At 45.1% G+C, this 288,358-nt stretch overlaps 2 protein-coding genes and 1 pseudogene across 3 annotated transcripts; 2 read left to right on the top strand and 1 right to left on the bottom strand.

The window, feature by feature from the left end:
- Positions 1-28,307: 28,307 nt before the first annotated feature.
- On the bottom strand, positions 28,308-123,655 carry LOC147886747 (transcription factor). Of its 2 annotated transcripts, XM_087395753.1 has the most exons (6): positions 123,282-123,655; positions 123,128-123,191; positions 63,405-63,540; positions 39,630-39,702; positions 28,908-28,963; positions 28,308-28,775 (listed from the first exon to the last, which is right to left on the bottom strand). In XM_087395753.1, the coding sequence occupies exons 3-6, from the start codon at positions 63,500-63,502 to the stop codon at positions 28,667-28,669; spliced, it is 336 nt and encodes a 111-aa protein (XP_087251879.1). In that variant the 5' UTR covers positions 63,503-63,540; positions 123,128-123,191; positions 123,282-123,655; the 3' UTR covers positions 28,308-28,666. The 2 variants fall into 2 exon arrangements, with proteins under 2 accessions (XP_087251879.1, XP_087251878.1); XM_087395752.1 differs by having other exon boundaries at positions 28,310-28,775; positions 123,128-123,654.
- A 29,084-nt stretch (positions 123,656-152,739) lies between these two features.
- On the top strand, positions 152,740-283,890 carry POP2 (Pyridoxal phosphate (PLP)-dependent transferases superfamily protein). Its single transcript, XM_087395108.1, has 19 exons — positions 152,740-152,889; positions 173,716-173,837; positions 174,033-174,117; positions 174,400-174,472; positions 174,777-174,874; positions 174,976-175,068; positions 184,171-184,244; positions 184,333-184,371; positions 184,531-184,619; positions 184,784-184,860; positions 184,946-185,020; positions 185,096-185,143; positions 207,372-207,455; positions 228,120-228,207; positions 231,970-232,048; positions 232,154-232,247; positions 232,563-232,641; positions 265,687-265,802; positions 283,354-283,890. The coding sequence occupies exons 1-19, from the start codon at positions 152,860-152,862 to the stop codon at positions 283,432-283,434; spliced, it is 1,524 nt and encodes a 507-aa protein (XP_087251234.1). The 5' UTR covers positions 152,740-152,859; the 3' UTR covers positions 283,435-283,890.
- On the top strand, positions 249,783-251,045 carry LOC147886746 (25S ribosomal RNA; annotated as a pseudogene).
- Positions 283,891-288,358: the final 4,468 nt, after the last annotated feature.

Here is a 288,358-nt window from a genome sequence, read left to right as displayed (position 1 = left end):
TGAAATTCAATCCATAGGAGGCACCTCAATTAAGGTTGTTGGTTCTTCAATGCTGAATGTTTCCATGGACAATCATGTTGTGCCTTGCAAGTTTTTTGTAACTCTTGCAGATACTTTAACGGAAGGTGCAATTCTTGGTAAATGCTAGACCCAAGACACTTACAAAGGGTTGTTTGGTGATGAATGAACCCATCAAGATGCTATCAAACACACCAACATTCAACCATCAACATCAACATCTAGTTCCAGCACTCAACCTCTACATGAGCCTCACCAAAAAAAGCAATAAAGAAGAAGAGAAACCGAGCAAATGTGGGTTTGAAAGGATCTACTAGAGGCCCAAGGGTGCTTTGAAGGTTAATCATATATTTGGGTTTCGACGAGACCCCGACATCAGAAGCCAACCCATCATGTAAACAACAAACCTTGACATCGAAGAATGAAACAACACCATCTAACAACAAAGGTACAATTGTAGAAATATGATGCAGCGGAGAGATTGTTTGACAACAACGATAGTACAATAACCAAGGAATAGACACAATAGAGCATAATAAAAAATTATGTATCAGATACAACTAATGGTGCTGTCCACCTATGCGCTCTCCAGTAGAGCTTCGATGGTGGCGATCTAGACAACTCTGGATGGAGAAGGACTGGAGGTAGGGGTATTGGGGGGTATTGGCATTCGATGTTGAGGCTTGAGAAGTGGCCTCCTTATATAGCCCTTCGTAGTAGACCAATTCCACCACATTGGTGGGCTCGCAGTGGCACATGCATATTGACTCAGCAAAGTGTGAGGACGGTGGCACATGTTTGCTTGACTTTTGCCACCGGCCAAAGACCATTGACTACCGACCATCGATCATGCATGCAAGGGCAAATTCATATGCAAATGATTGCACACATGCCATGGACCCCACCATTGGGGGCTCACCATGAGACCTCATCTAGTGTCAAAACTAGGATCCTACCAATTTCTAGTGCTCACACCATGGCTTCTCCTCATAATGGGGGCCTTACAAAAGGGCACTATGGAACATTGGTGGTTACATAAGAAAGGTGGGCATTGCACATATACCAACAACAATACCGTTGGGTTCCCACAACACTACTAAAGGCCCAGGAATATTACCTTGGAAACACTTATATTTGGGTACCCAAGGTACTATGTGCAACAAAACCACCTCCATCATCTTCAAGCAACAGTGACAATGTGCTCAATAAAGAGAATAAGAAAGAATGGAGGCCAAATCCTCTAAAAATGTAATAAGAAACAAATGAGAGGCAACCATCAAATTCAAGCCTACCACGATAATGAAAAATCAAGGCAAATATTGGGGAGCTGAACCATAAGAACCTGCTCTCACAAGGATAAGGGAAAAGCACCGATACAAGAGGATCACACACAAAGAACATCGTCTACCTTCTACTGATGAGTGCCATTGAATTCTCTAAATCATCTTCAAGGCAAACGTTACTTACACAAGAACCTATCTCCAAAAAAGAGACAATAACACAAAAACTTGCCATGAGAATAATGGAATCTACCAGGCATACGAAAAAATCTGATTTCTATTTCAGCCATAGCTACATGTGGATTTTGGATTGTCTTTGATGGGCATAGGTGTGCAGTCTATGACTTAAGTCATGCCGATGCTATTGTATTGACTGGTACTCTTCAGGGGGGCTTGTACAGCTTGGATGCATATGACAAATGCAGTGATAGTTTAGCTCATGATGCTCATGCAGTTGATGCAGATGTTTTGCCTGATACTTATTTGTGGCATGAGAGGTTTGGGCATCTTAACTTTAATGCTATGGTAAAGTTACCAAAAATGGTTGAAGATATGCCACAGCTGCAGATTCCTCATAAGCATGTTTGTGAAGCTTGCTTGCTTAGCAAGATGCACCGCTTTGTCATACCTAAGGATGGTAGAGTTGGGGCATCACGCAAGCTATTCTTGATTCACAGTGATGTGTGTGGTCCTATGCGGGCTGCTTCCATTGGATGGAAGCTACATAAGCACCTTCCTTAGTGAGAAATTTGATATCAAGCTTCATGGTAGCTACACAAGAACCTTTCACACCAGCCATGCCAGACATAGTGGAAGTCACACGAGAACCTTGTAATGTGAATGAGGAATCAGCCTCATTGACAACTTTCTTAGAAGCAACTTGGGCTCAACAAAAACAAAAGATCTCTGAGACATTACGGTCCTAATCACATTTGCTATAGAGAACATATATCACTATATTACTATCATACAATGCAGTTTGAACATGCAAGAGCTTCTAATAAAAAAAGGCACAAGAAGGTTGTGATCAAGAAGACATTATGATGGAAACACTCACATGTGTATCCCTAAGTGTCATAAACATAGTAGCCCACCTTCTCTTGCTTGCCTCAAGGACAATTTCATCCCTCTTTAGCCACACTAGTCAAAGGAGAGACCCTAAAAGGTTTGAGTCTACAACACTGACAATGAAGAACACACCGAGAGTAGCTATACAAGAACCTACTACAGTGGAAGATACCAGAGACCTTAACAAAATGTTGCTACCATGGAAATAAAATCTTCACCAACAAAGGGTACACAACCCTAATAACTTCATGAAGGTCTAGGGCTAGTCAAAGAAACATCAACCCCTGATGTCCCCAAGCACTCCTCCACATACGAAACAACAAGTGGTCCTACACCCACAGCTCCAAGGGATGAGTCTGATTACAAATGAATTTGTTGACATGATATGGGGTTCGGATGAGCTACTTGTGATCCTCAAAGCTTTTTTCACTTTCATTTACTAACCATTCTTTATTTAACTCCAAATCTCCCTCCTCTTTTATTTTGGTCTGATTCTTTTTGTTTTTATTTTGGTTGCTTAACACTAGAACCCAATTAATCGTTTGAGCCTCTCAATGTAATATTTATTTTAACTTAGAGGACTTTATTAGAATCCAAGATGCTATAAAACTCTTCAAGCATACGCCTCATTACATCAGGAGTTTGTATGGTGTATTATCATACTCCTCTCGATTTGATAACTTAGAAAAAATAAAGCTCCAAGATGGTGCCACAACCTTATTGGGCTCAAATAGTTCCAAGCAAAGGCCTCAATGAAATCTAATCTATCAAAAGAACTTCAACCTAGGGAAGCAAGACAAATGTAATGCACTACTCCAAATGTTTAAACAGTATTGTCGTTGTGACCTTTTAACATAACATTGCGAGCCATAATTATCATGGAAGGCATCATCATCTTTCTCTTCATCCACCAACCTCTCTCTAATCGCGTCATGCAAGTCCATCTTTTCATCATCATCATGTGGGACATTATGATCTTCAAGGTCATCATCCATGTCATCAGCCCCCTTGTGCTCTACCTCTTTTTCATAGCATGTGGTTAGATCCGCTTGAAGCTGAAAATAGGGCATGAAATGCTTGTTTTCAATAATATTTATCAAGCTCCCTTTTCTAAAGAGATCCTCAAATAAATATCCCATCCTGCACAAGGTGACCTCCCAACCTGCCGACAGCGAATTCTCCACCATGGTAAGTAGGAGACTCCCACTTTTTATGGGACTTCCATAGTTGTTTTTTTTATAATGTTCTTTTGTTCTTTTGTAAGGAGTGATCAAAGTTGGGACTTCGCATACACAAGAAGAATGATTCAAGAGATTGAATCGCTATGCTACATTCTCTCTTGCCTCTCTTTGCTACATAAACACCACTATAGATCTTCAAATTTGATGAATATGCTCACTCTAGAGTAACCTGCATGGCTTCTTTGTCTTGTTATCAACAAAAATGATAATGTTACAAATTGCCACTTTGCTAATGGTGGTATATACTATTCTATCACAATGAAGTAATGGATCTCATCGCTAGAAACTTCATTGATGAAGAATAGTTGTGGCTTGTCCCATGCTGACTCATTCTTGATGAAGTCATCTTCAGAAACTCCCCTATAGTTCACAAGCTTTCCAGACTCTGATGTAACCTCTATACTAAATTGAAATCTTTGGTGCATATTTGTCGGCATCCTTATATCACTGATCAGTCTTTCCACATATGCAACCACCTGTTATGGGACTTCTTTTCTCATGTAAGAGGTTACTACTTCTGAACCATCTTCATCCTTTTTTATCCACTTGTTTGCCCATAGCTTTACCTTGGGTGTTGACAAAGATGCTATATGCTTGACAACATTATAGTAAATGTTACAATGACTAAGTGGGATGTCTTTCTCTATCAACAAATAATCAATGGTACTATTCACTGCATCAGGCCTTACCTGTACATTGATGAATTCCTCCAAGCAGTGGTCTTTGTCTTTCTTTCCCAAAAACCATTCGTTCTTTAAAAGTTTCTGTGCTGCCATGGATGCATACTTGTCAGGTAGGTACTTTAGAGGCCTCCACATCCTTGCAATCAACTCCTTCTTATCCATTATCTTTGACTTTTTTGAGACAAATAAAGGAGCTTTGTAAGTCAACTCTCCATGCTCACATGCAACGCACACTTCAAGCATCTCATGGAACACTTCAAGAGGATGAAAAACGATGGAAGTGTAGTCAACATATCTGTCTCTCACCACCTTGAGGCTTGTCATATTTTCTTCTCGCTCTTGAGTTCTCCTAGGCACAACTGCACTCAAAGAAGTATAGAAGTCTGTGAGTGTGTTGGCATCTACTTTTGTGACCTTTCTCTTCAAATCAGGGTTTGGAGAACCAAATGTTGTCCATACAATCCTCGCCTTCTGTAAGACCTCTAATAGTGAGGATATCTTACATTTCCATGAACATAATGATTAAGTCTTTCGGACTCAATCAAATACTTGATCTCATGCTTGAACATACAGATGGTTGTAGGATAACAATGGAATAAAGATATCTTTGCAAATTGTTCTGACGTGAGTTTTTTGGCCTCCTTTGCTTCTTTAGCGATCTGATTACAAGCATAAGCCCAATCCATCAATGGGTCGGAATCTACAATTAAAGAGAAATTTCTTCTTTGCTTCCTTCAACATATTCTCACCTTGTGCCTCTTGGCCCTTTTCATGTGGAATATTTTTAAGAGTGTCTTTAAAGAATTGAGTGAAGGTTTCCTCGAAACGTGTAGGCCCAATAAATGTAATTTGATCCAAAAAACTATTTTTGATTGGACAAAACATCATTGGATGCACGACCACATTGCTTGCCACAGGTTTCTTGTCATCTCTCAAAGCCTCGTATATTTGCAATGCATAGAATTTATTAGTAAAGACACTTGCAACTTTCACATCTCTAGCATTCACAAACCATGGTCGTTGACCCTAGATATATTCCACATCATCATTGTTACTCCTTCATTAAGACATAGATTGAGATTTTTTATTGATATGAGTTCATCTTGATCATCTTCAGCTTTAGCTTCTGAGCCTTCTTCATCTTTGCCTTCTTTTAACCATTTCCCATCCATATGATCTCTCTTTATAGAGGGACGAGGCCTTTTTCTAATGCTTGGAACCATGGCTCTTGCAGTACTAGCCTTTTTCATTTCATGTCGTGGTTTGCCTTCAAGAGCTTTTACCATAACAGAAGTGGATCGACCTTGATCTTCTTCTATTTTTTGAAATTCTCGTGCACTCAAGGCTTGTGTTTCATCGTTGCTTTCATCCTTAGTGACATCTACCATTTCTTGTTGTAAAAGTTGGTGCTCATGTTCTACATGTTCATGAGTGATGGTGTGCATGTTCTTCTTGCCCCTGCATCAAAGTCTATGCATGATATTCTTCATGTGAAGATCCTTGAATCTCAGGTGCATATTGTGCATCCTGAAAGTACTCAAACATAATCTTTGCATGCATCCTTTTTGCCACCACACTTGAAAATCACTCCCAAGTAGCCTCCAATGCACTTTGTAGCTCTGGAAACTTTGATGGTTGAGGAGGGGGCATCACAAAGGTCTTTAAGTCTCTCCTTGACATAAAAAAATGAAGACTGCCAACTTCAAGATCTGAACTCTTTGTGAAAATGTCCATAAAAGTCCATTTTGGCTCTATCATTATGCCTACTACAAGGCTCAAAGTCACATCTTTCCTAGAGAATGTAGCATCCCATGGTCCTCACCATCATTGAACTCCCTTTTTGACATAAGTAGGAAGAGTCTCTTTTCCTTTTGATCAAGAAACCAAGCTCTTCTACCCATGTGATATCGAGTCTACTTACCAAAGCTGTTGGGGCTATATTCCTTTCCTTTCAAATTCAATGTGACATCACAGAGCCATGCTCTAATCCCAGAGTCATTTAGACTAGCCCCCAGATTATTTGATTGCTCCTTAATCCTATAAGAAAAGATAATGAAGAATTCAGATACATACAAGTAAAGTTCAATATACAAGGCTTGATACAACAAATGTGGGAAATAGCCCAAAAGGCTTTACAAGGCTTCATATGGCAATAAATGTGAAAAATAGCCAAGAGGGCTTTACAAGGTATTTTATAGCAATAAATATTGAAAATAGCCTAGAAGGCTTTACAAGGATTAAATATTTGTACAAATGTAAGAAAAATAGCCAATAAACCTTTACAATGAAATAAAATGCCCACTCTAGTGATAAAGCTCCAATCTTGTCAATGACATGTAATCTATCCATTGACATTGATGTAATCTATCCAGTGACATGTATCTGTCCACCATTGGTACCCAACTGATGCAATCTACCCACTAATAAATTGCTCCACTGATACCCACTTATGCAGCCTACTGATAAACTACTCGCTAAATAGTGAATGGTCGGGTTTAATACAAGGCTTCATATGGCAATAAATGTGGAAATTAGCCTAGAAGGCTTTACAAGATTTTTTATGACAATAAATGCACTTAAATATTTGTACAAATGCAATAAAAATAGCCGAGAAAGATTTACAATGAAATAAAGTGACCACTATAGTGATCAAGCTCCAATATGCCCCATGACATGTAATTTGTCCACTGATATCTACTGATGCAATCTATCCATTGATAAACTCCTTCGTAAGTCTTATTTAATAGCATGTTATGAGTGTAAAACTGCATGTCACGATTAGGAACTAGTCGGAAAGATTTGAGCATGGCTTCAATTGGCAACTTGGAGAATTGTTCCTCCTCTAAGGCAATCTAATCTATGCTAATCTATGCTAAACCAACCGTTGAAGCAAAGAAAAGCAGTAAATAATTTCTTTTTCTGGGTTCATTTTAATGTGCTAGGGTTTAAGAGGCTTAAATATGCAAAAGAAGGGGTTTTAATGTAGAGGCTAAACCTGCATGTGAGAAACTGAAGAGCAAGTACCTAAAGAAAAGTTAGCATTTTTAAATTAAAAATTTTAATATATAAAAAAAATATTACCTTGAAAAAATACCATAAATTCACAATTTTATACTTTAAATTTAAAATATATTAAAATTATAATATAAAACATTTAAATATATTAAACTTTCTCTTTCTCTCTCTCTCTCTCTCTCTCTCTCTCTCTCTCTCTCTCTCTGTGTCTCTCTCTCAACTCCGAATTCTCTCTCTAGCCACCGTCAAGACACCTCATTTTCTCTCTTTCTCTCTCCTCTAGAAGCCATGGTTGGGAGGATTCCTCATACTCTCTCCTACCTTTTTGTTCCTCATTTTTTGTTAAGTGAGTTTCAAGTGCCGGTAGCCATGGGGGTTTCCTATTTTTGTGTTAAGTGAGTTGTGCATAACAAGTGTTATTAGCCATGGGGGTGTGATTCTTTTATGTATTTTCTTGCTTGCATGTGGATTTTCTATATTGCATGTGCTTGTATCTAGTTGTCACTTTGTGAGCTTTGTGGTTGTTTCATGCTTTGTGTCGTGTGACATGCTTTGTATGTTGCGTTGCTAGTATTTATGTATTTTGATGTGCATTATACTGTGTTTGAGTAATTTGAGCTTGTGTGTTGGGTGCATTGTTCTTATTATTGTGGATGCATTGTGTGTAGGTGCACTATTGTGTGTGCCACACTGGTGTGTGAGTTGTGTCTATTATCTTTTTCGTTGATGTACCATATTGCAGTTTTTTATTGTGTTGCTCTATGAGTTCTGTATATTTGTTTGTAGGTGTGTGTTGCAATTTCTTGTTTTGCTTGTGATTGAGTTTAGCTTAGTATTTATTGGCTTGTAGATGTAGTGGTAGGTTATTCAAGCACTAAATACGTACTTTGTAATGCAAGCTCCAATGGAGCTAGAAGACTTTGACATGTCAATTTGAGTTTTGTGAACACAGGTTGTATGATGACTCTATGAGAACATGAACATTGTTCCCTTTAGTTGTTACTCCTCGATGATGAGGGTAGTGCTTTCAAAATTTCATCTCCTTTCTCTCTCAAAAGAAGCCTCTCTCTTTCTCTCACAAGATCACAATGAGTATTACATTCTTCAAATACCTCAAGCTCCAAGAATTTTAATAAGGAGCTCCTTAATCCAAAACATAAATGGTATGTCACCCTCTACAAGACGAATGCAAGATCTAGGAGAGATACACATCCAATGCCCCATAGAAGGAAAAAGCATGTGAGGATATAGTAAGATGCTTGAAAGGCAACACAATACAATCTGTACACATTCTAATTAGGGAATTGGGTTCGGTTGCTCCTAATTTTCCCCACATGTTTCCCTAATGTGGATTTTATTATATACCACTATACCCTTGGATACTATTATCAATATGTGCATGTGGTATTTATGTGATGTTGAAATTGTTTTATCAAGACATATGACACTCACACATGGCCAATTATGATTTAATATGTAAGCAAGCATCTTCACATTTTGTGAAGATGTTAGTTTCTAAGAACTCCATAAATTTGATTAACAAAAATGATATATCTAATAGAAGTTCTGATGTATTATTTTTATGAGGATGAATATTCAAGTTGGGGTTAGTACAAGCATCCATGCGATTTTAGCAACTAGGGCTTCATATGTGAATGAAGCATCTTGGAGAGTTTGACACTCTCCTACCTCCTCTTCAAAACATTATAAGGGCTTTGTAATAGCTTTCAAAAAATATATATGTAAAAAGTGTGTAAAGCCTTATGCTTTCTTGGTGTTCTTGTAGTCATAAGTATCTCTCCCATAAAAAAAGTCCTTGCTAGGGTGTCATGATTATTCCAATCTTCACATCAGCTTGCAACCAAATCACCTTGCACTTCTTGAAGACATTTAGCCTACCACCAATGTGCTCCTCATTATGTCCTCACCTTAATAAATTTAGACAACACTCTAGATGCCTATTTGAAAATTTTTATGTGCTCCACTGCAACGCTTGAAGATTCAATGTTGTTATATGTTGAACTCAAAGTGAATCAGTTCACTCTCATAATAGGATTGCAAATCTCAAAAAAGTTCCTATTTGTCCAAAACCTATTACTTTGTAAGAGTCATACAAAAAAGAATTCCACGGGTAGATTATGTTGCAAATGTTTCTAATAATCACATAATAATATAAACACACTCTAGGCTACCTCTCAAAAGTCCCAACAAAGAGCACATAGAATCTAGGTTTTGTGATGTCATCATCTTCAATGTGACAAGCATTTCTAGGGCCGTTATAACAAGTTAGAATTAAAAGATTGTTTCTTGGATTATTGTCACAACTATTGTTACTAATGATTCACCATCCACATTGGAGATCATGTTAGATATGTTCTCCTCTCCATGCCTCCCCTCAAAGGCATCCCTATCGTGATGATCCCCAGAGCATTGTCAGGGATGTAGTGATACATCACATCATCTATTTCCTGCATGCCAAGGGCCTCGAAGAATGGGGAAGCGCGATCAACAAAAGTACAAGGGTGCATCCCTTGATGATGCAGTAGAAATATGTGTGATGTACAAGCCTACAAACATCAAAACCAAATTAGTTACCTGCACAATCCAATGTAATAAAAGAAGGATGGAAATAGAGTTTGAAACAAGCATCACCCCAATGTGTGATTCAATCGACTCATAGGATCCAAATGAGGTGTGATGCACAACTACAATGTGTCGTGCAATATGGAGCTCTGAAACTTGGCAGTAGCGCTCCACCCAACTAATACTCTCCCCTAAAAGACAAGGTATTGAGACTATTTACAAACCATAAAATAAACACAAAATGCTTGCAAAAATAGACTTACAACCATATAAACTACCTCCACTAGCTGCCATGACAACCAACCACCCTTCATTTGACAGGGTGGATGCTGATAATAATAACCCATAGCGCACGTGGTCCTCCAACAAAGTATCCCAAAGTGGATGCAAGAGGGGCATGACACATGGTCCCCACCAAAGGGCAGATCCAAGAAAATCAAATTAGCATCCCAAGTTACGGATCTTCCCTTCCACACATAAGACCATCCTCTCAGTTTACATGAAGAAATATGTGCATGTATGTCTGCAAAGGATGGGCTTCACAAACCAGTGGCAAAATCATGGGCCAATGGCAATGTAATCTGCTACCACTGCTATGCATCGTTGGTCCCCAACAAGGGGTGCACCATGACATGCATGGTCAGCCAAGTAAAAAAATCTAAGTTGTTTTTTCAAAACAATTGTGGCTCTGACTACTACACGATTTTCATACAAATTTGAGAAGCATACTCATATTTTAAACACGCACCATTCAATTATCACAAGCATACACTTCCACAAAACACAAACTATAAGATGCAATCTGAAAACCTTACTTGAACTTTTCTCAACTTAGTAAAATGAAACTTTATACTTTTTCGCTTAAATCATGTGAACATATATCCAATCATAAAATTTAAACTGAAAAGTTATTCACCTCTCCTAGAAGTGGGACTCTCCCACTACTCGCTCGCTAGAAGCAGAATCCTCTATCTCCTCCTGCATTCTAGCTCCTGCGAGTACTCAATGCTTTTGAGAAGAGCAACCACTAAATGGAACACATATAAAGAAGTAAAATAGATGGTTCTACACTTGCATCTGGGGGTACTATCATAGATGGAGAAGCAAGGCTCTCCTTTTGAGTCCTCTCACTCGGGGTCTTTGTAGCTTCTTTAGCCTTAAAGACCACATGCAGCCCCTCCTCCCTCTCCATGACAAAAGAGTCCTCCATATCTATCCACCAAGGACATGTATCCAACTCCCATTTGGTGAGGTGATGCATGGGAGGTGGATACATGCAATTGTCCTCTTTGTTCACCACCAACCATTGGCGAGAGCAAGAAGTGGTATACTTGATAGATGGCCCTTTTCTCTCATCAATGAAAAGAACCTTGACAAAAAAAGATTTTCCAAAAAAAAAAATCATTGCTATGTCCATACATACATTGGGCAAATCTATTCCAAATCAAGGAGGTTCAACTCAACACACAAGCTTCAAACTTTCCAACATTAAACTTTAACTTAAAATTATTCCAAATGAAAGAGGTTGTAGCCAAGTAATTAAACACAAGCTGTTGTGCAGCCATGTGTACCCAATCAAGTTTTTTCAGCACTAGAGCATCCTCACTCTTGTCATTTCTATCAACCCTGCACTCAAGATCAAGCATGTGCTCCCTAGCATCGAGTTTTACCTTCTCATAAATCTCATGCAATGTACAATTAGTAGGAAGAGCTGTAACACCTGGAATGCCATCAAAGTCTTGTAGAATACAAAGGCCCCTCTGGTATATCTTTTTGAGAGTGCCTTCACGTTTCAGCCATCTAAACCAACACAATTGATAATTACCTAGATGGTATGATAAAAAATAGAATCACAAACTCAAGTAAACAAGCATTGTACTCACACTCTGTATAAATGGTCTCTGCCCATGAAGGTGAACATACAAAGACTTCATGGTTTTGATAGCTTCCAATAAAGACAACCAATAGATTTTTGTCTAGATTGGAGCCTCATGAAGTGCAATAAGGTTCAACTTCTCGAGGGTGGCAAAACTGTCTATGTCCCATCTCAACGACATTACTTTTGCCATCCACTCATCCCCAAGTCTCGGATCAATTATATTCAAAATCTAAAACATGCAAACAATTTAAAGAATCTTTTAAACAATCGACAAAAATGTGAATACTAATAAATAAAGGAAATTTATGTTAGAAAAGACCCAACGAAATATGAACTTTGTAACCAGCTTAATCTTAAAGACATAAACCCATAAAGAAAAATGTAAACAAATACTACTCAATGAAATATAACTATAAACATGAACAGTAACGAACTATAAAATTCAAACTAACATAAACTTGTGAAACAATGTCAACACATGTCTATGATCCTTTTGTGCGCGAGCTCTTGACCATTGCAACATGTGAGTTCATGGTTGAGGATAGATTTTCCCAGGCTGAATTTTGGAAAATGCTAAATGATGTTGTTGAAAACAAGGGGTTTGCAAAACTTGAGTTCAAAGGCTTTATGGATGAGGCAAGTGCAAATTGGCTTGCATTACGAAATGTGTACTTTGGTGGAGCAAAGAAAAAGGATCCAAATAGGGAGAGAAGTTGTGTTTTCCATTGGGAAGAGAGCATGGTGCATCACACATATAAGTGCATAAGGCCATCCTCCTAGGAGGAGCACAAATCGCTTTGCAGGAAATGGAGGAATGCACTATCTGCCAATGCTACTGACATGTGCAAGAATGAGCTTAGGGCATGCACAAATCGCTTTGCAAGAAATGGAGGAATGCACCATCTGCCAATGCTACTGACATGTGCAAGAAGAGCTTAGGACATGCAGGTCATGCTGTTTAGGGTGAGATTCTTGCATTGGAGACTTGGTTGGCTTGGTGGGACACTAGAGCATTTCATTGGGGCTCTTGGTTTGTTTCACAAGATGATTTAGGTATCTTTGTTCCTACCACAAACCTCTCTGAGCAAGCATGCAAGCATGAGGGTGAGTGTGGGTCGCAAAGAATGTATTTCTCTGTTTGAGGCCAGTGGTGCAGATTTATCCATGGCCATTCTTTAGAGTGTAAAATATAGTGCATATCTAAAAGGGTTCAGATTTGGCTATGGCCTTGACATGGATGATATGGCTAAGTGCTTTTATAGAGGTGCTGGTTCATCATCTGGAAAGCAACTGGTTGATATGGCAATGCTTCTATACATGAGATGGGTGTGGCTGAAGATAGAGTGACTATCAACGCAGTGTCCGAAAGAAAAGGCTAGTGACTGCAAATCCTGAATGATGAACCACTAGATGAGGATAGTCATAGACCAAAATATGTCATGGTTACAACAAGTAGGCAATGCAACAATGAAGGGCCCAATGAGGTCATCATGGAGGAGAGAAAGGTGCCAAAAACAATGTGGGTGATTCAAAGAATTGAACCTAACAGAAAGATGACTTGCTTTGGTAAGTTGCATGGATAAGGTGGCCGGTGTGGATGGTACGTTTGTGAAGGGGAGGGTAAGAGTGCTTTGGGAGTGCCTACACCATGCTTTTGGGGGTGGTGTAAATATCCTATAGGCACAACGGAGGGATTTATTTGGTTTTGCAATATTTCTAATACTTACTCCTGGAATGTCGGTGAAAAGACAATCATGGGAGTGGCAAGTCCTGCACTTGGAGTTTGGCCCCCATTGATGAGGGGAAATGCTTACAATAAGAAGAGGTGTGGATGCTACAAGCAAGTGGTTTTGTTATGACAATGGCCATTGGGGGCTCAACATCTATCAACATGCAGTCAAGCGCACCTAAGCTTCAGAGTAGTGTTCGACCTAGGTTCCGAACTAGGTTCAGAGATGGCAAGGTAGTCAAATGGAGATCAAAGCTAACTAAGGATTTTCATGAGAGCATAGAGAGGGGCCGTTCCCTAGAAGCTACAGTTCTTTGAAAGGCCATACTTTTGTGCAATGAATCGCATGTGTTCTACGTCAGCACTGATGGATCTCGGAAACTTGGGCTGAATTATTATGTTTCCATTTCGAAAATTCCCCGATGCAGTTGTGAAGGCTTTCAGAAGAGAGAAGCCAAAAAAATTGTGTATTTGTCCTGCAAGCACATGTACTATGTATTCTTGAGTGTGTTGGGGCTAGACCCACACGTTCATGCACCAGGAGGTGCTAACGAAGGTGTTGTTTCAGGCCCTTGAGGGAAGGAGATGTAATGTGCCAGCATAGAGGGAATGCCAACACACCATTGCAACACTTCACTATTTCTTGTGGCTTAGGTGGGCTTTTCAACATTCAGATATTCCGTGGTTTTTTTGCATGGTCTTTACTACCATTGCTAGTATAGAGCTAATGGTAGCACAAGATTGTCACACCTCTAAGATGCATGTGACTTCAATGGGCTTTTTGACAATGACAATCTTAGTGGGCTTTTTGACATTTAGAACTTCTGTGGTTCTTTGCATGGTGTTTACTGCCAATGCTAATTTGGTTGAATGTTTTTGGTGAAGGGTCTGATCAATCATTCTTTGTGTGCAATTTTTGAAGTTTATATGTTTGTTGGTTACAAGTTGGTAATGCATTTGCAAATTTGGTTGCAAAAGTGTGAGGTTTTGATGTGAAAGATTATTGCAGACGTGAAGGTTTTTTTGTGAAAGGTATTTGCAGTGTTCTTTGTGCTACAAGAGTTGATGTTGTGTACGGTTATTAGTTGGAACATAGTATTGCATTTGCAAGTTGGAATTCATTTCTGCTTTTCATTTGCTCCTAAACTTTGTGTCGTGCATTGGATTTCAAATGTTTAAGCACATTGATGTTTTGTTGTTGTGGTTATTTATGATGTAGTTTGTGGTGCTGAAGGGGTGTATTATTAAATAGTTCCTTATATTACTCAATATGTGTGATGTGTTGTTGCAGGTTGGTATTAAATGTCATGTGGTTTTGTGGTCCCATCATTGGGATGCGTTTTGAAAGTCAAGATGTTTCTTATTGAAATCAAGCCATATTTTGTTTTTGGGTATGGTTCCTTGTACTGTGCATGGATGTGATCGCTGAATGTTACTTGTGAGAGTTGTATTCTTGAACAATTGCTTGAATGGCCCAATTTGTGTATGGCATGATGGTTTAGGTTTCTTTCATAGACTGTGAAAAACGATATTACTTGGCTGCAAATCTTGAGAGTGGTGGGGCCGCAATGTGGAAGAAGATTCTTTGAAACTATTTTTGTCATACGACTCAAAATTGGATGGATTCGCTCGGATTCCTCCTTTGCTTGAAAAGTCTCGCTCAAAGTATGGGGGAACTTAGCCTTAGAAGCTCCTCTTACAATGAGGGCTTCTCAAGAACACCCCACACACTGCGGGGCAGCGGCAAGTTTCACAAAGATGGATCTTCAAAGAGGGCCCCCTTACGAGAAAGGGTTCCCCCTTGATGAGGAACCTCCATCGGGTCTGGCAAAGATTAGCAGGGGGCCTCATTCGTGCTCAGCCCAGATGGAGAGAGGAGTTCGACATCAGCCCTTTGTTTGGCATGCTGAGATCCAGGATCAATAAGGGCGTATGCGTGAACAGTGGAATCACATTGGTTGGGCATAGTGGGATGGTGGACCGGCCAATTGCCTTGGCAGATGGAGCAGATTACCCATGGAGGTAGAGGCGAGGCTTAGTGCTGTAGCACATTTGCGAGGGGCAGGGCAGCAGATAAGAGAGATTGATCTAGCCATCCCTGAGTCCTAGTGGGAGGGACTTAGCATGTGGATGGACAGCAGATGGTTGGGCCATTTTTCTCGGACTGGTGTCCCCTTGAGGATGATGATGTAGTGAGGTAGCATGAAGCCTGTTTTTTTCCATGTTGGACCTGGACGCCTACTCCAGGCACTCACTGAGAGAGACCCAGAGATGGATGGGAGTCTTGATGGGATTCATTGGCAGATGATCAGAGTGGTGGGATGTTTGGGGAAGGAGTGGCACATTGACCCTCCCAGTATCTCAGAGCAAGATGCCCCTAGATGGCACCTCTGTCTTTGGTAGGGTAGGCCCTTGCGGGAGGTCCAATGGGATCCGCGAGAGTGGTTTTGACCCTTCGGGGGTGGCCTTACTGGAGTAGGTGGACAAGGTGCCTTTCTTTTCCTACACCACACGGATTGGTAGGAGGCTTCAAATGGACTCTTTGATGTGGACCCCTTCGAGGGAGAGGCATCGGTGGGTGGCCCAGAGAGTGCCCCAAGACATCCGTTGAGAGGCTTGCCCATTGGCCCATGGTTGGAGAAGATCTGGGTGGAGGGGTAGTGTCATTGTTGCTATGTTGGTTTTTTGGGAATGATATTGCATTGCCTCCTCTGGAGTTGCCATAGCATAGCGAGGATCTGGATAGGATCCTTCAGGATCATGACCCGTATGCAGAGTCTTCAAAGAGATTACACTTGGGGGGGGATAGTGGCCTGGTTGGCTGAGAGAGTACAAGCATTCTAGATTGATGAAATCTCCCAAGCTTACCAGATACAGGGTCAGAGCATTTAGAGGATTGAGTTCCATGAGGCAGTCACTCCTGATAGTCTAGCTTCTCCTCCTCCGGAGGATAGCGTATGGGAAGTAGTAGCCAGTATCACTGTGTGTAACATTTGGGTTGCTCGCTCTGTAGTCTAGTGATGCGTGAGCATCTGGTTCCACCCTCGACTACCCTGGTTGCCATCTCACAGGATATCATCTACACCCTCCGCTCCACCTAGGAGCGTGGGACCCCAGACTCCAGAGCGACTTTCATGAGGTGTGCTGGTTTTTGCAAGGCTTGGCCTGCATGAGTTTTTTGCATTTTCACTTCGCAAGGGATTCGCTGGTTGTATAGTCCCCCCACTTGGCTATTAGCCCCAGTACCAAAGATCCCCCAGGCAGTGAGCTGGGTTTCTCTAGAACATGTCGATTTTTCTTTTAGCCTTTTCCCGGTTTTTTCCATAACACCTTCGGAGTTGTTGTTTTGTATGAGGTCTTCAAACATTAATAGAAGGTTCTTTTCTTTGCCAAAAAAAAAAAGAAGAAGAAATGAAGAAGTAAAAATATATAGAAAATGGGTGATATCACAACAACTTGGCTACAAAACCAAAGGCAAAATCAAGGTTAAGCCAACATTAACAAAAACAAAAAAGATAGTCATTACTCTCAATCACTAGTTGAACATCAAGTCCTCGTTACTTGGCATGCAACAAATCTAGCCCCAATTGAGTAGGTTAAGAATTAAATGGTTAGGTTGTTTGATTCTCAAGGGGAACGCTCCTAAAAACCCACATAACATGTGCGAGCAAGTAAGATGAAAAATATCCCTACATTTAAAATGTTATATTTTAAAATATGATTGTTTATCCCTTCCCTTCCATATGTATACATGCTAGATGTAGACTTCAAAGCATAAATTACTTTGGATAAGTATTACAGGATCCTCTAGAGATTTAGTTCATGTGTTGGTAGCTCCTAAAGAAATTGTACTAGTGCTTGTAATTCAACATTCTTCTCAAACTTTGCTATCTTTTTAACTATCCAAAAGGATTAAAAAATCATGTGTAGCACTTCAATTGCAAGTGCATATTTCATAGCCTCTATTGATACAAGTAGCACATTGCTATCTAGCTCTTTCTTCATTCCATATGCCCCCATGCCAAACTAGACACTTCTGTTCATGATTAGTCCAAACAAATATGGATTCATTTCTTAAAGAAAGCATCTAATGCACTTTACGACAATATTTCAAAACATTACCCTAAATGAGGCATTCACATGTGTTAAGCCCAATATGAATCACTTGAGAGTGTTTGGATGTCTTGAATATCCACACAATGCACATTCTAGTTGAGCTAAGTTGGATGTAAACTCAATTGAGTGTTTATCACCAGATACTCTGTAGAGTCCGAGCAAATAGATTGTATGATTTAGATAATAAACAATGAATTATCTCTATAGATGTGATCAATGTTAAAACTTAGTTAGTACCTCATCTTCTCCTAATGTGATTTAGAGAACTTGATTGCTAACACCTTTTATAAATGGCCAATCTACTATGAATACAAAGAGCAAAGAAATAAAAAATGCAAGAAATTATTGGTATTGCAATCAAAACAATTATCAATACATAGCATACATTTTGGGATCAAAAGACAATTCACATGTAAGTATATTGTAGATAAGCTGTATGAAGGTGCCAATATGCCCCCATGTCTAATATTTTTCAATCAAAACAACTATCAGTACATTTAGCATACATTTTGGGATCAAAAGACAATTCACATGTAAGTATATTGTAGATAAGTTGTATGAAGATGCCAATATGTGCCCATGTCTAATATTTTTCAAGAACAAAAAGCCTCTAGACCCCCCTCATCCATTCAGTGCATCTAGAGGCCACTTATAGTAGTAGAATGTGTTGTGAAAATTGCCTCTAGATGCATCAAAATGGATGAGGGGTCTAGAGGTTTCATTTTTGCACCAAAATTCATGACGAATGTCCTTCTATTTTCAAACATTTTGGTAGTTTTGAGTTTTTTAAATCCACAAGGTCTATAGAGATGCCACAACATGCATGGTGAAAGTTGGTAGGAAAAAAAGGTGCATCTAGAGGTCGCTTTTCCAAAATATGGCCTCCAAATGCACCATCATGAGATGAGGCATCTAGAAGACTTTTTTCCCCACTTACTTTCCCCATGCATGTTGTTGCATCCTTATGGACCCTATGGATTGTACATGAGGTAAAATGTTTGAATGCATAAAAACCCTACTTAGGATTTTGATATATTCAAACATGATTTTGATTAATTTCTTTGATCCAAAAGGTCAATATGAATTGGCATGTTTGAGGAGTTTTGTAGTAACATATACATCAATCAAATTTGGTAAAATTCAAAATTAGTATAAAAGTCGTGCATGAGGGTGTGCTTTGGATTAATGAGTTTTTTTTTGTCAAGAGGAAGCAATGGCTATAGCAAATATGTTTCACTTTGACATTATATCAAGAAGACTTTTCCACATGTCCTGTAGTTCATAATCTATTTCTCATAATGCAAAATTGGAGATAATGAAGTTGAGAGCCTTAAGTAAGCTCTTGAAGATGAAGACAATCAAGTTGCATATGTTGATAGGGTTATACTAGTGGTGGAGCAAAGTCTTGTCTTATTTCTTTTTTTAGACACACTTATTGGATTCCTCCATGCAACTTTGTTTATTGTAGATGTGCTAGTGCTACAAACCTAGTTCTTATGAGAGGGAGAATAACTCATCCTCCAATTTAAAAGCTCGCAAAGAAATTTAGAGGAACACGTCGTAAGGAGAGTAATATTTGCTGAGCTTGTCGTTGCGTCACATGTAATTTCTTATAAGTTATTTCTAGACTTATGAATATCTAGATAGAATAATTCTTTAAAATCCTTATGTTCTCACTTTTATTACATTCATATGTTGAGATTAATTTGTTATAAGATGTGATGCCTTTATAACATGTTTACCATTACAAAACATATTTTCACTTCGGTAGCTCTTATCAAGTGGTACAAGTCCTATCGGATTGGGGTTATTGATAGACCACACCCATATTGGAGACCACACGGAAATGTTACTTGACTTCCTAGAGGGACTGCAATGTGATACCTTGGATGTCATGTAGGAATGGGCATCATGTCAGAGCAGGCTAGTTGGCACCACTACTTTTGAGCATTTAGAGGAGTTGGGCCAAGCTATCCTTGGCGTGTAGAGTAGTGGTTGCCAACTAGGTTCTGCTTACTACTATGTGGTACATAACCTCTTGCTGGACCTGCTCTAGATCTTGCAATGTTAGCAAATGGTTGGTGTGCTTCCATTAAGCCTTTGACAATTCAATAGCTTCGAGCCACCAACCAACCCTTCACTTGATGCATCTTGGGGATGACTTGTGAATGCAAAAGTTTGCAAATAAAATACAATGTCTACATACAACAAGCCACAAGACCACATGTTACTGTACCTTATGGTGTATAAATGATAGTTGAATGGACATCATGTCCTGACATTGGACTACCATACCCTAAAAGCTATAGCCTTCCGTGTGTACCTACAGGACTATTCTATCCACTCTTCCATTTCATAATGTATGCAATATATGTATACACACATGCTTGTAATCATGATGCAACACACATTTTGCTCCTGCAAATTCATGTGTATGACCATGCGTCAAATATCACGGATCACATATACATTTTTTTCACTATTATGCATGCAATACATGCATATAACATGACACATTGCCACATGTATGATAAAAGGCATTTCACTTTGTTTTATGCAAGCCTGAAACATGGAAGATTTCATTTTATACATGCATGCAAGCCATATTTTGTATGAGTATATGAAATAGATGAGAAAAATAACGTTGATGTGCATGTGAAATAAAATTAAACAATCTCCCCTTTTTATTTGGTCCTAAACACTTGCAACCAAATTCGTGGTGCCATCTAGCCCCCTACCTTGTGGGCTTAGGAATCAAGCACTACTTCTCCTAGGCCAAGTCGTAGATTGGGTTAGACAAGAGAATAATTACCTCTCAATTCCAAAGTGATTACAAATAACTATCAATAAATTCATATATAAGCAATGGCACCTATAGTAGTACTATATGTTATTCCCATCAATATTTAGGCTACTAATTTGTGGTTCCATCTAGCCCCCTACCTTGTGGGCTTAGAAATCAAGCACTACTTCCTAGGCCAAGCCATACATTGGCTTGGACAAGAGAGTAATTACCTTAGTTCCAAAGTGATTAAAAATAACTATCAATAAATTTGTATATAAGCAATGGCACCTATAGTAGTACGATATGTTATTCCCCTCAATATTTAGGCTACTAATTTAGGTACTATGAATGTTACTAGCAACAACTAGCCTTTTACCATTAACAAGTTCATATAAAAGCATTGACCCTACTATTAGTAGTCTATATAGCATGAACATCAATATTTAGGCCATATCAATAATAGTAAAATTTTATTACCCTTCTTATTGATAGTACTTGTGCTTATACCATTGGTGTAGATCATAGTGTTTCCTACAACATCACATAAAAAGGCATCTAACTACATAAATATTAAGTCCATGTTCACATGAGATGCCATGTAGCTAGATAGCATCTGGTTGCCCTTATTTAGGACTACTAATCATTCTTTCTACAAGTTTTAATTTAAATTCATTTTTGGATCATCATCAATGATGATACTTTATAGGGAAATATGCTCTATTTTTATGAGCCCTTTCCAACCTTACTATCTCTAAAGGAATTTAGGAGCTTTAATTGTTGGACCTCTTTTGAGGAAAGCATTTGTATGCATGATTTCTTTGGTCGATGGGTCTCCTGGCATGGGATTACAAGTCACGTAAAAGCAAATCAGATATTGAGACATGGTATCAATGATGGATTTAGCACTAGATATGGAGAAGAGGTCTTATTGCCTAGAGACCCCTAAGAACTTTGATTAATTAGTGTCCTTGTAATTGCGAGTGGAGACATGAGAAAACTACATTTTGGGGTGAAATACATTGATGATAAAGACAAGGGAGGACTCATGTCACTTGTAACCTATATCACCTAAAAGTGGAAGTTTGAAAATGTATTTTCTATGATGATGCTATACCTAGGGGGACATGTTTTTCCATGAGTACAATTTTCATCCACCTCCCCTTGTAATTAATCAAGATGATAAATTGATTATCAATGGGATAATTATATAGCCTATATTCCATTGATTTTCTTGGTTGATGGTTCCTAAAAAGAGACTATCTCAAAATGTATTAAGACCATCATTGGAAATGAAAGAACACCCACCATTTTGCTTTTCTCATAGCTTGACATCCTTGTGCCTCTACAATAGTCACCTACATGCCACCTAGATAAACACACAAGGGGGAGATTATATTGCCAAAGTTATTTCTTGCATTGAAATCAAGAAGATCAAATTTATTGATGAGTTGCTGTCTCAAAGCTTTAGCTTTGGCTAGCATCCTCATTCCTTCTTGTGGCTTCTCTTGCAATTCATCGCAATCACTGCATGTGCCTATGCATTTCGCTGATCCCAACGAATCTATTTAGTCGTTGGAGGCACTGTGGTAAGCACTATGGGAGTAGTGGTAGATGAACCAAAAGTGGCAGTAGTAGTGGCTGTGGATGTCTGCTCTACAGAGACAAGTCTGATCTTTGATCCAGATACAATTCCCCAAAAGTTTCTAGACACCAACAGATGGCACACCAAGTATGACCACATGGGATAATTGGTGTCATCAAGATTGTCCTCAGCGGCAAGCATCCCAAATGATTCATGGTTTGTCATTATCTTATATTTCCATCAAAAGAACAAAGTTTTCTTTCATACGTTCCATTGACAGAAAAAAAATTGTGCCCCATAGGGCTTTTTTCTTGCTTCTTTATCGTGAGAGAAAATAGGCTACTAATTTGTGACATGGGCAGCTATGGATTAATGAGTCAGATATTTGAGAGAGAGAAACCATGCCATTGTAGCTACAAGATAAAAGCATGGAGTCCCTAGGCTTCTTGATCAACTTTAGAGTCAGCACTTGAACACTTGAAGCACTTTTGCTACCTTTCAGTAGCACTACTTCCTCTTGTCTTTGTACTCTTGTCTACCTTCCCATGCATACTCAAAGAGCCCTCTTCTATAGAATTTTAATTTGGTTTGACTCCACTCAAAGCAAAGAGCAATCACAATTCATCTCTAGGCTCAACAAATCTCAACCTTGTTATGGAAAAATCTCTTAAGAGATGCTCTTGAAACTAGTGTACAATTTTGTTGCATATTTTTTGTTATAACCATCTCCAAAATTCTATTTGAGTTGTTTGTTAGTTCAAAAGAGGATTGTGCTATGCTAAAGCTCACTTATTTCTATGTTAACTAGGCTATTGTTGATGAATATCAAACAACTGTAAGTTTTAGTCCTAAAATTCAGAATAGCCTTATCATGAGCTAATGTGGCACTTGTTTCATGATAACCGATATTGAAACTCAAATTTATCTTCCAGTATTTATGCAATCTTCACATTTGGGGCCTATCATATTAGTAATGTTCTTTCCATAACTAGCATAAAAAATCTATAGTTCACTTTCAACATATGATGTAATGTGCTATAGTTATTCTCTCAAATATCATACAATCTATTGTGGCCATTTCTTAATTATTACATGGCATATTATTGCCAAAGCATACCCTTGAAAACTAATGGTGACTACAGCACTATTAGTATCACAAGAAAGTGTATATGCATCACAAGCTCTATGCCATTGTAGAGTACCTTATAACTAGTGTGATTTCGGTCTCACAACAACTTAAATTGAACCCCATTATCACATCGTAGATCTAAATGAGAAGTTTCCCAAGTACGTACAATATGGAAAATAGATTATTAGTGGAAACCTAATCACAACTCGTATATTATGAGTAGTCACCCTTGACCTATAAATCAAGTGAGTAGTCACCCTTGACTTATAAATCAAGCCCTATGCAAAGGACACTAGCTATAAATACTAGATTTTGCCAAGTGAGTAGTCACCCTTGACCTATAAATCAAACCCTATCCAAAGGACACTAGCTACAGCAAAATAAGTAACTAGTCTTTGTTACATTCCTCCCTACTTCATGACAATTCGTCCTCAAATTTTAGAGTGTCAGAGAAACAAGTGGAATACATAGTCCAACATCATCAATCCTACTATAGCACTTTATTGGAAATGACAGCATAAAGGAGAGATGAGATCACTCATTTGGAAGAAAAAATAAAGTTGCTATGGCCTCCCTAATCACTACATCAGCTAAGCAACTGGGGGGGTGTTGCTCCACAACATTCAATGGCTGCCATAAAGATTCATCATCAGGAAGATCCCTCCACTTGTAGCACTCCGCATAGGTTTTGTTTTGGAGTACCATGGTCCCCGAACCCCAAGATTCTTTTTGGAATGTAATGAATATGCCCCTCCTCATCCATGGGAGGAAATTTCTCAAGAACTTGTACCATAGATCCCAAATACTTCTTCAAAAGTGAAACATGAGAGATGCGGTGGATTCTTGAAGATGAGGAAGTTTCAACAGGATACATCTCCAATTTTCCTCAACACTTTAAAAGGACCATAGCATTTGTCGAAAAGTTTAGTATTAGTATATTCCCTTTCAAGAAGCATAATGAGATTTGTGAAGCTTGATGAATACATACTCTCCCTCCTCAAAGTGTAATTCCCTACGGTTCTAGTCTGCATTCACCTCCATGCGAGCTTGAGCTTTGGCCATGTTATCTTTGCATTGCTGTAATAGAGAATTCATGTGGACCAAAGTATCACCTACTTGTTGGCTAGCCAATACTTTATTGACAAGTGTAGAGGGAACATCTACTTTACAACCATATATAGCCTCAAAAGGACTCATTCCAATAGATATATGCTATGTATTGTTATAACAGAATTCAACTAAGTGCAACCACTTATCCCATGTAGTTTGAGTCTAAAATACTCCTCCAACCATCTATTGACTCTCTCAGTCTAGCCATCTATATGACGGTCGTCAACTCTGCTAGGAGTGAGTGTTGTACCCATAGACTTGAACAATTCATGCCAAACAAAATTAGCCTCACAATCGCTAATAATTTCTTGGCACTCCATGCAATTTGAAGACATGTTCCATGAATTGTGATGCAATCAATGAAGTTGAATATTGGGTTTTGGTTGGAGTAAAGTGAGCAACTTTTATAAGCCTATCAACAACAACATATATGTTGTTGCTTCCTTTAGCAATGGCAAGCAATCTAGTGATAAAATCCATAGATATATGAGTCCATTTCACTCTAGAATGGGTAAAATTCTTACTCGATTAGAGGGAGGGCTTTGATCTCTAGTGGTGCTGAAGCAGTCCAACAAGATTAGATTTAGTTCTCTATTTTGTTGACAAGTCTTATGACTCTGCACATAGCTCTAAACATCCTTCCATAGCTCCTTAGAGTAAATACTTTGTTTCTTAATTTGCCTTTTCACCTTATGTCTAAGGTGCCTTGTATATTGGTTTTGACTGTGATTCAAGAACAATCAAATGGTCTGTATCCCTCTTGGGAGGTAGATGTTGAGGAGGGTCAACAAAAAAATTAGCAGCCTAATGTAGTAACTTCTACCTGTGTTTGTCCACCACCACTAGTCCATTACCATCCTTTATTTTGGCCAATTGAATAACATAAAATCCACGCACCCTTTAGGTCTCTTGCCAATCTTTTTTATGAAATGATTATAAACTTAGGGGATTTAACTCTCATCAAAGGTATTTGCTTGCCAAAATGCAAAAACTCCACATTCATGTTGTCCAAATCCATTGAAAAATCACCTAGAGACTTAAACAGTTCATAGCCCAATGCAATGCTAATTGGTCCCATATCAAGGACAAATACATCTACAATAAAAGTATAGTATTTTGAAAGTCGTATTTAAGTGACCTAACAATATGGATTAATGATGACCATTAGTTACCTCAACTCTAAGACCGTGCTCCAATGTTGTTGGATGTAACCTTACTTCTTCAATACACCTAGAATTGATGAAATTGTGGGTGCTATATGATAGAAATTGATTGAGTGTCCCAAGAATTCCCGTCTCTGTCTTCACGAAAATCGTCATTAATAATTTCCAGATTCCATTGTCGACAAGCTCTTTGGCTCTTTGAATAAAATTTGACATTGATACCAACCAAGCCAAACCAAGCTCTTTGAATGGAATTTGACATTGATATCCACCAAGCCAAGCCACCTAGGTGAAATGGAAAAGAAGCGAGTTTCTTGGAGCTTGGAGGTACTTCATCACCCTCTTTTCTTCATTCACACAAGCATAAAATTCTAAGTTTGCCATTGGTTCATCAAAAATTGTCTCATCGTCAATCTCATGCTAATCTTTGCCTTGGACTTACTAGCATACACTTCTATGCTTCAAAGGTCGCTTTTTCCCACAAAGAAAACATAGATTCTTCTTTATTCCCTTCTCGATAAGAGTCTATGATAGTTCACTAACCACCTTCTCTTTTTTATCCATCATGTCATCCTTTAGAAGAGTTTTCAATGAGGCCTTTCCATCCTCAACCTTGTGGTCTTGGCATGCCTCAAATTACTGCCATATACACTACAATACAAGAGTTGTTGAAGAAATAATTGCCTTGTTGTCATCTAAAATGTTGACTTGGTACAAAAATGACCAATCCCAATGTTATTTTCCCTCGTGTTGTACTTAGGCTCATATAGCTCAATCAATTGCATGGCCTCCTTGGGAGTGCTTGGCCTTTGGGCTGAAACATCTCAAGACAAACTATAGATCATAAATAAACTTGAGCATCCTACTTTTGTCGTGAATATCACGAATTAAAAGAGAGATTCTACAACTGCCTAATATAATTGTTCATTGTTCTCTTGTTGTGTCAAGTCATATCATGTACAAATTTATTAATTCAAGACAAAAGGAGATATGAATGTTTGAAACATTTTAATTTCATAATCATCCCAAGTATCAATTATAATTACGTTCTATTGTAGATTCCTCCACCATGTATGAGCAAAGTCTTCATGATGAAGCTCAGAAAATAAAAGCTGCCCCTTATCCCCTTTTGGGTGTAGTGAGATCTTATCCTCCATTTTACTTATCCAATCACCCAACTCATTGGGTGAGCCAAACTCCCCTTTAAACTTAGAAAGAATGATCTAATCTTTAACATCTTTGCCCTAATGTCAATCTCCCTTTGACTCTGAGGATATCACAATCTATACATATTATTGGAAAGTGAGAGCTGACCTAAGATTAGAAGGAAGCCATGTATACTCATCAAACCTCTAACATGCAACCTCAGTGAGAACTATTACTTTTAAGAGCAATAACTTGTGGATGGACAATTGCTTTATGATTGAATTCCCAAAATACGATCAACCTTCCTTGCGAATGCCATGAAACCCTCAAATTCAATCCTATGCACAAGTTTCTCATCAAAATCAAAACCTCTTCAAAAGTAGGCTTAAGGAGCTCTTCCCTTCATATACTTGAATTCTGTTAAGATATAAAACATTTTACTCACAGTTGGCAAGAGATTTTGCAACCTGAGATCCATTCTCTGATTATGAATCTTGATTTCATCTCCAAATCCTTGGAAAACTTTAAGTAGATGATCCAAATAATTCCTAATTGATTGCTCTTGACATGATTTATTCTGATCTTGACTGATAGCCTTGATAATAACAGTTATTACTACCCTCTGGCACTCCCCTTTGATTAGAAGCTCTAGCAGCCTCCTCTACCATTGATCCCAAACCTAAAAGAGTGATGCTTTAACCCTAATAGTCTTCTCATTTAAGTCACCTGCCATTATGCTTCAATTATCCCTTGTTTTTTGTATTGGTTTCTTGATTTCTTTTTAGGCATTATAATCTCAATATAATCACCAAGTCAAATTCACCAATGACATCCGTGTCCCACAAACTGCAGCAGCGATTAGAATTCCCATGATGCCTGGGAGGGCATACTACCTTCCCCACACCTAAATCCTACTCTGTCACTATCAATAATGTTGCCAAGTGGGAAAAGTTCACAGATTTTTTCCATTTTACTCATTTATGCTCCAAAAATCAAACAAACAAATCACTAGTGTTCCGAATGCAAGAGGTCATCCCAAACGCAATGATGTAAAAATTTCAATCCTGAAAACTTTAAAATTTCAAACAGATTGGCATCTCGTGATTGGATTAATTTCCCGCAGGTGTGCCATGACTCAAGATTACATATTCCAAATTTCAAATTTCAAATGATAAAAATTTCCCATGATTTACAAGCTGATACCAAATGAAGCAGAGGCAGTCCTGACTCTAACTTGGTGAAGACTAGTTTACCAAGAGCTTAGGCAAGACTCAGTAGACACCCAATGGAAACCAAGTACAAAACAGTAATAAAATGTATCTTTCACTTGGAAAAGAATGAGTCATGGGATGGACTCACAATAGTGGCATGTGATGGGCTGCACATGGACAGAATAGGCATGTGATGGGCTGCACATGGACAGAATAGAAAACTCCTTGTTCAGCTTAAGCAAAAGACTCAGCTGTATGAAATCCAAATTCATTTATATGTGTGTGGAACAGCAAGGACCCAATTTAATTTTAAGGCTGGCTGTAGAATTACATGTATATGGGATTATGCCATTACAATGAGTGACACATGGCAGCTTGCTATTAAAAACACTATTCTATATGGGATTAATCCCAAGTGCCACGTGGCATACCCAACAAAGCTTAAACTGAAAGACCACCAAAACAAGACTGAGTAGCCACCCTTGACCTATACATCAAGCCCTATCCAAAAGACACTAGCTATAGCAAACCAAGTAACTAGCCTTTGTTGCACCTCTAGTTTACCAAAGGGATTACGTGACTTTTAAAGTAATGGATTGTGTGCCAAGTGTGCATCCAACTACTAAATACCTTTGAAAGTACCCTTTAGTTCTAAATGAAAGCACCTTAGTTGCTACTTACCTAGATAACCATGACAAGAAGTTCCTAGATATGTGCAAAAGCACACACACACACACAAACACTTCACAGATGTCATTAATCTTCTTCATGAATGAACAAACACAACCACTCAATCTGGTGAAGGATACTTGAAAATACTTTACAGCACCTTCAAACCACGGTGAAATTGTTTCTTGCTGCATCTAACGTCTGGTACTCATACAAAATTTTTCAACTAATTTGCTTCTGTTCGTGGCAATACAAGGAGTCAATATGATGGGCTGAATTCCTCTACTGTCCGAGTTGCTAGAACAAGCACATCCATGAATGCGCTGAAAGAAGCTCGCAGATACCTTGCCTCCACTGCCACGAACTTACTGATTCACAAAAACCAAACCAAAATCCAAAATTGTGATTTGCAGACAAGAGTAAGAAAGAAGGTTATCAGGAAACATGTCAGTTAGCATAGGTTTAGAAGACAAAAAATGCACTAGTGTATGCATACTCACATAATCAGAAGCCTGTCACTCACATACATCTCCCTGTACACTTTGTCAGGTTGTAGCTGGTGATGGTCAAGGACAGATTTTAGCTCCAACAACAGAAACAACTAAACTATACAAATATATCGAGCATGGTATATGTGGCTTTATCCAAAAACATCAACATGCACATAATAATAATTTCTTTGCACATAGACTGAAATACCCTGTGGACGCTCATTATCTCATTGTACATGCTCAAGATCTACCAATTATAACCTTCCGTCGTCCAACTAACAGCCTGCACTCCGGAGGTATGGAGATATGGTATTTTAGGGAGGAAACGGGAGGAATATATCTACAAATTAAGGTTTTTAAGTAAGGCAATACACTTCTTTCCAAATAAGCATAGATTTGTGCATTGAAATTTATTAGCTTTTAGGAAATCTTTAAACTTTTACTTCAATCCATGATAATTCCTTTGCATTTCATGTAATTAAAAATATAAAGAATGCATAGGGTGGGCATTATTGTCAGATGTCTACTTGCTCACTATTGTATGGAAAATGAAGCTCTTTGCTAGTGTCAAGCGATAAAGCTTTCGGCGCACACAATAAGATCTACTTGCAAGCATGGCCTCAACAACCAACATTAAGCAAAATTAAGGGAAGAGCTAAGTAAAGGCGAGTGCAAGAAAGTGACAGCAAAAATTAGGGGAAGAGCTAAGTAAGGGTGAGTGCTAAGTAAGGGTGAGTGCAAGAATGTGATGAGAAGCATTCGGGATGCCTTTTTTGTTAGAGTGTGCAACATGGAGGAGAGTGAGATGGAATCAACCATGTCTAGTCCAGAGGGAGTCAGCACTATGAAGAGGAGTATTCTTCATGATGCTAAGAACACTCAAGCGGCTCCCGGATTGTTGCAATGTGTTTCCACGAGAGAAAGAGGAAAGGGGGAGAAGCGAGAGGAGAGGGAGAAGGGAAGAAGAGAGGGGAGAGGGCATAACAGAATTGTAAAAGTCCAGATCGACATGAGAAATCTTTAGCAACTCACTTCCAGAGCACCTAAATTTATGGGTCTTTATTGTGCAAGACCACAGTTGGTCCTTTACTTTTTAGTCTGCAAATCTGAAAAATGTACAATTTGCAAGTACACCAACATGAAGATAATGCGTTCTCAAATGTTTATAACCTCTCGTATTCCCATACAAAGTGCACAACATTTGCTAGGTTTACACCTAAGCCCATCTTTTCTTAGACATATATCTTTTTGTTTCCCCCCCCCAAAGAAAGGAACCTTCTATTAATACTTGAAAGATTTTCATACACGACAGCAGCCCCAAAGGTGCTGAGTATGGAAAAAGCTGGAAAAGGCTGAAAGAAAAACCGGTCTGTTCTAGAGAAACCCAACTCACTGCCTAGGGGATCTCTGGAACTGGGGTTAACAGCCAAGTGGGGGGACTATACAGCCAGCGAATCCCTCGCGGAGTGAAGATGTAGAAAACACCTGCAAGCCAAGCCTTGCAGAAACGAGCACACCTCTCAATAGTCGCCCTGGAGCCTGGAGTCCCACGCTCCCAAGTGGACTGTAGAGTGTAAATGATATCTTGCCATATGGCAACTAGGGTAGCCGTGGGTGCAACCGGGTGCTCACCCATCACAAGACTGTAGTGAGCCACCCAAATGTTCCAAGCCGTGATGCTGGCCACCACCTCCCAGACACTGTCCTCCTTAGGAGGAGGAGGAGCTAGACTATCAGGGAGGACTGCCTCGTGGAGTCCGATCCTCTAGATGCTCTGACCCTGTATCCGGTAGGCTGGGGAGATTTCATCAATTTGAAACGCGTGTCCTCCCTCTATCAACCAAGCCACCATCCCACAAGTGTAGTCTCTATGAAGACTCTGCATATGTGTCATGATCTTGAGGACTCCCATCCAGATCCTCACAGTGCTACGACAGCTCCACAGGCAATGTGGGATAGTCTCCAAGGCACCATCGGAGCAACAATGGCACTACCCGTCCACTCGCATCTGCTCCAACCACGGTCCGATGGGCAAGCCTCTGTGGGCGGCCAACCAGAAGAAGAGATCTTCCTCGGCCGCAAGCTGGACCACAACCGTGTCCAGAACTTGAAGCGCACATCCCGCGGCACTCTCTGGGTCACCCAATGTCTCTCCCTCGAAGGGGTCCACCTTGACGAGTCCATCTGAAGCCTCTTGCCAATCCGTGTGGTGTAGGAAAAGAAGGGCACCTCATCCACCTGCTCAGCTAGGCCGCCCCTAGAGGGCCAGAACCACTCTCCCAAATCCCACTAGACCTCCCTCAGGGGTCTACCCTCCCACAACCAAAGGCGCCATCTAGAGGCATCCTGCTCTAAAATACTGGGAGGGTTAATGTGCCACTCCTTTCCCAAACGGCACACCACTCTGATCATCTGCTAGTGTATCCCATCAAGACTCCCATCCATCTTGGGGTCACTCTCAGTGAGTGGCTGAAGTAGGCCTCCAAGTCCTACATGAAAGAAGCTGCGGTGCGTGCTGCCGCGCTGCATCAACATCCTCAAGGGAACACCAGTACGGGAAAACTACCCCAACCATTTGCTGTCTCTCCAAACGTGAAGTCCTTCCCACTAGGACTCTAGAATGGCTAAGTCAATCTCACCCATTTGCTGCCCTACCCCTCGCAGATGCGCTAGGGCATCAAGCCTTGCCTCTGTCTCCATAGGTAGTTTGCTCCAACGGCCAAAGAACCCTGCTGGACCACTGTCCCACTGTGCCCAACCAATGTGAGTCTGCTATCCGAGCATACGGCCCTCCCGATCTCTGATCTCTAGGTGCCACATAAGGGGCTAGCGCTCAAACTCCTCTCTGCATCTGGGTGGAGCACGGATGAGACCCGCTGCCAGTCTCTGCCATATCCTGTGAAGACTCCTCATCGGGGGGGAGCCCTTCCCCGTAAGGGGGGCCTTTGAGAAAATTCATCGATGTGAAGGCTGCCAATGTCCCCCAATGTGTGGGGTGTTCCTCAGAAGCCCTCACTGTAAGAGGAGCTTCCAAGGCTCTGCACCTGGGGTGAGGCCACGAACTACCAACTTATCCAAAAGGGCCCTGCTCTGCATCTCCGGATCAATGACACCCAAGCCTCCCAAAACCTGCGACTCACTGTCTGCCAAGCCACTCGGGCCCTAGTGTTCCTCGTGCCATCTGAACCTGCCCAAAGGTAGTTCCGTGCCAACCGTCAGAGCTGCCCAATGCAACCTTTGTGAAAGCACCAGTAGGAGGCGATATACCAAGCTGTGGCAAGGACCTGGTTTGCCTCTAAGGCACGACCTGCTAAGGAGAGTTTGGCCGAGCTCCAATAGAGAAGCTTGCGCCAAACACTCTCAAGAACCGGGGCAATCTGATACCCACCTGGCATCCGAGGTATCTCATTGTCTGGCCCCGTGGTATCCATATGAAGCCAAAGTCACTCCCGGATCTCCTGTGTCTCTTCAAAGCTTGTGAAGAAACCTATAGATTTCGTCCAGTTGATCCATGTCCCTGAGGCCTCACAATAAATAGCCAGGGCGCCCCTGACTCTCTCCAAACTCGATGTGGTGCCTTCAACATACAAGGCCGTGTCGTCTGCAAACTCCGAGTCAAGTAGCTCCTCCTCCTATCTGATTGGGAGCTTGAACCCTGTGAGACCCGCCACCTGTGATCTCAAATAGTAGCCCAAAGCCTCCACCACAAACAAGAAGAGGAAGGGAGCAAGTGGGCAGCCCTGGCAGACTGAGCAAGAGAGAGGAAAGGCCTCACCTATGTGTCCTCTGATAAGCATATGGCTAGACCTCCTTGCATATAACGTTGAAACTCCTCTGACCCATCTGTCTGAGAAACCTAATCTCCTCATAGTGCCCTCCAAGAAAGACCACTCCACCTTGTCGTAGGCCTTCTCAAAGTCCAAGAGAAGGACGGCCAATGGCTGTGACTCCTCTCTGGACCAATCCACTGCCTCCCAGAACATGAAGATGTCATCCAGGATGCTATGCTCCTGGACAAACCCAGTCTGTGTGTCATGGATGATATCGGTAAGATGGGGCCATAACATAACCGCAAACTCAAGACCTTGGCGAGAATCTTGTATGCGGTATCAAGCAGAGTGATTGGCCTCCACTGTCGGATGTCTGACCTATCTCCCTCTTTCAGGATCAAACAAATCCACCCCTTGCTCAAAGACTGAGGGAGAAGGCCAGTGTCAAAAATCTCCTAGCAAGCTAGACGGAAAGGGGTGGAGATAATCTTCCAAAAGTTCCTGAAGAAGGCCGGAGTCAAGCCATCCTCACACGGGCACTTTCTGGTCGAAAGAGCCTTGAGGGCTTCCCAGAGCTCCTCATCTGTGAAAGGCTCCTCAAGTCTGTTGCATAAGTCCTGCGAGACTACTAGCGGAACATCATCCCAAACTAGCTCTCGGGCCACAAGACTAGCTGGGGTCCTCCTCTCTGTCAGAAAGAGCTGGCTGTAGAAACCCGTGGTCATGTCCAAAATCTCTTGCGGGTCAGTGTGCATGATGCTCTATAAGTCTCGGAGACGCTGTAGCTGTGTGCCTGCCGATCGGGACTCAGTGGTCTGAAAGAACTGCTTCGTCATCCTGTCCCCCTACTGCACCCATCGGGCCCGGGAGGAATAGTAGGAGAACTCAACCCGCCGCACCTCCGTGTCCTAGAGCTCGAGACGAGCGCTCTCAAATCTGTCACTAGGCCACTGAGACACTGGGTCCAGCTCCCTGAGCCTCTCGATGGAGGCGACATCTCTCCTCAAAGCCCGCTCTCGCTCCTAAAGGATACTCCTCCACAAAAGGGCGTGATTCTATAGCTCCTCACTGCTCCTCTGAATTGCATTGGCCACCCATGTAGCCCAACCCTCACACGGTGCCATCTCTGACTGCTCCCAAATCTCTGCCATGACCTACTGAATCTCCTCGTCCTATAGGAGGTCCTCTAGAATGCAGACCCCCTTCTGAAGGAGACCTCGACGGGGCTGATCCAAGTGAAGTACCACTAGAGAGTGGTCTAACATCGTGGTATCTGCCAGAATCCCGGTAGATCCGCCTCTGTGTAGTGCCCAGTCCCCAACATAGAAACGGTCTAGTCTCTCTAGCAATCCATCGTGTCTCCTCTGTCCAAAGGAGAAGAGAAGGCTGCTAGGTGTCCTGCTGAAATCTGGCTCTCTCCATGGGTCTCTGCCACTGATCATGAAAATGAACTACTCCCAGGTGCTACACTCTACTACTGGCATCTTAGAAAAAGAGGCTCCGCCTTGCTTGTCTTCCCCAAACTCCAGGTTGTTGAAGTCACCTCCAACAATCCAAGAGTCTACATCCGGAAGACACTTTGACAGCGTCCTCCAAAATACCGGGCGGTGCTGTCTGCACGCTGAGACATACACGTTCAGGATCCCGATCCTAGACTCTCCCATCCAAACTTCCATCCAAACTCCTCGTCTTGGAATGAGCTCGCCCTGATCGTAGACCTCTGGGGCCAAAGTTTGTGAGACTGAGATGCAGACCCCTCCACTCTGTCCTACCGTAGGGGACCACTCCTCTGGACCTCTCCCTGGGAGAAGGTGATGGCATCGTCTGATGTCTAAAGCTGAAAACATGTGCTCCTGAATCATAAGGATGTCCACTGCCCGTCCTACCACTGCCCTCTGCAACTCCTGCCGGAGTATCAGGTGCTGCGGCTGGCTACGAACACGGTCGTGGAGCCCGTGTACGTTGCAACTCACTATGGTCCAACTCATGAGGACCGGGGGAGTCAGGAACAAGGCTCTCCTGTGAGTAGGTGCCTGTCCCAGAAAGACTGCTTTGTGTGATTGTGTCGGGGGTTTAGAGGACGAGTAGTCAATATCTCTGCGTCGCCGAACTAGTGTGGATACTGGCTCAATACCGATCTTCCGTGCCCACTTCATCATGAAGGAGGCTTCCACCCCGAACAGCTCCGCACACTTCTGGAGGGGCTAGAAGGGGCCAAAAGTGTGCCTACTCCACCTTTGCCTCTAGCGAAAATCTGATAACTCCTATCGCCAAACCACACACCAGCTCTTCACGCATGAAGCTCAACTGAAAGTTCACCTCCGCACCATGGGCGTACCAAAGGTCTAGTCCATGTGGCTCCATCCACTCATCCATCATGAGCGTAATCTGAGTCCCCAAAATAGCATCGAACACCTCCAGGGACCATTTCTCCACCCTTGTAGAGGCAAACGGAAATCTCCAAACGGGGTGTGTCAGAGATCTCACTGCACTGATCAAACCCCCCTTTCGCGACTGAAGGACCATGAGCGTTACCTCCAATGGTAGAGGATAAGAGTCCACAACCTCCAAATAGATCCAAGGTCCTAACCTCCAAATGTCTCGCGGTAAGGGACGCCCGGGCTAGAGGTTAGGGACCATTGACTGGCAAGACGAGCCTTGTCCCTCAAGATCCCGCCCTGAACGGGCCTGCTACTGCGATGAGGAGGCAGAAGGGGGCGTCATCGTTCCCTTGCCAACTAGTAGGGGTGTCGAAGTGGAAGAACCTGCTGCTGAAGTGGAGAGGGGGACAGCAGGAGAGGGAGCGGTGGGGATGCAGGGGATAAAGGGAGGGGAGCAGGTGGTGAGGATGACTAGGAGGGGGAGCTAAGGGGGGGAGAGGGGGCGGGGGAAACCCTAGAGAGGGAGGGGAAAGTGAATAAGAAGAGGAGGAAGAGTCTGGGGAGGGAGGGGGAGGAGGGGGGACAAGGATCACAGGGCCCTCTTTCTGGTCAAGCTCGCCAGGGCTAGCGTCTGCGGCTTCCACCATCGCCGCATCTGGAGCTCCTAGGGCTCACTGCTGCTGCAAGGGTGGAATCAGAGGCTGAACCTCCGAAGCTGGAGGACCATCTGGATGGGCGGTGGCCCCTCCAGCTGAAGGAGGTGGCTCCTGCTGTTCCTCCTTCGGGGCCTCTCGATCAATCATGTCCCTCTCTCTGCAATTGGCCCTCTGCCTGCGACGCTTGCGGGCCTGCTTGCTTAGGTTCTTTTTCTTTTTAACTTGGGTCTAGTTCCCTTCTGAGGGGGTAACCCAAGGAGTCTGAGACTCCTGCTGCTCTTGCATGAGAGGACGCTCGGTCCGGGCCTGCTGACTCTATCTACTCTGCGGAAGGGGGGGGGAGGGGAGAGGCACACGAGGGAGGCCACGGGGGCAATCTCTGGCAAGGTGACCCATATGTCTGCACGGAAGACACTGGCATGGTAACCCAGAAATCTCCACCCTCTAGCGAAGTGCGTCCCCTTCAAGGGTCTCGAGAAGGATCAACTCAAGGAGGGACTCTGGACTCTCAACCACCAGTCTAATCCTAGGGACTCCATCATCTACTAAAACTGAGGTGGTCGACTCTGGCGGGGACTTGAGCACTGTGCCAAATACCCGACCAATGGAAGGGAGGATGGCTCGATACTCCTTGGGGAGCCCTGGGAAGCGAAGTGTAACTAGGAAACGTGGAACATGTTGTGTCTTATTCATGTCCTCCACTATGAACCCATGATACCAAGGAAAGAGGTAAATAAGATGTGGGCCGAGGAGGATGAGGCTCTGCTCCACAAGTGTCGAGGTAGTGTCGAGGTAGTGTCGCGTGAGCTCAGCTAAATGAGGAAAACGCCTCATCCATAGATGGTGACCTCCTGGATGTGGTCTCCTTCTAATGCCAAGCTCACCTAGATCCACTCTCGCACCTGTCCCCGTGTAGGCGTGAGACCCACAATTTTGCCCACAAGCGCCTTGTCCTAGAGGGACTGAACTGCCTGCTGTACATGTTTCTTGTCAGCTGGGGAAAGAAGAACCTTGACGGCCGTGGGATTCGAGGGTGCTGCCATAGAGCCCCTCTCGCCAGACCAAGAGTCACCACCAAGGTTTTCTTTCGCCTTAACAAGCGCAAATGCTCTAGCTGCAGGGAGGAAGAAAGAAAGAAAGAAAGAAAGTTTATTAAAGTCTTCGGGAGACCGTGAAGGTCTATGAGACTAAAGATAACTGATACAATGAGCATAACGGTGGTGGTCTCAAAACGGGCCAACCAACCGTTTCTACAAAAAAGAGGTTATGAAGGACTGTGTCTAGTCTTGATACAAAAAATATGTGTCTACCTCCAGATGATACAAAGAAGAAGAAAGGGGGGGCACAAAAAAATAGGGCAGAGGGGGGAGATACAGTATACATGTGTAGGTGGTGATCGTCAGAGACCAATCATAGAGGGGCCGTCAAATGGGAAGTCGGAAAAAACCCTGCGATAGATGATTGGCCTCTGACGTCACGCGGCCTAGTCGAGCTCGGTCGTCGGGGGCGGCGGGTGGCCCTGTGGATGAGGGCAACGGTAACCCCAGTGGGGCGGGCCGAGAGCAGAGACGAGATGTCATGGACCTGGATGTGTGAGTCTGTCCGCTGACGCAGCTATCGTGGCTCTAACTCTCGCTCACGTCCGCGTCGTCGGCTAGACTGAGAAGAGGTATCCTGTGACTAAAAGAAGTTACTGATAGGCCATTGGGTGTCCTCACGCTGTGTGTGCTTCTCGTGTCGCCGTGCTCGGAGAGAAGTATCTCGGTGGCGGGTCATCTCATGTAAGAAAGCGGCTAGGCACCGCTGATCCGGGAATTGTAGCATGTGTGGGAGGGAGCCGAATCCGTTGCGGAAGAGCCAGTGGTATCGGCCTCGAATGGCATAATAGATAGGACATCTGAAAGCAAAATGCTCCTCCGACTCGATCTCCTGTAAGTCGCAAAGTGGGCAAAGGCGGTCCTCTCGTGGGATACCCTCTGCGCGTCCACTCTCGATCCGTAATCGGTGTGACGAGACCCTAAACTGACCGAGGGAGATCCGGAGCGCATGTGGTAGATGAAGTTGTGTGTAACCCGGAGGTGTGATGAAGCCCTCCTGTGAGATCTGGAGGCAGTGTCGGCGGTAGAAGTCGAGCTTCACAGGAAGCTTAGAGTGAAGAAACCATGTCCGCCAGGTGTGGAGCTGGATTAGAGCCGCCCGAATGAGCCGGTTGACCTCCTGGTCAGTGGGGGAGAGAGGAGATGGTGGAGCGTCGAGGCTGTACTGAAAAGGAGGCAACCGGTCTAAGTCGAGGCCCATGAGAGGGGGGAGAGAAGTGGAAGAGAGCAAGAGAGTGAGAGTGAGAGAGAGTGACACTCTAGTGCGGGTGTGTAGAATGATGAGCCACACCACAAACTCACTTATGTTTTATTAGGATTAGGTTTACCCTATGACTGTCTTAAGACAGTCATAGGTGTCCTATCTTTTAATGAAGGGTTGGCAATGTGCCTTTACCCCAACAACCTCCCACCTAAAGGCCAATGTGCCTAAAGGGGAGAAAAGAATAAAAATTACAGCAATATACAGTTACTGTATACAAGACCATAAAATAAGAATGGTCTCATCCTAATCCCATGATGTGGCGGCAATGTGCAAACTGCTCTGTAGGCAAGCTCTTAGTGAGCAAATCTGCAGGATTATCATCAGTATGCACTTTCACAAGCTCAAGTCGCTTGTCTTCCAGTACCTCCCTGATGAAATGATATTTCACTTCTATGTGCTTGGTCTTCTGATGAAAGACCGGATTTTTTGCCAACATGATAGCACTCTGACTATCACAATGCAAAACTGGCATATCTCCTGTAATGCCCAAATCTCCCACCAGCCGAGTAAGCCATATTGCTTCCTTGCAAGCCTCAGTGGATTGCTGCACCCAATCATGTCACATCCAGTTTGTTCTGATCGCTGACCCCCTAGGTGCTGCTCCTAAATTTCAATAGACATCAGTGTTTGTATGAGGGAGATATGAGCACATCGCCTGGCTGGAATCAAGAACTACTGCGATTTACCATGAATTTCACTCAATTTGTGAAGACTACTCATAGTGATGTTTGGAAGGAAATGGGGAAAAGTTAGGCATGGGCAAGGAGTGTGAGAATAAAATTATTCTGTGAAAGCATGGATTCAGAAGGAGAGTCCAAGATGAAGAGAATGATACCTTGATGTCAGAATGGTTCTCAATACCTTGATTATAGGTATGCATCAAGCATGCCATAGAGATAGACGTACACTATCTCCCGTGAGAACAAACATTACTGAGCAGATATGAGTTATTCCCTTATCCAAAATCTTCGACACCTCCAGGATGTTAAGCAGACCCAGGATGTTCAAAACTTTCCCAATTTTTAGTGGTCCTTCGATCAAAAGTCCAGGTTGCCACTCAAAGTAGTAGAATAGGTATCTAAAGGAATCCCAGGAATCCCTCCAACAGTAGTCCTCAACCTGCCCTCAGTTCCAATGTTAGCAGAATGGGATGTAGTGCACATCATCTGGATAGCTGCACCCTATATAATTAAGGAAGCCATGGCACTCAGATACAATGTAGGAAAAGTACATGTGGAACATCCCGCAAACAGCTACATGCAGCTGCCAAACAGCCCCTAGATAGTCACGTAGACAGCAACGAGAAGAGGCTGCATGGGCTGCCACATGGCTAAAAGAGCTACAGCAGGCAGCAGTCGTGTTTGCAAAGCATACACAGAAAAGAGCTACAGTAGCCAGCAGCCATTTTTGCAAAGCAAGCACCAGCAAAACTGTGTGTTACAAGAGATCCATGCACTAATAGCAACGAAGGTGGCCTCACTGGCCACTAAATGCAGCAGTCTGGTTATGATTGTCCAAGAGTTTACCTATAAACCTATGCAGTGTCACAAAGAAATGTATTACCTCAGCATCGACAGCAAGAGAAGTGTAGATGATATTTGCAATCTCATGGGAAGGGTACTCCACTTCCAGTTCACTGCAAGAAGCTTAGTACAGTCAATACGTATAAATCTCTCTCTCTCTCTCTCTCTCTCTCTCTCTCTCTCTCAGGAGTCAGTACAGCCAACAGACCAAGCAAACTATGTCGTGCCATGCCACATTAGAGAAGGGGGATTTAGCAGCAGGTACCAAGCTGTCTCTTTTAAATAAATCATATTAAAAACAGCAATTGGATATGAGAACAAAACGATTCACAGAGGTGAACTGTTGGGTATTTCAGAGCCAAGTGTGAGAACTGCGTGTTTGGTTGACTGTCAATGTGAACAGTGTTCTAGTTTGGGGTTAGTTTCAGTGTGAGTGTGAATGGGGTTGTGGTTTGGCATGTAAGTATGAAGGGTCACTTGAGCATTCTAGATTAGATTTGGTTCTGTGTGGCATCATGGGTGATGTGTGCATGAGAAGATAAGGCAATTCCCTCTGCATACGCTTGAATGTGCTTGCTTGGTATCACTTCCATCAACATCAATCAGTGTACTTTGCCTCCACCTATCTCCACCCTCCTTGCTTCCATTCGTTTCTCTCTCTCTCCTTCTCTCACCATATTATCGACAATGCCAACATGCTACAATGAAAAGCTCATGGACTCTCCGAATATTTTATCACGCTACAAAATTTGTCGCCAGGGCTCTCATACCAGTGTTACAGAAAATGTAATGAAGGCTTTTCAATCATTCCACCCAGCCACGGACGGGTCTACTGAGAGCTCCCTGCTTTTTTCTCTATGTGAACTCGTCCAGATATTTTTTCCCAATTCTTCTTAGTTGGACCCTAGCTTGGTGTTGAGGAGGATGTGTGTGTGTGTGAGTTAGACCCCTAGCTAGGCCCTGGCGGCACCTCAAATTTTTTTATTTTTTAGTTCTTTTTAGTTGGAACACACTTCCCCATGCCCAGCCATGGCCAAACTAGCAACCATAAGCAAAACAAATTCTCTCGCAAGCTGACATCCAAACCAGCAAATATTCTCTGACAAGCTGCTCTAGGAATCCACATAAACAAACTAGGCACTGTCCAACATTCATCGCTCTGGCACATAAAGTTTGCACACAACCCGGAGCTGTTTCCAACAACTAGCCTCAACCACACAGCTCTACTCAGGCTATTACCCATGCCAATCCTTTGCTGTCCAGCTGTGGATATTATAGCTGACCGGAATATAGAAGGAGATCTTCCATGTACAAACTGGTAGTGAATTCCATAAACTGAAACCTTGCTGTCCAAAGCTGACACACAGCCCTAGACCTAGCAGCCAACTTGCAGGTTCAGGGAAAAACATGAGAGAAAGATTCCATCCCACAAGGGCTCACCCTTGTACTTTGCTTCACTAGCAATTCCATTGTCCAAGCCAATCATTGGCTACAACCTGCATCCAATTCCAATGCACACTAGCACCCGACTGCCAAGGCAAGGCTAAAGCATTTCCCACTGTTTGTGGAAGGAACAATTGGCAAATGCATGAGGACAAAGAGGGACTGATTTGGAAGAGGATGCATAAAAAATCTCGGGCAAAACTGAGAACTGATTAACTGCTGTAAACTACGATGTTCAGCACTGTTTTGCTGTTGTACATTTAGTGTTCGTAGGGAACTGTTCCCCGGGAAAAATTGGTGGTGTGTCATAGAATATATTTGGATAAATTCAGCCAGAAGAGGATTACCTGGTTGCGATCTTGGTTCCGGAAGTGTTGTTGGCACACAGATAAAACTACGATGTTCAGCACTGTTTTGCTGTTGTACATTTAGTGTTTATAGGGCGCTGTGCCCCGGGAAAAATTGGTGGTGTGCTAGAGGATATATTTGGATGAATTCAGCCAGAAGAGGAATACCTAGTTGCGATCTTGGTTCCGGAAGTCTTGTTGGCACACAGATAAAGAACAGTCAGAGGCAGAGTTTCCTAGTCACTATGTGAAGATATTAGATGCGATGTGGATGAAGGAGGGTGAACTGGCAGATTTCACTCAGTTGTTGCAGCCCTACCTAGAGGTTTCCAGCTTGAGCCTCTAGTTGTGGCTCCTTCAGGCTCAACAGAGCATAGGTCTGGAGCACTGCCTAGTGCTCGAGAGGGCGAGACGAACCAGAGTTGCAATAGCAGAAAATGAGCTCAAATCGGCTCCAACAGATGTCAACACAACTCCCAAATGTCATGTTTCAGGCTGGAATACCTCCAAGAGGCAGCAGAAGGAATGGGCAACTAGGAGAGAGAGACAGATAGAGAATGCACGAGGATCACGGGTAGGATAGGAAGAGTGTACAGCCAGCATGGAGCCCCATTAGGCAAGCAAGAGAGAAAATTCTGCATCAAAATGTGTGCCAGCAAATCCCATACAGCCGTGCAACAATCAAAACGCCTCGATTTGTGTGCCAAGTGAGTCATACAAACAGCTGTAGAGTCCGTACAGCAAGAAGGCTGATCCGTACAGCCTATACGGAATGCCCTACAGTGGCGGATGAATCAGGATCTGCTCAAAGAAGGGAGGCGGAAATATCTATAGCAATCCACATGACGGCATCGGGGTCTGTCAGCAAAACCCCATCAAACTCAATAAGTTGAGATATAGGTCCTGAAGGATTCCCGTGCATGAAATGCATAGTTTTTTCTCTGGTCTAACAAAGTCTGCATATGAGTCCTTGCTGTCAACAAGGCGCTCCTGAATCCAAGCATCTGTGGCCTTTTCTTCTCTCCCCTCTAAAGGGAGGCATCAATAATGATCTGTACAGCCTGTACAGAAGGCCACACAACAGCATTAAATGCTATCAGAAAGCATGCCAGCCGCCTTGGACTTTGTGAAGGTCTTCACGAGAGAGAGAAAGAAAGAAAGTCTATTCGCATCCAGAGAACAAAAGGTCTATGGGACAGCAAGAAATCCTCTAGTACCTATGCTTTAGGGAGGGCGCATGGCAGCTCCCAAGGAGTGCAAAAGAAACCCCCATTTATTTAGAGTACCTACATAATAGTCTAAAAGAGTAATCAGCCATACATCATTTTAAGAGTGAGAGTCTTTTGGTTTTGATTTACACTCTCTGATTAGGGCTACGCTTTCACGGTAAACTGCCCATTTTCCATCCTTTCTGGCACCCCTGACTTTAGCTAATTCTGTTGGAGATATCATAGTCAAAGAGTGTGTTGGTGTGTAGTACTAGGTGATCTAGTTCTAGTCTATGTGTGTGAGTCTTGTGTGAGTGCCACGTGTCATCATGGGACTCATCCCATATGCACTAGGTGCTAGTGTGTGAGTGAGTAGCCTATATAAGGCTTGTACTTCACTTGTCTTGTCATACTTGATGAATAAATGAAAGCCTTTCTTCATGTCTTCATTTGAACATTATTTCCTCACACCCTCTCTCTCTCTCTCTCTCTCTCTCTCTCTCTCTCTCTCTCTCTCTCCCCCTTCACCATGTTTCTAACATGGTATTAGAGCCACCTTCCATAGATACCACGTCACCCTTGCCCTAACCTTAATTCGTCACTCTTGCCCTAACCCTAACTTCTGCTTCAGCTCTTCTTCCTGCAGCATGCAGCCGCCTCAGCCTTGCTTCATCTCGACACTTGTTCATTTCCACTTCTAGCTAGCTCATTCCGCCTCTTCATTCCTTGCTGTCTTCATAGCCGCCTTCATCTAACCCCTCTTGGAGCTGTAACTAGGCTCTTGGCAGCCTCATTGCTTGCTGGTCTGCTCAATTCCCAAGGCTCCAGCCCTAGTTGCAGGTACCCGAGGCATTTTAAAGTTATTTCCTTGCCGGAAATCCTCTCTTGGGCTCCTTTTGCCTGGCGACTCCTTAGAGACCATTTGCTGCTGGTTTTTTGGCTTCATACAGCCTTTACAAGCTGGTTCGGAGCTGTTATCATCCATTTGTTGCAGCCACTTTGACACGTGGGAGTTTCAATGCATTCTAGAGCATCTACTGCAGCCGCCTCACTATTTCGGAGTTTCTTTACTACTGTTTGGACCATATTCCAGCCGACTTGGTTATTTGAAGGCTGATGTTGCACTTCAAAGTATTTTGGAGCAGTCCTACTTCATTTCGAGGCTGCTGCTCGCCTTCAAAAAGTCCTCTTCAATCATGACTTCCTCGTCTTCAAGTTCCCTCCTCGTCGAGAAGTTCAAGGGGGAAGGCTTTCCCACGTGGTAAACCAAGATGCAATTGTTGCTTATGCGTAAAGGAGTTTGGGATGTTGTTGAGAATGACCAGGTTGAGTTACTTGATCAACAACATCAAAAGATTTGGAAGTAGCATAATGCTAAGGCTATTGCCCTCATTGGTCTTTGCTTAGTTGACTCTCTCATCCATCATGTGGATTTTAAGTCAACAGCTAAGCAGATTTGGAGTCGCCTCGAGACCTTCTTTGGTAATAAAATCATCAACTCTAAAGTCTTTTTGAAGCTCAAATTTTATGATCTGAAAATGGAAGAGAGTGATGAGTTGAGTAATCATCTAGCCCGGTTTCAATCTCTTGTTCAACAACTCTCAAGTTTGAAGAGTGTCCCTAATGATGAAGATAAGATGGCCGTCCTTATGAAGAGTATGCATGGCATTTCTCGCTTTGAGCACACTCTTGAGATCCTTGGTCTTGCCACTAACACGTTTGATGATATGGTCGCAATAAGGAAGCCGCTCTCGCCTCTCCTATTGATCATGCATTTGCTTCCACAAGCAAATGGAAGACCAACAAGAACATTATTTGCAGGTTTTGCAAGAGGACATTGAAGCCCATTGCTTCAAGAAGAAAGCAAAGGAACAAGAGAAGCATCATGCCAATCTTCGCCCCAGAGGAGATACATGCAGCTACAGCAGAGGTTCATGGCCTCTCTCTTGATGACAAGGATCCATTTGACCAGGGTTGGGCTTTCTAGGCCCCTATGCTATGTGTGGTTGTATTGAGTCACATAACGGTTCTCAGCCTTGAGTTGTCCCTCTAAATTGAATGTATTTGGAGTTAATAATAGGTACTATGCCCTGGGTTGTCCCCCAAAAATGAATGTATTGTCTTTTACTTTGGTTGATGGTATTGACCACCCAGTTCAGAGTAAGGGGGATGACGAGTGTTGGTTTGCCCTTGCCGGTCGCAAGCTGACTGAGAAGTCACTATCACACGGGAGGTGTTAGATAATTGGACTTGCTCTTCCCAGTATTGCGGTGGAGGGGGGATTGGTCTACTCTTGCATGTTGGGTCTCACACTCTTTGCTCTGGAGGGGGGTGATGGAGATATCATAGTCAAAGAGTGTGTTGGTGTGAAGTGTTCATGTGTAGTACTAGGTAATCTAGTACTAGTATATGTGTGTGTCTTGTGTGAGTGCCACGTGTCATCGTGGGACTTATCCCATATGCACTAGGTGCTAGTGTGTGAGTGAGTAGCCTATATAAGGCTTGTACTTCACTTGTCTTGCCATACTTGATGAATCAATGAAAGCCTTTCTTCATGTCTTCATTTGAGCACCCTAACTCTCTCTCTCTTTCTCCCTTCACCATGTTTCTAACAAATTCAGTTGCCTTATTCTTAAGTTGAGCTTATGTCAGCTCCTCAGCTATCCATACTTTGGTACCCTTCAGCTTGTAAGATTGTCGAAGAAGCTTGATTCGCATATCTTTTGACTTTAGTGTAAGGATTGCGTGACCTTTGTAGTGCATAATAGAAGCGGGCCTGGAGTCGTCATCATCCTGCTCATCATCATCCGTCCATTCAATGTCGGGGCAAGCCTGCTTTAATCTTTGTCAATATTTCACTATAAGTGTCCTCCCCTTTATGAGAGCCCCCCTATTCTAATCTTCAGTGCATCATCACATCTAGCTTAGTGTTCTTAAATCTCTGCTTGAATATCAGACTTACATTCACTTCCACAATCACTTCCTCCTTAGCACTTTGTACTTCAATGTAAACAAGATCTTTGACTGTAGAGACTAACTGCGGGGTAGGGGGGGAATCCTTACAAGATTTTACAGCCTCATCAATTATTGTCTGCTTACCAAGCTCTTCCAGAAGTCGAGCCTTTACTTCTACCAGTTCCAATCATAGCTCTCTCACTGCTTGCTGTAGATAAAAAATCTGATCATGTTGCCCAAGGATGGGTCGTTTTGAGCCTTCTTGATGATAATTATGTGCATACGGAGAGGGTGTCATGGCTGCAACTGTAGAGTACCGAGTCCTGATGGGGGTTGAAGGAGTTGAACAAGAAGAAGAAGAAGAATATATTATCGTCCTCTGAAGACCAAAAATCGGCCTATGGGACCTAAAACAATACAAAACCTTACATACATAAAGACTCCTCCCTCAAAGGGGAGGGTAATAAGAGAAACTACCTTTATGTCTAGGTGAGTTTCTGTGCTTGAAAAGCTTAGATACAAATGTTCCTAAAGCTGAGGGTGACGCCTTATGTAGCAAATCAGCCAGTCTGTTATGTCCCTCAAGAAGAGAGCTGAACTTTTTCCTAATGTGTGCATAGTAAGGGCATATCATTACCATGTGTTCTTCTGTTTCTGGCATACCCTGGTCACATAATTGGCATATTCTGCTCTCTCTTGGCATGTCTTTCCATCCTCCTATTTCAATTTGCAGCTGGTGTGATCGGGTGCGAAATGAAGCCAAAGCCCTCTGCTTATGCATTGCCATAGGTGTGCAAATGTACTTCTGCGTGGCTGACTCCTCTGCCATATAAGTGGGCCAATATTGGGGGTTGAGGGGGGGACTTGGAGGAGAGGGTAGGCCAGTCCATAATTGGATGTCTGTAAAACCCCCTAGCTGAACCTATCCCCCGCGGGTTGGGTTGGGGGTTTAGCCCAACTCGGGGTTAGGGTTAGGATTAGTTTGTTACTTGAAGAAAATTAGGGGGGGGGGGGGGGGGGGGGGGGGGTGTGTTGTTGACCAAAGGATTGGGGGGGGCTGGCGGCACAGGCTAGGTAGGTAGGTAGGTTAGCTAGGTAGGCGGCGGCTGAGGCGACAAAGTGACGGTGACGGGTGCTGACGGGACAGCTAGGGCGACCGGCTGAGCGATGGAACGGCCAACGGGCTGAGCGACGACGGGAGAAAGAAAGAAAGAAAGTCTATTAACGTCCATTGGAGACCAAAAGGTCTATGGGACAGCAAGAAACCCTCTAGTACATCTGCTTTAGGGAGGGCACATGGCAGCTCCCAAGGACTGCAAAAGCGACCCAGTGGAATTGCCAATGAAGCAAAGTACAAGGGTGAGCCCTTGTGGGATGGAATCTTTCTCTCATGGTTTTCCCTGAGCCTGCAAGTTGGTTGCTAGGTCTAGGGCTGTGCGTCAGCTTTGGATGCTGGACAGTGCCTAGTTTATGTTTTTGTGGATTCCAAACTTTATGTGCCAGAGGCATGGATGCTGGACAGTGCCTAGTTTGTTTTTGTGGATTCCAAGAGCAGCTTGTCAAAGAATATTTGCTGGTTTGGATGTCAGCTTGCCAGAGAATTTGTTTTGCTTATGGTTTCCCATTTGGCCATGGATTAGTTTCCCATTTGGCCATGGATTATGCACTTGGATATGTGCTGGGTTTTGGATGCCTTGCGCTATGGAATTATGCATTGAGGCTGGATGCCTTTGTAAGCCAGGGATTGGCTTGTGTTGCAGGTTGTTGAATGCCTGCTAGGATAAGATTCAGTTGGCTGGTTCTGGTAAGTGCAAGGTTGTGACCTTGTTAAAACCTCCTTCGTAAAAGACAGCAAAGACACTCTCAAAAGCTCTTATGAAACCTCCTTCGTAAAAGACAGCAAAGACACTCTCAAAAGCTCTCCCTCTCTCAAGAGATACACTAGGGCCCAGGACAATCGTCGGGCTGGAACCCCCCGAAGGTTTTTATTCATCAGAGAGAATTGGAGTACGAGTTCAGCGTGGAAGCTATTCCATACATATCCAAAACGTGAATGAAATTACATGAGCTCTTAGGCTCTCTTTCTTGGCAACAAGCCACTTGTCAAACTCTACATTACTTTCCTAATTACATGCCACTAAGGGCAACTCTGGAGTCTTCCAAGCACTTGGTCACGCGAACCACCTCATAGATTCTTGTTAGGCTCCATTGCGCTTAGGAAAAATAACTCTTCCTAGTACCTGTGGAGTCTTCAACGCACTTGGTCACGTGAACCGCCTCATAGATTCTTGTTATGCTCCATTGCGCTTAGGAAAAATAACTCTTCCTAGTACCTGCAACAATTAATTAAAGTGCACTACCATGGCACCCATTAATTGTTAGCGCTTTGCATGCAAATAACACATTGTGGACTAATTCTAGTCACAATGGGCATCCCCACTGAACACAGGTGCACACATAACAAATATAAAAATATATAGTTATTCTCTGGTTGACCGAAGTCAACGCTCTTGATCATAATTAAGAGGCTTTGACCAAGGGTCGAGGCGCCTTAATTATAGTCAAGTCTGTCCAACCGTAGTTAACCCTCTTAGCGCATGCCAAGTCCCGTTGACTGAAGTCAACACTCTCTGACCGTAGTCAGCTATTTGGTTCTCTAGTTAACCATAGTTAACCCTCTTGGTAATAAACCAAGTCTCCCCGACCGAAGTCAGGCTTACTTAACCAGAGTCAAGTATCTTTGACCGTAGTCAATTCTTTATGTAACCCTGAAAGGGCCATAATATCTGAGAGATAACTTTGCATACACTTTCTGTTTGCCTTTGAACTTGCGGAGCCTAGCTTTCTCGAACTTTAAAAGTACCCAATCCCCTTCCTTGAGATTTAACTCTCTCCTATGTTTATCTGCAGCTCTTTTATGCTTCTATTGAGACCTTTCAATTGCTGTCCGGACTTGGCTATAAGCTGTCTGGAGGTCTCTCACAAACTAATCAACTGCAAATATTTCATCCTTGGTCCTCAGGATAGGTGGCAAAATCACCTTCCCATAAATGACCTCAAAGGGGGCTTTCCCTGTAGAGCTGTGTACTGTATTATTATAAGCAAACTCTACCAATGGTAGGTACTTTTCCCAGTCTGAACCTTGGTCACCCACGTAGCATTTCAGCATATCGATCACTGACAATGGACTTAGGCATACCATGGTACTTAAAGATCTGCGCCATGAAAAGCTTAGCCATATGATCTGCCTTTATGGTTTTACGAACTGGAATAAAATGAGCTTGCTTGCTGAATCTATCAATGATAGTCCAAATCCCATCATTCCCTGACTTTGATCTTGGTAAATCAAAAATTAAGTACTTTCCCACGGTGCCTGAGGCACGGGAACAGGCATAAGTAGGCCAAGTGCCTTCCATCTATCATAGTTCACTTTCTGACACGTAAGGCATTCAATAACAAATTGATGTATATCTTTCTGCATCCCTGGCCAAAAGAAATACCTCTCTTGTTGCTGTAATTCCTTTATGGCCAGTATAGAGAGGTGCATGGCATTCCTTCAAAATCTTTTTCCTCATCCCTTGAGTGATGCATAGGCAATCATCTTTCATAAGATACCCATCTTTCAGGGAATAGTGATTGGTGGATTGCCCCTCTTGCATTTGTTGTTAAATCTCACCAAAAGCTACATCATTAGCATATTGCTCCCTCATATCTTTCAGGTCCTGATGATAAGCAATAGTTACATTGTTGGGGTCTTCGGGACAAGGCATCTGCCACTCTGTTTCGAATTCCTAGAATATGGACAATTTGAAAATGGTACATTGACAGCATGTTTGCCCATTTCATATGCTTCTCGGAAAGCTTTGTCTGAGTCAAAAAGTATCTCAGACTTTGGTGATTTGTTTTAACTGTAAAATCTGCACCCAAAAGATAATGCTTCCATGTATGGATGGCATGAATTACAGCCAATAACTCTCTCATAGATTCTTAGATATCTCTCTGCATCCCGGAGTCTCCTGCTCTCATAGGCCACTACATGACCATTCTGATGCAATGCAGCCCGAACACATTCCCCACAAGCATCACAATCCACGTCAAATGGCTGATACAAATCTGGAACTATTAAGATTGGCTCTGTGGTCAGCCTCTCTTTGAGTGTGATGAATGCTGTCTTTTGAGGAATTCCCCATCTGAAAGCTGCATTTTTCTTAGTAAGATCGTGGAGTGGAGCAGCTATATCCTCAAAATGCCTGATAAATCTTCTGTAGTACAGGCCTAGGAAACTTCGAACTTCATGGACAATTTTCAGCTCTGGCCATTCGTGAATGGCACAGATCTTTGCCGGATCCATTCGTATCCCATCTTTGGATATTATTGTTAGAATTATAGATATAATTCAGCAGTGACCAATGTAATTTAATAAGCTAGTTAGGGGTACTTTTCCCTCTTTAAGAGGTTTTTCCCCCTAACCACAATTAGTTCACTAACTATGGTTAGTGACTACTAAGGTTTTGTCACTAGGACAAAACCTTATCTCTAACTCTTTTAGTTGTACACTTTTACACTCTTCTATTGCAACCAAGCTATCAAGCTTTCAGCTCTCAAGCTCACTCTCTCTTGCTCTCTCTCTCTCTCTCCAAACTCTCACATTTGGTATCAGAGCAGGTTGATCCTGCTCCCTGCTCCTTTCTTCTTGTCCTCCAACTCCAACCCACAAGCTCCCATGCCAACTCGCCGTATCGTCTGTACAGATCTGTACGAACTGATTCCGTACAGTCCCATACAGTACCTGCGTGGTCATCGTACAATCTCGTCGCCCGTACAAGTGAAGCATCGTACAGTCTGCAGCTCCATTCCGTACAGCACATCTTCAGCCGTACAGCCCATCGCCAGACTGTACGGTTCGCCTTACAGTTCCATACGGTTCGTTGTCGCCAACCGTACACCTGTGTCGACCGTACTGCTCCTGTGTCATTTTCGTCGTCAGTTCATCAGGCGTCCGTACTGTTCCGTACAACCTTCCGTACTTTCTGCGTGTAGCCCATCCGTACAGGTGTTGTACCCACCGTACATGTCCGTACATTTTGTACAACCTACAGCAGACAGCTCGTCCATACAGTACGGCCATCCGTACCTCTGTCGTACAGTCACCGTACAGGCCGTACAATTGCATTTGGCCTTCTGAGCAGGTTTCATTCCTGCAGGCATTCTTGCAGTTGGTCGTCTAGCAGATATTTCTTTGCAGGAAGCCATTGTTTGGCAGAGCAGTTTTTTGGGCAGATTTGAGCATATTATTTGAATTGAACATTTTGCAAAATTTGGGACTTTGCAGATAATTTCAAGCTCGAAATTTGGGGCTTTCAATTCTGCAGTACAATTTCTTGAAGAAATTTGGGGATTTTGTAATTACACTGCAATTTCGCAGTGAAATTTGGGGCTTTTGCAGATAGAGAGCAATTTGTGCAACATTTGGGGCTTTCAGACCATTTGCCCCTTTCTGGTTGCAATTTCAAGCCACAAATTGGGGCTTTTGTGTTGGGAGAGCAATTTTGGAGTTTTCAGTTCATACTGCCTTTCTTGAAGTGTTTTGCAGCACTTTTGGCAGATTCTGGAGAGCTTTTGATGCTTGGACAGATTTCTGATAGTGCAAGTGCAGAAATCTGAGTTGCATTTACAGCCAGTACTTGGCTGTGTTTTTTGGGAGTTGTGCATTTCATTCCCAGTAAGGGAACTCAGTTTTGTATCTGCTTAAATCAGAATGACTTCCAGTTCGGTAGTCTTTCACAGGAAGACAAGTTGGATGGTACCAACTACTCCCTCTGGAGTTTTATGGTATGCAATATTCTGATTTCTCACAATTTATGGGATTACGTGAATAGGGGTGAGATCCGACCAGCAGGTATGGCACCTAATACCCCTCCTCAGCAAGGAGGTGGAAGAGGTCGTGCACAGGGTGCAGCTGCAGAACAAGTTGTTTGTGCAGCTATACCACTACTCCAGAGCAAAAGAGATGGGGTTCACGGGATGCCTTAGCTTTGTCATGCATCTCTCTTTCAGTGAAAAGATTTATCATTCCGCATGTCGTGTAAGACCTCGAAGGCAGCGTGGGATATCTTAGAAAGCATGTATGCATCCCGGAATGATGCAAGGGTATCTTTCTTGAAAAGAGAGTTAAGTAATACACATATGGAAGAGGGTGACTCCATGTCAGTCCACCTCACAAAGCTACAGGATCTCAGAGAGCAATTATTGAACATAGATGAGATTATTCCTGATTCAGACATGATTACTACCATTCTGAATTCTCTTCCTGAGTCTTATCTCAGCTTTCATACCTCGCTGAACTTATCATTGAGGGGGGGTGCAAATCCTCTCACTTTTCATGAGTTGATAGGACTTCTACTTCAGGAAGAGAAGACCAGGAAAAACTTGGCTTCACGTGCACGTGAACAAGCTATGCTCTCAAAGTTTAAGTCAAAAACAAAGGGACAGGCAAAGACATCAGTAAATCAACCTTCCAATGGGTCAGGACAGCCTTCACAAAAGGCTAAAAATGATGCAAGTAAGCCCAAGAAGAAGGGTTTTTGTCATTACTGCAAAAAGCCAAGTCATCACATTGCAGAATGCAGGAAAAGGCTTGCAAAAGAGAAGAAAAACAGCTACGGTATGGCTATTTCAGATTCAGCTCCTCATGCATCTGACAGTGGGGATGCTGCAGCCAACTTTGTTGGACAGGATTATGCCTTTTTATCTTGCATTTCAGATTCTAGGCTGGCTGCTCCAGATGCTCGGGATAGTACAGCCACTTGTAATGATGATACATATGCATTTTTTACTTGCAGTTATGACTCTTCTACAGATGCATCTGCTTTCAGTGTCAATGAAACACTGAACACTTGGTATTTTGACAGCGGTGCATCCAAGCATATCACTTCTTGAAAGTGTCTTTTTACTTCCTTGCATCCACCTCCCGTTGGTAAGAAAGTCACTTGTGCCAATAACTCATCATATTCAGTACGTGGCACAGGAGAAGTTGAGCTTACTGCCATTGATGGCTCAATTTTCAGACTTTCAGATGTCTTATATGTGCCTGGTATCACCAAGAATCTTCTTTCAGTGTCCACTCTTAACAGAGCTGGATTTCAGGTCATCTTTGAGGATGACAAATGTGCTGTCAGAGACAGGGAAAATGATTATGCCTTAAGATTATCTGGTACTCTTCTGCGTGGGCTTTTTCAGCTTGATCTTCCGCCCATGATGAAACTTCATAATGGCCGAGCGAAGGATCATGAGGGACTATGTACTGAGTTCATTACATATGGGATTAACCTCCTAGCCCCGATCTCAGCAAAGCTTTTTAATGAAGCGGTTTGTTTGGGATTTCCACACACTTGGACCATTAACACTATCTCACCCATCCACAAGGCAGGGGATCCCATGAGCCCGGAGAACTACACGACCATTATGATTGGACATGTCATGTCCAAGATTTATGCATCAGTACTTGACTCCGAGGTTAGCAGACTTGCAGAGTGTCGAGGACTCAGAGCAGTAGGATAGGCCAGATTCTGGCGTGATCATGGAACCATGGACCACATTCTGACGCTCAGATCTATCATCGAGGAGGCGAGATCATGGAAGCAGAGGGTTTATTGTTGCTTTGTGGATTTTCGCAAGGCATTTGACACAGTCCCGAGAGCCCGCCTCATACGGCGCCTACAAGACTTGGGTTATGACCAGGAGATCATTTGGGCTGTCATGGCACTTTACGAGAGAGTTTTTGGCAGAGTTCGGGTAGGATCCAGGTGGATAAACGAGATCATGAGTACCATCGGGGTCAAACAAGGGTGTCCTTTGTCGCCTACCTTGCTTGGCCTCTACATTGACGAGCTTGAGACAATGATGCAGACACAGGGGGGTGTAGGTTGCTCTCTTGCAAGCACGCTGATCCAGATTTTGCCCTATGCAGATGATGTGGCTCTCTTGTCTTCCTCAGCAGCGGAGCTTCATAGACACCTAGACACACTACAGTCCTTTTGTGAGTCTCATGATTTGAAGGTCAACCTGGGTAAAACCAAGGTCATGATCTTCAATACATCTCGAGCCATCATGCGTCAGGAGCAATTCACATTTGCGGGGTCATCTGTTGAGATACTTTCATCATACACTAAGCTTCACTATGAAACCCGCGATGCAGGCACGCTTGAGTAGAGGGTATGCCTCATTGGCCAGGCTATAGAGGCAGTGCTTCCGCTCACACTTTCAAGATCCACGCACCAAGGGGTTGCTTTTTGACTCCTTGGCTCGCCCAGCGGGGATGTACGACAGTCCTTGTTGGGGGCCGGACTTGTCGGATACAGAGTGGGCCCGTGTGGAGCGGCTACAAGTTCTCATGCTATCACGGAGCGGTGCATATGCACACTATGTGACATACAGGAGGTTGAGACAGAGGAGCATTTCATCTTTAGGTGTCCTGTGTACTATGAGATCCGAGGACGTTTCCACTGCCTCTTCAGAGATAGTTATGGGATTTTAGCCCATTTTCTCTCCTACCCAGACCAACAGTGTTTGGCAGGTTTCATTCATGAGGCACTTAGACACCGCGAGAGGATACTCCGAGCACGGAGACAGGAGCAGACTTCTTCCTCGGTTGATCCCTCTCAGAGCTCTATCACGGAGTTCTTTTAGCTAAATCACATGGATCCCAACGAGACGAGGCCTCGACATGACCGTGACCCGGAACCCGTGACCCGACAGCTCAGATAGAGGGTCGACACACAAATCACACTTGGAGATATCCCCTCCTTGTTTAGAGTTGGAACCCGACCGACGGGGGTCACACTAGCCCTGGTTAGACGTAGAGCTACGACCAAGAGACGTGCCAGGACCGCACCTCTGAGTGGTCGATAGCACTCTATTGCTGACTTCATGCCTCCACTGCCTCATCCATCCTGATATCTTGCTGTTGCTGGGGATGATGATGATATTGATGATGATGCTAAGATTGATATATAGTCGACCACCGACATCACTATGTTGTACTTAGGACTTAGTACTGTCATTCTGCATTTTTGGCATTTTGCATTTTGCATTTTGCATTGGTATGGACGCTCGTTTAGTAGCTCCACTACCACAGTTCGTTGTATCCGGATTTTCACAGTCTCATAGACCCATCGGTCTTTCGAAGACTTTAATAAACTTTCTTTCTTTCTTTCTTTCTTTCTTTCTTGCAGTTTCTATCCCTACTGCTGCCATGCAGAATGCAGAATTATGGCGTGTCCGATATGGCCACATGCATTACAACAGCTTGATGACACTTCAAAAGCACTCTATGGTTGATGCATTGCCACCTCTTGAGATACCTCCTCCACATGCCTGTGAAGGGTGCATTTTAGGCAAGATGCATAGATTCCTCTTCAAAAGGATGGTTCAGTTAAAGCTGTCCGCAAATTACAACTTATACACAGTGATGTCTGTGGTCCCATGAGGACTCCATCATTGGGTGGTCATCTCTACTTTGTTACCTTTATTGATGATTACTCCAATTTCGTCTTTGGGCTGAAGCGCAAATCAGAAGTGTTCATGGTGTTTAAACACTTTTCAGCCATGGTTGAAAATGAAACCGGACTCAAGATACAGACATTGCACACAGATAGAGGTGGGGAATACTTGTCTTTAGATTTTGATGCTCTTCTGAAAGGCAAGGGTATTGTGCATCAACTCACAGTGAGGCTGACCCCTCAGCAAAATGGCAAAGCTGAGAGGAAAAATAGAACTCTTATGGAGATGGACAGATGTATGCTGAAAAGCAAACACATGCCTCACAAATTCTGGCTTGAAGGTCTGATGTGTGCCAACTACATTTTAAATTGGGCTCCCACTAAGGCTTTTAAAACAAAAACTCCCTATGAGGTCTAGAATGGGAGAAAGCCTTCAGTGGATCATTTCCGAGTCTTTGGATGCCTTGCATATGCTCATGTGCCAGTTGAATTTAGGCACAAGTTGTCAGATAAGGCAATTAAGTGCATATTTGTTGGGTACAGTGCAGAAAGCAAGGGGTACCGTCTCTACAATCCTGCTACACGCAAGATCATTGTCAGTAGAGATGTGATATTTGCAGAAAATTCAGCTCACACTCAGGCTGAATTTCATATGCCTTCTTCTTCATAGGATGTTTTTGAGGGGTTGCTACCCATTGCCTTGGGTTCCCCTGCTGATATCTCTGATGCAAATCAGAATTTACAGCCACCTCCTGATGCTTCAGTTCCGCCACAGGATGTCTTGCCACCTCCACAGGCAGTGGAACAGGTGGTGCAGCAAGAAATTGCAGACATACATGCAGCAAAAACAGTCCCAAAATGGCTGTTACAGACTCTCAGGGAGAGTAAAATTGATGCTCCATTACCTGGCAGGACTTGCAGTGCAACAAGGCACATGGAAGGTGCTAATTTAGTGGAATCAGCATATGCAGGTACTCTTCTTGATGAAGAGGAGCCTGCAACATTCGAAGAAGCAAAGGACAATGTGCATTGGATGAATGCCATGCACGATGAGTTGCAGTCCATTGAAAAAAATCGGACTTGGGATGTTGTAGACTTGCCACCAGGTAAACATGCCATTGGCACACAATGGGTTTTCAAGGTCAAACGGAAGCCAGATGGCTCCATTGACAGATACAAGGCAAGGCTGGTTGCTAAAGGCTATGCTCAGAAAAAGGGCATAGATTATGAGGAGACATTTGCTCCTACATCCCGGATGACCACCATCCGATCTGTTATTGCAATGGCTCCACATTTTGAGTGGAATGTTCATCAGTTGGACATAAAAACAGCCTTCTTAAATGGAGACTTGCTGGAAGAGGTGTATGTCAAACAACCTCCAGGCTTTGAAATTACAACAAATGCACTTCAGGTATGCAAGCTAAACAAAGCTTTGTATGGGCTGAAACAGGCCCCTCGTGCATGGTATGCCAAGATTCATGCCGTTTTGACCAGCAAGGGGCTGCACAATAGTCCTGCTGAGAGCACCCTCTACATCAAGATGGATGGGGGGGAAATTTTAGTCATCCTTCTTTATGTCGATGACTTACTGCTCACAGGGTCCAATGAAGATAAAATTGCAGATTTCAAAGCTGATTTGCAGACCACCTTTGACATGTCAAATTTGGGGCTGCTTCACTTTTATTTGGGGATCCAGTTCTCTCAAGAGAGACGTGGCACTGTTATGTCTCAGTCCAAGTATGTGCAAAAACTCTTGGACAGATTTAACATGCATGATTGTAAGCCCATAGCCACTCCCATGGAGCCGGGGCTGAAACTCACAATGCATGATGCAGGAGAATCAGTTGATGCCACATCTTACAGTCAAGCTGTTGGATGCCTCATATATCTCTGCAACACTAGACCTGATATTCAGTTTGTAGTATCTCAGTTGAGCAGGTATATGCACAGCCCAAAAACTATGCATTGGCAGGCAGTTAAGCGCATCTTCCGTTATTTGCAAGGCACGAAGTCTTTTGGCTTGTTATTTCCCAGGGGGGGTGACTTGCAGATGCATGCCTACAGTGATTCAGATTGAGCTGGTGATTATGACACTAGGCAGTCCACTAGTGGCAATTGTTTCTTTTTGGGTAAATCTTGCATTTCTTGGTTGAGCAAGAAATAATCTACAGTGGCTACCTCATCATGTGAAGCTGAGTACAGGGCAGCTTTCACAGCAACAGTTGAATGTGTCTGGCTGCAACGTCTATTTACTGATCTTCATCTGTGTTTGGAGGGTCCTTCTCCAATTCTCACTGATAGTCAGAGTGCCATTACAGTGGCAAACAATCCAGTGTTTCATGCTTACACGAAGCACATTGAGGTTCACTATCACTACGTCAAAGAGAAGTTGCATGCAGGAGAGATCAGTATGATCTTTGTGTCCACACATGACAACATTGCAAATATTTTCACCAAAGCACTACCACGTGAAAAGTTTGAGGCATTTCGCAGTGCCCTGAACTTATATCTGTTTGGTGATTGATAAGCCTTGTACATGACATTGGAACTGCAGGGGAGTGTTAGAATTATAGATATAATTCAGCAGTGACCAATGTAATTTAATAAGCTAGTTAGGGGCACTTTTCCCTCTTTAAGAGGTTTTTCCCCCTAGCCGCAGTTAGTTCACTAACTATGGTTAGTGACTACTAAGGTTTTGTCACTAGGACAAAACCTTATCTCTAACTCTTTTAGTTGTACACTTTTACACTCTTCTATTGCAACCAAGCTATCAAGCTTTCAGCTTTCAAGCTCACTCTCTCTTGCTCTCTGTCTCTCTCTCCAAACTCTCACAATTATATGCCCCAAGTAATGGATTTCTTCCAGGAAGAATTCACTTTTCTTGCTGTTTGCATAAAGCTGATGATTTCTCAGCTCTTGAAACACTATAGCAAGATGTTCCTTGTGCTCTTCTTCAGACTTAGAAAAGACAATTATGTCATCGAAGAAGGTACCAGTGAACTGTCTGTAGGGTCGGAAGATACAATCTATCATCCCATTGAAAGTAGCTAGGGCATTTGTCAGTCCAAAAGGCATCACCAGATATTCATACAACCCAAAAGTAGTGCGGAACGCTGTCTTGTGCACATCCTAAGGCTGTATCCTCACTTGGTGATAGCCACTCTTTAAGTCTATCCTATTGGAAACAGAAGCTCCATTTAACTGATCCAGCACATCATCAATGCGCAGAATAGGGAATCTATTCTTGATGGTCATTTTGTTCAGTGCGCGGTAATCGACGCACATACAGAATGAGCCATCTTTCTTCTGTACTAGCAGTACAAGGGAACAAAAAGGAGAAGAACTAGGTTGAATCAACCCCTTGGACAACAAGTCCTGTCCTGCACCTGAGTCATAATCTCTTCTCACTGAGTTGCACTAACTCTGTATGGGGGCCTATTGGGTGGCTCACTGCCAGGAATGAGTTCTATGCCATGATCCTCAGGTCTCTCAGGGGGTAACTCCCCTGGCAAAGCATCAGAAAAGCAATCTTTAAAATTTTCAAGGGACTGAAATTTATTCTGATCTGCCTCACTTATTTCAGCATGCATTTCCACATCTCTCTCTTTTACAAAAATCATGTAAGCTGAAACTGCACACTTTATTTCTTTTCCAACAAAACTATTTGATACAATGGGAATAGTTTCCCCTCTATTCCTAGCAACCACACAATATACTTTGCCCCTATGTACAAACTCTAGCACTCTTTCAGGAAGAGCAACTTCACTGCCTTGCGATGAAACCAAGGCATACCCAAGACTACATCATGATGTTTCAGTGGAGTAATGAAGAAGTCTTCCTGATCCACATAACTCTGTACATGAAGACGGAGCTTTCCTGTCAAGGGAGTGACTGGCATAGGGTTCCCACAAAACATCTGATCGGCATCCAAAGCCCTGCCCAACTCCTCCGTCTTTATTCCCAGTCTCAGGGCTAGGTCCTATGATATGAAATTATCAGTAGCCCCTGGATCAAATGAAATCAGCACTTGCTGGTCTCAGACTTTGCCCCATGACAGCAGCAATTCTCGTTCTTCTCGGTTTGAAACATGACCCAGTATGTCAGTAATTCCTCCTGCCATTGGCTTTTGCGGTCCCCGTGGCTTCTCTGCCTCTTTTCCCTTCGAAGTTGAAGGCTTTTCTGGGCACTGGGCAGCCACATGCCCCTCTTTGCTGCACTTGAAGCATTTACCCTCTTTCCTGAAAGTTTCAATCTGTTCAGGGGTAAACTGTGCTCTTCCCTTATAGGGCTTTTGCGACTGGTTTTCCCTCGGCTTCTGAGGCTGAAATCCCCTCTTCTGAGCCTTGGGAAACTCTCTTGTTTCAGACTTGGGGGTCGCTGGCTTTTTATCCCTCGATAACCCTGCCTGTAGTGAAGGCACACCAGTAGGATCCTGCATGTACATGAGACTAGCCACATTGGTTGAATGCATGAGATCAGATATTTCTTTAATATCTTTGGTGTTCACTTGGGCCTGTATCTTTGGAGCGAGTCCTGCCCTCTACTTCCTGAGTTGAGTCTTGTCAAAAATATTCTTGAAAGGCGAAACATGCAAGTATGCGTCCCAAAATTTATGGTTGTAAGACTCAACTATATCTTGTGCTTCCATATGAATGCTCTCCCAACCCAAAAGGACATGATCCCGAAATTGTTTGGGAATAAACTATTTATAGAAAGCTTTCTTGAAGTCCTTCCATTTCCTGGGGGCTACATAGTTGGCTGTTTTAGCTATCCACCATGCACTGGCTGTACCAGTCAAGTGTAAACCAACCATACGAAGCTTTGAGGGCTCACTAAACTTTTCTAGGCTAAAGGCAGCATCAAACTGCCTTATGAACTGCATAGCCTTTTCAGCTTGGCCATACTGGCCATTGTAAGTGGCAAATCTTACTGACTTTCCACCGTCCTTGAATTCTTTAGTCTCTGCCTTCCTACTGGACTTCTTCTTCTTCTTCTTCTTCTTCTTCTTCGACTCTGAAGATCCAGAAGAAGGAGGTGATGTCAAGGATGAAGAGGTAGAGCTAGAAGATGAAGACGAACTAGATGAACTGTGATGATGCTTCGTCTTCTTCTTCTTGGGAAAAGGACTTACACTTTTCCTCTTTTTACTCACCACCACTTCTTCCTGATCTGCTCTAGAGGGAGGCTTCTCTTGCTTTCCCTCAAAAAGAGGTTGTACCATCTTGCGAAACAAGGGATCGCTTGTTGCCTCTCCCAACTGAGTAATCAACTCTCTGTAGGCATTCTCTTTGTTTATCTGTAAAGCTTCAGTCTGCTGTACCTGGTTAGACTCTGCCATTCCCTCATGAGATGATTGGGCACGCTGCTGTGAAGCCATCTCTGCAACTTGTCTGAGATGTGCAACTCTCTCACACACACTGTGTAAGCAACTGATGCACTCAACTTTTGCTTTACAGAAAGAAAGTACCTCAACAAGAGGTGTCTTGCATTCACAACTTGTGCCAGTAATGGGCTATCAACTCAAAGCATAAACCCACAAAGTTGCTAAAGCATCAACAACTGTATTGCCCCTTTTCAGGCTGCTGCAAAAAAAACACTCAGAATGCATCTGATTCATCTTTCCAATGCACAAAGGCATGCATTTTCTCTTTTCTGCAAATCTCTGATTTCTCTGCTCTTCTGCTACTTTTCTAACAGTAAAGGTCTGACAGATAGGTGAAAATTGATGGCCAAAACTGTCTCTGCAACTGTCTTTTTTTTTTTTTTTGAGACAGTGACTGGATGGGTAACCAGCTGGTTACACTAACCAAACTGACTGGTTCTGGTTTGGTTAGTCTGCAACTAGACTAACTGGACTGGTCACAGCCTAGTTACACCAACCAGACTGGTCTGGTTAGGCCAGATTAACTGGGCCAAGGTTGAACTGACTGGGTACTGGTTCGACTAACCAGAGTTAACTAGCTGTAGTTAACTTGACCAGGGTTTCACTAACCACGGGTCAACCAACCAAGATTAACTGTACCATGGTTAGCGGTCACATGTGTGCCACGTCAGCATCCACTCAGGCCTGCAATTGTCTGCCACATCAGCAAGCTCTAGCTATATGCCACGTGTCTTTTTGCCACATCAGCATATGACACGTCACTGCCACGTGTGGGCGCCACATCAGCGTCACGTCCTGCCACGTCAGCTGCTGAGCTGGCTGCCACGCTGGCTGCCATGTCAGCCTAAGGTTGAGACCTTGGGTAACAAGCATCGCACCTCACGCCTTCACGTCCGACGGGAAAAAAAAACTTCCGTCAACGCTCAGCGTTGCTGACCCACCTAAACTCCATCTGTCCCTACGCCAAAAATCAAAATGGAGATCGATTGCCAAGCATCACGTGCGCACAGATCAACACTCGTATGCGTTCGCGGCTCCTTCCTCAAGAACTTGAGATCATCGTGTTGCCTATTTGCGAATACACTTCTTTTGCGCCAGTATTTAGTTCAGCTGGACAGCACAGTTTGCGTGTCCACAAGCTTCCTTGCTTGTAAAGACGAAGTGTGTCTGGTCGATGGCGGAAGGATATGACAATCAATTGTCCCCTCCATATGCGCCCGCATGAAAAACATTACTTGACGAGGTGATTTCCATCGCTTGACATCTCAAAGACAATTCACTGCACCCAAGCACCTTGCGTGGAATTTACGTCGTCGTAATACAAGCATACCCCCGTTGGCTCTCCATCTTGCCTGTCAGCCCGCTCCACGTACAATTGAAGACAACTCAAGCCTTCCAATTAGTAGACTTTGTCTTGGATCGTCATCCTCTTAAGAAAGGGCCTAATCCTAAGCTCTGATACCAATGAAACCTCCTTCGTAAAAGACAGCAAAGACACTCTCAAAAGCTCTCCCTCTCTCAAGAGATACACTAGGGCCCAAGACAATCGCGGGCTGGACCCCCCCCTAAGGTTTTTATTCATCAAAGAGAATTGGAGTACATGAGTCCAGTGTGGAAGCTATTCCATACATATCCAAAACGTGAATGAAATTACATGAGCTCTTAAGCTCTCTTTCTTGGCAACAAGCCACTTGTCAAACTCTATGCCACTAAGGGCAACTCTGGAGTCTTCGAAGCACTTGGTTGCGCTTAGGAAAAATAACTCTTCCTAGTACCTGCAACAATTAATTAAAGCGCACCACCATGGCACCCATTAATTGTTAGCGCTTTGCATGCACATAACACACTATGGACTAATTCTAGTCACGGTGGGCGTCCCCACTGAACACATGTGCACACAACAAATATAAAAATATATATTTATTCTCTGGTTGACCGAAGTCAACGCTCTTGATCATAATTAAGAGGCTTTGACCAAGGGTCGAGGCGCCTTAATTATAGTCAAGTCTCTCCAACCAAAGTTGGCACATCTTGGTTAATTGTAGTTAACCCTCTTGGCGCACGCCAAGTCCCGTTGACCGAAGTCAACACTCTCTGACCGTAGTCAGCTATGTGGTTCTTTGGTTAACCATAGATAACCCTCTTGGTAATAAACCAAGTCTCCCCGACCGAAGTCAGGCTTACTTGACCAGAGTCAAGTATCTTTGGCCGTAGTCAATTCTTTGATCATTAAAAGAACTCTTTGACCATAATTAACACCTATGAAAACTCTTTAATTATGATCAGATAAATGGTCAACTGTACTTTGACTTGGATATTTACATTGTGGTGACATTGTTGTATTGTTTGCTTTCTAAATAAATAAAGAAATACTGAAAGGGGCGCCAACAATTTTGGGGCTAATCTCATCTTGCACTCAGGGGCAATCTAGCTCCTGAATATTGTTTCAGTATGTGCTTGGCTTTGCTAGATCTATTTCTAAGTGGCTGTAATAAGTATTGAAGTGGCTGTAATTGATGACTAATGGCTGTAAGTGAAATGTATGCAAGATTAGTTATGGTTTACAGCCCTTTCCACTCGAGTCTTTCTCTCAATTCAAGATGCTCTTGTTCATTAGATCAAGAATCATTTCCCTAAGATCTTCATGTTGACAGGTCAGCCACCTCATCTTGAAATGATTGAGAGAGAGACTCCAGCGGATCTCCAGTTATGGTGCAATCCCCTTAGTCCTTTTTGGTTTTGTTTTGAGATCTGGCTTTCTGTGTACGCACTGACACCCACCAGACATCCATGGAGAACTCTTTCCCCCCACATTATGTATTCGGTGTAAACCCCTTAGTTCTGATTTTATAGACGATCTCTAGCATCATCATTTCCATTGTTCTTAACCTTTATTACATTTGCAGAAGATATTACTTTTGAAAAAACTGATATAAAGCAATCACATTATGCTAAAATATCAGAAGCAAGTTGAATCACCATGAAAAGTCGCTCTTGGAAGACGTTGATTGGGAAGATGCAGAATTTTGGCTTATAACTGTAGAGTAAGCACCAGATGGGGTGATGACAGCAGCCATGGCGCCTATGTGAGGAGTTTCAAGTCCAAGCTCTCAACCTGAACAGTATTCATGCAAAAATGAATTGATTAATTGAAAGGGCCTCTCCTGATCTCCTGCCATACTTAAAGTGGAAAATTTTGTGTTTAACAAATTTGCACAAGTACGTGAAGACTTTACAAGGAAGAATCCTTTCTCCCACATGCTTTACAGAAGTAATCACTCTTAGTGCAAGGCAAGACTCTAGTGGTTTCATGTTCGTTGCTTTTGACATATGGAATATATATCCCGATGAACCTAAGCAGACTCCACACATAAAAGAGAAACAAACATGACATGATACTCATCCATAAGGTTGGAAACAGTAGACTCCATCATGCATAGCAGAGACTCACTAGTATAACATCCACACTCAACTTCATCAGAACACAAGGGCTGAGAATACACTTGTATAAATGGCCTTGAGGTCTTCAAATTGAATCTCTGTCAAAACTTCTAGAGAGGATAATGAAGGCTAGGATCTAGGTCGAAGACTAATAAAAAATCAGTCCATTCTACATAAACCCCTTGTCGAGAAAACATTGTATCATTTGGTCTCTTCCCAACAAAAGAACTCTGAGCAGACATTCTTTGGACAGACAGCCTGGTACTAGCTCGCCCCAACTTGGGCAAAAAACTTGCAAGGTGAGATTTATATTGTCCGCTAACAAAACAGATATATGAGTTTGCCCAAACAACAAAAACTGCAGCAATACTAGGAGAAATATGCCTGTCAATGATGCAAGAAGAGTATATAGATTTGCCCAAACCCATCATGTGAAAGCAAAAGAAAAATTGATGTTTTCAACATGATAATCACCCATTGTATTATAAACCATTAATTTCATCATGCCGAGCACGGCTAGCCAACTGCAATATCCCCATCACCTTCATCTACACCCGCCTGTATACTTTCACACACACACACACACACGTCATATATTATACAAATGCCACCATTCTCAGCTTCTAAACTAGTCCTAGGGGTTTCAGAGCTGCTACTCCTGCTGCCCGCCTGGCTGCTACCGCTGCCCCCCCCGCCATCTCCTCCTTCCTGCAGACCTCATCCGCCTCCTTCCCCGCCATCTCCTCCTTCTCCACTTTCTCCCCCACCTCCTCCTTTGCCTCCTCCCCGTCTTCTCCCACCTCCCCTCCCTGCCATCTCATCCTGCTGCCCCTCCCCCTCTTCCCGCTGCCCCTCCCCCTCTTCCCGCTGACCCTCCGCCTCCTTCCACTGTCCCTCCCACCTCCCCTCTCCGCCGCCTCCTCCCCGCCATCTCCATCTCCACCTCCTCCTTCCCGCCATCTCCGCCTCCTCCTCCTCCTCCCCGCCATCCCTCGCCGCCCCCGCCTCATCTCCGACTCCTTCCCCGCCTTCTCCCTCCTTCCTTCAGCCCGCCTTCTCCGGCCTCCCCCCCTCGCCTCATCTCCGCCTCCTCCACCACCATCTCTCCGCCTCACCCTGTCTCCTCTTCACCTCCTTCCCTACCATCCTTTTCCTTTTCTTTGCAGCGGGAGCTTTTACGCTTGTTCGGAGAAAGAAAATCTCAGTGGTGACCCTTGATCTGGCCAGAGGGGCTCTATGGCAGCACCCTCGAATTCCCCAGCCGTTAACGTCCCTCTTTCTTCAACCGACAAGCAACAGGTACAGCAAGCAGTTCAGGGCAAGGCAATCGTAGGTGGGCCTCACACCCACAAGAAGACAGGTGCGAGAGTGGCTCCAGGCGAGCTTGGCACTAGAGGGCGACCACATTCAAGAGGTCACCATCTACGGAAGAGGCATCTTCCTCATCTAGTTGAGCTCCCCCGCTACTGCCTTGACACTTGTGGAGCAGAGCCCCATCCTCCTTGGCCCACATTTGGCGTACCTCTTCCCTTGGTACCACGGCTTTACAATGGAGGACATGGACACGACACACCATGTTTCCCGTTTCCCAGTTACGCTCCGCTTCTCGAGGTTCCCAAAGGAATACAGAGCCATTGTCCCCTCCATTGCTCGAGCGTTTGGCACTGTGCTGGAGTCCCCGCCATATTCGGTCGCATCAGTGGTAACAGACCACGGGGGATCAGATTGGTGGTTGAGAGCCTAGAGTCCCTCACAGAGTTGATCCTCTTTGAGTCCCTCGAGGGGGTACACTTCGCCAGCAAGTAAAGATTTTCTAGGTTACCAGGCCAGTGCCTTCGTTGCAGGTAGATGGGTCATTTAGCTAGAGAATGCCCTCGCGGCCAAGGCTGGGCTCCTCCCCCCCGCACCCCCGCAGGGCAAGCAGATTCAGCATGCCAGGGCCCAACACCCCCCCAAACAGGAGCAGCAGGAGTCTCAGACCCCCTGGGTGACTCCTTCAGAAGAGACTACACCCAAGTTAAAAAGAAAAAGAAACCAAGCAAACTGGCTCAAAAGCACCGTAGGCAGCGGGCTAGACGTAGGGGGGGGGAGGGGGGAGAGAGAGAGAGAGAGAGAGAGAGAGAGAGAGAGAGAGAGAGAGTAGTTCAAAAGGCACCTGCAAAGGAGCAACTGCAGAAGCCCATATTTGGAGACCCCCCCCCAGTGAAGGCAGGGGCCACAGTTCAGCTTGTTGATCCTCCCATGATGGAGGTCCAAAGTCCACAATCACCCTTGTATCAACAGCGAGCCGCAGGAGCTCTTGATATTGCGATGGCGGAAGATGCGGAGGTAGCCCGACAACGGTTGAGGAGGAGCGGATCTAGAGCCTCGACAAGCTTGATCAGCAAGGTGGGCCTGTGGTCGCCCCTACTTCCCCCGAATCCCTCTTCCTCTCAACTCCCTCCCCTTCCTCCCGAGCTCCCCCTGCCCCCTCCTCCCCCCCTCGCCTGTCTTACTATGGTCATCCTCACCACTTGTTCCCCTCCCCCTCCGTAGCAAGTTCTTCAACCTCCCCCCCCTCCCTTACTCCCTTGGACCTACCTGGACTCCCTTGCCATCGAGCAAGGGTAAGGCAGCGCCCACTTCCGCTTTCTCGTCGCAGTATCACGTCCCCTCCCTCCATTCAGGGGGGGATCCATAGGGAAGGGGGGGCTTGTTCTCCCAGTCAGTAGCTCCCAAACTTCACCCTGGGTGTCCCCTATCGCGGGACTTTTGGAGATTGGGGCCTTGGAACTATCTAGAGATTCTGGACTCTTACCCTCTACCCCTGGAGGTAACGCTTGTGATCTTGCAGCTGAAAAGGGGATTCAATCAGCGTAGTCAGCTCCCAGGCACACCCAGTTTGGAGATTCCAGTTCGCCTCCACAGGGTTGGAGAAGTGGTCCCCAGTCGTATTTGTTGCTATGTTGGGAGATCAGATTTTACGCATGATGGACGAGTGGATGGGCCCACAGGGACTGGACCTTTGGCATGCCCATGGTGCTGAAGTGAATTTTCAGTTGAGCTTCACGTAGGAGAAGACTATGTGTGGTTTGGCAGTAGGGGTTATCAAATTGCTGCCTGAGGCAAAGATCGATCAGGCATACTACTGGCCACTCCAGAAGTGTGCTGATTTGTTCAGGTGGAAGTTTCCTTCATGATGAAGTGGGCACGAAAGATTGGCATTGAGCTGGTGTCCACCCTAGTACGCCGACGTAGGGACATAGACTACTCGTCCTCCAAACTCACGGCAAAGTCACAAAAGGTAGTCTTTCTTAAACAGGCACTCACTCATAGGAGAGCCTTGTTTTCTACTTCCTCGTCCTCATGAGCTGGACCATAGTGAGTTGGAACGTGCACGGGCTCCATGACCGTGCTCATAGTCAACCGTAGGACCTGATCCTTCGACAGGAGTTGCAGAGGGTAGTGGACATCCTTTTGATATAGTAGCATATGTTCTCACCATCAGACATGAGACGGTGACACCATCTCCTTTCGGGGAGAGGCCCGGAGGTGTGGTCCCCTATCGTAGGATGGTCTTGAGGGGTCTGCATCTCGGTCTCACAGACACTGGCCCCAGAGGTCTATGATCACGGTGAGCTTATCCCGGATGGTGTTAGAAATGTCACTGCCCCACCTGTGAGCCTCCGATTTAAGGGAACAAGGGGGCAGGAGACTAAAGGGGGATGCGGGGGCTGAGAGTACCTTGCTGTAAGAGGGCAGCACCCTGCATGGAACACTGCGCCATCATCACGTACCCATGCGGGGGCATCTGCCAGCAGCAGCCCAAAAGGCCCTGCATATGGGGCCTTATATAGGCCAAAGGGTTGGCCCAGAAACCGACCAGAAGGCAGCCATCTTGGCCCTTCTAGGGGTCGGTTCTTGCAGACTCGAACCGACTGAAAAGTCGGCCAATTCTAGGGGCTGGCTGCCCACCTATATAAACCCCCTCCCCCCACACTTCTCCTCATCACTTGCACAGACCAGCCTTGCACAGCCAAGCACGCAGGGAGAGGAGTAGACTCAGGATTTGGCCCAGCATCTCTTGGCTGGTTGTATGCTCACCTTTGAGCTTTTGTCTGCCCACATCTATGAATGAATATATATCTGAGTTTTGCTATCTTTCTCTCCCCTTCTCTTTGAGTGTTGTTTGAGCTGCGATCAAGAGTGTAAGGAGTGAGTGATTCTATCTTCTAGTTTCCAACATGGTATCATAGCAAGGTTTCCAGCTCTAGAACAGAGTTCCTCAGCAAGAAGGTGACTCCAATCAACACTCAGGTTTGCTGCGTGGTCAAGTTCTCTACTGCAAAGTCATTTTTCAGTTTCTTGTTCGCTATTACAGCAAGGATGGCGGACAAGGATTCAACCGTTGCCTCTTCAGCCCCTTCTCTTCCTTCCTCCTCCAGATTTCCATCCAGGGGAGTCAAGGAAAGTAGATGGGTCAAACTACCCAATCTAGAAGGTGAAAATCCGGAGTCATTTAGTGGCTCAGATGTTGTGAAAGATGACAACAAGGGTGGAGGCAAAGCCGGAAGATATGCTAGACAGCAAGGGGAAGGTTGTCATTCCAGTAGATGGAGAGAAGCTTGAAAATTAGGAAGATAGAGATGCCCACTCCCTAGCATTAATCATAGGGACCACCTCAGACTCTGTTCTTCCGCACATCCAGATGGCCGAGACGTCTGTAGAAGCATGGGCTATTCTGAAGGATCTGTATGAAACAAACAACACATCTCATATCTTGCTTCTTCAACATCAACTAGACAATCTGGATATGAATGAGGGCGACAATGTTCATGACCATCTGACAAAAGTCAAGGTGGTAAGGGACCAGCTCGCTGCAAATGGTCAGAAGGTAGAAAGAAAGAAAGAAAGAAAGTTTATTAAAGTCTTCACAAGACCCATGGGTCTATGAGACTGCGAAAAAACCTAAATACAATGAGTTGTGGTAGTGGAGCTACTAAACGAGCATCCACACCAATGCAGAATGCAATAAAATGCAAAATGGCAGTACTAAGTCCTAAGTACAACATAGTCATATCCTGACTATATATATATATATCAATCTCAGCATCATCGTCGACATCATCATCATAACCATCATCATCATCATCGTCAACAATAAAACATCAAGATGGATGAGGCTGTGGAAGCGGAGCCATGAGGCCAGCAATAGAACGCTGTCATCCCCTCAAGGGTGCAGTCCTGGTACGTCTCCTCGTCGTAGCTTTGCGTCTAACCAAGGCCACTGTGACTCCCGTCAGTCGGGCTCCGATCCTAAACAAGGAGGGGATGTCCCCAAGTGTGATCTGTGAGTCAACCCTCTGTCTGAGCTGTCGGGTCACAAGCTCCGAGTGACGGTCATGTCAAGGTCTCGCCTCATGGGGGTCTATGTGATCTGGCTGAAAGAACTCCGTGATAGAGCTCTCAGAGGTATCAGTCAAGGGGGAAGTCTGCTCCTGTCTCCGTGCTCGGAGTATCCTATCTCGGTGTCTGAGCATCTCATGAATGAAACCATCCAAACATCGCTGGTCTGGGTAGGAGAGGACATGAGCCAACATCCCATAACTATCTCTGAAGAGACAGTAGAAACATCCTCGGATCTCATAGTAAACAGGACACCTGAAGATGAAATGCCCCTCTGTCTCAACCTCCTGCACGTCACACAGTGTGCATATGCGCCTCTCCCTGGGTAACCGCTCTACTCGGCTGCTCTCGTTACGAAGTCTGTGTGAAGAGACCCGGAACTACCCAAGGGAGATCCTCAACGAGTGGGGTAGGTGAATATGTGTGTATCCTGGTGGATCAATGAAACCCTCCGTTGTGATATGTAATAAGTGATCTCTGTAGAAGCCCAGCTTCACTAGAAGATAACTCGGTCCAACCAAGTCCAGAATGTGTGTAGTTGTAGTAGATCCTCACGAATAACCTGGTTGACCTCGTGTGATAGAAGGGTAGAGAAAAGAGCATGCATGCTTAGTATTGGAAAGGGAGTAGTCTGTCCATGTGGAGCCCTAGTCCTGCAAACCATCTCTCTGTGCATGCATACCAATACCTCTGATCTCCCTCTACTGCAAGTGTCATAGAAGAGGATAGTGCTAGCCATGGTATCCTGCTACGCTCGGATGTGTAATCCCCATACTCCCTGAGTCAGTACAGATATGTAATGACCTGAAATGCAGCATCTAGCTGTAATGGGAGTGACCCAAACTCCGCCTTAATGATCTAGTGAGGGACGGATGGCTTACCACGGATCATCCGTGATAACATGAGAACCTGTACCCACTCCACCTTGGCCCACTCCGTATCCGACAAATCTGGCCCCCAACATGGACTGCCATACATCACTGCAAAGCGGACCAAGGAGTCAAAAAGCAACCCTTTGGTCCGTGGATCCTAAAAATGAGAGCGGAAGCACTGTCTCTCAAGTCTAGCCAATGAAGCATATCCTTTGCTCAGGCACGCCTGCATGGTACGTCTCATGAAGAAGGTGGGTGCGGAAAAGACGACCCCCAAATAAGTGTATGATGAAACTACCTCAATAGGGAATCCCTCAAATGTGAAATGCTCATCGCGCATGACAACTCGAGATGTATTGAAGATCATAACCTTGGTTTTACCCAAGTTGCCCTTTAAATCATGAGACTCACAAAAGGACTGTAGTGCGTCAAGGTGTCTCTGAAGTCCCTCTGCTGAGGAAGACAAGAGAGCCATGTCATCTACATAAAGTAATATCCGGATCAGCGTGCCCGCGAGAGAGCAACCTACCCCACCCTCTGCTTGCATCACTGTCTCGAGCTCGTCGATGTAGAGGCCAAACAAGGTAGGTGATAATGGGTACCGTTTTTTGACCCCGATAGTGCTCATGATCTCGTCTGTCCATGTAGATGCTATCCGAACTCTGCCTAAAACTCGCTCATACAGCGCCATGACAGCCCAAATGATCTCCTGGTCGTAACCCAGATCCTGTAGGCGTCTTATGAGACGGGCTCTTGGAACGGTGTCAAATGCTTTGCGGAAGTCCACAAAGCAACAATAAACCCTCTGCTTCCGTGCCCTCGCCTACATCTGAGCTTGAGTGGTCCATGGTCACATGATCCCGCCTGAAATCAGCCTATCTTGCTGCGTCCTCGACACTCCGCAAATCTGCTAACCTCAGAATCAAGTATTGATGCATAAATCTTCGACATGACATGTCCAATCATAATGGTCCTGTAGTTCTCCGAGTTCATGGGATCCCCTTCCTTATGGATGGGTGAGATAGTGTTGATGGTCCAAGTTTGTGGAAACCCCAAGCAAACGGCTTCATTAAATAGCTTGGCTAAGATCAAGGCTAAGAGGTTAATCCCATATGCAATGAACTCAATGCATAGTCCCTCAAGATCCTTCGCTCGGCCATTATGAAGTTTCATTACAGCATCCTTTACCCCCCCCCTAGTGAAGAGAGTGCAGGATGTGGGGCGTGGCATATGTGATAGGTTAGGGGTTGGCTGATTTGGGAAATCATAGAGCGTGCATGCATAATCAGACCACACCTGAGTGTCAGTGAGTGGTGGGGGGGACTGTCCCTCTAGAAATCTCCGCCAAAAGTCCTTAGAGTTGTTACTGAACAGAATGTTCAGCAGCTCCTCGTTCGGACGCACGAAGTCAAGTTTCTTCCTGCGTACTAGACGGTGGTACTCGCGTAGCGTCACTGATTCGTTCGAAAGGCTGTTTTTTGTTTCGAATCTGAGCTGACGGCGTAAAGCCTTACACTCATCATCATACCAGCTATTACAAGGTACGGTCCTAAGAGGTGGTGGAAAGGTGGAGCAGGTGGTGTGGGGAAAGACGTGAAGAGCAGCCTCGTGTACTGAGCGAGTGACTAGGACAGCACGGTCTTCTAGTAAGGTTATAGAGTCAATGTATGCGAGAAGAATGTACAGACGACCAGAGTAAGTAGGTGAGTGATCGCGATCAAAGCGTATATCATGGGAAGTGGAGTAAGAGCTCAACGGGATAGAAAGTGTTGTGCAGCGGGGGGTAGAAATGCAAAAGAAAAGATAGGTATGGTCAGCCCCGGGAGGGAGAGGTGCTACGGTAAAGTCAGTGATGTGAGATGTGAAGGCAGGGGATCCCATGATGTAGTCCACAACACTAAAGCCTCCCCCATGTGGAAAGCAAGTGAAGCCACCTGATACGGGCCATCTGTCAAGACCATTATAGATAATGAGATCATGCATCCTGCCAAGGTCTAATAGGGCCTGTCCATAGGACATGAGCGGTCCTCGTCTATCAGCCGAAACTCGTAGCATACCTGCCTCCTCAAGGTCAATGTCTGGCAGTAGAGTGGAATCATCCCTGAAGTCGAGGAGTGGTGCCTGACGAGCGCCTTTTCTCGCATTGAAGTCTCCAACTAGGAGGACTTCCCTGCGGCTAGAGAAGTCAATGATGGACTGATAAAGAGCAGCAAATGGGGATGTCTCATCCTCCCCTCGAATATCTATGGCAAAGCGGGAGGTCTCAAGGGGGAAGTAGCAAACTGCTAGACTCAAGTAATCTAGCATTGCTGACGTTACACAAGCTACCTCGCAGTTTCAAGAGTTTCGTGACTACGGTCACTGCAAGACAGAGGACCAAGCCTCTCACCTTCGAGGAGCTTGGCCCTTTACTATTGCAGGAAGAGGCTTGGGAAAAGCTATTTACTCAATCGGACAAGAAGGCTCTCATGGCAAGGGAAAAGCTCCGCCTATGCAATCAGTGAAGGAAAGGAATGTTTGTACGTGGATAGTGAAGCTTCAAAACACGTCCAACAAGGAGTGATTCAAATCCATGGAAGGTACGCATCCTAATTCCAAGGTCACTGTGGGGGATTACCAATCATGCCTTGTGAACGGTGTTGGTAGTATTCGATTCATGATGACTACAGGAAACGAGGAGCTGATTTCCAGTGTATTGTATGTACCAGACTTGTGCAAGAATCTTTTGTATCTCTGTCAGATGGACAAGCACAATATGTCGGTCTTATTCGACAACGGCAAGGTCATTGTCACATCCAAGGCAAATGGAAAGGTGGTGGCCCAAGGAGTCGAGGAGCATGGGCTATATCGGATCAACGCTCTATCGATGCACGGGGACCATGGTAAGATCCAAATTGTGGCCTGAGCGGTTTGGTCACGTCAATTATGGCACTCTCACAGAGATGCAGAATTCAAAGATGGTGGATGGACTTCCACCGATTGCAGGCAATAATCGTGTTTGCAGGGCTTGCTTGGAGGGCAAGCAACACAGGGACAAGTTCCCACAGGAGGCCTCCTCACGAGCCAAGAAGCCGCTAGAGTTGGTTCATTCCGACATCTTCGGCCCAATGTTAACAAAATTCATTTGCAAGTTCGTGGTATTCTCTTTTATTTGTGGATGATTTCAGTCGCATGACATGGGTATTCTATCTAGCCAAGAAGTCCCAAGCTTATTAGAAATTCAAAGAATGGAAGGCTTAGGTAGAGAAGGAGAGCGGGGAGGTAATAAAAGCCTTTCGCACAGACAGAGGGGGAGAGTTCACTTCTACCGAGTTCATTGGATTTTGCAAGAAGCACGGGATCAAGAGACCGCTCGCACATCTCAGCAAAATGGAGTTGCTAAGAGGAAGCACAAGACCGTCACAAAGACAAGTTTGACCATGTTGCGAGGGAGGAATCTCTCAAAAGCTTACTGGGGTGAAGCCGTGAACACTGCCGTTCACATCCTCAACAGAAACCAAGACCAAGGCTGTTGATGACAAGACTTCATATGAAGCTTACTATGGTAAGAAGCCCATGATATCTCATTTACGGATTTTCGGTTCTAATGCATTTGTTCATGTGCATAAAGATGAGCTAACGAAGCTTGATTCCCATAACCAAAGATGTATCTTTGTGGGATACAGTGAAGAATCCAAAGCCTATCGTCTTTTTGACCCGAAAAAGAAGATTCTTATCAGCAGGGACATGATCTATGAGGAGTCAGAGCCACAACCTACAGAAGAGGTTCCTGAACTTCCGTCATTACCCCCACCCAAGGTCACCATCCAAGAGGTGGAGATGACTCAAGATCCGGAGGAGGAGAAGGAGCATGCTATTCTAGAACCGGCTCCCAAGGTGACTCCAAGATAGGCACCTCCATTAGAAGTAGCTACCTCAGTGTTATTTGAAGACTTTAGCAGACTCACGGGTCACAAACATCCCGAGAGCAGTTCCGTTTTGCGGCGATCTCAAAGCAAAAGGAAGACTCCGCGAACTACGCTATGGTGGCTCCGCTTGAGGAGCCCTGTTCTTCCAAGAAGCGAAGGATATTCCAAAATGGCAAGAAGCCATGCAGGCAGAGATGGATGCCATTTTGAAAAATGACACCTGGGATTTAGTGCCCAAACCAACCAAGCGGAAGGTCATTGGGACTAAATGGGTGTACAAGCTTAAGTTCAAGTTAGATGGGAGCTTGGACAAGTACAAGGCGAGATTGGTGGTGAAAGGCTATACACAGTCAGAAGGACTTGACTTTGACGAGACCTTCGCCCCCACAGCCAGGATGGTGACCATTCGGACAGTCATTGCCTTGGCTGCTCATCACAGTTGGCCTATTTTTCAGATGGACGTCAAGTCTACCTTTTTTAATGGAACCCTGGAGGAGGAGGTATATGTGGCACAACCACTAGGATTTCAGATTCCAAGATCCCCATCAAAAGTCTGCAAACTGAAGAAGGCCTTATACGGGCTGAAATAGGCCCCCAGAGCTTGGTACTAGCAGATAGATGTTTTCTTTCAGAAGATCGTGCTTCAGCGGAGTCCATCAGAAGCAAATCTTTATCTCGACACAGAGGGGGATTTGCAGCTAGTATTGATTCTATATGTGGATGACCTCATCTTTATACGGGATCATACGAAGAAGATTGCTTAGGTCAAGAGACTTCTCATGGAGGAGTTCGAGATGACTGACTTCGACATACTTCACTACTTTCTTGGGATTGAGGTGAAGCAGGAAAAGAGATGTATCTTTATTTCACAGGAGAAATATTGCAGGGAGCTGCTCAAACGCTTTCAGATAGAAAATTGCAAAGCAGCAGTGACTCCCATGGAAAAAGGTCTGAAGCTGAGTGTGCGTGATCCATCTCAGCCGGTTGATTCATCATTGTATTGACGCATGGTGGGGAGTTTGCTTTACCTCACCGATACCAAACTAGATATTTCCTACGCAGTTGGATTGCTCTGTCAGTTCTTCGCCACACCCAAGAAGGCCCATTGGTACACAAGAATGAGGGTGCTAAGGTACTTAAAAGGTACCTCCACCTACACCATCACTTATACAAGAGGCATTGAGTTGGGAGGTTTCTGCGATAGTGATTGGGTAGGTGATAGATACCCAGAGATCGACTTCTATATATATTGTTTCTTACTCTCATCAGGAGCTGTGTCATGGCTGAGTAAGAAACAACCTACTGTCGCCCTTTCGTCTACAAAGACAGAGTACAGGGCTGCTTGTACAACCACATGCGGAGCATTGTGGCTCAGGTGGATCTTGGAGGACATGAATGTGGCCCAACCAGATGCGACGGTGGTTATGTGCGACCACCAGAGTTGCATAGCGATCGCCAACAACCTCGCATTTCACGCACGAACGAAGCACATCGAGGTCCACTACCACTTTGTTCGTAACTCATCGCCGAAGAAGTCATAGAGTTGATGTATTGCCCGACCGACGACAACATCTCGGATGCGTTCACGAAGGCGCTTCCAGGGGAGCAGAAGGAACACCTCATTCAACACATGGGGATCGCCCCACAGTTGTGTCATTGAGAGGGGGTGTTAGAAATGCCCTGCCTCACCTGTGAGCCCCCGATTTGAGGGGGACAAGGGGGCAGGAGACTATAGGGGGATGGGGGGGCTGAGAGTACCTTGCTGTAAGAGGGCAGCACCCTGCATGGAACACTGCGCCAGCATCACAGGCCCATGCAAGGGCACCTACAGCACATGATCATCAGCCAGCAGCAGCCCAAAAGGCCCTGCATATGGGGCCTTATATAGGCCAAAGGGTTGGCCCAGAAACCGACCAGAAGGCAACCATCTTGGCCCTTCTAGGGGTCGGTTCTTACAGACTGGAACCGACTGAAAAGTTGGCAAGTTCTAGGGGCTGGCTGCCCACCTATATAAACCCCCACACTTCTCCTCATCACTTTCACAGACAAGCACGTAGGGAGAGGAGTAGACTCAAGATTTGGCCCAGCATCTCTTGGCTGGTTGTATGCTTACCTTTGAGCTTTTGTCTACCCACATCTATGAATGAATATATATCTGAGTTTTGCTATCTTTCTCTCCCCTTTTCTTTGAGTGTTGTTTGAGCTGCGATCGGGAGTGTGAGGAGTGAGCGATTCTATCCTCTACTTTCCAACAGACGGGCAATTTGGATGGGAGTCAGGGTGGGAGAGTCCAGGATTGGGATCTTGAATGTGTATGCCCCACCGTGTAGACAGCACCGTCTGGCCTTTTGGAGGAGGCTGACAGAGTGTCTTTCAGATGTTGACTCCTGGATTGTAGGAGGGGACTTCAGCAACCTAGAGTTTGGGGAGCACAAAGAGGACGGTGCCTCATTCTCTGAGATGCCAGCAACAGAGAGGAGCACCTGGGAGCAGCTCATCTTCATGATAGGGACCTGTGGCGAGAGCCAAAGTTCAGCAGGATACTTGGAAGCCTCCTCTTCTCTTTTGGCTAGAGGAAACATAATGGACTGCTTGAGAGGCTGGACTGTTTCTACGTTGGGGACTGGGCACTACACAGAGGCGGCTCTATCGGGATTCTGGCAAGCACCACGATGTCAAATCACTCTCCTGCAATAGTCCACCAAGAGCAACCCCGCCAAGGTCTTCCCCAAAAGAGGATCCGCATTCTAGAGGACCTCTTGCAAGATGGGGAGATTCAGCAAGTTATGGCAGAGATTTGGCAGCAGTCAAAGTCAGCACCTTGCAAGGGCTGGGCTTTGTGGGTGGCCAATGCGATCCAAAGGAACAGTGAGGAGTTGCAGTTTCACGCCCTTAGATGGAGGAGGCTCTTTAGGAGCGTGAGTGTGCACTGCGGAGAGACCATGCCTCCATAGAGAGGCTCAGGGAGCAGTCTCACGCCCTTAGACAGAGGAGGGCTCTTTAGGAGCGTGAGTGTGCACTGCGGAGAGACCTCGCCTCCATAGAGAGGCTCAAGGAGCAGGACCCAAGATCCCAATGGCTTAGTGATAGATTTGATACTGCGCGCCTTGAGCTTCAGGACACAAAGGTTTGGCAGGCTGAGTTCTCCTATCACTCCTCCAGGGCCTGGTGGGTACAGCAGAGGGACAGGATGATGAAGCAGTTCTTTAAGACCACTGGACCTAGATCGGTAGGCACTGTTAGAAATGACCCAACAGAGGGTACGCACAGCGGAAGAGTAATAGAATAGCCCAGGAGCTTACACAGTGTGGTGTAAGGTGTGGATCACAAACTTCTTAACTTAATGTGCATGGAATAGATGTGCAGCTTCATCAATAGACAATATTCCAGCCAGATATAGAAGACACCAAAACTCTTATATTTCCGTCCAAATCTATGGACACAATACAAAACAGATAGATCCAGAGTCCCACCAATAGTGTGGTCCTCTGATCTTACCACAAGATCCTTCTCCTATCTGCTGGCTATCTCTAGACTCAAGCCTACGTGCTCCACCTCAAGCATAAGTAGACTTTCCGTCCAAAGATCTTCTCCACCTTGCTGTTTGGAAACCAGCCTAGGTGGGCTGCCACTCAAGCTCAGTCTGCAGCTCTTTCAGGGTCACCTTCACCTCCTGTAGATAGGCCCAAGGCTAGCCTTCTTGCTGCTCCTGTCTGCAGTCAGAGGGCTGCTCCAGATGATAAGTAATGGATGCCCAAATGCCCCCTTTTATAGGCCCAAAGGGCCCTGAGAAATGGCCGACCCAGCAGGGGGATGAACCGACCCCCTCTGGCCGACTTGGTTGGCTGGCCCAACCCTAACCAGCCAACCTGCTGGTCGGCCTGGTTGGCTGGCTCAACCAGCCCTATATAAGGGCCCTAGCCAGGCCCTTTTGAGCTGCTGCTAGGCTGCCCTGTGCTGCTGCTGGAGACGCTATTGCAGGCTGTACACCTGCCCACAGATCCCCACCATGCTGCAGCCCTTTGCCAGCACCATGTCCGGCCCGTACACCTGCTGTGTGTACCCGTACAGGTCCGTACCATTGCTGACATCATCACACCTTTGTTCCAGGCTGGAGATGCTGCAAAGATCTGCTCTGCTCTGTCCTTAACAGTCCCCTGGCCATTCTCTGCCAGATCTGCCCTCGAGGCAAGCTTCCTTTTCCCAGGTACTCTCCTCTCTTTGTGTAAGGTGCTGCCCATGTGGCAGCCCCCTCCCTCTCTCTTTTCTTTTGCCCACATGGCAGCCATGCTGCTGCTCATGTGTCAGTCTCTCTAACCCTAGGTTCACCCCCCCCCCATGCTCTCCTCATAATGGGGGCTTAGACAAGGGGAGGTCACCATTCCAACAGGCACACAGTTGCAGCGTTTACTGGATCTGCAGGGCATTATGCACACTGATCCACAGGAGATTCTAGAGCTGACCACGGTTTTCTACAGTCAACTCTTTCAGACAGAGAGGATGACTCTAGCTTGCCTTGTGACCTGTGAGCAAGTTTGGGACCACGTTCCGATGGTAGTCTCACGGGAGTTGTGCAAGAGTTTGAAGGAGCCTTTCACGGATGAGGAGCTCTGGGAAGCCCTCAAGGCCCTCCCGACAAAGAAGTGTCCTGCCGAGGATGGCTTGACTCCGGCCTTCTTTTAGAACTTCTGGGAGATCATTTCCACCCCTAGCCTGCCAAGAGATCTTCGACACGGGCTCCCTTCCTCAGTCCCTGAGCAGGGGGTGGATTTGTTTGATCCCGAATGGGGGAGATAGGTCAAACATTCGGCAATGGAGACCGATCACCTTGCTTGCTACCGCATACAAGATCTTAGCCAAGGTCTTGAGTTTGCGGTTACGGCCTCATCTCACCGACATCATCCACGACAAACAGATCGGGTTTGTTCAAGAGCACAGCATCCTGGACAACATCTTCACATTCTGGGAGGTAGTGAATTGGGCCAAGGAGGAGTCACAGCATTTGGTCATCCTTCTCTTGGATTTTGAGAAGGCTTACGATAGGGTGGAGTGGTCTTTCCTCTGAGTTTGCAGATGACATGGCCTTGTACGTAGAGGGCATCACAACGAGCTTGGAGAGAGTTAGGGTGAAATCGGCCCTGAATAAATTAAAGGGCAGTAAAACTAACAAGTAACTAGTCAACACTGTTACATTAACAATTCAGCAAAAGTATAACCAGCATTAAAACATTTTATTGGCGCATAACTGCATTGATAGCACCTACCAACTTTCAAGCCGACCTGCCCTTCATAACATTATGGTAGTAGGTCTCCATCCCTAGTCCAGGAAGCTTGCACACAACCTAGAACTATCACTAGTAACCACACTTGGCCATACAGTTCCCCATAGCTGTTACCAGTGCCCAATTAGTCATCCATTTGCTCAAAGCAACAAGAAAGAAAGCATAACAAAGCTTTCTCCACTGTCCAAGACTACCATGACCAATAGTCTCTCACCCTATGGGTTGCACATATCCTGATACAATAACTTGTTTCCCAAAAGAGATCTAGCATCACAATACAGCAAACACTATGTCAGTCACACCAGTACCATCCCTCTCAAGGTTCTAGGGATACTTCCCATTCCAAGCATGGATTCCCCACCCTTGCCTACTCAGCAACGAGGCTGTACCAAAGATGTGACGCCTGCCTAGCAACCAATGCTTGCATGTGATCCATCTCCTAGAGAAACCAAAAACATATTCCCACACAGAACATGTTCCTTGCCAAAGATAGCAAATAGGATACACAATGAATTCGACCCCACTCACATTCAGCGCTCTTCCCACACTCCGTAGGCATCAGTATCACAACACATTCGCCCTGTGGGGCTCTGCTCTCACACCCATGTGACTATAGGCATCCATACTCAGTGCAAACACTTGCCTTTAATATAGAAGCCATTATCTACAGCCCAAGCAAGGTCACACGCTCCCCAGTCAATCACAAGTGCTCACTGATCCACTAGGATACCCAAACAATGGGTGAAAGCATAACTGAGCCCCGGTGCTCAAAAGCACAAACAATATCTGCAAGCATACATTGTGATCACCCTGCCAAGCAATTCTCTTCAAAGCACTTGTACTCACCTTAAGACCGTTCCTAGCAACCAATACTTGGTCACACAATCCCCCACAGCTGCCTCAAGTACCTGCTTGACACTTTACTTCTTAAAATCAATTCCCAAACCTGCTCCCTCGCTGCCCCACTGCCCTGTTGCTCCACTGCCCTGCCCCTTCCGCCCTTCCACAACCCCTTCGCCTCCCCCCCGTGCTCCGCCCATCTGCCTTCCCCCAGTACTCTGCTCATCTGCCTCCCCCTCTGTCAGCTGCACCCCCTGCCAGCGCAGCCCCCCACCATCTCCCCCCTCCGCCTCCCCGGCCTCTTCCGCCCTCTCCTCCGCTCCCTCCTCCTTCCCTCGCCAGCTCTCTTCCCCCACCTCCTCTCCCTCCTTCGCTATCTCCTCCACTCCCTCCTCTCCTCCCTCCTTATGTCCACAAGGCAGGGGATCCCATGGACCCGAGTAACTACAAGACTATCATGATTGGACATGTGATGTCCAAGATCTATGCAGCGCTTTGTGGATTTCCGCAAAGCCTTTGACACTGTACCTCGAGCTCGTCTCATCACACGCCTACAGACACTAGGATTTGATCAGGAGATCATCTGGGCAGTCATGGCACTGTATGAGAGAGTCTCAGGCCGAGTTCGGACAGGCGCAGGTTGGACAGATGAGATCCTGAGTACCATTGGGGTCAAACAGGGTTGTCCCTTATCACCGACCCTGTTTGGCCTCTACATCAAAGAGCTTGAGACTTTTATGGGGGCGTTCGGAGGGACCGGTTGCTCACTTGCCGAGATCATCATCAGGATTCTTCTTTATGAAGATGACGTGGCACTCTTGTCGTCCACACCCGAGGGGCTTCAGTGACACCTGGATGCACTGCAGGCTTTTTGTTTATCCCATGATTTGGAGGTCAACCTTGGCAAGACCAAGGTCATGATCTTTAACCCCTCTCGAGCAAACATGCAACGGAAGCAGGTTACTTTTACTTTCGGTGGGTCACCAATTGAGATCGTATCCTCATACATTTACTTGGGGGTCATCTTCTCCGGCTCAATCTTCACGATGAGACCAGCAATGCAGGCCAAACTGAGCAGGGGATGTAAGAAATCCTAGATTTACTATATTTAGAACTGTGCTAAGGAACAGAAAAGAGACTGAGATAGCAGAGAGCAAAGGAATAATGATATTGCTTGAATGTCTGTAGGGTGGATGTGATTGTCATCCATACAATTTGGCCTCTCTTATATAGAGAGTGAAGAGTCACACATGAAAAGGTGTGTACTCCAAAGGGTATGTGCATGAAGAGGTGTGTACCCCTTGTGAAGGGTGTGACCCTTGATGAGAGGGTACATTACAATAGGAATGTCTCTTCATTAGAATGTCTCTTGTGAAAGGTTATGCCTCATTAGGAAGTGTCCCGTCGAAAGGGCAAGTGTCCCGTCGAAAGGGCATACCCTTCCACAAGTGTCCATTCATTAAACCATCCATAAGTCTAGAAAGAGAAAAGGAATACGTCACAGATCGTGACATCCCCTCCCACTCAAAAGAAGACCCTGGTAGAGATAATGAACTGATGTAGAAAATATCATGGTAGATGCTGAAAATACTGCTGTAACAGATCAGGGTACTGCTGTAAGTCTTCATCGGACTGCCAAGTAGCGTCAGAGTCGTCCAGATCTCGCCAAAGAACAAGGAATTCCGTGATAAGTCGATGTGGAGTCTCTCGCTGTCGATGGTCCAGAATACGCTCAGGAATAAGGAGAACATAATCGTCTTCAATATTAGAGACATAATATCACAAATATCTGCCTTTCTATCTTTACAGATCACGGGAGTAGCACCTTTCGTTTCCACCCAGCCAATTCTGCCAAGACTTCAAGCAAGAGAGAGAGAGAGCTCTATCGAAATCACGTAAATCCTCATTCTTCAATTCTCTCACTAGCCTGGACAGACCCCAAATCCCTAGATAGATCTAGATGCCACATGTCGTCCATATAGGGCCTTCCTAATGCAACATTTCACCCCTCTCTTGGGATGCATTTAATTCCTTGCCCCTAGGCACAATCTTTGCACTAGGCCCTTGGTCTCAGATCTATCTAGTCTGGTGCTATCAGCCCTCACCTAGGACCTTGACATTAATCCCTCCCGATCATTTACATAAAGTGCAAACACATATATTACAAAGATAGATCCTATAAGGGAAATGTCGACTGATTCTTCCGAGGTCATGCTACCTCGGCTAGAGCGTAACATTCCTTCCCTCTTCAGACATCAGCGTCCTCGATGATAAAGTCTGGGAACACTCTCCGCAACTGATATACGGACTCCCAGGTAGCTTCGGATAGAGGCTGACCATGCCATGCAACCAACACCGTGGGTATCTTCCGATTTCGTATTTGCATTGTTCCTCGGTCCAGGATTCTTGTTGGGTTGCGCCTTGCAATATCCTCTATCTCCTGAAACAAAACCACACCTTCGATTAGTGAGTCACCAGTATGTAAAAATTTCTTTAAACGTGAAACATGAAAAACCGGGTGCACCTTACACCCCTGTGGCAATTCTAACTTATAGGCTACACTGCCTATTCTCTTTAGAATTAACCACGGCCCACAGTATCGAGGTGATAACTTAGCACACTCTCCTGAAGTCAACGACTTCGAGTGCGAAGGAATTCTGAGGAAAACTTTTTCTCCTTCTTCAAATACTCTTATAGACCGATTTTCATCCGCATACACCTTGGCTCTATCCATAGCCTGACGGATATTAGCTCTCGCAAGTGCTAGCATCTCCCGCATCTGAACTACAAAGTTCGCGGCACTAGGCACTTTCTGAGGTACTCCAACTATAGTTGGATTAGCTGGTCTATAACCATAGTTCAGTTCAAACGGACTGAACCCAGTAGATGAATGTTTCCTATCATTGTAGGCAAACTCCAACAATGGCAACCACTTGTCCCATGTATGTTGCCTCAACGACACATATGCTCTCAGCATATCCTCTAAAGTCTGGTTGACTCTCTCCGTCTGACCATCCGTCTCAGGATGATCCCCACTACTCATTCCCAACTCAGTCCTTAGTGTCTCAAATACCGCTGTCCAAAAATGACCGGTAAACCTGACATCTCTGTCTGACACTATGGATCTGGGCAATCCATGCAGACGAAATATATGTCTAATAAACAAATCCGCTACTTGCGGGGCACTAATAGACTCTCTAGTCGGAATGAAGTGAGCCATCTTGGTTAGACGATCAACCACCACAAGGATAGAGTTATATCCTCCTTGTGTTGCAGGTAGCCCTACAATAAAGTCCATGGAAATGCTCTCCCACTTACTTAGTGGTATTTCCAAGGGCTGTAAAAGTCCGGGTGGCTTCACCCGCTCGGCCTTACTTACCTGACACGAGAAACATCGTGTCACATATTCATGAATATGCTTTTTCATCTTTCGCCAAAAGAAATCTCGCTTCACGAGATCATATGTCTTCTCGACTCCTGGATGTCCCGCACACGGGCTATCATGGCATTGTCGAATGACTCTCTGCCTGAGATCATTCTGACCAGGTACTACAACCTTGCCATTTCTAACTAGCATACCATCCCTTATGGTATATCTTGCATAAGTTTGGCCTTTTCTGGATGCCAGGTCATCCTTTTCATTTTCCCCGGGTTTTAACACATGAGCCTTAGGCCATAAGCTCTGGACAAACTCGTCCACTTTTTGAGTTTCTCTGATCTCGGTCATTAGAGCACTCTCTAATACCGTGAAACTCAGGTTGTGCATAATGCGAGACAACGCATCAGCAACCTTATTGTCTTTTCCTCTTCGGTACCGAATCGTTAAATTAAACTCCTGCATGAGCTCTGCCCACCTAGCTTGGCGGCCCCTCAAGTCAGGCTGTTTGCAGAAATGTTTCAGAGTATCATGATCCACATCCACATAAAACTCTGAACCATACAGATAATGCCTCCATGTTTTCAAAGCATGGATAACAGCATATAACTCTAATTCATGAGTTGGCCAATTCCTTTGAGAGGGAGAAAGCTTCTTGCTTTCAAAGGCTACTGGCCTTCCCTCTTGAAGGAGGACTGCTCCTACCGCAATGCCACTTGCATCGGTTTCTAGGAACAACGGTTTCTGGGGATCAACTATTTTTAACACCGGTCCTGAGACCACAGCTTGTTTTATGGTGTTAAAACTTTCTTGTTGATTCTGTCCCCAAATAAAAGGTACTTTATCTGAGGTCAGATCAGTCAATGGCGATACTATTCCGGAATATCCTTTGATATGCCTTCTATAAAACTGGACAAATCCCAAGAATGATCGCAACGCGGTCAGACTCTGAGGGATTGGCCAAGTTAGTATCGCAGCCACTTTCTTCGGATCCATTTCTACCCCCTGTGGAGTAATTATGAACCCTAGATACTCAAGCCTAACCATACACAGTATAGTTTTCTTTTTATTCACGTAAAGACTGGCTCTCCTCAAAGTACTGAACACTATTCTTAAGTGTTCACAATGCTCAGTAACACTTTTACTGAATATCAAGATATCGTCAATAAAATGTACTACGAACTTTCCGATATACGGACGTAGTAAATCGTTCATAAGCATGACGAAGGTCGCTGGAGCATTGGTAAGTCCGAAGGGCATTACCAAAAACTCATAATGACCAAACCTGCTTCTGAAAGCGGTTTTATGCACATCCTCGGCTCTAATCCGGATCTGATGATAGCCGCACTTAAGATCTATCTTGCTGAAAATCACGGCTCCATGTAATGCATCTAGCAAATCATCAATCCGAGCCATCGGATACCTGTGCTTAACAGTGATATTATTTAATGCTCTGTAATCTATACAGAGACGAAACGTATCATCCTTTTTTCTCTTTAATATCACTGGTGAAGCAAAAGGTGAGAAACTTGGTTGAATCTGCCCCAACTTGAGGTATTCTTCCAGTTGCCTACGCACCTCCGCTTCTTCAGTAAAGCTCATTCTATAGGGAGGTCTATTTACAGGTTCTGCCCCCGAGATCAGTTCAATCTTATGCTGAACTTTCCGCTCTGGAGGTAACCCATAAGGTAGTTCATCCCTAAAACATTCAGAGAACTCCTCTGTTATAAGGTTAGCCAGCTTGGCCATCTCATCACTTTGCATAACATCAGTGCTAGCCGAAGACTCATCCACCAACTCTACCGATGCTGTGCAAAGGTATAAAGACTCTACTTCAGCCTTTCTGATTTCCATCACGGAAACCAACGGTCCCTGAGGTATATCTCTTTCACCTCGCAAGACATAAAGCACATCATTCATCTTGAATTGATATACGTGCTTTTTCCAATCAATGGCTGGATTCTTCCTAGAATGCCACGCCATTCCCAGGGCTATATCCGCATGAGCAAGCTTGGTTATTTCAAAATCAAGCTTCTCAGTATAGTCCTGAATCCGAAGCTCCAACTGGGTAACCCTTTGGTCCCATACTTCAGTTGAACTTCCATCAGCCATCCTGACTGTATACGCATAGTCAGATGGACTTGTCTTTAATTTCAGCCTCTTCACGAGCTTGGAGTTAATCACATTGTGAGTTGACGCTGAGTCAAACAACACAATGACATCATGACTGGCCATTTGCCCTTTCATTTTGATTAGCTCCGTATCATTGAAGGCTGTATACCCCGTTGCTGCGGGCTTAGATAGGATGTTATCAGGTGCACTCGTCACTAACTTAGTAACAGACACACAGAACAAACAAGGTACTAACCTCTGAGAAGATCCCGCTAGCTGAATCTGCATCTCTTCCGCTCTGGGACTTCCCTGCATCTCCACGTCGCACTCTGAGATCACCATCTCAGCCATCCGACGATCTTTATTACGTGGACAATCTCTCCACTGATGAGGTTGAAGGCAACCAAAGCATAAGCCTTCTCTCCTCGCTTTTTCCCTTTGTTCCGGGTTCAAGGGAGACTTAGACCAAGCCCGGGCTGCCATTGGAGTTACTTTTCTCTTCACTCCAATGGTGGTACTTGGTTTAGGAGTTTCAGCCGGTCTCGCCTGCTTGGCTTGACCACTCGGCTGCGAACCACTCCCTCTACTAGCCCACTTCTTCTTAAACCCAGATTTCTTCGGATACCCATACTGGGTTCCGACCTGTGCAAACCCACTTGGCTTGCTGCCCTTGGCATCCTCGTAGTTCAAGGCTATAGCTATTGCATCATCTAGCGTGTTCGCGTACTTAGCCCGAACTTCCATTTTTATTCGGTCATTCAATCCAAATATGAAATCTTTCACTTGGATTGATTGAGGCAGGGGTTCGTCGACCTTCATTACACTCTCTCGAAACTTATCAGTATATTCTGCCACTGATAAATTTCTCTGACGAAGGTTCCTATATTGATCCCAAGCTCGGGATGCCTCGTCAGGAGGTAAGAAGTGTTTCCTGAACTCTCTTTTAAACCCCTCCCAGGTAGTGGATGCTATGCCATCTTTTTGTTGTTTAATCCACCACCGATCCGCCGCCTCACTAAACATATGGGTGGCCTCGCGGATCTTTTTGATGTCATTTCTGATCTCACAAATGGCGAACGCCTCGTCCCATTTGTGTAACCAGGTCTCAATGACATCGGAGCTACGGTCGTTCATCCGACCAGAATACTTTTCCGGTCTGTAATTAGCAATATTTGGCACTTTAGCCTTCCTAGGCTCGACCGTATGAACACTAGACTCCAGTTCCATCGGAGCCTTTCCCTTCTCTTCTCGAGAAGGTCTGGCAGACATACTCTGTAGCACTCTCCTAAGTTCCGATTGCCCTGCGTTGGCTTGTAATTGCTGCGCTAACAACTGTTGCAAGGCATCTTCCAGCAATGCAATCCTGCCAGATAAAGTGTGAGCTACTGGGCGCGATCCCTGCTGGGTCGGCCGGACTCCTGATTCACCAGGGTCCCTCCTGGAAGCTCCTTCTTCTGCTTCCATTTGTTCAGTAGGTGTTTTGGTTTGGGGTTCTTTTCTCTTTTCTTTTTTTTTTATAAAACACCCCTAGAACACTGTAATCAAAAGCTGACACAATTCAGTGTACTAACACTCTGAACCTAATTCCCTATACTAGGGAATACCTGCAATCTGACATGCACACTAATTACGTATTTGACACAGGCATATATATTCAATCCCGCCTTTCCCTATACTAGGGAAATTTCTGCAAATAACTCAAGTATACAGGCATAGTCTCAAGCACAATCTGTCCTTGCTACAGCATCAAATTTTATGCATACTTGTCACTTTTCACGCAAACGGAGCATCAGCAAACCAAATCAGGAAAAAAAACATAGAATTGACAGAAGTGACAAAGAGCCTTCCTGGTCTATGAATTCTGATCGAAATTTGTCTGAAGGAACGAATCGAAGACTGGCACGGGTTGAGGTAGCCAGGTATCCCGAAGCCTGTGATACCAATCGTCAGCCACCACGCTCCTTTGCTCTTCAAAGATCACCACGCCTCCGTTAAACCCATGTCGTAATATGTGTTTGCGCTCCACGCCTTCACTACGCGACCAGACGCCGTCACATATCCTCGGGTGTTCGTCGTCACGGCACCCCTCTGGTTCGTAGGCCTGTCAATTAGTTACAGGAACCCCAAGTCCTCTCGCAGGCCCTTCAACCCATTACGGGACTCCACGCCATCTCGCCCGTCATTGGTTCCGTGCACGACCAGTCTGCGTTCCTCTCACAAATCTCACCGAAGACCTCCACGTTCCTGCGCCACCTACGAATAGCAAATGTAACCAACTACCGTCCGTCGACGTAGTACCAACTAGCTTCGTTGAATCGCTGCTATCAGCTCGTTCGTTCGTCGACCAGCCAGCCAATACGTTTCTTTCTTCCGCTGACTAGCGTCGATTCGTCTCTCTCCTACCTTCCCAACCTTGGGCTCTGATACCAACTATCACAAATATCTGCCTTTCTATCTTTACAGATCACGGGAGTAGCACCTTTCGTTTCCACCCAGCCAATTCTGCCAAGACTTCAAGCAAGAGAGAGAGAGAGCTCTATCGAAATCACGTAAATCCTCATTCTTCAATTCTCTCACTAGCCTGGACAGACCCCAAATCCCTAGATAGATCTAGATGCCACATGTCGTCCATATAGGGCCTTCCTAATGCAACATTTCACCCCTCTCTTGGGATGCATTTAATTCCTTGCCCCTAGGCACAATCTTTGCACTAGGCCCTTGGTCTCAGATCTATCTAGTCTGGTGCTATCAGCCCTCACCTAGGACCTTGACATTAATCCCTCCCGATCATTTACATAAAGCGCAAACACATATATTACAAAGATAGATCCTATAAGGGAAATGTCGACTGATTCTTCCGAGGTCATGCTACCTCGGCTAGAGCGTAACACATAATCACCTGCAGGAGGAACTGCTTCATCGCCTGGAATGTACGTCTTTAGCCAAGAAATATGAAATGTTGGATGGATTTTACCCCATGATGGTGGTAATTCCAATTTATAACTTAAAGGTGAATTTTTCTTGACGATCCGGAAAGGTCCATAGTATCGTGGTCGCAACTTAGGAAACACAGACTTAACCGTCTTATAGCGATGTGGGGCTACAAATAATAGCACCATGTCACCAGTGTTAAATTCCAGGTGACGTCTATGTTTGTTGGCAAACCGTTGATACCGCTCTTGCGCTTTTCGCATATGATCCCTAACTTGCAGTAGAATGTCTTGCATTTCTTGAACCAGTTGATCAGCTAGGGCCACTCAATGTTGAAGTACAAAATTTGTTGGTACAATTGGAGTGTGTCCATAAGCTGCTTGGAATGGAGTCATGCTGATGGCACTATGGAAAGAGTTATTATAAGCAAACTCAAGGAGTGGTAGATACTCTTCCCAGGCTGCGAGGCGTGACTGAACATAATGTCGAAGCATTTCTTCCAGAACTTGGTTGACTCTTTCAGTCTGTCCATCTGATTCTGGGTGGTAGGCTGAACTGAACAGTAGAGTTGTACCCAAAGATTCGAACAGTGAAATCCAAAAGTGACTGGTAAACTTAGGATCTCTGTCGGATATGATATTCTTGGGTAATCCATGGTGTCGGAAGATGTGTTGTATAAAGAGTTTGGCTATGTCCGGGGCCTGTGCACTGCTTTTGCAAGCAACAAAGTGTGCCATTTTGGACAAGCGATCAACAATTACCATAATCTGAGTGTTACCTCTGGAAGATCGTGGTAGTGTTGTAATGAAATCCATGGAAATACTTTCCCACCTTTCAGTTGGAACTGGAAGAGGCTGAAGAAGTCCTGTTGGAAGTCGTCGACTTGCTTTCATTTGTTGACATGATAAGCAAGATGTAACCATGTTGATGACATCTCTTTTCATTTGAGGCCAGTAGTATGTTGCACTGAGTAACCGATAAGTCTTATTGATGCCTGGATGGGCAGCATAAGGAACTACATGATGCTCTTTTAACAAAAGACGTCGAACATCCTTGTCATGTGGTACACAGACGCGATCTTGATAATACAGAAGGTCGTCCGTATAAGAATAGGATGAGAAAATCTTCTGTTCGGAAGTCGAAGGTTGATCTTTGGAAAGAACCTGTACTGCGGTGCCGAAGTCTTTATCATTGAAATACTTTCCTTTGAATGAATTCGGAACATTCACAGATAATGTAGAGATTACCATGGCTGATGCTAGAGGTAACCTGCTGAGAGCATCTGCAACTACATTGCGTAGTCCTGGTATGTACTCAATGGTCATGTGAAAGTTGGCCAGAAACTCAACCCAGCGTGCTTGTCGAGCGTTCATGACTGGCTGACTAAAGATGTATTTTAAAGAGTGATGGTCTGTTTTGACCACAGAGTCGGCACCCATGAGATAATGTTTCCAAGAGCGATAAGCATGTACAACAGCAAGAAACTCCTTATCATAGACTGGATATCGGGTTTGGATATCAGAATGTTTATGGCTGTCAAAAGCAATAACTCTGCCTTCTTGCATCAAGACTGCTCCTGTAGCGATGTCGGAAGCGTCGGTCATGACCTCAAATGGAAGATTTGTGTCAGCAATAGCCATAACTGGTGTGGTAGTGAGTGCTTGCTTGAGTTGTTGGAAACTATACTCTGTTTCGGGAAGCCACTGAAAAATTGCTGTGCTTTTCAATAATTCGGACATAGGAGCTGCGATTTCGGAAAACTGATAGACCTTTGTATGGTAGAAGTTTGCCAATCCGAGAAAAGAGCGGACATCATGAACATTCTTAGGAGTAGGCCAGTTTCGGATTACCTCGACCTTCTTGGGATCCACAGAGATACCTTGAGCTGAAATAACATGTCCCAAATATTCAAGTTGGGTCTTGAAGAACTCACTCTTCTCAATGTTGATGTAGAGGGAATTTGGGCGGAGAACTTCAAAAACTTGGTGAAGATGTTGTTTGTGCTCATGTAGGAATCTGCTGAAAACGAGGATGTCATCGAGGTAAACGATGACGAACTGATCGAGGAAAGGCCTGAAGATGTCGTTCATTAATGTCATGAATGTGGCCGGGGCATTGTTTAACCCAAAAGGCATGACCAAACATTCATAGTGTCCATACTTTGTTCGAAAAGCTGTCTTGTACTCATCGCCTTCTCGTATACGAATTTGATGATAACCTGAACGAAGATCAATCTTGGAGAAGTGTGTTGCATGTAGAAGTTGATCGAAGAGGTCATCAATGCGAGGCAATGGATACTTGCTTTTGATAGTGAGCTTGTTGAGGGCTCGGTAGTCGATGCAGAGGCGCATTGACTTGTTCTTTTTTTCCACAAGTAATACAGGCGATCCGAAAGGTGGGCCGAATGTGACCTTTGTCGAGTAGCTCGGTGACCTGTCTTTGGATTTCTTGATTTTGAGTGTGAGAAACCCGATAAGGAGGCTTCGACGGTGGATTACTGCCGGGAATAAGTTCGATTGGGTGATCCACTGGTCGTCGAGGTGGTAAATGCTTTGGCAATTCCTGTGGAAAAAGATCTGGGTAAGGCTGGAAAAAAGGTTGGTTGAGATATTCAGGAGGATCCGTAGCTGGTGTCTCCTCGACTGCCGTAACCAACAGAAGTGAAGTCTTTGCTTGGCGTTTACGAACCCACTTCTTTACTTGTAGCGCAGAGGCAACTGGGATTGAAGGAGAATCCCTAGAACCAGTTAGCTCAATAAGTTTTCCCTGGTGGACAAACTGGATAGTATGGCTGCGAAAACTGATTGATGGATCATAGTCGTAGAGCCATTGTTGTCCAAGTATGACATCGTACCGAGAAAGAGGCATAATGTCAAAGTTTAACTTGTCCGTATAATGTTGGATGCGAAAAGACAAGTTTTTAATCCTGGTGTTGCACAAGAAAGTTGTTCCATTTGCGAGTTCAATTTGATAGTCCATGAGGCTAGGACTGGTGGTCAACCGAAGTTTATCGACCACAGAACTGGCTAGGAAATTATGAGAACAGCCACTGTCGATGAGGATGGTGACCGTTGTTCCACGAATCGATCCTTGAACACAAAGTACTTGAGTGGCTAGGGAAGGTTCGGGGTTGCTGGCAAGGCTCAGGTGGATGGTATTCGCCATTCGAACAGCTTTGCCTTTCTTGTCTTGTGCTGAGGTAGCATCTTCTTTTGGGGAAGTGCTAGGTTCCATATTAGAATTTTGCTTTGGTCGATTGGGACAATCGAACCATCTATGGTCGCCTGTACAGATGGTACAAAGTCCTTTGGAGCTGGAGTTGTTCTTCTTGTCAGTAGCCGCACTTTTATGTTGGGGCTGTCGGTAATGACTTTGTGAAGAAGAAGAAACACGATCCTTGGGGGAGTGCTTCTGTTGGAATCCAGCAAATGATTTCTGAGGCTTCTGGGGATCTTGAGACTGTCGCTGACCTTGATTACCGAAGTTTTTGCGAAACCTGGTGTTATCTTGAGGGCGAGCACCTTTGGCCATAGGAGAGTTCTGTGTGCGATTAGCACTCTGCTTCCCTGTGTTGAGGAAATCTGTAATGCGCTCTGCGTAAGCAATAGCGCCATCTGTGGTGGTGATATTGGCTTTAAGAACATCAATGCGTAACGAGGGTTGTAGGCCTGAGATGAAAGCATGAAGGCGATCATCCTCAGTTAAACCATCAATCTCTAGCACCAATGTGGTGAACTGAGAGATATAAGAAGACAGGGAACCCGTTTGCTCCAACTGTCGAAGTTTTGATCGTGCTTGGAAGTCCGCATTGGCAGGTACAAACTGCTTACGGAGCACGTGTTCAAAACGTTCCCAAGTTAACACACTTTTTCCGTCCTTTAAGCGTCTTTGCCACCATAGAAATGCTGTATCCTTTAGGAGGGAGGCTGCCAAGGCGATCTTTTTGCCTTCCGTGAGGTCAACAGTGTCAAAATACATGCGCATTTTAGCGAGCCATTGGTCAACAATTCGGCGATTACGTTGACCAGTGTAGGCTTCCGGAAGTTTGACGTCAAGTCGTTTTGTTTTGGAAGCTTGAAGTAATCGGTAGAGAGTACGCAGTTCAGTATTTTCTACCTCTGGTGGGAAAGAGTCCGCATCGTCGTCGGGTTGCGTCACGTCGTCCTCTGTATGTGCTCGACTTCGAGAATCTTGGAGTTGTTGAACTTTTTGAACCAGGTCGGAGATGCTGTCCTGAAGCTGAGATATTTGAAGTTGTAATAGAGATTCACTTTGGACATTGCCTTCAGGGGTCTTTTTGGGACTTGATTCTTTAATCTCGGGAGAGGCTTCACGCGAACGGTGCGACATGTCGGATATCCCTGTAAGAAAAGCGCGAACTTGCGCTCTAGTTTGGACCATTTTCCTGGAAGAGGATTCGGGCTGCTCCCTGAGGTTGCTCATATTGGAGGGGGCAGGCGAGGCAGGATGGAACCACCCGTGGAAATCTGGTAAGGGAGGTCCTGTCGGAGGTAACACTGGAGATTCGGAAAAAGGTGTTACTGCTCGTGATAAGACAGGGGTAGGTAGCAGAGTCCACGGATCTGAAAAAGGGTAAGGAGCTGCTGTCGGAAAAGGAGGATATCCAGGGGAGGGAGTGCCTTCAGGATGTAAATACTGACTTGGAGAAGGTACACCCTGTAGAGGAGGATATCGAGGAGCTGAAGGAGGTGGAGAGTACCCTGGGGATGCCGAAGGTGAAGGGTAAAACTCTCTCCAGAAATGAACAGCAAACTCCTGAGGAATATCGTGTTCCGGATATCTTCGTGTCTCGTGGAACACAACCTGTACTGTGCTGAGGAAATAATGTAATTGAGGTGCCTCACGCAGAAGGTAGAGGATGTGATCCAAGTCACTCGGAGGGCACGTGACACAGAAGACCCAAGATGCAAAGGCTCCAAAATGGGCTGGCTGTGCAATTTGAACACGATATTGTGTAGTAGCAGGTGCCTGAGGTGTCCTTGAATGGCCGGGTGAATTACCAGGGGTTTCCATGCTTTAATGTGGATTCTTTCATTTGCTGTAATTTGTTAAAGAGAATCCGTAAAAAGCAGATTGGAAAGACTCCACCTGGCAATACTTTAATCTGCCAAGTGATTGCGTAGAAGAAAGCTGCAAATCGTTGTCCGGAGGTCCATGTTGCAGTGTTTTGCGAAGAGTGCTCGAGGCTTGTCTGGTCCGGGCTGTCAACGGGCTGTCTTCATTGCGAGAAATGTGGCAACTGGTGCTGAATGGGCAGGGTGAAAATGGCGAAACAAGGAGAGGGCAGCAGACTGTCAGGAAAAGTGGTATCCAGGGCTGCAAATAAGGAGTGGACTGTCAGCGAAAATGGCGAGGCAAGGGCTGGCTGGCAGTGCAAATGACGAAACAGGGCCGGGCAACGTAGGCTGAAAGATCTGTACTGTCCGTACAGCGTGTACGGGACAGGCTGTACGGCCTGTGCGGCAGGCAACAAAAAAAATCGTACAAAATGTACGGACTTCCTGCGCAGGGAAGTACGGCTGATTGCGCAGAGGCGCAGGATGAGACGAACGAAATGGCGCAGGAGGGTACGGCCGTGATGACGCAGGTTTGGTCGCTGATGGCGCAGGTACGGACGCTGATGGCGCAGGTACGGACGGCCGTACGGCTGACGTAGGCTATTGCGCAGGCTGGCTGATCAGGAAATCGTACGTTGCAGTTTGTGGGCTAAATGCTGCGACGATTCGTTGGGCTGCCTAAAGGGTTATTTGCCCCAAATTAATTTGGGGGTTTAGTTAACCCTAGGGTAGTTAGGATAAACCTAGGGGTAGGGGATGGGTTTAATTTTTGTCCCTTTTTACCCCTCTAGGTACCCTTTTTGTAGGTACTTGGGGCCTAGGAGGTGTGCCTATTCGAAGGGGTGTGACCCTTGGAATAGGTGCACCTGTTCATGAGGGGATGTGTCCTTTTTGTTAAAAGGGGTGTGACCCTGCATGAATAGGTATGTCCCTTTGCCCACGATGGGGTATGTCCCATGAGTGAGGAGTCGAGACTCGTCACCAAAAGGTGTGTCCCATGGTGGAAAAGGCGCGTCCCTTGGTTTTGGGACAGCCCAAGCACCTTAAAGGACACGATTTTGGTCGTGTCCATTCACATCAACTTGTGATGTGAGGGAGATGGAGAGGCCAGGATGACTTTAGGCGTTTAAAAATTTTACGCTCATCCTCTCCATCTCTTCCATGCACTATGTGCACGGATGTCCTTCTAGCCGCAAAAAATGTATCAGATCAGCGCTAGAAGGTGGGGGGCATTTCCTACAGGCAGGAGCGAATTTTGCTCTGATACCACTATAAGAAATCCTAGATTTACTATATTTAGAACTGTGCTAAGGAACAGAAAAGAGACTGAGATAGCAGAGAGCAAAGGAATAATGATATTGCTTGAATGTCTGTAGGGTGGATGTGATTGTCATCCATACAATTTGGCCTCTCTTATATAGAGAGTGAAGAGTCACACATGAAAAGGTGAGTACTCCAAAGGGTATGTGCATGAAGAGGTGTGTACCCCTTGTGAAGGGTGTGACCCTTGATGAGAGGGTACATTACAATAGAAATGTCTCTTCATTAGAATGTCTCTTGTGAAAGGTTATGCCTCATTAGGAAGTGTCCCGTCGAAAGGGCAAGTGTCCCGTCGAAAGGGCATACCCTTCCACAAGTGTCCATTCATTAAACCATCCATAAGTCTAGAAAGAGAAAAGGAATACGTCACAGATCGTGACAGGGGATACACCTCACTAGCTCGATTAGAGAGACAATGCTTTCACTCCCACTTCCAGGACCCTCGGACCAAGGCTCCTCTCTTTGACTCCTTGGTCCGACCAACCAGTGTGTATGGCAGCCCTTGTTGGGGGCCTGACATGTCAGAGAGAGAGTGGACACGGGTGGAGCGCCTGCAGATCCTCATGCTCTCACGGATGATCCGGGGGAAACCGTCTGTACCACATCACATCATTCAGGCCGAGTTTGGTGCGTCTCCACTCCAGCTAGATGCAACCTTTCAGACCATCACATATCTACACTAGGTTAGATCATATGGGGACTGCACATCAGGGAGATAGAGGTTGTCATGGTTGGCTCTCGATTCCTCCATGAGGTTGGCAGCAGAGGGAGACGAGCGATGCTAGTATGCACGAACTCACAGATGGTTTGTGAGACTAGCGTTCCACATCGATACGATACCCCCTTTTCAGTACAATTTAGATGCCCCTCCGGTACTCCCACCCACCATCCCGATTGGGCCACACACCAACCAGGTCATTCGAGAGGATCTCCTGCAGCTACACACCTTTAGGACCTGGTTGGAGCCGAGCGAGCTCCCAGTGAAGCTGAGTTTCTACAGAGATTACTGTCTTCGTATTTCGGAGGAGGGATTCATGACACCACCGGGGTACACTGAGCTTCATATGCCTCACTCACTACGGAACTCCATCAGACACTTTCGAGTATCATCTCCATCGGACCTGGCAAAGCAGAGGGGATTCCTAGGAAGCATCGCTTATGCATATTGTGCGACTGTCATGAGGTTGAGTCGAAGGAGCATTTTATTTTCAGGTGCCCAGTGTACTACGAGATCTGAGGTCGCTACCACTACCACTTCAAAGACGGCTCCAGGCTCCTTTCCAGATTCCTCGCCTACCCAAATCAGAGATGCCTCGCGGCCTTCATTCATGAGGGGGTCCAACACAGAGAGTACTTACTCAGGCGACGAGGCTTGGCCACATCATTAGACACCTCTCAGAGCAGGATCACAGAGTTCTTCCCATCCAGTGACATTGATCGTCCAGTCTCTAGCCACAGACATGACAGAGACCACGACCCGACGACCGCAGCACGACACACGAGACATCGAGGAGGGACACAGATCACTCTGGGGGACCTCCTGTCATTGTTTAGACCCGAGATATGCCCCATGCGAGTCACGGTGGCTCCCATGGGCTTGTGTCGAGCTTCGTCCAAGACACTGAGACGCACGGCACACCTTGACAGGCGCCAGCGTCCCATCACCAGCTATGCACCAACCAGGGGGACATGACATACGGAGGATTCCGCTCCGCTCCAGTCCTTTTCTTTTCTTTTCATTGTTACATCCAGATGTATTTGATTATGTATGATCAGACTTAGGGTTCAACACAAGTGATGATGCTCATTTCACCTCTGACGTCCTTCTTCCTCACCCACCCCCCCCCCCTTTTTCTCCTCTTCCTCCCTGTAGCGGGAACATTTGTGCTTGTTAAGGCGAAAGAAAAGCTTAGTGGTGACCCTTGGTCTGGCCAAAGGGACTCTTGTAGGCCATCTCATGGGCTATCCATAGATGCCACTTATACCTTGGTATGAGCCTTGTAGGCCTAGTTATAGTCAGTTAGGAAAATTGGTACAGTTAGTTTATGTACCATCTAGGTCAGTTATGACACTTAGTCCAGTTAGGACAGTTAGCCCTAGGGTTTTGTTATGTTGGCTCTCCCTTGAGCCTCCACACTTGTACTTGCAGCATTTTGATCATAGCAGCTCGTTTTTGGCTTTCTATCTCTCTTTTTCTGGGTTTCCATTGCCCGTCACACCCAACAGTGGTATCAAAACAGGTTAGGGTTCAACCCTCCAGCCAATGGAAGCCTCCCCGAGCTTTGTCCTCACCATTGGAGCTGTTTTGACAGTTTTTTTTCAAGCTGTACGGATGCTTTTCATCACACGTGTGGGCATTGAATGCTGCTCCGTACAATTATGTCGCCAAAAACCTCTACTTTCAGGCTGCTACTGCATTTTCGTCTGCCACAAGTGAACATTCCTCAGCTGGCTCTGCATTTCCGGTGCATTTGAGCTCCACCTCCCCTAGCCTCTCCGCCTCTCAGCCTTTAGCCTCCCCGCCTCAGCTCCTATCCTCTCCGCCTCAGCCCCTAGCCCCTAGCCCCTATCCCCGCCCCCAGCCCCGCCTCCCTAGCCTAGCCTGCTGCGCAACCTCCCTTAGCCCCGCCTCCCAGCCTCAAGCCTCGCCTCAGCCCCTAACCTCTCCGCCTCAGCCCCCAGCCCCTAACCCCGCCTTCCTACTGTTGTGCCACCTCCTTTAGCCCTCGACTACCTACCCTGCCACTAGTCTACCCCCCGCCTACTGTTTAGCAGTAGCTGCCCTACCTACCTACCTAAACAATACAACAAGCTTGCACCAGGGCCAATAAAGGCCCTCGAAATTCTGTGCCAGGGGTCCCAGACTGTGATTGAACAGGGAAGCCCCCCCGAACTGCAACCGGAGGTCAAGATGATGCCCCAAGGTCCCCCGTGGGCTGCTACCTCCATGGACTCCACCAGCAAACTGCAAAAAAAGAAACTCAGAGATCAGGGTTAAAAAGAAAATACCAGCATGACGACACGGAGCTATGTTAAGGCTCTCGAAAGTGCAATGAAAGTGTACATGGCAGGAACACCCCCAAAGAATACCTCCGAGGTATTGACCCACCTCAGCAAAATTTGATTGGCCTTGATCGAAAAGGTCGATAGCCTCGAGACCACTAATGTGGCATTGATGGTAGAAAAGACGCATATTGACAAGACCCTGAATGAAATCAAGAAGCAAGGTGGGCGTATGCAAGAAGAATGGCGAAAGGAGAAAGGGAAGAAGGATGAATGGGAAAAGGAGAAAGAGGCATGGGAAGATGAGAAGGTCAACCTCAAGGACAAAATGCAGGCCATAGGGACAGAATTACAGCAATTGAGAGATATGCAGGGGGTACCAGAAGGTACGTGCAAAGCAATGGAAGAGATGAGAGCCGAAAATGAGATGCTTAAGAAAGAGATGGCAGCGCTATAGACAACCATACAAGGGAAGCATGCTGAGTTCACACAGCAAATCACTAAAGGTAACGCAGACATACTAGAATGGAAGAATGTGGTTAAGAAGGGTACGGCAGCCCCCAAGAAAGAGATCATCTCTGAAGCCCTGGAGGAAGAGAAAAGGAGGAGCAGCAAGGCATTGAATGTCCTGGTCAGCGGCCTAACAGTTGCAGACACCCCTATGTCCGATGCTACGACCTTGTTCACCAAAATGGGAGTCAACCTCACATGCGAGACAGCATGGATGGTTGGTAAAGCTGAAGTACTAACAAGACCGCTTGTAATGAAATTACGAACAGCTATGGACAGGTCCACTGTCATGAGCACGAGGGCAACCCTGAAAGGGACCAGAATATTTTTGGATGACAATCTCACGCTGTTGCAGCACGAGCATCGGAGAGAAGGGATGGTACGGGTTATGGCAGAAAGAGAGGCAACGAAATGGGCTGCCTACAGAGATGGCAAAGTGATTATTCGAGAAAGAGGCCAGAGGAGACAAGGGAGAAGCGGAGAAAGAAGAGGGTGAACTACGACGGTGCCAAAGCCGGGAGAAGAGTGCACAAAACAAGCTGAGTATGGCTGTATGGAATTGTAATGGCACACTTTGATCCGACCCAAGTGGCTTCTCGGAGACATACACAGGCAGAGACATCATCTTCTACACTGAGACACATGAGAGCCCAGAGAGAGGGCTACCCACAGGGACAGGATACACCTGGGAGTCTGCTCATAGGAAAGAAATGAGGAGAGATAGTGGGGTATGAGGCTCTAGAGGTGTAGCTGTCCTTTTCAAAACACACTTGAGGCCACTCATATCTGTGGTACGGAGAGAGGAACATGCACGTTACATGTGGATACGAGTGCAGCCACTAGATGCCCAACCTATCTTCATTGCAGTATGCTATTTCCCTCCGCACACGTCATCATATGCCCATGATGTCACTACAGAGGGGCACAGCCCTTATGAGACAATACATGAGCATATCATAGAGTTCTCCAGATAGGGAGACACCCTCCTTCTGGGGGATTTCAATGCAAGGACAAGGGACAAGCAAGTGGGCTTACTTGACTTCACATATGAGAGAGATCCCCACATGATGCCAGAGTTAGATGCAGTAGAACTTGGGACTCAGAGACTCTCTGCAGATACTTCGCATGTGACGGCATACGGGCGACACCTGCTTGAGTTGGGAGCTGTCCACGACCTAATCATCTACAATGGCCTTCAAAGATGGCCATCATCTGAGGGATTCACATGCTTCCCACATGGAGGTGGGACTAGCATAGTGGACTACCTACTAGGCCCACTAGCTTTTGTCTCACGGATACATGACCTCACCATACCCCCCCCCCCACTTGGAGCTGACCACTCATACCTGGCCTTTGATGTTCTTGCTACTACACCAAGCACAAGGAGAGTTCCTACCGCTACCTGTACCCAAATCCACTTTGACCGTGCTCTTGATCCAATGTATGTGTGCCACTTAGCCAGAGAGCTTCCGGCCTTATTGGAGGCTGCTCTAGACCTCGCCCACGCCTTAGCTACCCTTGTCGCAATGATACTGGATGCTGCCACCAGATCCTTTCCTACAACCCAATCTTCACGGGTACGAGGTGGGAAGATGCCTCAGAACCCCTCGTTTGATGATGAGTGCAGAGAAATGCGAGCCCACCTCACACGGGAGCGAGCCTTGGGTCAGTTGATGCCACACGAGGCACACAGGATATTTCAGCGACTGACACGCTGCAAGAGACGAGCCTCCCTCACACATAGGATGGATGAGATCATCATATCATTTCGTGGAGGAGACCCAACCACTAGGTGGGGATTCCTCACGGAGGGAAAGCCACCCATCCCCATCACCGATCCGGGCGTGTGGCACACCTATGCATGCTCCTTATATGATGTCCCGAGGCAGACACCGCCAGACATGTCCACTATGCCTAGGCCCACTACTTGTCATCTATTCACTACGCAAAATGTGCGGGCTGCACTTCGCCGGCTCCACAACCGGAAAGCACAGGATCACGAAGGCCTTCGGATAGAGCACTTCACACATGGGCAGGAGGTCCTAGCACCAATCCTTGCACATATGTTTAACCTTGCAGTTTGCCACAGCTTCCAACCAGCATGGAGCACCACTACTATCGTACCGATACACAAAGCAGGAGACCCCATGGACACCAGGAACCATCGTACCCTCATGATTGGCCACACACTGGCCAAGATCTATGGATCGGTGCTAGAGAGAGAGATCAGTAGTCACACAGAGGCATGGGGGCAACAAGCACTAGGACAGGTAGGATTCAGGAGGCAGCACTCTACTCTGGACCACATTTTTACTCTGAGGGCTATCATTGAGGAGGCGAGGTCCAGACATCAGAAAGTCTACACATGCTTCGTAGACTTTCGAAAGGCCTTTGACACTGTTCCATGATCCCGCATGATCAAGAGACTACAGGAGATGCAGATCCCAGAGATATTGATTTGGGGTGTGATGAGCTTACATGAGTCAGTCAGAGGCAGGGTCCGTGCCCCAGGCAGCCTATCGGAGTGGGTCGAGAGCACCATTGGGGTGAAGCAGGGCTGCCCTCTCTCACCAACTCTTTTTGGACTCTACATTGATGAGATCACATCTTTCATAGATCTCATAGGTGGTGAGGGTGTTGGGATATCTCAAGGTGTATGCCTCAGGCACACCTTGGTTTCTATGTGTGAGTGCTAGAGGCACAGTTAGGTGCCCATAAGCACAGTTAGGTGGTGGTAGAAGCCACATAGGATGATTGAGAGAATCTAGGAGCAGATTGAGGAGATGATTGTGGAGCTCTGAAGTCATCAATGATGTCAGTGAGCATGTAAGAGGTGCCTACATAAGGACCTCACTCTTCTTCATTCTATATGCAAGTATTCTGAGTTTGTGTTCACTCTATTCTTTCCTTTCAGTTTACCAACATAGTATCAGAGCCCTTTGATCCCCCTTGATCCCATTTCTGCCACATCATCATCTTCTTCTCCATCTTCTTCTTCACCATCTCTTCCCCTTCTTCCCAAATTTTGCTAAAGCCTGTTCTCCTCCGTTTCTCTACCATTCTCCAAGCCCTTCCTATTGGAGATACATCTCGAAGGGGCAAACCTTTGGCTGCAAGGCATTAGAATATCTTCGTCGCTGCAAATCGCCATTTCGCGCAGATCGTCGAACCTATCTTCCATGATTTCTCTGAGACTACTCCATGTTTCTTTAATTCCTTTCAGAGGGACCTTCTCCATACCTTGAGCTATCCCATGCTGAAATCTGAGCAGCAATGGCTGCATATTCAAGGTGAAAAAAGAGAAAAACCAGCCGAAATTGAAGAAGCAAGCTATGGCGCTCTGACGCGGATTTGCGCCCCTTCTCCTCAGTGGACCTTCTGTGGTATATGAGCTTTCTTTTGCCTCAAAAAGCCCCTTTTTCTTTGCTTTGGAGAGTGAGATACAAGCCCTCCAAGTTCAGTCCTTTGTTTTTGACAGTTTTGACAAGGTTTTGAAAGTGATGCTATATTAGATGCTACTTTGGCATTTAAGTTTTTGAAGTTTTGAATAGCATCAGTACAACTGTGGCTTCAGCTTTGCTTTGAGTTGCTATACCTCGTTTTGATTGGAAAGCTTTCATTTAGCCACCTCTGTGAAGCATGTAAGAAAAAGCATCATTGATTGAAATTTGGTCACAAGTCTTTGCTACATTAAATGCTTATATTTTGAAGCTTTTCAGTTGTTATTCTAGCCTTGTAAGAGAGAAGACACTGCCCAATACCTGGGTTAGACCCTCTCATGGCTACCATATTGAATATAGATAAGTTCAATGGTAAGGGCTTCCACACATGGCAGATGAAGGTGAAATTTGCATTGATGAGGGAAAACCTCTGGGGACTTGTCAAACCAGCTTCAACTTCTTCTTCAACAGCCTCCAATGCTGGAGAATCCTCAGCTCCGACACGCCCAACAAAGGATCCCGCTAGAGAGGAGAAAGCATATGGTATCATTGCTCTTGCTTTAGGAGATCATTATATTCATCACATCTCTGACTTAGAGTCTCCTTCAGAAGCTTGGCAAACATCTCAAAATTATCACTTAAAATTTCTTTCTTTGAATTGAAGATGGTTAGTGGCACTCCTTTGGCTGCCCATGTCAATTACATGCGGAGTCTTATGACTCAACCTGCTTCTATCAACTCTCCTATCACTACAAATGATGCTATGGCAGTGTTGCTTAAAAGTATGCCTGAAGATTATGATCATATTGTTACTACTTTGAAAAATCTTCCTAATCCTAATCTTGAAGGTATTATCTCTGCTCTCCAAGAAGAAGAAAGGCACATGGAGCTCAAGAAAGGCAATGACACAGCTTCTGCCATAAAAATCCAGAAGGGCAAGTTTTCACCTTGCAATCATTGTGGGAAGACTAATCACCTCTCAAAGGACTGCTTCAAAATCAATCCATGCAAACACTGTGGCAAAAACAATCATTTTGAGAAGTTTTACAGAGCCAAAAAGGAAGCAACTTCAAAGACAGTAAATGCCAATCTACTTTCAGTTCATGTGCCTCCACAAGATGAGGCATCCTTTGAAGATTATGCTTTTTTAATCATCTCCATGTATGCTCCAGATCTCTCTTTTGTTGAGTCAAGGTACTCAGCCTGGATAGTCCTCCAAAATGAATGAAATAAACTATTGTGTTTTGTAAACACCTCTGGTCACCATATGATGTAGGTCATGTGTATGTGTTTTCTCCATGGTACCTCCTGCAGACATTGTGTGCATGTACATGCAGAGGAGATAACCATTGGAAGGTCTTTTGTATCCCTTTTGTTTACCTTACACCCATGGGAACCCTTGCTAGCTTGAGATCCTGGCCATTGATAGATCCATGACCACCATGAGATGGCATGAGACACCTTGTGCTAGCATTCCCTTGAGGGGGGGTTTGTTGGGATATCTCAAGGTGTATGCCTCAGGCACACCTTGGTTTCTATGTGTGAGTGCTAGAGACACAGTTAGGTGCCCATAAGCACAGTTAGGTGGTGGTAGAAGCCACATAGGATGATTGAGAGAATCTAGGAGCAGATCGAGGAGATGATTGTGGAGCTCTAAAGTCATCAGTGATGTCAGTGAGCATGTAAGAGGTGCCTACATAAGGACCTCACTCTTCTTCATTCTATATGCAAGTACTCTAAGTTTGTGTTCACTCTATTCTTTCCTTTCAGTTTACCAACAGAGGGCTCATCACTAGGGGATCTCCTCATACAGATATTGTTATATGCTGATGATATAGTCCTCATATCCTCTTCAGCAGAGGGACTACAGAAAGATCTGGAGGCCTTAGAGGTGTTTTGCAGAAAGAGAGATCTGACGGTCAACCTTGGGAAAACTAAGGTTACGATCTTCAACACCTCACGAGCAGTGACTAACTCACTTTCACCTATCGTGGTGAACCAGTGGAGATAGTGCAGTCATACACATATCTGGGAGCAGTCTTCACAGGACCCATCTTCACGATGAAACATGCAACCTAGGCACGACTCACACAAGGGTGTAGTGCTTTGGCTAGACTAGAGCGGCTACAACCGAAACTGACGAAACAGCTATGGCTTCATAAAAACCAGACAGAATTCTACTCTCAGAAGCTCTCCCTCCCTCTCTCTCTCTGGAGAAGCACTAGGGCCCAGGACAAATTGTCGGGCTGGACCCCCCCGAAGGTCTTTTATTCATTTCAGAAATTCCATACAGAAGTTCAGCTTAAAGCTGTCTCGTAAGTCTCTCCCTCCAAAACATGAAAAGAATTCCTCTTTTACAAGAGCTTCAAGCCCCATTCAAATTGGCAACATGCCACTTGTCTAAAATCTAGACTAAAACCTATTACAAGCCACTAAGGGCCATTCTGGAGTCTTCAAAGCTCTCGGTCACACGAACCGCTTCCTGGATGCTTGTCAGGCTCCCATTTCGCTTAGGAAAAATAGTCCTTGCTAGTACCTGCAACAATTAATTAAAGCGCACCACCATGGTACCCATTAATTGTTAGCGCTTTGCATGCAAATAACACACTGTGGACTAATCCTAGTCACGGTGGGCGTCCCCACTGAACACATGTGCACATCTAAACAAATATATATACAAATAAATATATATATATTTTCTCTGGTTGACCGGAGTCAACACTCTTGATTATAATTAAAGAGCTTTGACCAAGGGTCAAGGCGCCTTAATTATAGCCAAGTCTCTCCAACCGGAGTTGGCACATCTTGGTTAACCGGGGTTAACCCTCTTGGCGCATGCCAAGTCTTGTTGACCGAAGTCAACACTCTCTGACCGCAGTCAGATTTACTTGACTGGAGTCAATACTTCGACCATTAAAATAACTCTTTGACCGTAATTAACACATATAAAAACTCTTTAATTATGATCAAATAAATGGTCAACTGTACTTTGACTTAGGATATTTACATTGTGGTGACAGCGGCAGTGTTTCCAAGCGCACTTTCAAGATCCACCAACGAAGGGCTGGCTTTTCGACACACTAGTGCAACCGACTGTCATGTATGCAGCACCTTTCTGGGGGTGCAATCTTCCGAGGACAGATTGGAGGAGCTTCGAGCGGCTACAGGTGACGATGGGATCTAGGATGATCCGATGTAAGCCCTCAATTCCACATGAGATAGTACAGGCAGAGTTCGCCATGACACCTCTCCAGGTTGATGCCATCTTTCAGATGTGACTTTCATCCACAGGGTGTGGGACTTACCCCATTGGAGACTTCCAAGATTGGCCCTAGAGTCATCCAAACAAATCGCAGAGAGCGGGGCAGACACATGGTATGCACGCATATCTACATGGCTTGCTAGGCACGGTATCCAGATGGATAAGCTTCCCCCCTTTCAGTACAACATGGATGCACCTCCTAAGTTGATCCCGCATGATGAGATCAACCGTATTATACGGTTAGACCTCCTCCAACTTCACACATCCCAAACTTGGGGGGAAGACCGGAAACTCCCCACCAAGACCCAGTTCTATCGCGACCACTTTCTATGAGTATCAAAGGAGGGATTCATTATCAGACCCCAGTATCTTGAGGATAGAGCAGTATCTCATGCACTGAGAATTGCCATTGGTCAAATGCGGGTTTCATCCCATCAGCTGAGGATTGAGGCAGGGAGAGCAATGGGTATACCTAGAGAGCAGCGGATCTACACGCTATGTACGTTGGGGGCGGTTGAGACAGAGGAGCATTTCCTTTGTGTTTGCCCAGCCTACTATGAGATTCGAGGACGCTACCACTGTCTCTACCCAACCTACTATGAGGAATGGCTTCCGTCCTTTGTCACGACTGATGCATTTCCATGACCAGGTCTGTATCGGACTCTATCTGATGGAGATGCAGCGACACTGGGAGGCACTTCTACGACAGATCAGAGAGCAGCACAGGTTAGTCAGACCACTACAGTGTTGGAAAGTTCACCTCACCATCTGTAAGCCCCCAAATGAGGAGTGTGTGGGGGAGGGAGACCTAGGGCAGGATGTACCCAAGAGAGAAGAAAGAGAGGGGCTGCCACATGGGCAGCACCTCACAGGATTGCGACCTGCAGATGGCGGGATTGCGACCTGCAGATGGCGTCAGCATGGCAAGCCATATGGCGAGGGTAGTGGGCAGGTGAAGGACCTGCAACAGACCCTGATGATGGCACGGTACAGGCAGGTCAGGACAGCAGGATGTACGGGACAGTACGGAGCAGGACACATGGCTGGGAAGAGCCTGACAGAGGGCAGAACCAGCAGGCCTGGTGGAGCAGCAAATTGGGGCTGTCAGTGGGCAGTAGGCTCGAGTCTAGAGATAGCCAGCAGATAGGAGAAGGACCTTGTGGTAAGATCAGACGACCACATCATTGGTGGGACTCTGGATCTGTCTCTTTTGTATTGTGTCCATAGTTGTGGACGGAAATATATATTTTGCTGGTTTCTCTATCTAGTTTGGTTCATTGTCTATTCATGAGTCTGCACACCTATTGTATGCACATAAGTAAAGAAGTTTGTGATTCCACACCACACGCACACTGTGAGCTCTTGGGCATTACTATAAGTCTTCCGCTGCGTGTACCCTCTGTTGGGTAAATTCTAACATATAGAGGGTGACCGGGCACAGCGGCACGTCACAAACTTCTATACATTTGAGTCAACGCCCAGACACAGTGGAGTGGAGGAAGAGGAGCTAGCCGATATGAGAGCAGTCTGGATGAGCAGCCAGCATAGTGCCGAGAGAGGGACGCAGAGGCCACATGTGCGACAGAGAGCCCCTAGAGTACACTCTATTGAGGTCCGACCTATCACAGCTTTCCTCAAAGGAGACCGATAGAGACGAGGGATCACTCTAGACATAGCCCAGAGAGTCCAGAGAGCGAAAAGACTGCGCCTCCCGCAACAGCTCGACAAACGCAAATACGATATATTTTTGCAGCCCACCAGAGAGCCATCACTGTACCAGGCTTCAGTTTCGTCCTAGCACCTGGATAGATTGATTGATTAATTGATATGATATGATTATGATTATGTTTATGATTATGATTATGTTAGCATAGATTAGTACTCAGCAAGGATCCTAGCGTACCCTTTGCTTCAGCCCACTGAGGCTTGTATGAGTTCACTTTTCTATGCGCTTTGTCCCATAGGCCCACGAGGTCTCCCGTGGACGTTAATATATCTTTCTTTCTTTCTCAGCTTTCACACGTGTGGTGTACGACAATCCATACAGTCTGTACAGACAGCAGGGTTCATTCATTGCTGGTACAGGACTGCTGACAGGAGCATTTACAGCTGGTACAGACGCTGACAGCTACCATTAGTGCTGTACGGAGTTTCCTCTGGCACATGTGACTGAAAGGCGCTATGTACAGCCTCATTTACTGCTGTCAGGTCCATTAAATGGAGAACGGTCTCCAACAAGAGCATTGATTATTGTACGTAGGCATTGAAGGCTGCATTTACTGTAGTACGGGCAGCCGTACACAAACTGTCAGCTGTACGGCATTATTTGCTGCATTCATTTCAGGCGTGTGGTCCATACACACTGTACAGACCTGTACGAAATCTGCAGCAGTCTTTTCCTAGCGTTTCAGTTCACCTCGGGGCTCGTGCCAGCTGTACTGAGTTTCTTTGTTGCATTCACTATTCTGCTGTTGCAGTATGGACAGCCTTGCCTCATGAAGCGTGCCTTCATTTGCAATGGTTTGCCTCAGGAAGCGTGTCTTCATTTGCAGCCTTTGGGACTGCTATACATTTGCAATTGAAAGCCTTGAGGCTTGTGCAGTCTCTTGCATTCCCTTTGTCAGTTGTGGTATTTGCACTCCATTTGCATCAATGGCTAGCCACAAGGATGATCTATTTGGAATGATTGGGGCTGATGATGAGCTTGATGGCACCAATTATCCCATGTGGTCATACATGATGGGACATGTTTCGGTTGCCAAGAATCTATGGCATATTGTTTCAAGTTCTAAGGCACTGTTATTGGTGCTACACCTTAGCCTCTACTTCTTCAGGTGATGGGTCTTCATGTGATGGTTCTAATGCTACTACTAGGACACCTGCACCTCCTACTCCAGGTGCTTTGCCTCCTTCACAGGAGCAAATTCAATGGGATGGTCGTGATGCCAAAGCACATGCCTTGATTGCTCTTTCAGTGAAACGGGTTATTATCCCTCATATTCGGTCTTGCAAGACAGCTAAGCAAGCATGGGGTCAGCTTGCATCTTTGTATCAGGTGCGGAATGAGGCGAGGGTTGCCTATCTCCACAGGCAGTTGAAAGATTTAAAGCTTGATGAGGATAGTAACATGGATGCCTATCTCACGAGTCACTAATGTGAAGGATTTGAAAGAGCAGTTGGCCAACATTGATGAGATTATGCCTGATTCATATCAAGGCTTTGCTACTGCATTGAGGTTGGTTGCAGGGGGTGATGCCAATCATTTCTCATTTGACTAGCTTGTTGGGCAAGGTTTCAGCTGGAAAGCCCTCTCATTCCCATGCTGATCATTCACATCGTGCCTCTTCTTCAGGGGGTAACAAAAAGAAGAAGAGATGTAATTATTGCAAAAAACCTGGGCATGATATTTCTGAATGCGGGAAGCGCATAGCATCTAAAAAGAAAAAGAAAGAGTCTGGTCTTGCAGTATCTGGTTCTTCTAGTGCAGAAGATTAACATAAGTCCAATAATTTCGCACAAGACCACCATTGGGCTTTCTTGGTTACACATCAATATAATCCTGATGTTCATGATGCTTGTATGGCAGTTTCAGATGTTCGTGATGCCTGGTTCTTTGATAGTGGTGCTAGCAAGCACATCACTTCCTGCAGGAAGTTATTCAGCTCATTGGAGGTAACAACTAAGGGGGGCAGTGCCACATGTGCCAATAAACCATATACTATGAAAGGTATTCGGGCAAGTTGCTCTTACTTCTGTCTCTGGTGGTATTGTCACTCTAGAGCATGTGCTTTATAATCCAGGCATTCGTAAGAACTCTTATTTCTATTTCAACCATTGCTACATGTGGCTTTCAGGTTATTTTTTATGGTGTGAGATGTGTAGTGTATGATGTTACACACCCTTACCCTAGTTTTGACTAGCACATTGTCTAGCGGTCTTTATAGACGATGCTTATGACAGATATTCAGATGATGATGCTGCACTTGCCGATGCACATGCCTTTGCTATTGATTCTACCATGGCAGATACTCATTTGTGGCATGAGAGGATTGGACACCTCCATTTTCAAGCTCTGGTGAAGTTATATAAGGAAGATATGGTTGTGGATCTTCCTAAAATGCATATGCCTACCAAACATGTTTGTGAACCATGCTTGCTTGGTAAGATGCACCGTGCTGCGTTTCCCAAGGATGAGAGTTGGTGCTTCACGCAAGCTTTATCTGGTTCATAGTGATGTTTGTGGACCCAAGAGGGTTGTAGCTCTTTGGGGATTCTACTATTTTGTTACTTTTATTGATGATTTCACCAGATACACTTGGAAATTCAAATCTGATGTTTCTTCATGCTTCAAGCACTTTATTGCCTTGGCTGAGAATGAGAGTGGGCTGCACATTGCTCACATTAATACAGACAAGGAAGTGAATACATGTCGAAGGAGTTTGCTGTTTTTCGGGCTTCCCGTGGCATTAATCATCGATGCACAGTGCCTTATACTCCTCAACAGAATCCCGTGGCTAAATGGAAGAAAAGATCAGTGATGAAAATGGTCAGATGCATGTTGAAAGGCAAACATTTGCCTAATAAGTTGTGGTTGGATGCGGTCATGTGTGCAAATTACATCTTGAATAGATGTTCTACAAAGGCATTGCAGACTATCACACTTATGAGGCTTGGACGGGTCATAAGCCTCACATTTCTCACATGAGGAATTTTGGATGCCTAGCTTATGCCCATGTGCCTTCACAGTAACACACTAAGTTGGATGATAAAGCTGTTAAATGCATTTTTCTTGGGTATAGTTCAGAGAGCAAGGGTTATAAGCTATACTAACCCTGCACGGACAAGTGTTTTGTCAATCAGGATGCTGTGTTTGATGAATCTTCCACTATGCCTTTGCTGGACTGTCAAAAACAGCCCGTTGTTGATGCCCCAGACATATTTGACAGCTTGATGCCTTTGTTTCCATCCGATGCTCGGGATGATGTTCCATCTAAGGTTGTACCTCCTCCATCTGTTGGTCATTTGCAGCCACATGTGCAGACAGAAATTCATCCTCATATACCTATTATTGATCGGGATCGTTTGCACAAGGCTCTTGACGAGGAAAGAGCAGAAATTCAGGAGCCTAAAAAGATACCCCGTTGGCTCCTTGACACATTAAGAGACAGCAAACAAGATACTCCTCTGCCAGCCCGTACGAGAGCAGCTGTCCGGAAAGAGCATGCTAGTTTTGTTGCTTATGCTTTGGCTGCTACAGCATGCAATGAAGAGCCCTTATGTCATCAAGATGCCTTTCAAAATGATTGTTGGATGAAGGCCATGCCAGCTGAATTGGATTCTATCCATCAGAATGACACTTGGGAGTTGTGTGATTTGCCTCATGGCAAGAATGCCATTGAGACTAAGTGGGTTTACAAGATCAAATGGAAAGCTAATGGTTCAGTGGATCGTTCCAAAGCCCGTCTTGTTGCTAAGGCTATGCTCAACAGCATGGCATTGACTTTGAGGAGACTTTTGCTCCCACTTCCACGATCACTACCATTCGCATTGTTATTGCCTTTGCTGCCCACTTTCATTGGCAGATACATCAGCTTGATATTAAGACAGCTTTCCTTCATGGGCATTTGCCGGAAGAGGTCTATGTTTCCCAACCTCCTAGCTTTGAGGTTCAAGGTTCTGAAAGCAAGGTATGCCGCTTGAAAAAGGCCCTCTATGGGTTGAAGTAGGCACCTCGGGCTTGGTATTCGAGAATTTATTCTCATTTGCTCACACTTGGCTTTCAAAACAGCCCTACAGAGGCTACCCTTTACATCCGCAAGCGTAGGACAGATTTGCTGATTTTAGTCCTTTATGTCGATGACATGCTTGTGACTGGGACACATCTCAGCAAATTGCAGATTTTAAAATTGATTTGCAGCAAACATTTGCTATGTCTGATCTTGGTCTTCTGCACTACTATCTAGGCATCCGATTTGCTAGCAGTGAGGGGGGCATTTTGATGTCACAATCCAAGTACATTGGACAGCTTTTGCAGCGTTTTCAGTTTGAGGATTGCAAGCCAGTATCCACACCATTAGAGACTAGTTTCCACTTCTCTTCTGAGGATGGCAGCGGTACATGTGATGTCACTCTCTATTAGAAGGCAGTTGGTTGTTTGATTGACCTATGCCATACGAGACCTGATCTACAGTATGGTGTCTCACAGTTGACCAGATATATGCATAGCCCATCTATGCACCATTGGCATACCGTGAAGCGTGTTTTCAGATATCTTAAAGGCACTCAGCATTTAGGCCTTCTTTATGGGGCTGATACTAAAACCTCTCGCTTATAAATTACTGCAAAAACACTCTCATAAGCACTCTCTTTCTCCCTCTCTCTCCCTCTACAGACAGCTAGGGCCCAGGACAACATGTCAGGCTGGACCCCCCCAAAGGTATTTTATTTCTTGAGAGAAAGTGAGTACACAGTTCAGTGTAGAGCTGCTCATACAAAATCCAAAACGTGAATTGAAATTACATGAGCTCTCAAGCTCTCCTTCTTGGCAACAAGCCACTTGTCAATTTCTACATTACTTTCCTGATTGCATGCCACTAAGGGCAACTCTAGAGTCTTCGAAGCACTTGGTCACGCGAACCGCCTCCTAGATGCTTGTCACGGTGGGCGTCCCCACTGAACACATCTGCACACATAACAAATATAAAGATATATTTATTCTCTGGTTGACCGGAGTCAACGCTCTTGATCATAATTAAGGGGCTTTGACCAAGGGTCGAGGCGCCTTAATTATAGTCAAGTCTCTCCAACCGAAGTTGGCACAACGCTCCAACTGAAGTTGGCACATCTTGATTAACCGCAGTTAACCTTCTTGGTATAAACCAAGTCTTCCTGACCGAGATCAGGCTTACTTGACCGAAGTGAAGTATCTTTGACCGTAGTCAATTCTTTGACCAATAGAAAAACTCTTTTGACCATAATTAACCCAGATGGAAAACTCTTTAATTATGATCAAATAAATGGTCAACTATACTTTAACTTAGGATATTTACATTGTGATAACATCCCCTCGGCTTCTATTTAGTTGACCTCAACTGAAAAGCTTCCTTGTAAACATCCAAAAGCTGTGGATGATCGAACAACATGTCTTCATCCATCCACTTGGCATCCAATGCCGTATAATTCTTGAATTTTACAAGATACCTGTAAAATTCCTTGCCCTAAGGGCCTTTGCGTACAGTATGGCACACAATCTGCTCTGGCTGAAGAACCTCCTCCAGCTCATCCACTTCTGGTGGATCCTCTGATATTGCCTCTGTAGGCTCTGACCCCTGTAATTTCTTTAGAAGACTCGCATGAAATGCATTGTGAATCCTCCAATGCTAACCTGTATGCAACCTCATTTATTCTTTGTATAACCCTGAAAGGACCATAATACCTGGGAGATAACTTTGCATACACTTTCCGTTTGCCTTTAAACTTGCGGAGCCTAGCTTTCTCAAACTTTAAAAGTACCCAATCCCGTTCTTTGAGATCTAATTGTCTTCTATGCTTATCTGCCGCTCTTTTATGCTTCTCTTGAGACCTTTCAATTGCTGTCCGGACTTGGCTATAAGCTGTCTAGAGGTCTCTCACAAACTGATCACCTGCAAATATCTCGTCTTTGGTCCTTAGGATAGGTAGCAGAGTCACCTCTCCATAGATGACCTCAAAGGAGGCTTTCCCTGTAGAGCTGTGTACTGTATTATTGTAAGCGAACTCTACCAATGGTATTTCCCAGTCTGAACCTTGGTCACCCACGTAGCATTTCAGCATATCCAATGCTGTAGAGTTTGCTACTTCACTTTGACCATCTATCTGGGGATGGAAAGAAGATTAAAAATTCAGATTCGTCCCCATATTAGATGACCCATCACAGCTTGCCGTGGATCCAATTTACGAGAGTTAGATAAAGTGCATGTAATATATAGTAAAACAAATAGAACAATACATTAAATGAGAAGAAGTAGACTTACCACAGTTGCCTCATATGCCAACCGTTCGCCTGCACCAAAGCGCGAAGTACCTACGGCATCCAGCCGTCTGCTCGTAGCCCTCCTCTCACCCTCGAACATTTCGGGATGGTTCCTATTCTGCTTCTTGAAGAACTTCCAATCAGCTTTGTCTGCCAAGCTGGGTTTAGCCATCCCCTTTGTAATGGAAGTATGCAAGGTTGATCTACGATGCTTCAAGACCAAACCCATGAGAGTGTTCTCAACGGAAGCAAGAACGGAAGAGGGAGAGAGAGAAACAGAGAGCCACACAAGTTTTGGTGGGTGCAGAACACCCTAATCTTCTTTTTCATTCATTTATATATGTGTTTGAGTATTGTACATAACCGGGGTAAAGGCACAGTGACCTTTAATCCCCACAACCTCCCACTTAAAGGACCATGTGCCTTTAAGGGAGAACAACCAGTGAGCATACTAGATTGGGTGTTTCATCACACGGAAATACCAACAATAATCAAAAGACAAGTGCAAGGCGAGAATCTCCATGTTGCAGGAAAAGGTGATTTTCAAGTAGAGTGGCCCGGGGATCTTAAAACACTTAAGTGCATGTATAACATTAGTAAAGGAGGAATCCTAAGTCTAGGAAATGCATCTTTCTGGGTTATGGTGAAAGTGGAGAGATGGGCTAACGTCTCTGGGATCCAGAAGCAAAGAAGATCATACGCAGCCATGATGTAGTCTTCAATGAGAAGAAGATGCGTAAGGCACCCATGAGGGATGTGGAAATGAGGAGAATCACTTTCCAGGATGTGAATCCACCTGCATATGTTGATAGACAGCAAGCTGTCCATGCACCAAATGTGCAAGAAATGGTACCACCAAGTACTCCCACAGGTATACAATCAAGGGTAGATGATGGATCATCTATTGGTGGAAATGATAAGCCAAATGTGGCTGATATGCAGGTGCGACAACAAGCTGAAATGCCCTTGAGAAGATCATCTAGAGTGTCTAGGCTGCCTGATAGGTTTGTTCCAAGGGTAGACTATGTGATGCTTACTGATTGCAGGGAGCCTTCTTGCTACAGAGAGGCTATGATGCACGAGGATCAACACAAGTGGGAGTATGCTATGCAATCAGAGATGAGTTCACTTATGAAGAATAAAACTTGGGACTTGGTTTCTTTGCCACATGGAAAGAAAGCATTGCCATGTAAATGGGTCTACAAAATGAAGGTCACAGGTGATGATGTGCCTAGGTACAAGGCTCATTTGGTCGCTAAAGGTTTCAAGCAAGAGAAGGGTGTGGACTTTGATGAGATATTCTCTCCAGTTGTGAAGATGACCACACTTAGATGCATGCTTGGACTAGTGGCATCAGAGGATATGGAGTTTATGCAGATGGATGTCAAGACAGCTTTCTTACATGGGGATTTGCATGAGGAAATTTACATGGTGCAGCCAGAAGGCTTTGAAGAAAAGGGCAAAGAACATTTAGTTTGCAAGCTAAAGAAGAGTCTCTATGGTCTTAAGCAAGCACCTAGAGAATGGTATTATAAGTTTGATGCTTTCATTTGGTCCAGGGTTTTAGAAGGAGTGAAATTGATCACTGCCTCTACACTAAAAGGGCTAAGGATAATAGCCTGATAATCTTGGCACTATGTGTGGATGATATGCTATTGGCTAGCAAGAATACTTATGAGCTAGATGCATTAAAGGCCAAGTTGCATGAGGCCTTTGATATGAAGGATTTGGGACTTGCAGGTCATATTCTTGGTATGTGCATCACGCGTGATTGGAGTAGGAAATTCCTATTTTCCCCTTTTCTTTCACTATTTTATAATTAATGACTCATGATTTCTCAGGGATGGTTAAGGCACAAGGCATGACTCATTGTTCCATATGGCATGGAGGAGAGTTTTAAGGGCCTAGGATCTCGATCACTGACAATGGACTTAGGCATACCATGGTGTTTAAAGATCTGTGCCATGAAAAGCTTAGCCATATGATCTGCTTTTATGGATGCCGAAGCCATCACAATGAATGACAGAACAACCAGGATACACTGCACCAATGTACCAAACTCAAGCCCAAAAAAATATCAACTGCAATGACAATAGCCACATTGTCACTGTCACAAATACATGTTTTGCTGTAAGTAACCTCAAGGCATCCCAAACTAGCCAATAGCTTTTGCACGGTAGCTCAAAAGCAAAAAGTGTGAACAGAAGAAATGTAGCTTGTGAAAAACTCTACAACTTCTCAGTTTACAGTAGGTCCAAAATCCTTACACCTGCAAACTTTTACTGCTGTAATAACAGTCTGCAACAGTTTTGGCCTGTTTTGAAGTGCCAATATCTTCCCAATTGTAGCTCAGTTGCCTTTGCTGTAAATGCCAAAGTTGTAGACAATCAATAGATCTACAAACTTATAGTTTACTGCAGGTCCAAATTCATTATGAATTTTTTGATATTCACTGCTTTCAGCAGTGAATATCAACCACCTTATATCCGCTGTTGGAAACCACCACCTGCAAACTTTTACGGAAACCACCACCTGCAAACTTTTACTGCTGTAATAACAGTCTGCAACAGTTTTGGCCTGTTTTGTCAATATCTTCCCAATTGTAGCTCGGTTTCCTTTGCTGTAAATGCCAAAGTTGTAGACAATCAATAGATCTACAAACTTATAGTTTACTGCAGGTCCAAATTCATTATGAAATTTTTGATATTCACTGCTGAAAGCAGCCCCCTGCTCACTTTTTCTAGCTGTTGTCATAAACTGTCAAAACTGTAAATCATGGGCATACCAGGCATCATAACTTTTTCTCCAAATATCGAATTGAAACGCTCTCAAAAACAAGATTGTAGATTGTCCAAAAAACTAAAACTTCTTAGTTCAACTCAGAAGACAATTTCTCATGAATTCTCTGATATTCACTTCTGAAAACAGCCACCTACTCACTTTTTACTGCTATCACAAGACTGTAAATTGCCAATCACCAACTTTTCCTGAAGCATTTGAGGCATAAACTCCAATGAAATAGCCCAACAATTCTGAAAATTGTTGTCCAAAAGATTTCCTTAGTGGGAAGAGTATTGCACTAAAAAATAATCCCTTCCTAGGATACAAGACAACTTCAGAAAAACACTATCCACTCATGCTCACTTTCTCAATCAAACAAAGGCTCAAAATGCATCAATTGTAAGCGAACCGGAATGAAATGAGCTTGCTTGCTGAATCTATCAATGATAATCCAAATCCCATCATTCCCTGACTTTGATCTTGGCAAATCAAAAATGAAGTCCATTCTAATACTTTCCCACGGTGCCTGAGGCACGGGAAGAGACATAAGTAGGCCAGGTGCCTTCCGTCTATCATACTTCACTTTTTGACACGTAAGGCATTCGATAACAAACTGATGTATATCTTTCCACATCCCTGGCCAAAAGAAATACCTTTCTAGTGCTAGAGTTGTTGCTGTAATTCCTCTATGTCCAGCATAGGGAGGTACATGGCATCCTTCCAAAATCTTTTTCCTCATCTCCTGGGTGATGGATGGGCAATAAATACCCATCTTTCAAGGAATAGTGACTGGTAGACTGCCCCTCTTGCATTTGCTGTAAAATCTCACCAAAATCTGCATCATTAGCATATTGCTCCCTCATGCCTTCCAAGTCCTAATGATAAGCAATGGTCACATTGTTGACCTGGGGTCTTCGGGACAAAGCATCTGCCACTCTGTTCCGAATTCGTGGAGTATGGACAATCTAAAAATGATACATTGACAACATATTTGCCCATTTCATATGCTTCTCGGAGAGTTTTGTCTGAGTTAGAAAATATCTCTGACCTTGGTGATTTTTTTAACAGTAAAATCTGCACCCAAAAGATAATGCTTCCATGTGTTCACAGCATGAATGACAACCAACAATTCTTTTTCATAGATTCCCAGATATCTTTCAGCATCACGCAATCTTCGGCTTCATATGCTACTACATGTCCATTCTTATGTAATGCAGCCCCAACACACTCTCCACAGGCATCGCAATCAACATCACAAGATTAATGAAGATCCGGGACTACAAGAATAGGCTCTATAGTCAACTTCTCCTTGAATGTATTGAATGCTTTCTTTTGTGACATTCCCCATGTGAAGGCTGCATTTTTCTTAGTAAGGTCATGTAGTGGAGCTGCGATATCAGCAAAATGCCTGATGAATCTCCTGTAATAGGAGCAAAGTCTCAAAAAACTACGGACCAGATAATGGATCTCTTCCAAAAAGAATTCACTTTTCTTGCTATTGGCAAAAAGCTGATGATTTCGAAGTTCTTGAAATACCAAAGCAAGATGTTCCCTATGCTCTTCTTCTGTCTTTGAAAAGACTAGGATATCATCATGTGAAGTGCCTGTACTTTCGAAAAATGCGATCCATCATTCTATTGAATGTGGCTAGAGCATTTGTCAACCCAAAAGGCATCACTAAGTATTCATACAACCCAAATGTAGTGTGAAAAGTTGTCTTATGCATTCTCTCAGGTAGGTGAAAACTGCAAGCAGAAACAGTCTCTGTAAGTGTCTTTCTTTTATTTTTTGGACAGTAACCAGATTAGTAATTGCTGGTTACTCTAACCAGATTGACTGGTTCGGGTTTGGTTAGTCTGCAACTAGATTAACTGGGCTGGTCACAACCTGGTTACAGTGACCAAACTAGTCTGGTTGGGTCAACTAACTGGACCTCTAACCAATCCACTAACCAAAGTTAGGTTAGCTTAACCTCAAGTCTGCCACCTCAGCTGTCTAGCTGGCACTCCAGGTCAACTGCCACATGTTCTGCCGCGTCATCCACCGAGCGTCTGCCAGCATGCACTACCATGTCATCCACTGTGTCTGCCACGTCAACACCTGCACACGCATGCCACCTGGCTGCCACATCAGCTCGCACATGTGGCCGCCACGTCACCTGTGTGCCACGTGTCTTGACCTACCAAGACCACCTCTGCCACATGTGCACCACGTCACTCGTCTGCAAAAGCCACGTCAGCCTACGGTTTCCAGACTTTGGCTGCTGGTCAGCATCATGCGTTGCGCCTGCGTCTTGATCACTTCTGTAGCACCTAGCACCTGCGCAAGGGATCAACGACGGGACAAGTTGACGAAAGAACCTGCGTCTGCAATCTACAACACCTTATCAATGATCGAATTCGTCACACGTAAGGCGTAAGCTGATCTCTTTCACGCAGATTACCGAGGAGCTTCCGTTCTCAGCAGCAAGTGCTAGATGCATAATTATGGAGTCTTTCCCCTCGACAGTGCTCACAGAGCTGTTCATTTGCAAATACACCAATCTTAGATGCGCTCAGATTTGCAACAATAATACTCAGCGCTACATGCGCTTTCTCCCTAGCGACGGACCAATTTGCAAAAAATGGTGATTAGCTCGCTCGTCTCCCGTCAGCATCACGTGCATTGATTTTTTTACTCAAACTGTACACGTTCACACGCAGCTCTTGAATTCCCTTCACCTTCACGCTGATCTGCGTGTATCTATTATACACATCTCTCACAAACAACTAGAATCGTGTCCCGTTCAAAAAGAGGGCAAAACCTGCTCTGATTCCAATGAAACCTCTCGCTTATAAATTACTGCAAAAACACTCCCATAAGGGCTCTCTTTCTCCCTCTCTCTACAGACAGCTAGGGCCCAGGACAACATGTCGGGCTGGACCCCCCCGAAGGTATTCTATTTCTTGAGAGAAAGTGAGTACACAGTTCAGCGTAGTTCAGCGTAGAGTTGCTCATACAAAATCCAAAACGTGAATTGAAATTACATGAGCTCTCAGCCTCTCCTTCTTAGCAACAAGCCACTTGTCAATTTCTACATTACTTTCCTAATTACATGCCACTAAGGGCAACTCTAGAGTCTTCGAAGCACTTGGTCACGCGAACCGCCTCCTAGATGCTTGTTAGGCTCCATAGCGCTAGGAAAATAACTCTTCCTAGTACCTGCAACAATTAATTAATGTGCACCACCATGGCACCCATTAATTGTTAGCACTTTGCATGCAAATAACACACTGTGGACTAATTTTAGTCACGGTGGGCATCCCCACTGAACACATGTGCATACATAACAAATATAAAAATATATTTATTCTCTGGTTGACCGGAGTCAACACTCTTGATCATAATTAAGGGGCTTTGACCAAGGGTCGAGGCGCCTTAATTATAGTCAAGTCTCTCCAACCGAAGTTGGCACATCTTGGTTAACCGCAGTTAACCTTCTTGATATAAACCAAGTCTTCTCGACCGAGATCAAGCTTACTTAACCGAAGTCAAGTATCTTTGACCGTAGTCAACTCTTTGACCAATAGAAAAACTCTTTTGCCATAATTAACCTAGATGGAAAACTCTTTAACTATGATCAAATAAATGGTCAACTGTACTTTGACTTAGGATATTTACATTGTGGTAACAGATACTTCACTTGTCATGCATGGGTTCACTGATAGTGATTGGGCTGATTGTTCTGACACTCGTGCGTCACATAGTGGCAACTGTTTTATGCTTGGTATGTGTTTCTTGGTTCCGCAAGAAGCAGAGTACAGTTGCTACTTCTAGCTATGAAGCTGAGTACAGAGTAGCTATTATAGCTACAGTGGAGTGTGTTTGGCTTCGGAAGCTACTTGCAAATCTTTGTGCATGTCAAACTGCTCCTACCGTCATCTTCACTGATAGTCAGAGTGCTTTAATAGTTGCACGGAATCCATTTTTCCATGCTCGCACAAAGCACATTGAGGTTCACAATCACTATGTCAGAGAACGATTATCAGCAAGTGATATTGAGTTGTCTTATGTTCCCACTGAAGACAACTTGGCAGATCTTTTTACGAAGGCTCTACCTCGACGTAAGTTTGAGGCTTTTCGGCAAGCTTTAAACTTAGTACCTTTTGTAACTTGATCTATTGTACTCTGTACAGTCATAGGTTGCTATATCCCTACGGGATGAACATGTGTAACCATGACACTAGATATTTAGGTATCCTGAGCCATGTCCAGGATACTTCAGCCCATACCATGGAGGGGGGTTTGTAGGCCATCTCATGGGCTATCCATAGATGCCACTTATACCTTAGTATGAGCCTTGTAGGCCCAGTTATAGTCAGTTAGGACTATTGGTACAGTTAGTTTATGTACCATCTAGGTCAGTTAGGACACTTAGTCCACTAACCAGTTAGGACAGTTAGCCCTAGGGTTTTGTTATGTTGGCTCTCCCTTGAGCCTCCACACTTGTACTTGCATCACTGTAGGTCAATTAGGACACTTAGTCCACTAACCAATTAGGACAGTTAGCCCTAGGGTTTTGTTATGTTGGCTCTCCCTTGAGCCTCCACACTTGTTATGTTGGCGACACTGCCTTGACACTCATGGAGCAGAGCCCCATCCTACTTGGCCCGCATCTAGTGTACCTCTTTCCTTGGTACCATGGCTTTATTATGGAGGACATGGACACGACACACCATGTTCCTTGTTTTTCGGTTACATTGCGCTTCCCAGGGCTCCCACAGGAGTATCGAGCCATCCTCCCCTCCATTGGTCGGGTATTTGGCATCGTGCTTGAGTCTCCGCCACCAGAGTTGGCCGCTTCAGTTGTAGCAGATGACGAGGTCCCTAGGATCAGACTGGTGGTTGAGAGCCCAGAGTCCCTCCTAGAGTTGATCCTCCTAGAGACCCTCGAGGGGGGCACACTTCGCCAACGAGTGGGTTACCAGGCCACTGCAGATAGATGGGTCACCTAGCCAAAGATTGCCCCTGTGCCCATGGCCGAGCTTCTCCGCCCCCACCCCCATCCTAGAAGTGTGAGCGGAAGCACTACCTCTCTAGTCTGGCCAATGATGCGTATCCTCTGCCCAAGAGTGCCTGCAGAGAGTCAACTCCTCATTTGACACCCGTAGATCAGGGATTAGGATGGGCGTATGCACCAGCAGCGGACTCACATCGGTTGGGTGCAATGGGACAATGGCCCAGCTTGCTCCTTTGGCAAATGAAGCAGATTACCCATGGAGGCAGAGGCGAGGCTTGGAGCCTTAGCGCATTTGCGAGGGGCAGGGCAGCGGATGAGGGAGATTGACTTAGCCATCCTTGAGTCTTGGTGGGACTTCGCGTGTGGATGGACAGCACATGGTTGGGTCAGTTTTCTCGGACTGGGGTCCCCTTGAGGATGATGATGCAAATGCAGCGAGGCAGCGCGCAACCTAGTTTTTTCTATATAGGACCTTGAGGCCTACTTCAGGCATGAGAGAGACCCAAAGATGGATGGGAATCTGGATGGGATTCATTGGCAAATGATCAGAGTGGTGGGCCGATTGGGGAAGGAGTGGCACATTGATCCTCCCAGCCTCCAAGAGCAGGATGCCCCCAGATGGCACCTCTGGCTTTGGGAGGGTAGGCCCTTGAGAGAGGTCCAGTGGGATCCGGGAGAGTGGTTTTGGCCCTCTAGGAGCGGCCTCGCCGAGCAGGTGGACAAGGTGTCCTTTTCCTACACCACACGGATTGGCAGGAGGACTCTTCAATTTGGACCCCTTTAAGGGAGAGGCATTGGGAGTGGTCCCCAGAGTGGCCCAGAGAGTGCCCCAGGAGGGTTTTGGACACATTTATGGTCCAGTTTGCGGCCGAGGAAGATCTACTTCTTCTTCTGGCTAGCCGCCCACGGAGGCTTGCCCATTGGCCCGTGGTTGGAGCAGATGTGAGTGGAGGGGCAATGTCATTGTTGCTCTTCTGGATTTCTGGAGATGATCTTTCTTGCCTCCGGAACTGTCGTAGCACAACGAGGATTTGGATGGGAGCACTCAGGATTGTGGCTTGGTTGACCGAGGGAGGTCACGCGTTCCGGATTGATGAGGTCTCTCCAGCTTACTGGATACAGGGTCAGAGCATTCAGAGCATAGAGCTCCATCAGGCGGTCCCTCTTGATAGCCCGGATGGGTTGATTCCACACAAATGAAAGGTAGCCTTGAAATATAATTGTTGAAATATAGATGGAGCTATTTGGCAGTTTTGTAGTGAGGATCCCAACAGGCAGGACCACCACAATAGAAGCGTGAATGTTGATGCTCTACCTAAATAAGCCAAAGCACCCACCTACGTTATCCATCATACAAGTACGGAGGTCTCCTCTTTCTATCTTGCAACGAGAATTGTTGTTTTAGTTCAGCGCTTGTTATCATTAACTAACACTTCTTCTTTTCTTCTTCTTCTTCTTCTCATCTCTTACATACACACACTTCCGTTTCAAAACCCTTAGTACGATGATAATATGATGATAAATATTACAATGGAATGACCTCTATGTAGGACACGATAGTTCGCTAGAGTAGAGTTTATATTTTTAGGGTTTGCGTGTCGTTTCACTAGTTTGAGAACTACCATATAAGCTCCGCCTCTCGTATCCGTAGTTTGCCCCCTGAAAGGAGTCACCCGATGCATCCTCCCCTGGCTTCTCTTCCCCCACGGCTTTGGTGTCTCCCGCTGGCACGACTCATCTGTTCTCAGTTCATCGCCAATGGCTCGGCTGAAGCAGTTGGAGCCGTCTTGATATCCCTAGGCCACAAGTCGCACTTTGCGAGGTCGATCTTCAGGAGTTCATCAAGCTGGACACCAGACTGAAGAACTGCGCTTGGTTCTAGCAAAAGTCTGAAAGGGATAAAAAGGGCATGGGGCATTTGGGTTCAAGCTCGAGATGAGAAGCGCCTAATAAACTTCAATGCATGAGTTGCACAACAACGCATAGCTTTTAAGCTCTCATACTACCAAAATTTTTGAACGGGACAATCAAACGCCTAGATTTATCTCTACGGGAGCCGTTCCGGTAAGTGAACAAATCCTTTTGCTAATATTTAGAGCTTGTTTGCTTGACAAAATACCAAAAAATTCCGTCAACCAGCGTATCACCAACCTGGCCTTCTGCGAGCTACTGCACGTTTCTGTGTTGCCCAGGCCCAACGAAACTTCTATCTTCTCTGCAAGTTGGTGCTGTTAGTTGAAGCGGGAAACGCTAGTTGCCCGTTGGTGCCTGTCTGTGCTGGAAAAGGGGAGGGGGACAGACTTACGTAGGCGACACAGTGAAGCAAGTCAGTTAGCAAGGCTGGTAGTGCGTGTATCAAAGACTCCACTCTGATGATTGTTCTACTTCAGGAGGTTGCCACCTTTGTATTGATTGTATTGAAGTGTTAACAACACTCTCTCAAACTGATGAAGAGATTGCAAGATTCCGATGAAGCTGCATGCATAGATATTGTGTCATAGCAATAACAAGATGAATGATCATAAACCACTAGCACAAGAGGGCGGAAAAGAATTGGGAAAAGACTGGCCTAAAGCTGAGAGAGAGAGACTATAGGGAAACGAGTGAAAGAAATGAATGACTTTTGTCATTCATAAGGCCTGCCCAAAATGTAAAACAAAGGAGGTAATGAATGGAGAGAGAGACAGAATGATGAGGGGCCCTAAGTCTTGAACGTTAGTCGCCAAACTCGTCTCAAAGCCATTAGTGCACTTAACTCCCACTTTACGACAACCAATCAAAGTATCACACCTATTTTAGAAGCAAATTAATCCAAAAAAATTTTGAATTTTTGCTTTACAAAATGAGAACGATTGCTACGGCTACCGAGAGAGCATGCCAAAAATAGCAACTAGAACTTGGACCAATAGTTAAAAAAGAAATGAATTTTTGAAATTGAAAAAATCTAATTTCGGCTTCTTGGGAACACACATCTCCAATTAGACCTACCCTCCTAAGGCTAGGCCAATCATACAGGGTTCATAGGAAACCTGCAAACTATATACAATGAACCTCGAACATTTTTTTTATTGAATTGTGATTCAGCACTAGGAATTTCAGTTGTCTTCCAAGAAATTCACATCTACATTCTACGACATTTATATGTATTTTCTTTTTCTTTATTTTAATAAATCTTAGTTCTTTGAAAAAAATTCATTTTCACCTTTAAAAAATATTTTCTTGATTTTGTAAACCTGCAAAATTTTAGGCAATTTAGCTATGTTTTAGCTTTATAATCTCTCAAGAAAAACCTTCAAATTTTTGAAAACCTAAGTTTTATGATTTGTTGAGAAAAATGTTTCTATGAACACTGTTGTGTATGCAAGCGTCTTAATCATGGGAGGGCTTATGGAGCACTATCATGATTCCACATATGTAATGGCGGGTATTTAAATTACTAGGATTGTGGGTTCAAGGATGCTCCCCTACTTGTTTTGGAGTTAATTGGTGTTAAATGTGTCGAGCGATGGCCCAAAGAGGCCTAGACCCTCTAGAGCAACCCATTGTTATATTTGCAGCATACACAACATGATATTGTTTTGTGGTGGCTCATGGATTTTAGTTGGAGACGTACTCATGATTAGTTGTCTGATTTGGCACGTTGAGTTGGTGTACTAGAGTATGAATCTTTTATTTATGCTAGCTTGGGAGCCTGTCTTAGCACTTTGATGATATATGCTGTAGAGAGAGGCATTTTTGCGTTCGTCGAGACAATGAATGATTTGGTGCCATGGGAAACTATTGCAAACCTTTGTGGAGAATGGAGTAAAAGAAGCCTTTATGAGGATTGAGGAGGCAAGTAATAGAAGGAGTCATCCCATGCATGAGGTATGAGGCCAATAAGATAGATCATAGGAACATGGATAGTTGACAATAATGGGAGGATCCACATTAGAGACAAATAGCAACTCCAAATCGATCGTAAGAGAGCGACACGAGGACAATTGCACAAGGGATTACAATGGCAGCGTATTATAAGGAAGTGAAAGGAAATAGCCAAATAAATTACAATGGCACCCTATCATCAAAAGCATTCACTCAACTTAGAATAGATTGAACAAAGAAGAAGAGCTTGAACAAGGAGTTAGAAAGAAAAAACTAAGAACCTAAGATAAGCTTACAAAAGTTAAAATCATGAGCTTAAATAGGTTCCTAATTCATTAAAATAAAAGTAAATGTTTAAAAAATAGTATTTAGCTTCTTTGAAAAACTAGCTAATGACTTTTAGAAGATGGTTACCATCCTAAAAATTAACCATACTTACAATTTACGCTTGTTGCATCATATAAAGGGTATCTACTTTAATTATCACAACCGATAAGAATATAATTCCTACTTGAGACTAGCTTGAAAAGGTGGCTTGTTGGGGGTTCCATGATACCTTGATATCATGTTAAGTATAGCAATACTGGAGAATACCATTACCTATGGCATTCTAAGTTTTATTTCCTTATAACATAGGCATATAATGTCTTACAGAATGTTTGCTATACATGCTAAATTAGGTATATTTTTATTGTGAAGTAAGGAATTTTAGATGTAGGGGTACCTTCTGTGAATTTCACACATTATTTTCTCATTGTTGTACTATTGAGTTTCCTACGTAGAAAGAGCTTCATCTTAGTAGGCATATGCTACGGGCATAGAAGTTGATAGATAAAAGGAGTTTATATGAATCTTTGAATTTTGTAGATTTAGATCAAAATAAATGGAATATCCACAAGGTGGATGTAATCTCCAAAATCACCTCTCCTTCTTATAATTGATCCTTACATTCACATTACATAACTTAAAGACCTAATCAATGGTTTTGAGTTTGGTGTTAATCCAAGTTTTCTAGTTCAAGTTGTGAGCCCAACAATGCTTCATATCATATCTTTACAAAATCCAAGTTAGTCTTGGTGTGCTAGGCCTAATGTGAATTAATTGTGAGAAATCAAGCTCTCACAATGACACTATTAGATGCTACAACATCATTCGGGCTAACAACATTGGGTTTAAGTTCCTTATTTTCAATTAAGGCCATGAACACAACATTATAATTCTAGCATAAAGGCCCACTACATAGCTCCAAAAATCTTATTTTACCCCATTTATTATGATATATGCATATGGATGAATGCGAAAATGTATAATGAGACGAATCCAATAACAAATTCATACTCTAAAAGCAAAAACGTTAGTGCAATTTCAACTTCATGATAGTCACCTAGAAGATCAAAAACCATGTAATGCATAACGAATAGTAGGAACTAGCTGCTATGACCTCTTGAAAGACAACATCAATGCCCAATGGTGGGTGCAAACTTAGTATAAATATATGCTCTCAGATGACATATCCGCACACCCACTCACATTATAAATAAGGAGCAAAAGATTTCCTCATTATTAAGACAACAATCACTTCCCAAAGAGCTTCATGTTGATAGGTCAGCCACCTCATCCTGAATTGAGGAACACTTATAATGCATAGATATGTATAAGCAAGATCTTTTCATGTTCTCTAGCCATGGTGCAATGCCTTAGTTCTAATTCTATAGATGACCTTTAGTAGTATTGTTCCCTTGTTCTCCATCTTTACGTCATTTTCTAGTGATTTCATTCATCTATTCAATGACACAAAGTAATAATGTTATGCTAAAATATCAAAAAGCAAGTTGAATCACACCATGAAAGTCGCTCTTGAATGATGTTGACTTAGAACATGCATTCACTAATAATAAACTAAGCACCAAAATTGGTGATGACAATGACCATGGCCTTATGTGAGAAGTCTCATGTCCAATATCTTCAATTGAATACTATACATGCAAAATGAGTTGAATAACTAAAAAGGCCCTCCTCTTGAAACCCTAGCATACTTAAATTAGATACTTTTATGATTAACTATCTTGAACAAGTTCATGGGGGAGATTAAGAGTCAAATAAGCAAAAGTCCTTTCTGCCACATGCTTTGAAGAAGGAATCATTCTATAAGTGCAAGGCACCAATGATTTCAATTTCATTGCTGTTGAAGTAATGAATACATACCCCAAAGAATCAAGAGAGAATATATATTGAATATATATCCCAAAGAATCAACACATAAATAAAAAGGGTTGTTTTGAATTGCTTGATACTCCTCTACAAGGTTGAAAGCAATAGACACCATCAGACATAGCAAAGACTAATTCATGTAACTTCCTTACCAAACTTCATTAGCACACGACAAACAATGAATACGCATATGCTCTCACATGCATGTGTATCCACATATACATCACATGACAATGATTTATATATTTAAAAAAATTCTCACCAACAAATGCATAGATCCAAATACTCACCAACATGCATTTACATAATTGAGTTCAAATTGAGTCTTTGTCAAAACTTCTAAAGAAATTGATGAATTCAAGATCTAGAGGACAGGCTAATAAAAAATTAATCCATTCTAAATAACCATTTTGTCAAGAAAACATTCTCTCATTTTGGTCTCTTACAAATAATAGATTCTTCAAAAGCTAGCCAACAAACATATGGCAATATTAGCTAGCCCCACTTGGGAATAAAAAAGGTGAGATTTGTATTATCCACCTATATAATAAACAGCTAGTGTTAATTGTCACTTTGAGGCAATGTTGTAGCTAATTTTTCCTTGGCTCCCATAATCAATGACAAAAGCAATGTTTCATGTATCCTATGTATGTACATACATACATACATTCATACACACGCATGTGCGCACACACGCACCCACACATATATATTCACACACACACACAATATGTATGTATGTATGAATGAACCGGCTTAATTTTTAGGTTTTCCAACTAACTAACATCATTTAAGACTTGACTTCAATTGAAAAGGTTGTGGGTTGAAAGCTCAACCTTATATATTTTATTAAGTTTTGATCACTTTGACCCTACCACCATATCACATCATCAACAAGCTTACCAAATCTTGTAGGCATTTATACAAGATCAAATAACATTTGGAGTCATTTGTAATCCAATTCACATTAGAAATCACATTAACATGCTTATATTATGCTAGTTTCCTTGTTTCTATTATACATTTGCAATCCTTAATAGTCTAAGCCAAATTTCAACAAAAAATGCATCGTCAATCTTGAGAATGCACTGGCCCTAAGTCTTGTAGGATGGGAAGGCTAGGTCAATTGAGAAGGCGTATCCTCCGTCTGGCAACCATACAACCATCCTGCAAGTGAAGTCTCATTACATCCTTTGCATTTTGGACACAATCTGGAGGGCTCCTAACCATATCCTTTGCGCTGTCAAGCAACCCCAAAGACAACGTGGAATCATCTCCAGGATTATGTTTGCACAACAAGGGCATATACCATCCACTTACATCTCCTCTGACCATGGGATGATGGGCATGCCTCCATAGGCCACCATCCAATAGAAGTGAGAGATGTACCAGGCCTAGATGTGGTCCCAAAATGAGCCCAAAAGAGGGAAATCACCTCTAAGGGAACTACTGCTTTAACCAATGGCACTCTTGTGAGGGGGACCAAGTTGATGTCTCCAATTGTAGTCATCGCCCAATTTGAGTGGGGTGAAAGAAAAAGGACACCTCCTCAACTCTATCCAAGTGCCCTATGCAAACTGACAAAAACCACTCCCTCAGATCCCACTAAACTTCTTTGAGAGGCCGACCCTCCCATAGTTGAAGGTTCCACCTCGCCGCCTCTTGTCTTGAGAAAATAGGAACTGGGTCAATGGTCCAATTCATGCCCAAATGGCCTACCACTTGAACCCTTTGCTACTAGAATGAATCCAAACTCCCATCTGTAGCGAAAGAAGCCGAGGGACTACCACACAAATTGAATCTTGAGAGGCACCACGATCCTTGAGAAATATTGTACAAATGGTGGGGGTTGAGGGGCTAGACAATCTCTCCCAACAAGCCTCAGAGATTGCAGTCTCAATCTCCATCATCCATGTGCTTGTCCCCCCTCAAAGGAAAAAGTGCCTACTCTCATGCCTCTACCTCCACCAAAAGGCATTTTCATGTGCCAAAGGACGTAGCTGGGCCACTATCCTATTGTGCCCAACCAATGTCTATGCAATGCTCCATCATATGTTCCTCTTGATCCCACACCTCTAGATGCCATACGAGTGGCTTCCTCTTGAGCTCCTTTGGACATAAAGGGCTAGCTCGAAGGAGTCCAGCATTGCCAAACCCTATGCAGAAAGTTTTGGCCAAGCTCTAATACTGAAGCTTGCATTGTACTCTCTCCAACACTGTGGCAAACCTCTCTAACATTGGGGCAAATTATTTCTCTAATGAAAGGTCAATTCCAACCTGAAAACCTAGCCATCTCATTATGTGTCCCCTCTGAATCCATTACAAGCCATCCTAGACCTCCTCAATTGCCATGAGGAAACCAACTAGTTTGGTCCAGGTGATACTGTCCTCAAAGGCCAATCAATATGTCGATAGGGCTCCTTGTACCCTTCTAAGCTCTTCGAGCACCCTCCACAAAAAGTGTGGTGTCATCCACAAACTCCTCCATTTAAATTGAGAACCGCATCCCAAAGAGGTTTGCTGCTTGGGAATGTAAGTAGCCCAAAGCCTCTGATAAACTGTGTGAGAAAGAGCAAAGGCCTCTCTTGTGTGGCCCCCAATGAGTGAAGGCCTCTCCCATGTGGCCACCAATGAGCATTTGGTTGGTGCTCCCTCCATACATACGTGAGACCCCATGAATCCATCTCTTTGAGAAGCCCATCCTCTGCATTGTGTCCTTTAGAGAGGACCATTCCACCTTACCATAAGTCTTCTCAAAATCTAGAAGAAGGAACATGATAGGCTGAGATCTTTCCATGCTAAATCTATTGTCTCCCAAAATGTGAAGATGTTTTCTAGGATGCTATGTTCTTGAATAAACCCCGTTTGCATATCGTGGATCATATTACCAAGGTGAGGCCTCAACCGCAAACTTAAGACCTTGGCTAAGACCTTGTGAGCGATGTTTAGCACAATAATTGATCTCCAGTGATGGATGTTAGACCTATCCCCCCCTTTGCTATCAAAGAAATTCAACCTCAACTTAAGGACTGAGAGAGAGATCCTAAGTCAAAGATCTCATGAAAAGCCATCTAAAGGGGGTTCAAGATGATATGCTCCTAGAAGCATGTAAAGAAGTATAGAGTCAAACCATTTTCCCCAAGTCACTTCTAAGGTAAGAGGGCCTTGAGGGCCTCCTAGAGCTCCTCATCAATGAATGATGCCTCTAACTCGATGCTCAAGCTTGGAGGGACTACTATCAAAATCTAATCCCACAATACCTATCAGAACACAAAATTTATATAGAGACTCCTTGGACTAAAAGCCTCTTTTCATAGAAGTTTGTGGTTATATCAAGGATCTCTTGTGGATTCATATACATTTAACCACCGGCATCCCTCAACTACTGAAGTTAAGTCCCACCTAAATGTGGTCTAGTTTTTTGGAAGAGCGATCTCGACATCCTGTCTCCTTGTTGTACTCATTTGGCATTGGAGGAGTGCTAAGAGAACTCAAATCATCCAACTGTGATGACCTGAAGGGCAAGCCTCACACTCTTGCTGTGATATGAGTGAGTGTGAGACTAGGCTTTGCTCTTTGAGGTGATCTATGGATGCTAAATCTCATCTTAGTGCTCTTTCTTCCTCCTACAATGCGTGCTTGCGACAAAGGGTCTGGGACTGGAGCTCATTGCTACTCCTCTGGATTACATCCGCCACCCAAGTAGACCATCTATCCTTGGGATGACCCTCTACCTAGTGCAAAATACCAAACATTGCCTGCTACACTTCCTCCTCTAGCAATAAAGAATCTAGAATACAAACCCTTTTTTGAGGAAGTTCATGAAAGGGCTGCTCTAAGTGAAGCACAATTGCAGGGTGATTTGACATCATCATGCCTGCCAAAACACTCGTGGCTCCCCCTTGTATGCAATATCCAATTCTCACACAAAACTTGTGAAGTCTCTCTAATAGCTCGTCATGCCATCACTATCCAAAAGAAAAAAGAAGGTTGTGGAGAAGCCTCAAAAACTCTGTCTTTCTCACGGATCATGACCACTAGTCGGCAAAGATGAACTATTGTCATGTGCATCTTTGAGAAGGAAACCCCATTCTACTTCTCCTCCTCCAACTCTAGGTTGTTGAAGTCACCTCTAACATCCCTAGAATCAATGTCTAGGAGGCTCTTTGTCAGTCATCTCTAGAAGGCAAGTCATTGTTGTTTGCAAGTAGGGGCATATATATTCAGGATCCCCATCTAATAATCCCACATCTGTAGACCCATCCAACGTACCTGACTCATGATAGGCCCTCCCTAGCTAGACACATCAAAGGTCACTACCTAAGAAACCAAGATACAAATCCCAACACTCAAACCTATTGTGGGGGACCACACTCTAGGGCCCCTCCCCAAACAAGGTGGTGTTGATGTCTAATATCGCCAAAAACATATGCTCTTGAATCAACACAACATCGGTTGATCACCCTACCATGGCCTCTTGCAACAATTCTTGACAAAGTATTATAGGTTGTGGCTATTGATGTGCACAATCATGGAGCCCCAACTCACTATGATCCAAATCATGGGGAGGAGGAGGGGTGATGAACAATGTGAGTGGGAGCCTAAACTACACCTTTGGATCTTTGTGGCTTTGAACGGTAGTAGTCCTTGTTTGTGCAATGGTACGCCACATGCATGATTGGCTCAATACCTACCTTCATGGCCCACTGCATCATGAAGGAAGAGGGAAGGAAGCCTCTACCCTTAGCTAGGTAGCGCAGTACTATAATGGCTAGTGATTGACCTATGTAAGCTGAACGTCCGACCCCACCCGAAGCACAGCTACTCCTAGGCCCAATCCCTATTTATTTGGCAAGAAACACAAGTGATAGATAGCTATATCCTTGTGATTAATCCACAACTCTCTGAAATGGGGTCCCATCAACTCCTTCATTATATGGAACATTTGGTCTCTCTAAGATAAAAAATCACCAGGGTCCACTTCTCCTCTCTTGTAGACATAGACACAAATCATCGGGCTCCACTTGGCCTCTCTTGTAGAGGCAAAGCTAAAAAACACCTTGAGAAGAAGCCAACTACTCGAATGGAAGCCCCCTTTCTAAAGGCTACAACATCACAACTATCATCTCAAGGGCAAGGGGTAAATCATATGGGACTTTGAGGTAATTCCATAGTCCAAGTCTCCAAAAATCACTCGAGAGGAGGTGGTTTCAAAAAAGGGGCCCTCTACCTCCGACTTCTTTGTGGGGGTTGCATCCTACATGGGGAGAAATCTGGTTAGGACACCAAGGAAGAGGCTTGATATTGTTAGGGAGAGACCCTGGCCTTGACCTTGCCCAAGGAGGCTGGGACTGAGGAGGAGCAAGGTAGGAGGGGGAGCATGAAGGACTGCAGACGTGGGGGGAAGGGATTTGCATGAAGAAGAGGGATGGGGACAAGTGGTCATGGTGATTGCAGCCACACTAGAGGGAGGGGTGGAGGTACAGAGGGGGTGGAGCAAGGGTGAGGGAAGATCCAGTGGGGAAGGGGAGCAAATAGGGGGGAGGAGGGATCAAATGTGTAGGCTCTCCTATGGCTTGCCTTTATGCAACGGCCTAGGTGCTCTGGGCCTTTGCCTCTGGTGGGCCCTACTAGAAGGTCGAAGAAAACGTACCTCTTGTGAGTCTGTGGATGTCTTCAAGGAGAGCCCCTTGTCTACTCCCCCTACATTGAGGGAGCTACTCACACCAGACTCCTCGTGGGGGTGAGACCCACTACCGCTCCGTCTTGGAGTGACTAAATGCATACTTAACATGGCTACTTGTCTACTGAAGAAAGAAGAACCTTAATGGATTGGGGATGCTAGGGTGCTACCATGAGATCTAGACCTATCACTACCACCAAGGCTCAATTCTGAGAAGGAACAAGCACGAATGTTGAGTCACCAACGAGGGAGGGGGGTGGGGCAGAAAAATTAGGGCCACATACTCACTAAAAACTTGGAGGGAAGAGCTAGAAAAACTTGTAAGGCTCATTGCAAAGGGAAGAAGGATCAGATCTTTAGAAACCTCTGCCAAGAGAGCTAAAAAGAAAACCCACAACTAGCCATAGAGGAGCACTAACTATGGGTGCCACTCCTTGAAGAAAGAACAACAATAAAAGTCACCAAGGAAGCCTAACAAAGCTCTTGAAGCACCTGTAAGCTAAAGCACAAATTCAAAGGCTAAAAGAGCCATTGTAAAAGGCCACATTGAAGGGGTGACCTTTGCCAAAACTACTACCCAAAGATGACTAGTGGGAGTGCATGGAGCCATAATACGAATCACTAGATGACCATGGGATTATCATGCCAAGCGGGATGATTGCCAAGAAGTTAATGTGGGTTGCAAAAGGAGCCTTCGAGCTCCTAGCTATTTGAATATATCCAGGGGCTTCTATCCTAGCCATACGGTTCTTTGATAGTGACCTTTGGTCTAACTAGAGGGGCTCCATGGCAGCACCCTAGTGCTTCTTTCACCGTCGGATAAGCAATAGGTACATGAAGCAGTAAATCTTCTTCAGGATAGGGTAGTGGTAGGCAGGACCATTGGCCTCACTCCTTCAAGGAGACAGATCAAGGAATGGATCCAAGCCATCCTAGCACTAGATGGTGACCACATTTAGGAGGTCACTATCTATGGATGTGGAGTTTTCCTCCTACTGCTTGGCTCCCTGGATACTGCTCTGGCTCTCGTGGAGAGGAGCCCTATTCTCTTAGGCCCTCACTTGGTATATGTCATCCCTTAGTACCTTGGATTCATGGTGGATGACATGGACTTGACTCACCATGTCCCCCATTTTTATGTGACACTCCGCTTCTCGAGGCTTCCAAGGGAATACAGGTCCATCCTCCCTTCCATAGGGCAGCCCTTTAGCACAGTTTTAGAGTACCCCTCAGAGTTAGAGTTGGCAATAGCATGGATGATGGAGTCCCTCAACTCAGGCTGGTGGTAGAGAGCTTAGAAACACTTCTAGAGGTGGTCCTTCTGGAGACCTTGGAGTGAGGTACGCTTCACCAGTGTGTGGAGGTATCCGGTCTACCAGGGCAGTGTTTGAGGTGTAGGCAGAAGGGACACCTAGCCAGAGATTGTACGAGAGGACTAAGCAAGGTGTATCCCTCCTCACAGGAGACACGAGGGCAGCATAGCAACATGAAAGAGGGGGGGCTCGGAGTTCACATAGGCAGGCACAACAACAACATTAGAGACAATAGGTGGAGTCCTAGACCCCTTGGGTGGAGCCCTTAAAGGGAAGATGGACCAAGGGAGGGAAAAAGAAGAGGAGAAAATGGGCCAAAAAGAATCAAAGGCATCGTGCTAACCGCAAGAGGAGAGCACAGGTAGTGGCTTAGGCACACATAGATCATGATGGTGACCCAAAAATAGGAATATCACGTGACCTAGAGAGAGTGCCTTCGACTTTGGGACATTCTTTGGGCCCCTCTAGAGGAGAGACTCCTTGCCCATCACAAGATCCATAGTAGCATCAGGAGTGATCATTAGAGACCCCCAGAGCACCAGTGCCCCTAGCCTCCCCTAGGAGACTGGAGAGGGTGTCACAGGAACCACAGGTACCACCACCACCATTTTATTGCCTTCTATGCCTCCTATTATGACACCTACTGACCCCACCTAGCTGCCTTACCCACCCCCCTGGGATCCACCTGCCCCCTCTTTGCCACCTCCTTCTACGTCTTCCCCACCTCAACCTTCCCCTGCCAGTCCCCTCTCCCTCTCTACAAATAACAGTAGCTGAGGCCTCCTCCTCGAGTGCCCCGCCAGGCCTGATGATGGGCTCCTCTTTTGTGGGTAAGAGGAAGGCACCAGCTTCTATGCCAACCTCTCCCAGTCTGCAGTCCACTCAGGACGCAACTTCTTCTCATATGTCTGGGGGAGAGGGGATCCAAGACTGAGCCCTCATACCTTCACATACGAGTAGGCCGACCGTTTTGCCGAGGGAGTTTTGGTGACTGGGTCCTTGGAATTATTTGGAGATCCTGGATACGTACCCTATGCCCCTAGAGTGGTCCATTTTGATCCTACAGCCCTGAAAAGGGGGCATCAATGCGGTGGTTTCTCACACCCATCCAATTTGGATCCTCCATTTCACCTCGACAGGGAAGGAGAAGTGGACCCCATAGCTTTTTGATGTGATGATGGAGCATCATGTATACCAGATGATGGATGAGTGGATGGGACCTCAGGGTATGGATCTTTGGTTGGCCCATGGTAGCTTTGCATATTTTTAGCTTGGCTTTTCCCAAGAAAAGCTTGAATCAAAAGGCTTAATTGTAGCTGTGATCTGACTGATGGAGAGGAGGTCTTATCGAAGAGCAACAAAGAAAGGGAGAACACCAAAATTGTGGGTGCTAACTCACCCAGATCAAGGTAAGCTCTTATTATGTATGTATGGTACAAAGGGGTATGGACTGGGCCATTGGTCTTTACCCCAACAACCTCCCACTTAAAGGCCAATGCGCCTTTAAGGGAGAAGATGGGCATCCTAATGTCATCCGATACCCATTAATACTCTGCAATGTGCAAACCGCTTTGAGGAAAGACTCTTTGTAAGAAGATTTGCAAGGTTCTCATCTGTGTGAACCTTGACAAGCTGGATGCGTTTGTCCTCAATCACCTCTCTGATGAAGTGATACTTCACATCAATATGCTTTGTTTTCGCATGGAAAACAAGATTCTGTGCCAACTATCATAGTACAAAATTGGAACCTCTTCTGCAATGCTCAAGTCTCCCACTAGATGAGTAAGCCATATAGCTTCCTTGCATGCCTCAGTAGCTGCAACATACTCTGCCTTAGTGGTAGACAAAGCCGTACATGGTTGCAAATAAGAGACCCATGAAACTGCACCTCCAGTGAATGAGAAAACATATCCTGTAGTAGACCTCCTAGTGTCTACATTCCCTACAAAATCAGCATCTGCATATCCAATAATCGATGTGTCCTTCCTCCCAAAGAAAATGCACATGTTCTTTGTACCATTCAAGTATCTCATGATACCTTTCACTGCCTCCCAATGCTTCTTGCCAGGATTTGCCATATACCTGCTAACAACTCCCACTGCAAAAGCAATATCTGGACGTGTAGCAACCATGGCATACATCAAGCTTTCTACTGCAGATGCATAAGGTATCTTTGCCATTTCAGCCCTGACTTAGGGCTGTCCGCTTGGCTGAGTTTCACATATGGAGGCAACAGAGTACTTATGGACTTCCCCCTCTCCATATTGAAGCACTCAAATACCTTGCTAATGTACCCCGTGACAAATGAAGGAGTTTCTTGTTCCTATCCTGAACAATCCTCATGCCAAGTATGTGACTGGCATCACCCAAATCCTTCATGTCAAAGGTCTCATGCAACCTTTTCTTTAAGGCATCCACATCCAAAGTATATTTCCTAGCAATAAGCATGTCATCAACATATAAAATCAAAATAAGAAGGCTGCCATCTGATGCCTTCTTTGTGTAGAGGCAATGATCTGTCTCACTCCGTGTGTACCCTTGGGATCGCATAAATGCATCAAACTTATGGTACCACTCCCTAGGAGCCTACTTCAGCCCATAAAGACTTTTTTGAAGCTTGCATACCATTTGTTCTTTGCCTTGCACAACAAACCCCTCTGGTTGCTGCATATAGATGTTCTCATGAAGATCTCGATGTAGAAAAGCTGTTTTTACATCCATTTAGACAAGCTCCATGTTCTCTTTGGCAACCAATGCAAGCACTGTACGAAGGGTAGTCATCTTCACCATTGGGAAAAAGATCTCATCAAAGTCAATACCCTTCTCTTGCTTAAAACCCTTGGCTACCAACCTTGCCTTATACTTAGGCAATGCATTTGCTGGAAACATCTTCAGCTTGTAAACCCATTTACATGGCATGTTTTCTTAGATCTTAGACTTTCTCAATCTACCATAGGATTAGAGGTTGATATATATGATAAACGTGAACAACCTGAACATAGTGGCTTACACATTATAAAAATGCCTCAGCTTGACTCAAACATTTCTGATTTGGCAAAATATGGAGTCATTTCTTCCCAATTCCATAGATTTTCCCACCTTTGTACAACTAAGGAGTCTTTTATCACTCAATGTAGTAATTTGATCACTTTACTATTACACAAGAGGTATAATCCAAGGAAAATAATGAAAAAAGTTCGCACATTCTTAGATATGAAGTCTTTTATCTATTGTGTTTTGGCCTTAGATTTGTTTAGAATGATTGAACATAAGTTGAAAACAAAAAGGGGGGAGCTAAATAGCCCGTTTTACTTTTAGTTTCAAAAGAGAGTTTGTTTGAGTATACTTGTGCTTTCTAAGTTAGAAATGTATTTTTGCCTCTTCCTATGTACGATCATAAACTCACTAGTCAGGATTGCTATCGTTTTGTTGAGGAAATGAGTTCCTTGGTCACTAACTAATTCCAAGGGACATTCGAACCTGGTGCCAAAAGATGAATGTACAAACCGTGACGGTTCCGAAGGTAGCAACACAAGAACCTATGTCGACCCGAGATGCAGAACCACAAGAACCTATCAACAAACCAAATTGCAGCAAACCAACCCCAGAGTCTTGAACACGCTCTATTACACGAATAGTCCAACTCAACACGAATATCGCCAAATGTAGCAAGGGAGCAGCACAAAAACCGACCCCTACACTGCGGGGTGTTACACAAGAACCTCCCTCCAAATTCAAAGGCGAATCCTCAAGGGTAATTGCGATAGTACCATCTTCGATGGTATCGTCCTACCCACGAAAGCAAGGGTCTGTGCCAAGGGCGGTCACACATGAACCTGCTTCCCCCATGGCAACGAACCATTCCGTGACAACTACTCACAACGCCAATGTGCTTTTGGCATCCAAGGTAAAACACAAGCTAAACGCTTACTTTCTATGTGTCTTTTAACATGCTATGTGGCAGCACAACGTCCGTCCACATTGCATTCCTCATAATCATTGAGTCTATGTCTAGGTGAGTCAGTATGGTAGGCATCTCACCTGATGCACCCGCAGCCCACAAGTCACTGGCGAACACACACACACACATGCACATCCATGGTCATCACTAGGTGATTAGGGTTAGTACATCCCTTTTGCATTTTTTTGCCATCTTACACCAGTCATTGTTGCTATAGAGTTATCCCGCCGACCGTTGCCATCGACTTATCCCACCAACCGTCGACCATCTTGTACCCTACCGATCGTCGCAAAAATCTTATCCTATTGACTGTCGCCATTGAAGAATCACACTGGTCGTGGCCATCTCCATATCACGCTGGTAACGGCCAAAATGGTACCATGCCGACCATCACTGTCTTCATACCCCATCGATTGTCGCCAAAATCTTATCCTATCGACCGTCTCCATCAAAGAATCACACCAGTCACAGCCATCTCCATATCACGCTGGACGCGGCCAAAATGGTACCCCATCGACCGTCATCGTCTCCATACCCTGCCGACTGTCGCCATCCTCATATCACACCGGTTGTCACCAAAATCTTATCCTGCTGACCGTCGCCATCGAAGAATCATGCCGATTGTGACCATCTCCATATCATGCCGATCGCGACCAAAACAATAACCCATCGATCGTTGCTGTCTCCATACCACGCCAACCGTCGCCATCATCACACCGATCCTTGCCATCGAAGAATCCCACCGACTGTTGCCATCTAAAGATCCCATTGACCGTGGGGATAAAAAAATCTATATAAATAGACCCTATCCCACCGGGTTGTCGCCATAGAAGTTTCCCCTAGACTCTTGCAAAATTTCCTCAGAATTCTCACAACCCCCTGCCATCCAGAATACTTTGTTTATGTCCTCCCACTCTTCCTCTTCCACCGATTCCCTCATTACTCAATTACCCTTACTCTTTCCTATGGATCCCGAAAATGAGATCTTCAACTTCGCCCCCGCCCTATTCCACAGGCCACTAGCCCCTCCGATTCTCAAAGCACGCCTTCGGCAACAATCTGCATGCCCTCTGAATTCCCCATCGAAGATTTGCAAGGGAAGGAGGAAGTATCCAAGTGACAGATTGCCTAAGAGGGTGCGACAACAACAGGCACGTCCCCCTCCAGATCAAGAAAGCGCACCTTGGCCCGCACAAAAGGCGAATACAAGGTCGTGCACTCCCAATCGCACTCACCGCTCGAGGAAGCCTAGCTCCAGGAATTAGACGCATGTGCCATTCACTCACACTTCGCCTATGAGGGTCACAACTACACCCTCCATTACCACACCGTGGAGGACATGGTACATGCTTGTCAGTCATTGGTAAAAAGTATGTTGAGATATCGAGCTCCACTCGTGATATGCCAAGGTGACTGTTGTGCATTTATGTCACCGACATGTTAGCTGCAGATGCGGTTGGTACACCGCCCATGAATAATAACTAGATGACAGCTATCTTTATGTACTCTAGTTAGTGGCTCAGTTAGTATGCCACCTTAGTTAGCTGAGTTTGGTTTGAGACCCACATATAGATTTCACCTATTCTTTTGTACTTAGAGTTCTTTTGGCTTTCACAACTAAGAAGAGGAAAACTGTTTTCAGCCTCCACCTTTGTGTATATTCCCCCATTGTGTATGTGAGAAAGCTACAAGTGAGACTCCTTCCTTCTCTCCCACTCTCTTCACATAGTATCAGAGCTCCGTTCGTGGTAAGGAGCTCAAGAAAGAAAACCAAATTCGCGGTGTCCTAGTAAGAGGATCAGTGTTGCTTTCCTTTTTTTTTGAGTTTGGGAGCAAATCTCTGCAGGTAGCATAGCCGGAAAGTGCAAGAGTGCATTGTCTGAGATTGGGACGCCCTTCGCGGTGTGGTGAAAGAGCAGTATTTTTTTGATTCGAGGCCATTTTGGGGTCCATTTTAGTGGCGGAAGTTTTCCGTAGGCACTCAGGAAAGTGCCCTGTTTTTTCTGTGCGACCACTGTTCTGTAGGTCGGTGAAAAGTTATCGTAAAAATTACATCGTATGCCTGTGCGCAGAGATATTGGGAGTGATAGAATCATTCTTATTGTCTGTTGATGCATAATCATCACTAGGAAGTGACTGTGTGGTCAAATACCACTCTCATCAGTATTGCAGATTTGCCGTTGTAAGGCAGAAGTTGTGTTTTTTTACAGTGACAAAATATTTTGCAGTGTTCTGTAATGGCGTCTGATGCTCTTTCACAAATTGTCACTGAAAAGCTTGAGAAGAACAACTTCCAAGCATGGAAGTTTAGAATGACGAATTTCCTTAAGGGAAAAGGCTATTGGGAGTTCATTACTGAAGCTGAACAAGAACCAATTATTCCTAATGTTCCCAATCAATAGGAGTTGCAGGCATTTAAAAGCTGGCATGAGAGAGCCAGAAAAGTTATGTACTGGCTATCTATCAATGTTTTAGATTCTATGATTGTGCATATTCAGGATGCAAGCACGCAGAAGGAGGTGTGGGATACTTTGACAAAAAGGTATAGTACAAATACGCAAGCCACAAAAATGTAGCTCAAGCAAGAGGTGCATAATGTGCAGAGAGAAAATATGAGCATCGCTGACTACCACATAAAGGTGAAGAAGATTGCAGATGCACTTGCTTCTATTGGATCGTCAGTGGAAGATGATGATTTAGTTTCTATGACCTTGAATGGTTTAGGAAAGGATTATGCACAATTCCGGACATCCATTGCCATCCGTTAGAATTTTCCTAATTTTGAGGAGTTGATTGCTCTTCTAATTTCTAAAGAGCAGAGAAATGGTGGTGCATCTTCTTCAGGAGGAACTTCAAAAGAAGCTGTCTTCTACTGAAATGCTGGAAGAGGTAGAGGCAGAGGTAGAGTAGGCCGATTTGGAGGCTATGGCAAAAATCAAAATATGTAGCAAATTCAAGAAAACCAGTCCTATGGAGGAGGACGCGGTAACTTTAGAGGCAAGGGGAGCCAAAGAGGTCGTGGTAGATGGCAGAGAGGCCAAAATGCAAACAACAATGTTGAATGCTACTACTATGGTAAAATGGGTCATATGGTTAAAGACTACTATAAAAAGCAGAATGACATCATGATTGGAAAATTGCAGCAAGGCAATTATGCATCCTCTAGTAGACAAGGTGATGATAGAAATGAGCATCTGTTTATGGTGTAGCACATGACCAATTTGTGACAAGTGCAGAAGAAAGCAATGATGTGTGGTATGCTGACTCAAGTGCGTCAAACCACATGACAGGTCATGCAGAATGGATGCAGGATGTAAGGAAAATGGAAAGACCAGGATTTGTGGAGACTGGTGATGATACTGCACATCCTATTGTGCAGATTGGTAGAATTCCTTTGTCTATGTAGAATGGAAAAAAGAAATAGCTGTCTGATGTATTTCATGTCCCGAATATCACCAAGAGCTTGGTTTCTATTGGTCAAATGGTTGAGCAGGGCTTGTAGGTCAGATTTAATCCTCATGGACGCTTTGTTGAGGATATGAAAAATAAAGGTCGCTTGATAGCAAAAGGGAAGAAGAAGGGTAGGATGTTTACGTTGGATGTGGACATGCCTGAATTGAGTGCATCAATGTTTGCACATGGGACCAGTGTAGTTGCAGATATTGATATCTAGCATAAACGCATTGGTCATGTTAGTGTATAGCGACTTAAATTAATGCAGGCCCAAAATATTGTTGCAAGATTGCCTAAGTTCAAGGTTGTAGAAATGCATAAGGTATGTGAAGCCTATCAATTTGGAAAATAGGCAAGGAAACCATTTCCTAGACATGTTCAAGAGAGTAAGAGGCCATTGGAATCAATCCACTCTTATGTGTGGACTACTAAAGTTGCATCTATTGGAGGCTGTCATTATTTTGTCACTTTTGTTGATGACTACAACAGAAAAGTTTGGGTGTATTTTATGAAAAAGAAAAGTGAAGTGTTTGGGTATTTCAAAGCTTTTAAAGCTATGGTTAAAAAAGAAATAGGCCTGCAAATAAAATGCCTAAGGTTAGATGGAGGGGGAGAGTACCTCTCAAATGAGTTTGCAAGGTTCCTGCAGGAGCATGGCATAAAGCAGCAATATTCATGCAGTCATACCCCACAGCAAAATGGACTTGTAGAAAGGAAAAACAGGCATATTGGAGAGGTATCTCGTGCCATGCTCAACGAAAAAGACCTGCCATATTATTATTGGGCTGAAGTAGTTGCTACAGCAGTTTACATAATGAACAGGACTCCCATTCCAACAATACATGGCATGACGCCAGAGGAGAGGTATACTAGTAGGAAACCAAATATTTCTCGTTTGAAAGTTTTTGGTTGCATTGCCTATGTTCATGTGCCAGATGAGTTGAGATCCAAGTTGGATCCAAAAGCTGAGAAGTGCATCTTTATTGGTTATTCTCTATAGCAGAAAGGGTATAGATGCTATAGCCCTTCTACTCGTAAGTTTACAGTGAGCAGAGATGTTGTTTTTTATGAGATGAGCAGCTGGTATAAACCAGTAAATGTGATTGATGATGTAGATGCACAAAATGGTAATGCTGCACAGAATTCACAACAATAATCCAAAAATATTAGTGGACCTGTAGTGTCCTCTAGCAGTGGTTCACATACTTCGCCATGGATAGGCAGATTGAGATCATGAGGATCTCCTCAAAGCAATGCAGATAGTGGTATGTAAGTATCATGAAAAGGAAAAGAGAAAGTACATCAGCCCATGGTTGATGTGAATGCAAGTCACTCTTATGTGGATGGTGAATCCAGTGGCTCAGAATAGAGCCTTGATGATGAGTTCAGTATTTCTTCTATTGTTATACCTGGAGTAAGGAAGACAAGGGATGTTTTGAGAGCACCTGATAGTGAGCCTATTTTGTGCAGGTCTACCAGAGCTAGGTATCCTGTGGATAGGCTGAAATATGATGGATTTATAGCCATTCACTATGCCTATATGGTCAAAGTGATACATGAACCATAACCCACTTCTTTTGAGCAAGCCATGGGAAAAGAAAAATGGGAGAAAGCCATGGATGAAGAAATGGATGCCTTGGAAGCAAATGCTACATGGGAATTGGTGCCTTTGCCTAAAGACAAGAAGGCAATTGGCTGCAAGTGGGTTTATAAGGTGAGGCACAATGCAAATGGTTTTGTGAACAGATACAAGGCAAGATTAGGTTTCAAGGGGTATGCACAAACATATGGCATTGATTATGAAGAAACATTCAGTCTGGTTGTAAGGATGGCAACCGTAAGAGTAGTCATTGCTATGGCTGCATCAAAGGGATGGTCTTTACATCAGATGGATGTAAAGAATGCTTTCTTGCATGGTGATTTGCAAGAAGAGGTCTATATGGAGCAGCCACTAGGTTAGTTTGTCTGTAGGTTGAAGAAAGCCTTGTATGGCTTGAAGCAAGCACCTAGAGCATGGTCTGACAAGATAGGGCAGTATCTTGTCACTATTGGATTTCAGATTTCCAGGGCTGATTTTTCACTTTATGTGAGAAAAACACAGAAAGGCATTATGCTGCTTGTCATTTATGTTGATGATTTGATCATCACAGGTGATAGTGATGAAGATATCCTTCATGTGAAAATGCTATTGAAGCAAAATTTTGAGATGAAGGATTTGAGAGAGCTGCGTTACTTTTTCGGCATCGAGGTGATTAGATCCATGAGTGGGATATGGCTCTTGTAGAGGCAGTATGGATTGGACATGCTGTCCAAATATGGGATGACAGGCTGTAAGCCTATTTCAATTCCTTTGGAGCAGAATGTGAAGTTGAGTGCAGATGCAGGTGAGCTTCTGGAAGACCCTACTATGTATAGACGCATAGTAGGAAGTTTGATTTATATGACTGTTATTACCAGACCAGATTTGAGCTATGTTGTTAGGTTGGTAAGTCAGTTTATGCAGGCTCCAAGGAAACCGCATTTGGATGCGGCTAGATGCATATTGAGGTATGTGAAGTCCACATTGCAGTATGGACTATTTTATGAGACTAGGGCTCAGATACAGTTGCATGGATACAGTGATGCTAATTGGGCTGGTAGTATTTCTGATAGACGATCTACCAGTGGATATGTGTTCTCTTTTGGAGTGTTGCAGTCACTTGGAGCAGCAAGAAATAGCCTATAGGTTCCTTGTCGAGACAGAGGCTGAGTACAGGGGTGCAACAATGGCTGCATGTGAGGCAGCTTGGTTGCATAAGCTACTTTATGATATGCATCAGTCTACAGATGGGCCGGTTGTCATTTATTGTGATAACATGAGAAGTACACACTTGGCAAATAACCCAGTCTATCATGCTAGAACAAAGCACATTGAGGTGCATTATCACTATGTGTGGGAGAAGGTTCTAGTAGGTTTTATTGGTCTAGTTTATGTCAGCACAAAGGATCAGGTAGCTGACATATTCACCGAGGCATTGGGTGCAGAGAAGCTGCGCAAGTTCAAAGACCTGCTTGGTGTGCAGGAATTGGGATTGAGCTCGAGGGGGAGTGTTGAGATATCGAGCTCCACTCGTGATATGCCAAGGTGACCGTTGTGCATTTATGTCACCGACTTGTTAGCTGCAGATGCAGTTGGTACACCGCCCATGAATAATAGCTGGATGATAGCTATCTTTATGTACTCTAGTTAGTGGCTCAATTAGTATGCCACCTTAGTTAGTTGAGTTTGGTTTGAGACCCACATATAGGGTTCACCTATTCTTTTGTACTTAAAGTTCTTTTGGCTTTCACAACTAAGAAGAGGAAAACTATTTTCAGCCTCCACCTTTGTGTATATTCCCCCATTGTGTATGTGAGAAAGCTGCAAGTGAGACTCCTTCCTTCTCTTCCACTCTCTTCACAAAGTATGCAATGAAGAAGAAGTTGGAGGCCCTCAGCAAGGTCTACCACTATGACCGATAGAAGAGCAAAGGCCGAATCCACTTCACCGCCATTCACAAGCCAGAGGTGGAAAGACCGGCAAGAGCCCTGCAATGGCTAACACAAGTAAAGCACACGGACCACCATCAGTCCATCGTGCCCAATATCTTGCTGTGGTTGGTGGATCCCCATGTTACAAATTGGGCAAACTATTTCTGCAGCTAGATGAGGGACGACCTCAAAATGCACAGGGAAGTCATTGGCAACCCAATGCTCTATATGTCGATTCTATACTACCTACTGCAACAGCATCCACCTTTCAGCTATGGGTTGGCCGAAAATCCCACCACAGGATTGTGGCTCAAACAGAGCCACAAGAAGTAGAGGTCAAGCCCAAGCAAGCAAGGACAGAGCCCAATGCCACTCCGGCCGGCCACCTTGTCCATCCGGACCCAAGCCAGTAACTTCCAGTTAGGTGGTTTAGGAATTGGTGCCACAACTAACATCTTCTTCAATAAAACAAAATCCTTCTGCTGCTGCTCCTCCCATCTATAAACTTCTCCTTCCTGGTAAGTTTTGTCAATGGCGCACAAACATGGGAAAGATAGCGCAAAAATCTACTATGCCATTTTATCTGCCCAACAAAAAGTGACAACTACTTAAGAGTTCTTGGTGTAGGAGCATTCTAAATAACCTCCACCTTCCGTGGGTTTATGGCCATGCCTTCTTTAGAGATTATATGATCTAACAGAACACCCCTCTTAACTGCAAAAGCACACTTCTCTGGATTTAGACTAAGCTGTGCAATTCTGCATCTCTCAAGGCATAATCTAAGATGTTGCAAATGTTCCTCCTTTCTAAAACATAGAAATCATCAAGAAAAAGTATGATAAAACTTGTCAGGTACAGAGCAAAGACTTCCTGAATCCACTTCTGAAATGTGGGAGGTGCACTCTTCAGACCAAAGGTCATAACATTGCTAGCAAAGGCTCTCCATTCTGTAATGAAAGCACTTTTGTCTCTCTCTTCCAGAGTCATCCTTATTTGATTATACCCACTAAAACCATCAAGAAAGCTATACATCTCATGACCAGCCACAACCTCAAGCATTGTGTCATAGAAAGGTATAGGAAAAGGATCTGTTATTGTTGCTACATTTAGCTTTCTATAATCAAAACACACTCTAAGTTTACCATTATTTTAAGGAACTATGACTATGGGTGAAAGCCATGTTACCTTATCCACTGGGTAAATAAAACCCACCTTGAGAAATTTATGAATTTCTTCACCTTTTGAGCATAATTTGGCTTCATTTAGTATCTTTGCTGGATCACTGGGACAACATCCTTCCTTAAGTTGATCCTATGTTGACAAAAAGATGGTTCAACCCCCTTCATGTCTATATAATGCCAGGCAAATACATCCTTGAATTCCAATAACAAGTGTTTAAATTTTTCATGAAAAATGCCATCCAACAAAACACTAACATGCACCATCTTCGGATCTTGTTATGTTCTGAGATTCATCTCTTTTTTGGCATCTTCCTGAACTCTTGCACACCTTCTGAAGTGATCTTCGAATGCTGTTTATGCTTCAATGATTGCTTGAATATCTATTTTGATATGAAATTCTTCTTTTTCGTCATCAGCATCCCATTGTTCTGAAGTACCTTCATGTGACTTTTGTTTGTTGTGTTTCCTCTGTTTCGGATGGTTGGCTTCCTTCCGAATTGGAACTGCAGTAACCTTCATTGATGAAGAACTGCTCACTTCATTCTTCTTGTATTGGTCCACTATGGCCTACACATCCACTTCAAAAATTGGAACCGAGGGATTTCTTTTGAGAAAATACTCTTCCTTATCATCTTTAACGTTGGCCACTATGTTGATTCCTTCAACTGCAAAGGGTTGAACACTTTTTGGAACACTCCTTGTTGGAACTATGGCCATTTTGATTTTCTTCTTTCCCTTACAAACAATGACCCTATCAGCTCCCCAATCCTACTTAATCTTGGCTACCCAAAACCACAACATGCCAAGTAACTTGGAATAAGATTTATCATCTCCCTCCATCCAAAGAACAACAAAACTAACCATGAAAGTCAGACCATAAGCTCCAATCTATTGGTTTCTCAATATCCCAAGAGGTTGGACCCTCTGTTGATCGACCATTTTGACTTGAAAAGGGGTTGGCTCTAGCTTGTTGAGACAAAATTTGTAAAGATCCTCCAACAAGATGTTCACTCTAGACCCGCCATCCAAAAGGACCTCTGATATGATCTGTGATTTATATTCCACCTGAATTACTAGAATAGTATAATCTAGATCTTCAATTTGTGTTGCATTAACTTCAGGGTCACCTTCCCGAACCTCCTCCTCGTCCTCTTTTGCCTTATCCATTAGGCTCACACCACCGTCAGCAATTGTGCTTTTAATTCTCGTACCAGATTAAGAAGCCGGTCTAATGTGATATTTATTTGGGCCTTCAGCAAATTGTGAAACAATTCCCCATGGTCCACTACATCTCCGACTTTGGGTTTGTGCATATTTCACCAATTGGATAACACCCTCTGGAAGGAGTATTCTCCTTCTAGAAAATCGATCTTGTTGCTTTCATGCTGTTCTTTGAGTGCAACAACATCCTCCTTCACTTTGGTCACCTTCCTTCACTCTGGTCACCTTCCTTGACTGGTTCCTCCTTATTCACTGCTAGCTAAGATGTGGAGGCAAGATCTTTTCTTCCATCATATGTATTTCTGCATTAATCTTTCTTTCTACAGGTTGAGATTGTGAGGTATCTTTCACTCCCCACTTAACTTCCTTTCCTGCATTCACCTTATCAAGAGCTTTAAGAACATCTTGACGGACTCTATTTTGCTCATTCCAATCAATTGGCTGCCACATGCAATTTCTTTTCAACGGGGACAGGACCCTTAGATCTTGTAATGGCAAGTGCTTTTGGATAACTTTGTTTCTCTGGAATCCCCCCCCTTCTTGCTTGCAACCCATATAATCACAAGACACTACCATCATTGACTCCAAATCGTTCTCTCCATGCCCAACTGGCTGCTTCACATCCATGGGTGCCTCCTTTGTGCAACTATGTTTCAATTGAATAAGCACAGCATTGGCTTGAGTTGGTGGCTGGTGTTTATGATCAAGTTTGGTACTGCACAATAGGGATACCCCTCTCACTGCAGTTTTTGCACCACAACTCATAACCTAGGCCTTGCCGGCTTGATATGTGCAATTTTGAGCATCATTGTTTTGATTTGATTGTTGAGGCTGATTTCCCCAATTCCAATATGCTTGTCTTCTTCTGTGGTTAGCAGGATCATTCACCCCTACTTGATTAACTGTAGAGATGGTTGAGTCGATGCCCCAATATTTTGCATATGAGGAGGCAATCTCCCCCTATAATTCGGATTATACCAACAAGTGGCACTCTCGTGATTTCTTTTACAAGAGCTCACATTAAAGCTTCTCAGATAAAACAGCTTCTGCCAGAACTTTAATCTTTTTCTCTAACTTCTCACATCTCTTGAAGAGGATTTCACTTTTTTCTTTGACTTCAAGCTCTCTTTAGATTTCCTTTTCTTGGATTGCTTCTTTCTTTTGCGTTTGGTCTTCTTGTCTTCATTATCGGAATCATCCGAATCATCGTCATCGGACTTGGAATCCATATCTTCATTTTCACTACTTGTGTCAGAGTCCCCATCAGAATTTGTTTTGCAAATCAGAATTCTCTGTATCCTTCCTCTCTATTCTTCTTAGATTTTCTTTTGGTCATGCCAAATCTTTGTTTAGCTTGCTGTGCAGCTTCTATCATATTGTCAAAATCATTAGCTCCTGCCAGGGTGTCCCTCCCAGCAATAACACTTCTCAATTTGGTATTCAGTCCCTTACAAAAGTAATCTCTCGATTGCTCCTGATTTAATCTCTGAGGGGCAGCTAGCCTGTGGTTCGATTTGTAGAACTTCTGGGCATAGTCTTCTACCAATAGATCCTTTTGTTTTAGTTGCCGGAGCTTTTTGAGAATTACTTCTGGTGTTTTCTCTTGCCAAAACCATGCAAGAAAAGCTTGCTTTAAAGCCTCATAATCTGCAAATGTCCCATGCCATACTAAATGAACCAACTCATCGCCTTGCCCACCAAAGTGGCTGCCAACTGTTCCTTCTTGACAACGTCATCAAGCTATCCTTCGAAAGCACTTGCTACCCACCGGGTCTCAAATTGCCCAATGTGACTATCAAGGTCTTGTTTTGTTTTGCCACTGAATTTAGCAGAGCAGACTCTGGGGTCTGCATGTTGACTATAGGGATGATCGGAATAGCCGGTGGTATTATCCTTGGATGGGGTTGGGGTGGAAGTGGATCATACAACTGCCTTCGGGCTCCTACATATAGTCAAAATGCTGCATTATAACCATAGGTTGCATGAATGAAAGCTTATGAAGGAGACCATGAATTACGAAGCCCTTCGGGATTCTCTGCATCATGGTATTCGTAACTACCACCTAAACTGGGGGATGAGAGTTCGAGCACTAGGGGGTCGATAAGAAAGTGAGCTCAAGTCACTTTGCTTGAGCGATGGCGAACTAGAGTTCTATTAGAAAAATACATAGTATAGTCGGACTAGGGTTTGAGCACTAGGATTAGACCCCATGGTGCAAAGGTGTCTTTTCAAACTTTGTGACTTTGTGGTGGTGATTGAGGTGCCATTTTGACCAGCTTTCACAATTGCATTGGAGTTGCACCCATCAACAAATACGTTCATCCACCTTAGGAAGGGGATCCCGAGACTCTTGGAAGATGATAGCCTTTCTCACCCTCTTTACGGTAGGCAGCCTAGGGAGATGTTTGGGTTTTCTAACACCCCCTTGAGCCACTTGTCATGAATCTAAGCCCTATCTGGTTTCATCTTATGCCCTTGATTTTGTTTGATGTAAAAGCTAAGCTTTTGACTAAAGCATTGAAAGCATATAGGCAAAATAAAAAGACTATATAAATGTTTCAAACCTATTTGATATGAAGACATGGTCTGCTTGATTTGCAAATTTGGGCTTATTGGCATGTGAAGCTTTTGAGAGCCCTACTCTCACATGCCTAAAAGCTTGATTTACTACAGTGATCAAACTCCCATTTTCTTGAGGTTGGAGAGGCACATAATGCCAGCTAAGTGAAGAGTGAGAATGTTACGTGCTCCCTCGGACTTCCTCTAATGGTAGTTGTTTTTTTGTGCTATCCAGAATCTACTCAACGATTTGAGAATGTTGGAATCATCCCGCTCAAGGACACATGCAGATCCTCTTAGGGTCACATTGGCAAGTTTTCTGGATATTGTCTCTTGGCGTTCGACTACGATTACAACTATTGACATTTAGGTAATATGCAAGTTTCTTATCCATTCGTGAAACTTATCCTTGGTGCTAATATTCTTGACGTTATCTCGGCACCCAGGGAAGGACCGTTCCCTCGGATTATAACTCTTTGTGGAAGGAAGCGTGCTGCCTCGCCACCCACACTATGTATGGTTATACTAACTATATATTATATATTATAATATAAATATTTTTAATTACTAATCCATTCAAAATTTCTTGTTTTGAATCTGAATTTTTACAACATTCCTCTCGTTTAATGCATGTTATCGATGCGAGGCAAGGAAATCCAAGATGGATGCAAGGTTAAAGGATGCCTACACCTTTATTCATATGTTTGTAGTCCATGTGACAATATTGTAAAAACTACAATGAGGATCGGTTATTGTATCACCTTATTCATGTATTTGTTGGACTTTAGCTTCCTAAAAATGGACATCACAAAATCAATAATAAATCACCACCCCAGACATTTGCAGGGAGGATCGGGTCCTAATGGGCCCTGTGTCATGTCTCATGTCCACTATTTTACTCATTCTCTTTTTCCCTTAAAGAATTGATAAAATAGTAGGATTCAGCTTCACTTGCTTCATGATGGAAAGACTGCCTACCGCAAATCTAGTTGGGGTCTTAAGGATGGTGGGGATCTTTGGGAAGTCAAAGTATGAGTTAGAATAGTTAGTATTAAGATCTCATATTTGTACATAGGTTAGTATGTGGATGCAGTCAATACCCTAGGGCTTCAATGCTAGAAAGGGCATTAAAGAGGAAAGGACATCCCAAAGAGGGCATAAGGAAAGGGGCATATAATATTACTTTATAGCTTAGTGGTAGGGCTTACGTGTGGGAAAAATAAGGCATTGAGTTCGAATCTTTTCTTGAACTTTTGGGGAAGCCCCCTTGGCTTACATAAATTAAGCCATAGATAAACATAAGCTTAATTAAGCTTTCATGCACCAAAACTAATTAATTAATGGGTTGGAATAGGAGAGGTAAAAACATGGAAACCAGCTTTTTGCATGACAAGTCCCAATGTACTTGGAAACCAGCTTTTTGCACATGGCATCAAGATATTTCCAGTCCACCTAGGGGGTCTAAGGCATCTCTTTTCATTCCATCTATGAAGTTTTGCAAGACATGGGTATTTACGCTACGAGTGCATGGGCATGACAACTTGTCGAATCTTGCTTCCCAACTATGTCAGATTGAAGGTGACCTCTTATACTCACTCAACTTGTCCACTATGTTAATAAAAGCAAAATCATTAGAAGGCCAAAGAATCTTCAATGCCACAATGTGAGGAATCTTTTTGCCATCTGCCATTATCTCTAAGAAGGTGGACTATGTGTCCGATAGGCATTGATCAATGAGAAAACCTATTCCCCATCTGTGCCTGAGGAGATTTCATCGATTGAAAGAAGCTAGATAGCATGTTATTGTGTGGGAACTTCGTGTGTTGGTACAACGAGCTCTACAAGGTCGGGCCATAGGTCCCCACGATGTTCAAAAATTCCAATTAGTTTTAGCATTGATTCGTATGAGTGATTAAGGTATGCTCACAGGGAATTAACTTTCTGGAATGATCCAAACCATGGCGGTTTCATGAATTTGTGGTTGGAAGGTTTTGCTGATTGCCTTAAGATGCTTATAAGGGTGAGGGGGAGGCTGAGTGGGGGGTGAGTGGAGGTAGAGACGAAAGAGAGGGCAAGGGGTGCGACGGCATATGAGGGAAGAGGGGCGACAGTTGAAGGGAGAGAGAGAGAGGGCAGTGGGTGAGTGGTGTTTGAAGAGGGGTAGAGAACAAGAGAGAGGGGAGTGGAGGAGAGACGAGGCGAGAACTTTTTAAGTAGGTTAATAGGGACCCCCAAATTGAATTTGGGCCCCTATTAATTAATTTGTGCGCGGAAGGGGGAGGGCAAATGTCTAATTAACGTAAGCCAGTGGTGCGCGTGAATTTTCAGGGCTGCGCGGCACTGGGTGAGGCTTCTGCATCCAGAAGCTTCCAGCCTGAGCATTATAAAAGGAGGGGGGCATAGAGTGTAGAAGTGCAGGCATGGGGATGTGAAGCCCTCCCCTATACAACTAAGAAGAGACGGGAGGAAGGGGGAGAAAGGGAGTGAAGGAGGTAAGGAGGGAGGGAGAGGGGGAAGTGAGGGAGGGGATAGAGGGGTAGGGAGAAGGGGGGGAGAGAGAGAGAGAGAGAGAGAGAGAGAGAGAGAGAGAGAGAGAGAGAGAGAGGAGGTAATTAATTAGTTAGCTTAGGTTAATTGATAGGTAATTAGGTAGCTTAGGTTAATTGAAATAGGAGCGAATAGGTAACCTATCTAAATCTAGATGCACTTAGGCACTAATTGATAGGATTTTATTTTTAGGAGCCTGAAATGAACTGTCAAGTGTAGGGAATCTTTAGTGCCACTTGGCACTATACACCGGTGGGAGGACCACGTGTCCGATGGCCATTGATGGGAAGAGTGTTGCTGATCGTGAAGTAGCTCTGTTTCCCCCTCGATAGTCATTTGGTGGCAAGCATTAGCATCTTGTATCCTCCTCCTCCTTCATCATGGCACCCCGATCAGCCCTCATCCCTGCGGTAAGCTCCCTTTGATCTCTACAATTGTTGGATTCGACTCCAGTATTTACATCGCAGCGCATTTGTTTTTTCTATTTCCAGTTTCTCATTCCAAATTTTCCTCATCTTCCTACGCCGCCCCGTCCCTCTCTCGCCTAATCACCATGATAGCGTGCGTAGAAACACCCCTTCGTGATCAACAGGGATCTACGCTTCTTAATGTTCGCACACCCGGAAACACGTATGCGAGTGTCCGCGCCATCCGATCTATTCGAATTCTAGCCGCTCCACCTCCACGTTGCGCAAATAGACCACGAAGTAAAAGGGAAGAAGACACCTCGTGTTCAAAGCTGACGAGTTATTCCAATAGGTCTTGCTGTCAGAGTTTCATTACTGATTTCCTAAGTTCCCTATTCTAGTGCGGTTTTGCAAATGGCCTGAATTTCTGCACCAGGTGAAAGACAAGGCGATCCTAACACTGTGATATGCTTGAGGTGCCATGATTGTGCTAAGCAAGATTAAAGCTCTTGGTCTGACGTTGGAGGACAGTATGTGTCCTGTACGTTCAGTGACTCCTCCGTGGCAGTAGTTCAACGAGAGGACGGGAGCATTTAGGAAGTTTCTGGGAGAAATGGCTTCTCCAGTATTTAGAAAAAAAACTGGACCACTGAGGAAATGGCGATTTCCATGATACAAGCAAAAGACCCCGGGCACTGCATGCCTCAAACTCTTTCCATTCTATCACAAACTTGCTCCAGAGTATGAAGACACATAAATATTCGCTCAGCTGGACATGTATGCATTCATCTAAATTGTGCAATCTTGTTCATCAAGTCGGATTTGAAACTGAGATGCCATCAAACAATTGCCAACTATCATAATCTGAAACTTTTATTATTCCAATTTGTTAAGTTACCTCTTCTTCAAGCCCGATGTATTCTTGGAAAGCCCACTCAAGTTAAAACCAGCTCCTAGGCTTACACTGCAGATTATGGGACTTCTGAGAAAGTTAAGCACCACTTCGAACCTGAATGGAAAACCTTTGTCCTTGAAGAGGTTAGTTATCTTGAAGCTTGAATTGCGCTTATTATAGGCCACACTACCATCATTGATCTTACGGATTAATTGCCACATCAGCATATACAACATTGCAATATTGGCACTGTGGATGGTGTGATTGACATGCCAGATCCATGGTAACATGGCCGACCTATGTCTTGTCAGCTTGCATGCCAACTGGATTACCCCATGTGGCTGCCTTCATTTGTACAAGGGAGACTTTTCTTCTCATATGCTTTACAAGAGCACATGGATCGCTGGTCTATCACCATAAGCAGCCCCCAACATACTTGGTAGTTTGACGTTTCATGGCAGGGTGTGGCCCCACAATCTTTTGCAAGTTGGTGCTGTTGTTCTGTTGCGTTCTTGTGTGTGTGCTTTGAAGCTGGTTCCATTATGGAATTGTTGAGAACGCATAGAGGTTTCAATGTGGCAGGTTTTGGTAAATTCTCTTAATGCTTCTCTTCTAGGTTAGGCCTACTTTCCCACCCTATTGCATTGTGCTGATTTTTGCTGCTCATTCACCTGAATGGCTTTGATATACGAGTAACTACTTCAATGGGAATGGGAGGACTAACTTTTCTTGGACTGGTACGACCAATGATACATTTTTTTCAGCATCTCTGCAAATGTATGAGACAACAAAGACGGGTTGGATTGTGATGCTCCAAAATTAACTGTTTATGTTGAAGATGGAAGAAAGTGACCAAGGAAGTGAACGTTTGTTCAAAATAAAAGTGTTAAAAGATCAGTCGGCTGCTGTAGGTTAGAATGTGGATGGTAACGATTGCCCATTCTTATGCTCAAGAAACTGCCAAGGAGCTATACAGGTTGCAACGAATTTGGGTCTGTCGAGTTGTGCACTCTGGCTCTTTGCTACGTCTGGTCCCCTGTTGCCTCTGGCTTGGATCACTGGAGAAAATTTCATGATTGTGCTTTGACTTACTCTGCCAGTCCATCTTGTGCTCTCCTCTGTGCTCATATGAGATGATCTCTTTGTCTCTAGGCCACACGCAGCTGATCAGGACGTGCCAGGAAGTTGCTGAGTGGGCCGAAACTATTGCTGAGTAGACAATGATGTCGTCCATGGATCTTATAGGACACATGGCTTTGGAATGCAAAGTGCTCCTTTGTCTTTGTCTCTTGCATATCACCTAAAATGCAGACCCATCTCTACCTGACTTGTCTCAACCTGTAGCTTGTAAGAAGAAACAAGGAACTGCCAGATTGAGATCCTTACTGCATATCGGAGATGGACTTGAGTGGAGCCCTATGTTTTGATAAACCCCTCCTCTGAGATCCGCAAAGAGTGATCCCTGTATCACTGAGTTTTGTCAAAAGCTTAGGAGGTGCCAGCCATGTCCTACATGTGGAGCTGCAATAAATCCTTTTTGATGATCTGATTCACCTTGTGATAGGTGAGCGGAATGGATGGAGCCTCAAGGCTATATGGAGCGGTGGTAGTCAGTCCACTTGTAGTCCCAAGCTTGCAAACCATTTGTGTGTCCATACATACCAGCTCCTTCTGCCTCTAGTGCGAAAGATGAAGTCAAGGCTAGCCATGGCAACGTGTGTGTCATTCAGATATCGCGGTACCAAAGTCGGGGACTGTATGGAGATAAGTGACCACTCGAAAGACTGTATTAAGCTATGAAGGAGTAACCCTAAACTCTGCCAGTAGAATATGATGTGGGACCGATGGGTTGCTATATATCATCTGAGCAAGAAGCAGAACCTGTAGTCCACCTAAATGGGACCAGTCTGCCTCTGATAGATTTGTCCCTAAAAGAGATTCGTCATCCCTGTTTGGGAGGACGAGCGAGTCAAATAGAAGGATTTTGGGATCCTAAAAATGCAAGTTACGACACTTAAGTCTGGCTAGTGTTATGTATAGGATGCAACAATCTCTATCAGGCCTTGTCAAAGGTAAACTGCTCGGTGTTGCTGCTCGGGGTGTGTTGAAGATCATGACCTTGGTTTCACCCAGGTTGACCTTCAAATCACATGTCCCGCAGAAAGGCAAGAGTGCATCCAAATGCTACAAGAAGTCCTCAGCTGAGGAGGAGAGTATAATAAAATCGGATCAAGGAGCTAGCTAATGGAGAACTTGCACCTTTCAGAGTCATGATGAAGGACTTGAGCTCATCGGTGTATAGGTGAAACAAGGTTGGTGATTGTGGACAACCTTGGTTGACCTTAAGGGGGGAGAGAGAGAGACAGAAAGAAAGAAAGAAAAGAAAAGAAGACCGATGGGTCTATGAGACTGTGAGAAACCTGATGCAAGCCAGCTGAAGGGTGGAGCTACTATCGAGCATCCACAACCATACAAAAGCAAAAAATATATATCCTATATAGTCATATCAAAATAGTAGTCATCTACAGCATCACCATCATCAACATCATCATCAGAAAGAAAGAAAGAAAGTTTATTATAGCTTGTTAAAGACTGATGGATCTTTGAGACTGATAGAAAACCTGATACAATGAGCAAAAGGGTGGAGCTACTAAGCTAGCATCCTAACCCATGCTAGAGAAAACTATGTAGATATAGTCAATGGTATCATCATACATGTCATGCTAGTCATAAAACATCCCTGGCATCATCATCCCCATGGAAGATGCAGTCTGATCAAACGTCAAAACACTCATGATGACGGACTAGGCAGTATAGGCAAGAAGCCCGTGATGTCTGCTATCTGGATGAGTGGTCTGTCATGTCCTCTTGGAAACTATCCGACGCCTGACGAGCGTTACGGTAACCCCGGTCGGCCGTATCCCAGGTTTGAAAATGGAAGAAATGTCGGTGAGTGTGATCTATGCGTCTGTCCTGTGTGCATCTCGATCTCAGGGTCTCTGCCTCTCCTGCTATCTGTGGCCGAGGGGGCAACATGCTCTGACTGGAAGAACTCTGTGATCATACTCTGGGATGGACCAGGTAAGGCCCTGTGTGCGTCACCATGATCTGATGAGAAGCTCTCTATGTCAAACTGCCTCATGAATGAAAACAGACAGGCATCTTTGATTTGGGTGTGAGAGAAGCCTGGAGAGGTCCTGGAATCCATCTCTGAAAAGGCAATGGTATCGTCCACGGATCTCATAGTAGACTGGGCAACGAAAGACAAAGTGCTCCTCAGATTTCACCTCGTGCCGATCACCTAATGTGTAGATACGACTCTCTCTGGGGATCCCATCTACTCGCCCACTCTCGATACGGAGTTGATGCGATGACACACGGAACTGTCCAATGGCAATCCTTAGTGAGTGTGGGTGAATCTGGGTGTACCCTGGTGGGATAATGAAACCCTCCTCATAAATGTGCAGACAGTGGTCCCGATAGAAACCGAGCTTCATAGGAAGCTCTGTCTGTGCCAACCAGTTCCTGAATGTGTGTAGCTGTAAGAGATCCTCCCAGATGATTGGGTTGAACTCGTTGCCCCCCAAAAAGGGACAAACGGGGCATCCATGTTGTACTGGAAGGATGGCAGCCTGTCTATATGGAAACCTAGTCTCTCAAACCATCTGCATGTGCGCGCGTACCAGCATCTTTGATCACCTTGAGCTGCCAATGCCATAGAAGATGCTAATGCCAACCAAGGTAGCTTGTGTCGCCGTGCAGTACAGGAGCCATAAGGTCGCATGCAGTATAGATAAGTGATAGTCTGAAAGGCCACATCTAACTGCGATGGAGATGCCCTGAACTCAGCCTAAATGATCTGATGAGGAACAGATGGGTTCCTGTGGATCATCCGTGATAACAAGAGAACTTGTAATCTCTCCACTCGAGTCCACTCTGTGTCGAATAGATCTGGCCCTAGCAAGTGCTGCCCTACATGCCCGCAGGTCGGACCAAGGAGTTGAAAAGGAGAACCTTGGTCCATTGGTCCTGAATATGTGAATGGAAGCACTGTCTCTCTAGTCGGGCAAGGTAGCATATCCTCTACTCAGATGGGCCTGCATCGCCGACGTCATCGTGAAGATAGGTCCAGAGAATAGAATCCCCAAGTAAGTGTATGATGAGACAATCTCAAATGGTGCCCCGCCACTTGAAGTGCTCTCTGTGTGCGGCTGCTTTAGAGGTGTTGAAGATCATAACTTGGTTTTACCTAGGACCTTCAAGTCATGGGACGCGTAAAAAGCCAGTAGAGCATCTAGATGTCTTTGGAGTCCCTTAGCGGACGAGGATAAGAGTACACCACATCATCATTATAAAATAGAATTTGGAGTAGGTAGCGGGTGAGAGAGCAACCATCTCCTCTTAGGGTCTTCATAAAAGACTCAAGCTCATCTATATAAAGGCCAAAGAAGGTTGGTGAAAGTGGGCAGCCTTGTTTGAACTCAATGGTGCTCATGATCTCTTCTGTCCATCCAATCCCCGTCCGAACTCTGCCGGAAACTCCCCATCCGGAAACCCTCTCGTAAAGTGCCATGACAGCCCAAGCTATCTCTTGGCCATAGCCGAGTTCCTGCAACCGCCTGATGAGATGTGCTCATGATACTGTATTGAAGGCTTTGCAGAAATCCACAAAACAGGAGTAGATCCTCTGTCTTTGTACCATGGCCTCCTCTATGACACTCGTGAGTGTAAGTATGTGGTCCATGGTCCCATGATCACGCCAAAAGCCTGCTTGCCATCATAATGCAAAGTGAAATGTGCTCCAAGGTCACTATAGTCCCTCCCTCATAGAGAGAGAGAGAGAGAGAGAGAGAGTCATATTAATGCCCACGGGAGGCCTTACAAGCCTATGGGACGAAAGATAAAATGTCGAAATGACTTACATCGTCTGGATAAACTAGAAAGTCGAGGAGTGCACATGGCATTTCAGCTCAATTATTATAACATACCTCTACATACTAAATCTATAAAAATGGCCTTTATATGATATAATATGATATGATTGTATTAAATCCACCGTGGGACCCTTTAGATCTATGGGACTGGCGATCGTTATCAACTAATAGTGATCCTTATAACCTTTGAAAGAAAATTCATTACAAACTTTGTGGAGTGAGTACTTGTTGGGCTAGCTTGTGTGCTAAACCCAGTATCTTGTTTCGATGCTCCAAAAATTAGAGAGAAAGAAAGAAAGAAAGATGTATTAACGTTTGCAAGAGGCCTCATGGGCCTATGAGACAAAGTACAATCACGGAGATAACCCATACAAGCATTGTGGGCTGAAGCGGAGGGCTTGCTAAGGCCCTTTGCTGAGTACTATGCTAAACCAAACCCAAAATACAAGAGTCAAAAGCCAAAGACATAACCCGATGTAGGGTGTCTCTCCAATGAGTTGTGAAAATGTCTCGTTTTTGTGTCTGTTGGGTCGTCTCTATTTGCGGCATTCTCCATGATCTTTGTATCCAATGGGCCATGTCAATAGTGACACCTATGATCGGGCGATCCCCTCAAATATACATGTGATGGGCTGAACCTCCATCGTGTGTGTTGTGGCCCATCTCTGCATCATGTGTAGCTCCTAGAGTCCTACATCTCTAGCTGCATCTCTCCTCGTCGTCGTCTCATCCCACTGACCCACTCAGCCCTCATCATCTATCTCCTCCTCCTCTACTCCGCTATGTCCAAGGGGAGACTCAAATGTGTAAAAATCTGTGACATGTTGTTGGGCTTGATCTAGCTCAGTCTCATGTGTCACTATCTCCTCTTGCTCTTCGATATGACGCAATAAGGTCTCTCTATGCCGTCACGTCTCCATCAGATAGAGACCGGGGGGGGTGCGCATGCGCACAAGGGGTTTTTTTTTTTGGGGGGGGGGGGCATGTACACAAGGGGGATGAGGGAAGGGGGGGTGCGCATGCATGCTACGCAGAGATTGGCTGGGTGGTAAAAGCAGGCACCATCATCTATGATCTTAAGAATTGAGTTCATATTTTTGTGATTTTGGGTTTTACATTGTTACTTGTTGCAATGTGTAGTTTATTGTGAGAGGATTCCACTGCTTCTTGTTTTAAGAGGTTGGGCTATTTTTTGGTGAGTGTAACCACATATAACAGACCTGGTCCTGGAAGTGAATCAGTCCGGGAGAGAGGCCCAAACCGGTGTCCGTCCTGAAATAGGCAATGATATCGTCCTCAGATCTCATAATACAGAAGGCCAGTACATAGGAAGTGCTCTCCTTTGTTCCACCTCCTCCAATGTGCATAGCCTACATATCCTTTGCTCTTTGTGTGCACCTGTGGCTCTCCTTGCCTCAATCCTCAGCTGATGGGATGAGACCCGCATCTATTCGATGGCGATCCTCAGGGCATGTGGGACTCGTTTGTCCTCCAAGTACTGGGATCTAATAATCACTCCATCAATTGATACTCTTAGGAAGTGATCACGATACAATAGGACCTTGGTGGGAAACTCTAGATGCCCCCTCCACACCCCCCTAGTCTGTGACGTATAAAGCTGTAGTGGGTCCAACCGTATAATATGGTTGATCTCATTCCTTGGGATCAAATGATTAGGGGCATCTAAGCTGTATTGAAAGGGGTGAAGATGGTCCATCTGGATGCCCTGGCTGCGAAACCATTTGGATATGCATGCATATCAAGCCATGCTAATCCCACTCTCAGCTATTTGTATAGACGACTCTAGTGCCAATCTTGGTAGTCTCCATCTAGGTAGGGCCTAGACCTTTGTGGAAATAAGCTGAATGAGACGGCTAAGACATGGTACTTTGATAGCGGTGCTTCTATCATATCACCTCACAAAAGTCTTTCTTGGTAAGTTATCATGTGCACGGGCTGGCAAAATAGTTTCTTGTGCCAATGATTCTTCTTATCCAGTTAAAGGGATTGGGGAACTTTCACTCACAACCGTGGATGGTTCAGATCTTTGCATCCAGGATGTTTTGTATGTCTCTCGGATTAAGAAGAATTTACTTCTTGTCTCTTCTTTCTCTCGAAGAGGTTACCAGGTCATCTTTGAGGATGATGGATGTACAGTCCGTGATAGGGAGATAGATTATGCCTTGGTTTTCACCGGTACATTATGTCACGGGTTATTTCAGCTTGATGCCTATGAGAAAAGAGCATATTCACCTTTTGTAGCTTCTACCTCTGCCATGCAAGATGCAGAGTTATGGCATGCCAGGTTTGGGCATGTAACTTATGGCAGCCTTATGTTATTGCAGAAGCTTAATATGGTTGATGCCTTGCCTCGTTTAGAGACTCCTCCAAACAGAATATGCGAGGGATGTATTTTGGGTAAAATGCATCGTTTTTCCTTTCCCAAGAATGATGCAGTCCAGGCTACACGAAAATACAGCTCGTTCATACTGATGTTTGTGCAATGTGGACCCATGTGCACTCTGTCTCTTGGAGGTCATCTTTATCACGTTCCATTCATATACGACTTCACATGTTTTACTTGGGTCTTTGCTCTTAAGCAGAAGTTTGAAGTTTGCAATGTGGTCAAACACTTTGCTGCCTTGGTTGAAAATCAATCTAAATGCCGGTTGCACACCCTCCGTTCAGATCGAGGGGGGGAATATATGTCCAGGCATTGTAATAATTTTTTTGCTGAGAAGGGCATTACACATTAGTTTACGGTTAGGTATACTCCTCAATAGAATGGAAAGTGTGACATGAAAAATCGGTCACTTTCAGAAATGGGGAGATGCATGTTAAAAGCAAAAGGGTTGCCACACAAATTTTGGATGGAAGCCATCATGTGCTCAAATGATATTTTAAATAGGTGTCCCAGGAAGGCTCTTTAGGTCATGACGACAGGTATAAAGCTCACCTTGTAGCAAAGGGCTATGCACAACAAAAGGGCATAGATTATGATGGAACCTTTGCTCCCACTTCTCGTATGACCACTGTTAGGTGTGTGGTTGGATTGGCCGCATTTCATGGATGGAAGATCCATCCATTGGACATTAAAACTGCATTCTTGAATGGGGGTCTTTAGGAGGAGGTGTGTGTTTCTCAGCCAGGGAATTCGGCAAGGAAGACAAAGTGTGCAAGTTGATTGTATGGTTTGAAGCAAGCTCCACGAGCTTGGAATGCAAAGATAGATGCCTTTTTGACTAGCTAGGGAATGCAGAATGGTTCGCATGAGAGCACCCTCATGTTAGGAGGAAGGGGGGGATTTGATCGTCATTGTTCTCTATGTTGATGACATGCTGCTCATTGGTGGGTTGCTTCACTACTATTTGGGCATCGAGGTTATACAAGATGATAGAGGTATTGGGATGTGGCAGTCCAAGTATATTGGTAAGCTCCCAGAAGGGTTCAGATTTCAGAATTGCAAGCCTACCTCTACTCCTATGGAGCCGGGGCTTAAGCTGTCCATTCATGATGCCAGTGAATCTTTTGATGCCTCTGTTTATAGCCAGGCCGTGGGGTGCCTGATTTATATATGCAACACATGTCTTGACATTTGGTATGCAGTGTCCCAGTTGAGCAAGTTTAGTCACCACACATCTTTTAACCCTAATTAGGTTCGTTCTAGGGTTTCATCTCTATGACTACCCTAGCTTTGTAGTTCATTGTTATTGCTGCAATTTCATTCCAGCTTGCTTCAGCTCCATTCTCTCGCTTCCATTTCCAACAATGGAGACGGGATGCCTGGTCGCATATGGCTGATACTTTATATGCTTGTGACTTATGACAATTTCTTATGCCTAATACTGATGGGTAGTTTTTTCATGATAATGCATTCACTCAGTACTGGGCTTGGTTAGATCGATGGTACATGCTCTGTTGGTGGCGAGGTCGTCCTTGACCTTCGTAAGAGCGAGCTTGAGCTCTTCCACCTTGGCCCAGTATTCTTCAGCTCGATTTAGTGCGGCATCACCCGTTGCCTGTGCGGCGACCATTGTCGACTGGCTTTCATGCGTAGAGAGCTGGGCTTGGTTGAGATTGGAGGAGAGTTGTGAGGCTTGCTCCTACCTCCTCTGTAAGATCGTGCGGGCGATTTGCGGCAATTATGCCATGGCTTTAAAGAGATTCATCTCCATCACGTCTACGCGTGACAATTGCTCAACCGTCATGTGGCTATAGCCTCCCGTTGCCCTATACTAGGGCGCACTGCAAAATTGTTTGGCCTCTGCTAGGCTTGACCATGGCGTGGAAGAGGTGCTGGTGGTGAAGGATGTTGTCTCTTGGGGGCTGGTGGAGACTGAAACGAAGGGCGCAGCGGGGGTTGTTGGCGTAGTTTTGGCTCCTGTATGGAGACCGATGTCGATTGTGTCATCGCCCGGGAGGTCTTCAATGAGGACAGGCCCTCCTTGCACCTGTTTGCCCTTATCTTGAGGACCTGCCCACTGTAGGTGTAGTTGTCGTTGCATGAATTTATGCAACTGGTGGTCCTCATATTGGTTGAGCGGCTGACTTGTTTCCGGTTGCATCTGAGTTACCGGAGTGGCACTTGGCGTTGTCCTCGCTCTCTTGGGCCTTATTTCTGTCTCTTCTTGCTCGGTCTATATGGGACCGGTGGCGGATTTCTCGGTGAGGCCGAAGCCGATTGGCGGATGCTGACTTTTCAAGTAATAGAGGACCAGCATGTACAACATGGGATTGCTGATGACGTCCCGTGGGTGCTGAGATCATCTCTCATCTAGCTACAGTGGTAGTCAGCCTAGTTCGTCTCTTGGAAGTTCACCATTCTCAGCAAGATATTGATGATGGTTTGTGTGCTTCACTTGAGCGAGCCATTGCAAGGCTCTTGCTGGTCGAGTGAACACTGGATGCGGCCCCTACACTTGTGGCGGTCGTAGTGACAGACCGTCTTGAGGGCATTGAGCTTCTTTTCCTGCTTGGAGTATTACGCCCCAACCACTGCAGGTTGAATGCTGCCCTCACTGTGTTCTGATTGATTTGGTAGTGGTGGGGATTGCCTACCGCATCATGCAAGACACCAATGTTGCTGTTGCTGTCTGATGTCTTGAGGAATTCCGCCAGCAGAGTCATGTCCAAGTGGCATGGGAGATGGGCTGCTACTCTACCCAAGCCTGCAAAGTTGAGGGCTTCCACGACTGCCGGGTCCTCATAATCATGTGATAGCTCGCAAGGCCATGCTTTTGCTTAATTTTTTGGAACAACGCTAGCCATGGACACTTATGCTTTCTTGTGTGTGGCACATTCTTACTATCATGCAACAACCTTTTCAGCTTGTCCATTGTCTATTTACTACAATCTCTTGGCTGGTTTGGGAAGTTTGGTTGGGACATCCTAGGTTATTCTCCTTTCTCATTTGCAGATTTTACTGCCAAGAAAGCTTATCATATTTTGCTCCCTCAGGCGTGTGGATTTAGGAATTTGGCAACCATATGTGGCATCTTGACAAACCTCTTGCTTGGTGGAAGGTTTTTCTCTGCCCCATCTAGAACAACAAACTTCCTCTCAGACAGTAGTTTTTTTTGTGGTTTTGTTTGGAAGGTGCACTACAAGTGGGCTTTTTCTTGGCTGCCAGGCGTATCTCTTCCTCAATCTGGACTTGTCTTTGATGGGATATCTCAAGGTGTATGCCCCAGGCACACCTTGGGTTCTATGTGTGTGTGCTAGAGGCATAGTTAGGTGCCCATAAGCACTGTTAGGTGGTGGTAGATGCCACATAGGATGATTGAGAGATTCTAGGAGCTGACTGAGGAGATGATTGTGGAGCTTGGTGGCTCATGTAGAGGTGCCTACATATGGACCTCACCCTTCTTCATTCTAACGCAATTCTCTCATTTCGTGTTCAGCTTCATGCTTTCCTTTCACTTCTCCAACATGGTATTAGAGCACTATGATCCTCCTTGAGCCCATTTATGCCATGTCATCTTCTTCTTCTTCTTCTTCTTCACCTTCCTCTCCATTTTGCCCCTTTCTGCCCAACCACTTGGAGGGCTGAGTTCTCTACCTACAGGCAACCATTCCCAAGGTCCTTCTGGCTGGAGAGACCCTTCATATGGGCGACCTTCCACGTCAGAGGAATTAGACAATGGTGCCCACAGACCCGCCCAACAGTTGCCTTCTTCCTGACGCTATTTCGTGCAATACGACTTGCTGGAGATTCAGAAATTCCTTTGAGCCAGGCTTGCACAACAGCATGAGCTAGCCCATGTCCAGATTTGAAGTGAAATGGTCCACCAGGGAGGGAGAAACAGACGAAAAACCAGTCGACTTTCAAGCTGCTGGCTATGGCGACGTGACGCAGCATTTCGCCTCTCTTCTTCAATGGCTCTTCTCTGGTATACCAACTTTATTTCTACCTAGAAAGCCCTCTTTTCTTTGCTTTGAAGAGTGAGATACAAGCCCTCCAAGATCAGGCCTCTGTTTTGGACAGTTTTGACAATGTTGTGAGTTTGATGCTACATTAGATGCTACTTTGGCATTTCTGATGTTTTAAAGTGTTGAATAGCATCAGTACAATTGTGGCTACAACTTTCCTTTAGTTTGCTATACCTGGATTCGCTTGGAATACTTTCATTTAGCCACCTCTATGAAGCATGCAAGTTGAAGTATCATTTTCATTATGATTTTTATGGAATTTGGTTACAAGTCTTTGCTACACCAAATGCTTGTACTTTGAAGCTTTTCAGCCTTTTCTAGCCTTGTAAGAGAGTAGACACTGCCCAATTCTTGGGTTAGACCCTCTCATGGCTTGCTTATGCAAAATATGTGGAAAGCCAAATCATGAAGCAATGTTTTGTTATGCTACAATGGAAGAGAATGCCAACATGGCTTCCTTGTTGCAGATTGCCAAGATAATGGTTGCCAAGAAGGAAGCAACTACAAAACCAGAAACTGCCAATTTACTCTCAGTTGATGTGCCTCCACAAGATGAGGCCTCCTATGATGATTATGCTTTTTGAACCATCTCCATATATGCTCCAGATCTCTCTTTTATGTTAAGTCAAGGTACTCTGCCTGGATAGTTCTCCAAAATGAATGGAATAAACTATTGTGTTCTTTGTAAACACCTCTGGTCACCATACGATGTAGGCCATGTGTATGTGTTTTGCTCCATGGTACCTCTTGCAGACATTGTGTGCATGTACACGCAGGGGAGATAACCATTGGAAGGTCTTATGTATCCCTTTGTTTACTTCACACCCTTGGGAACCCTTGCTAGCATGAGATCCTAGCCATAGATTTATCCTTGACCACCATGAGATGGCATGAGAAACTATGAGACTAGATGTATCCTTGACATAGCCTGAGGCATTCCCTTTGACACGTCCCAGTACTCCTGAAACCCCTGATCTGCAAAACAACCACACACAACATCAGATTTGAGCAGGCTGCTCACCACCCAACCATGACATCTATGGGATGTGATCCCGAATCAGAAGATGTCCCCTCCGAGCCACGAGCTGAGCTACTGGCACGAACTCCAAATCAGATCCAAACCAGCCTGGTGTCCCATACCACCAGGTGGCGCTGTGAAGCCCTGGATCTGCCACTGGGCCTTGGGCTACGCTAAGATGCAGGTGCGCGTCCGCGACTCAATCCAGGAACAGACCTGGCACCTGGGAACGAGACTTGCTCCCAACTGCACACTGAGAATTGAACCCCCTGGGCCTCTTTTATAGACTCGGGCCCCGAGCGCCAAAAATAGCGAAGACCTATAAATAGTTCGTACCCTTGCCACTCAACCCGAGAATCAAGCCTGCCTAGCTCTAAGCCTCCCCAGGCTAACCTGAGCTAGTTCTGTGTACCTAGTACACGTCAGATACCAATCCGTGCACATGACATACTCCCCCTCCTCTAAGAACTCACTCCTGAGTTCGCTAAAAAACCCGAGAATGTTCTTTGGAGGTTTTGTAATGTCTCCCATGTTGCATCCTCCTCAACACGATCCTTCCACTTGATCTTGTATTCCGTGATAGTACGATTACGAATCTGTCTTTCACGAAATTCAAGAATACACTCAGGTTTGTGAGGAATAAAAGTCAAATCTGTAACTTCTATAATCTCATGAGGAGAAACAAGTTGATCATCTGCACCCAAGACTTCTTTCAGTCTACTGACATGAAAGACAGGATGTACTTTAACATCAGGAGGCAATTCTAGTCGATATGCAACTGGTCCAATTCTTTTAATGACCTTGAATGGGCCACAGTATCTGGGGGATAATTTCGGAACCAAACCAGTACTTAGGCTCTTGGATTCCTTAGGAATTCGCAAATATACCATCGTTCCTTCAGAGAACTCTCTAGGTGAACGATTTCTATTAGCATAAAATCTGTCCCGATCTTGGGCACTTCTAATAGACTCCTTGGCAAACTGCAACATTTCCTGCATATCTAGCAAGAAATTCTTAGCAGCATCATTTTGAATCCCTTTTAATCCAACCATAACTGGTGACTTAGGTTGAAACCCGTACATAAGCATAAAAGGACTATAACCCGTACTAGAATGCTTTGCACTGTTGTAAGCAAATTCAATCATAGGTAGATAATCTTCCCATGAAGACTGTCTCTTAGATACATATGCCCGAAGCATGTCTTCAACCAACTGGTTGACCTTCTCTGTACTGCCATCGGATTGTGCATGATCTGAGGAACTCATACTTAGAGTAGTTTCCAACTTCTCAAAGACAAGTGCCCAAAAGTTACTTGTGAACTTTGAGTCCCTGTCACTAACTATGTCAGATGGCAAACCATACAGCTTAAACAAGTGGTCCACAAACTCGTGAGCCAGCTGAACAGCTGAAATAGTTGTTCTAGTAGGTAAGAACCTAGCCATTTTTGTCAAACGGTCGACTATGACCCAAATGGAGTCATGACCCTTGCGCGTTCGAGGCAAACCAGTAATAAAATCCATGGAAATACTTTCCCATTTATTACCTAGAATCTGTAATGGCTGTAATAAGCCCGCGCTTCTAAGGCGTTTTGCCTTAGTAACCTGACAAACTCGGCAACCTATTACATAGTTCTCAATAAATGCATGCATCTTAGGCCAATAAAAGGTATGCTTCACAAGAGACAGAGTCCTATGTATACCCGGATGTCCAGCACTAGGAGCATCATGACACTCCCAGAGAATCTTGGATTTAAGGTCCGAAACATCTGGCACACAAATCTTTTCATTCCGGAACAGCAAGCCGTTCCTAATCATCCACTGACCTCCCGCCGCCTGTACCATAGGTGGCACAATCCCTGAGTCCTGGTCAACCATGGAGCTCCCATCCTGGACTCTCTGCCAATAAGAACTGAAATGACTATCAGTTGCGTATAGCCCTCTCAAGGATTGAAATAGGTCTAAGGATATTTCCGTAAATGACAAAGCATTTACAAACTTAACTCGACTTAAGGCATCCGCCACACTATTCAACGAACCCTTACGATAACGTATCTCGAAATCAAAATCTTGCATTAATTCTGCCCATCTAGCTTTCCTTCCCCTCAATTCTGATCCATCACACACATACTTAATTGACTGATGATCAGTCAATACAAGGAACTTTGAACCATACAAGTAGTGTCTCCAAACCTTAAGAGCATACACTACAGCATAAAGTTCCTTCTCGAGTGTGGGCCAACGATATTGAGTGTCGTCTAGCTTCTTACTCTCGAAAGCTACAGGTCTGCCCTCTTGGAATAGAGCTGCCCCAATCGCATAATCGCTCGCATCGGCCGGGCAGGATCGGGTAATGTAAGAACGGGTGCTTCCTTGATAGAAAACTTCAAGGTTTCAAAAGCCTTGTTCATTGCATCATTCCAAGGGATCGGCTGTGTAGACCTGCGTCCACGACCTTTCAATATGTTTGTCAGGGGTGCCGTGATATGTGAATAATCACGCACAGATTTTCGAAGAAATACCGTAAATCCTAGGAAAGAACGAAGTTGTTTCACAGTCTGAGGGATAGGCCATTCTAAAACCTTCTGGATACGAGATCCAGATCAATGCTAATACCTTCAGAAGAAATCTTGTGTCCTAAGTAAATGATCTCCTTCATAAAGAAGTCACATTTACTCATCTTGGCATAAAGCTTATGCTGTCTTAGAACAACTAAGACAACCCGGAGGTGTCCTATGTGATCCTCAAGCGTTTTACTATATACCAAGATGTCATCTAAGAACACTACAACAAATTTGCCCAGAAAATCCCTGAACAAATCGTTCATCATCTGCTGAAAAGTAGCAGGAGCATTGGTCAAACCAAAAGGTAATACGAGGAACTCGTAATGACCATACCTAGTCCGGAATGCGGTCCTATCTATGTGTTTAGCATAGATGCGGATTTGATGATAACCCGTACGCAAATCAATCTTAGTGAAATACTTCGCTCCGGCCAAACGGTCTATCAAATCATCGGAACGAGGTAAAGGATAGCGGTTCTTAATTGTGACTTTATTTAATCGTTTATAATCTATACACATTCTCCAGGAAGAATCTTTCTTCTTTCTTAAGAGGACAGGTGCACCCCAAGGTGATTTACTTGGGCGGATATAGCCCATATTCAGGTAATCCTGCAGCTGGATAGCTAACTCATCCTCCTCTACCTGGCTCATCCTATAAGGTGGTACACTGTTAGGTTGAGCCCCTGGGACTAAGTCTATGCGATGATCTACTGCCCGTTTTGGAGGTGAACCTTCCGGCAGTTGAGTTGGGAATACGTCCTTAAAATTATCTAACAACATTCTCAATTCACGGTGTTCAAACACACTTAATTCATTTTTGTTAATTACAGAAACAACAAATGAAGAAAGTGGAATCAAAACACACTGATAGACATCATAATGAGAATTGTTTAATATATTCGGAAGCTGCATCGCAGATACAATAGGTCCCTGAGAAGAGGGAATTTTATCACACTGAATACAAAATTGGGTGTCCTTATCTACAAAAGAAAGCGTATGCTCCGTCCATCCGATCTGAATATTGTGGGTTTTAAACCACGCTATCCCGATCAACAAGTCTACATGCTCGAGATGCATAACATAACATGTAAGAGCTCCCGTGTAGGCCTGAATCCGGATAGGAAGCGCTTCAACCTTGCGATCCCAAAACTGCTTCCCAGCTGGAAGCTGCACCTCATAGGTGTGGTCGCTAGGTACTGTGGACAGCCCCATCTTCTGCACAAATTTGTAATTAACAAAGTTGTGAGAGCTGCCCGGATCAAAGAGAATGTGAACCCGTTGGTCCATAACTTCTCCATAAACTCGGAAAAGATCATGGGAACCAAACAACGAAGTATTGAAAGTACAATTACAAGAGAGTGGGCAGGTAATGACATTTACTGAAATACCTGTCATCGCGACTTGGTTCGCTCCCTTGGCTGCGGTACGTGGACCCGCCTGGAGCTTCGGTCCTAGCACCAATGTTTGGTTCTTGCGCTTAGGACACTCATTCTTTGTGTGGCCCCGCTCCTCGCAATAGAAGCATCGTCCTTCTTTCTTGAGCCTCAGAGTGCGAAGGAAACGGGCTTTACCATTCTTGGCTGGAGTCAAGTTTTTCTTGGAGGCGTTGTCCGTAGACTTCGTCTCCCCAATACCAGTCGTATGCTGAAAGAACTTGCGTTTGTTCTTTCCACTCGTGTCGGAAACTGTGGTTGCTTTGGCACCGGCCATGGTATCATCGTATATGTGCGCATAAGTCATGGCCTCCTGCAACGTTGTGCATTTGTTGTTCTTTATCTGCAACTTGTAGGAGTCTAGCAAACCATCCACGAAGAAACCTAACAAGGTCACTGGATCCATCTTAGTAGCCCTGGTTTGCAAATCCCGAAATCTTTGAAGATAAACTTCAAAGGTCAAGTTTAATTTTGACATATCGAGGGCTTTGAGCTTGCCAACGATATCGTAATCATTCTCCTTCTTCAGGAACTCCTTCCTGAAGATCCCTTCAAAATCTGTCCATGTATCGGGCTTAGGCTGGAGTTCCTTCCACCATAGCAAGGCTTTACCTGACATGAACCCTGCTGCTAGCTGGATCTTCTTCTCATCTGGATATGGGTGGAACTGGAAGTGTACCTGCCACTTGTGTAACCAAGTGTCAACTACCTCCTTTGTTCTCGACTTTTGGTCGCCCGAAAAAGGGTCTGGAGTTATATTCGGGCCTAGCACTGAAGCCATGGCATCCACATGCGTGAGTGCCTGCACAGTGCTAGCCAGAAGGGTGAGAGTTGCTTGAATTCCCTGGAGTTGCTGTGTCAACCCCGTTTGATTTGCATTGACCTGCTCAAATTTTCCATCTAGAGCAGTCGTAAATTCACTGAAGGCCTTTTTGGTTATCAGGTCATCATAGAGACCCTGATCCTCCTCTCCCACAGGAGTGTAATCCAAATCCTGCTCTCCCATGGTGAACTCGGGATTTGCAGCATCAGACATGACTGAAATCTGATTTGAATACGAACTGAGAGAAAATAACTGACTGAAACAAAGTGCAGAGGAGAATGGAGCAGGAGAATGGAGCAGAGGAAAACCGTCCCAAGAGATGCCGATGGAAAGAGATGCTGGAACCTGGCGAATCGGAAGCCCACGAATCCCGAGACCTCTCTGAACCCGCTACCGGATGCACGTGCTGAATCCTGCAGCAACTGTGTTGCTGATGTGGCCGTACGGTCTGCTGATGTGGCTGTACGGCTGCTGATGCAGGCCGTACAGATGCTGACGGAGGCTGTACAGTTGCTGACGTGGACTGTACGGCGTCCGTACAGTCTGCGGGTACCGGCTCGGAGCAGGGGGTGCTGACGCAGGGTTCGCTGCTGTAGGTACCGTACGGAAGCGAGCAGGGTACGGCTGCTGACGCAAGCAGTGTACGGCTGACGCAGGCTGTACGGTGCAGAAGCAGAGCTGGCGCAGGCAAGGTACGGCTGACGCAGGCTGGCGCAAGCTGGCTCGCGATTCGAGGAGCTGTTTCAAGTCTCTAGGCTAGGCTGTGGGTAGGCTGGTACCCTGCCCCATCTATATAGGGAGCAGGGCAGCCTTATTTGGAAGCTCTGCTTCCAAAAAAGGTCAAGCTCCCCTAGCTTTAGAGGGGGTGCTTTTTTCGGAAAAAGCACCCTCTGCGCAGGCTGCACACAGCCCTCTACGCAGGCTGTACACAGCCTGTTCGCTGCCCTTTGAGCCTCTCCTTGCACCCACCTGTTACCGTACTGCCCTAGGCATCACCTCTACACCTCCCTTGCAGCCTTTTCGCCTCTCTCTCCTACCTTTCTGCTCTCTCCGCTTCCTACAGCCTTCTCTCACAGGCCCTTTCAGGGATCTCGAATTCTCTCCCTCCTTTTCTTCTTCCTTTTCCCTCATATCTGTCCACCCCTCCTATCCCAGGTACCCAGCAGAAAACGCAGCAACAGATTTCGAAATTTAGGGCATACCTGGAGGAAAAATCCGTCAAAAATTCCCACGTCATAAGTTCCTACCTCAGGAGTTGGCTCTGATACCAACTGACACGTCCCAGCACTCCTGAAACCCCTGATCTGCAAAACAACCACACACAACATGAGATCTGAGCAGGCTGCTCACCACCCAACCATGACATCTACGGGATGTGATCCCGAATCAGAAGATGTCCCCTCCGAGCCACGAGCTGAGCTACTGGCACGAACTCCCAATCAGATCCAAACCAGCCTGGTGTCCCATACCACCAGGTGGCGCTGTGAAGCCCTGGATCTGCCACTGGGCCTTGGGCTACGCTAAGATGCAGGGGCGCGTCCGCGACTCAATCCAGGAACAGCAGACCTGGCACCTGGGAACGAGACTTGCTCCCAACTGCACACTGAGAACTGAACCCCCTGGGCCTCTTTTATAGACTCGGGCCCTGAGCGCCAAAAATAGCGAAGACCTATAAATAGTTCGTACCCTTGCCACTCAACCTGAGAACCTGCCTAGCTCTAAGCCTCCCCAGGCTAACCTGAGCTAGTTCTGTGTACCTAGTATACGTCAGATACCAATCCGTGCACATGACACCCTTGAGGGGGGGTTTGATGGGGTATCTCAAGGTGTATGCCCCAGGCACACATTGGGATCTATGTATGTGTGCTAGGGGCACAGTTAGGTGCCCATAAGCACTGTTAGGTGGTGGTAGATGCCACATAGGATGATTGAGAGATTCTAGGAGCTGATTGTGGAGCTTGGTGGCTCATGTAGAGGTGCCCACATATGGACCTCACCCTTCTTCATTCTAATGCAATTCTCTCATTTCGTGTTCAGCTTCATGCTTTCCTTTCACTTCTCCAACAGTCTTGTTGCTCGTGATCTTCTTCTTGGAATGGGGACTTATCTTCATGCTCGTTTTCCCAACGTTTCTTTTGGCAGGAGGTTGTGGTTGTTACGGTGATATGCCTCTACATAGGATTATTTTCAGTTTTTTAGTTGGTGTCATTACTGGGATTTATGGTCTCTATATCATGCCCGTAACATTCATTTGTACGGGCTTTCCTCACTCGATTTTTATTGTGTCTTTCGTTCCTCCCTGCATCAGTCCTTTCAGGACACACATTTTCTTGGAGATCTTTCTCTAGCCCAGCTAGAAGTGTTCTTTCACTGTTTTTAGTTTGAATAGTAGCTGCTCTAGCTAGTGAATGTTCATTTTTTTGCAATGAGATATTGGTTTTTACCCCCCAAAAAAAGTGTGTGTGTGTAGGCCTGGGCTTTTCTAAGTATAGATATTCTTCTTCTCTCCTTGTATATCTCTTTTGAAGCTTCAATGTAAGACGAACTGCTTCCATGCAATATTTACAACTTACCTCTTTGTAATGCTGCATCATTTACTCTTTACCCTTTTTAGTTTGCAGTTTATGCACCTCCATTTGCATTGAATTCGCGGAAGTATTCACACCGAGATAGTTGCAAAGTAAATTTTGTGAGCTTTTGGTAGGACGTTGAAGCAATAAACATTTAAACTTGAACAGGTGAAATTTGTCTGTGCAAGGGCTGCTCCTGCAGCTCAAGTTTTGGGAAGAAACCAGTCTTATGCTGTGAATAGTTTTCGGAGAGCTTCTGGTGCTACTGCTCAACAGCAGGTTGAGGGGAAGTATGAATCCCTTTCCTTGCACAATTTACCAATGAATTTCTGATTTTGAACAATGGTGAATTGTTGAAAAGTTGTGTCATACAGTTAATGTCTCTTGTGGGTCCATCTTGTAAAATATTATATTGAATGTCTAGCATAATAATTTCGGATATGGTTTTTCTGTTTTACTGACATTTCTTGGAATGACCTGAGCAGACATGGAGGGCATGCTGTACTTGCTCCTTTTACAGCAGCTTGGCAGACTACAGTGACCACTCCCCTGGTTATAGAAAAATCAGAGGTAAATGACAAGGCAAAGTAAGATTGAAGTGTAATATGAATTTTGTAATGAGGCGAGCAGGCAAAAGGTTTGGTAAAAAGCAACCAGACAAAGTCGTCCAGGATGTGTTCTACCCAAAGTAGAAAATTGAAACTCCTCATTATGTAGTACTTAAGATGCTTGTAGTTTCCAACAATTTTATACTTCGCTTGAAATCACAGTTTACACTTTGAACCATGTCTATCTTTTATCAGTATCACTGATTTGATCTCATAGGTTTGAGTCGTTATTGACACTTTTCAGGGAGTATATGTGTATGATACTACTGGAAAAAAATATCTCGATACTCTTGCTGGCCTTTGGTGCACATCATTAGGCAAGTCTTCTTTGTGGTCAAGTTTACAGAGTGTATCTTGCCAATCTGGTCGAGTTCTGCAAAACTTGAAAGCAGGGTTTTTGAAGATAAGAGGAGTTGGAATATAATTGACATTGCATGCTTTTGGAAACTTGTATTATTATGTTAATCCAATCCTTGAACCTTGTTGGCTGACTCTTTGAAACCTTGAGATGAGGAAGCTTGTTCCAATGGTTTACATCTTTGACATCTCTCAAAATTCTGCTAACAAAGGTATAGTTTGCATCCTACCGAGAATATGACTGAAAGAATGTTAAATTGCCAGGGGGGAATGAGCCTCGTCTCATCAAGGCTGCAATGAATCAAATGAACACTTTACCATTCTATCATTCATTTTGGAACCGTATTACAAGGCCTACGCTGGTATATCCTTGTCTCTGATGGCTTGTTAATAGCACCATTTACATGCTTCGTGCTATGTTTATACACTCAGTTAGTCATTGGTTTAAGCTGTTTATTTGCAGGAACTGTCACAAGAGTTACTCGATCTCTTCACACCCACAAAGATGGCAAAAGTGTTCTTTACAAATGATGGATCAGAGGCCAATGACACCCAGGTGAGGTAGAGGCGTGCGTATGCTCTGTGTGTATTTGTGTGTGTGTGTGTGAGTTTCCGTGAGGTGTGTGAGAGAGAGAGGAGACAGCCTGCCGCAACAGCTCTAGACCCTCCCCCAACCAGCCCGTGAGCCTCAGCTTCCTGTTACGCTGCATCAGAGCTCAAAACACGATGTTTTGGAGCAGCTACTACCTGCCGTACAGCCCGCCAGAGCCCCGTACAGATTCCGTACAGGTGTACGGCCTGTACGGACTGTTTCGCCTGCTACAGTTTGCTGCTACCAGTTCATCTCCGGCTCCTAGATCGATTTCATACAGGGATTTTCTAGCGGACTACATCTATACACTGATTTTGAAGGCTTTTTGCTCCCGTTTCTCTCCTCTTGGGTCCCTGGGTCCGGTGCACCTTTCCCATCGCCAAAATCTTCCCTTTTTCTCTGAAATATAGTTCATCTGGGAATTTTTCTCTCTTTTCCTCTATAAAACTGTTTTTATCTTCTCTTGACCTCTACATCTCTCTTTCCTCTCTTTCTCCTTATAAATACACTCCTTTTCTCTTCTCTGTGGGCTTCTTGCGGGCTTTTTTTGGGACTGGTTTTTTTCTCCACTATCACTTTACAGGTACCTCCTTTCTAGGTTCCACTTTTTACAAAGATATGGCTGACTATTCCTATGAAAAAACTTTTCAAAAGGATCGTTCAGTTCATTGTAAGAAGCAAAAGCAGGCTGAGGGTCAGCATGACCCGGTACATGATTCTCTTGAGGTACAACTGGTCTATGATGTCATGCATGAAGGATTTGCAGACACAAGAAAAGAGTGGAAAGACTCGGTTCCATTGGTTGGCCTCATGGTTGAAGTGGATGAAATTGTGGATCCAGTTAGAGAATATGCCAAAAATGCAGTCATTTTATTTTTTCTAGGCCGGATGCCACCTGCTACAGAGATAGGCAACTGGTTGACTCGCACACTAGCTGGCTCGTTTGTTCGCAAGGTACACTATGCAGCCAGGGGTTTTTTTGAGGTCATTATGGTGGATGAGATACACAGACAAATGCTTTTGGAACATTCGCCCCTCTTTTTTGGGCAGCAAATGGTGCACGTATTACCATGGTCTCCCACAAAGGATTTTCAGGCTTTAATCCGACACAGATGTTTGGTCTGGGTTGAAGTTGTAGACTTCCCGCAATGCATGGCTTCACTCTTGCCTAAAATTGTAGCAACTTTAGGCAAAGTGGTCTGCCCACCACGGCCTAATGGCAACTCGAATAGATTTTGCATTCTCTGGGATACTGATAATCCCACACCAGACTCTTATTCAGTCACGGTGAACAATGTAGACATGGGAAGTGCTTTTTATAAACTGAAATGGGGATTATTTGCAGGGGCTTGTTTTGACTGTAAAAAATTTGGACACATGGCTTCACAGTGTCCAATGAATCAACATAAAATGCCTCCTGTTACTTTGCCTGTTCAAATGCCTACTAAAGGTGCTCCTACCTCCATTGCAAGTAAAAACAAAGGTAGTAGATATTTTTTTGGAAGTCAGGATAAAGGCAAAGCTCCGGTGGTTTTAAATGGGAATGTTTCTTCACATTCACCTCCTGCTATTCAACCCTCAACAAAAGGACAGAAACCTCCAACTGATGGATGGCAAAGTCTAAGAAAAGTTATTTCTGCTCGAAGACTTCCACCTCCTCGCACTTGGAATGGTGAGTGGAAACACCCCAGAGATCAATACAGGAATTGGGATCACATGGGCTGCAGTGACAGCTAGCAGAACACTCTTCCTTGAAGAAGAGGTTGCTGCTTTGCTGTCTACTCTTCAGGTGGATATTTCTTCTCAGGGAAGAAGCCTTGACCTTGAGATAGAAATGCAGGGCTGACATCATGAAGTTTGCTGTTGTACATAGCTGTTATTTTACTATAAATATCTGTAAATATGATTGCTCATATCAAATGTTTTACACTCAATGTCCAGGGGATGTGTGACAGTAGGAAATGGAAATCTGTGTGGCTGTATATCAATAGATTTCAGCCTGACATAGTGGCATTACAAGAACACAACCAACATGTCTATGCAGGAAAGACAGGTCACTACTGTGGCTATGATATTTTCTATGCTGGGGAGCACTCTTTCTTAGGGGTAGTCTTTCTGATCAAACATGAGCTTCAACCAGTTATTGCTTTAAATGACAATAAAGGCAGATGGCTTATTCTTCAATGCATCATTGAAGGAGAGGTGTTTGAATTTGCTTCTGTCTATGCACCTCAATCCTCTCGAGAAAGAACTGCAATTTGGGATGCCATGTAACAATATCCATGGAGATATCATGCCTTTATATGTGGGGATTTCAATAATGCTCCACAATAGGGTGACAATACCTCTAGACATACTCATATGTTAACCCCTGAAAGGCATGCATGGTCTCAATTACTGATGCATCTTGATTTGGTTGATCTCTGGAAGGAATTGCAGCCTTTGTCACCCGGATACACCTTCCAACATAATGCCCTTTCTTCTTATCAAGCACGTTTGGATCGATGGTATAGTGTAGCTCTGCAACAAAATGGTGATGTTACATGCAAAATGTGGATTGACTATGCCTTTGTGCATTCAGATCATGCACCTCTATGGTTGAGGTTATCCTTTCATGATATGCCAGATGATAGACTGCCACAAAGGCGGCATCTGATCGTGAACAATAGCTATTTGCAACATGCTGCTTTCAAGGCCATGGTTATTGAAGCATCTCATTCTCTGTCATCTCGCAGCCATATTGATATTGATAATGCATGGGATTCTTTTGGTTCCAAAATGCAAGTTGTGATTAGAGGTTATGGCAAGTCTTACATAAAGACTCTGAGGGAAACTATTGCTCAGGCCAAATTCACTTGTCAGGACCTCACTGAACTCAGCCATCTTTGTTCGTTGTCCCTGCATGAGGAAACAACACTATGCTAAGCTAGACATTGTCTTAAACTCAATGATCACAGGAAACTGGCTAAATGGGAGACTAGAGCAAGACAAAGAGCCTTTATAGATAAAGGCTACTGTTCCAAACAAATTTTCAAAAGCTTGCATCAGAGAAGATTAAAAACAGAAATTTGCAGGGTGCTTATGCCTGATGGTTCATGGACTACCTCACTGTTACAGCTTGCTTCTGATCATTTCTGTCAGCAGTTTGGTTCTGCAGTTCCTCCCTCGCAGCAGGTTTTGGTTGCACGAAATTTACTGTTACAGCATGTTTGTCCTATTATTTCCACTACTCAAGCTTTGGAATTGGAGGAACCTTTTACTGAGAGGGAATTGTCTGATGCAATCAAATCCTGTGGTAGATGGAAATCTCCAGGATGGGATGGTCTTACAGTTGAGTTTTTTCTAGAATATTGGCCTCTTTTGAAGCATACATTGCTGCATATGGTGAACGCTACTTGGCAAAATCAGAAAATGCCAGACACATGGAAGAGAGGTCTTGTTAAACTCCTCCCAAAAAAGCAAATTTGTGAATTTTTGGCCGACTGGAGACCTATCACCCTTATGCCAGTCATTTACAAAGTTACTACCAAAATGATTGTTGATCGGCTAAAGGGGTTTTTACATGATGGGTTGCATCCTGCGCAATATGGTTTTGTTCCGCGTAGGCATATCACAGATAACATTGCTAATGCCTATGTTGGAATTGAATATGCCAAATACGCGCAGCAGGACGTTTTGCTATTGCAAGTTGATATTGCCAAAGCCTTTGATACTGTTAAGTGGGACTTTATTTCATCGACTATGCAGACATTGGGATTTGGCACAAAAATGCAGCAAGTTATCACTTGGCTATATCAAGATAGTAAAGCTGCCTTCATACAATCAGGAGATATTTCTACAACCTGGACTCTTGGTTGTTCTGTTAGGCAAGGCTGTCCCCTAAGTGCTTTACTTTTTGCCATAGCCACTCATCCAATGCTTCAATATCTAGACCACCTTTTGGACACTGACCAGTTGCACGGTTTGGAGATTCCTGGCAGTCATAGCATGATCGCTCAAGCATATGCTGATGATTCTTTCTTTACCCCAAAAAATACTCAGAGTGATCTGTCCATGATTATGCAGGCTCTTTCTACATATGGATTGGCTACTGGTCTTCGGGTCAATTTTCAGAAATCAAAATTGTTGCCGTTGCATGCTCATGAATGGCACAATCTTTTGTGGCCTGGGGAAATTGTTCCCGCTTCTCAATTGATTCGACATCTTGGCTATCCTCTAGGTTGGGGACTCACCCATTCTCAACAAATTGACTGGGTGCTCACAAAGTTGAGGGCAAAACTTGAATATTGGAAGCTTGCAACTTGGCCATTACATGTTCGTTTGCGAATAACACAATCCATTTTGATAGCATACATGCAATTTTATCTGCCTCTCATTATGTTCACTAAGGCAGATCTGGTTTCCTTTATGCCAGCTATGATGGAAATTTTCTGGTGTTTAAAAATGACAAGAAAAGTCTCAGATTACTCTCTATGCATCGTCTCTGTTCTCCAAAGATGCACGGGGGTCTGAACATTCTCAATATTCAAATGCATTTACTTGCTCACAGAGGGAAAATGATGTTGCAGTTTATGCAAGGAGATCAGCCTTGGGCTTTCATGATCCGCTCTCTTTTATTACATATTCATACTTTTGCCTTTGGGCATTGGCAGCCTACTCAGTGGGATTTCTTATTTGGCTCTATCCAAGGCAAGATCAGAGGCTGCCCTTTTGTCTCTCGTCTGCTTCTTGATTGGAAACATATTTTATCCCACTTGGAATGGAATGGCCGGGATTCTTTGTCGGGAAATTCTTTGAGGGCTGAGAATATTTATTGGTCTAAAGTATTCCACCCTTCTTTGGCCATACAAGAACCCAGACGTTCTCATTTTCTCTCTTTCAAAGGCATTTCTTCTGTGGCAGATGTACTTCAGGATGATGGCAATCTTTTATGCTTTTCTATGGCTGCTAGCAAATACGGTTTGGGAGCTCATTATCGTCCTTTATGGCATAGGATTTCAGCAATGCTTCAACCGTTCTTGCCGGTACCTCGTTTGGAACTTCAGAATAGGCTTGAGGATTGGATTTTACATTCTTCTTTCTCTTCAGCCCATCCTTTGAAGCTCTCACATATCACAGTGTCATCTCTGTATAAAGTATTATTATTTCCGCCTTGGATTTCTGACAGAGCAAATACTGTTTGGCATATGGATCGCCCACTAAAGTGGTGGAGTAAACGACTGCGTCTCCTTTGGCATTATAAAGTCCCTCTTTGGCAACAACTTTTCCTTTGGCGAGTCTTGCTTGGCATTTTTTTATCTGGCCAGTGACTCGCACATAGACATATTGCTCCGGCTGTTTGCCACAGATGCCTACACTATACTGAATCTGTGCTTCACATCTTTTGGTTCTGTCCACACACTTGTGACTTCATCGCTCTCATCCGACAGAGGCTTCGAGTGAGATTTCCTACTGTTACTTTTGGCAGGTTTTTCTGGTGGTTTGGTTTTCATCCAGCTAGACAGGGTTTTGACTTATTTTTTGTATGGGTTCGCTACTGGGCACTGTGGACTTTATGGATGGACAGAAATCATAGTCTTTGGTGATCCCCTATTTTCATCTTTTGTTTTTTTCAAACGATCTCTACAGCAATCATTCTATGATTGCGTCAGACTCGTTTGATTGATCAGGATGTATATACAGCTTATACTGAGATCTTCAGTTGAGTAGTAGTTACTCCACTTTTGAAGTAACTATGAATGTAATTATTTTACAGCAATAAAAGATTTCTTCCTACAAAAAAAAAGTGTGTGTGTCTAGAGATGCAATGGTATCCCTGGAGACAACATGCTTTTATTTGTGGAGATTTTAAGAATGCTTCCCATCAGGGAGATAATACTTCTAGTAATACTCATATGTTGGCCTCTGAGAGACATCATTGGTCTCAATTATTGCTTCAGCTCAGCCTTGTTGATCTTTGGAAGGAATCACAGCCCATGTTGCCAAGCTACACTTTCCAACATAATGCACAATCTTCTTATTAGGCTCGGCTGGATCGTTGGTATAAGGTTAACCCTCATCATTATGATTATCTCGCTACTAAAATGTGGGTGGATTATGCCTTTACGCATTCAGATCATGCCCCTCTATGCTTGAGGTTACCATTTCATGAAATGCCAGATTATAGGCTGTCACAAAGAAGGCTGCTCATTATTAGCAACAGTTACTTGGAGCATGATGCATACAAGGCAATGGTTTGTGATGCTTTTCAGCCTCTTTCACACCAGAGTCCCATTGATATTGATTATGCCTGGGATGCTTTTGTTGCTAGAATGCAAGTAGTTATTCGTGATTATGGCAAAAATTACATGAAAAGCTTGAGGGACACTGTAGCTCAGGCAAAAAACACTGATCAATCTTTGACTAAGCTCAATCACTTTTGCCCTTTGTGTATGGAAGAAAACACGTCTTTATGTTGGGCTAAACACTGTCTGCAATGTAATGATTACAGAAAAATCACAAAATGGGAGGCAAGAGCATGCAAGAGGGCCTTCTTAGATAAAGGTCGTTCGTCAAAAGAGTTTTTTAAAAGCTTACACTACAAGAGGCACTCTAAAAGTATTTCCCCTGCCCTTATGCCTGGTGGTGTTTGGACTTCCTCTTGAGCACAACTTGCTGCAGCTTGTGTCACTCACTTTTCTCGACAGTTCGGACATGCAGATGGGACCCCTTCACAAGTTCTTTCAGCACAGAGACACCTATTACAACATGTCTCTCCCATTGTTTCTCCTGCACAGGCTTTGGAGCTAGAAAGTCCTTTCACTGAAAGAGGGTTATCTGATGCAGTAGTAGATGGAAATCTTGTGGTCTCACTGTTAAATTTTTTCTTGCATATTGGGATATCTTCAAGTCTACTTTGCTGCGTATGATCAATTGCACTTGGCAAAATCAACACATGCCGGATTCCTGTAAGAAGGGGCTTGTAAAGCTTCTTCCTAAGAAGCAAATATGTGAATCTTTGGTTGATTGGAGGCCTATCACTCTCATGCCCGTTATTTATAAGATCGTCACTAAAATGGTGGTTGATCGTATTAAAGGATATTTACATGATGGCCTTCATCTAGTGCAAAATGGTCTAGAGATTCATGCAAGTTGCACTGATGGTTGCTCGAGCTTATGCGGATGATTCCTTTTTTACTCTGCAAAATACTGGGAGGGATCTTTCTTCCCTTATGCATGCTATATGGTCTGGTTGCTGGACTTCATGTGAATTTTTAGAAATCTAGGTTGTTGCCACTGCATTCTAAAGACTGGCATAGTCTTTTATGGCCGGGGGAATTTATCCCGCCTACTCAGCTGCTTCGCCATCTTGGTTATCCTTTGGGTTGGATGATTACTCGTCGCCAACAAACTGACTGGGTACTTGCAAAATTGAAGAAAAAGCTTGAATACTGGAAGTTAGCAACTTGGCCATTGCATGTTCGGCTATGGATTGTCCAATCTATTTTGGTGGCATACATTCAGTTCTACTTGCCTTCATAGTTTTTACCATACTTTACCATGGGGAAACTTGAGTACCTTATGAAGTTATGGGATCGGATCACTATGAAATTTGAGAGATTGGACATTGAGTGGGGGTGGTAGAGAATCAATGCTCCACCTTTTGGACAGCCACCCAGATCTAGATATTTGTCACCTTACTGCACATCAGGCGCATCATCCAATTCTTTGCAACTTCTCATGTGGGATTCATTTCTCTTTGCTTCTTTCCATAGTGTAGGCCCCTAGTCCCATCTAGGTTAGCGGGTCTCTCTAGAGTTCTGGCATTTGTGCTTGTAGAAATATATGATATATTTATGGGACTATCCTGATCTGTAGAGGTCTTATTGGTCTTGCTCCGGGCTTGGGAAAGCAGCATGTTGGGGACAATGGATAGTGCAAACCAGCTGTTCTTTTTTGTTCTGAGTTGGAGGACAAGGTGATGCACATGCTGGAAGATTGGTTGGATCCTACAAGACATGCCCTACGGGTTGTTGTCATGGATGAGACCTTGCATGAGCCTATTTTCTTGTCGGATATGCTAGGACTTGGAAGATTCTTTTTTTCCCCCCAAAAAGATCACTTCATTAAGTATGATTGAAAACCGCAAGAGCAAGCTCTAATGCGGGAGTACAACATGCCATGCATGAGAAGAAAATAAACAGCTCAAAAAGAGCTAACAAAAATCGAAGGTGGAGGCTGAAAATCTCAACCTTGAACAAGACTTAGAGAAGAAGGGAGATCCTCTCCAAACTCTAAAGAAGGTAGCCCTCCTGGCAGGAGCTGCTCTGGAGGATCCCTGCATGCTCGACCAGATGGCCATCAACGTATGTATAGTATCACTGGCCATAGACTGGAGGGGATGAACCTGTGAACCCTCCATCACCTTTGTACATCTGGCCCTCCATATATGCCATGCTGTAATGCTAGCCAGAATCTCCCATGATGTGTCTACCGAGGCATGAACAGCTCTGAAAGGAGTGAAAGGAACATCCTAAAGGGAACACGAGTCCACAGAGTGTCGTTGTATAATGAAGGCTGAATCTGAGTCATGTACCCCGAGAAACACCTGAGGGCCAGTGACTTGGAAGATTCTTGATCTCAATTCGTGTGGATATAGATGCCCTGCTAAGTGGGGTCAAATATGGACATTGGATGAGATAGTGCAGGACCTTTATGTGACCAATTCAAGTTTGATTGCATGGATAACGAAGAGGGTTTGGAGTCAGTGGTGCTTTTGTTACATTACTGCACTGGTGCTGTGACTGCTCACCGTCCAAAACCCCTTCGAATCCAGTAGATAAGAGACTTTGTTGTAGGCCTCGAGTTGTAGGGGAGCCCTGTTTGCTGCTCTCCCTCCCCACCCTAACGGATTGTGCAGCCTTGTTCTAAGAATGTTCATAAGTTTCATGATCGTGCTAGGCAGCAGCCTTTGGCTAAGGTTGTTGTAGCTATCAATTCTTTGTCTTTTTTCTTTTCTTTTACTTTTCATAAGAAAGATGTGTTTCAGGAAAAACTAGTTCTTAAGAAATAGATGGCAGCTTGCAGGTGAAGCTGGTTTGGTACTACAACAATGCCCTAGGAAGGCCACATAAGAAGAAAATAATTGCCCGCCAAAAAGCGTAAATTTCTTTCCCAGATTTTTGAGTTGGAAGGACTCTTCTGCTGAAGAGATGGGTATATTCATTAATCATGCCTTTTGGTTGGCAGTTATCACGGTTCAACTGTGGTGGCAGCGAGTCTATCAGGGTACCTTTCTCTCTGGTGAAAGAGCATGTGATCTATTTGTGATTTTTTCTCAAAAGATGCTTATGCCCCATAGTTTAACTTTTTATATATGTTGTACAATCTTCTACCTTCATACATTTCAAGCCAATCTTTACTATTCGTGGTTTATTGTTTTTGCAGACTGACTAATCTTCATCAGAGCTTTGATTTGCCAGTGCCTTTTGTTTTACACACGGATTGTCCACATTATTGGCGCTATCACACTCCAGGTATGCACTTTTGCAAGTAGTGCATACTTGTTTAGACAAGATACAATTGTATAATATTTTCTATGAAAGTGATGGGTTGTACAATATTGTCTATGAAAGTAATGATGTCAGTGTCATTATTGCCATCTGATTTCATCATAGCAGCGCATTGTCAATATAACCAGGTGAGAGTGAAGAAGATTTTGCAACCAGATTAGCAAACAACCTAGAGCAACTCATTATCAAAGAGGGACCTGAGACTGTAAGTACTGGGTTAAAATTCAAGATAGCTATTGATTCTCTGATGACAGGATACATCCTCAAATTGGATTATTTGTGTGAAGCAGATTGCAGCATTTATTGCAGAGCCAGTCATGGGTGCTGGTGGTGTTATCCCTCCACCTGCTACGTACTTCGAGAAGGTCTGCTGCTTCACTTAATTCACATCTGTCTTTGTCACACATTTAGTATTGATGTGGTTTGTGGCATTTTGACAGATTCAACCAGTGTTGAAAAAGCATGACATCCTTTTTATTGCTGATGAGGTATAATATATTTTTCATGATTAATATATGTATTCTTATTCAAAACGACTTTTGGCTTCACCCCCTAAGTACGTTTTTTTTTTGTGATTGATATATATATTCTTATTCAAAACGATACTTGGCTTCACCCCCTAAGTTGAGTAAGGCTCACAGTTGTTGTGTGCTGCTTGATATATGTCTATGAGTGGACTCTCGGGATGAACTTGATAAAATCGAAGGGATTCCTCTTAAACCCTCAAGGGTGTAAAGGAAAGAATCTATTGTTTGGTTGAAGTGGGCATGCTACTGTGAAGCTCCTAGAGCTACAACTTTTATCAAATTTACAAAATGATAGATACTTGATTTATAAAGCTGGCATGAAGTGCTGCTCAAAAAGCCAAAAAACATAGACGAGAATTCTGCAGACTGGATGAGCATTGGACACAAGAAATGACTTATGGGGCACATAATAGTTGTTAGTAAAGTAGCAACAAGATACAGATACAGATGCAGTCAAAACTTGGAGAGAAAACTCATGGACAAGTGGGGAATGGAGTCAGGAAAAAATTGAGCCACTGTGGGCAGTACATCACCCCTTTATAGAGCACTGATGCCAATCTTGATAATATTACATGGAGAATGGAAATATGCCATTCTCCATGGCAATAGGGCTGCTCTTCATATTCGAAAGGGAAGAATGGCACTAGTGCCATTGTACTCACAATTTCCTGTTATGATTGCTTTCTGCTACCTGTTTTTTCTTGATTTTGTGTGCTTTGGTGCTCCGACTATATTATGATATTTCAAATGTAGTGGAAGAGTTGGGTTTAAGTTCTTCATACAAATTCCTTTGGGACCTAGGAATTGGCATTGGTGCCATTCTACATATGAGGTTATAGATAACTTTTTTTTGCTTTCAACTTATATTGTAGAGAATGGTAGGAATGCCACTCTTCATATTCGAAAAGGAATCCCTTTTAGGATAGTGAGAAGTGCACTAGTATCATCCTGCTTATGCAGCCATTCTGCCATTCTTGCAAGATTTGGGTTTAATTGCTTCATTACAATGTGAGGAATGACACTGGTGCCAGGTTATAGAGAAGATTTTTTTGCTTTCAATCTATGAGGAGCAAATAATCTTGTTGTTGCTGGAAACATATATGAAAACATAGCACTAAGCAATTTGGAGCAGTCAAGGGCCAACAACTTTGAGGCCAATCCGGATCTACATCCAAATCCAACATCTTTGGATAAGCCAAGGATGACTGTGATATTCGACTTAAATGGCTTGCTATTGAATCGTTGTTATGTTGCATTAAATTTTAAAAGACGTTAGGGTCCTCTTGGATGGAGAACTTCTTGTCCCTTGGTTGAACAATTCATTCCAATCTTTGTATGAATACTTGTCACCTTCATAATGGAGAACAATAACCCCTCTCTTAAGGGAATCATGTAAAAATAACCCTAGCCCAGTGCTTGTAACGGTTGACTCTTGCATCTCAGAAGTCATCCTTTTTAGTCTGAAAGATTTCCTTGATTTGGATAGGAAACTTTGGTGTTCCACGTGGATCATATTCTAGTATGTATCTACTCAAGCATGATTTGAAAGTATATCTGTCTACGTGACAAATGACAAGTCTAATTACCTCCAAAAATGAAAGTAACGTAATTATGCAATTATAGTCATTGAGGCAAAATCCAAGAAAAATTCGGGCTTATACCTCGATGAAATACCATATGCATTTTGTACTTGCTTAGATAGGCCTTAGCAATTCTTTCTTGATAGGGGCATTTGTATCCTAGTTCTATAGCCAGATGAAAAGCTTGCATACTATTCATCCTAGAGAGGTGTAGAGCATCCCTTAGAAGTCTTATTTTTTATGTATTGAGTTGAGGCAACTGATCACTGCCACCATGACTTGGCCAGGAGATACACCCTCAGATTCTCTTATCACATGTATCCATGTCCCTCCCTTAGTCGGACTGCAAGAGGATACTTTTCTGTTTTGTATTCCATTCTTGACCATTGATGATTGTACTCATTTCATTCATCAAGAACTACTTTGACGACGTTGAAGTCTTCATGGCTCTCCACCACATCTAATTGTTCATAGTGATTACTCTTGATTATGCTGCACACATCATTAGATTATTGTTGGATGATATTACCTTTCATATGCTCTTGTGCATATTCTGTCTCTTTAACCTCACCAATACTAAGACTGTTTTCTTTAAAGATAGAGTAAGACTGTCTTTCATATGCTTTTGTGCATCTTTTGTCTGTTTAACCTCACCAATACTAAGACTGGTTTCTTAAGTATAGAGTAAGGCTGGGTGTCTTCCAACAAGCGATCGTTTCCCCCCAAAGATACACTATCAGAATGTTAGAATACAAAAGGTATTTGTCACACCCATGAATGAAATATTATCTGTATGAATGATACCCATAAATCTTTGATTCCAACCTTAGCTATGGCATCATTAAGACTAATCATCTTGTACCTCTTTGGCAAAACCCTTCGGAGTCTTAAGTACACACAAGCCGATTGAAGGTGGATCCCTAAAGTGACATGCTAAGAATGTATCACCTTTCATCTCCATATTTACCGAAGAGACGGTCCATAGAAAACAAGACTGCGAGCTAGAAGTGGCTTCTTTTGCACTTACAATCTGTTCAATATACTTGATCGCAGCTTGTGGCAAGTTTGGTGTTCGTTACCAACTTATAGCTTGTCTTTGAGCCATGCCTCACAACATCTATGCAAGCATTGGTAAATTTCTGCACCAATGTTGAAGTAGCTTGCAAGGTTGCTCCAATGTTGGAACATTCTCAATGGGTGCCGTAAGTTGAACACTATGTGGAGCTCTTCTTGTAGTGCCTTGTTCTACTTTATGCCCATGGCTTGTTGCAACCTGTAACTGATGTCGTTGTCTTGCCTAGATTTAAATAGGACAATTCAATCTCATCTTGGAACTGCTTAAGAAAACAAGGAAAGTCAACAGGGATTTCAAAGGGGGTAGTGTTGTCCATCCCAAAGCACCTTTGTACATGGTCTAGAAGATCAGCATTAAACAAGGCAGCATCAGATCTGAACTGAGTTATCAGCTCTGCAATTTTCCTTTGTTCCCGTGCATCCAATTGAGAAAAACTATATCAGCATGAAAATCAAGTTGGTTAAACTGAAAATTGTTTCTGGATTGAGTCTAGTGACATAAAAGCCCCTTTGCCAGAGAAGACAATTTGTCTTTAAATTCCTTCAAAGGTTGTCTATAGAGAATGTCAAAGCTGATTGCCTTTGGCTTTGCAAGGTTCAGGATTATAGATGGCTGATAGAATGGGATAGTTTTTCCACTTTGGAGCTCTCAAAGGTCTTAAAGAGCTTACATTCCTAACAAGGAGTTGAGCCTAGTCCTCTTGAGGATGGAGAAGCTGTTAGTGTTTAGTGTTTTGTGTTTTGAAACAGCAAAAGCAGCTGTTTTAGGTTTTCCCACAGCAGTAGACCCGCACAGAAGTTGGTATATAGCAAGGGCGACCTAAAAATTAGTCAAAAACAGTAAAATACATAATATTTAAATGCATGGCTTATGTACATATCCTAATGCCAAAAGGGAAAAAACTTGATGACAAATAAACCTCAAGGTATAATTAGTGGCTAGTGTGATCATCACAAGGCTTAAAGGATTTGGGACATGAAGCAAGGAATATCATTATAAGTAAGGATATCATCTTTGATGAAGAAGGTATTGGTTATACAACACGCAGCACATCAAGATACATCACTCTATAATACCATTGATCCAATGGAGGAAAAGAAAGATGACTCCATTGATGTTGAGGAGCTTTCATCTAAACCAATAAAGAGGAACCTAGAGTCCAAGTCTGAGCCTTGAGGACTACAAAGCCAAAGATAATCCCAAGTGGCAAGAAGCCATGAAGGAATCGCATGATATTATCATACAAAAGAAGACTTGGGAAATAGTAGAGTTACTACTGCCTTTTTGTATATTGAGGATTTTAGATGTTCTGCGGTCATGTACCCACTAGTTATATTTTGTAGAGAATGGAGGGGATCCCCTTCTTCTTTGAGTCTACGGCAGGATTGAGACGGCACTTTCAGCCTCAACCTTGGTTATGTTTCTCCTCTTTCTGATGAGTGTTTTTTCTCGTGCATTGCATGATGTATGGAAGCTTTGAGCTTGCTCTCACGGGTTTTGTTCATACTTAATGGAAGTCATTTTTTTGCCCCAGAAAAAAACATCCATTGCAAAGAAATGGGTCTACTAGATATGATATGATATGACTGTATTAGAGTCTGCTTGAGGCCCTACAGGATCTATGGGGCTGGCAATAACTTGAACTAATAGTGATCTCTTACAACTAGTGATAGAAAATATTACTAGGTGAGTACTTGTTGGGCTAGCCTGTGTACTCATCCTTGCACCGAGTTGCGGTGTTCCAAAACTTGTTTTAAGTACCTTCCTAGCTTTTGGCTGGCTGCTCCAGCAGATTTTTCAGACTATTTATGTTGTCCCCATAACCTTTTCTGAATGTACGTAGGCTCTACTTATTTTTTACCTCCCCTATGGGGCAGATTTTGCAAGTCCTTTCCTCTCTAGGGATCTTGGGTCTTGACCACCTGCCCCTCTCCACCTCCAGATTATTTAAACTGGTCAGGATTTTGCAGATAAGATGCCTCGTTGAAAATTGTTAACTTGCACAGCCTCCATTGCCTTGTGTGGTATCCTATTGACATCCATCTTCTCAACTTTGTTTGAGTTAATCCATAAACTGACATAATGCCTGCCCTTCTAGAGGTAATGTTCGTATCTTAACCAATGGGATGGGGTAGGGTATCTGTGCCTTAACCCCCAACTCTTCTATTAGGAAACGCTTGTGTAAAGTTTCTATTCTTTCCCAATAATTCTAGATAGCCCAAGTGCCCAAGCTAGACATCCGTAAATGATGATTATTTGTACCACCATAGTGTATAGAAACTTTCATTTCCCAGCTCCACAAATGCGTCTTCCTACATTTATTGCTGTACAGGGCTTTCGGGCCTCCCAGAATTCTCCTCTCCACACATGCATTCCATTTGTGGTTGTCTGTAAATTCCAGCCCTAGATTTTGTATGTGTTGACTATTTCAAAGGTTTCCCTTCAAAGTTGACATCAATATGTTTCTTGCATGTCCCGATCCACATCACTTTGTCTTGTCAATGTTGACCTGCATTCCTAAGTGTCTGCAAAAGTCTCCGCATCCAAATGTGCCTGCAAGTTCTCCTTGCTCTTCACAAAGAATACCACATAATCTACATTGGTAAGCAGTATTGAAGCATAACCTGCAATTCATATATCCTCCTTGCTGTGTATTCGCATCCACTCTTCCAAATCATCGATAAACAATCCAAAAAGATTTCGTGAGAGGGGGCAGCCTTGCTTTATCCCATGTGGCATATGACAGCTTTCTCCTTAGAGCATGACCCATCCACTAGTAGCTGTGCTATTTCTGCTAGTACTCTCTCATAGAGTCGGTATGTGGCCTTTCTAAGCCCTTGAGGGACTTGAATCTTTTCCAGTCTTTCCCACAACTTTTTACGAGGGACTATGTCAAATGCTTTCTTGAAATCTACAAAATAATAGTAGATCGCCTCTTTCTTGTGCTAACTCCCTCTGTTGCAGCTCTTATGGCAACCAGATGGTTTACTGTCAAGAGCTTGGGACGAAACCCTACTTCATATAGTGCCCTAACTCCATGTTCCTCCACCCATTTACTGATTTTTTGTTCAAGGATAGTGCCGTTTAGCTTTGCCATTAGGCTGCTCACCACGATTGTCCGGTAGTTCTTTGCCAACTTGCTATCTCCCCCCTTGTGGATTGGTACGATTCTACTAAGCGGGCATTCTGGGGGAAACCCTTCCTCTAGAGCCATGTTCATATGCCTGGTAAGATTTTCTCTCCCCCTATGTTAGCATTTTTTCTACCAGCCCTTATGTGTCTAGAGCCTTCCCATTAGCTTGCTTTTTCAAACCTTTACCCATGTCTTCCCATCAGCTAGATACAAGCCAAGAGATGTGAAAATTTTAAGAAGCATAAATCCACATTGGTATCACGGGGATTAGACATAGATTATGAAGGAATCTTTGCGCCTGTAATCAAGCATAATACAATCACATTGATTGTAGCCCTAGCCACTGACTATGTCTAGGCCTGTTATCACATGAATGTTAGAACCGCTTTTCTTAACCAGGATCCAAAAGAGGAAGTCTATTTGGACCAGCCTCATGGATTTGAGGTTGAAGGCAAGGAGAAAGAGGTCCGAAGCTGAAAATAGATTTGTTTGTATTAAAGCAAGCACCTCCTACTTGGTACTCAAAGATAGATCTCTCTCTCTCTCTCTCTCTCTCTCTCTCTCTCTCTATTCATACATCTAACTCTATTTCAAAGTGGGCAAAAAGCGCATCTACTTCAAGCTATCCTATCGATATTATGGTCCTTTTCAGGTGTTGCAGGTAATAAATGATGTCTCAGTCCGATTGAGACTTCCAGAGCATTGGAAGATCCACAATGTCTTCCACATAAGCTTGGTGAAACCCTTCATTGGGGAACCACCTCAAGAGCCCACACTGGACGATGCACCTGAAGTAGAGGACACTAAGATCTTGTTGATCCCAGAGCAAATTATTTTGCATAACTTCACTACGGGACGTCGAGGCACGACTCGCAAAATGTACCTTTTGAAGTTCAGAGGGCTCCCATCCACCGATGCCCAATGGGTGGACAGAGCTACATTTCAGGAGTGTCCTGAAATCCTGGATGCTTATGAGGAAGCATTTCAGTTGCGGACAACCGAATGAAAGACGGAGGGAATGTCATCCTGCTTCAACATGTATCCACTTGCTTGGTACTATTTCTTTTTGTTTTTCAATAGTATGCTTATTAAGAAATGAAATGTTTTCCTTCTGTTCAGTTACGGACAATGGGGACTAGGTCTAGCATTTGAGGGTGGACCCCCTTGCTTGGGGTTATGGGCATTAGTGATCCACAAGAGTGATGGCCTCTCTTTGAGAGGGACATCTAGAAACCACACCCCACCTGAGTACCCAAACATGGGACCAATCAAATGCACAGATTGCATACCGACCTAGGAACCATTCAAGAGAATGTTCCCTGAGCTTTGGGTGTGGGCCTGGCAGCATGCCAAGAGTAATGGAGATACAAGATAAGACGACAAACAAATGAGCTCAGTATGGCTCAATTATGACCTTAGAGTACGTCAATAGATAGTCTAAGCTGTTAGGAACCCGTGGGTGCGATCAGAATTAAATTCTGACAACTTTGAAATTTTAGGGTTTTTGGGAGTGACGTGGCAGCTGACACGTGGCAGAGTGCCACATGGAATCTGAGCTGGCAGGTCAGTCCACCTGTCCCACACATGTGGCAGCATGCATGGCAAGTGGCAGGGCATGCAGGCCAAGTGTTTGGCCCCAAATCTGGTAGATTTGGGGCAGGTTGTGGGCTGTCCTCTTTGGGACTGCAGCCCACCAAAAATCTGGGACAAGTGTCCACCTTCCACTCTAGGTCTAGGGGGGGGGCTGAGCCTATAAAAGAAGGCCTCTCCCCTTCATTCCACACATGAAAATTTCGTCACTTTTCTTCTCCCTCCTTTTGGATGATGCAGCAGAACCTCTCCAGCTCCTTGGGTGCAGCCAGCTTCTCCCCAGGCCATTCTCTCACCTCAGCAGCACTTTCTCTCTCTACAACAGCACATTCTCTCTCTACAGTTCCAGCCCCTCCTCTCCAGAAATCTGCCCCCTCTCAGCTCTTCTGGAACAGCAGCAGCATCCTCTCTCCTTCACCTAGCCTGGAGCAGCCACAGCCCCTTTCTCTCTCCTGCTGCAGTCTTTCTCTCTCTACTGCAGAATTTCTCTCTCTACTGTTCCAGCCCATTTCCCTTGCAGAAATCTGCCTTTCTGTGCACCTCTGGAACAGCAGCTCCTCTCTTACATCTCCCTTGGGATCAGCATTGGCACTCTCTCTCTACAGCTATCACTCCATAAAAGCTTTCTCTCTCTAGCCTACAGGCTGTTTTTCTAAGCTGTTCTCATTCCAGCCCCATTTCCACACTCTCCTCACCCAAGGTAGCTTCAGAGGCATCAAGGACTTCATCTACAAAAGGGTCAAGTCACGAAGGGAGCCTGTATTGTCAAGTTTATCTCATTTGCAGCACTATTTCATGTTGTTTCTACTATCTTTCTAGAAACTAGTGTTTGTCTCTAATGTTGGATGTAAGTGGTGATTGTTGCAGGCTTCTTCCTTGTGGATTGGGCAAGCCAAGAGCTGAAACCTGAGCTTGGAGTCCTCCTTTTTGTTGTCTACCTTGTACATATGCTCTTGAGTCCTGTATCTAGGTCCTAGGTTTTCACTGAGTTCATTAGTTTGGAAGGTGCATTGCACCTTGGTCTTGTATCTCCATTTTCAAGAATAAAGTGAGCCTGGATAAGGGGGGGGCCCCGTCTTGGCCCCTCAATCATATTGCATTCTCCAATGATGTCACTTTGTGTTTAAGCTGTATAAGTCTTAATTCCAGCTTAATTGCAAACTCTTAAGTTCAAGTATATGTGTTTGGCAACTCGCAATCATCTCATTCAAATGCCTTTGCAAAATCCGTTGTTTGAATTGATAGAAAGCACCGAGTAGTTTACATTCAATACATCTCGAGCCATCATGCGTCAGGAGCAGTTCACATTTGCGGGGTCCTCTGTTGAGATAGTTTCATCATACACTTATCTTGGGGTTATCTTGTCTGGATCCAGCTTCACTTTGAGACCCGCGATGCAGGCACGCTTGAGTAGAGGGTATGCCTCATTGGCAGGCTAGAGAGGCAGTGCTTCCTCTCACACTTTCAGGATCCACGCACCAAGGGGTTGCTTTTTGACTCCTTGGCTCGCCCAGCGGGGATGTACGGCAGCCCTTGTTGGGGGCCAGACTTGTTGGATAAAGAGTGGGCCCATGTGGAGCGGCTACAGGTTCTCATGCTATCACGAATGATTCATGGTAAGTCATCCGTTCCTCACCGGATCATTTAGGCTGAGTTTGGGTCACCCCCTTTACAGCTAGATGCTGCATTTCAGGTCATCACATATCTGTACCGAGTTAGGGAATATGGGGATTATACCTCGGGGCGTAGCAGGCTACCATGGATAGCTCTATCCTCTTCTATGGCACTTGTAGCAGGAGGAGATCAGAGGTGCTGGTATGCACGTACAGAGAGATGGTTTGAGCGACCGGGGCTCCACATGGATAGACTACCTCCCTTCCAGTATAGCATGGATGCTCTGTTCTCTCCTCTTATCACACGAGGTCAACTAGGTTATCCGTGAGGATCTACTACAGCTACACACTTTTCGGACCTGGTTGGAACCGAGTGAACTCCCAGTGAAGCTTAGCTTCTATAGAGATCACTTTTTACATATCAGAGCGGAGGGTTTCATTGACCCACCAGGATACACACAGATTCACCTACCCCACTCGATGAGGATCTCTCTTGGGCAGTTCCGGGTCTCTTCACACAGACTTCGCATCGAGAGTGGCAGAGCAGAGCGACTACCGAGGGAGCGGCGCATATGCACACTATGTGACATACAAGAGGTTGAGACAGAGGAGGATTTCATCTTCCAAGTGTGATCTGTGTGTCGACCCTCTGTCTGAGCTGTCGGGTCACGGGCTCCGGGTCACGGTCATGTCGAGGCCTCGTCTTATTGGGGTCCATGTGATCTAGCTTAAAGAACTCCGTGATAGAGCTCTGAGAGGGATCAACCGAGGAAAAGATCTGCTTCTGTCTCCGTGCTCGGATTATCCTCTCGCGGTGTCTAAGTGCCTCATGAATGAAACCTGCCAAACACCGCTGGTTTGGGTAGGAGAGGAAATGGGCTAAAATCCCATAACTATCTCTGAAGAGGCAGTGGAAATGTCCTCGGATCTCATAGTACACAGGACACCTGACATCCCCTCCTTGTTTAGAGTTGGAGCCCGACCGACGGGGGTCACAGTAGCCTTGGTTAGACGCAGTGCTATGACCAGGAGACGTGCCAGGACCGCACCTCTGAGTGCCCGACAACATTCTATTGCCGACTTCATGCCTCCACTGCCTCGTCCATCCTGATATCTTGCTGTTGCTGGGGATGATGATGATATTGATGATGATGTTGAGATTGATATATAGTCGACCATCGACATGACTATGTTGTACTTAGGACTTAGTACTGCCATTCTACATTTTTTGCATTTTTTGCATTTTGCATTTTGCATTGGTATGGACGCTCGTTTAGTAGCTCCACTACCACAGCTTGTTCTCAGTCAGCCCACCCTCCCACACCCCATTGGGACTGCCTCAGCCATTCCAGTGTCATCTCCGTTCCTCACTCAGCCACCGTCCAGTTTTCGAACTCAGTCCCACTCTTTAATGCCGCAGTCACCACAGTTTCAGCATGGACATGGGTGGACTTATACTCCAAAGGCCCGTGAGACCCTACTCACGGAGATACATAGTTGCTGTGAGCGTGAGATGGAGCTGGCTCGCTTCGCACGGGAGCAGGTCCGCTTCAATTAGGAGCAAGGTCCGCTTCAACCAGGAGCAGCAGAGCCGCATCATACAGGAGCATCATGGGATCCCCTGTCTTCACATCTCGCATTATTGACTTCACTGTAGCACCTCTCCCCCCAGGGGCTGATCATACATACCTTTTCTTTCGCATCTCCACCTCCCTTCGCACAGCACCTTTCACCTCACTCAGTGCTTACTCCATCTACCACGATATACGCTTTGATCGGGATCACTCACCTTCTTACTCTAGCCGTTTGTACATACTTCTCGCTTATATTGACTTCATATCCCTTTTAGAGGATCGTGCTGCCCTTGTCACTCGCTCACTACACGAGGCTGCCATTCACGCTTTTCCCCACACCACCCACTCCACCCACCCACCACCCCCTGGAACCGTACCCTATAATAGTTGGTACGATGATGAGTGTAAGGCCTTATGCTGTCAACTCAGATTCGAAACCAAAAACAGTCTTTCGAGTGTACCAGATACGCTACGTGCATACCGTAGATTGGTACGGAGGAAGAAACTAGACTTCGTTCGTCGAAACGAGGAGGAGCTACTGAACATTTTGTTTAGTAACAACTCTAAGGACTTCTAGCGGAGATTTCTAGAAGGACGGTCCCCTCCGCCACTCACTGACACCCATATCTGGTTTGATTATGCACGCACACTTTATGACATCCCAAATCAGCTAGTCCCTAGCCTCTCACACATGCCTCGTCCCACATCCTGCACCCTCTTCACTAGAGGAGGGGTAAAGGATGCTGTAATGAAACTTCATAATGGCTAAGCGAAGGATCATGAGGGACTATGCACTGAGTTCATTGCATATGGGATTAACCTCCTAGCCTCGATCTTAGCAAAGCTTTTCAATGTAGCGGTTTGTTTAGGATTTCCACACACTTAGACCATTAACACTATCTCACCCATCCACAAGGCAGGGGATCCCATGAGCCCGGAGAACTACATGACCATTGTGATTGGACATGTCATGTCCAAGATTTATGCATCAGTACTTGACTCCGAGGTTAGCAGACTTGCAGAGTGTCCAGGACTCAGAGCAGCAGGACAGACCGGATTCCGGTGTGATCATGGAACCATGGACCACATTCTGACGCTCAGATGTATCATCGAGGAGGCGAGGTCACGAAAGCAGAGGGTTTATTGTTGCTTTGTGGATTTTCGCAACGCATTTGACATAGTCTCGAGCCCGCCTCATACGGTGCCTAAAGGACTTGGGTTATGACCAGGAGATCATTTGGGCTGTCATGGCACTTTACGAGAGAGTTTTTGGCAGAGTTCAGGCAGGATCCGGATGGACAGACGAAATCATGAGTACCATCGGGGTCAAACAAGGGTGTCCTTTGTCGCCTACCTTGTTTGGTCTCTACATTGACGAGCTTGAGACAGTGATGCAGACACAGGGGGGTGTAGGTCGCTCTCTTGCGGGCACGCTGATGCAAATTTTGCTCTATGCAGATGATGTGGCTCTCTTGTCTTCCTCAGCAGAGGGGCTTCAGAGACACCTAGACGCACTACAGTCCTTTTGTGAGTCTCATGATTTGAAGGTCAACCTGGGTAAAACCAAGGTCATGATCTTCAATACATCTCGAGCCATCATGCGTTAGGAGCAGTTCACATTTGCGGGGTCATCTGTTGAGATAGTTTCATCATACACTTATCTTGGGGTTATCTTCTCCGGACCGAGCTTCACTATGAGACCCGCGATGCAGGCACGCTTGAGTAGGGTATGCCTCATTGGCCAGGCTAGAGAGGCAGTGCTTCCGCTCACACTTTTCGGATCCACGCACTAAGGGGTTGCTTTTTGACTCCTTGGCTCGCCCAGCGGGGATGTATGGCAGCCCTTGTTGGAGACCAGACTTGTTGGATACAGAGTGGGCCCGTGTGGAGCAGCTACAGGCTCTGATGCTATCACGGATGATTCGTGGTAAGTCATCCGTTCCTCACCAGATCATTTAGGTTGAGTTTGGGTCACCCCCTTTACAGCTAGATGCTGCATTTCAGGTCATCACATATTTGTACCGAGTTAGGGAATATGGGGATTATACCTCGGGGCGTAGCAGGCTACCATCGATAGCTCTATCCTCTTCTATGGCACTTGTAGCAGGAGGAGATCAGAGGTGCTGGTATGCACGTACAGAGAGATGGTTTGAGCGACTGGGGCGCCACATGGATAGACTACCTCCGTGCCAATATAGCATGGATGCTCCGTTCTCTCCCCTCTTATCACATGAGGTCAACTAGGTTATCCGTTATGATCTACTACAGCTATACACTTTTCGGACCTTGTTGGAACCGAGTGAACTCCCAGTGAAGCTTAGCTTCTATAGAGATCACTTCTTACATATCAGAGCGGAGGGTTTCATTGACCCACCAGGATACACACAGATTCACCTACCCCACTCGATGAGGATCTCTGTTGGGCAGTTCTTGGTCTCTTCACACAGACTTCGCATCGAGAGTGGCAGAGCAGAGCAACTACCCAGGGAGCGGCGCATATGCACACTATGTGACATACAGGAGGTTGAGATAGAGGAGCATTTCATCTTCAGGTGTCCTGTGTACTATGAGATCCGAGGACGTTTCCACTGCCTCTTCAGAGATAGTTATGGGATTTTAGCCCATTTCCTCTTCTACCCAGACCAGCCGTGTTTGGCAGGTTTCATTCATGAGGCACTTAGACACCGCGAGAAGATACTCTGAGCACGGAGACATGAGCAGACTTGTTCCTTGGTTGATCCCTCTCAGAGCTCTATCATGGAGTTCTTTCAGCTAGATAACATGGACCCCAACGAGACGAGGCCTCGACATGACCGTGACCCGGAGCTTGTGACCCGACAGCTCAGACAGAGGGTCAACACACAGATCACACTTGGAGACATCTCCTCCTTGTTTAGAGTCGGAGCTCGACCGATGGGGGTCACAGTAGCCCTGGTTAGACGTAGAGCTACGACCAAGAGACGTGCCAGGACCGCACCTCTGAGTGGCAGACATTACTCTATTGCCGACTTCATGTCTCCACTGTCTCATCCATCCTGATATCTTGCTGTTGCTGGGTATGATGATGATATTGATGATGATGCTGAGATTGATATATAGTTGACCATCGACATGACTATGTTGTACTTAGGACTTAGTACCGCCATTTTGCATTTTTGCATTTTGCATTTTGCATTGGTATGGACACTCGTTTAGTAGCTCCACTACCATAGCTCGTTGTATCAGGATTTTCACAGTCTCATAGACCCATTGGTCTTCCGAAGACTTTAATAAACTTTCTTTCTTTCTTTCTTTCTCTCGCCATGCTGCTCCGGTCCCCCTCCCACCATGCCACTGCACCTCCTCGCCTTATTGCTCCTCCACGCCACGTTGCTCCTCCACGCCATGCTACTCCCCGCCATGTTGTTTTCGCCTAGCTCCACCCTGCTCGTCGTGAGTTGCTTGCTGCGCTGCACCACGCTTCTACTGCCTATGCTGCTGCGCCCACCTCCTCGCCACACTTGTTGCGCTTGCCTCCCCCTCCCCCCCACGTTGTTGCTATCGCGGGCGCCACCAAGCTGTGCCACCCAGGTTGCTGCCGTGGGAGCCATTCAGGCTGCACCTCTCCATCACAGGAGTCCTCCACCAGCGAAGGAGCCCCCATGCTGCTGCGGGAGTCCCTCTCCTCCTCTGTTGTAGGACTGATGCCTGCTGTCACGGGGGCGTGAAATTCTAAGTACTTTAATGTACTACAAGACTGTGACAACTTTGGTTTCAAAAGTCCAAGCGTGGGCTTAATAATGTGTAATTAAACGCGGCATGGTGCCTAGCATATAAGCGTAATTAATCCCTACGCCCAAAGGCATTCCAAGGAATTAAAAGAGTGGTGGTTGGAAAATGATGACGTGGCATTTTTAATGGGCCCCTTAGAGGGCCATGTACCTTCAGTGGCCCCCCTAGAGTTCCAGGTGGCTCTAGTGCCTTCTACATGCTCCTTTGCCATTCTTGGACCTTCCTGGGTCTTCTAAACTTCACATGTGTGGTTTTCTCTCTCATCTTCTCCCTTTGTTGAGATTTTGGACTGGTTTTTCAGCCTTCCTCAGCTGAATTCCGTTTTTCTTCATAACTCCTCACCCATTTGGATGCCTCGACTTTCGTTTGGTCTGATAACTTCCCCTCCGCCTCCCCTTCGCAATGATATGCTTTTCCTTCTGTGCGTTTGGTAGAACGGGTAGAGCTGAGCACTTCTTTTGCTGGTTGAATTTGCAAAAGTGGCTTTTTTTGGACCTTTTTGCTTCTACATCCTCCTGGGCCTCTCCTCTTGCAAAGCTACACCTTTCTGTTGAATTTCAAGTGGTCCCACACGCTGGTTGACTGGTTTTTCTCAGTTTTGGAGGTTTTTCCGGCAATGAAACTTCTCCAAAACCTTCTCAATGCATTCCTCTCTGAAGCATGCTTCTTTTGAGCCCAAGAACTCCCACTTCTTCGCAACAGAAGTGCTTCTTTTCGCATTTTTCAGTGGAAATGCTCTTGACCCAGTGTACGTGAGCCACTTGGCTTCTGAGCTTCCAGTACTACTTGGTGATGGGATGGACCTTGCACATGCATCAGACACTCTTATATTGGTGATACATGATGTTGCAGCCAGATCTTTTTCCACGACACGATTTGCACGTGTTCCAGATGGGAGGATGCCCCAAAATCCCTGGTTTGATGATGAGTGCAAAGAGATGAGAGCCCACCTTATACATGAGATAGCACTGGGACATGTGACTTCACCAAATCACATTTTCACCCTGAGGGCTATTATTGATGAGGAAGCGAAGTCGAGGCATAAGAAAGTCTACACTTGCTTCGTAGACTTTCGTAAGGCATTTGACACTGTCCCACGCTCTCGCTTAATCAGGAGATTACAGGAGCTACAGCTTCCAGATATCATGATTTGGGGGTTCATGAGTCTATATGAGTCTGTTAGAGGGAGGATACGCGCCTCAGGAGGCTTATCAGACTGGATTGAGAGCACCATAGGAGTAAAGCAAGGCTGCTCCCTATCACCAACTCTCTTCGGGCTCTATATTGACAAGATCACTTCTTTTGTTGATCGACTAGGCGGAGAGGGTTCACTCTTGGCTGACCTGGTGGTGCAGATACTGTTGTATGCCGATGACAAAGTCCTCATATCATCCTCAGCAGAGGGGCTGTAGAAACATCTAGAGGCTCTGGAGATGTTATGCAAGGAGAGAGACTTGACAGCTAACCTTAGGAAGACCAAGGTTATGATCTTCAACACCTCGCTAGCAGCAATATCCCGTCACCATAGTTTTACATAACAGGGCGAGCCTATGGAGATAGTGCAGTAACATACATATTTGGGGATAGTGTTCACTAGACCAGGTTTCACGATGATCCATGCGGGTACGGCGTGACTCACACGAGGATGGGGTGCTCTGACCCGACTAGAGAGGCGATGCTTCCAGGCACACTTCCAGGACCTCTCAACGAAGGGCTGGCTCTCTCACACGTTGGTGAGACCGACTACCATGTACGCAGCACCTTTTTGGAGGAGTGATATTTCAGCAACGGAGTGGAAGAGATTTGAGAGATTACAGGTGACCATAGGATCCAAGATGATTCGGAGTATCCACCTTATCCCGAAAGGAGGTTGCAGAAATTTAGTGTCTCAGTGGAGGCCTATCATACTTTTGGGGACATGCTACAAGATTTTGGCCAAGGCAATCAGCCTCCGATTGCAGCCCCTTCTCCCAGATCTTATTCATCACACTCAGACGGGATTTGTGCATGGCAGAAGCATTTTTTATAACATTTTCTCTTTTTGGGAAGCTTCAGAGTGGGCCATGCAGAGCGGCTAGAATCTAGCCATTCTACTCTTGGATTTTGAGAAATCTTATGACAGAGTAGATTGGGGTTTTTTGGAGGGCACCCTTCTACGTTTTGGCTTTACTGATGCTTGGATCAGAGGTGTTTCCTCTTTGTATAGATCAGCCCACAGCCAGGTACTTATTGGTGGGGTAAGGGGTGAGAGATTTTCGATTTCTAGATCACTCCGTCAGGGATGTCCCCTTGCTCCTTTTCTTTTTTTGTTCGTGGTTGAAGCTATGAGTATCTATGTTAGATCTCAAGCTGACATCTTTGGGCTGAGACTTCCCAACAGAAGGAAAGAGGAGCTACTTGACAGTGAGTTGGCAGATGACACAGCAGTTTACTTGGATGCCACATCACAGACGCTCACTTCTTTCAGGACAGCATTGGATTTTATTTTGCTTGGTGGCGGGGGCGCAAATAAATTGGCATTAATCCAATGGCTTTTGGATCAATGATGAGGACACTTTAGTTTGGGGGCTTGACATAGGATTCACTTGTTCAAAGGGGTGTGCCAGTCATGTATTTGGGTTGCCAGGTTGGCTTGGATATTTCTTCCACGCAGCAGTTTGCTCTCGTGTTGGAGAGCATTAGGAGGAAGCTCCTTTTTTGGTGCTCAGCCAAGCTGGATCTTGGCCTCTAGAGTTGTGGTGGTGAACCAGGTCCTCTTGGCCGTGGCCTGGTTTGTTTGTTCATGCTGGTGCCGTTCTAGGGACTGCATCACTCAGCTTAGGAGACTGATCAGAAATTTTCTTTGGAGTGGGCTTGATGGCACAGCAGATGCGTTAGCCAGGGTGGCTTGGGAGACCCTTATCCTCCCTACACAGGAAGGGGGTCTCGATATTATTGATCCAAATTTACAGTGCAGAGCTTTACTCTGCAAGATGATGGTCCGGGGACTTATGCGAGGACAGGAGCCGTGGAAGGCATTTTTTATTAGCAGCATACAAACATGCACACCTTCTTCAAGAGGAGACTGGATGGGTAGTATTAGGTGGATTTTCACCGCAGCACACCTCATATCACCTTCGTCCCCTCTCATGGTTGCCATACTGAAAGCATGGGCCAGTTTAAGGAGCACTCTTCGGAGGATTCCCCCTTCCTCTCGTGAAGAGATTGATAGGCAATCCCGCTCCTTGCTCGTGATTGTAGCTGTTGTTGGTTGCCGGGCTGCTTCCCCCCTCACTAGCTAGCATTGGTTAGCTTGCGGGATTGAAGCAAGGCTTGCAAGGGATGCCTTGCTTGACCTGCCCTTGCTTGGGGCCAAGACAACGGTTCCTCGCTGCCGAACGTGCAGCTACAGCCATTCCATTTTCTGTTGCTCGTTGCTGACTTTCTATTGAAGCTTTTGCTTCAGCCAACTCCACTGTGTGCTTCCACGCTGAGGCTATTGTAGCCGCTTGCTGCTAGGTCAGCCCTTTCTTGGACTCGTTACTACTTCCTATAGGATTTGCCGCTACTAAAGGCAAGAGCCATTGCTGTCGCTGCTCAGCTGCTCCATAGTCGCTTTTCAACTGCTAGCTCCTTATGGGAGAACTCGTTGATTCAAGGTTCAGCTGCCTATTTGTACACTTGTCCGTACAATCCATACATGCAGTATGACATCTGATAGTTCTGCGCAGTGGTTGTTTCTGTGTTGCACCATTTTTGCAGGGCATTCTCTCTATCTATATTTGCCGTCAGATTTCGGAGGTGTTTGTTGTCACTAAATTCATTGCCAAATTTGGGGCTTTTGCTATGGGCTTATGTCTGTGGCAGATTCGAGCTGTCTATTGACAATCTGTTGCAGGCAGCCATCATTTGTCACACTTTGACTTTCTAGAGGCCTTGGTTATCTGAAATTTGGAGCTTTTTTGTACTTTACCTGCCAAATTTCCTATCATTGGACACAGACATTGCAGGCACATTTGCAGACATTTGTTGTCAATTTTGCCTGACATTTGCAGCCATTTGCAGCCAGTTTTTTTGTAGGTAGCAAGTTCATTTGCAGTGATAGCCTTGAGGCTTGGACAGTTGCACTATTGCAGAGGTACTGTTTATTTATTTGGGGAGTTTGCTTTGTTCCTTAGTTGCATTGGCAGCCAATGATTTGCTTGGGATGCTTTCAATAGAAATAAGTTTGATGGCACCGACTACCCTATGTGGTCGTATATGATGTGTCATGTGCTGGTTGCCAAAAATATGTGAAACATTGTTGCAGACATTGATGTGAGACCCTTATCACAAGCATCTGTTCCCACTATGCCCATTGCCACATGTGGTGGTACCGTCGTTAGGTCAAGATCATCTATCATTGCTGCCACAACGCCTCCTACTCAGGATCAGATCTGATGGGAGGGGAGGGATGCACAACACGTGCTTTGATTGCCTTGTCTGTGAAGAGATTCATCGTCCCTATATTCGGTCTCGTAGGACTGCAAAGATTGTGTCAGATCAATTGGTGTCTGTATATAAGATAAGGAATGAAACTAGAGTGGACATTTTGCATAAGCAGTTGGATGGTTAAGATGGAAAAAGGGGACATTGTGGATGCCTACTTGACCAAGAAGCTCATTAATATTGATGAAATTGTGCTAGATCCTATGGTTGTGTCTACTACGGTTAGTGGACTTCTTGATTCTTATTAAGGCTTTGCTACTACATTGAGGTTGGTGGCCATGGGTAATCCCAACCACTATACTTTTGATCAGCTTGTTACATTGCTTTTGCAAGAGAAGTAGAGCCTTGCAAATCAGACTACTCCATGAATGCATATCAAGCTTTCGCCACTGACCATAGATAAAGCAGGGAAACAAGAATTCAAACAAGCCTAAGAATAATGTAGATACTTCATCTCTTTCTAGCCAGAGTGATGACAAGAAGAAAAAGAGATACAATTATTGCAGGAGGTCTGGACATGACATCTCAGAATGCAGAAAGCGCATTGCCTCAAAGAAAAAGAAGCAGCGGTCATCATCAAGACTTGCAGTTTCTGATTCTCCTATTGTAGCTAGCACATTGGTGAAAGTTGCTTGCTAGGGAAGATACATCGGTTCTCCTTTCCCAAGAATGGGACTGTTGGTGCATCCCATAAGTTGCACTCGGTTCATAGTCATGTAACTGGATCAATGGAGACAACATCTCTTGGAGGCTACTCTTACTTTGCAACCTCTGTGGATGATTTTACCAGATACACTTGGATTTACCCTCTGAAATCCAAGCCAGATGTCTTTGCTTGCTTTAAGCATTTTCTCGCCTTGACTGAAAATGAGAAGGGACACAAGCTTCTGACACTCCGTACTGCCAGGGGGTTGAGTAAATGTCCTGTGAGCTTGTTGATTTGTTAGCAGCTCTGGGCATCATGCATCAGTGCACTGTGCCATACACACCGCAACATAATGAAGTTGCGGAGTGGAAGAAGCAGCCTTTAATGGAAATGGCCAGGTGTATATAAAAAAGTAAGTCTTTGCCCAACAAATTTTGGTCGGATGCCATCATGTGTGCAAACTATGCGCTGTATTCAACCAGGGCATTGAGGACCATTACTGCCTATGAAGCATGGACAGGCCGCAAGCAAATGATTTCACGTATGAGGGTCTTTGGTTGTTTGGCATATGCACATGTGCCATCTCATCTGCGGCACAAGTTGGAGAATAAGGAGTGAAGTACACTTTCATTGGCTACAGCTCACAAAGTAAAGGCTATAGATTGTACCATAAGGATGCTTTCGACAGTAGTGGGTGGATGCTTTGAAGGCAGAGTTAGATTCCATTCACCAAAATGGCATGTGGGTGTTATGTGACTTGCCTCATGGCAAGCGTGCCATCTGCACAAAGTGGGTCTACAAACTGAAGTGGAAAACCGATGGCAGTGTAGACCACAAAGCCTGTCTTATTGCCAAGGACTATTCTCGGTAGCAAGGCATTGACTTTGAAGAAACATTTGTCCCCACTTACGCATTGCTACCATCTGTTGTGTCATTGCCATTGCAGTTCACAGGCATTGGGAAGTGCATCAACTAGACATCAAGACTACCTTTCTTGCTTGAGGAAGTCTCTTGGTTTTGGGGTTTTTGCACCGTCAATTCAGATTAGCTCCACGTTTTTGAGTTTTATCCATTTCCAAACTCTCACTACAGTAACATGTCAAAGGTTGCTTCTGCCATAAAACATGTAGAATTATGGCATACTAGATTTGTCCATGTGAATTAGGAGGCGATTGAATGCCCTTTTATCACGTAGTTGGAAGCCTTTCTTTTTGGCTGGTTTAGAGATGGCCAAATAAAACATTCTAATTAGTTGCAAGGATGTTTGCTTAATGCAACTTGAGTGCATTTATTGAAGACAACAGTGATGATGGTCTAGTGTCTCATGCAATGGAAAGGTAGAGGGAGTCTAGGAAGTAATAAGGCAAATGAACAAGTGCAGCTTGAGGTTAGTACTTTTATCTCATAATTACCCTTGCTCTAGGTTGCTACTTTGTTGAGGGCAGGTACCTCATTTGAAATCAACTACATTGTTTCCAATTAGATTCTACGGAGGCTCATGCCTTTGTTTGGGTTTGCTATTCCAGACGGAGTTGCCTTACAAAAGAATATGAGAATCTTGCCTTACAAAAGAATATGAGAATCTTGCCCAGGACCCAAAAGCTGGCTTTGGGCTTAGGTTGGTGGTGCCTAGAGTCTTATTCAGGAGCTTGCAACTTTGTTTCAGCTTGGTTGGTTTCTCTTGGAGAGAAATACCTCTTCCTTCCTCAAGCCCTATTTGGGGCTTCAACTAAGTTAAGAGGATGATAAAATTATTGGGGTGATGGGACCCAACCTCGCCCAAAGCTTGGTTGCAACACTTATTTGGAGTTCAAAACCACAACGTCTAGATATGTACCTACGCTAGCATCCAAATTGGACTCGAGATGTCCACTATCTTTGGTGAACTATTACATCTGAAGCTGATCTCCTTTGGATCTGAAATTATGTTTGTTGTTCCCAACAGCTTGAAATGTGATTCAAAAGCCAAAGTCATCATCTGAATGCAGAATTTTATTTTGGGGCTAGAACCATGCTTAGGGTCCAGAACCTCATGTGGGATCTAGGACTTTGTTCCTAGGGTAGCACTAAACTTGAGATTTAATACTTCCCTTGGGGCCTAGAACATATTTCCGTGCACAATGTCTCAACCTATGCCGCAAATTGATAGTGGATGCATACCTTGATTGAGGTTGCTACATCATCTGAACACCTCATTTGTGTTTGTAAGGCTACATTGGAATGATAATCCTCGTGACTAGCTTTGCCGACCTTGGCCTTAGCCTGAAGTTAAATCATGGTTCTAGCAATTCAACGTGTACATTACGAGGGTGTCTCTGGTTGTTGCACTATCCGGTGCAGGATGATATTCCCATTATAAGTAGGAAAGCAGTGGTGTTGGGGGATGCAGAACTACTAAAGTTGTATTTTTCTGGGGGTCCATCCCTATCAGTTGAATGAAATCTCTTATTTAATTTGTGGTGAAAAAAGAGAAAAACTAAGCTGGTGTATGAGTGGTTCTCGGTGTTGGGACCCACCTGGTAAGGGGAAACTCGTTCTTCAGTTTTATTACTATATCTATGTATGGTTTGATCACCTATTACCCTAATGAGACCCAGATATTGGTCTTTTATTCTCACAATTCTGAAGCAGAAATTTGTGTTTTTTTCCTCATACTACTGTAAAATCTTTCTGGACATTCTTGCAAGTTTATGACAGTCTAACAGGATACTTTTGCAATTTTTCCTGTATAACCATCCAGGTGATCTGTGCGTTTGGAAGGCTAGGAACAATGTTTGGCTGTGAGAAATATCACATCAAACCTGATCTTGTGACGATTGCCAAGGTAATTTACCATTTCCCAGCGAAACTGCAAATGATGCCTATGCTCTTGAGTACTTCTTTGCTTTTACTGCTTAGTAGGACGATGGTATAGAAGCTGCTGAATTGTTCTTTAGAATTAAAAAAGTTCATGGAAAATGATTTTATATGAGCGAGTGAAAAATCATCTCTTTAGTGTCAGTGCTTCGTGGAAAGTCTGCTGTGCAAACAGTTCGGAACATGACAGCTTTCGAGATAAATATGTTTGGCTTCCTTATCCTAAATATGTTTGGCTTCCTTATCCCTGTACATACCTGGTTTCTTTGAAGTTCAAACCATACTTTTTTGCAGTAATATAGTTTGGAGTCTATGTCAACATCCTCTTTGCCTCTGTACAAATGATTCTTAAAGATATCAAGTTGTTATATCAATATCATGCAAGTACACATGTTTTTAAAGGAAAGATACAGAATTCTCACATAGATACCTCCTCTTTCTCTTCTCAGTATCTAAACTTCCTGTTGAGAGTTGGATGAATTAGTAGCTACTAGCTATATCTTATAAGAGAACCTACTGGCAATGATGTTCGTAGTAGAAATAGGCGCTGTTATGTGAAAACTTAATCAATGGCCATTTGGGGTGTCTAGTGGGTTCTAGTGACACTGGAGTCTTTTTGTAAGCCCACCTCTGCTGTGGAGTCCAGAGGGAGGTAGGGAGTCACGGGGGCTTTTGTATGAGCCTCATTTCAAGTCAAATAGGTCATCGGAACCCAAGATATGTAATTAAACGTGCAAAGTGTGGTTGTGTTTCGGCGGGGGGGGGGGGGAGGGAATGCTAAATTTTTAAGGGGGCTAAGACCCTTGTGTAAATAAAGAAGGTGTTTGGAGGCGAGATGAAATTTTTTGGAGGGAGCATGGAAAACAAAGGGATGTTGGTGGTATGTGGGGGCAGATTTCTTCGCATCCCGTGTTGTAATACATAGCACAGCACTGAATTATGAAAGCTAGCTTTCATTTGGTGGAGATGCTGGGTAGGATTGGTCTCACAGAGGGAGTTAGGGAAGTTCAACGTGGAAGCTTGATGTCAAAGAAAGGTGAATGGTGATGGAGTTTGATATGACGCAGGTGATAGTAAGAGAAATGCTTCATGCGTTTTTTAGATGGTGATAAGTAACAAATTAGGAGATGTTGTGAGCTTTTGTTTAAGAAGTGTGATGTAGGCCATTGTGAGAGAGACATTTATGCTTTGGAGCAGGCGGTGATGGGGTTTTGATAAACAAAGGAAAATATAGTATGCAGAATTTTTAACAATTTTGCAAGCAGGTTTAGAAAAACACTCTGATGTGTTTGGAATAGTGAGGTGACGGCCATGTGATTGAGCATTGAAGACAGGCAACATAAGATGGACATGATAAGCAACAGGCTACACTGCTGAAATTAATGATGCTTGTTGACAGGAAATTGGCGAAAGGATTAAGCAATAGAGATGAATTCATTTTGGATTAAGTCTTTGATGAAAGCTGAAATATAAGGTCAAAAGGTAATAGGCTGATTTGTTGCATAGTCACAAAGCTGGGGATGATGACGATTTCCATTTAGGAGAAATCTGGGAAGAAGAACCTTTGATGGGAAATTATATTCCAGGGGAAATGATATTTCCATGGGAGAATCATTGAAGATTGCTAGGAATATGTTGTAAGGGAGATTTGTAGGACTTTTGTGAAGATTTAATCAGAGTTTGATGCGAGAATGGAACATGGGAGATTCATGGATGTTTGCAAGTTGGGACATTGGAGGGTGAAAAATGCTAAACAAAGTGCTTTTTTCTCATTTTCAAGCCTGATTTTGACAGTTTTGAAGGGGCTTTTGATGCAACTGAGCACCTTGATGTATGCACCGTACGGCATGCTGTGGATACATTCAACTAGTGAGCAATTGTGATGTAGTATTGAGTTTATTTAAAGTCTTTGAAAGACCGAAGTAATACAATGAGCTGAATGGGTGGAGCCTCTAAACAAGTATCACACCCAAGACAAATACAACATAATTGTAGAAACACTAATACATAAAAATGTCAGAGCCCATGGATAGGATGGAAACTGTGGTGTGGCATCCCTGTGGTGATCCTCTAGAAGTTAGTGGAGGGATCAAGCTCAAGGGGGAGCCCAGCAGTGTAAGAGGCTGCAGAAGCATAGAGCCTACGGTCAGTATGTGTGGTCCCTAGCTGTGGCCCTGTGTTAGACAAGTGCTCTGAGTGGAGTTTGGTTGTACATCCTGATTTCGACTATGTGCCTTGAGTAGATTCTCTTTGTGTCGGACGGCCTCATCAATGAAAGTTGCTAGGAATATCTAATTTGGGTAAGACAAGAAACTGGAGGGGGACCTAGAATCATCCTTGAAGAGACAATGGTAGTGACCTTGGGTCTCATAGTACATAGGGCATTGCCCTCAGCTATCAAAGTCATGGATGAAGATAGGGCTAGCCATGGAGAGAGAAAGAAAGAAAGAAAGTTTATTAAAGTCTTCGGAAGACCGATGGGTCTATGAGACTGTGAAAATCCGGATACAACGAGCTGTGGTAGTGGAGCTACTAAACGAGCATCCATACCAATGCAAAATGCAAAATGTCAAAAATGCAGAATGGCAGTACTAAGTCCTAAGTACAACATAGTGATGTCGGTGGTCGACTATATATCAATCTCAGCATCATCATCGATATCATCATCATCCCCAGCAACAACAAGATATTAGGATGGATGAGGCAGTGGAGGCATGAAGTCGGCAATAGAGTGTTGTTGGCCACTCAGAGGTGCGGTCCTGGCATGTCTCTTGGTCGTAGCTCTACGTCTAACCAGGGCTACTGTGACCCCCGTCAGTCGGGCTCCAACTCTAAACAAGGAGGGGATGTCTCCAAGTGTGATCTGTGTGTCGACCCTCTATCTGAGCTGTCGGGTCACGGGTTCCGGGTCACGATCATGTCGAGGCCTCGTCTCGTTGGGATCCATGTGATCTAGCTGAAAGAACTCCGTGATAGAGCTCTGAGAGGGATCAACCGAGGAAGAAGTCTGCTCCTGTCTCCGTGCTCGGAGTATCCTCTCGCGGTGTCTAAGTGCCTCATGAATGAAACTTGCCAAACACCGCTGGTCTGGGTAGGAGAGGAAATGGGCTAAAATCCCATAACTATCTCTGAAGAGGCAGTGGAAACGTCCTCGGATCTCATAGTACACAGGACACTTGAAGATGAAATGCTCCTCTGTCTCAACCTCTTGTATGTCACATAGTGTGCATATGCGCCGCTCCCTAGGTAGTTGCTCTGCTCTGCTGCTCTCGATGCGAAGTCTGTGTGAAGAGCCCCGGAACTGCCCAAGAGAGATCCTCATCGAGTGGGGTAGGTGAATCTGTGTGTATCCTGGTGGGTCAATGAAACCCTCCGCTGTGATATGTAAGAAGTGATCTCTGTAGAAGCTAAGCTTCGCTGGGAGTTCACTTGGTTCCAACCAGGTCAGAAAAGTGTGTAGCTGTAGTAGATCCTCACGGATAACCTGGTTGACCTCGTGTGATAAGAGGGGAGAGAAAGGAGCATCCATGCTATATTGGAAGGGAGGTAGTCTATCCATGTGGAGCCCTAGTCGCTCAAACCATCTCTCTGTACGTGCATACCAACACCTCTGATCTCCTCCTGTTGCAAGTGAGAGAAAGAAAAGAAAGAAAGTTTATTAAAGTCTGCTACGGGACCAATAGAAAACTTGATACAATGAACAAAAGGGTGGAGCTACTAAGCGAGCATCCCAACCCATGCTAGAGAAAACTGCGTAGACATAGTCAATGATATCATCATACATGTCACCATAATGATAGACATCCCTGGCATCATCATCGTCATAGTAGATGTAGTTTGATCCAATACAATACAACACAGTGCAGCATACACAAGGAATGAAAACGTCAAGGTACACCTGATGACGGACTAGGCAGTGTTGTAGACATGAAGTCCGTAATAGATCGTTGTCTACTATTTGGGTGAGTAGCCCGTCGTGCCCTCTTGGCAGCTACTCTACGCCTGGTGCACCAATAACCCTGGTCCGCCGTATCCCAAGTCTGAAAATAGAAGAAAGGTCAGCGAGTGTGATCTGTGCATCTGTCCTCTGTCGAGTGTGCCGGGTCTCAATCTCGGGGTCTCTGTCTCTCCTACTATGTGGTTGGGGGGCAACATGCTCTGATTGGAAGAACTCTATGATCATACTCTAGGATGGATTAGGAAAGGCCTCCCTCTCCTGTCTTCGCAATCTAATGAGACGCTCTCTATGCCGGACCGCCTCAAAAGCAACCAGGCACCTCTGATTTGGGTATGAGAGGAGTGTGGAGAGGCCCTTGCATTTGTCTCTGAAAAGGCAGTGGTATTGTCCACGGATCACATAGTAGACTATAAGAGAAAAAATCGTAGAGTGAGGAAGAAAGAGCGTTTATTAACGTCTACAGGAGACTGAATGGTCTATGAGATTGAAAAAACCTAGATATAATGAAAGCTAAGGGGTGGGGCCAGCACCACTAATGTGTGTGATGAGAAAAAAAAAATGATGCGCTATTGCTGCAAGACAGAGAAAACCCAAATAAGGGAATAAAGAGGGGAAGCACTTGGTCATCTACTGGCCAGTCCGCCAGCCATTCGTGTGACCGGACCTATGTATGATGTCTGTGGGACCAACTCCACCGGGTGATTGAGTAGAGGCAAGGTGAGCTACTTGATAGTGGGGCTTTGAATCTGGTGAGGGTTGGTGTCGAGGGAGAAAATAAGTGATGGATCACTGTTGTTGCCTAGCCTGTCGAGGTCCCTCCCTCCTCCTGCTATAGTTTTTGTGACGTAGCCCATCGTTTGACAAGTGCTGCCATCACTCTAGTGGTCTTGTCTCCCCATGTCAAAATGAGAGGAAATGTGTGCAGTCCTCGTGTGAGCGCTCACCCAAATTCATGTCAGTTGAGTCATGCACTCTAGCTCTCTACTACGTCTGGCCCCTGCTGACCCCGGTCACGAGAAAAAATAATCTATGATCATCTTGTGACTCAGCTCTAATTGTAATGGTCTATACTGGGAGATAGGCACATCCTTCAGAGAGCAAAACTCAACTAGGTGTCATTGAATGGAGATGGCCCAGGAAGCATCTTGCCACTCATAGAAAATTTGAGGTCCTGACAAAGAGAGCTATGCCATTGATCCCCAAGTCGTGAAGAAAAAATCCCTCCATGTATAGAAAGCCAAAAAACTAAAGTAATCTTTCTATTTCTTCAGGATTTCCAGAGCCTTCTCCAAAAGACTCTCTCCAAATCAGCTGATACGTGATAACCCTCCCAATAAGGGGCTCTTGAAGGTCTCCAACCTCTACGACTGATCTAGAACCTTCAGGTATTACTGACCATGCAACTATCCATTCCCACTCTTTGGGGTCCCATTGAAGATACTTATGGGGACTCCTCCATAGAGCCACAACCTCCATGAACCCGAAATAGAGAGACGTGGGCTCGGATCTATATGCCAAGCAAAGTCCTTGCCCTATTCAACATAGCCGAAGATCTTGACAGGCTGAAAAGGCATGCCCAAAAGAATGTCACCTAAGGAAATAGAATCCTACACACTGTTATTTCTTTTTTTATGATAGTAGATACAGTACTTACTACTGAGTATACTTTGGACCTTGGTGCCAGGTGGCAGCTGCTTTTTTTTAAATCATCCATGGGTGCTTTTATTTTGAGTGTTGCATGACTTATGACTCATGACTCATGATCATGAAATTTGTGGATCATGAATCATGATCATCTATGGAGTCTCGACATTGGATGCTTTCAAGTTTCAAGTCTCAAGTTTCAACTTGTGTGCTCACTGCTAAGTTTAAAGTACTTCAAACTTCTAAATTTCAGATTCTTGTAATGCCAAACTTGTTAGTCATGATACATGCTGATTTCAAATTATTGAAGCATCATTCAAGAATTTAGAATCATAGAGGCATGAATGATGCATTAATGCTTGAAGCTTCAAGTATATATAATTGTATTATGTATGATTTGCACTCTATTGATAATTATATTATGTATAAAAAATAAATTTTTATACATAAATTGTATCATATTGCCGTTTCTTCCGTTTTCGTTTTGGCGGGGGCGGGAAACTCTGTTTCTTCCGTTTTCGGCTGGGAACTATGGCTGCATCTATCTGAAGTATCCTCCCTGCACTTCCTCTGAGGTGATTGACCAAATGATGTTGATGATCTTTTGGAAGTCTTTTGAAGGCTTTCCAAGAATCCATAGAAGTGGCAGGGCCTCTCTCCCATTTGGACCATTGCATATAATGAGACAAAGCAAGCTGCCTGCGATGCTCATCAAGTATACAGTCATCCCACATGATGGGCTGCTTGTCAATCTCTTCAAGAGAGGAGGGAGGAACTCTCCGAGGTGTACTTATGAAGCTCGACCAAGATTTCAGAACAGCAACCATAAGCGGGGAGGACGGAGATATGAGATGGGCTGAAGTGAAAATCCATCTGGTGCTATCCATCCAGTCTCCACCTGAGGAGGGTCTGCATGTCTGAATGCACTACTGAATGAAGAAATGTTTCCATGGCTCATCCCCCGGCAAAATGCCTCTAACCACAACCTTGCAAAGCAAGGCCTTGCATGTCATATCTGGGTCTATGATGTTGAGACCCCCTCCCTGCATGGGAAGGATCAAGGTCTCCCAAGCCACCCTGGCAATAGTGTTTGTTGTGCCATCTACCCCACTCCATAGAACATTCTTTATAGGCCTTATGAGCTGAGTGATGCATTCCTTGGAGCTGCATCGACAAGATCAAACATACCAAGCTGTGGCCAGCAGAACCAAGTTGACAACCACCACCCTGGATGCAAGGTCCAACCTAGCTGAACTCCAGAAAAGGAGTTTCCTCTTGATACTCTCCAACACCGGAGCTAACTGTTGCAAAGAAGAGATACCCATACCAACTTGGCATCCTAAGTATCTGACTGACACACCCCTCTGAGTCCAAGTGAAGCCCAAATCAGCCCCCAATGTGGAGTGTCATCGTCACTGTTCCAAAAGCCATTGGACTTGTTCCAATTAATGTGAGCACCTGCTGCAATACAAAACAAGTCCAAGGCTGTCCTGAAAGAAGTAAGAGTCTGAGGGGAGGCCTCCAAGAAGATAGCAGTGTCATCTGCTAGCTCACAATCGACAAGGTCCTTCTGTCTGAGCGGTAGTCTGAGCCCAAGAATGTCAGCTCGAGTTTTGAGAAAAATGCTCATAGCCTCAGCCACAAATAGGAAAAGAAAAGGGGCAAGAGGGCATCCCTGACGGACTGATCTGGAGATCTGAAACTTATCTCCCCCGACCCCTCCTATAAGTACCTGGCTGTGGGCATATCTGTACAAGGCTCAAACTCCTCTGATCCATGCATCTTAAAATCCAAAATGATGAAGGGTGCCTTCCAAGCAATCCCAATCTATCCTTGTCATATGCTTTTTCAAAGTCCAAGAGTAGAAAAGCTATCTTTTGTCCACTCTGCATGGCCCACTCAAATGCTTCCCAAAAGAGAATATATTATAAAAAATGCTTCTGCCATGAACGAATCCCATCTCCTATTATGAATAAGATCTAGAAGTATGGGATGCAAACACAAGCTGATTGCTTTTGCCAGGATTTTAAAGCAAGTGCCCAATAAAGTGATAGGCCTCCAATGTGACACTAAGTTTCTACGCCCTCCTTTTGGGATTAGATGTATGAGACCCTCTGAAAGTGAGTCAGGCATCTCACCGGAGTCCCAAACACCTGCAGGGCTGAGGTAATGTGATCCCCAATCATATACCAAAAGGTCGGAAAAAAGGTGTAAGGCCGTTTGAACCTGGGCACTTCCCTTGTGAAGAAGCGAAGAAGGTGCATCAAGAGAGAGACTCATATCTGGTTTCACTAACCTAGGAATACACTACCAAATGATCTGTCTGGCATCATTAGTGGCCTCGCTACCAGGATCTGCTGAAAGAAGGGAGGCTTAAAATCTGTAACTATGTGCATGACGGCATCTGGATCGGACTGCAAAACTCCGTTTGAGTCAATGAGCTAAGAAACACTCTCTCTACTATGCCTGGGGCCATGAGTAGAGGAAAAATGCTTATTGACTCTACCTCCCATTTGGATCCAAAAGGACTCTCATGCATGAAAGGCATACTCTGCTCTTTGATCTTTCAAAATCTGCTGATGAGCCTTGTTGCAGTAAGACGCTCTTGAATCCAAGCATCGTGTGGCCCCTTCTGCTCTTCCCTCTGTAGGGCTGCCTGTTGCTGACAAACACCAATCTCTCGTATAAGAATCTCACGTCTCTTGGTACTAGCAACCAGATGGTAATAGTCACTAGTATCGGAGAGGGCATCTTCCATATGTGAAGGGGGAGGCGCTCCATCCTGCAAGAAAGAAACCCAGATCTGCAAAGCCGTCTCTGTGAGGTCCTCCTCTACATAGAGAAGGAATCGGGAATCCTAATATTGGCGGACTCTACACTCTGTGACTATTGATGGCACCATTTGAGGAGATCGCAAATGCGTACCATGTGAACCTACAGTTGTAGGCTCAATATGTGATCCATGGTCTTTGTTTGCAAGAAAAGAAGCACCTTGAACCAATAGAGGTGCTCTAAAAAACAGAATCTAAGCTATGAGGTTGTTTCCCTAGTGTTTCTATGAAATTTCTTACTTTTAATTATCCCCGTGGTACATTGTTAAGGTTGTATCCCTAGTGTTTCTATGTTAAGTTCTCTTCTTTCACGAACTTCATGTTGACTCTTCATGGATGATATTGACTCTTCATACCCAATGAAACGAGCAAGATGTTGGAGAGGTGATGCAAGACTTGAGGGGGAATGGTGATGCAAAGGAGAAGCCTAGAGCTCGTGATGTTGCTAATGTAAGTCTTGAAGATCAAAATCTTTCTCTCGAAAGCAACTTGTTCATGCATACTGATCCTCCTCTATCCAAGGCCCAATTATCAACATAAATACGGTCAATCCATGCATGGGTAGAGATCTGCGGCCTTCTGTTCGACCAAGAAAACAGAAGTGACTGTGACTGAGTGTGTGAGGCATCATCAAACCATGCATCTTTGCCACTGAAACTGAAGAGGAAAGCATCCCAAGCTTCCCTCTCCAAAGAGTGGATGCCACCCTCTTTGCCTCCTTTTTTATTTGAGGGTAACTCCACCATGTTGAAGTCTTCTCCAATGACCCAATAATTTGCAGAGGGGGCCTAGGAGAGCAACTCCTTCCAGAACTGGACATGATCCCCTCTATTATTAGGGGCATAGAGGTTGAGGAATCCAATCTTATGTCCCCCAATCAAAAGAAGAATCCACTGGGCTCTGGAGGAAAAGATAACTCCGTGTCCAACAACCAAGGGGAGAATAGAGTTCGAAACTGAGATGCATGTATTTCCCTTGGTGCCCAAAGCAGGTGACCAAAAAGTGTGGCCTGAGAGTAATTTACCTGACTTCTGGCATCCAACTTATGCTCCTGAATGAATAAGACATCAATGGAGCCACCAATAGCACTTGGATGATGAAGCTGATTCCGGATCAGCTGTCTTGGCGACGATACGCCACCAAGTCTGTGCATGTTCCAACTAACAATCCTCATCAATGGGAGGAAGTAGCATGGAACATCTTACCTGACCTAGTGGCGAAAACAAACCCCTCAATGGGGGAAGACCTCTTGCTCAATGAGCGATGGAGGGAGCCAAGTGGACGGGAAAGAACTCATCCACCTGAGGAAGAAGACACCCTGTCAACAGGAAGCCCAACCACTGTCTCACCAAAAGTAGAAGGCGCAAAGTCCTCCTCTAGGAAGTCTGTGAGATCTGCCAGGGCTGCGAAAGAGTTCCTGTGAACCAAACCTATTATAGGGGTGCAAAGAATCCCTTCAGAGGGAAGTGGATCAATAGTGTAAACAACCCCTTTCCCTCTATCTCCAAGAGGGCAGCTGAGGGAAGGGGCTGCTATGAAATGCCATGATCCTGGAAAGCTGCGGGGGCCTCTCTAGCAGAAGAGATATCATCAAGAGCCTGGCCAAGGAGAGGGGCTGACGCTGACGCCGACACTGACGCTGAGTCAATGGGAGAAGCTGCAGCCAAGGTTGCAACTGGAGCGCTAGTGTCCTGAACCGAGTGATGTGCAAATCAATGGGAGAACCTAGAATGGGAATATCCAAAGCTCCAGAGGGGATGGTGCCTTGGACAGCAGCCTCCTGATCTAGAGGGTGTGAGGGCCGCACATGAACCGGAACCCATCTGGGGACAGCAGCAAGTGCCATGGAAGTAGGTGGAGGTACCGAGGGAGCACTCTGTCGAGGAAGAGAGCTCTGACATGGAGGAGCTGTACCAACGCCTGTGAGATCGAGGAGGTGCTAGAACTGTACCAACCCCTGTCGAGGTCGAGGAGCTGTTGGAATTGTACCACCCCCCTGTCGAGGTCTAGGGGGAGCTGCTGTACCTAAAGGCTTTTGGGCCTCTTGTTTTTACGGCATTCCTTGGCCAAATGCCTAATGGTCCTGCAGATCCTGCACTGGTCTTGTCTGCCCGCGATCTCCACTCTCTGTCGAAAGAAAGAACCATCCGGATGCTGAAGCATGATATGATCCTCTGATAAATTAGAGTCTAGTGAAAGAACCCTAACTGTAGGATCCTCGTCAGACTTGATCGGCTCTGCAGCAGTCAAGGGCAAACGGCAAACCAGGGAGGGGAAGATCTCACTGACAATACCAAAGTATTCCCCAATCACCGGGAGTAAGCGATGGTAAACCTGTGGGAGACCGAGAAAACGGAGATCTTCGATCACAGTTCCTGCCACCCCAGTACCTAGACAGGCTCCAGAGTTAGTTCTACGAGCTACGCCAGGGAGACACCGAGTCGGTGAATCATTACGCCAACAAATTCACCCACGTGTTTATACAGTTGCAACTGGAGGATAATCAAAAGCTGAGTGAATTTCTCCATGGGCTGCGTACAGACATCTAGTGATATGTCAGAATTTTCAGGCCACGGGATTATGAGTTTGCATACGAGCTTGCTTAGAACTTTGAGCGGATGCACAAGGGTCAAGGATCCAAGCAGGTCAATAGTAAGGAGTCCCAGGATTCTACGCCAGGTGATGGTGGGAATGGGTAGCAAAAGAAAAGCTAGATGGCGAAGGACAGCAACGGCTATGGCGGGTACTTGGATGCAATGACACGAGCACGCTATGCCAAGGAGAATGGATGCTTCCATTGTCATTTGCTGGGCCGAATTAAGAGAAAACTAGCCTAAGAGCACAAGCAAGGATGCCTCCTCTCCTTGATACTCTTTGGGCTCTACATTGATGAGATCATGACCTTCATTGACCACGTAGGAGGTGACAGGTCACTGTGTGCTGATTTGATGATACAAATATTGTTATACGCAAAATTATATAGTCCACGTATCCTCTTCAGAAATGGCCTATAGAGACATCTAGAGGCCCTAGAGGTCTTCTACAAGGAGAGAGACTTGACAGTTAACCTTGTTAAGACCAAGGTCATGATTTTCAACACCTCACGGGAAGTACTTCATTGACATAATTTCACTTACCGAGGGGGCTCGGTGGAGATCGTGTAGTCGTACACTTACCTAGGGACAGTCTTAATGCCAAGGCATGGCTTAACACGAGGAAAGGGGGCTATGCTTCTAGACACACTTCCGGGATCCCCCGACGAAGGGTGGTTGCTTGATTCACTAGTGAGACTGATAGCCATGTATGTAGCACCCTTCTGTGGGAGTGATTTCTTGGTGGCGGATGGGGGGATTTGGGAGGCTACATGTGATTTTGGGATCTTGGATGATTGAGAGTAAGCCCTATGTCTCTCAAAGATCGTACAGTCAGAGTACGCCATGACACCATTTCGATTGATGCCATCTTTCATACAGTGACATACCTCCACAAGGTTTGGGCTTTGCCAAGCAAGAGACTACTGAGATTGGCACTAGAGTCATCCAAACAACTAGTAGTTAGAGAGGTTAGCACATCATGCTATGCATGTAGATCCAAATGGTTTGCGAGTTAGGGTATTTAGATGGATTGACTCCCCCTCATTCAATACAGTTTGGATGCCCTGTCCCCCTTGGTACCAGGAGATGAGATCCGATCTCTACATGTCACAGGTTTGGGGGGAACTAGGACTTCCCCAAACAAGATCCAAGTCTATCTCACGATCACCTCCTAAGAGTGTTTGAGGATGGAGTGATTATCAGACCATAGTACTTGGAGGATAGGCGAGTCTCACACGCACTGAGGATTGCTATTGGGCAAGATGCGGGTCTCATCCCATTTGCTTTTTTTTTTGCCGAAAAAACAGTGCTAATTATATTACTTCGAGAACAAGATACAAAAGGTCAGCTTGTAGCTGATGGGCTGCGTTCACAAATCGGACACAGCCCTAAAAGGTAACACAATAAATCACTCTCTCACGTCGGGATAAGGCGAGTGTGAATGAACAGCCATCGGGGTGGTGAGTAGCACCACCGAAGGCCCTGCGAGGTCTGCTCGAAGAAGAGGCCCTGAGTGTTCCAAGCCCGAAGGAAGCGTCTCCGCTTCTCTTGACCGGACCGGGAATCTCCCTGAATCTGGTCCCACTGGCCTCTGAGGGTATGAATAATCTCGCACCAAATATCAGTCATGACCTGGGCAGTCGATAAGGAGGTGCCACCGAGGATCTGCGCGCAACGCGAGGTCCAAATGTGCCACCCTGCTATGCTGCTGATAATCTCCCAGACTGGCTGCCTCTCCTGAACTCCTGTATCCGCCTCTGCTAGGTGCTGCGGGATACCCTCGAGCAGCCCCCATGTACCCTGCGTGATAAGGAAAGTGGGGTCCTGCTGGCATGCCTCGAATAAGTGATGTAGACCAGGTGCGGTGCTGCACCAACAGAACGCGCCCCACGTGATCAAGCCTAGCTCTGTGGTGCTGCGCGAGTGAGAATCCCGAAAGTCCACCTCCACACTTCCTGGGCGCGAGTGCAGCTCCACAGGCAGTGCTTTGGTGACTCCTCAACCACATGGCAGATCTGACAGCGTCCGTCCTGGCCTATCTGTCTCAACCAGCTCCCCACCGGAAGACCTTTGTGGGCGAGAAGCCACAGGAAGTAGGAGATCTTCCGCGGCCGCCAGCTCTCCCACAAGGCCTTCCAGAAGGCCTGCAAAAAGAATCTAGAAATACCCTGTGCATACCAGCTGGGCCGCTGGGTGGGGGGGCGACTCTGCATCCTCCCAAGAACTCGCCTGCCCAAAGTCGTGCTGTAGGCGAAGGAGGTCGGCCCCTGTCCTGTCACAACCTCTGGCCAGCTCCACTCTCCTGGGTCCCACTCAAGCTCTGACAAGGCCCGCCCCTCCCAGAGCCAGAGTCGCCAAAGCTGCAGCTGATCTTGCTCAATGCTAGGGTCGGTACGCCAGACCTTCCCCAAAAGGCCTACGATCCGAACCCTTTGCCATGGGAGTAGGGGGTCGATGAGTGCATCCTCTCTCCTGAGTCGTCCATCCCCCATAACCGCGAAGAAAGAAATAGAGGAGTCGACCATACGTCCTGCGACCACCAGTGGGATGCCACGGGGGGTGAACTGTCCCAGCCAACGGTCGTCACCAGGCATGAGGATCTGAGGCTACGGTGGAACCAACCAATCAGCTGGGATCGCACCGTCGATCTCCGTGCATCTCGCCTGGGCTCCACGAACACCTCCAGCGGCGTCTGCGAGATCAGCCGTCTCCAAATGTCTGTACGTGTCCCTCCAAACTCGAAGGGACCGGGCTGGCCCCCTCATCCAACCATCCCACCTGATGTGTGATCTCTCCCCTAACTGAAGGCCCTCGGCATCTCTGACGTGATCGTTCCAGATAAGCGGCTGGCGATCAATCTCCTCCTGACAGCGGGGAGGGGACTGAATGAGACTGAGGCGGAGCCGCCTCCAAACCATGAGGAGGCTACGAACGAGTGGGGAACGGGGCTGAGTAAGTGGGGCGGAAGTGAAGATCCACCTGAGGGACGGGAGCCACTCTCCACCTCGTCGCGGGACACAAGAACCGACCCCCTGCTGAAGTAGCATCTTCCACGTCTGCCCCCCTAGGGTCAAACCGCGGATGACTAACTTGCCTAGCAAGGCCTGACTCTGCAGCTCTGGATCGATGACTCCCAGGCCTCCCTCAGCCTGCGGAAGAATAACTGTCTGCCAAGCAACCCTGGCTCTGGTATCTCTGAGGCCATCCTCCCCGGACCAAAGGAAGTTCCGAACCAGCCTCCTAAGCTGTGCCACACTGGATCTCGAGAAACACCAACAGGAAGCCACATACCAAGCCGTGGCAAGGAGGACTTGGTTGACTACCAAGGCACGACCTGCAAGGGAAAGCTTAGCAGTGCTCCAGAAAGCCAGCTTTCGTCGGATGGAATCTAGCACCGGGAGAAACTGCTGAGCTGGCGTGATGTCCGGGCCGACCTGAAAACCCAAGTATCTAGCTGTCTGTCCCCGCGGGATCCACCTGAAACCCAAAAACCTCCCCCACTGAGAACGCGCCCCGGGGTCTGTGAGGAAACCAACAGATTTGTTCCAGTTGATTTTCGCACCAGCAGCCGAACAGAAGACCTCCAGGGCCAACCTCACCCTCTCCAGCATCAACTCATCGTCCTGGACATACAGGGCTATGTCATCCGCGTACTCCGAGTCCAAGAGCTCCGTGTCCTCCTGGAGGGGGAGGCGAACACCCTTGATCCCTGTAGACCTCGCCCGGAGATAGTAAGTCATAGCCTCGGCGAAGAAGAGAAACAGGTAAGGGGCAAGGGGGCAGCTCTGACGCACTGATCTCTCCAAGCTAAAACGCTCTCCCATCCTGCCTCCAATGATGACTCTGCTAGAGGCTGTCCTGTACAAAGCTGAAATGCCCTGAATCCAACCTGCTGGGAAACCTAGCCGCTCGAGAGTCCCCTCCAGAAAGGACCAGTCCACCCGATCGTAGGCCTTCTCAAAGTCGAGAAGTAGGATGGCAAGGTGTGATCCGCTGTGCTGAGCCCACTCTGCCGCCTCTGAAAAGGTGAAGACATTGTCCAGGATACTGCGATCCTGAACAAAGCCTGTCTGAGTGTCGTGAATGATGTCTGGAAGTAGAGGCCGAGCTCTGGCGCTGATCATCTTGGCTAGGATTTTGTAGGCAGTGGTAAGGAGAGTGATCGGGCGCCACTGACGGATCTCCTGTCTATCTCCTCCCTTCGGGATGAGGCAAATCAGTCCCGAGGAGAGGCTCTCTGGCATATAACCGCTGCTGAAAATCCTGTGAAAAGCTGCTAAGAGGGGCGCTGATGGATCTGGTCCCAGAAGGAGGTGAAGAATGCCCGGGATAGCCCATCCTCACCTGGGCATTTCTGTCCATCGATGGCCATCAAGGCCTCCAGCATCTCATCCGTGGTAAACGGTGCCAACAGCGTCGCCTGCATGCTACGCTGGACCAAGGAAGGAGTGTGGCTCCACACCTCCTCGCGGGCACGACGTGTGCGAGGAGCAAGTGGCTCCTGCTGAAAAAGGGTCCTGTAGAAGTCGGTGGCCAATCCCAAGACCTCTCCCGGATCCGTGACAATGTGTCCCGACGCTGTCCTGAGACTCCGAAGCTGATCACCTGCAGCTCTCTGGCCATGTGTCCTGAAGAACTCCCTGCACATCCGGTCACCCTTCCGAGCCCAGAAGGAGAGAGAGGCGTGATAGGAAAACTCTGAGTGACGCTGGAGTGTCTCCTCAAGAAGGGCTCTGGCTCGAAGGGCCTGGATCCGAAGCTCCTCCGAGCCCGGGGATGCCTGCTGGAGCCGCTGAATGGAGGCGAGGTCTCTCCGAAGGGCTCTCTCTCTACCCCACCACTCCTGTCGAACCTGTAGGGCTGCGAGTTGGCAGATCTGGCTGGACTCCTGCAACGCCTGCGCCACCGAATCAACCAAGTCCTCGCGATCGCCCCAGTCTCTGTCCCAAAGAACACAAATACTGCTGCGCACGTCCTCCCTCGAGAAAATGGAATCGGGAATCCGGCATGAGCGGGGGGGAAGGGTCTGAGCTGCCGAATCTAATGATAAGAGCACCGGCGCATGGTCGGAGAGTGTCGTCCCTGGAACTATACCGGCCTGACCGCCTCTGCTGATGGCCCAATCACTAACATAGAATCTATCCAGCCTCTCCAGGAGTCTGCCTCCTTCCCTGCGGAAACCCCACGAGAAGTCCAAGCTCCCGTGCCAACGCCGGAAGGACGGGTCTCGCCAACAGTCCCTTCCTCCTGTCGCAAAGATAAAAGAGTCCCAAGCGGACTGCTCTGCCTGAGCCATACCTGTAAACTCCGGTCCTCTGCCCTGCTGGTCCTCCAAGGTCTCCAAATTGTTGAAGTCACCTCCAACAATCCAGGAATCCATGTCTGGGAGAATCCCTGTAAGTGTCCTCCAGAAGGTGGCTCTACAACGGAGATCTGTGGGGGCATAAATGTTGAGGATTCCAACTCTGGAGCCCTCTAATTCCAGGCCTACCCAAAGGGCACGACCTGGAATCAACGTGCCATGATCGAAAACGCCCTGGGCTAGCTGCTCTCCCACGGAAGTACAGACACCACCACTCCTCCCCAGTGCGCCGATCGAGGGCTCCCAATAAGTGTGAGAGCGACCAGTGAGGATCTTCCCACATCTACGGGAGTGAGCCGCCGAAAGCTTGTGTTCCTGTAGCAGAAGTACATCCACACGTCCTATCACTGCTGGCTGAAGTTCCTGTCTCAAAATGAGCTTCCTGGGACCACGGGTGCCAGAAGAGTGAAACCCGTTCACATTCCAGGATACGAGGTGTAGGCTCATGGTGAGGACGGGGAGGCAGCGAACAACTGTCTGCTCGCGGTCGAGGTCGAAGAAGAAGCTGACATTTCGGAGGAGAGGCGCTGGCGCTTATGGGAAGGTTTGGAGGGGGAGGCGGGGTCATCCTGCCCGTCCTTCAACACCTTCAGCAAAGGCGAGAGGCCTTTGGTACCATGAACGAGGGCTTTCTCGAGCCAGCTCGAGATCTCTGAGGTGGACATCCCGTAGAAGGCACGGAGTTTCTGAGGTGTCCAGGCTCTGACATCTTGGGGGAGGGGCCAAGACAGGGGGGGCCTGAGGATCACAATCAGTTTGAACCGTTTGGCGGCGCAACGCCACCGCAGGCGCACGTCACCCTCGGACCACTGAGTTTCGAGAAGCTGCCCACCGGACGGGCCTATCCAGGAACAAATCTGAGCATGCGTCTGCTCCCTGAGAGCCTCCCAAACCGAGTTATCTGTCCAGGTCTCGGTGCCGTCACTGAGAAACGTGAAAGCAAAGCTAGGGCCATCCCTAGGGGCCAAGGCGGCTATCTTCCCATCCGCCCCTTTGCGGAGCAGAAAGATACTGATGTCGAGGTAAGCAGGGAAGGTCCCGAGGTCGGCCACATCCAAGTAGTCCCAGGGGCCAGATCTGTAAAAGTCGCGGGGGAGCTCTCTCTCCTGAGGCTGAGGCCCATCAGAGTCTGCCACGGAGGGGCTAGCGGACGGAGAAGCCTGCACCGGTGGTGGTGGAGACTCCGGGTGTCCTATCAGCGGAGGGGGAGGGGGAGGGGGAGGACGCTGGGGAATAGGCAGCTCAGACTCCTCAGGGGCGGCTGGCGGAGGAGAAGGAGGAGGGGGAGCGGGAACTGCCCTCGGCTGGGGAACCGACGGAGCAGCTAGCTCTGCGGGAGAACTGAAAGAGGCGGGGGGGGGGAGGGATGGGGCTGCAACTGGAACTGGGGTTGAAAAGGAGGGGAAGAAGACTGAGGAGGACGCGGGGGCTGAAGCTGCGGGTCGGGAGGCAAGGGGTGCCGTTGGGGAACGGGCTGGGGCTGGAGGGGGGGAGGCTGGGAAGAGGGAGAGAGGGGGACCTGAGGCTGTGGAGGGCGGGCTACCGTCGAGGAAGATGCTCTCCCAAGTCCCTGGGGCGGCTGCCTATCGGGTCTCTGGGGTGCAGCTACAGGCGGGGTAACCTCTGCCTCCTTGCCTTTATCAGAAATCTTCTTGTTCTTTCCCTTTTTTCTTCTAACCTCAGTCCAGCCGCTAGCTAGCTCTGGTCCGGGCTCCGGCTGCCTCTGCTCCTCCTGGCGTGGCTGTCCGGAGGGGGGAGGAGGGGGCGGAGCGGGGGGAGGCGGGGAGGGCCGAGAAGAGCTGGCGAAACGTGGGCAGGCAGCCACCAGGTGTCCAAAGCCGTGACACCTCAGACACTGTCCTGGCTGTCCGGTGACTACCATGCTCTGGGTGATGCTGCCGGTACCTGTCACGATCTCGATCACTGTCGGGAGAGTCGCAGGATCCGCCACAGCCACACGGACTCGGGGGGCTCCTGCCGTAGTCACCGCATCGGCAAAGGTATCGTGCATAACCCAGCCGAAGTGGGAACCAAGGTCCCTAACAATCGGCCACAGCTCAGCAGCAAGACCAGGAAAAACCAGCGTCACTGGATGGCGAGGTATACGGAATCGGGCATCAAAATCTGCTGCGCTGAAACCACGGTACCACGGGACTATCATGATAATCTTTCCGTCCACTGACGTGGGGGAGCCATCAATCAGGTTGCTCGCAGCTTTCGCACTGGAGAGTTTGAGCCAGAAGATGCCCCTTCCCATTAGGCACATCCACAATATGGCCGTCCTCTAACATGAGAGTGGACTGGAGCCGGTCCTTGATGGCTGATCTGGAGGGGGAATGTCCAATGACTCTGCCGTAGACTGATGTAAGAGCAAAGTCATTGGCCACCTCCTGAACCCGAGATGACTGCTGCTCAGTCAGGATGACGCGGTAGGCATCTGGAGAGGGAGGGACCTTCTGGGCCTCCGGTTCCGGGCAGGGAGCCGCCATACCGCCAAGACAAACTGCGAGGCTTCCGATGAGGAAGAGGCTGTCACCCAAAAACGGGGGGGGGGGGGTAGAAGCAGGAGGGTGGAGCCTGGGTGTGGCGGGAACGGAGGTGGCGCACTAGGTGGCGGACGGGGGGTGGGGGGGAATGAAGAGGCGGAGGGGGTGGGGTGGGGCGAGTGAACGGGGGGGGGGGGGGGGGGCGGGGGTGAGGGCGGGAGGGGAAGGCGGAGGTGGGAAAAAAAAAAAGGGGCGGGGCGGGAGGCGAGGGGTGAGTGGACGGGCCGGCGGCGGGGGTGAGCGGAGTGGAGCGAGGGGGTGGCGGGCTGGGGTGGGGCGGTAGCGGGACAGGGGTAGCGGGGCGGGATGGGGCGGTAGCGGGCTAGGGCAGTAGGGCGGTAGCGGGGCGGGATAGCGGGGGTAGCGGGGCGGGATAGCGGGGCGGGGTAGCGGGGTAGCGGGGCGGGATAGCGGGGCGGGGTAGCGGGGCGGGATAGCGGGGGTAGCGGGGCGGGATAGCAGGGGTGAACGGAGGGGGTAGCGGGGCAGGATAGCGGGGCGGGGGTGAGCGGAGGGGGTAGCGGGGGCGGGGGTGAGCGGAAGGAGTAACGGGGCGGAGGGGGAGGTAGAGGTACGGCGGGGGAGGAAGGGAAGCTCGCAGGAGCAGGAGCAGGAGCTCGAACGATCTTTAGTTTCCTCATCCCATTTGCTGAGGATTGAGGCAAGGAGAGTTGCAGGCACACCCTGGAGAGTAGTGGATCCACAAGCCATGCACACTGAAGGAGGTGGAGATAGAGGAACATTTCCTATGTACGTGCTCAGTCTATTATGAGATTCGTGGACAATACCATTGCCTTTTCAGGAGGGGTATAGTGTTGGGTCAGTCTCTCAGCTGATCCACTTTCGTGATTAGGTCTGCATTGGTCTATGTCCGGATGAGAGATGCAGAGACATTGAGAGACCCTATTGAGACGGAGATAGACAAGACACAGCGACATGTCACAGATTTCTATACATCTGAGTCAGCCCATAGATCATGGAGGCACGCCCTCCATTGTAGGCGAAAGATGATCCGATAAAGATAGATATGAGATATCTTCACATTCCACCAAAGGGTGCCATGGTACCAGTATCATAGATGATAGTCAATCACTCCATGATAGTAGATCACGTCTCTTGTTATCTCAGGATTTTTAAGTTTTGGGTTTTGAGTACTAGCTTTTGGGTTGAGTTTTTTGATATAGCAGTCAGCAAGGGCCCTAGGGAGTCCTTTGCCTCATCCTGAAACGTGTGTGTGTTGGTTGGGCTCATGATTGACCACAAACCTAGGGCTATCTTGGGATGACACTAGAAGAATCACTCGGAAGATCTTTGTTGATATGACTAAGGAGTCTGATGTTGGATCATGATCTATGGTTTGGATTGATATGTCAATACTTCTTGAGAGATTCATACTTGTTGGGGTGTACTGCTTCTTATAGTTGTTTTATGGATCTCTAAGCTGTACTTTAAGGAGTCTTGTCATGGACAGGTGGATCTGATATCAGAGCTACTGTCTTTTTTTTTATTTGTTCTTTCTACAGAGATTTTTGCCCTTTTCTTTTTGCATGATTTGTGGTGTTCTTGGGTTCTAAGGGGATTATGGTTTCAGTGTCATGATCTTTGTGGGTTTCTGCTTTTTGAATCATAGCACCAATAGTGTATAGATCTTTTTCTTGATAATTTTCATGTTATGGCAAGGCTTGTGTGGTTTGCAGGCACTCTCATCAGCCTATATGCCAATTGGTGCTGTCCTAATAAGCCCACAGATTGCTGAAGTACTTGCATCTCAGTCCAATCAGATCGGTAAGCCTGCTTTTCATTCCTGTGAAAACTATTGTTGACTGCTGATTTAAAATGCAGAAGTTGTGAGATAGACTCCATTGTTATATTAATCAATAATATGCTTAGTTTTCTCTCCAAATAAGAACATCCTAGTTTCAAAATTTGGAAGAGCTGGGTTCAGTCAATACATTGTGAATACAAATCTAGATCATGGATATTTATTTTTAACAAGAAAAAAAGGAATGGCTTATAAGCTTTTGAATGGATACCTCCTTAACACATCATCACTTGTTGATTTTTAATAAGGTTTTTAGTATCACTTTTTGAGGCATTGGGTGTTCTTAATGTAATCAGTTAACAACAGATTGAGTGTCAGGACAGCTCTGTAATTTGGTAATCAGTTAACAACAGATTGAGCGTCAGTACAGCTCTGTAATTTCACATTTGTAGACATTTTATGGTGACAAACAAGAGGCTTTGCATTTTGTGTACTATTACACACGTTTCAAGGAAGTTTGAGTCGTTTGCAATTCAAGAGCTATTACCATTACAGCATTTCTTTGCAGGCATAACTTCAGATAATATGCCATATGTGGAAGAAAAGCTGATCGGTACTTAGAACACAATGAAGATGCTATTCACAGGAGAGAGCTTGTGGAAGATTGTTGAAGGCACATCCACAAAGCCACTCACTGATGCCAAGGAAATAGAAGAATGGATGGCAATAGATTGTCTATTCTCATTGTAAGAATGAGATTCTCTCTCAATATTCATATAATGAGGGACTTATGCACAAGCATGGAAGACATAACTTTGAGGTGAACAATATAAACAGAGTATTACCGCTTAAAGGATAGCTTCATTCTTCAAGGATGAGAGAGGGAGATTCACTCTTTATTCATCTCATCAACCTTAAGAGCATCACCAAGAAATTGACAGCTATCGGTGAGAAGATGTACGATAAAGATGATGAGAAGACGGAGGATAAATTCCTTATGCCAATCTTGCATTCTTTGGCTCCATCATATAAATTTTGTCTCCAACTTCAACATTGGCGGCTTGTGTCAAAATGTCTTCATATCAGGAAAGGCTTGGTTTGCTCTACCAAGAAGAGAAACTCATGCAATACATGAATGGAGGTCAAAGGCAATGACCAAGCTTTTGCAGCCCAGGGCTAGAGCAAAGCTAAGGATAAGTACAAGAATGGATCAACTTCTCATACTTTACATGCAAGAAGAGAGGGTAGTGGCAATGCATATGCGAACCATAATGCACAAGATTCAAGCAGTGGAACTAAGTCCTATAACAATGGCAAATGCAATTATTGTGGGAAAACGGGGCATTATGAGAATGAATAAAGGAAGAAACGAGCAGAACAAGGTTAACGGTAATGCAGTCCATACACGTCTAATAATGCAAATCAGCCATCAAACAATGAGCAAAGAAATTATAGCATCTCTTTATATAAGAGATGATTTAGCATGATATGCCTATCGAAAGCAGCCAGCTCATGATGAGTATATATCTCAGGAAGGGGATATTCATTTGTAACAAAAGTGACACATGAGTATTCAGATGAGGCTTTTATGCAGCCACTTAATGCATAGCCAATGTTTTGGATGCATGTATGGCACCCCATCTGATGCTTTTGAGGGTGAAAGGTTTTCCACTCACGAGCAGCCACAAAAAAAGAAATTTCTTACTAGCATAGAGTTGCCATCCTCAATGCTTTTGACGAGAATAAGCTGTTCCATCTCATGGTAGTAGATGAGAGCTACCTACTCTCAAACACCACCATCTCTGATTTATGGCCGATATACTGAAGTGCTAGCAAGCACATGGTAGGTAGAGAAGAGTGATTTCAACTAATAAATGAGTCCATAAGTGGCATCGTGGAGGTTGCAATTAAAGGACATGTTACAATTCTAATGTTGGTTTTTCACATGAAAAATGTGTGAAGTATCTGAAATATGTCAGATATGTGCCAGGACCAAAAAGAACCTGCTTTCAGTTAGTCTTATGCGATGATAGAAATGATGTTTTTTTCATAATGCTAAAACGCACAATTAAGTTATCCTAACTTTTATAGATGACTATTCCAGAAAGCTTTTGGTAAGAAAGAAATCGAAGACATTTCTCAATTTCTTGATGAGGAGAAGCTGGCAAGATCATAATTTTGAGATTTGATAGAGTGAGTGAGAACAATTTTCCAAGAAGAATGGCATTAATTGAGCTTACCACGACCTCACTTCTTAACATAATGGAGTGAAGAGAATGAGAACAAACTTCTAATTCTGACAGCCATGTCTATGCCGGTATGCCAAACATTTTTTGGGTAGAAGCAGTGTCTTGTTGGAATTTGAAATATAGGGTTTCTTGTTGGAAGGTATTTGGTCCTAACCCCCTTCATGGTGGAACCTTGGTAACATGTGAGAATTAGAGGGGTATTGAGGCCCCTAGATGTGCAGGTGATGCGTGGATATAAAAGGGAGAAATCCCATATACAATGGGATCATGAAGGGATCTAGGTATATAATAAGGAAAGAGAGTAGAGTCTCCTTCAGTCCCGCCAGCCTTTTGCTGGGGGCTGAAGTAGGCTGAGCGTGGCTAGGAGGCGGGGGAGTGGGACCCCCCGTACTCGGCGCTTCCAGTGGTAGGGTGCCATGTGGCAGCTACCCTACAGTGGTATCAGAGCAGGGACAGCCTGCGGACTATGGCATGAACACGTGGCGTCTGCGCGACTGTGTGTGTGGCGGCTGACACTAACTGTGTAAGACTGCGATGGCGGCTTGAAAGGTGTCGCGGCTTGATGGCGGCTGGCGTGGGAAGTGATGACCCTCGTCAGTTCGCGTGTTGTGAATTGAGATCTGTCCAGCACTTCAAGGATTGACCTGGCCTTGTGTGGGTGGTCGCCATTATTAGTCTCGTCCGGCATATTTCAAGGGTGATCAGAGTTTGTTGGTTGGTCAGGTTTTTTCATGGGGTTAGGCCCATGGGGGGGTGTTGGAAGGTATGTGGTCCTAACCCCCTTCATGGTGGAACCTTGGTAACATGTGAGAATTAGAGGGGTATTGAGGCCCCTAGATGCGCAGGTGACACGTGGATATAAAGGGAGAAATCCCATATACAATGGGATCATGAAGGGATCTTGGTATATAATAAGGAAAGAGAGTAGAGTCTCCTTCAGTCCCACCGGCCTTTTGCTAGGGGCTGAAGGAGGCTGAGCGTGACTAGGAGGTGGGGGAGTGGGACCCCCTGTACTCGGCGCTTCCAGTGGTAGGCTGCCATGTGGCAGCTACCCTACATTTCTCTGTAGGAAGCCCCCTGAAGAGTCAAAGGATATGAATGAAGGAGATGAGGATCATTGATAATAGGAGGAAAGGAGGGTGAAGATAGCAAAGGCAATGGCAAGGGCATGGATACTATAAAAAGAGCAGCATGCTGACAATTGGTTTTAGTTGGGAACACTTGTTATATTGGACAGCTTCCAAGACACAATTAGAGAGAGGTACAGGAACATATTCCTGCTTTTAACCATTAAAATCTTGTTTGATTACAAGGTTTGACTGCCATTGTTCAAGGTGATGAGATGCTCTGCTACTGTGTGCGTTAAAAATTCTCAAGCTTATAGAAGCTTCTGCTGTGGATCTGTCCGAGCAGAGATTGAGATCTGATTTCTTTGTTTGGCATCTTGTGAGTCGTGACACCATTTTCTGCACATGACATTTGAAATGGTTTTGGTTGTTGGCCAACCTGCGTTTGTTTCTCCATTGTTATTGCTAGGGTCTTTTGGGCATGGATTCACATATTCTGGTCATCCTGTGGCATGTGCTGTAGCAATGGAGACCTTGAAAATCTACAAGTACGTGCCTAAGCAATGGTTCTTTTTTTGTCTAGGGTCTCTGAGTGAGTTGGAACCAGGGGTGTTGCCTCTATGATACGATCATGTTTTCTTCTTTTGCCACAGGGAAAGGAATATCACTGATCATGTGAAAAGTCTGACTCCTGTGTTTCAAGAGGGTATGAGGAAGGCTATTGGTGACAGCCCGATTGTTGGAGAGGTACGATTCCTATATGTACACATGTTATGATATCGTGTGGTATTGCAGACGTAAACTGCATCGTGAATATAGATATTGCACAGGGTTATGTAGCATGTGATTTACTGGAATTCCATCTGGTTTGGTTTCATCAGCTGGTAGTTTGGTTACTGTCCCAGAGTATTTTTCTTTGAACAACTGTGCGTCATTTTATATCAATAAAATTGTAACGTTTTCAAAGAATTCAAGATTTAGGCTCAGCAATTCTTGTTGTGATCGTTTTCATAACATGGTTAACAAAGTTTATCATCTCGACACATCATCTTCTGCATTCAGGTTCGTGGGACAGGACTTGTTATGGGAGTAGAATTTACATCCAATAAGTCTCCTACCGACTTCTTTCCACCAGAATGGTGTAAGATCTCTGAATAATAATGTTGTGATCTTTTACTTGTTCCTTTCGGTTGTCTTTTTTTCCCAGGAAAGCTAACTGTGTTCTAGTAGATAACTGAGAAAAGGAATATATTCGATTCAAAACAATAAAGTACCGAAGTACAATCTTTGCATCAGAAGTGTAGATCTCCATCCCAAATGTCCCAAAAAATTTCAAAATATAGCAGGTGAGAGTGTGAATTCAATTCCTGTCCTCAAATAACGCAAATACAGCAATGGAGGCCCATTACCTTGCTTGGATGTGCTTACTGGATTCTAGCTAAGGCCATCAGCCTGAGACTTGCCCCTTCTTATAAGACATTATTCAGCCCACCTAGACAAGCTTTGTATAGGACCAAAGCATGTTAGATAACATCTTTACTTTTTGGGAGGCCACAACGTTGGCAGGGCTCCAACAGGAGGATTTATTGGTTTTTCTTCTTGTTTTGAGAAGGCATATGATAGGGTGGATCGGGAGTTTCTTGAGGGGACTCTGGATAGGTTGGAATTCCCGAGATAGTAGATAGTAGGGTGTCAGCACTCTACTTCTTGCCACATAGCCAAGTTTTAATCAGCCCGAGGGGTTGGATAGATCAGTGAGATAAGGATGTCCCTTGGCCCCTCTACATTTTCTATATATTTTAGAGGCTACGAGTAGTTTCTAAGAGATAGAGGCACATGTATTCGTGGCATCAGGAGGCCCATAGCAAGTTTGGAGTAGCTAATCAAAGCAAAGTTTGCAGATGAGACAACACTGAACTGTGTATCTTGATAGAGGGGTAGACAATGTGGGGGCATTTGTTTGAGCCATGGAGGTGTTTTGCCTCACTTTTGTGAGCTCTTATCAATCGGCACAATCGATGATGGTGTTAAGGGTCCAACAATGAGGAGAACTGGTGCAAACTCTTTGTTAAATAGCTTTGCTAAAATCGGGGATTGGGTACTAGTCCATATAGAAGGTTTTCAGTGCAAACTGACTTTGCCATTGTGTAACGTAACGGTTGGATGTTCTTTATCATGGTGGTAAAAAGTTAACAAGAGGTAGGGCGGGATAGCTGTCAGAGGCCTGGGGTTGACTAATGAGGGATGTCATAAAGTATGCGTGCATATGAGTGCGAAATGGCTGGGTTAGTAAGGGGAGGTAGGGACCTTTGCTCAAGAAACATCACCAAAAGTCCTTGGAGTCATTGTTAAATAGAATGTTTAGAACTCCTCATTCTGTATGAAATCATCTTTTTTGAATGGACCAGATGGTGATATGCTCCTTTGGTCTCTGCCTCAGTTGGAAGGTGATGCATGGCCTTGAATCTGAATTGATGGCGCAATACCTTACACTCATCATCATACTAGCTATTGCAAGGGACTAATCCAATAGCATTGGCGTGCACAGGGACTTACTGCAGAGCTCTTGCTGAGCTACTGGACTCACTTTTGGGGCATCAGTAGAGCCAGGAAAGTCTCCTACTTTCTTTGGCTCACTATACATAGAGGCATACATGTGGGTACTTGGCTTCAGCAGATGGGTAGACCCTCCTTGTGTATGCGTTGTCAGCTTGCAGAGGAAAATGGTGCCGGTCCTAAAGGAACTCCGATGCATAGCCCAGCCTCACTAAAACAACCTGACCAAGTAGAGATGGGGTGAACATAGGCAGGATCTGTGAGTATATCCCTCCACTGCTGAGGAATAGCTCTCATGATCAGTAATCTGGTAGCAGCAATCTGTCGAAGTGGCCCATGTCTATCTCTGATCACCTCCTCTGACATGTCCACACCTCCCCTAAACCAATCTCCAACTGTCACAACCCCCTGAGCATGCCAACTGGCCAAGGGAGTCCTAAGTTCTGTACCAAGGGAAGATCCCTGATACCGAACCAGGGGGTTATGGTAAAGTGGCTGTCTGGCAATTTCCTCGCTAGAGGAGGGAACTGCTTTGATGAGGTGCTGTCGAAAAAGATCCCAGATCTGAATAAGCCTTTTTATCAGTGGTGAGGAAGGCTGAGAATGCTGGTCCGCCAGGAAGATCCAACTGACTGTACCTGCCTACCGGCCTGCTGTCTAGGGGTGCACTGAAGAATCCCATGAAGAATCCCATGCAGTAGGAACTGCTTCCACGGCTAATCTCCTGGAGTCAAACCTCTAACAAGAAGTTTGACTAAAAGGGCTCTACTCTGCATCTCCGGATCAACCCCAAGTCCTCCCTGCGAGAAGGGTGAAGTGATAGTATCCCATGAAACTCTGGCCCTAGTGTCCTCCGAACCATCACCGCCGCTCCATAGAAAGTTCCGAAGCAATCTCCTGACCTAGCGAATCGAGTCAGCATGAAAGCACCTACATGACGCAACGTACCACATAGTCGCAAGTAAAACCTAGTTGAGTACTAGCGCTCTTCCGGCCAAAGAAAGTCTAGCCGTACTCCAGTAGGCTAGCTTCCTCCGAATACTCTCAAGAACTGGGGCAAACTGTTGCGTCGGGGACACCTCAATGCCAACTTGGAAACCTATATATCTCGTGGAGGTGCCTCTGGGTATCCACACAAATCCTCTGTCTCCTCCCCATGCTGGGGTATCCTGCTGCTCAGCTCCAGTCCAGATGCCTTTTGATTTGTTCCAATTGACAAGTCCCCCTGAGGCTAGACAGAACTTGTCAATTGAGTCTGCAGCAGTAGCAAGACTAAATGCATCTCCTCTGACTGTCAGTGCCGTGTCGTCAGCAAACTCAGTGTCCAGAAGCTCCTGCTCCTGTCGGATAGGCAGATGAAGGCCCAAAGTGCCATGACTGGTAGCCTGCATAAAGTATCCCATAGCCTCCGCTACGAAAAGGAAAAGGTAAGGTGCAAGCGGACATCCCTGTCGTACTGATTTGGATAACTGAAAAGCCGGTCCTCTGCCTCCACAGACCACCATCCTGCTAGAAGAGTGAGAGTAAAGTGAGGAGACCCAAGAAATCCATCTATCATTGAAGCCTAGCCTCCTCATAGTGCCCTCCAAGAAACCCTAGTCCACCCTGTCATAAGCCTTCTCAAAATCAAGAAGAAGAAGAAGAACTGCAATCTCCTGCTGACTTTCCTGCGCCCAGTGAGTGCCCTCCCAAAAGGTGAAGATGTTATCCAAGATACTCCGATCTTGGACAAATCCTGTCTGAGTAGCTCTGATGATATCTGGCAGCAATGGCTTTAAGCGAAGAGCCAATGTCTTCGCTAGGATCTTGTAGGCTGTCCCTAGAAGTTTAATGGGTCTCCAATTGCGTAGGACTGTCTTGTCTCCCCCTTTCGGGATGAGACAAATCAAACCTGTGCATAATATCTCGCCCAAAGATCCTGTATTGAGAGCCTCTAAAAAGGCAGAGAGTAGATGAGGCCCAATCGTATCCCAAAGAGCTCTGGAAAAAAGTGGCGACAAACCGTCCTCCCCCAGGCATCTATCTCTGGGAAGCTCATGTAACGCGTCCGTGATCTCCAGGAGTGATAGAGGGCTATCCAAAACCTGACTCATCCTGTGTGAGACCATCTGGGGGACATGACTCCAAATCTCCTCTCTGGCTCTGATCATCTCCTCGGTGACTGGATCGACAGTGTAAAGAGTGGAGTAGAAATCGGAAGTGATCTCAACAAGACGGTGAGGGTCCGTCTGAAGAAACCCAGCCTCATCCACAAGTCTACGAAGGTTGTCCGAAGAGTATCTCTGACCCACTGCCCTGAAAAACTCTCTAGAGCATCTATCCCCCTTCTGGATCCAGAACGTCTGCTGAGAGTAAAACCTGAACTGGGCCCTCCTGCCCTGAATCTCCTCTAGTCTCTCCAGAGCCTCCGAAAGATGCCCTCTGATGAAAAGAGAATGAGTAAAACTCTGAATCAATCTCTGCAGTCTGGATACCTCCGCTCTTGCGTTCCGGTCTCTGAATCTTAGCTTTTCCTTCTCCTCTTTTGCCCTCAACTGGCAGGCCATGCTGACTCTAGCCAAAGCCCTCTCTACCCACATCAACCAGCCCTGATCCACCGGAGTGTCCTCTGACAACCAAGCCCCTCTCAACTGTTCGGTGAACTCTGCATCCTGAAAAACAAAGTCCGGAACTCTCACAGAGCCTGTGCTCTCCAAACGAGAGGTAGGGAGAATCTGCAATAGGACTGGAGCATGGTTAGATAAAACATAACCCGAGCGGATCCCAATTTGTCCTCCTCTGGCCTGACCCCATTGGCCAACATAAAACCTATCAAGTCTGACCAAAGAGAGAGAGCCATGGAAAACCCCGGACCAAGAAAACTGAAGACTGTTAGCCAAGTGACGAAGGTCGTCCAATCGGGCTGCATCATGAAGTCCAGTATGCAAAACAAAACTATCCCACTCCACTCTCTCCCTGTCAGAAAGGTCGCCCTCTAACTGGCCCGACTTGTCTTCAGAGAATTCAACCATGTTGAAATCTCCTCCAACAATCCAGGTATCAGCCTGAGGAAGGGACTCTCTGAGCTGTCTCCAAAAAGCGCGTCTGTGGGCTGGATCCGTGGGGGCATACACATTGAGAACACCAACTGCTGTGCTCTCAATTTGAAGAATAACATAACATGCCCTGCTTTCCACTAGTGTACCGTCTTGGGTGATCTCTGAGGCCCACTTGGCTGACACTGAAATGCAAACTCCTCCCCTCCTGCCATCCGCTGGGCTCTAATATGTCCGGCTCTGTCCTCTCAGTAAGGATCTGCATCTGTCAATCCTGTCTTGGGAGAGCTTATGCTCCTGGATAAGCACAATGTCTGGAGGGGACCTTGAGGAAATAAACCGAAGGGAGTCCCTAAGCAGCTGCAATCTAGGAACACCCAATCTACGACCATCTGCATCTGAGGTAAATCTGCGGCCGTTCAGTCCTCTCACATTCCATGAAATGATGGACAACCTAGACATCGGATGGAAGTGGGGGGGTGCCAGTGGCACCGACACAAAACTCACTCTCTGACGGCGCAGTCCAAAGTCGGTCTCTGATCAAACTCCAAATCTGCCCCAACTCATGTAAAATGGCTCCATCGAAGGGAATAGTACTCCAGCGTGAACTGAGGAGCTGAAAGTCAAACCAACCAGCACTCCTGGGCACATCAAAATCTCCCTGAACCTCAAAGAACAGAAACAGAAAGGCCCTGCCACCGAAGCCAGGTCAGAGAGTCCTAGGGCATGAATGAATCTGCATGCCAACAATACAGTGAACCGGTGAGAACTGAGTCATGCTCATGAGCTGTCTAACAATCTCGCTGTCAAGTAACTCAGTTGACCAGCTTTCACTCCCCTGAGATCGGAAGCTGCCTGCGGAGAAACGAAGAATGTGCCCCTCTCTGGAAAGAGTAATAGATCCCAAGTACTCCTCTACTACCTCTGACCGTCGGCAGAACGCCGGGAGAAGTTCCAATCGAGTGAGGGAGTCTGTGGTAACCCCTCGAGCCAAGAAGGGCCAAAACTCAACAGGCAGATCTCTATCAACCATCCTGGGGTCAGATCTAGGAGCCCGAAGACCTGAAAAGGGCTGAACCGTCCTAACTCTGCTCCTGGAATAGGTGAGAGGAAGAGGAAGGATCTGCGACGAGGTGCCTGTCAGTGTGGGTGATTGATAATCTCGCTCGATCTCATCTGCTAGGATCTCCCAATCCTCACGCCTGTCTGGGTACTGAGCGAAATCTGTGACCGCACTCGCAAAAGAGCTGGATAAACCAGGAGTGAAAAGCTGCGAGGACGAGGCTGTACTGGGAGGGCTGTCTAAAAGGACGCTCCTCATAGCAACAAAGGAAGGTACTGTGCGACGGGGAAGAGAAAGGGGTCTCGAGGGAACCTCGTACAAGTGCATGAGATCCTGAAACGGGGCTCTGACTCTGACCTGTGTCTTGAAATGCCACTCTCTCAATCGACTGCTGGGAAGAGGCATCCATCATAGTAACAGCAGCCTGAGCAGTCTCCTGCTGGAAAACTGTCTCAGGAACCTGAACCTCCGGGGTAGTAGTGTCAAGAGTCATCAAAACCTGAGCTACAGTCTCCTGCACCGTGTCATGACCTGCCTGCAGATGGTCCTCCGAATCTCCCCTTTCCAGGGTCTCCTGCACAAGTGTCTCGACTCCGTGGGCTACCGACTCCTGCACAGTGTCATGACCTGCCTGCAAACGGTCCTCTACATCTCCCCTTTCCGGGGTCTCCTGCACATGTGTCTCAACTCTCTGCCAAGTCTGAGCTCATAACTGGGGCTGCTCGTGTTGCTGGCTCTTCCTCTGTCTCCGTCTCCTCTGAGCTCTCCGTGAAAGCTATACCACTGGGGGCACCTCGAAGTCCTCTGATTCCACTGGAGACTCACCTTGAGGAGTCTCCTCTTGCTCTGCAGAATGAGTCGGAGCAGGCTCAAGGACCCCTGAAGGCTGAACTGTAGGCTCTGGGTCACCCGTAGGATGAGATGGACCCGGAGTCCCTGAACGAGGCCGACGACTGGGGCAATCCCTAATAAAGTGACCTCTCTTCCGACAGAAAAGACACTGATCTGGAAGCCCCTCCTACAAAACCTTTTGCTGAATTTGGACCCCATCTCCCGTGGAATACGAAATCAAAGTAGGCAAAGGTCGAGGAGGGGGGAACTCTGAAACGAGTCTGACCCTCGTAACACCTATACCAGCAAGTGATTGAGCGTAGGAAAGTCTAGCACCTGATGGGATAACTGTACCTGCCACACTAGCCATATGCTCCACAGCTCTGCGACAAGAGTTGATCTCATCAGGAAGTTCAGGGAAAAGCATCCAAAAAGAAACCTGGCGCGGTCTCGGGGAAGTAGTACTAAAGTGCTTCCGCCAAGGCCACAAATGGATGACTCTGCTCTAAAACTGAATCGGAGAGCTCATAAGTACTCTTTGAGCCTGCTCTGCAGATTGAAGGCCAAAAGAAAACTACCCTTTGCCAAGCAATCGGAAAACTGTGATTGTGACACCCAATGAGGCCATGTTGGTGTACACCCAATCACGTAACTGTTGGCCTCTACCGGGTAGAAAGCCAATGATATGCGTCAAACGAAAACCCCCCTCTGCTGCCTCTATCATCTGCACAATGTCGGGAGGAAAAGAAACTGTGACTTCAATCTCCTCAAGTTCGGCGACGGGAGTGGCATTAGTGCCCTCCATTGTCTCAGCTTGAGAACAAGGGGCACTACTATCGACAACATCATGATTCTGATATTGGAGTATCCGATCCAAACCACACATCCTAATTAAACACATTTAGAGCCAGAGACAAGGGTACTCAAATGCAAACCCCACGCTCTTACGCACTGATGGGGACCACACCTTAGGTCCTCTCCCTAGGAGGCGGCGGCGCTGTCATCTAATGTTCGTTGTTGACAACATGTGCTCTTGAATCAAAAGGTACATTTATTGACCATCCCACCATAGCCCTCTACAACTCCTCACAAAGTATCAAGTACTACGGTGGTTGTATTATGAAGGCCCACCAATGTGCAACCTGCTTGAGTAGCTCCTCCAATCCTAAGCAGATCACTACCGCTGCAAGACTCACGCCTCACTTGCTATGAGAGAAAGCAAGCTGGAAAGTAGCCATGTGTCCACACGTGATCCACGGCTCCTTCCCCTATCGCCCCAACCACTCCGTCATTCGGAACATACGATTCCCCATCATCAGATTGAAAAGGGATCCACTAATCCTCCCTTGTGGAAGAGAAGTTGAAGCCCCAGAAATGACAAGATGGTCTCCCTAATGTACCAATGCTAGGGTTTCAAAATCAGAACTGACACCTCTAGTGCAAGCGAGTAGTCATTTGGAATGTCAAGATAGGTGCATGGCCCCAGTTGCTAGAATGTTTTCTAAAGCACTATCCCAGGTGGCGCTTCGGCCTTGGAGTCTAGAGAAAAGGCAACCTCCTGTACATATACCAGGAGGGGGGGGGCGCATCTCGCCTCGAGCCTACAAGGATAGGGGCTAGAAGGAGATGACAAAGCCACACTTTGGCCCCGAGCCTAGATAGGGTGAACATTGAGCGATTGGTGAGGAGAGGGAGGGGATGGAGAGGCGGCGGCTACAAGGAGGAGTGAGGAAGAAGAGGCTATGACTATAGGTAGGGAGTTGAAGAAGATGAAGGGGGGAATGAGGAGAAACGGTTGACAAGGGTTATCGTAGGCTTCACTAGCAATGGCAGCGGAGGGCAGTAGAGGGTGAGGGAAGAACTGGAGAATGCGGGGCAAAGAGGAAAGAGACAAGGTGGAAGGAGGAGGGGAGAGGAGGAGCGGGGGCCAGGGGAAGGTAAGGGGATGAGTGATGAGGACCAGGGGTCTACGAAGAGGTACCTCCCTTGAGCCTGGGCTAGAACTGGACTTGTGAACAGGTCGGGAGCCCTGCGGAATGGACAGGAGAACCAAGTCCGCTGAAAGATCGAAGAAAGCCTCCCCCTTAGGTGTTGGAGATATCATAGCCAAAGAGTGTGTGTGAGATGTGATGTGTGATGTGTTGTACTAGGAGATCTAGTACTAGTTCATGTGTGAGTCATGTGTGAGTGCCACGTGTCACTATGAGACTTATCCCATATGCACTTGGTGCAAGTGTGTGCATGTGTAGCCTATATAAGGTTGGTACTTCACTTGTCTCATTTAGTGATGATGATAAATGAATGAAAGCCTTCATGGTTTCTACATTTGTGTATCACTTCTTCACTCCCTATCCTATCTCTCTCTCTCTCTCTCTCTCACTTACACCATGTTTCTAACATGGTATCAGAGCAGGTTAATCCTGCCATAGGCGCCCTGCCGCGTCATCAACTCCCTGCCCTAACCTAACCGTAATCTGCCTATGCGGTCTCCTCCTCTCAGCCACCTCAGTTCTGCCTTCATTCAGCCTCCTCCATAGCCACTTCACCTCCATTACTGCCTTCATTCAACCTTCACAGCCTGCCGCCTCAATCCCGCCTTATTCTCCTCCTCCTCTTGCTTCTGTAGGGGCTGATAGCTAGCTGGTCGGCAACTCCTGCAAGGTGCAGTGGTTCAACTGAGCTGTTTCGAGCTCTTTTGGAGCTTTTCATTGCCACATCTAGGGTGTCCAGGCCGCTGCAGCAGAACCGACCACCTGTGCACATTGTTTGCAGAATTTCGAGGCTTTTGAAGACTTGTTTGACCTATTTTGAGGCTGCTGTTGCAACTCCAAGCTGTTTTGAGAGTGCACAACCGCCTCCAAGAGTCATCTCCGAGCAGCTTCTTGATCTCTAGGACAGCCGTTTTTCAGACTAGTGTCCTGCTATATCATTTCGGAGCTGTTCTAGGAAGACGCCTTTCACATTGGAGACCCGCCTTTGCATCCGGAGCACCTGCAATCGCTCAGACCTGCTGTTGCGCACCTATACACCTACTGCAGCAACTCGGTGTAGTTTGGAGCTGTTTTGCTGAGCAAATTTTGAGATATATCTTTGCATTTTGCGCCCCTACAGCTACTCCTTGAGGATTTTGGATCTGTTGGAGCACCTTGAGCAGTCATCATGCCCACAAGTGCTCATCCCCTGGCTCATGTTTGCATTTCGGGGCATCTACTTGCTATTTTTTGACTTAGGTTCAGTCAGTTCTGCATCTTGGGGCATTTAGAGCACCACTAGACATCTATATCTACCCTTTTGCATACGAGGAGTTGGCTGTTGTGTTTTAAAGCCAGAGACCAACCCATTTCTTTCCTGGTTCTTGGTCTCAGCTTGCTGCCCTCTTTCACAAAGGCATTTGCCATCATGACTTTGTTGTCTTCTAGTTCTTTGCTCCTGGAGAAGTTCAAGGGTGAAGGTTTTCTCACATGGCAAATTAAGATGCAGCTGCTCCGTATGCGTGAAGCCGTTTGGGATGTTATTGAGGACGACAAAGTTCAGCAACAAATGCAAGCTTTGGAAGCAGCAAAATGCAAAAGGCATTGCCCTCAATGGTCTTTTCTTGGTCGACTCTCTCATCCATCATGTGGACTTCAAGTCAACAGCTAAGGAGATTTGGGATCGCCTTGAGACGTTATTTGGTAATAAATCACCAGCTCCAAAGTCTTTTTGAAGCTCAAGTTCTATGATTTGAAAATGGAAGAGAGTGATGAGTTGAGTGATCATCTAGCAAGGTTTCAATCTCTTGTTCAACAACTTTCAAGTTTGAAAAGTGCGCCTGATGATGAAGATAAGATGGCTGTCCTTACTCTATACATGGGATATCCTGCTTTGAGCAAACTCTTGAAGTCTTACGCCTTGCCACCACCACTTTTGATGATATGGTGGCACTACTCATTGAGAAGGACCATTGTAATAAGGAAGGCACTCTTGCCTCTCCTGGTGATCATGCATTTGCTTCCACAAGTAAATGGAAGACCAACAAGAATATTATTTGCAGGTTTTGCAAGAGGAAAGGACATATTGAGGCTCATTGCTTCAAGAAGAAGGAACAGAAACAAGAGAAGCACCATGCCAATCTTCTTGCTGAAGAACATGCCGAACTTGAAGAGCCACTCTGCCTTGGGTTGTCCCCTAAAAATGATTGTATGGTTTTTACTTTGGTCTAATGATATTGACCACTGAGTTTAGAGTAAGGGGGGTGACAAGTGATGGTCTACCCTTACTGGTTGTAAGCTAACTAAGAAGTCACTATCACACGGGAGGTTTTAGATAGTTGGACTTGCTCTTTGCATTATTGTGGTGGAGGGGGGATCGGTCTACTCCTTGCGTGTTGAGTCTCACACTTTTTGCTTTGAAGGGGGGTGTTAAAGATATCATAGCCAAAGAGTGTGTGTGAGATGTGATGTGTAATGTGTTGTACTAGGAGATCTAGTGTTAGTTTATGTGTGAGTGTCATATGTCACTATGGGACTTTGTTAGAATATGAAGCCAAAGTGAGTAAAAAATGAGTGTACTAGTGGCTTTATAGTCTAGTGAGTCCTAGACATGCCATGTGTCATATTGGGAGTTATCCCATATACACTATGGCTTTCTAGAGTCTAGTGTCACACTATATTGTTGTACTTGTCTATTATCTAGTATATCAGTCAACATCAAGCTATCAATACATTGTGAGTGTTTTGGTTATTGCCTTGCACTTGTACTTTCCTTCCTTTCCATTTTGCCTTTCATTATGCTTTCCATATTTCCATTCCGTTCCTAGCTAGCTACCATGTCTCTTCATATGGTATCAGAGCCTTTCTTCCTAGCCCTTCCCTACCTCCTTGCTTCTCCATGAGGTAGAGGGTGGCCGGAAAGAGAAGCTGCCCTCTCTTCTCTTGGAGGAGCTCCCCTTCCCTACTACTCTCCATTGAAGGCTTCATCAACATTGGGATTCTCCTCCAACGTTGTCTTCTCCAACTTGAGCTTCTGCCACCTCGCTTCCCTTTCCTTGGTGAGCTCTTCTCCTTCCTTCAGCTACAAAGACGTCCTGGAGTGGTGCTGTTTCTGTTGCTCTCCCTATGACCTGTGGACGATGTGTCACTTCTATTTGGATCTTGAAGCAGAATCACAACTTTGTGTCTTCAGGAAAGTTGTAGAGGACCTTGAGTACTATAATTTTCGTTTTTACATCATTGCAATCCGAGTTTTCTATGAAAAGATATAGCTTTTGCAAAAAGTGACGAAAATTATTCATGCGCGCGGATTTTGTTCTTGAGTTCACGGGATGATAGTTTCGAGGCTACTGTCACTATCTTGATCTCCACCTCCATCTTTTTCTGCTCCAGTTGGTGCCCACGAAGCTAAGCGGTAGCTGCCCATGCAGCTTCTCTTGCTACCCACGTAGCTATCCTCTCTGTTCGCCATCTAGCTGCCCACGCAGCTGCTCCTGCTACTCACGCTTCTCTTATTGCCCACGAAGCTCTATCTTCTCACCATTCGAGCTGCCTCATTGCACACCTCATCCGCCTTCTATAACGGTGTGTAGACTCCACACTAATTTGCATCAAGAAGATAAAGAAAAATGATCTTGATGTGAGGTAGGGTTACTTCCCGGCTTCTCCAATTACTTCTCTGATTGCCCGTGGTGCTAAGCTTGCACATTGAGTGACTCTACTAGTCCTTGTGGCACCTCCGGCCTCTACATCAATAAGTTTAGGTGACTCTCTATCTTCTATCTTGAGAGTCATGCCATGACTGCTCCATGTAGCTACCCCATGGACTTCACCAACACATTTTTTGGGGCATCCATGCCTAGTGCTTCATCGACATTGTCATTGACTCGCAGGGATGTGCATACATGTGCAGTGGCTACTTGGAGGACATCTCTTACTCCTAAGAGATCTATTTTTATTATTCCTACAGCTTGATGTATTTTGGGTCCTTTGCCTTGGGTAGTCCCCCTAAAATGATATGTATTGAGTGTTTGGTTGTCATTGAGTCTAAAGGTTCCCTGCTTTGGATAGTCATCCTGAAAAGATGAATTGGTTTTCCTATTTTGGTGTGTGGCTTCCTAACATGTCCTGTTATGAAGCCAAGGGGGGATGTACTGTGGGAGCCATGTATTGGCTTTGATAGGTTTAGAGGGGAATGTATTGTGGGAGCCATGTATTGGCTTTGATAGGTCTCGTTATCAGGCCTGGGCCGAGTTCCAAGATGTTGGTGTATTCCTAGACCTATGAGCTGGTCATGTAGCCATGCTATAACGTGAGCATCTGAGCATGTTGAGTCTCAAGCCATGAGAGTGCTTGGATCAACCTGTGAACACGCTCAGACTTTAGCCTCTGAGTTACATAGGGTGCACAGTTTGATGACTGTCATTGTCATGTTCTGTTCTTGGTTCCATTCCAATAGTCCCTCACCTTAGACCGTCATTGTAATGTTCTGTTCTTGGTTCCATTCCAGTAGTCTCTCACCTTGCCTTCATGGGGGGGTGTTGGAATATGAAACCAAGGTGAGTAAAAAATGAGTGTACTAGTGGCTTTATAGTCTAGTGAGTCCTAGACATGCCACGTGTCATATTAGGAGTTATCCCATATACACTATGGCTTTCTAGAGTCTAGTGTCACACTATATTGTTGTACTTGTCTATTATCTAATATATCAGTCAACATCAAGCTATCAATACATTGTGAGTATTTTGATTATTGCCTTGTACTCGTACTTTCCTTCCTTCCCATTTTGCCTTTCATTATGCTTTTCATATTTCCATTCCATTCCTAGCTAGCTACCATTTCTCTTCAGACTTATCCCACATAAGCTTGGTGCAAGTGTGTGAGTGTATAACCTATATAAGGCTTGTACTTGTCTCATTTAGTGATGATGATGAATGAATGAAAGTCTTCATGGTTTCTACATTTGTGTATCACTTCTTCACTCCCTAGCCTATCTGTCTCTCTTCCTCACTCACACCATGTTTCTAACATTAGGTGCCTCTAGTTGACCTGTGTGGGCTCCCTCACCCTTATCGTGGGGGCTGGTCAGGTTTGACATCCAACTACTATCGACATCCTGCTTGGTGTCTATAATTGTTCGAAGCTGCTTTTCCTGTTTTCTTCGATCAACCCAAGTCCTATTCCCCTTAGAAGGCTCAATCAAAGGGGTTTGTGCCTCATGCTACCGTCTATCTATGTACGGAGGTCTGGCTACACGGCCCTACCATTGCTGTTCTACATGCAGCGACTGTTGGGCAACAGCTTAACTTGTACTACCTGGATAGACTTTCGCAAGGTATCCCATATGTGTGCAACAAAGAAAATGCCCTAGGAGTCTTGAAACCTTGACCCTTTAATGGAAGGAGACGCCATCCATGGTCTCAAGAAAAATCTCCTCTAGGCAAAGACTCAGGGTATTTTGCTATCACCTGACCCCATCATCCATTAGACTTGAGGCTGATGTGGGCGGAGACTCTAACATCGTGCCAAAATCTTACCCCATTCCTGTTTGTGAGATGAGCACATGAGTATTTTGGGACCCCATAAATAGATTTCCAATTTACAACAAGAAATCCAAGAACTCATGATTCAACTTGCGAGTATGGAGATGAAAATAAAAGAAATGCAAAGCACAACTTTGAAGAATTTTGGCATCCAACTTGTCATCAATGGGGTGAACTTTGGCAATGGGGTCGGTATGTCTCTGCTTGTTTAAATTTTGCTTTGGGAAACTTTTGAAGCATGTCTGATATCTTCTCATGAATCATCAAGCCTTTGGACTCAACTTGAACCCACGGCTCTTCGGAGGGTATGCCTGTTTGAAACTCCTCACCACAACCATGCCCCTCCCCTCCTCTTCAAGGCCAGGATGGAGCTGGCCATCCATGATGCTCCCTCCCTGTGCTAGTTGTGGTGACACTATTGGCTGAAATGGATCGGTTGCACCAAGTGATAAGACTCCACAAGTGTGGTCCATCCCGTTATGGGGCAGCAATTTGCAAACGAAGCATCCGAAGGCGCGCGCGTTGAGAACTGGCTCGCCCCTGCATGTCGATGTGCTCCCTATGAATTGGAACATGGACCTTAGAGATCAAGCAAGGCTACTAGCCGAGTTTAAGCATACCACTAAGTGGAGGATTTCCTTTCTAGCAGAGCGAGTGAATTGAAAAGAGCCCAGCTTGAGAATTATGCTTCTTTGGCGCATGAATTGTAGTGTGGAGGGGCATATTTTGCAACAAGAATGGACTAAGCCCAAGACCTCTGGAAAGCGGCATCGGAGAGGGTGAGAGTCCCATCGAGCTCTGTCATGTGCATGGTGTACCTAGGGTTGGATAGCAGGTTAACGTGGCATAGGGCTGGATGGCTATTTTTAGCCTAGATCGCTATATATAGAGATTGATTCATATTTAGTGCTCGCTTTATATGGAGGGAGCTATTCATAGCATTGTGCTATCTGCAGCGGATTTCCTTCTATATAGAGGGAGGGCCAATACTATTGTGTAGATCAATTGAGTGCCCCTCGACTGATGGATGGGGCTTGACCCAGGCCGGGTCAGGATTTTGCCCATTGATACTTCCATGAAGAGTCTTCCATCATGAGTTATGAACAGATACCTAGTTGATCTGCGATGGAAAGTCTGTCATGTATTTCAACCCAAGAATTTGAATTACAAGGGTATTCTGTTGAGGGATTTTCTGAATACTAAGTAATTCAAGAATTAGGGTTGATAGAAATTGCAACCCAAAAATTGGCCTCGAGGGGTTCAATTGATGGGGTTGTTCGAACAATGATTCCTCGATCTCAACCTAAGATTTTGAATTCAAGGATACTGAATAGATAAGGTTGATAGAATCATTTACCTTCAGGTACGGATTTTGCCATGCTTGTGTACGGATATGTCAACGGAATTAACTCTGTGGATTCAGGCGTTATTGGATTTCTTGAGGAGAATACTCGACGATACGTAACCTTGTTTAGATTGAGAGATTTACTTTCCTTGGGTTAGTTATCAAAGATTGTGGCTTTGGCCTTAGATTCTCTTTGATTTGACTCTCATGGAAAGTATAGCACACTCAAACTGCTGATAGTCAGAGTATAGTTATTGGCATGGACTCATCTTCACAGAGAGTTTTCGGGCTTTCTGGTGAACTCAGGAGTGAGTTCTTAGAGGAAAGGGAGTATGTCATGTGCATGGTGTACCTAGGGTTGGATAGCAGGTTAACGTGGGTTACGGGATAGCATAGGGCTGGATGGCTATTTTTAGCCGAGATCGCTATATATAGAGATTGATTCATATATAGTGCTCGCTTTATATGGAGGGAGCTATTCATAGCATTGTGCTATCTACAGCGGGTTTCCTTCTATATAGAGGGAGGGCCAATACTATTGTGTAGATCAGTTGAGCGCTCCTCAACTGATGGATGGGGCTTGGGCCGGGTCTCTGGCCATCTACATGGCGGATCATAGGTGGTGTATCGAAGGTCCTTTGGACGGGCTCAAGTGGTATGGGACGCCTGGGTTAGATGCATGCCTATGGATGAGTCGAGCTGTAGCCCACGTGCTCGGGGGTGGTCGGGAGGATCGAGGCACCTGTGCTATGATTCTGGTTGTATTGAGGATGAGATTCTATGTCAGTGATAGGGTCACATCCTGCGGGGTCTTGCGTCAAGCTCATACCCTATTGCTTCTCTCTCTCTCATGCGACACGGGGAGGGACCAGAGCACGCACGATCGAGGTCCGGTCTATTTCCCACATGCGACACGGAGAGGGACCAGAGCACGCACACAAATGGACCGAAGAACGCACGATCGAGATCAGCCCATTTAGTGGCTCCACTAATCAGTTCAGTGTATCAGCTTCTTTTAGACTCATAGACCCTTTTTGGTCTTCCGAAGACTTTTAATAGACCCTCCTCTCTCCCCCCCGCCCCCCCCCCCTCCTCTCTCTCTCTCTCTCTCTCTCTCTCTCTCTCTCTCTTTCTCTCTCTTTAACAACATTACAAAGGAACACGACACCCTCGCAAGCTTGCTTTCACATACCCATATAGCCACTCTGGGCAATTTTATTGCCAAGATTCTTCAATATCGGGAATGTTGTATTACTCAATGTATTTCAGAATAGTTGTTTTCCTACCCCTTCCATAAAAGAAGGGAGACACTTGTATTGTGATTTTCATGGGTCCCATGGGTCGGTTTCTCGGCCCCCAGAGGACGGTAATACATTCTTCTTCTTCTTCTTCTTCTCTCTCTCTCTCTCTCACACTCACGACATATGAGGGTTCGTGTTCAGCTACCTAATGCCCGACCAATATACATTGCAGTGTGTTACTTCCCTCCAGATACATCATCCTATGCACACGCAGTCACTACAGAGGGACACAACCCATATGAGTCGATACATGATGATCTCATTGAGTTCTCCAGGCTAGGAGACACCCTCCTTCTTGGTGACTTCAATGCATGCACAGGTGACAAGCAGGTGGGCCTACTTGACTTTACATTAGATTGAAGGAATTTGAAAAGAGACTTAAGAAGTGCTTGAAATTGCTGAGAGGGAAGCAAATGGAGGCTGCAGGTGGACCCCAGTCGGATGGGAAACGGCGCGAGCTAGATTGTCATTTGACGCAAGGGCGTTGGTTAGCGTAGTTGGACAAGAGGTAGCTGTCGACAGCTTGCCTATGCAATCGCGTCAGTCGAGGCATGCACCACCTTGGTGGGTTTTAACGCATCTATGTGCTCAAGGCATCGGCGTTCTGAGCTATCCATCCAGCACATCTTGAAAGAAGGACAAAGGAGTCTAACATGTACGTGAGATGGTGGGTGAAAAATGCATGGAGACGCAAGGAACCTAAGAGGTGGGATCCCTCCGACGGGATGCAGCATTGATCGAAAGTGATCTTCTGTGGATTGCTTTAGTGGGAGCATACATGTTGGGATCGCGATGCACCATCGACCAACCATGATCTTCTGTGAAAGCTGAGTGGGAACGTACTTGTTGGGACCCAAAATAAATGGCGAACTATGCTTAAGGAGGGCTAAGCTAGGCGAGACCCTGGTGGAGGCTCATAGCAATACTAGCGTGCAAGTCGTTTGTTAGTCTTGGGTATAGGAGTGAAAAACTAATCGAACCATTTGGTAGTTGGTTTCCTCCAAAGTTTCCCTTAGGTTGGCTAGAGCTCGTTGCGCAATTTTATTGGGTGCAACGAATGGTTAGAGGCATTAGGGGTGTAACAGCCTCGACCTATTCTCAAACTTTAAATAGGTAAGTGGCTAGGGTCGCGTTGTTGAACCGATTTAGAATGAGAGTTCCAAGTGGGCCATTTTTTATAAGCAGAACCGGCAATGTGGGATGAACTGAAAGTTGGTTACAGTGCTTAACTGTGCGCTAACCTAGATCCCCCAAAGGGTTTGATTGATTAATCTAGCAATATGGTGGTCTTGGAACTCGAAATCTGCTAAGGAGCGTCTAACAACTCACTTGTCGAATCAACTAGCCCCACAAATGGATGGCGCTGAAGCGCATGACCTATATTCACCCATCAGGGCAAGTGCGAGGTTCAGATGGATAGAAGGGCGGGGGGGTCGTGGCATAGCTCTAGGCGTGAGCCCAAGTGAAACGGCCTCCTGTGGAGATCTTGGTGGTAGTAGCAAATATTCAAATGAGAAATTTGAAGACTGAAATGGAGAAAGATTCCATGTGAAGAGCAATTGGACGTGGGTTAGTCGATCCTAAGAGATGGGGCAATCTTGTGTCAAAGGCACATTGTGCGTCACACATCAAAAGGGATTCTGGTCAATATTCTTGAACTGGCACATGGTGGTAGATGGTAAATGGGACTGAATCTAGAGATACCGATGGAGGAAGACGTTCTTTTCTTTTTAACAGCCTGCGCACCCTTAAGGAGATAGGGTCCAATGGCTTATAAAGCGCCGCACGTCTCGCGATGTCCGGGTGTCCAACGGCCCTTGAAAATCTAGAGGAGCGATTGCCGGTCTTGCCTGATCGTACTGATAACCACATCAGGTCTCCAAGGCGAGCCACCTCTAATCGATAGAATATTGTAGGTAAGGGAAGTTGGCAAACGGATCCGTAATTTCGAAATTTGAGGATTGGGTCTAGGAGTGTCAGGACCTACTAACCCTATCAAAACCATGGTCAGCAGCACCAGAATCATGTGCAGGCAACTCGCCACCCAACCATGCCAATCTAGACTTGATCAGCCCCATCGAGCCCAGGCTAGAGAGCCTAGTGGGAATTGTGAGCCCTGCAAGCCAAACCTCACCCTTGGCATCCCATACCGCTTGGTGAATAGCTACGTTGGTAGCTTCTAGCTTTGCTTCCTCACTGGCCGGTGTGTGCAACTATGGCTGTGGCACTCCCTTTATAGCCTCAAGGAAGACTGCTCACTATGAAAAGCCAAGGAAAGCACACAAGTGCCAAGGAAAGCAAAAAAGCAACCTTGCCTACCCACTTTCCCATGGATAGCACTCTAGCCTGTCATTTGCCTGCCTGTCCCTAGTGCGCACATGACAAGGAGTCTGCAAATTGACCTCGAAGGCTGTCAGGGGTCTGCCCAAGCTGCACTTTTGGCGAGGGTGGACCCCCGCGTGCTGATTGGGTGACAGGTGCATAATTCTGCCCCTTGTGGGCGGCCCTCCTTAGGAGATGGATAGCCATCTGAAAACTGGTACATGCACGAGGAATTCCACTGCTTAATTAAAGCAAAGCGTTGCAATGGTCCCTATGGATGTTGACACAATGTGATTTCTACCCAGTGCTCTAAATGCTAAAGTGAAGAAATTCAACCAAGTGCAGGTAAACGACGGAAGTAACTATGACTCTCTTAAGGTAGCCAAATGCCACGTCATCTAATTTGTGACACGCATGAATGGATTGACAAGATTCCCTATCTACTATCTAGCAAAACTACAGCCAAGGGAACGGGCATGGAAAAGCAATGGGGAAAGAAGACCTTGTCGAGCTTGCTTCTAGTCTAATTTGAGAAATGACTTGAGAGGTGTAGAATAAGTGGGGTCTTCTGCCACATTGCTATTTAATGTCCCAGCCCAGGCATGAGCTGTTATGCCCTCACAAGCCCACCACATGCACCTTGTTTACCACATGGAACTTGGGGCTGCATTGTACAGGCTCCATAAGAGGAGAGCCAAAGGCAACCAGTGGTTACGAATAGAGCACTATGCGCATGGATAGGAGTCCCTGATCCTAGCATAGATGTTCCACCATGCTGTGTGCCACGGCTCTCTCTTCTTGGAGTACTACTACCATAGTACTGGATTGGTCTGTACTACAGAGAGAGGTCAATACTTTCATAGAGGCACATGGGCAGCGGCGGGCGTTGGGACATGCTAGATTTCAGAGATAGCATTGCACTCTGGACCACATCATCACTCTGCGGGCCATCATCGAGGAGACAAGATGGAGATCCTGGAAATTCTACGCTTGTTTTGTAGACTTTCGGAAGGCTTTTGACATAGTTCAACGATCTTGTATGATTAGGAGACTTCAGGAGATCCAAATTGTAGGTCATTTGTTGTTGTGGTGGGTGGGGGGGGGGGGTGAGGCAGGGCATGGCCTTTGTGATCTCTGTATCCACTAGGAATCTCAAGAGTGATTCCACGGCCCTTTGAGTAGAGCCGAGATAGGGTGAACCTCCATCGTGCGTGCTCTAGTGTTTCTTTGCCCTATGTGTGGTCTCTGTGGCTTTGGTTCTATGGCTCCTCGTCGCCTCTCTTCCGCTAATCCACTCTGTCCTTATATCAGCTAGCTCCTCCTCCACTCTGTTGTGTCATGATATTGACTCGAATGTGTAGAGCCCTTTGACATGCTGCTGTGTCCAGTCTAGTCTCTTGGGTCACCATCATCTCCTGTTGTCTAATCTGTCTCAGTAGAGTCTCTCTATGTCTCTGCATTTTGATCAGGTAGAGACAGATGCAAAAATTGATCATGAAAGTCGATCATCTGAGAAAGTGGTATGAATCCATGCCCCTCTTAAAAAGGTAGTGCTATTGTCCAAATTCCCTGGGTAGTGAGCTGAGTTATCTGTAAACAGGCTCGCTGACAGCCAGTTCCTCTCTCTAGCATGATCAACGCCTCATGGCTGACTGATTGCATTGCATGGTTGGTTTTTTTCAAGCATTCATAGAAAGTTCTTTTCTCTAGAAAAAAAGTTTTGTTAGGAAACATACTATATTATGGACCATCATAGTCTCACTGCATTCATATCGAAGCTATTAGAGCAAGCTATATGTGCCCACGATGTTTGGAAATTCGCATTAGTATTAGTAGAGGAAAGGTGGGTAGCGAATTAAGGTAAGGTCGATGGTGAATTAATGGAAGGTTGATGGTGAATTTTGAGAGACTTCGATTTCGAGAGGATTCGTTTTGAGAAGGTTCCCTCCACCGCCCCCAGCGAGTATATAGAGAGGCAGGGGGAGAGAAGGGAGAGTCGAGCCACAGAGGGGAAGGAGGTACAAGCAAGGGGGAGGAGCGATAGGGACAGGGAGAGGTGCGAGTGAGGGAGAGGGCAGCAGCAGAGTAGCTTAGGTTAATGGCACAATACGTCGATTGCTCGCGTGTGACACAAATTAATGGATTTTAGTTAATTCGAGCCATTAAAGAGATAAATGTGCTTTGTTAAACATGTTGCTCTTCTTAATTGATTACATCATCTGCATGCATCTTGGGAAAAGGGTCATCCAACGTTGTGTGTCATCGTTGATAACTTTTGTTTGACATGATAACGACATCCACCCTAAACTCTGCTTCAAATAAGAATCAGTTTGATAATGCTTGATGCCAGGATGCTTACCTCCCCGATGTGGTCTGCTAAGGGGCAAGAACCTTGATGTAGAAATTTCCTTTTTGAAGTTAATATAAACACACCCTCTTTTCTCGGACAAAAAAATAACGTCCGCCACCTCTTCTTGTAATCAGTGAAGACTTTTTATCTTTGTCTTGAAAAATGCTATCATAGATTGAAATCCAACAATTACACGCAATCCAGCTTGACTTTGTTTGGATAGGAAGGGGACACGAATGCTAGCCGTGACTTGCTCGAGCTCCTACAACCCCCGCTTCCCAACCCCTTCTCCCTCCGCCTCGGCCTCCTTCTCACCTCTCCTTCCCCTCTCACCCTCTTCCCCCCCCCTCCCCCTTGCTGCGCGAACTTGCAGCGCCTCCCCCCTGCCTTATTGGTGTGCCGTGCAAGTCTGTCTGGGCCCTGCGGCAGGGTCTAGTTGCCCCCAGCACCTATGTGCCATCGCAGCACATAGGGCCTCCCCGCCAGCCTTCACTGATTGCGGGAGCCCTCGGGCCATTCTTGGGCCTGGCTGTGATTGCCCCTTGTGTGGGGGTTGTGTGCCAGTCTCAAGCTGGTTGCGCCTTCTCGAGGCGTCTCGACCCTCCTCAGCCCGCCCCTCGACAGCGTGTTGTGCTGCCTAGCCGTGGGAAGCTCCTTTGCTAGAGATTTTTTGCAGCCCCCTTTTCCAGTTTAACCTTTTTCCCTTTCCCTTTTTTGGTAGCATGTGCCTTAGCCAATGGAGGCAGCTGCTCTTCTTTTCGTTTTTTATTTTTTCCTCCTTCCGCCCCCTTTCCCTCTTGCAATGGTGGTTCTTTGCTCATCTTGGAGAGGTTTTTCTTGGCAGTGACCCTGGTCTGGCCAGAGGGGCTCTTATGATAGCACCCTCGAATCCCATGGTCGTTAAGGTTCTCCTGTCACTAATAGGTTCAAAAAGCAATAAAATCATTGCAGGATAAAGCAGTGGTTGGCATGATCGTAGGCCTTACCCCTACGAGGCGACATGTGCGTGAATGGATCTAGGCGAGCTCAACATTGGAAGGTGACCACATACAGGATGTCATCGTCTATGGTAGGGGACTCTTTCTCATAGCTGCGCTCACCGAAGACTACCTTGGCCCTTGTTGAGCAAAGCCCGATCTTCCTCGGCCCGCAGAGGGTGTATCTTTTCTCATGGTACCATGGATTCACGGTGGACGACATGGACTTGACACATCGCATTTCTTGCCTTCCAATGACGCTCCACTTTTTGAGGTTCCCAATAGAGTATTGAGCCATCCTCTTGTCCATAGGTCGAGCTTTTGGCACGGTGCTGGAGTCCCCACCAGAATATAGTAGCATTGGTTGTAGTGGATGATGGGGTCCCCAGCCTCTGACTAGTGGTAGAGTGCCTGGAGGCTCTTCTTGAGGAGATCTACCTCGAGACACTAGACAAGATTGAGCTTCATCAGCAGGTGGAGATCTCATGGTTACCCCTTCGATGTCGTTTGATGTGCACACGAGAAGAGAGACCCCAGCATGCACGTAGACCATGCACGTAGACAGCAGCATCATCACGAGTCCCAAACCCCTTGGGTGGAGCTATTCGAAGGGAAGTGGAGCAAAGCTGGAAAGAAAAAGAAAAGTGCAGAAAGTAGGATGAACGGAACCAAAGAAGAAAGGCAAAGGCAAAGGCAAAGGCAAAGGAGAAGTTGCGGGCAAAGAATGAGGCTGCTTCCCAAGCGCAGGATGTGCACCCAAGGAGTGCCTCCTCAACAGACGCCAGAGGAAGACTTTCTTCGACCTTCCGGAGAACCCACAAAGGACTGGGGCCCAGGGCACACATCCAAAGGTACATCCGCAGGCTGTGGGATCCTTCAAGGTTTCGGTGTTACACCCTATCTATTAAGATCCCCCCCATGGCCCGAGTTAGAGGCCCGAGACCATAGCCGTCGGTGTAGCAGAGGGGCACAGGAGTTGCAGTAGGTTCAACGACATCCTCCTCTTTGGCTAACCGTCCTCCCTCGCCTGTCCTAGGGAGATGCCCACCCCTCCCCCTTCCTCGCATCTTTCATCCCTTCGCCCCCATTGCTTGCTGTAGCATTCATCACCACCTGCCCCTCCCTCTCCCTTGTCCCACCCCCTCTCGTTCCCCCCATATGCTACATCAGCCCCTTCATCCTCCTCTACCTCCTCTGCCCCCCATCTCCTCATCTAGGTTGGAGGCATCGCCCCAGCTCCTCATCTAGACCAGAGGCAGCTCCTCAGCCTGCGACGGGGGGGAAAGCCGGAGCCTCTCCACCCTTCCACCTTAGGTGGATGCTCCCCACCCCTAGCAGCAGCAGACCAAATCTACCCACAACACAGCCTTGTTGACCATGTTCGGAACGGGGGACCGCTTCTTTTAGCCATTGGGTTTGAGACTGCGTCTTGGGCAACCATTTCGGAGGGAGTTTTGGAGAGTGGGACAGTGTAATTATCTAGAGGTCCTCGACCCATATCCTTTGTATTTGGAGATGACCGTGCTGATTCTACAGTCCCTCATGGGGGACTCTATCGGCATGGTTGGCTCCCGTACCCGTTCTTTCTGGGGACTTCACTTCGCCTCCACTGGAGAGGATCAGTGAACCCTGTCCTTGTTCAATTGTATGATGAGTGAGCAGATGTATCGCATGGAGTTGTGGATGGGCCGATAGGGAATCGGCCTGTGGCTTAACCACGGGGACTCAACCATTTATGAGCTTGTGGCTTTTCCGCATTGCGGCCGAGAGAGGGCATTGCGGATACTAGTCATGCCCCTCATGCGCAGATTTGGGGTAAGGCATTGAACTAGTCATGCCCCTCGTGCGTAGATGCGCAGATACGGACTACTCACCTTTCTCAGAAGTCTGAGATTGTGGTGCAGGCTGCCACACACAAAGGACCCTTGTTCACTATGTCATCCTCCCCACAAGCTAGACCATGGTCAGGTAGAATGTGCATGGTCTCCATGATCACGCAAGGAGCCAACCGTAGGACTTGTTGCTCCGGAAGAAGTTGCCGAGGGTAGTGGTAGGATGAGCAGTGGATTTCCTTCTGGTTCAGGAGCATATGTTTTTAGGAGCAGCAGCAGATTTCAGCTGCCGTCGTGATCACCTCCTTCTAGGGAGAGAGGCCCATAGGTGTGGTCTCTCGTAGTAGGCCGCAGGCGGAGGTGTGCATTTCAATGTCCTAGGTAGTAGCTCCGAGTTGTATGATGAGGGGGAGCTTATCACAGATCGAGTAGTTTGGATGGGCCCCGCATGGGTGAGTCTAGGATTGGCATCCTAAACGTCTACACACCAGCCTGTCGACAGCATTGCCCAGCCTTTTGGGGACGTCTAACGGAGTGCCTCCCGGATGTAAACTCTTGGATTTTTGGGGGGCGACTTCAACAATCTAGAGTTTGTTGAGGACAAACAAGGAGGTGCTTCTTACGTAGAGATGCCTGTAGCAGCAAAGAGGAGCACTTGGGAGCTGCTCATCTTTTTTTTTTTTTTTTTTTTTTCATGAAAAAGACTTCTATTAAGTAAGAACAAAAACCCGCGAGAGCAAGCTCAAAGCGGAATACATCATGAAATCATGAGGATAATAAAAAACCCCCTCAGAGTGAGGTGGAAAGAAACCAAGGCTGAGGCTGAAAGTGCCATCTCAACCCTGTAGTAGATTCACAGAAGAAAGGAGAATCCTTCCATTCCCTGAAGAAAGAAGCCCTCCTAGCTGAGGCTGCACGGGAGTCCCCCTGCATACAGTAGAGATTTGTGGAGGGAGGTGGAGTTCACCAAGTTCCCATGCAGCCTTCTCTTTTCCTTTGGACAAAGGAGACGTGATGGGTTGTTGGAGCGCTACCGGTTCTATGTTGGGGACTGGGCGCTGCATAGAAAGAAAGAAAGAAAGTTTATTAAAGTCTTCGGGAGACCGTGAAGGTCTATGAGACTGAAGATAACTGATACAATGAGCATAACGGTGGCGGTCTCAAAACGGGCCAGCCAACCGTTTCTACCAAAAAGAGGTTATGAAGGAAGGTGTGTCTAGTCCTGATACAAAAATATGTGTCAACCTCTAGATGATACAAAAAAGAAGGGGGGGGCACCAAAAATGGGGCAGAGGTGGGAGATACAAAATATATGTGTAGGTGGTGATCGTCAGAGACCAATCATAGAGGGGCCGTCAAATGGGAGGCAGGAAAAAACCCTATGATAGATGATTGGCCTCTGACGTCACGCAACCTAGTCGAGCTCGATCGTCGGGGGCGGCGGGTGGCCCTGTGGATGAGGGCAACGGTAACCCTGGTGGGGTAGGCAGAGAGCAGAGATGAGATGTCATGGACCCGGATGTGTGAGTCTGTCCGCTGACGCAGCTGTCGTGGCTCTGGCTCTCGCACACGTCCGCACTTCATCTATTGCAAACAGTCGTTCAGCTCTCTTGCTCTCTCACTGTCTCTTTCTGACATTTGGTATCAGAGCAGCAAGATTCTGCTCTTTGCTTCCTTGCTCGCAAGCTCCCTGCTCCTAGCTCCCGCAAGCTCCTTGCTCCCTGATCCAGCAAGCTCCCGTCCGTACAAGTTGTACGGACTGATTCTGTACATCCGTCGTACGTTCCGTACACTCGCCGTACTGCTCCCGTACACTCGTCGTACTGCTTCCGTACACCCACCGTATTGCTTTCGTACACCCGTCATACTGCTTCCGTACAGCGCCGTAGTGCTACCCTACACATGTCGTCAGTACTTCTGTACAGTCTCGTTTGTACTTTTGTACAGTCTTGTCTGTACTTCCGTACTCTTTCCGTACAATTTCTTCCATATGTTTCTTTGGGCATCTATACAGTGTAGCGTGTGTGCCTTCCGTACACTTTTGTTACAGGGCCTTCGGTGCAAGCTTTCTCCTTGCAGGTACCCTAGCAATTTGTTTTTTGGCAGGCATTGTTTGCAGATAGCCAGTGTTTGGCTTAGATCTTGCAAAAATTTGGGGCATTCCGTTTTTGTGGGCAGACATTGCAGTTGGGTTGCAGGTTGTCCAAGAAATTCGGGCTTCTGCAAGTACACTACAATTTTGCAGTGAAATTTGGGGCTTTTGCAAGCAGAGTGAAATTTGTGCAATATTTGGGGCTTTCAGACCATTTGCCCTCTTTTGTATGCAATCTCCCACAAGAAATTGCGGCTTTTGCATTTGAGTTGCAATTTTGCAGGTAAAAGAGCATTGTGGAAGTTTGCAAACAGTTTTGGACTCAGTACGAGTCAAATTGCAGACTTTTGCCACTTTTGGCAGATTCTATTTGCAGATTTTTGGGCATTAAGCAGAGCTTTGTGGTGCATTTTGAGCTTTTGACAGGTTGTGACAGTATTTGTCACTTTGGGCATATTTTTCTTTGCATATTTTACTTGTGCATTGTTGGGATATCTCAAGGTGTATGCCTCAGGCACACCTTATGTTTCTATGTGTGAGTGCTAGAGGCACAGTTAGGTGCCCACAAGCACAGTTAGGTGGTGGAGAGCCACATAGGATGATTGAGAGAATCTAGGAGCAGATTGAGGAGATGATTGTGGAGCTCTGAGGTAATCAGTGATGTCAGTGACCTTGTATGAGGTGCCTACTTAAGGACCTCACTTTTCTTCATTCTATAAGCAAGTATTCTGATTTTGTGTCCACTCTACTCTTTCCTTTCCAACATGGTATCAGAGCCATTTGATCCTCCTTGAACCCATTTTTGCCACATCATCATCTTCTTCCTCTTCTTCTTCTTCACCATCTCTCCCTCTTCTTCCAAAAATTTGCTTAAGCCTGTTCTCCTCCGATTCTCAGCCATTTCCCACGCCCTTCCAGCTGAAGATCCACCTAGTTGGGGCGAACTTCTGGCTGCAAGGAATCGACGAATCCTCGCTTCTGCTCGTCGCCATTACAGGAAGGTCGTCGACGTTCTCTTCTGCGTTTTCTCCCAGCACACTTGATCTTTCTCTAATTCCTTTTAGGGGGGGCTGGTCCATACCTAGAGCTACCTTGTGCTGAAATCTGAGCAGCAATGGCTGCATATTGAAGGAGAAAACAGAGAAAAACCAGTCGATTTTGTTGAAGAAGGAGAAGGCGACCTGACGCGTTTTTTCGCCTCTTCTTCCCAGAGGTTCTACTGTGGTATACCAGCTTTCTTTTGCCTCAGAAAGCCCCCTTTCTTTTGCTTTGAAGAGTGTGCTATAAGCCCTCCAAGTTCAGCTCTCTAGTTTTGACAGTTTTGACAAGCTTTTGAAAATGATGCTACATAAAATGCTACTCTAGCATTTCTGGTCTTTTGAAGTTTTCAATAACTTCACTACAAGTGTTGCTTCAGTTTTGTTTTGACTTGCTAGACCTGGTTTTGATTGGAAAGTGTTTATTTCATCCACTTCTATGAAGCATGTAAGAAGAAGCATCATTGTTTGAAATCTAGTCACTACTATTTGCTACATCAAGTGCTCATATTTTGGAAGTCTTTCAGTTATTTTTGCCTTGTAAGAGAGATAGACACTGCCCAATATCTGGGTTAGACCCTCTCATGGCTACCATATTTAATCTTGAGAAGTTCAATGGAAAGGGCTTCCATACATGGCAAATGAAGGTGAAATTTGCATTGATGCGGGAGAACTTATGGGGACTTGTCAAACCTACTCCTACCGCTTCTTCTACGGCCTCCAATGCTGGACAATCTTCAACTCCGACACAACCGGCAAGGGATCCAGCAAGAGAAGAAAAGGCATATGGTATCATTGCTCTTGCTTTGGGTGATGATTATATACACCATATCTCTGACTTGGAGTCTCCTTCGGAAGCTTGGCAGAAGCTAGACATGATTTTTGGTGCAAGCTCTCACATCTCTAAACTATCACTTAAAATCTCTTTCTTTGAATTAAAGATGGCAAGTGATACTACTTTACCAGCTCATGTCAACTATATGCGGAGTCTTATGACTCAATTAGCTTCTATCAACTCTCCTATCACCCCTGATGATGCTATGGCAGTGTTACTTAAGAGTATGCCTGAAAGTTTTGATCACATTGTTAGCACTTTGAAGAATCTTCCCAATCCTAACCTTGAAGGCATTATCTCTGCTCTCCAAGAAGAAGAAAGGCATATGGAGCTAAGGAAAGGCAATGACACTGCTTATGTTATGAAATTCAAGAAGGGCAAGTATACTCCTTGCAATCACTGTGGAAAGACAAATCACCTTTCAAAGGACTGCTTCAAAGTTAATCCATGCAAGCACTGTGGCAAGAACAACCATAATGAGAAGTTTTGCAGAGCCAAAGCAAAGACAGAAAATGCAAATCTACTTACAGTTAATGAGCCTCCACAAGATGAGGCATCCTTTGAAGATTATGCATTTTAAACACATCTCTATCTATGCTCCAGATCTCTCTTTTTATGTCAAGGTACTCAGCCTGGATAGTCCTCCAAAATGAATGAAAATAAACTATTGTGTTTTGTGTGTTTTGTAAACACCTCTGGTCACCTTATGATGTAGGCCATGTGTATGTTTTGCTCCATGGTACCTCCTGCAGACATTGTGTGCATGTACATGCAGGGGAGATAACCATTGGAAGGTCTTTTTGTATCCCTTTTTTTGTTTACCTTACACCCAAGGGAACCCTTGCTAGCATGAGAACCTAGCCATAGATTTATCCTTGACCACCATGAGATGGCATGAGAAACTATGAGACTAGATGTATCCTTGACATAGCCTGAGGCATTTCCTTGAGGGGGGGTTTGTTGGGATATCTCAAGGTGTATGCCTCAGGCACACCTTATGTTTCTATGTGTGAGTGCTAGAGGCACAGTTAGGTGCCCACAAGCACAGTTAGGTGGTGGAGAGCCACATAGGATGATTGAGAGAATCTAGGAGCAGATTGAGGAGATGATTGTGGAGCTCTGAGGTAATCAGTGATGTCAGTGACCTTGTATGAGGTGCCTACTTAAGGACCTCACTTTTCTTCATTCTATAAGCAAGTATTCTGATTTTGTGTCCACTCTACTCTTTCGTTTCAGTATTCCAACATGCATTTCATATCCCAGGAAGGGATTTTAGTTGGTCAGTTTGCTGTATTTTTTGAGATTATCTGGTGCAAATGGCTCAGAACAACTCAAATGAGGTGTTCGGGGTTCTCACACAGGAGGATAAGTTGGATGGCACCAACTACTCCTTGTGGAGTTTCATGGTTAGCAATATCTTGGTTGGCAGACATCTTTGGGATTATGTCAATGGAGATGAAGAAAGACCAGATACAACGCCTATACCTATCACTCCTACTGCTGGAGGCAGGGGAAGAGGTACAAATACAGCACAGGTGATTGGAGCAGCCGCTCTAGGAGCTCCCACAGCAGAGCAGAAAAGATGGGACTCTAGAGATGCACAAGCTCTTTCAGTAATTTCTCTTTTTGTCAAGAGGTTCATTATACCTCATATTCGGTCATGCAAGACATCTATGGCAGCTTGGGAGATACTTGAAAGTATGTTTGCAGCAAGAAATGATGCCATGGTTTCCTTTCTGAAGCGAGAACTTTGTCATACAAATATGGAAGACGGATATTCCATGAATTCTCACCTCACAAAGCTTCAGGACCTCAGGGAACAATTGTTGAATATTGATGAAGTCATTCCGGATTCAGAGATGATCACCACCACTTTGAACTCTCTTCCTAAGTCCTATCTCGGTTTCCACACCTCGCTGAATCTGTCATTGAGGGGGGCAGCAATCCTCTCTCCTTTCATGAGTTGGTAGGACTTCTGTTGCAGGAGGAACAAACACGTAGAAATATGGCAACCCGGACTGGCAAGCATGCTATGCTCTCCAAGTTCAAACCCAAGGGTAAAGGGCAGCATAAACCACATGCCAATCAGCCCACACATCAGCATAAAGCTGATTCTGGACAGCCTTCTTATAAGGCACAGGGTGATACAAATAAGCATAAAAAGAAGGGCATCTGTCATTATTGCAAGAAGCCAGGTCATTATATTGGAGAGTGCAAGAAATGCATAGCCAAAGAGAAGAAAAGGGATTCCAGTATGCCTATGTCAGATATTAGTTCCACATTCTCATGATGGAGGAGATGTTGTAGCCAACTTGGTTGAAGAGCACTATGCCTTTCTGTCTTGCACTTCAGATTTTTCTGTGGGTAGTTCAGATACTACAGCCACTAATGATGATGATCTATATGCTTTCTTAACTTGCAGTTACGATCCTTCAAAGGATGAATGCTCTTTTAGTGTCGATGAGACACATACTTGGTATTTTGATAGTGGTTCTTCAAAGCACATCACATCCAAGAAAAGTCTGTTTGTGACTCTGCATTCTTCACCCACCAAGAAGAAGGTAACTTGTGCAAATAATTCTTCTTATTCAGTGTGTGGAGTGGGAGACATTATTCAGTGATGGCACAGTTTTTAGAATTTCAGATGTACTCTTTGTGCCAGGCATTAAGAAGAATTTGCTTTCAGTATCCGCCCTCAGTAGAGGAGGATTTCATGTTGTTTCTGATGATGACAAGTGTGCAGTCAGAGACAAAGAAAATGACTATGCTTTGAGGTTGTCTGGCACTTTGTATCGGGGTCTTTTTCAGCTTGATTTATTACAACTTATTCACAATGATGTCTGTGGTCCCATGAGGACACTTGCTTTTGGGGGTGATCTCTATTTTGTTACATTCATAGATAATTTACCAACTACACTTGGGTCTATGGTCTCAAGGCAAAATCAAAAGTGTTTATGCATTTCAAACACTTTGTGGCTATGGTTGAGAATGAGACAGGACTCAAGGTGCAAACACTTCGCACAGATCGAGGGGGGGAGTATATGTCTCATGAATTTGAGACATTCTGAAAGAAAAAGGCATTATGCATCAGCTTACAGTGAGGCTTACACCTCAATAGAATGGCAAAGCTGAACGGAAGAATCGCACCGCCATGGAAATGGATAGATGCATGCCCGCAAGTACGAAGTTGCCTCACAGGTTTCGGCTGGAAGGCCTCATGTGGGCCAACTATATTTTAAATCGGGCTCCCACAAAGGCTTTGAAGACAATCACTCCCTATGAGGCATGGCATGGGAGAAAGCCTTCAGTGGACCATTTCAAAGTTTTTGGTTGTGTTGCATATGCCCACATGCCTGTGGAGTTTAGACACAAGTTGTCAGATAAGGCACTCAAATGCATTTTTGTGGGATAAAGTTCACAAAGCAAAGGCTATCGTCTCTACAATCCTGCGCAATTTCCAATGGGCTGATTCGGACGATACGAGGAACACTAGGCCAAGGTTGCTTGGCAAATAGTCATCATGTTGTAGGCTCCTGGTGGCTTGGGCATCATTGATCCAGAGATGCAGAGCAAAGCCCTTTTAGGCAAGCTGGTGGTTCATAGCCTTACCCCAGGTACAAAGCCTTGGAAGCTCGGGGCTTCTCTGGAATACCCCACACATAGGCGGTCAGTGGTAGCAGTCCCATCCGTGGCTCTTCTCGGAGGCCCCTCTCATAGGGAGGAGATATCCACTGATGCGGAGCCTCTTCAAGGTTTGGCAGAGACTAGCAGGAGGACTCACAAGGGCCCGACCTAGGTGCAGAGAGGAGTTTGAGCACCAGGCCCTCATTGGCACTCAGAGGTCTGAGACTAGGATGGTTGTATGCTTGGACAACGGACACACATAGGTTGGGCTCAATGGTACAGCGGACCAAGCCAACTCATTTGGGGCTTGGAGCACAGACTCCCATCTGACCTCGAAAAAAAAAGATTGAAATCCAACACAAAGCTGCAACCAATATTTTAGCTTAGAGGTCAAATTTGGGGTATTTTATGCATTGCAATTATGTAATGAAACGTTCAAGCCAATCCTGAAAGTTTCCTCGTAGACATAATGGCACAATTATTATCCTCCCAGCCATTCCTTGCAGCAAAATTCATGTCAATATGTTTCTCGATTTCATTTTTTTAAGGGCTTCCTTTGAAGCCTGTACATGTGGCTGATGAAAAGACATGATAGAGAGTGCAACATTTCAAAACTCAACCGAACGACAATCTAATATTAAACCAGGTGATGCGTAATGTGTAGGCAATCAACAAGAAGGCGGCGATGAGCATAGGCGAAGACAGGCGATGCGCAAGAAGGTTTCCTAGGTCTAATCACCCTCTTTCTTTGTGTTAACTGCAATCATCAGTTGCTTTTGCCAGGGCTGTGATTGCCTTTCCTGCTCGTAGTGCATGCTCCAGCCACAATAATCTTGATGGAGGAGCAAGGAGCAATGGAATGATTGGTGGCTGGGCATGCTATTGATCCAATTCTTGTGTCAATCGCCCCACTGAGGAGGAATCATGCAGAAGTTTGTACACAAAACGCCAAACATTTGGAATTGGAAACGTCATGAAACCTCAAAATTAGCCTCTAGATGACAGGTGGCTCTTCTTATCTCCTCCAAGCTGCCACGTGTCCTCCCTTTTTTTCCCTTGTCCATGGTTAATAGGTAAAGGATAATAGGATGTCTTTCTTAACGTGCACTTGCAGATATAGAAAGCTTGTGACACCATGAGTGTATTATCTCTACAAGACAAGACCATTTTGCACCTAACATCGTGTGCCATTTTAATCGTTTGGGACCAAGCTTTCATGTTCTTTTTGAATTTGGATTTGATGGCCTTTTAAAATACGAGGAGTAAGATGTCTCGTGAATGTTTGCTATTATTGAGAAGAAAAATGTGATTCTCTTCATCCAATGATAGAATATTGAATGTCAAGCTAAGAAGTTTGGTCTTTTCAATGAAGTGGTTTGATCTTGCATGTGAAGTGTATTCTTGCAACAAAGCTTATATAAAGTTAAGGTTTCATGCTTTTTAAGCATCTCTCTTTGCAAACACATTTTGCAGCTATCGGCAGTTACTTTGGTAGCCAATGTGCAGAGCAAGGCATGCTGGTTCGCGTTTCCGGAGATATAATTATGATGTCACCTCACCTTATCATCACCAAAGAAGAGATAAATCAGGTTTGGAATTCTTGTCATATTATAGCAAGGGGAATTTTATGATCGCCTCTCTTGCCTAGTTGTATGGAGTCCAAAGACTCTCTCTCTCTCTCTCTCTCTCTCTCTTTAGACTCTACATGGATGAGATCACATCTTTCATAGATCGCCTAGGAGGTGAGGGTTCACTATTGGGTGACCTCATGATACATATATTGCTATACGTTGATGACATAGTCCTCATATCATCCTCAGCGGAAGGGCTACAGAGACATCTAGAGGCCCTAGAGGTGTTTTACAGAAAGAGAGACTTGACAGTCAACCTTGGATAGACCAAGGTTATGGTCTTCACAATGTTGGAAATAGAGGATAGAATCACTCACACCTCACTTCCTATCTAGTTCATACAACACTCAGAAAAACTGAAAGAGAGATAGGACAGAAACTCAGATATATTCCTCCACAAAAGCGGGCAAACAAAAGCTCAAGGATGAGCGTGTACAAACAGCTCGAGATGCTGTCAATGATGCTGAGCCTATTCCTCTCCCTGTGCGCTTGCCTGTGTGCAAGACAGTCTGTGCAGGTGATGAGGAATGAGGGGGGAAGTGAGGGCTTTCTATAGGAGGGCTAGGCCCCCTCAAACTGGCCAACCAGGGAGTCGGCTCCCTGCCCAATGAACCGACCTGCCAGCCCACCAACCGACCAGACTGGTCAGCCTTTGCTGGATGATCTGGCTGGCTTGGGCCCATAAGGCCTGCTTATGGGCTGCTGTTGCAGCTCCCAACGCCGCCCGTATGTAGGTCGAGGAGGCGCCTAGGATGCCGCGCCATCCCTTGCTCCCTGCCAGGTAGGTCTGCTGCCTTTTAACTTCCCCTACCCCCTATGGGCGTCTGTCCCCTTATCCCCTCAAATCGGGGGCTCACAGGTGGGGCAATGACCTTCTAACACCCCCTCAATGACACAACTGTGGGCCGATCCCCATGCGTCGAATGAGGTGTTCCATCTGCTCCTTGTAAAGCGCCTTCGTGAAGACATCTGAGATGTTGTCGTTGGTCGGGCAGTATATCAACTCTATGACTTCTTCATCGATGAGTTCTCGAACAAAGTGGTAGTGGACCAGTGGTAGTGGACCTCGATGTGCTTGATCCGTGCATGAAACACGAGGTTGTTGGCGATCGCTATGCAACTCTGGTTGTTGCACATAACCGCAGTCACATCTTCTTGGGCCACATTCATGTCCTCCAAGATCCACTTGGTACCAAGCTCTGGGGGCCTGTTTCAGCCCGTATAAGGCCTTCTTCAATTTGTAGACTTTTGATGAGAATCTGAAATCCTGGTGGCTGTCCCACATATACCTCCTCCAGGTTACCATTCAAAAATGCAAACGTGACGTCCATCTGAAAAATAGGCCAACTATGATGAGCAACCAAGGCAATGACTGTCCAAATAGTCACCATCCTAGCTGTAGGGGCGAAGCTCTCGTCGAACTCAAGTCCTCCTACCTCTGCATAGCCTTTCACCACCAATCTTGCTTTGTACTTGTTCAAGCTCTCATCTGACTTGAACTTAAGCTTGTACACCCATTTAGTCCCGATGACCTTCCGCTTGGTTGGTTTGGGCACTAAATCCCAGGTGTCACTTTTCAAAATGGCATCCATCTTTGCCTTCATGGCTTCTTGCCATTCTGGTATATCCTTCGCTTCCTGGAAGGAACGGGGCTCCGCCAGTTGAGCCACCAAAGCGTAGTTCACAGAGGGAGTCTTCATGTTTCTTTGAGACCGCCGCGCTCCAGAACTGCTCTCGGGAATGTCCATGACCCGTGAGTCTGCTAATGTCTTCAAATACCATTGAGGTAGTTTCTTTTGAGATGGAGGTGCTTTGGATGGAGTTGACTCGGGAGCTAGCTCTGGAATGGCATGCTCCTCCTCCCCCTCGTCCTCGGGGTCTTCAGTCGGCTCCACCTCTCGGATGGTGACTTTGGGTGGGGGTAAAGCTGGAAGTTCTGGAACCTCTTCGGCAGGCTGTGGCTCGGCCTCTTCAAAGATCACATCCCTGCTGATAAGGATCTTCTTCTTGTTCGGGTCGAATAGGCGGTAGGTCTTGGACTCTTCTCTGTATCCCACAAAGATGCAGCTCCGGCTATGGGGATCCAACTTTGTTCGCTCATCTTTATGTACATGCACAAATGCTTTAGAACCAAAAAGTCTGAGATGAGATATGACGGACTTCTTACCATAATAAGCTTTGTATGGAGTCTTGCCATCAACAATCTTGGTCTTGGTTCTATTGAGGATGTGAATGGCAGTGTTCACGGCTTCACCCCAGTAGGCTTTTGAGAGATTCCTCCCTCGCAACATGGTCAACCCTGTCTCTGTGATGGTCCTGTACTTCCTCTTAGCAACTCCATTCTGCTGAGATGTGCGAGTTGTAGTGAGCTGTCTCTTAATCCGGTGCTTCTTGTAGAATCCATTGAACTCGGTAGAAGTGAACTCTCCCCCTCTGTTGGTGCGGAAGGCTCTAATTACCTCCCCGATCTCCTTCTCTACCTGGGCCTTCCAGTCTTTGAATTTCTGGAAAGCTTGAGATTTCTCGGCCAGGCAAAATACCCATGTCATGCGACTGAAATCATCAACAAGTAAGAGAGAATACCGCGAATCTGCGAATGAATTTGTCGACATTGGGCCATAGATGTCGGCGTGAATCAACTCAAGCGGCTTCTTGGCCCGTGATGAGGCCTCCTGTGGGAACTTGTCCCTGTGTTGCTTGCCTTCCACGCAAGCCCTGCAGACATGATCATTGCCTGCAATCGGTGGAAGTCCATCCACCATCTTCATCTTCTGCATCTCAGAGAGAGTGCCATAGTTGACATGACTGAACCGCTCATGCCATAATCTGGATTTGCCATGGTCCCCGTGCACCAACCGAGCGTTGAGCCGATATAGCCCATGCTCCTCGACACCTAGCACTCTTTAGCACAGTAGAAGCACTTCATCTGCCTCTTTTTCTCTGCATCCTCGGTCTTGTTCTTGGAGTGTTTGAACTTACCCTTGCCGGGCTTGTCCCTTGCCACGAGAGCCTTCTTGTCTGATTGCGTAAACAATTTTTCCCAAGACTCTTCCTACAATAGTAAAGGCCCAAGCTCCTTGAAGGTGAGAGGCTTGGTCTTGTGTCCTGCAGTGACCGTAGTCACGAAACTCTTAAAGCTTCGAGGTAGCTTGTGTAAGATCAATAGTGCCAGTTGACTTGAATCTACCTTCTGACCAACTACTACGAGCCTTACCATCTTGACTTTTGTCAGATGGTCATGAACATTGTCTGCCTCAGTCATGTCCAGATTGTACAGTTGGTGTTGGAGCATTAGAATCTGAGATGTATTGTCCGTTTCATACAAATCCTTCAGGATAGCCCACGCCTCTACAGACGTCTCGGCTATCTGGATGTTTAGAAGAACAAAGTCCGTCGTGGTCCCAATGATTAATGCTAGGGAATAGGCATCTCTCTCTTCCCAATTCTCAAGCTCTTCACCATCCACTGGAATGAGAATCTTCCCCTTGTTGTCCAACTAGTCTTCCGGTTTTGCCTCCACCCTTGTTGTTAGCTTCCACAACTTCCGGGCCACAAGATGGCTCCGGATTTTCATTTTCCAAATCGGGTAGCTGGACCCATCTAGCTTCCCCAACTCTCCGAAGTTCGGGATTGTGAATGAGAGGAATTTGGAGGAGGAGGAAGGAAGAGAAGGGGCTGAAGAGGCAACAATAGAATCTTTGTCCTCCATCCTTGCAGTAATAAAGAACAGTAAACTGAATTTACAGTGGAGAACTTGACCACGCAGCAAACCTGAGTGTTGATTGGAGTCGCCTTCTAGCAAAGGTACTCCGATCTGGAGCTGTGAACCTACCTCTGATACCATGTTGGAAATACAGGATAGAATCACTCACACCTCACTTCCTATCTAGCTTATACAACACTCAAAAAAACTGAATGAGAGATAGCATAGAAACTCAGATATATTCCTCCATAAAAGTGGGCAAACAAAAGCTCAAGGATGATCATGTACAAACAGCCTGAGATGCTGTCAATGATGCTGAGCCTATTCCTCTCCCTATGCGCTTGCCTGTGTGCAAGGCAGTGTGTGCACGTGATGAGGAATGAGGGGAGAAGTGAGTGTTGGGTGTTGGAAGCAATGGAAGCTCAAAAATAGAAGCACAAAGGAGAAAAACGAGATGCTGTAATAGATTGTTGCAAAACTGAAGTGTGGAGGCTCAAGGGAGGGCCAACATAACAAAACCCTAGGCCTAACTGCCCTAATTCGACTAAGTGTCCTAACTGACCTAGATGGTACATAAACTAACTGCACCAATAGTCCTAACTGACTATAACTTGGCCTACAAGGCTCATACCAAGGTATAAGTGGCATCTATGGATAGCCCATGAGATAGCCTACAAACCCCTATGATTGTACGGAGTACAACAGATCAAGTTACAAAAGGTACTAAGTTTAAAGCTTTCCGAAAAGCCTCAAACTTAGGTCGAGGTAGAGTCTTCGTAAAAAGATTTGCCAAGTTGTCTTCAGTGGAAACATAAGAGAACTCAATATCACCTGCTGATAATCACTCTTTGACATAGTGATAGTGAACCTCAATGTGCTTTGTGCGAGCATGGAAAACTGGATTCCATGCGACAATCAAAGCACTCTGACTATCAGTGAAGATGACGGTAGATGCAGTCTGACATGCACAAAGATCTGCAAGTAGCTTCCGAATCCAAACACACTCCATTGTAGCTGTAAAAGCCGCTCTGTACTCAGCTTCATAGCTAGAAGTAGCAACTGTACTCTGCTTCTTGTTGAACCAAGAAACACATGAAGTACCAAGCATAAAACAGTTGCCACTATGTGACACACAAGTGTCAGAACAACCAGCCCAATCACTATCAGTGAACCCATGCATGACAAGTGAAGTATCAGCCCCATAAAGAAGGCCTAAATGCTGAGTGCCTTTAAGATATCTGAAAACACGCTTCACAGCATGCCAATGGTGCATAGATGGGCTGTGCATATATCTGCTCAACTGTGAGACAGCATACTATAGATCAGGTCTCGTATGGCATAGGTAAATCAAACAACCAACTGCCAGCTGATAGAGAGTGACATCACATGTACCACTGCCATCCTTAGAAGAGAAGTGAAAACCAGTCTCTAATGGTGTGGATACTGGCTTGCAATCCTCATACTGAAAACGTTGCAAAAGCTGTCCAATGTACTTGGATTGTGACATCAAAATGTCCCCCTCACTGCTAGCAAATTGAATGCCCAGATAGTAGTGTAGAAGACCAAGATCAGACATAGCAAATGTGTGCTGCAAATCAATTTTAAAATCTGCAATTTGCTGAGCATGTGTCCCAGTTACAAGCATGTCATCCACATAAAGGACTAAAATCAGGAAATTTGTCCCACGCTTGCGGATGTAAAGGGTAGCCTTTGTAGGGCTGTTCTGAAAGCCAAGTGTGAGCAAATGAGAATGAATTCTCGAATACCAAGCCCGAGGTGCCTGCTTCAATCCATAGAGGGCCTTTTTCAAGTGGCATACCTTGCTTTCAGAACCTTCAACCTCAAAGCCAGGAGGTTGGAAACATAGACCTCTTCCTACAAATGCCCATGAAGGAAAGCTATCTTAATATCAAGCTGATGTATCTGCCAATGAAGGTGGGCAGCAAAAGCAATAACAATGTGAATGGTAGTGATCCTGGAAGTGGGTGAAAAAGTCTCCTCAAAGTCAATGCCATGCTGCTGAGCATAGCCCTTAGCAACAAGACGGGCTTTGTAACGGTCCACTGAACCATCAACTTTCCGTTTGATCTTGTAAACCCACTTAGTTCCAATGGCATTCTTGCCATAAGGCAAATCACACAACTCCCAAGTGTCATTCTAATGGATAGAATCCAATTCAGCTTGCATGGCCTTCATCCAACAATCATTCTGAAAGGCATCTTGATGAGATAATGGCTCTTCATTGCATGCTGTAGCAACCAAAGAATAAGCAATAAAACTAGCATGCTGCTTCTGGACAGCTGCTCTCGTATGGGCTGCCAGAGGAGTGTCTTGTTTGCTGTCTTCTAATGTGTAAGGAGCCAACGGGGTACCTTTTTAGGCTCCTCAATTTCTGCTCTTTCCTGGTCAAGAGCCCGGTGCAAATGATCCTGATCAATGATAGACATATCAGGCTGAATTTCTGCATGCACATGTGGCTGCAAATGACCAACAGATGGAGGAGGGACAACCTTAGATGGAACATCATCTCGAGCATCGGATGGAAACAAAGGCATCAAGCTGTCAAATATGTCTGGGGCATCAACAACGGGCTGTTTTTGACAGTCCAGCAAAGACATAGTGGAAGATTCATCAAACACAACATCCCGATTGACAAAACACTTGCCCGTGCTGGGCTGATATAGCTTATAGCCCCTACTCTCTGAACTATACTCGAGAAAAATGCATTTAACAACTTTATTATCCAACTTAGTGCGTCTCTGTGAAGGCACATGAGCATAAGCTAAGCATCCAAAAGTCCTCATGTGGGAAATGTGAGGCTTACGACCCGTACAAGCCTCATAAGGTGTGATAGTCTGCAATGCCTTTGTAGGACATCTATTCAAGATGTAATTTGCACACATGACCGCATCCAACCAAAACTTATTAGGCAAATGCTTGCCTTTCAACATGCATCTGGCCATTTCCATCACTGATCTATTCTTCTGCTCAGCCACGGGATTTTGTTGAGGAGTATAAGGCACCGTGCATCGATGATTAATGCCATGGGAAGCCAAAAAAATAGCAAACTCCTTCAATATGTATTCAACCCCCTTGTCTATATTAATGTGAGCAATGTGCAGCCCACTCTCATTATTAGCCAAGGCAACAAAGTGCTTGAAGCATGAAGAAACATCAGACTTGAATTTCAATGCGAAAATCCAAGTGTACCTAGTGAAATCATCAATAAAAGCAACAAAACAGTAGAATACCCCAAGAGCTGCAATTCTCATGGGTCCACAAATGTCACTATGAACCAGGGAAAGCTTGCGTGAAGCACCAACTCTTCCATCCTTGGGAAACACAGCACGGTGCATCTTACCAAGTAAGCATGGTTTGGAAACATGTTTGGTAGGCGTATGCATTTTGGGAAGATCCACAACCATATCTTCCTTATATAACTTCACCAGGGCTCCAAAATTGAGGTGTCCAATCCTCTCATGTCACAAATGAGTATCTGCCATGGTAGAATGAATAGCAAAGGCATGTGCATCGGCAACATCATCATCTGAACATGTATCATAAGCATCAAGTCTGTAAAGACCGCTAACATCATACACTGCACCCCTCACACCATCAAAAATAACGTGAAAACCACATGTAGTAATGGCTGAAATAGAAATGAGATTCTTACGAATGCCTGGAACATAAAGCACATGCTCTAGAGTGACAATACCTCCAGAGACAGAAGTAAGAGCAACTTGCCCAATACCTTTCATGGTATATGATGCATTATTGGCACATGTGACATTGCCCCCTTTAGTTGTAAGCTCCAATGAGCTGAATAACTTCTTGCAGGAAGTGATGTGCTTGCTAGCATCACTATCAAAGAACCAGGCATCACGAACATTTGAAACTGCCATACAAGCATCATGAATATCAGGATTATACTAACATATAACCAAGAAAGCCCAATGGTGGTCTTGTGCGAAATTAGTGGATTCATGTCGATCTTCTGCACTAGAAGAACCAGATACTGCAAGACCAGACTCTTTCTTTTTCTTTTCAGATGCTATGCGCTTCCTGCATTCAGAAATATCATGCCCAGGTTTCCTGCAATAATTACGTCTCTTCGTATTTTTGTTATCCCCTGAAGAAGAGGCACCATGTGAATGATCAGCATGGGAATGAGAGGGCTTTCCAACTGAAACCTTGCCTTTACCTTTTTGTTTGTGATGGACAACAAATGCTTGATCGCTAGCCATAGTAGCATTACGATTCACACGACTTTGCTCCTCCTAAAGAAGAAGAGCAACGGGCTGGTCAAATGAGAAATGATTAGCATCACCCCCTACAACCAACCTCAATGTAGTAGCAAAGCCTTGTATGAATCAGTTGAGAATCAGGCATAATCTCATAAATGTTGGCCAACTGCTCTTTCAAATCCTTCACATTAATGAGATAGGCATCCATGTTACCACCCTCATCAAGCTTTAAATCTTTCAACTGCTTGCGGAGATAGGCAACCCTCGCCTCATTCTGCACCTGATACAAGGATGCAAGCTGATCCCATGCTTGCTTAGCTGTCTTGCAAGACCGAATATGAGGGATAATAACCTGTTTTACTGAAAGAGCAATCAAGACATGTGCTTTGGCATCACGACCATCCCACTATATTTGCTCCTGTGGAGGAGGCAAAGCACCTGGAGCAGGAGGTGCAAGAGTCCTAGCTGTAGCATTAGACCCATCTCCTGAAGAAGCAGAGGCTGCAGGTGTAGCACCAGTAACAGTGCATGTAGGCCTGGCCTCAGAACCTGAAACAATATGCCATAGATTCTTGGCAAACAAAACATGTCCCATCAATGACCACATGGGATAATTGGTGCCATCAAGCTTGTCATCGGCTCCAATCAGCCCAAACAAATCATCTTTGCCACGAGACATGGTGCTGAAATACAAGGCAAATGCACCAATTGGCAAAGCAAATGAGAGAAAGGCAACCTCTTAGAATCAAGTGCCAAAAATCTGTCCAAGCTTCAAAGCTTATGCTTGCCTATCCTATGAAGGCATTGTACTTTCATTGTCATTTTCATCAAGCCTCATGCCTTCCTTGATCATGTAAGTACTTTGCTTAGTTGTATATTTCTTTCTCGCATTATTTCATTTCCATTATGCTTTCCTAGTCTTGCTTTTTCTTTCCATTCCATTCCATGTCTTGCATCTTCACCCTAGGTATTTTTGGTTACGTGCATTGGTCCACTTGGGAGAGAGGCCTTGCATCCTCTAAGGGATCTTGAAAGGCTTTCAAAAACCTTCCGCGATTTCCTTTCCATTCCATTCCATGTCTTGCATCTTCACCCTAGGTATTTTTGGTTACGTGCATTGGTCCACTTGGGAGAGAGGCCTTGCATCCTCTAAGGGATCTTGAAAGGCTTTCAAAAACCTTCCACAATTTCAGCGGAAGGAGAAGTAAGCAAATTGGTGCATCCTCATCCTTGGATTGGGTCTACAAATGAAGACGGGGCGATAACATTTGATGGATGGGGGATTTTTCGATGACAAATATCTCACTTCAAGTCATAGGTCTCCTGCATGATATGGGGATGCCTTGTTCTTTGATGTGCACTCTGTGGATAGGTTATCCAGGTCCATGGATGAGGATATCCTTGTGGGTGCTTGGTTTCAGCTAGATTGTGAATCACATGGAGTAGTAGTTTTTGGCTTCTAGCTGGTTATTGGTATTTACACCCCTATGTAGAGGACATCCCTCTCCGCTCATGGAGGATCTGGCTTAATGGGGGTGTCCCCACAAACTACTTGTAATGGGATCCTAGAAAGTAGAGCCTCCCATTCTTCCACTACATTGTAAGCAATGCTAGGAGATTTCAGCTTAGTGTTAGGGGATGGAAACAGAGTTTCTTTCTACAGACTAGCAGATTTCTTTTTTGAGAAGATCTAATGTCTCTCAAGAACTTCAAAATCACTCTTTTGTTTTGGATTTCTATTCATGAGGGATTGTAATAAATCAATGGAGGTTGATGTTTGGGGCACCTTATTCTTGCCCGCTTTGCCTATCTGCTTAGGAACCCATTCAACAATTGCCTTTGGGATTGCAGATAGGCAAGGGTTTTCTAGAAGGGGATTGTAGGGGTCCTAAGTACATTTGCTCCTTCCCCTTTCTTCATCACCTAGGACTTCGTGGCTCGGGCTCAGGTGTTCTATGAGATGCATAGCTACTCTTGGTTCATTTCTATTCAATGTAATTTAGTTGAGTTATGCTCTCTAAATGATGTTCCCTCCTCTCCTTACAGACCTGCACGTGTCTCAATAGACACATGATAGGGAATCAGAGAGAACATTTCAGCCTAGCATATCTTGGAATCCAGATGGATAGAGGCACTTGCTAGTTCACAGGTCCAGCCTGCTCACACCATGGCCAATATTTGGACAGGCATTGTACACACTTTGATGTGGTTATTTGGTTGAGTATGTAGGATCTTCTAGGGCTGCTTGTGCCAAATGGCACTTTAAGCCTGCAGCCCCGGATTGTCATCAAGTGTTTTTGTTGAGTAGCACTTGGCCCTCCCCAAGTCTTTCTCAAGTTCTGCACAATGTACTTTTTCCTTGACCAAATAGCTCTTGGAGATTTCTCCATACTTAATAGAAGACTTTGGGGAAAAAAACTCTGAAAATGCTTTAAACAGCACTTGATGTGTATTAGTCTCGAAGCTATTCCTCAAGCTGCATATAATTGATTACAGACTGCCTCAAGATGAGTGAAGCAAGTTGAATCTTTGAATCTTGCTTGGGATCTATAAAGCCTTGGGATCTCACATGTGCTGGTATGTTCTCATCCTCAAATCACCTGTCAAAGGTTCAAGGGTGCACAAAATGTGTGTGAGGCTGCTCCAATAGGGTTAATTTGGTGCACTAGAAGAGAAATGGAGAGGACAAAACATACAATTGGAGAAACAAAGAAAGAAAGAAAGTTTATTATAGTTTGCGGAAGACCAATGGGTCTATGAGACTGGTAGAAAACCTGATACAAGCGAAAAGAGTGGAGCTACTAAACCAATGTCATCACCCATGCTGAATGCTAAGTCCGAAGTAGTACATAGTCATATCATCAATAGTGGCATCATCACCTCCTCATCATCGTCATCGTCATCGTCATCATAATCAAATCCTCAACGTCATGTTGATCAATCCACATCACCAAGGCGTGATGGCCCTGGCTAGTACAATGACGCCTCGTACGGTGCAAATGCCAAGGGGAGCTCGTGAGGGGGTGGGGCAGTGCTGAAGCATAGCCAATCATGGAGCGCTGACGATTGTCTGAGGGTGGTGTCCGTCTCACTCTCTTGGCAACAGCTCTATGCCTAACCAAGGCTACTGTTGAAAATGAATTGTACACACTTTTGAAATACAAAGAAAATGTAGATTTTGTAAGAAATGCTAAACCAAAACTAAGATTGAATGGTAAGTTGCATGCCACATGTAGAATCCTACAACTTTTACAGACCCATCATCTAGAGGAGCCTAGAAACCTCAACTTAAATAAAGTCAAGTCAAGTGCCTTACTTCTACAAGACACCGAACATTGTTTACACAAGTTGCAATCCTAGGACTAGTACCCTAGCGTTTGACACCAAACAATAACAAAATGATTACAAACAAATGGTGGACTTATCCCAACAACTTCTCCCAAATCAAGTCCAATAATTGCCTCAACCTTTTAAATTCAATCATCACTTATTCAAGTTGGTCATTACATAGTCCAAACAAGGTCATGGAGTAGTTGACCCTAGTATTGCTTGTACACGTGCGTGCGTGCATGCGTGTGTGTGTGTGCTTGAGAGAGAGAAAGAAAGAGAGAGAGAGAGAGAGAGAGAGAGAGAGAGAGAGATGCATTAATGTCCGCGGAAGGCCTCACGGGCCTATGGGACAAGGTACAAAGTACACAAAAAAGGATGATCTCATACAAGCCTCAGTGGGCTAGAGCAAAGGGCACGCAAAGGCCCTTGCTGAGTGCTAAGACGGCTAAATTGATAAAGTGAAAAACTGATAACTCCACAGAGCTTAATAGCTCAAGCAAAATTAGATAACCTAGAGACTAGCAACTATCTGAGAGCTGAAGTATGGTGAGAGATGAGACTCAGGCTCCAGGCTCAGGCTCAGAAGCCAAAGCCCGACAGCGTGGTGGCTCGTCTGTGAGCAGCAAAAAATGTCTCGGATCTGCATCTGCTGTCGAGCTGTCTCATGCTGTGGTGGCGGAGGGGGACGTGGTCTCCTCGATCTCTGTAGGGCTGCCTCAAGCTATGTTCAGAGTGACCCCTCATCTCGAGCGGTCTCCCTTGGGGGAAGCTGTGATAGGACGAACTCAATAGAGTGTGCTCTGGTCACTCTCTGTGCTATAGGTGGTCTCTGCGTCCCTCTCTCAGTAATCTTGGTTGCGCACATGTCAGCTATCCCCTCCACCTCCATCCCGTTGTGTCCTAGAGCTGGTTCAAATGCATAGGAGTATGTGACATGTCACTGTGCTCTATCAGCCTCTGTCCTGTGGTCTGATCGCCTCATGCTGCTCTTTAATCTATCATAGTAGGGTCTCCCTGTGTCGGTGCATCTCAAGTAGATATAGGTCAATGCAGACCTGGTCCTGGAAGTGGATCAATCGTGAGAGTGGACTGAAGCCGCTCCCCTCCTAGTAGAGGCAATGGTATAGTCCCCTGATCTCATAATAGGCTAGGTAGGCACATAGGAAATGATCCTCTGTCTCAGTCACTCCTAGTGTACAAAGCATACATATCCGTTGCTCCGTGGGTATGCCTGCTGCTCTCCCCGTCTCGATCCTCAACTGATGGGATGAAATGCGCATTTGTCCAATGGCAATCCTCAGTGCATGCGAGACTCCTTTGTCCTCGAGATCCCAGGTGTGATGATGAATCCCTCCTCCAATACTCTCAAGAAGTGGATGCAATAGAACTAGGACTTGGTGGTGAGCTCCTGGTTTTCCCCCAAGCTCGAGACGTATGGAGCTGAAGGAGATCTAATCGTATGATACGGTTGATCTCATCTCGTGGGATCGACTCAAGGAGTGCGTCCAATGCTGTATTGAAAAGGGGGGAGCCTGTCTATTTGGATACGGTGTCTAGTAGAGCATGTGAATATCCGTGCATACCATGTGTTTATTCCACTCTCTGCTAGTTGTCTGAATGACTCCAAGGCCAATCTCGGTAATCCCATGGAGGCAAGTTCCGGACTCTATGGATGAAAATCATTGGCATCAATCTGTAGGGGAAACAATGTGAATTCTGTTTGTACTATCTCATGTGGAACTAAGGGCTTACCTCGAATCATCCTGGACCCCATAGTCACCGATAGCCGCTCAAATCTCCTCCACTCGCTCTTCGGTAAATCACACCCCCAGAAGGGTGGTGCATACATGGTCGTCGGTTGCATTACTGTGTCGAAGAGCCAGCTCTTCGTTGGTGGGTCCTGAAAGTGTGTTTGGAAGCGCTGTCTCTCTAGTCGCGGGCCAAAGCACCCCGTCCTCGTATGAGTCGTGCCTAGGTTGCATGGGTCATCATGAAAAGGGATCCTGTGAAGACTGCTCCCAGATATGTGTAGGACTGCACTATCTCCACTCGCTTATCATGTTAGGTGAAGCTGAGTTGACGAGTCACTACATGTCATGTGTTGTGTGTTAGAAGGTCACTGCCCCACCTATGAGCCCTCGATTTGAGGGGACAAGGGGGAAAAAGACCTTGGTATGAGCCTTGTAGGCCTAGTTATAGTCAGTTAGGACTATTGGTACAGTTAGTTTATGTACCATCTAGGTCAGTTAGGACACTTAGTCCAGTTAGGACAGTTAGCCCTAGGGTTTTGTTATGTTGGCTCATCCTTGAGCCTCCACACTTCAGTTTTGCAGCAATCTATTACAGCATCTCGTTTTTCTCCTTTGTGCTTCCATTTTTGAGCTTCAATTGCTTCCAACACCCAACAGTGGTATTAAAAAGAAAGAAAGAAAAGAAATTTTATTAGAGTAGGTCAGGAATCGATTCCCTCAGCCAGCTTTCTCAAGCTGTTTGGCAGCCTTTTGAGCCCTCATTCTTGCTGATTTGCTCAGTTTTTCGAGGTTTTCTACACATTTGTGAGGACATGTGACCTCCTCGAGCATTTCTATCGTGGGAACTTTACTTTTGGTGCGGGAAATCGGTGTTTTGGAGCTTTTTCTGCTGAAATCGGTGCATTTACTACACATTTATTGCTCACAGCATCTGTACGAAACTCTGTACACCCTGTACGGCCTGTATGGATTTCGCACGTGTGAATTTCGTGCACCTGTGCGGATCTGTCAGACAGCTGTACAGATTCTGTACGGCCCTGTCATACAGCATTTAATGCTGTACAAATTCTGTACGGGCCTTTTTTCCTGCATTTAAGGCTGTACGGAGCTGTCAGTTGCATTTATTGCAGTACGGACTGCATCAGCAGGCGTTTACTGCAGTACGGAGCTGCCTCCGGGTGTGTGTCAGTTATATTTAAGGTTTCTCAACATTTCAGAGCTGCCTCGAGCTGCGTGCCAGCGTTTGGAGCCATTTGGAGCGTGTTGAATTGATCCGGAGACTTCTCTTTGAGCCCTTCCCTCATCATTTGGCATCCCTTTGCCTCGGGCTGTGAGTTTCTCTCCATTGGATCTCTTTCTCTCCATTTCTACATGCTCTCCTCCTCGTGGGAGCACTTCTTTTACTGTAATTCTCATTTCCAGCCCTCATTTGCTCGCTTTCAAAGCCTGTCACTACTGTACATCATTGGGTAAGCCATTGCTGCATTGGCTTTTTCCAATTTCTGCTTCATTTGCATTTTGGAAAGGCCTCGTGTTGCCTTGGAAGGCCTTGTGTTGCCTTTGAGGATTTTTCTTGCAACAAGTACACCTTGGGATAGCAGAGTCTTTTGCACACACACTCTAAGTGTCAAATGTATATGGGATAAGTCCCATGGTGACACATGGCACTCTAGGATATAAAGTAGTACATTTCCTAACACTCCCCCATGGAGAAAAGGTGAGGGGCTACTGGAATGGAACCAAGAACAAAACATGACAATGATGGTCATCAAAACTGTGCATGCTGGTCTAGAACTAGACATGGCTCCCACACAATCTCAGAGGCAAGTGAGTATGGCTCAGAGGCTAGTGAGCATAACATAGAAATCTCATCTAGCATGGCTCGTAGGCTTATCATGCATGCATGCATGATCAACTCAGAGGTCTAGGAGACCAATGCTCCAACAAATAGACCTATCAAAGCCAAAAATGCATGGCTCCCACAGTACATCCCCACCTGGCTCCAAAGACTAATGAGGAACATGGAGCCACACCCCAAAAATATAAAAGAAATACATCATTTAGGAGGACTATCCAAGGCAGAGGACCTTTATTGACTCAACACACATGATTTATTGCATTCCTTTTTGGGAAACACCCCCAGGGCAGAGTACCCAAACATATTATGCTTTAGAAAGCAAAATCATGATCTCCATCATCCTCTAGATGCGGAGAGCATGATCTTGTGTCGGCGGGTCATCTTCGTCTGCATCATCACTAGTGGCGGATGCCACCCAACTAGCATGATCCTTCAATTGTTGTCGAGCAAGCTTTTGGTAACACCTGCCCTCCGTATGACCGAGCTTGTTGGAGTAAGTGTACTTGAATGGCTTGAATGTCTTTCCTCATGCTGGTGGAGTTGATGGCCTAGGTCTCCGTTTGCTGGTGGAGGCAAGTGCCTGTGTAGTATGCGCTAAATAAGATGGAGATTCTTTGTTGCAGCGATCCTTTTCAAGCAAAAGAGACACCATATCTTCGAATGTAGTCGATGCAATGCGAAGTACTTCAAGGGCATTCTCAAAGCGAGAAATCCCTTCCATACTCGTCATCAGGACAGTCCTCGTCATCCGGGCAACACTTCAAATTGGAGAGTTGTTGAATTAAAGATTGAATTTTTGCTATATGCGCACTCAAAGTATCAGACTCTTCCATTTTTAGCTTATAAAATTGCATTTTCAGAAATACCTTGGAGTTGGTGATCTTGTTACCAAATATATTCTCAAGGTGTGCCCAAATCTCCATTGCCTTGGACTTGAAGTCGATGTGATGAATCAATGAATCATCTAGGCAAAGCCCGATGATTGCGATGGCTCTCGAATTGTGTTGCTTCCAAATCTTTCGTGTTTGAAGCTCTGTTGATGCCTCAAGTACTCCATTTTTAATGGCATCCCAAACATTCTCCTTCATGAGGAGGAGTTGCACTTTTGTCTACCATGTGGGAAATCCATCCCCCTTGGTGCAAATCATCCATGATAACAAGAGAACTCGGAGCTGCTCTACCCGTGTCCAATCTGCCTCTGATAAACGGGGCCCCCAACAAGGACTCCCATACATGCTCAAATGGGTGGACCAAGGAAGCAACGAGAAGAGACTAGTTCTAGGAACCTTGGAAATGAGAATGGAAGCATTACCCCTGCCTGGGATTTTTTTTTGCTCATTCTAAGCTGTTTTTTCTCATGCTTGACATGATGTACTCCCACACTTGAGCTTGCTCTGCGGTTTTTATTCATACTTAATGAAGTACTTTTCTTGGGAAAAAAAAAAAGAATGGAAGCATTAAGAGAAAAACACCCAAGTATGTGTATGATGAAACGACCTCCACCAATAACCCATCCAGCGTGAAGTGGTTTCTGTGCATACATCACCGGTTGCATCGTAAAAATCGGGCTAGAGAAAAGACACCTAAGTATGTATATGATGAAACGACCTCCACCAATAACCCATCCAGTGTGAAGTGCTTTCTATGCATAGCTTCTTGGAGTGCTGAAGATCATAACCTTAGTTTTACCAAGGTTGACCTTTAAATCATGTGACTCACAAAAGGTGTGCAGCGCATCCAAGTGTTTTAGAGGCTTGCTAAGGGTGAGTTCAATACCACTCATCTGCATACAAGAGTATTTGAATCAAAGAGCCAACGAGAGCAACCGGCCCCCCCAGTGTTCCCATGAAAGTCTCAAGCTCATCTACGTAGAGGTCAAACAAGGCAGGGACAACCTGAAACCCCTATTGTATCAACCAGCCAAAAAGCTGGGAAGCTACCTAAAGGAGTCTTGGAACACCAAGAAAATTCCTCAGGCTAGTGTACAAGCTAGCTAAGCAAGTACTCACGACATGGCAAGTATTTGTAAAGATCTCTTTCACTGGAGGTAAAAGACCACTATAAGTTGATAGTGGTCATTGGATGTGAAAGACCGCTATTTATTAATAGTGGTCACCAGTTCCATAGATCCTAAAGGGTCTCAAGAGGACTCTAATACAGTTCAATATCACATCATATCATATTCACAAGAAGTATCCCTTTTCTTATTTCCTCAAATTTTCATTTTGTATCTTGAAATGTTCTCTTACATGTGTTTTTCTGCCTTGTACGTTGTCATGGGATTAGTCCCTTTATAGTATTCCATATTCTCTTGCTGTGTCTTGTATCTTCCTCTTGCTTCTTGTATTTTATTTTTCCCTATTCCACATTTTCTCAGCTACTTCATCCCCTCCATGTGCCATTCTTTCTTCCTAGTAGCTTGTGCTGCTGGCAGGATAGCTTTAATGCTCGATTGCTGCCACCTTTTAAGTGTATCTGTCAAACTTTACCCCTTTAGTGTCATCAGCCTTGTTTTAACCAGCAACAACTGTTCATAGCTATTGTAAACTTAATAGAACATAGCTTATAGGATTGCAAAGTTTCTCTAATCAATCTTGATTGAACCCATATCACATTTTTGCAGATAATATCCATTTTCAAAGAGTCAGTGAGAAGGACAGAGACAAGGATTTCGGAGCTCCAATCCAAGAAAGTCAGTGCATGATGGGTTCCTAAGCACAAATCTGTTTCTCAGTGAGCTCATGAAGCATTTGTGGTATGTCAGGGCTATGTCCAGCCACAGTGATGATGACGACAATGCTACTGCCGACGATGATGATGATGACTTACTGAGTTCAAACATTGGTGCTATCAACATATGCAACTTGATTGTCTTTATCTTCAAGAGCTTACTTAAGGCTCTCAACTTCATTATCTCCAATTTTGCATTACTAGAAATAAATTGATGAACTAAAGGACATGTGGAAAAGTCTTCTTGATATAATGTCCAAGTGAGAAGCGTATATGCTATAGCACATTGTTCCCTCTTGACACAAAAAAGCTTATCCATTCAAAGCACACCTCATGCACAACTTTTATACTAATTTTGAATTTTGCCAAATTTGATTGACATATATGTTACTACAAAACTCATCAAACATGCCAATTCATATTGACCTTCTGGATCAAATAAATTAATCAAAATTATGTTTGAATATATCAAAATTCGAAGTGGGGTTTTGATGCATTCAAACATTTTACCTCATGTCTAATCCATAGGGTCCATAAGGATGCAACAACATGCATGGGGAAAGCAAGTGGGAAAAAAAATCTTCTAGATGCCTCATCTCATGACGGTGCATTTGGAGGCCACATTTTGGAAAAGTGACATCTAGATGCACCTTTTTTTCCTACCAACTTTCACCATGCATGTTGTGGCATCTCTGTAGACCTTGTGGATCAAAAAATTTCAGAACTACCAAAATGTTTGAAAATGGAAGGACATCTATCATGAATTTTGTGCAAAAATGATACCTCTAGACCCATTATCCATTTTGATGCATCTAGAGGCCAATTTTCACAACATATTCTACTACTATAAGTGGCCTCTAGATGCACTGAATGGATGAGGGGGGTCTAGAGGCTTTTTGTTTTTGAAAAATATTTAACATGGGTGCATAGTGGCACTTCATGCAACTTATGAGTTGAAACGAACTTTGAATTGTGCTAACAACAAAAAATTATATCAAACCTTGAAAAAAGAGCTATATGCTATAAGATTGTGAAATACTTGGTTTGATGGTGAAGTGTATATACCTTTTCTATTTATATAATGCATAGGTCAAGAGTGGTAAATGCTTCCATACCTATTTTATAATGGGTTTCAATCTTGCAAGTTAGCAATGATTTTTTCCCTTTTTAGTTTGTCCAAAAGTTAACCATGGTTTATATACAAGTGAGGCTAAATTACCATGAACCTCCATCCCAAATTTGACACTTTGTAGGGCATTTATGCAAATCTAAAATTTTATTTCTCATAAAGAACTTAGAAAATACTTTTTAAGTGAAAAATTTTGCGTTAATTGATGCACAAAATAACAAAATGCAAGAAAGTAACCCATCTATTTCCCAAAATGCAAGAAAATGACTATTTTTGTAAGTCTACCTTTTGGTTCCTTTCATGGGAAGATCTTTTACCTTGTACAATGCAACTTTTAGGAATTTTTGTGATTATTGTGATGGTTGCAATTCTTATGATTTCTGGCACTTTTTCTTTCTTTTCTCTTTATATTCATAGTAGATTGGCCACTTATAAAAGGTGTTAGTAATTAGATTCTCTAAATCACATGAGAAGAACATGAGGTAGTCACTATCATTGATCACATCTTTAGAGATAATTCATTTATATCTTATCTAAATCATATAATCTATTTGCTCGGACTCTGTAGAGTATCTTGTGATACACACTCGATTGACTTAACATCCAAACTATCTCTTAGCTCAACTAGAATGATGCATATTCAAGAGATGTAAACACTCTCAAGTGATTCATAGAGGACTTAATGCCTCGTTTAGGGTAATGTTTTGCAATATTGTTGTGGGACTTCTATTCATCAAGCACACTCTTGTAGCACATGCATCCACCCAATAACGGCTTGAGTACTTTCTTCTCATCCGTCCTACAATTTTGGCAATAACCCTATTCTTTCTCTCTGCAACAACTGCATTTATATATACAATATACTTACATGTGAATTGTCTTTTGATCCCAAAATGTACACTAAATGTATTGATAATTGTGTTGATTGAAATACCAATAATTTCTTGCTTTTTTTCTTTCTTTGCTCTTTGTATTCATAGTAGATTGTCCATTTATAAAAGGTGTTAGTAATCTTAGTAATCAGATTTTCTAAATCACATTAGGAGAAGATGAGGTAGTCACTAAGTTTCAACATTGATCACATCTATAGAGATAATTCATCGTTTTATTATCTAAATGATACAATCTATTTGCTCGGACTCTGTAGAGTATCTTGTGGTAAACACTCGATTGACTTTACATCCAATTTAGCTCAACTAGAATGTTCATTGTGTGCATATTCAAGACATCCAAACACTCTCAAGTGATTCATATTGGGCTTAACACATGTGAATGCCTCATTTAGGGTAATGTTTTGCAATATTGTTATAGGACTTTATTCGTCAAGCACGCTATTGTAGCACATGCATCCACCAATAAAGGCTTGAGTATTTTCTTCTCATCCGTCTTGCAATTGGCAATAACCCTATTATTTCTTTCTACAACTTCATTTAGATCTAGAGTATACTTACGTGTGAATTGTCTCTTGATCCAAAAATGTATGCTAAAGTATTGAATTTATTTCATTAGTATCCATCTTCATTGTCACACTGAATAATTTTGATGAACTTTCTTATTTGTTTCTCTACTAATGCCTCAAACTCCTTGAATGCATCAAGTGCATTAGATTTTTGCTTCAAGAAATGAATCCATATTTGTTTGGACTAATCAAGAATGGAAGTGTCTAGTTTGGCATGGGGGCAGATGGAACGAAGAAAGAGCTAGACAACAATGTGCTACTTGCATCAATAGAGAGTATGCAATATGTACTTACAATTGAAGTGCTACACAGGATTTTTTAATCCTTTTGGATAGTAAAAAAATAGCAAATTGCAATGTTTGAGAAGAATGTTGGCTTACAAGCACTAGTACAATTTCTTGACATTACCATTTTGTCGTAATTGCAAAGTAAGAATTGAGGGGTCCAAACCATTTGTGACATAAAAATTTCATAAAGAGCTCAATTGTTTGTGCCTTAAAATGCTCTATAGGTATCTCAATTTTGATTATTATAGTAAGATCTCTCTAAACTATAATGACTAACATTAATGTGAATATGTTGCTACCTTTTGTTCCTTGGAAATAATTGAATATGCATTGTATAACTCTCTCATTATGCAAAATATTTTGCTGGAAACTATTTCCATCTCTTTTATCTATTTATAACATACTAATAAGATTGGAAATAAAAAGAATATTTAATTCTAATTGCAACACGCTCATTACCTATGAAGTGGAATAGTCCCAATGGCTTCAATATTATATGATATCCTCACCCATCATTACATTATCACTCAAAATTTTGTTTGAATGAATTTTTGAAAAACAACTCTTTTCATGTGTCATATAGTTACTAGCACATGAACTAAATCCCAAGAGGATCCCATAATACTTATCCAATGTAATTTATGCTTTGAAGTCAACATCTAGCATCATGATGTATATACATGGAAGGGATACACAATCATATTAAAAAATACAACATTTTAAACATAGGGATATTTTTAATCTTACTTGCTCACACATGTTGTATGGGTTTTTAGGAGCACCCCCCTTGAGAATCAAACAACCTAATCATTTAATTACTAACCTACTCAGGGGAGAGATTTTTTGCATGCTAAGTAATGAGGAGAATGAGCAATTGAGAGTAATTTTGATACTTGTTATTGGCAGAGTGTGATGAGACTATCTTTTTGGCTATTGTTACTGTTGGCTTAGCCTTGATTTTGCCTTTTGTTTTGTAGCCAAGTTGTTGTGATATCATCAATTTTCTATATGTTTTTCTTCTTCATTTCTTCTAGTTTTCAATGTCTTGGAATCTAATATTAATTGCAATTCATTGTACTTTTTGGGGTATTTTGTTGGTAACCTCCTCAAATGGGGTTATTTCCAGTTCTACGGTCCCATGTCCATCTTTGACTAGTGGGCCCTTGATGTTGATACTAGCATGAAGAGTGATGAATTTGAGAATGCAAACTAGGTCTACGAGAACAATTACCTTTGGCTTGATCATAATATGTCTACCTTGGCCTCTTTTTGAATCTCTTCCTCTAGTGGAGACTAGTGGATACTAGTGAAGGATGCATGTTCATGAAATTTGGAGTTTGGGGTGGTTCTTCTTCTCATTTGCTTTCGCACAACCATATCTAACATGATCTCCAATGTGGATGGTGAATCATTGGTAATAATAGTTGTGACAATAATCCAATAAACAATCTTTTAATTCTAACTTGTTATTATAACCCTAGAAATGCTTGTCACATTGAAGATGATGACATTACACCTAGATTCTATGTGCTCTTTGTTGAGACTTTTGAGAGGCAGCATGGACCATGTTTACATTATTATGTGATTATTAGAAACATTTGTGCACCATAATCTACGTGTGGACTTCTTTTTTGTGTGACTCTTACAAAGCAATAGGTTGTGGACAATTAGGAAATTTTTAAAGATTTGTAATCCTATTGTGAGAGTGAATTGATTCACTTTGAGTTCAACATATAACAACGCTGAATCTTCAAGCGTTGCTATGGAGCACATAAAATTTTTAAGGCGAGGAACTAATGAAGAGCACATCAATGGTAGGCTAAATGTCCTCAAGAAGTGAAAGGTGATTTGGTTGCAAGTTGATGTGAAGTTTGGAATAATCATGACGCCCTAGCAAGGTCTTATTTTATGGGAGAGATACTTCTGACTACAAGAACATCAAGAAACCATAAGGCTTTAGGCACTTTTTAGTTTTATATTTTTTGAAAGCTATTACAAAGCCCCGCCCTTATAATGTTTTGAA

Source organism: Dipteris shenzhenensis, chromosome 24 (genome assembly GCF_047967505.1).
Source record: "Dipteris shenzhenensis isolate YYH24624 ecotype China chromosome 24, Dip_SZ_1.0, whole genome shotgun sequence".
Classification (NCBI taxonomy): Eukaryota; Viridiplantae; Streptophyta; class Polypodiopsida; order Gleicheniales; family Dipteridaceae; genus Dipteris; species Dipteris shenzhenensis.
Note: the sequence above shows the minus strand (reverse complement) of the source record. Positions and strands in the feature narration are given on the sequence as shown.

Bases quoted from the DNA above. Each gene is read 5' to 3' on its own strand.
- POP2 (XM_087395108.1), top strand. From the start codon at position 152,860: ATGGCACCCCGATCAGCCCTCATCCCTGCG. The intron at 174,118-174,399 runs GTAAATGACAAG...GACACTTTTCAG, and splicing joins TGGTTATAGAAAAATCAGAG to GGAGTATATGTGTATGATAC. The intron at 265,803-283,353 runs GTTTGGAATTCT...ACATTTTTGCAG, and splicing joins CCAAAGAAGAGATAAATCAG to ATAATATCCATTTTCAAAGA.
- LOC147886747 (XM_087395753.1), bottom strand. From the start codon at position 63,502: ATGGCTGCTGTCATCACCCCATCTGGTGCTTACTCTACAGTTATAAGC. The intron at 39,703-63,404 runs GTGATTCAACTT...AGCTTCTTGCAG, and splicing joins TCCAAGAGCGACTTTTCATG to TGAACTGGAAGTGGAGTACC. The intron at 28,964-39,629 runs GTAATACATTTC...GACCATCACCAG, and splicing joins CTCTTGCTGTCGATGCTGAG to CTACAACCTGACAAAGTGTA.